The 288,358-nt window shown below is 43.3% G+C and overlaps 7 protein-coding genes and 1 long non-coding RNA gene across 17 annotated transcripts in view; 4 read left to right on the top strand and 4 right to left on the bottom strand.

Annotated features, from left to right (window-relative positions):
- Positions 1-22,307, bottom strand: part of syne1b (spectrin repeat containing, nuclear envelope 1b) — a 504,374-nt gene extending 482,067 nt beyond the window's left edge. Inside the window, exon 1 of the mRNA XM_063056272.1 lies at positions 22,141-22,307. Within this exon, the coding sequence (XP_062912342.1) occupies positions 22,141-22,207 (67 nt within the window). The 5' untranslated portion in view covers positions 22,208-22,307. The remainder of the gene's footprint in view (positions 1-22,140) is intronic.
- Positions 183-46,347, top strand: LOC134350704 (uncharacterized). Its single transcript, XR_010018970.1, has 3 exons — positions 183-421; positions 10,047-10,168; positions 46,258-46,347. It is a non-coding gene; the product is annotated as an uncharacterized LOC134350704 (long non-coding RNA).
- A 9,002-nt stretch (positions 46,348-55,349) lies between these two features.
- On the bottom strand, positions 55,350-69,403 carry LOC134350703 (cytochrome c oxidase subunit 7A2, mitochondrial-like). The gene is made up of 4 exons (XM_063056285.1): positions 69,293-69,403; positions 63,569-63,658; positions 56,446-56,530; positions 55,350-55,559 (listed from the first exon to the last, which is right to left on the bottom strand). The coding sequence occupies exons 1-4, from the start codon at positions 69,401-69,403 to the stop codon at positions 55,504-55,506; spliced, it is 342 nt and encodes a 113-aa protein (XP_062912355.1). The 3' UTR covers positions 55,350-55,503.
- Positions 69,404-75,926: 6,523 nt separating this feature from the next.
- On the top strand, positions 75,927-110,232 carry rnaset2 (ribonuclease T2). 7 transcript variants are annotated; one of them, XM_063055129.1, is made up of 10 exons: positions 75,927-76,000; positions 87,538-87,654; positions 93,809-93,869; positions 98,409-98,470; positions 100,214-100,271; positions 104,304-104,368; positions 106,877-106,990; positions 107,806-107,851; positions 107,949-108,023; positions 108,907-110,232. In XM_063055129.1, the coding sequence occupies exons 2-10, from the start codon at positions 87,554-87,556 to the stop codon at positions 109,093-109,095; spliced, it is 771 nt and encodes a 256-aa protein (XP_062911199.1). In that variant the 5' UTR covers positions 75,927-76,000; positions 87,538-87,553; the 3' UTR covers positions 109,096-110,232. The 7 variants fall into 7 exon arrangements, with proteins under 7 accessions (XP_062911199.1, XP_062911200.1, XP_062911202.1 ...); XM_063055130.1 differs by having other exon boundaries at positions 75,938-76,047; XM_063055131.1 differs by lacking the exon at positions 75,927-76,000 and adding an exon at positions 76,135-76,387.
- Positions 110,233-113,653: 3,421 nt separating this feature from the next.
- bud23 (BUD23 rRNA methyltransferase and ribosome maturation factor) lies at positions 113,654-208,217 on the bottom strand. Of its 2 annotated transcripts, none has more exons than XM_063056266.1 (12): positions 208,056-208,217; positions 141,919-141,956; positions 134,052-134,147; positions 132,931-133,013; positions 130,072-130,168; positions 129,195-129,291; positions 127,298-127,348; positions 125,275-125,360; positions 124,711-124,756; positions 120,507-120,565; positions 115,091-115,180; positions 113,654-114,276 (listed from the first exon to the last, which is right to left on the bottom strand). In XM_063056266.1, exons 3-12 carry the CDS (start codon positions 134,138-134,140, stop codon positions 114,222-114,224), a joined length of 753 nt encoding a protein of 250 aa, XP_062912336.1. In that variant the 5' UTR covers positions 134,141-134,147; positions 141,919-141,956; positions 208,056-208,217; the 3' UTR covers positions 113,654-114,221. The 2 variants fall into 2 exon arrangements, with proteins under 2 accessions (XP_062912336.1, XP_062912335.1); XM_063056265.1 differs by lacking the exon at positions 208,056-208,217 and adding an exon at positions 142,626-142,701.
- memo1 (mediator of cell motility 1) lies at positions 147,991-228,649 on the top strand. The gene is made up of 9 exons (XM_063056267.1): positions 147,991-148,138; positions 160,009-160,090; positions 169,986-170,054; positions 197,807-197,919; positions 209,987-210,098; positions 214,894-215,036; positions 216,716-216,792; positions 226,065-226,169; positions 227,986-228,649. The coding sequence occupies exons 1-9, from the start codon at positions 148,078-148,080 to the stop codon at positions 228,115-228,117; spliced, it is 894 nt and encodes a 297-aa protein (XP_062912337.1). The 5' UTR covers positions 147,991-148,077; the 3' UTR covers positions 228,118-228,649.
- Positions 228,650-232,473: 3,824 nt separating this feature from the next.
- urb2 (URB2 ribosome biogenesis homolog) lies at positions 232,474-255,783 on the bottom strand. 2 transcript variants are annotated; one of them, XM_063055123.1, is made up of 10 exons: positions 255,716-255,783; positions 254,353-254,487; positions 251,437-251,613; positions 244,426-247,756; positions 241,156-241,316; positions 240,956-241,066; positions 239,449-239,691; positions 237,320-237,416; positions 234,537-234,676; positions 232,474-233,806 (listed from the first exon to the last, which is right to left on the bottom strand). In XM_063055123.1, the coding sequence occupies exons 2-10, from the start codon at positions 254,476-254,478 to the stop codon at positions 233,609-233,611; spliced, it is 4,584 nt and encodes a 1,527-aa protein (XP_062911193.1). In that variant the 5' UTR covers positions 254,479-254,487; positions 255,716-255,783; the 3' UTR covers positions 232,474-233,608. The 2 variants fall into 2 exon arrangements, with proteins under 2 accessions (XP_062911193.1, XP_062911195.1); XM_063055125.1 differs by lacking the exon at positions 240,956-241,066.
- Positions 255,784-255,857: 74 nt separating this feature from the next.
- taf5l (TAF5-like RNA polymerase II, p300/CBP-associated factor (PCAF)-associated factor) lies at positions 255,858-274,514 on the top strand. Of its 2 annotated transcripts, XM_063055121.1 has the most exons (5): positions 255,858-256,024; positions 256,280-256,424; positions 261,022-261,126; positions 267,406-268,130; positions 272,934-274,514. In XM_063055121.1, the coding sequence occupies exons 2-5, from the start codon at positions 256,283-256,285 to the stop codon at positions 273,723-273,725; spliced, it is 1,764 nt and encodes a 587-aa protein (XP_062911191.1). In that variant the 5' UTR covers positions 255,858-256,024; positions 256,280-256,282; the 3' UTR covers positions 273,726-274,514. The 2 variants fall into 2 exon arrangements, with proteins under 2 accessions (XP_062911191.1, XP_062911192.1); XM_063055122.1 differs by lacking the exon at positions 261,022-261,126.
- Positions 274,515-288,358: the final 13,844 nt, after the last annotated feature.

Here is a 288,358-nt window from a genome sequence, read left to right as displayed (position 1 = left end):
TCCCATGGCTTGACGTGACCCTGATTGTGGGGGGCTGGGGTGCTACACCTTGCCCAAGGGTGACCTTCAGGCTAGCGCAGGGAAGGAGCACCTGACATCTCCTTTGGTACAGGCGTATCACCACCTCTTTCAAAAGAGCTGCGCCAAACATACCCACTTTCTAAAGAGCTGCAGCATCCAAGTGTATTGTGCTCTCTCTCAGCTGGTCCCTGGCACTGCTTCAGACTGGAATAGGAAAGAACTCTCACAGCACACTGACCAACATTTACCCCCTCACTCGACTCTACAAGAACAGGTTCCTCTGCTGTTTTTCACACTGAAACCATGGGCAGGAACTGGCAGCAGTGACTGCTGGTGAGGACCATGAAAGCTCACGGGGGTGCTTTACAGTCGGTGCCGCTCTACGTGAAAACCTGAAGTGGTGAGTAAAATCTATACTGTGCAAATAAACCCAAATCCTTTCCTGAGAGAGAATTCTGAATGCAAGTCACGTCACTCCTGACAACAGGAAGCTCAGTACCAAAACTAAGTCAGAAAAGAGTTGCCTCTTTATAAAATTTGACGCAAAAAAGGAGAAAAGCTTTCACCCCAAGACTCGAGAATTTCAGTGTACAGATTCTAAACTGCCCAAGTGTTCCTCAGACATGTGCATCATTCCTTCCCATTTATCAATGTCAGTCACGTAACATTAAATTACTTTCTTCCCGTGACGCAGATTTTATTGAAAGCTTCCAGGGTTCAAATTAGAATCAACTGTGAACCCAGCTGCCATAGAGTCACACAGCACAGAATGAGGGTATTCAGCCCACTGTGCCAGCACCACCTCCAAGCTGTCCAATTAGCCCCACTCCCCTGTATTTCTCTCAGAGCTCTGACACAAATATCCACTTCCTTTTTGAAACTGGCAGTCAAACCTGCTCCCACCATCCTTTCAAGCAGTACACACTGGATAGTAACAACTCTCCCAGCAAAGGCATGTCTCTTCATCTCCCCGCTGTCATTCGACCTACACTCACCCTAGCGTTTGCACAGCCTGCATTTCTCTCAGAGTTTCATGTTAAGCAGGAAAAAAAGCTGCCAAAAATACAAAACAAGGTGTCCATGCTAGGGCAGGCTGTCTGTTTCTAACCATCCATAACTGAAAATGGAAGCGGAAAGGTTGTGTTTCCACAGAAATGTATGATAATTCCTTCTTCAGGGACTGCAGGTGACTTCTCACTATTTGCATCAGGAGCAGCGAGCTTGATCATACAAATCAGGCCAGAGGGGATGCACAGTCAGAGCTGCCAGCAGGGTAGCCTTTGAAGCCGCTAACCAGTGTAGTGTTTAAAGAATAGCTGAACCCTCACAGATGAAATGGGTGATATTTTCAGCGAGGATTTTCCCAGCACGTCTGTTCTTGTCCCTGGTTTCATCTCCCCCTCATTCTTAACTGATATTTTTATGGTTTTGCACACACAGCTACTCCCTATGTTCTCTGCTAATTCAATGATGTGGAAGAGAGGAGTGAAAGATATGAATCGTTCAACTTAAACCCAACTGGTCTTCTTTCTCTGTCAGTTCTGATGCAGGGCTTTTTGGCCTGAGATATTAACTGTTTCCCTTTCTGCAGACGCTGCCTGACCCGTTTCTGATTATTTGTATTTATTTATTTGGAGATACACACACACACACACACACACAAACAGGAAAAACATACAAATTTTCTTCCAGAGGACGCCGGAATTGAACTCTGAACACCCCAAGCTGTAATCGCATTGCGATAACCACACCATCTGCAGCCTTTTGCTCTTCATTTTCTTTCAGGGCCTGCTTGTTTTTCTCACCCTTTCTCGCAGAGTCAATGCGAGGAAGACATACCCAAGTTGCAGCACAGGGAAAGTAGCCTTTGCTAAAGCGTTGACAGCCATTGACTTCCAGCCAAACCCCAGCACGGGACAGGCTACCATTGCTTGTTCATGGTTACAACTGGCCCACCCATGCAGTTAAAATCCTTTGACTCATTCCAAGCTTTTACTGCAAGTTCAGCCAATCTGTGGGTCAGGCAGCCAATCCATGGGACAAACAACCTCACCTAGACCTCCAGCTATTCTTAGCTTGGAGCCAAATAAGAAGACTCCCCCGGGAAACTGTCCCTGATGTCACTAATGCCACGGGGCAGGCCTGGTGCCCCCGTCTCACCAACATGTGGTCCACCTTCCTGAAGCACTGAAGTAAAAGGCTGGAACAACTCAGCAGGTCGGGCAGTATCTGTGCAAAGGAAATGAACTATTCTTTAACTTCATCAGCCCAGATCCCCATCTAAATGAAGTCCAAGGCCAACGTGACACAAGTTTGACCAGGAATCACCATCCCAGACTGCCGACCCTTTCTCCCATCTGCAGAATTCCCAGTTCACCTGGACTCCTCCCTTTTACCCTCCCTTGATCTGTAATGAGCACAGAAAAGACTGGGAACAATCATCAGGCCTGCTGATAAAAGAAACAGCATTAACCTATCAGGTCTGAGGCCCTTTATCAGAACTGCATTCCTCCCACTGAGAAGGGGATTCTGCTTACTTCCTCCTTGGAGTCAAGCTTAAAAAAATCAATTCTGCCCCTTCTTTCTTCTGTTGCCAAGCTCTGCACAAAACAGAAATATCCCCACCCAGTGCCTTCACGTGTTCCTGTCAAGAATGAAAAATGCAAGGGCCAAATAAAAGAATGTGTTTCTATTTGTTTTACCGTTCAGTTGTAAGAAGTTATTTGGGTCTCCAACTGATTTTAATTAAAGTGAGTGCAAAAAAAAAAGCCTTGATAAGTAAACTTGTCTCAACGTGCCCATACAAATAGGACCTTACTCACCATAGTCTGGGCTACTTCTACTTCTGAGAGCTACTCTGCGATTGACTGGTGCCCCAAGGGGAAGGAATGTCACCTTCACACAACAGATGAGACATGACAGCGAGAGAGGAAATGCCTGGGGTGACTAACAATGTACTCCGACAATACGGGACAGTTTGTGGGGGGGGGTGAGTGGGGGCCACAGCAAAGCCCTCTCCGTTACTTGAGGTCCAGGGCACAGCACAGGCTCAAAGGGCCAAACCACCTCCTGTATCGGAGGATTGTGCTGGAGTCCTGGTTCTCAGGCAAGGATTGATGAACACGTTTTTGTGGATTGGACTCTGCAGTTCCTATTATGATGTGTTTCTGATTTCTGGTCGCTCCATGTTTTTGTTGCTATTTTGGGCGATTTTGATCAGGGAGGCCTGCAGATAACGAACAACACCGTGTTAGATTGAACTGAACTGAATACGCCTGGACTCTCTCCATTTTATGTTCAAAATTTGGTTATTCGCTCGTTCCACAAGTTGTTATTTTGTGCACATTGGGGCAGGATTGATGTTTTCCTTTGAACTTCCACTGTTTCCTTTGTTTCCTGGCTGTCTGTGGGATGATGTACCTCTGGGTTGTATACTGTGTATAACTTGATAATAAATGTACCTTGTATCTTTTAATCTGTGGATGGTATGAAGTGATAAGTTAAAATTGAAAAAAAGAAACATAATACAGAAAGCTGACAGTTACCCATTCCTGAACTTGGCCTTGAATGCAAACCAGTCCTCAAGGTCTGTAAACATCCAGACCACGAAAGCAATAGTCCAGAGCAATCAGAAAAATTATAAAAGGAGAGCAAGAAAATCTATCTGATCATACTTTGATCTCAGAGAATAAACACTTCTCACTCAGCTAACTCTACATCAGGAAGCTGGACACATTTCCCACGTCCATCCACAAAACCTCTGCCCTTTACAGCATCAGCGTCAGGCAAGAATTGTTCAAGTCTACAAATAAATGCCATGGTCATGTGCCCACTAGTACTGTCCACATCGTACAGTGACGGCCCTGTGCCCTCCAGTCCTGTACACATCGTACAGTAATGGTCTTTTGCCCACAGGGTCCTTACATTAATGTTCATAGGCAACAGGTTTGTATCAACCAACCCTGTACCCCAGCGTTATACAGTGACAGATCTGCGCCCAACAACTGCGTACGTGTTATAGTTTTCGACCTGCAGCTTACACCAGCATTTCTCAGTGGTAGAGCTGTGCTCACGAATACTATACACCAGTGTTGTACAATCGCAGACCTCTCCGCACAGGGATTGTACCTATGTCGTGGTAAGGAGCTGCGTCATCCGATAAGGTTCGCCAGGACCCAGAGCAGAAAAGGGACCTGGAACTTCACACGCCTGGAAGGGAGGCCAACTGGAGCAGAATGGTCTTAGGTGCCAGAGCTAGTAATTGGTCAGCCTCAAGCCTGACAATGGATGGTCCAGAGGACCAACGCCCACTATCAAGAAGGGCTCAAGGACCCTGGCCCCAACATCAGGAGGGTCCTAGGACTGGGTAGACAGAGAAGGTAACAAGTAGATGCTGCCTGTCCTGTTGAGTTCCTCCAGCATTCGGTGCGTGTTACATTGACAATGAGAATGGAGGTCACAATAGCTGTGGAGCAATTAAGCGCCGCTTGCTTTCCAAGTAGCGTGGGAAGAAAGGACACACTGATGGGATCTTGAGAGGGTCATGTGATGAAGCCCCCAGAGCTGATGACCTAGTGGCCAAATGGGTGCATGCAATGGGTCTGTGTAATGAGGCAGGCAGCCCCGTGTGGTTCGTGGTCCCCAGCAGGCGGTGAGTATAACATTGCAGAATTCCAGATACAGTTTGAGGGCTAACATCCAGGGTCTATAACAATGTAAAAAGGGCAATTACAATAATATGAAAATTGAGTGAACTCAGTAAATAGGCAGAGGAATGGATTAATGAATGAACACTGGCAGATATTTAGACAGCTAGTGCACAATGCTCAATATAAGTTTATCCTAAATACAAAGTGGCATGCCAGGAAAAAGAATGAAACGTCCATGGTTAACAAAGAAGGTGAAGAAAGATATTATTAAATGAAAAAGTAGAACATAATCAAGTGGCAAGGGCTTGTGGTAGACTGGAGGATCAGGGAATTTGGCAGGAACCAGTGGCAAGAGGAGGGGAGGAGAAGATGGCGGCGCGACGCAGCGCGCACGGCTGCTCCAAAATGATATCGTATTTGTAAGTAGGAGAGGGGTGTGCACAATCCGGATTTGATGGAGACTGACGTGAGAAGCACGGAGGAACATCTGAAGAAACTTCTGAAATGCCCGCTTCGCTGCCGCTGCTACTGTGCGATCGAGAATCTCCGGAGACGAAGGCCCCAAATCCTCGGCTTTGCCTATTGCCTGTTGCCGGGGCCGGGGTCGAAGCTCTCGGCAGAGATGGTGCTCGGTGTTGGAGGGCTGGTCGGAGGCTCGAAGTTTCCGGACGGACTTAAGAGTCGGCTGTGGTCGGGTGCTTCCAGGGTGCTGCATCGGCAAGTTTGCGGCGTTGGAAGCTCATGGCAGGGAAAGTTTTTTTTCTTCCTTCTACCGTCTGCGTGAGATGATGGAACTTTTGAGAGACTTTGAGACTTTTTTTTTACCGTGCCCATGGTCTGTTCTTTATCAAATTGCGGTATTGCTTTGCATTGGTGTAACTATATGTTATAATTATGTGGTTTTTGTCAGTTTTTTTTAGTCTTGGTTTGTCATGTGCTTCTGTGATATTCTGGAGGAACATTGTATCATTTCTTAATACATGCATTACTAAATGACATAAAAGAGGACTGCGTGTCCTCATAATCCAAAAAAAAGACCATATGAGAGGGAAAAAAACAGATTGTGGGAAAAGTCAGGCAAGTTACATCACATCAAACAGCAAGGGCTGTTATGGAAAAGTAAAAAGGAGAAGAATAGCTGGAGTAAGAATCAAGTTCAATTTTACTTGTCACTCAACCATACATGAACACCCTTGAATACAGTCAAACCAAACAGCATTACTCCAGGGCCAAGGTACAAAACACAGTACCAACAGTCATACACAGCATAAGGCACATATAGCACATATGTAGCACACAGTAAACATACAGACATACAAAATATAGCCCAGGTCCCCGAGTGTCATGTCCTGCAGACTGATGGTGCATGGGATATTGCCCTGGAGCCAGGTTTCTGCAAGAACAAGCACGCAGCAGTCCGATCATCTTGCGCTAGTGCAGCCGCAGACAAACGCAATCCATCGGGCAAACACAGGAGGGCAGCACTGACGGGAGGGGCCAGCCCTCAACCTGGCGTGGAAGCCAGCCACTCCACACCTGCTTCGCGGACTCCTCCACTGGGCAGCTGCAACAGGCGACCCTGCAGGATGAGGGCCTGGTCCGCACAACAACAGAGTTCGCACAGCTCCTCTACCGTCAGTCTATAGAGTGAGACTTGTAAATTAACAATGGGAAACTAGCAAATGGCAGATAAGGTACAGTCAGTACAGTGAGGAATCCTGCAAAAATCCCAAATATTTCTAATAGGCTAGCTTCAAATGCAATGGAAGAACTTTCAACCATCACGACGACAAGGTTGAAACATTAGAAAGAATAATTGGACTAAAGATAGAAAAGTTGCCAGGTTCATGGACTGCACTTTTCTAAATAATAAAGTGTCCGCGAAGGTACTGAAGCAATTGGTTAAGATTTCTTTGAGAACTCAGAATTTCAGCAGAAAGGAAGACACCCAGAGGAAGGGAGGAAGTCAAAAGCAGGTAACTATAAGCCCGTTGCCCAATATCTACTGTTGGCAAGACACTGGACTCCAAGGAAGAAATAGCTAGTAATTCAGTGAATCTTAATTTAATCAAAACAAATCAACGTGATTTTATGAAAGTTAAATCCTGTTTGACAAATCTGCTGGAGCTCTGAAAGCAGCAGGGAACCTGTAGATGAATTGCATTTGGATTTTCAGAAGGAATTTGATGAGATGCCACGTACGAGGTGGTTTTTAGCCGAAGGAGTGAAAAATTAATTATCGCAAAGAAGACAAGAGTCGGAATAAATACAGGCTGGAAGGTGTAACTAAGTTCAAAATGTATTATCAAAGTTCATATATGTCACCATATACAACCCTGAGATTCATTTACTTACAGGCACACTCAATAAAAACAATAACAGAATAATAACCATAATAAAATTAATGAAAGACAGCGGCGACTTGTGCACTCAATTAGTGTGCAAAAGACAACAAACTGTGCAAATACAAAAAAAAATTAATAATCAATAAATATCAAGAGCATGAGATGAAGAGTCCTTGAAAGTGAGTCCATAGGTTGTGGGAACATCTCAATGGTGGGGCACGTGAAGTTAAGAACATAAGAACATAAGAAATAGAAGCAGGAGTAGGTCATCCGGCCCATCGAGCCTGCCCCGCCATTCAATAAGATTATGGCTGATCTGTCCAAAACTCAGCTCCATCTACCTGCCTTTTCCCCATGACCCTTAATTCCCTTACTATGCAAAACTCTATCTAACTGTATCTTAAATATATTTAGTGAAGAAGCCTCAATTGCTTCCCTGGGCAGAGAATTCCACAGATTCACCACTCTCTTAGGTGAAGCTATCCCTTCTAGTTCAAGAGTCTGATGGTTGAAGGGTAATAATTGTTCCTGAAACTGGTGGTGTGAGTCCTGAGGCTCCTGTACCTTCTTCCTAGTGGTGTTAGTCAGAGAGTCATGAAGTCATACAGCACAGAAACAAGGTCAAACAGCCACCCTACTTTTCACAACTGTTAAGGAACCAGCAGTACTAATCCCGTTTACCAGCACTTAATTGATGCCTTAGTGATTCAAATGCTCATTTAGCACAGCACCTCTTTGCCCCAAATTTTTACGATTGATATGAATAACGTAGAGGTGTAGATGTTGTGCCAGGCATCCAAGTTTACTGATCACCCCAAAGCAGGTAGGAGGGCATGTTGCAGAGGGTATTAGGTCTTCACAATGGGTTCCGGCTAAGTTGAGTGAGTGGGCAAAAACTTCACTAAATGTGGGAACATGTGAGCTTGTGCACTTTGATAAGGAACATCAGGCAGGCCACGGCCGGAATGGAGAAGGATGCGGATGAGTGAAATGCACAAAAATTTAGCAAGCAGGAGTAGTAAGAAGGGAACCTTTATGGCTAGAGGGTTGGCATTTAGAAATAGGGAAGTATTGTTACAATTGTACAGAGTGTTAATGAGGCCACATCTGAAATACCACGCATAATTGTGGTCTGCTTATTTAAGGAAGGACACATTGGCTTTGAGGCAGTCCAGTAAAGACTTAACATACTATTTGCTGGGGTGACATGTCTGTCTTATTTAGATTATGAAGACACGCAGTCCCCTTTGATTGTCATTTAGTAATTATTGTCATTCAGTAACGACAGCAGCAAATGAGTATTTCAGAAATTTCTCCAGATGTTCCTCTGTGCTTTCACGTCCGTCTCCATCAAATCAGAATTGTCCACAGCCCCTATTTATCATGAGTAGCTGAGGAAATGTTATCCATATTCTTTTGAGTTTAGAAGAATGAGGTATGTTCTTATTAAATGTACAAGATCCTTTGGAGAGCTTGGTAGAGTACAGGTCAAGATGGTTCCACTTGTGGGAGAATCTCAAATAAGGGAACATGGTAACAATAATGGGAGGCCAGCATTTCAAACTCAAGTGATGGGAAGTTCTTCTTGGAGGGGGAAATGAACCTCTGGAATTCTTGATCCTGGAGAGCTGTGGAGGCTAAATGATAGGGAATGCTTAAAGGGGATGCAAATGAACTGTGAAAGATCAGAGAATTGACACAATGTGCAACTGGTTCAGAAGGGCCCTGGGACAGGTCAGCTATTGAATTATAGGACCAACTTGAGGGCCGGTGTTCAAATGTCCTGCCTATGACTAGACCAAACAGAGCGAGACTAAAGAGGGTTGTGGAACTAAGCTCAACAGGGAGGGCCTTGCGGTCCAGAAATAAAATATGTTCTGTGTGGTTACTCTTGTGGCCTGCCACTCAAAGCAAAACTACTTAAAAGAATATTGTGAAAGAAACTCCTGTCTCACTGCATCTTTAACCTTCTCCTCCGCATACGTGTCTATCACACATCCTGCTGCAGCTCATCATCTATCTTACCATATTTGCAGCCCAAGCCCACATGCTAGAAAGTTTAGAGAATCATGACCTTTGCTCCCTTGCAGTGTGACTTCCCTATCCATTTAGGGCCTATGGTTCAAATACATAAAATTTCATCCAACTCAACTGTTTTGTGTTACCAGGGGTTTTTTTGGTAACTCCATTCAATGCATTTCCTGCTGCCTGACATTATTAAAACTCCTGTGCATTATTTGTTGCTACAATTTCTGGTCACAGTCACTAGAAATTGATGTGTCATTGTACTTGAAATGAATGGGTGGTCCAAAGAAAGACGACTTGCCACTTGGCATAGGGAATGCTGGAGAGATTGAAGCAGATCAGCACAAGGAGTGTGAGAAACTTTGCCCAATTTCTCAGCGGCTGTGGGGGTGGTCCAACGAATACAGGCCAGTGCTACAATTGAGTTTTAATGTGCCATAATAGCACTGTGTTTAGGTTATCAGTTAATGTGGTAAACCCCATTTAGCTTTAATTATGAAATACATTCTCATACACTGCAACTCAAGGCACTCAGTTGTAATAGTGTCAACATAAGTTTGGTATTATAAGTTTGCCATTGTATGATGTCAGGATATAGAAGGTTGATATCAAGGTGGTCCCAAGAGTGGTTCCTGACCTAGCCAGACTCAGCCCAGCTCCAACGCCCGACAGCTAAGAACATCACCATCTCCAGAAACTAACGACATATCATAGAAATCATGTTCAACCACTGTGCAGCAGGAATCAACATAACAAACAGAATTATTGAAATACATTATAAAAATCACAGAATATATGCTCAATGCAAAACCAGTTCATTTCTCAGGTCAGACCACAGGGTGTGCATTTCACAGAAGGATTATAAACTGTCTACCACAGATAGTTGATCCACTGTACATCGCTAGAATTTTGAAAGCACTGTATAATTAGTTATAAGCCACACCTGCTCCCCATTCCTAACCCTTTAAGCCGAGCCCTGTAAATTAACTCCTCCTATTCTCTCCAGCCTGATCACAGAGGCCAGTCCAGAAACCCTTGAAGTTTGACAAGAGAAGAACAGGGGACTGAAGAGGCTTGGGTGTTCCAGCCTGGAAAAGACATTAATCTAGTGAAGCCCTTGGGAGCAAGGTAAGATTAAACCATAAGGGAAATTAGAAGTCTAATTCTGCAGAGCTGAGAATAAAAACGTAGGCTGACCTTCCGGTGAGAACCACAGGATTGTCAAAGCCTCTAAAGGTATAAAGAAAAGCCAATGGAGCCATCAGGAAAAGAGTAATGGAGCTCTCTGTGGTGTCCGGGCTAATATTGATCCTCTAACATCACTGAATTACTCAGTGGAATCTTGCTGAACATAAACAGACATCTCTGAATGTGCTATCACAATTTCTATATCGAGGTGTCTACACTCCAGAGGATATATCAGTCACTGTAGAGTGCTTTAGAAAGACCTGACACTCTTAAGGTTACTTGGGAAGCACAATTTTCTTTGCCTTGAGGAATTTACTAAGGACTGGGAATCTTCCTCCTCAGCCCCAAACAATGTAACAAATTACATGTCTAACGGTCAGTCTGGTCCCCAAACCCTTTAGCAGTAGGTTGGCATGTTCTTGAGGGCAGAGTGCGTGAGCCCAGGTTGAACTGTTCCAAAGCCCCACCCCAGCTCTTCGTTCTGATGTTCTGCATCTGTTCTGTTCTGAAACAGCCAATGAGACGTGGCAACAGAACCGGTAATACTCTGCTCAAAGTCAGAAGCTGCAAACCCTCACTTCCGTTTGCAGTTTCTATTTCCTGAAAGTGGCTACACTGTGGGTGCCGTATCAAAAAGAGAAGCAGCTCGGTGGCAGAACCTATTATGTGGGTAGAGATGTATGCAGCTTTAGTGAGTAACAGCACAACAACAGGTCCCATGGACAACCAAGTCTGCACCAGGTCATCGAGCAGCCATTTTGAAACTAATCCTACACTAACCATTTTATCCCTCTTCTGACACTCATCCACACACTTAGGGGCATTCCCCACCCCACCCCCCGGATTCTACATCTGCATTCTATGGTCAATTTCCCTACCAACCTGCACATCTTTGGGGTTGTAGGAGTAAACCAGAGCACCCAGAGGAAACCCACAAAGTCACAGGGTGAGCACACTATACAAACACTACACAGTCAACATTGGAGGTCAGAACTGAAACCACATTGCAGGAGCTCGACTAACTACACCACCCCTCAATATATGTTACCGAGCCACCATTACCTCCCAAATTATGATGCAAGGAAAATATGAAAGTATTTCATTTTATGTAAGAAATGGTGCCTATAGCCAGGAGTCAATGATGTGTCCAACCTTCTCAAACTAGCCTAAACTGATACTACCCCAACATGCACCAGAGATTTCCCTGTAGGCCTCACACAACTCTGTGATGGCAAGGCAAGCATAGGCCATGTGAATGTCACACCTGCCTGCCCCTTCCATCTCCGCACCCCCTACACCTGCCGAGTCATTCCTTGCCTCAGGCCTCAGACACAAAAGGCAGCAAGGAACTGGAGCCTGCCACCTGCCACACAGTCGAATGGCTGCCAATCATGATTCTGTCAATCACCTTCTGGCATTGAACCAGAAGGCTGTGGATTCAAGTCGCACGCTACCCTAACTTGGAAACCTACTGTCAGCCCTTCAACATCACTCAATCCAACTCCTCGAACACCCTACCCAGTAGCACTGTGGGGAACCTTCATCAGAAAGGCGGCAGCGCCTGAAGAAGGCAGATCACCAGCACTTTCTCAAGGGTCATTAAGGCTGGGAAATTAATGTTGTCCATGCTAACACACCCAGATTCCCAAAAGTATAGTACGGATAATGATCCAGGCAGAATCAGGTTCATTATCCCTGATGTATGTCGTGAAGTTTGTTGTTTTGGGGCAGCACTACAGTGCAATGCATAAAATATACTATAAATGATAAATATAGAATATAAATTAAATAAAGAGTGCAAAAAGAGATCATAAGTAGTGACGTAGTGCTCATGGGTTCATTATCTGTTCAAGTACCTGATGGCAGAGCGGAAGAAGCTGTTCCTTTTTTTGGCGTGTGTGTCTGCGTGCGTGCGACCGTGTGTGTGCGATGTTGGCGAGACGATGTCTTTTTCATGCCTTTACAAGGTGGGAAGTGAGAGAGAGAGAGAGAGAGAGAGAGAGACTGTGTGGCACGCCACTCCTCTCACAGACATTTTGGCAGTATTTTTCCCTTTATTTTTACGAGGTCGAGTTGCGATCTCGACACTCAACCCAGTACGGATGGAAAGCGTACTCAGGAGCGGACCCGGCTGAGTTCAAATCTGGGAGCCTCCGTTCCAGAGTCTGGCACTGACGTCATTGCGCCACCCAGCCGGCCAAGAAGAAGCTGTTCCTAAAATGCTGACAGTGTGTCTTCAGTCTCCTTCCCTCCTCTCTGGTGGTAGTAATGAGGAGAGAGCATGTCCTGGATGGCGAGGGTCCTGAATGGTGGATGCTACCCTCCCTCCTGCACGGTGCTGATGGTGCAGTGCTTTGTTGGAGGAGCAGGCATTCAGTTGAGAGGTTAACTTGGAGCCCTCCGAGGTGAAAGATAAACATGCAATTGCACTATTTTGTAGAACAGTGTTGTCCTGATATCCTGTCTAAAAGATACCCTTCCATTAATATCTGTAGCAGAGGAGAAAGTAATGAGGGCTATAATGAGTAAACAGGGACGTGGATTGTGCTCATGTGGTAACAGGGAACCACAGTCAAAGTCTAACAGTAGAGACATTGAGTACAGCAGTGATGACACCCAAGTCTCAGGAACCTCATTAGTTATGTTGTAGCATGCACTCATTATTGTAATAGAAAATTGGATTTACGTTAACCACACTAGACTCGTGGATAATTATTTCACTCTGCAGTCAAAACTGAGTCTGTTAATTAACTCTTTCAGTAACCACCACTCTGTTACCAAAACCTAGTTTTATTGTGTAATCTTGTCAACTGAGAATGAAAAAGCTGTACCAAATTTGCACTCAGGTAGATCAGCTTTGAATGGTCTCCTGGAGCACACCGGTTTGAGTAAACTGCCTGTTACTTCAGCTCAGTGTGGCTTTTTCATTTGCTACTGCAATATCAATAACGTATATGGTCACAGGGCCTTGGAATCCACAAGTCTTCTATCTTGCTTTCCTTTGAGAATATTTCAAAGCTGTCTGTTTGAAAGGGGCTGTCCAAGTGCCAGTTACTTCTATTGATCTTCTTTTGAGGCAGACTAACTGCAAACACCTGATCCTGCAAGAAGCCTTGCTTGAAGTCAAAAGGGCTTACAGAGGTAGGTGGGTAATTCTTTAACTTGCTTGTGCTTTGACCATATCTTCCTGCAAGAAGCACCAAGTTTAACTTTGTTGACAGGCAGCAGTGTCTAAGGTTTAAGTGTGAATATGTGCTCACATTAGCTGACAGCAATGCACAGTGGACTGGGCAGTTCACAAACACAGGGCAAAGGAGACTTCCAGAAAAACAGAGGAAAACAGCTGGAAGTGGGAACAATCCTTAACTGCCAGAAAATGTTGATCGAAACTTTGTTAGGGTCTGCACAATGCAAGTCTACAACTTTCTGGTTACTTGTCTGCCCAGACTAATTTCCTCCCTTAAACAATACCAGCTGGAAACCAGTTTAAGACCCTGCTCACCTCTGGGTGTTCGTGGAGCACAGGGTAATATTCCTTCTAATTCCTCTCTTCAGCTACGAGAGAATAAGTTATAATTGAAGTGAGGAATTGTATTGCTGCTAATACTTAACTGGCATTGATTAATTAAGTATTTAAATATTAATTGATGTAGTATCCATTATTTTCTGTCCATGGATTGATTTATTAAGTTCTGCCACATTGGGATATAGAAGTGATTCGATTATGGCTTTAGGCGCTGCAGCCTCTGATAAAGTTTGGTAATAAAACCAAAGAACATCTCATCAAGATCTGCATGCCTTGTCAACAATTCAGCAAGCTTCCTTTGAGGTGTGTAACTGTGGATTAGAGACAGTAAATGCTAGGAATGCTCGCTGCATGTTTAGGTAAGATTCTCCACAACAAATTCCAAGTGAAAGGTATATGTGATCCCTAGAATGCTCAATATTTGTCTTCTTGAGCCAGTACAATCTGAGTTTATGAATCCAATCTAGTTACTGCTCTGGGCACAGAGAGAGAACAAAAAACTACACTCGCTTGGCAGATCTGGCTCAACTTTCATTTTGTTTTAATGAATGGATTCTAACACTGATGGCCGGCTTTACTGCCTAATCATAAATCTTTCTACAGTGTAAATGCCTCCTTTGCTTTGAACTTTACACTGACTGCCTGAGACACACCGAAAATTTGAAAGCCGCAATTTCAATCTGCCTGTCATTCTTGACAAAGATTGTGTCACACTGTCAACTGTGGCTCAGTTGGTGGCCCGGTGGTACAGATGGTAAAGCTGCTGACTCATAGTTCCAACAATCCCGGTGCGATCCTGACGTTAGGTGCTGTCTGTTGTACATCTACATGTTCTCCCGTGGCCTTGTGCATTGCTTTCAGGTGCTGCAGGTTCCTATGCCGTTGCAAAGATGAGTAGGTTAATTGGCCACTGAAAATTGGCTCTGGTGTGTAGGTATGAGGCACAATCTGGGCAGATGATGGGAGTCTGAGAAGAATAAAAAGGGATGAGCACAAATTTGGATATACGAGTGTTTGCTGGCCCATGCAAACAGGCTAAAGACCCTGTTTCCATGTTCTACGACTAACATCCTTTAATGGACTTCTGTTAACAATTCAGCAGCCAGTGCAAATAACCGGTGGCTGTTTATCTTTCCAAAGCCTTTCAAAATGTTGAAAGCCTCATTAATAATTCTCTTAAACCTATGTTGTTTTACTAAACATAATGAGTAGGTTTCAGGACACATCGCCGTTGCAGGATTTGCAAATGTCTCATTGTGGACTCATATGGACACTGTGCTTTTTGCAGTTCCCTTGTGTCTTTTCCATAATAGGCCACAAACTTCACCATCAATAATCTGAAGGAAACTGTATTTGACCTTACAGAGAACAGACGTTCTTTGGGACGCCCATCAATCGCACTGTGCAATTACACCATTCACACTTATAATACTCTCTGGTCACTTTGCTGAAGTTCTTCACCAACCAACACTACGACCCAACATAGATTGGAAGACTGCTTCACCAAGCTACTTCGCTTCATCTGCTAGAAAAAGTGGGATTTCCTGGTGGCCACCCATTTCAATTCCACTTCCTATTCCCATTCTGACATGTCAGTCCATGGCCTCCTCTACTGCCAGACTGAGGCCACACTCAGGTTGGAGGAGCAACACATATTCCATCCGGGTAGCCTCCAACCTGATGGCATGAACATCGATTCTTCGAACTTCCAGTTGTTGTACCATTTCCCCTTCACCATTTCCCATTCCTGTTGCTCTCTTACCTTATCTCCTCACCTGCCCATCACACCCTTCCCCTGCCCTTTCTTCCGTCTTCTGTCCTCTCCTGTCAGATTTCCCAGCACTTTATCTCATTCACAAAATCAACTTCCCAACTCCTTCCCCCTTCCTTCTCCAATCCTAATGAAATGTCTCCATTCAAAACGTCAACTGTTTATCTTTTTCCTCCCATAAATGCTGCCTGACTTGCCAAGTTTCCAGTAGCTGCAGATTTTCACACACACACACACACACACACACACACACACACACACACACACACCTTTGCATGTGTCCTGTGTAGCTTCATAAATGCTCACTGGACATTAAAAATAATTCAATTATCCATATGCCACAAATTAACATCGTCAGTATTTCTCCTTTAATTATTCAAATGGGTCAGCATGACCAAATGCATACTTCTCCCTGTTGACTCACTGATCGGCCTTTACCTAAATGATGGATCATATCACCCTTATTATTGTTTCGATGATTTTTTACAACACTTGGCGATCGTTATCCTTTTTCATTTTATTGGGTCAGGCATGTCATTTGTGCCACTCTTCTGTCTGGACCTAGCCAAATTGAGAGATTGGACTCAGCAATTGGTCACCTGTGAGCTGCAAATAACCAGGGGAAAAAAACTTGCCAGTGTTGTAAACTGTGACTGACAGATTGGACCTCATGAAAGGGAATATATCTGGTCTGGACTGCACATGACTCAAAGTAATACAGCATGGAAACAGGTCCTTTGGCCCAACCTATCCATGCCAACTGAGATCCCCATCTACGACTCCAGTTAAATGCTACGTGATGTTAATGCTACGTGAATAAACTTTTGAACCTGGCTAGGCACAGCACAGACACCATCTATAAATTTGCCAATGACACAACTATTGTTGGCCGAATTTCAGATGGTAAGAAGGTGATGCACAGGAGTGACAGAGATTGGCTGGCTGAGTGGTGTCACAAGAACAAACTCTGCACTCAACATCAGTAAGACCAAGGAACTGATTGTGGCCTTCAGGAAGGAGAATTTGAGGGAACACACACCAGAGCTCCTCGAGAGGGCCACAGTTGAGGGGGTGAGTAGTTTCAAGTTCTTGGGAGTCAACATCTCTGAAGATCTACTCTGGGCACAACATTATTAATGCAATTAGGAAGAAGGCAGGCCAGCAGCTATATTTCATTAACATTTTGAGGAAATTTGGTATATCTTTGAAGATTCTTTGAAGATGTACCATGGAGAGCATTCTAACTGGTTGCATCACTGCACAGGATTGGAAAAAGCTGCAGAGAGTCGTAAACTCAGCCAGCTCCATCATGGGCACTAGCCTCCCCAGCATCGACAGCAACATCTAAAGGCGATGCTGAAAAAGGTTGGTATCCATCATGAAGGACCGTCCACCACCAAGGACATGCCCCGTTCTCATTACTACCATCAGGAAGCCTGGAGACACGCACTCAATGTTTGAAGAACAGTTTCTTTCCCAATTGCATCGGATTTCTGTACGGACAATGATCCCATGAACAGTACATCACTAATTTTGCTCTCTTTTTGCACTACTTATTTAAAATATATATCCTATTGTAATTTAGAATACATTTTATGTGCAGAATGCCTTTGCAAAACAACAAATTTCATGACATATGTCAGCGAGAATAAACCTGATTTTGATTCATTATAACTGGGGATGGGCTAATAAATGCTTACTAAAGTCACAAGTACCAGCAGCACATTGAACAAAAATCATTTGGTAAATTTCCAAATTTTGAAAGAATCTGAAAAATTTCAAAACAAAAAGATTCTGTTATCTCACCTCTCTCCCAGATGAATAGTTATCTAGATTGGGACACTGATTACAACAATTTCTCTTCAGTCCCTCTCAATGCTGCTGTTTTGATATTTATAGTACCAATATTAGATGTTTTCCTGACTTCCTCTGTAGATTGTAATGATGATTTTTTGTTATCTTGATATTTCAGTTGTAGCTCACCATATATTACACTGTACACACCTTTGAGGTTGTGGGCACAACTATCACAGGAGCAGATTGAGGAATTAACCCTGGCCTATACTGGTGGAGGCTGTTCAACCTCGTATTTCTCCCATTCAGTTTGAAAGAAAGGTTAATCTTTTACCCACTTGCCTGCACTAATTCTATGTCCCTTGATTCCCTTCATATCGAGAAATCTCTGCACTCTCTAACTCCTCCCATTCACTGATTGACCAGAAAACCTTGTTTACAGCTTATCCCTGAGGTCACCCCAGCAGAGACGTCGCCATGGCTCACATTCCCTAAGCTTTACAAGCTTCTTTTCTCTCCTTTCCCACTCTGACAATGGGCCTTCAACCTGAAAGATCTATATCTGACTTTCCTCCAGCAGATGCAGGCTGACCTGCTGAGTATTCCTAACATTTTCTGATTTTTATACATTAGATTTCCAGCAAAGGGATTTTTGTTCTGTGATGTCATTTCTCTCTCTTGCTCTTGCTCTCAATGCCCAAGAGGGGAGCTGGGAAAGGGTGGGAGTTACTTGAGAGAAGGTGGCAGACTCAGGGGGGCACGGTAGCATAGCAGTTAGTGCGACAGTTTGTGGTGCCAGCGATCACCTATTAGGGTTCAATTCCTATCGCTGACTGTAAGGATTTTGTACGTTCTCCCTGTGACCATATGCTCCTGTATAGGTGAGGATTAATTCCTTGATCTGTTTCTTCCCACATTCTAAGGCACACTGGTTGGGGTTATTAAGGTTTCGGAGGCATGGAGATACTTGCAGGCTGTCTCCAACACATCCTGCGTTGGTTGTCCAGGCAAATGTCACATTTCACTGTTTTACCTTCAATATACCTGTGACAAATAAAGATAATCTTCCAATTTTGAAAAGAAAAGGAGATGAGGTTAATGCTGGAAAATGCCTCTGAAGTGAAAAGATCAGTCATGATGTTATTAAATGATGTAGGGCCAGGTGGACAACTTGTGTTATATTCTTATGAAACCACAGGACACAGAGTAGGAGCAGAAAGGGAAATGTCACATTGTTGGTTCACATTGTTGGAAGTACCATCTTCTAAAAAATAAATATTGTCAAAGCCCCATCTGCTCTGTCAGATGAAAGATCCCAGCATCCTGAAGAATATCAGGGACCAGATATGCTGTCAAGTATTTACCCCGATGGTCAACGTCGTTAAACAGAAGAGATAGCTGGTCCATATTGCTGTCTGTGGGAACCAGCTGAGCACAAAATGGTTGCATCGTTGCCTGAAAACAACAGTGGCTGCATTCCAAAATTACTCTGCTGCTGCCAAGGTCCTTGAGAGATCTTGAGGTCATAAAATCTGTTGAAGTAATTACCTTTCTCTTACTTTTACTTAATTCTCCACTGTAATATCTTTGTTTCATAGCTGCCCTACCGTTTAGTAAACTGTCTGCAATGGACTTGTACTCTGATCACATGCATTCTTCCCGAGTGCAGGCTGACCCCATCCATTAGATTATATTAATAGGCAGCAAAATGGCCTTGTGTATAATGTGAGCTGGAAAAGTCGTGGCATTATGAGACAAGTTCCTGCAGAAATGATTTTGCTTTCAGTGGTTAGAGAATGGGTTGATGATATTGAGGGTGAGGAAGTCCTCAAACCAGAGGACAGAAAGGAGGAGGAAAGCAACTGACAAAATGGGCATTGAGCAATGGAGTCACTTCTGCAAATCACCAAAATGCAGCGATGCTACTGTACACAGTGCAGAGACAGGATCTGTGTCCAAGTAAACAAAACAGTAAGTACTGGGGAGTAGGTATAACCCAATAACCTCTGAGACCTCTTTCAGGCACAACATCAGAGATGGCGTGAAGTTGTTTAGACACAGCACTGAATCGTTCTCAGGCCAGGGAGCTTTAGGGAACTCCCGTTACCACTGGCCCTTCCTTCTAGTGCAAATGTGCACCTCATTAAGAGGAAGTTTAGGGTATTAACATTTCCAACCGTCCTGACACAATGAGAAATAATAAAGTGATTAATGCTGGTTTAACTTCAGCTGTCAGCTGCTGGCTTCGCCAAACGGTTTCTGCAATTAAATAACAATGTACTCCAGCGTTAAGGAAGATAGGGTAAAACAAAAAGATACAATCATGTTTCCCCTCCCCTCTCCAGAGGAGGTCATAGGCAAACACAACAGCGTGTGTGGATATGAGCCAGCATTTATTCGGAAAGCTTGAATTCCTGGCTGGCTTTCCTGGTTCGTGGTTGATGAGAAACCAGTACAGAGAAGCTGCATGAGTGAACTCAAGATGCAAAATGAAACAGGACATTGACTGGTGCTCGGTGATGTAGTCGAATAGCCTACCCCATAGAAGAGTAGGGTTAACTAAATGGACAGGGGAAGACGAACAGTGGGTACCGTGGTATTGTGAGAGTACAAAGCTCATTTTAAACCCCAAGATTACACAATGCATTTCCTAGTCTGGACATTAAGAACATTGGGTGTGAGTGTATGTTGTTTGTGTAAATATGAGTCTTTGCTGAGAGTCTGTGTCGAGTGTCTACATGGCTTGTCTTGCTTGCATGTGTGTGCACTGTGTGTATGTATGGGCCTCAGCTGTGTCAGGGGTGAGTCTGTACTGGACGTACCTTGCAGGCTATGTGCACAGAAGCTGGGTAGGTCTACGTCCAGCGAAAGTCTGTATTGATTAAGTGAGTGTGTGTTAGGACTTGCACGTAGGCAGTGTGTGTACAGCACGTTAGGTGTGAGTGTGTGCATATACTGGGCCAAAGCAAAACTGGTGCAGGTGAAAGGAGCTCACTCCGGGCAGCGGAGTGCCAGTGCAGGTCGTACGGCCGTCATAGCTCCAGAGACGGGGCTTAAATACCAACCACCTGTGCAAGAGTTCCACCTTCTCTCTGTGACTCTCCCACATGCTCCAGTGTCCTCCCACCTCCCAAACACGTGCAGGTTGTTCGGTCAGCCAGCAACTGTAAGGTGACCCTACTGTATACGTGGTTGGTGAAAGAATCAGGGAGGTGTGAGATCCAACGGCCAGGGGTGGCGGGGGGTTCTGCAACACTTCCTTGAGAGCAAAGAGCACGACATGGCACAGAAGCAGTCATGATCATCCACTCCAAGACCCCAGTTGTGACAACTACTGGTACCATTGGGATCAGACTTCTGAGGTCGGGAGAGAGTGGAACTGCCCCAGTGCAACAGCTTTTCCACTTTACAAACTTCCCCAAAGGTTTCAAATCTGTCATGTGATGGATAACCAGTCAATCGCTGGAAAGTAAGTGGGAGGGATGGGGATGATGGCTTATCAGAGTACAGACACGGGCTCGATGGGCTGAATGGCCACCAACAAGACAACGAAGTGCAAAGCACGTGACTGTTTCAATTTGGCTGATAGAGGCACTTATGATGAAATATCCTCAGAATAACCCCTCGCTCTGAGGGGGTGAGGAAAAATAAAGACGGGCAAAATCATAGGGCAAGCGAAGCATAGCAGAAACACCCCCACTGGAATACTTCAAAACATTAATATAACCGCGTTTCCGCCTCCTCCCCGGTTATATTAATGTTCCACAACCCACCCAGGCCCGCCTCTCTCTCCCCCATACTCAATGTACCCCATGACCCAGGATCTGAGGGGTTCGATCTGGCTTCTGACCACCTAAAACTAATCGCAACACTCGCTCCTGCATCAAACCAGTTCTGATGCCATCGTCCAACTCTTGCCTAGTTCGCCCCGAAGTCAACACATTTCCCACAAAACTTGGTCAGAGAATCCAATGTCCGTCCGGAAGCGGGAGTTGCGATGATTTTTTTTTAAACTCCTCTCCGGAAAACCGGTAACTCTTAAACAGTGAGTGTCAAAAAGTTGCTCTTTTCCCGGAGAGTTGCCCTTTCGTTGCAGCAGGAACCGCCAAATGCACCAGCAACGCTGGTTTAAGGAGCAGAGTTTCATTTGCGCCAGTGTGCGCTGTCTGACTGACTGAAAGTGACTACTAACTCCTTGGAAACAACTGTAAACAAGTAAAAGAAATCTTTTCAAACTCGCTCGTGATTCCAGAGAGCAGCCGTTTTTGTGTGTGTGTGGTGTTCGCGTTGGCATCCCTAGCGACCAACAGTTCAGGGAGAGCGTGGATCGTGCAGATTTGCAGCCCGCCAAGGGTTCGTCCTTGATGCGTGGATTAATACCGGCACAACCTGCTGACTCTCTCCATCCATAGCCTGGCTCTGACCTTAACTGAGGCTGCGTCCTGCGTGTGCAGGCTGCTGTTTACAATCAGGACGACCGACCTGTGGCTTTCTGCATTAAAACATCTGCACCCCTTGTAAACCTACACTCGGCCCCCAATCAGCGCATAGTTTGTCAGAGGTTTCACCTGCTACCGCCAATGTCAGCAGAGTGCCAGGTGTCTCAAAAGGTGCAGCTGTTCCGTTTTTGACTCAGCAGCCCGCCACAGTATTTGCCTAAATTAAAGCATAACTCGGCATAAAAATACAACTTGCTAACTGGAACAATGTGAATAAATCCTTTTAAAAACAGTCAGAAACACTCACGCCACCGGATAGCATTACACCGCGAGGGCGCGGGAATAAGTACTGTATAACTGCACAAAAAAAACTAAACCCCACCTTGTAATTTCTGCATCACATTGGCAATGTCCTTCGGAGATCTCCCATAGTGGCGAGAGGTCGCCATCCTCTCGGCTGGGTGGGATAACGTGGCAGTGAATGGTCGAGAGGGAATGTGGCCGTGCCTCTCTCGGCATCACTGTCCTCAGCAGCCCGCAGCCTTGCACAGGGCTGAGTCACTGCGCTCCCACGCCCAATGAGCGCCCTACTCTCGCCAGCGTCGGCGCTTCCAACTTCCTTTCGGAAGAACGGTAGCTCTCTAGTGACCTCGGGCTCCCTGGGAGGAAACGATGGGATTTAACGCAAATCTTGGCCGCCTTAAAACGATTAAAAGCATGGCCGGCCGATTATCCGCTGTGATAGATCGGCAAAGACATGGTGAGGCGGCGGCGGCCAGCGTTAAAGTGCACTGCCAGGTAGCCCGGGCTAGGCGCCTGCGAGGCGAACGGTCCATGACTTCTCTGATGGAGCTGGTCACGGTCATAGTTGGCGGAAAACTCCCCTCGCGTTAACTGGTGCGCATAAAGCAGGAGTCGCTACAAATGTCAACCACCATCATTTTAAACTGTAATGGAAAAAACATCGAACTAAAATGTGAACTGTTGTTACTCTGTCCATAGATGTTGCCTGTCTGAGCTGCCGGGCCAGCATGTTTAGGCCAACCGTTATGCCTACCTACACTAAAGGTATTTAACTTTCAACCTGCTGGCATTCAAAGTAATTGTGTAGATGAGCCTTAAGTAACCAGGAGGAGGTGGGCAGCACAGCAGTGGAGTGGTTAGCACAGTGCGTTACAGTTCCTGCGGCCCGGGGTTCAATTCCCACCCCTGCCTGTAAGGAGTTTGTGTGTTTGCCCCGTGATTGTACTGGTTTCCTCCGGGTGCTCCAGTAAGGTTGGTAGGTCAACTGGACATTGTAAACTGTCCCGTGATTCGGCTTGGATTAAATTGGCCAGTTTGAATAAATAAACAAATCTCAATAAATAAACAAATAACAGTTTCACAGTAAATATGGAAAAAAGAGTCAGCAGGATGAGATTCTGAATTGGAGAACGGTCAATTTTGATGGTATTGGAAAGGATCTGACAACTGTTTCCTGGCAAAAGTGTACTTGGCAACCGGGAGACCTTCAAAAGTGAAATCTTGAGAGTACAAAGCTTGCATGTTCCTGGCAGAATAAAGGGTAAAGATAACAGGTTTATGGAACATTGATTTTCAGGAGTTATTGAGGCACTGGTTAAGAAAATATTGTATAGGCAGGTCGGAACAAATGAGGTATTTATCGAGCATAAGAAATGCAAGAGAACACTTAAGAAGAAATCTGTCACAGTGGGGGGGGGCATTGGGAGCAAGAGTGGACCCAAATGCAAGACACATCTTGTGAGGGTAATTAAATTTAGTTTATTGTTCGATACCAGGAGAGCAAAGCAGGAGCAGGAATAGCGAACTGGACAAGGACTCTGGACTACGACCAGGCTGGGACTAAGGGTCTGGGCTACGACTCGGAATTGGATCCCAGAACTAGAGGAGACATGAAGAGGACACGATATGGACTCTGAGCCAGAGGCTGGGCAAGGACCCAGTACCTGGGTCTTGCCTCGGGCTCGGACCCCAGAACCAGGCAAGGACGTGACATGGGCTAGGGAGAGGAAGAACATGGGAACACAGAGCCTCGGTCTCGGGAGAGCAGGTACACGGAACCATGGACACATACACAGAACAGAGAGCCGGGACCCCTCCTTAGGTACAGGACATAGGGCCGGGACTCACACACAGAACAGAGAGCCGGGACCCCTCCTTGGGTACAGGACATGGGGCCGGGACTCATGACTCTCCGCGGGGCAACGGCAAGATGGCCAGACTTACCCCACGGAGGCGAGGACAAGACATGACCCCCTGCAGGGTAACGGCAAACGGCCTGACTTCCCCCATGGAGGCGAGGACAAGACATGATCCCCCGCGGGGCAACAGCAAGACGGCCTGACTTACCCCACGGAGGCGAGGACAAGACACAACGAGACATGACCCCCCTGCGGGGCAACGGCAAGATGGCCTGACTTCCCCCAGGGAGGCAAGAACAAGACATGACAAGACATGACCCCCCCCCGTGGGGCAACGGCAAGACGGCCTGACTTCCCCCATGGAGGCGAGAACAAGACAAGACCAACACGAAAGAACACCAGACAGTACCTATCTAGCTCCGGCGATAGAACTAGACCGAGGTGCAGGTGAGAGCTGCAGACGAGGGCTAGAGGCGAGAGGGGCAGAGAACGGATACAGACGGGGGGTAGGACAGGAATCATAGACCGCCAGGGCCAGGACTTGACTCGGAACTTGGATGCCGCCAGGGCCAGGACTTGACTCGGAACTTGGATGCCGCCAGGACCGGGACTTGACTCGGAACTTGGATGCCGCCAGGACCGGGACTTGACTCAGAACTTGGATGCCACCAGGGACAGGACTTGACTCAGTACTTGGATGCCGCCAGGGATAGGACTTGACTTGGAACTTGGATGCCCCCAGAGCCAGGACTTGACTTGGAGCCTCTGGGTAGTGGCGAGCTCTTGACTCGGCCTGGGAACAGTAGACAGCGGTTCTTGATTCCCTCCGGCGGGTTAACTGACAGACCCACCTCGGTGAGGAAACTTTGCAGGCTCGCTTTGGCGAGGTAACTTGACAGGGTTGCTCCGGTGAGGAAAGGCGAATTACTGGCACTCACTTCGGGCGGAGACCAGGCTTGCTCCAGCCAGATGACATTGGCATGACGTACCTTGGTGACTTTGCAGACGCTCTTGCGCTGAACGGCTGAAAGCCGGAGACTATATACTACCGGTTCAGCCCAGAGTAAATTGTCTCTAATCACCAATGCCGAGGGACACGGGAAAACAGGGAACCAAAGGGAAACAGGGAGTCAACGGTCCGGATCATAACATAAACAAAGTAAATTTAAAGGGACCCCGATCCGGAACATGACAAAATCAGGTGGGCTAACGGAAGACATGGGGTTGCCCTAGCAGACAAAGTGAAGGAGAACCCTGAGGAATTCATTAGATATTTTAAGAGCAAATTGATTGCAAGGTACAAAATTCTTCCCCTGGAAGATCAGAATGGTAATCTATGCATGGAGCCAAAAGAGATGCAGAAGATCTCAAATGGAATTTTTGCATTTATATTTAGTCAGGAGCTGGACACAGAGTCTATAGAATTGAGGCAAAGCACCTATACAGATTACAGAGGAGGAGATATTTACTGTCTTGAGGCAAATTATGGTGGTAAATCCTCAGGACCTGATAAGGTATTCCCTTGGACCCTGTGGAAGGCAAGTACAGAAATTGCAAGTACAGAAGAGATACCTATGTCATTCTTAGCGGCGGGTGAAGTACTGAAGGATTGGAGGATAGCCAGTGTTGCTCCACTGTTTAAGAAAGCCTCTAAAAATAAATCAGGAAATTATAGGCCAATGAGCCTGACATCAGTAGTGGGAAAGTTATTGATAGGTATTGTAAGGGGCTGGATATATGAGTATTTGGATAGACATGGACTGATTAGGGATAGTCAGCTTGGCTTTCTGTGTGGTATGTCATGTCTAACCAATCTAATTGAGTTTTTTTTCAGGAAGTTGATGAAGGCAAAGCAGTAGCTGTTGTCTACATGGACTTTAGCAAGGCATTTGACAAGGTCCCATATGGGAGGCCGGTCAAGAAGGTTCAGTCGCTTGGTATTCAAGGCCAGGTACTAAATTGGATTAGACTTTGGCTTTGTGGTAGAAGCAAGAGAGTGGTAGCTGATGGTTGCCTCTCTGACTAAAGCCTGTGACTAGAGGTGTGCCGCAGGGATTAGTGCTGGGTCTGTTTTTGTTTGTCATCTACGTCAATGATCTGGATGATGATATGGTTAACTGGATCACCAAATTTGCAGATGACACCAAGATTGGGGATGTAGTGGACAGGAAAGAAGACTATCAGAGCTGGCAGTGGTGAACCAGATGGAAAAATGGCAGATGAAATTTAGTGCAGACACGTATAAGGTGTTGTACTTCAGTAAAACCAACCAGGGTAAGTTTTACATAGTGAATAGTAGGCCACTTAGGAGTGTGGTAGCACAAAGGGATCTGGAAATACAGGTCCATAATTTATTGAAAGTGGTGCCACGGGTAAAGTCATACAGAAAGCCTTTGGAACATTGACCTTCATAAATCAATGTATTGAGTACAGGAGATGGCATGTTATGTTGAAATTGTATAAGACACTGTTGAGGTCTAATTTGGAGTATTGTGTGCAGTTTTGGTTGCCTACCTACAGGAAAGATGTAAATAAGATTGAAAGAATTCAGAGAAAATTTACAAGCATGTTGCCGGGACTGGAGGATCTGAGTTATAAAGAAAGATTGAATAGGTTAGGACTTTATTCTTTGGAACATAGAAGATTGAGGGTGGATTTGATAGAGGCATACAAAATTATGAGGGGAATAGATAGGGTAGATGCAAGCTGGCTCTTTCCACTGATGTTGGGTGGGACTACAACTAGAAATCATGGGTGTAGTGTGAAAAGTTTAAGGGGAACATGAGAGGAAACTTCTTCACTCAGAGGGTCATCAGAGTGTGGAAAGAGAGTTCAAGTGGTGCTTGCGAGCTGAATTTCGATGTTTAAGAGATGTTTGGATAGGCACATGGATGGGAAGGGTATGGAGGGCTATAGTCCGGATGCAGGTCAGTGGGAATAGGCAGTTTGAATGGTTCAACACACTTTAGTTGGGCCAAAGGGCCTGTTACTGTACTGTACTTTTCAATAGGCCAATAGGTTTCAACAGGTACATTTAATGTCAGAGAAATGTGCACAACATATATCCTGAAATTCTTTTTCTTCACAAACATCTACGAAAACAGAGGAGTGCCCCAAAGAATGAATATTAGAACCTCAAAGCCCCCCCCCACCTCCCCCATCCCACGCATAAGCAGCAGCAAAGCAAAGACCCTGTGACTCAGTGAGTTTATAACACAAGAAGATAGGAACAGGAGCAGGAGGCCTGCTCTGCTATTCACTATAATAATAGCTGATCTTAGTTGGAATATTGTGGGCCACTGTGGTTGCCCAGCTATAGGAAGGATACAGGAAGCAGGAAGGGTGCAGAAAAGGGTCACGTGTAAGTTACTCGGACTGGGGGCTTGAATGATAAGGAGAGGCTAGATAAGTTGGGACATGTTTTCCCCTGGAGCGTAAGAGGCTGTGAGTTTGAGGGGTGGCTTTATATTGAGTTGAGTGAACTTGTCCTTTTCTCCTTGGAGCGACGGAGGATGGGAGGTGACCTGATAGAGTTGTATAGGGTGATGAGAGGCATTTTCCCAGGGCTGAAATGGCTAATTCAAGAGGGAACAGTTTGTGGGGGGCAGGGGGGAATCTAAAATCAGAGGGAAATCATTTAAAGTGAGAGCGGAAGATTTAAAGAGACATGATGGGTAGCTTTTTCACATCAAGGCTGATGGATGGAATGAATGACCTGCCAGAGGGAGCTGTAGAGGTGGGTACAACTACAGTGTTTATCATGGATAGGAAAGCTTTATAGATGGATATGGGCCAAACACGGGCAAATGGGACTCGCCTATTCTTGCGCCAAGGGGCCTGTTTCTGTGCTGCATAACTCTGGCTCAGTTACCCCAGGCCTCAACCAGGTCCCCATCATTCTCAATCTTTCAAAAATGTATCCATCACTGTCTTAAGTTCTCTGATTAACCAGCTTCTATCTTTCTCTGGGGCAAAGGATTCAAGATTCACCATCCTCTGAGAAGAATACTCTACATGCCCTGGGTTTAAAAGATCAGCCCCTAACCTTGAAACTGTGCCTCGCTCATTTGACCAGCCAAGCATTCCAACCTGTTTGTTTATATTTTAGGTTTCCGGCATCTGCAGTTCTGTTTACGCTTTTCCCATCTGAATTAACGTAGCATCGGTATCCTACAAAAAAAAAGCTGACTTCATCTTCTGAAGATCAACATACATTGAACCAAATAATCATAACCTTAATGAAGGATCAGGCTTTAGAGAAAAAATTTAAGCTGGGTTGAAGGGGTGAGGAATGTTATGGGAGGGAATGTCAGAGCTTAGGACCAGGATAGTAGAAGAACAAAAATATTCTGGTAGTGGACTGCAGGAACTTGAAGCCCAGTGGGATTGAAACAAGTACAGAGATATAGAGGGGCAAGAAGAGTTAGGATTGGAAAAGGACCGTTAGTTCAAATCCAATTGCCGCTGCATCAGCAGTCAAAGAAAGGGACGAGTGAGTAGATGGAAGTTCGAAGTGGGACACAAGCAGCAGGATTACTCCACTCTGCTTCCCAATGCAGGCTGTGAATCAGCACTGCAAGTTTATCAAGCCGCAGGCAAAGCTCTCGTGGAACTGTGGTTCAAGCAGAGGAATGGCTTTGTGTCCTGACGTTGGACTTGACCTGTCCACAGATGGTGATCAGTGAGACACAGTTAGTTGCTGTGTTCATTGGTTATTGTAAATTTGCCTCTGTCGGCAAATGGCAGAAATATCAGGAGCGATTCCTTGTGGCTTGCGTAGTTCAGTCTTTGATGATTGACGTGGATGCAGAAGGCTGACGGACCTTTTTCTGAAGCAAGAGAAAGTCTGCAGATGCTGAAGATCGAAGCAAAACACCCAAAACGCTGGAGGAACTCAGCAGGCCAGGCAGCATCTATGGAAAAGAGTACAGTCGACATTTTGGGCCGAGACCCTTCGGCAGGACCTTTCTCTCTATGGTTCAATCACTAATTGGCTCCCTGCACAGAAGTCAGTGTGACATAGTTGGTTCTGCAGATAGTTGTTATTGTGGTGCAGTTGGTTGGTAAATCTGCCACCAGTGAAGAAGGGTGGCAGGAAAATTGGGGAGGGGAGTTGTTTGGAATTTGGGTAAATGTATGTTTAATGGCTGGAGCAGAAATGATAGGCTGAAAGATTTGTTTAAACACTGTCTGACTCTGACTCTTCTTGGCTCCGTGCAAGTTATACAGTTCTATGGACAGTGCTTCATTGCCACCTCGATTTGCAAACTGAGGAAGTTGAAAAATGAAATGTGTTTTCACTGCATTAGCTGTGAAAAGAAAAGCTCTTCACCTTCTACATCCTACCCCACCTCCCCACTTTTTCATCCACCCTCCATAACCCTTGGCTCAGGGCTAGGTTCAGAACTCAGTTGAAAACAACTTTTCCAGCTTTTGAAGGAAGAAAGAGGAGTACATTATGAACTCGCCACCCCTTTCTGGCAGCCCCGTCAGATCCTGGCGAGGATAAGCAACCAGCCCAGCCCCGATGTGACAAGAAGCATCTGAAACGACAACCCGATGGCCCAGCCGCAAGCCCGCGAAGCTCTGAGGGTTCACTGGGGAAGGCAAAGGCCCAGTGCCTGCGAATCCACAAGACCACTAGGGGCCAAAGAAGACGGCCTGCCCTGGGTTTGGAGGGCTGTGTATGTGCGTGGGTGGGAGGGTATGCTTTGCGGTTGTTGCTTTGTCACTTGGTGTGTTCCTGTTTTGTTGTGCTCAGTGTTGTTCTGCCAAGCATGGTGGTGCCAGAAAGTGGGGCATCTCTTGCAGGCAGCCCCCCAAGACTTTCTTGGCTGTGTTGGTTGTTAATGCAAACAACCCACTTCCCTGTGTGTCTCGATGTACATGTGATAAATAAATCTAAATCTGAAATTCTGTCTGGGACTTAAAAATGGGAGCCAGCAATGCAGCTTCCAAATAGCATGGAGTCCATGAGAATCACCCCATACAGGGCTACTAGTCAGTTTTCAAAGGAGTCTCGAAGGTCACTCCGCAGCACTGCCAACAGCCCATGAGCAAGATAAATGGTGAGGCCACACCTGGAGTATTGTGTGCATTTTTGGTCAGTCCATTACGGGAAGTACGTGGGTGCAACAATAAGGAGAGATTGGACAAACGTGTTCTTTTCTCTGGAACCGCGGGGGCTGAGGGGAGACCCTACAGAAGTATACAGGACTGTGAAAGTAATAGATACAGTACACAGTCAGAATCGTGTTCCCAGCGTAGAAATACAAGGGCGAGAGTCGGAATGTTTAAAGGAGGTGTGAAGGGCAAGGTTTTTTTTAATACAGAGAGAAATACTTGCCTGGGTATGGTATGGTAGTGGGTTTAAGAGGCTCATAGACGTATGAATATGTTACTAGTCAGGAAAAATGTCACGGCACTGCTCAGTCAGGACAGACTGGAGAATTCGTCTAGTGAAGCTTTATGAATGGAACTGAGAAAGAAGAAAGGTATGACCACATTGATGGGGCTATATTACAGTCCACTGGATTTAGCGAGATTGCAGACTGTTGCAAGAAACATAAGGTTGTTATCGCAGGTCTTTTTAATTTTCCACATATTGACTGGGAATCCCATACTGTAAAAGGACTAGATGGGATAGAGTCGATCAAATGTGTTCAGAAAAGTTTCCTTAATCAGTAGGTAGAAGTCCCAATGAGAGAGCGTACAATACTTGATCATGATAAGAGAATGAGACAGGTGACAGAAGTTTGTGTAGGGAAACACTTCCCATCCAGTGATCATGTACAGACAAAAGAGAACTAATTTAATTTGTCATCATGTTTGTCAGAGCAGACACTGTGGGGTGACAGGCTTGTTCATGTGCTATATTGTTTTAGGTTCATTAAAAGCATAGTCTGTGGGAAGAAATCAGGCTAGATATTTATACCATGTATTTCCATAAAACGGACAGTCTCCGAGTCCTTAACGTGGCAAAGACATTTATGGATTGGGAAGATTGTTGGAAAGAGATCCGAATGAATAGGCATGCCAACAATAATGAAATTCCAGTCTAATCAAGAACTTTTTAAAAGTTCTCTCTGGACTTAACAGTAGTTCATGTCATGGAGATAAACAAGTAAAGAGACGGGTCCTTTTGTCTATCGAATCTACACCAATCATCAAGCTCCCATTTATATTAATCCTGCGCTAATTATATTTTAACCTGGTTCGGATGATGATTAGGTTATTGGGGGCTGATCACACTGTTACAAAAGCAAATAGTGGACACTGATGGCAAACGGCTTTAAAATCAAAACAGAGCAAATCAAAACAAGATAAAATCCTCTGTCATCTGCAGAATGTTCCAGACTGATACTTGCGTCACAACTGTCAAAATCAGACCAAAACAATTATAGAACATTATTCATTTCTGTGATTTAAGAAGGTTTCTACAGTCTATACCTCCAAGCCAATACCCACCCCACATCCCCCCTCCCCAATTATCAGACCAAACCATGTTCATTTCAGTCTGACGCTCTGTAGTCCAGGTTGCAACTGAAGACTTCAGTGGGGCTCATGAGGCTTGAAGAAATTGCTTGCCTGAGTAAGAACCAGGAGATTTGTTGCTCCCAGCAGCATAGCTGGAAACAAACAGGGAGTTGGCTAGCTCAACCAAAGGCTGGCAGTTCCCCTGACCCAGTCACCTGCGGCCTGCACATCTTAGAACATGGACCACAGGAGAGTATAGCACAGGAACAGCCCCTTCAGCCTGTGATATCTACACTAATCATGATGCCATTTTAAACTATTCCCATCTCCCTGCATATGGTCCATGTCCCTCTATTTCCACCAACCTCCCCCCGCCATCCCCCTGTTCATGTGTCTGCCCAAATGTTGCTAATGTGTCTGCTTCCACTATTTGTCTGGCTGAATGTTCTGGGCACGTTACCTTGCAACTCCCAGTCTCACCTTAAAGTTTAACCCTCTTGTATTTGTCCCAAGGAAAATAAAAACTCTGTCTACCCTATCTATGCCTCTCATGCACATTTTCCAAATGTTTACATTACTATTGAATTTGGTGGTGAAGCATCCAAACAAACCACTGTGCAAAAATAATTTCCTAAATACCCCCTTTGTTTCTTGCCCAGTAATAACCATATGGATGAGGAAACGGGAGGAAACCCAGCAGCACCTTGGGCTTGTTCCTCCTTTGAATTAGATTGGGGGTGACCTATATCAACTCCACTCTCCAGACTTAACCCCTGAACCCAGCTTCCACCGGACTTAACCCCCGAACCCAGCTTCCACCTGACTTAACCTCCGAACCCTGCCTGTCACCATTTCAGCAACCTTCATTTGCTGGAGATTCCAGGTTGATCCTAGTCTGGAAGTGGCTGAACGAGACCTGGAATCTCCAGCAATTAGTCATAGTCATACTTTATTGATCCCGAGGGAAATTGGTTTTCGTTACAGTTGCACCATAAATAATTAAATAGTAATATGTAAATTATGCCAGGAAATAAGTCCAGGACCGGCCTATTGGCTCAGGGTGTCTGACCCTCCAAAGGAGGAGTTGTAAAGTTTGATGGCCACAGGCGGAATGACAACCTATGATGCTTAGTGTTGCATCTCGATGGAATGAGTCTCTGGCTGAATGTACTCCTGTGCCCAACCAGTACATTATGTAGTGGATGGGAGACATTGTCCAAGGTATTAATGTGGATAGAGAATTGGTTAGCAGACAGGAAGCAAAGAGTGGGAATAAACGGGACCTTTTCAGAATGGCAGGCGGTGACTAGTGGGGTACCGCAAGGCTCAGTGCTGGGACCACAGTTGTTTACAATATATATTAATGACTTGGATGAGGGAATTAAATGCAGCATCTCCAAGTTTGCGGATGACACAAACCTGGGCGGCAGTGTTAGCTGTGAGGAGGATGATAAGAGGATGCAGGGTGACTTGGATAGGTTGGGTGAGTGGGCAAATTCATGGCAGATGCAATTTAATGTGGATAAATGTGAAGTTATCCACTTTGGTGGCAAAAATAGGAAAACAGATTATTATCTGAATGGTGGCCGATTAGGAAAAGGGGAGGTGCAACGAGACCTGGGTGTCATTATACACCAGTCATTGAAAGTGGGCATGCAGGTACAGCAGGCGGTGAAAAAGGCGAATGGTATTCTGGCATTTATAGCGAGAGGATTCGAGTACAGGAGCAGGGAGGTACTACTGCAGTTGTACAAGGCCTTGGTGAGACCACACCTGGAGTATCGTGTGCAGTTTTGGTCCCCTAATCTGAGGAAAGAAATCCTTGCCATAGAAGGAGTACAAAGAAAGTTCACCAGATTGATTCCTGGGATGGCAGGACTTTCATGTGAAGAAAGACTGGATGAACTGGGCTTGTACTCGTTGGAATTTAGAAGACTGAGGGGGGATCTGATTGAAACATATAAAATCCTAAAGGGATTGTACAGGCTAGATGCAGGAAGATTGTTCCCGATGTTGGGGAAGTCCAGAACAAGGGGTCACAGTTTGAGGATAAAGGGGAAGCCTTTTAGGACTGAGATTAGGAAAAACTTCTTCACACAGAGACTGGTGAATCTGTGGAATTCTCTGCCACAGGAAACAGTTGAAGCCGGTTCATTGGCTATATTTAAGAGGGAGTTAGATATGGCCCTTGTGGTTACGGGGATCAGGGGGTATGGAGGGAAGGCTGGGGCAGGGTTCTGAGTTGGATGATCAGCCATGATCATAATAAATGGCGGTGCAGGCTCAAAGGGCCGAATGGCCTACTCCTGCACCTATTTTCTATGTTTCTATGGCATGCAACTTGGACAGCATCCTCTTTTCAGACACCACCATCAGAGAGTCCAGTTCCATCCTCACAACATCACTGGCCTTACGAATGAGTTTGATGATTCTGTTGGTGTCTGCTACCCTCAGCCTGCTGCCCCAGCACACAACAGCAAACATGATAGCACTGGCCACCACAGACTCATAGAACATACTCAGCATCGTCCGACAGATGTTATTGGACCTCAGTCTCCTCAGGAAGTAGAGATGGCTCTGACCCTTCTTGTAGACAGCCTCAGTGTTCTTTGACCAGTCCAGTTTATTGTCAATTTGTATCCCCAGGTATTTGTAATCCTCCACCATGTCCACACTGACCCCCTGGATGGAAACGGGGTTCACCGGTACCTTAGCTCTCCTCAGGTCTACCACCAGTTCCTTAGTCTTTTTCACATTAAGCTGCAGATAATTCTGCTCACACCATGTGACAAAGTTTCCTACTGTAGCCCTGTACTCAGCCTCATCTCCCTTGCTGATGCATCCAACTATGGCAGAGTCATCCGAAAACTTCTGAAGATGACAAGACTCTGTGCAGTAGTTGAAGTCCGAGGTGTAAATGGTGAAGAGAAAGGGAGACAAGACAGTCCCCTGTGGAGCCCCAGTGCTGCTGTTCACTCTGTCGGACACATAGTGCTGCAAGCACACGTACTGTGGTCTGCCAGTCAGGTAATCAAGAATCCATGATACCAGGAAAGCATCCACCTGCATCGCTGTCAGCTTCTCCCCCAGCAGAGCAGGGCGGATGGTGTTGAATGCACTGGAGAAGTCAAAAAACATGACCCTCACAGTGCTCGCTGGCTTGTCCAGGTGGGCGTAGACACGGTTCAGCAGGTAGGAATTGAAGGTTCATCCCCAGAAGATTACTACTACTACGTCGACTCAGTCCTAGGGGGCTGGCGTTGGGCACGATGACGGACTCTCCACTTCTCCCTCTCCCTCATCAGTGTGTTCAGTACACCTACATTAGCCGCACCGCTGTCTTCTAGGAGCGTGTTGACCATAGTCTTAGGAGGGTGCCCAGGGTTCATCCTCCCGTGCTTGGGCTCCCATATGATCATTAGGCTTGCAGGTAGCTTGGGGGGCATAGACAGTGCCCCGCTAGTTGCAGTCTTCTCACCTCGATAAAACCTGGGTGAAAAATAATTGAAGTATTATTGTTTCAATCCTCAGTTAGTATCTTTGTTTATTGATTATAAAAATAATAGCAACAGAAACCAAACTCTTTTGATCATATCAATAATTTCCTTATTGAGTAGCAGAATCTGTCCATTTTCCATTTTACACGTTCCAAAGGTTAGTTGAGTGATTGTCGGCAGGAACTAGGGGAGTGGGGATAGTCGGTGGGAAGAGGAAAAGGATAAAGGCAATAGAAATGTGTCCAACTAGAATTGTTAACTAGAGTTCACCCAGCCGCAACTATCAGCCTCTAAATTATCACCCTACTACTGCCAAGGACGAGCCTGTGAAAATACTGACGGACAGCTGTAAATGGAGCTGGACATTTAAATGGACAGAGTCACTGGGACACAGGGATCAGAGTAACTGGGGGTGACGGGGTCACTGGGACACAGGGAGCAGAGTAACTGGGGGTGACGGGGTCACTGGGACACAGGGAGCAGAGTAAACATGGGGTAACAGAGTCACTGGGACACAGGGAGCAGAGTAACTGGGGGTGACGGGTTCACTGGGACACAGGGAGCAAAGTAAACATGGGGTAACAGAGTCACTGGGACACAGGGAGCAGAGTAACTGGGGGTGACGGGGTCACTGGGACACAGGGAGCAAAGTAAACATGGGGTAACAGAGTCACTGGGACACAGGGAGCAGAGTAACTGGGAGTGACGGGGTCACTGGGACACAGGGAGCACAGTAAACATGGGGTAACAGAGTCACTGGGACACAGGGAGACAGAGTCACTGGGACACAGGGAGCAGAGTAACCGGGGTGACAGAGTCACTGGGACACAGGGAGCAGAGTAACCGGGGTGACGGGGTCACTGGGACACGGGGAGCAGAGTAACCAGGGTGACGGGGTCACTGGGACACAGGGAGACAGAGTCACTGGGGGTGACGGGGTCACTGGGACACAGGGAGCAGAGTAAACATGGGGTAACAGAGTCACTGGGACACAGGGAGACAGAGTCACTGGGACACAGGGAGCAGAGTAACTGGGGGTGACAGGGTCACTGGGACACAGGGAGCAGAGTAAACATGGGGTAACAGAGTCACTGGGACACAGGGAGACAGAGTCACTGGGACACAGGGAGCAGAGTAACTGTGAGTGACAGGGTCACTGGGACACAGGGAGCAGAGTAACTGGGAATGACGGGGTCACTGGGACACAGGGAGCACAGTAAACATGGGGTAACAGAGTCACTGGGACACAGGGAGCAGAGTAACCGGGGTGACAGAGTCACTGGGACACAGGGAGCAGAGTAACCGGGGTGACGGGGTCACTGGGACACGGGGAGCAGAGTAACCAGGGTGACGGGGTCACTGGGACACAGGGAGACAGAGTCACTGGGGGTGACGGGGTCACTGGGACACAGGGAGCAGAGTAAACATGGGGTAACAGAGTCACTGGGACACAGGGAGACAGAGTCACTGGGACACAGGGAGCAGAGTAACTGGGGGTGACAGGGTCACTGGGACACAGGGAGCAGAGTAAACATGGGGTAACAGAGTCACTGGGACACAGGGAGACAGAGTCACTGGGACACAGGGAGCAGAGTAACTGGGGGTGACAGGGTCACTGGGACACAGGGAGCAGAGTAACCGGGGTGACGGGGTCACTGGGACACGGGGAGCAGAGTAACTGGGGGTGACGGGGTCACTGGGACACAGGGAGCAGAGTAACCGGGGTGACGGGGTCACTGGGACACAGGGAGCAGAGTAAACATGGGGTAACAGAGTCACTGGGACACAGGGAGCAGAGTAACTGGGGGTGACAGGGTCACTGGGACACAGGGAGCAGAGTAACCAGGGTGACAGGGTCACTGGGACACGGGGAGCAGAGTAAACATGGGGTAACAGGTCATTCCTCCAAGGGGACCACAACCTTGTCGTGGTTTGGAGGTTTGCGTGCCTCAATGATCCAGAGAGTTGTGCTGGCTGGAGTTTGGGCCTTATGCTTTGGCTGTCTTGGTTGGGTCATCCATGGCAAACAGGTCAAAGGGTAGAGGCCGGACTAAGAGTGGTCCACAGGTAATTCAGGTTCGGGGCTTCAGCTCAAGGTTAACAACTCTGACCGGTAAAACAAGATTGTTAGGGAAACAGCAATGAAGAATTCTTCTACATCCGAATGTAATGATGTAGAAGAATTCTTCATTGCTGTTTCAGTAACAATCTCATTTTACCCGTCTGAGTCTCTACCTGGGAGCGGCATGAGTGAAATCCAAGAGGAAGCTACTGACATGGTGAAGGAAGCCTTGAACAACAGCAGAGATGGAAGACCTTCATTGCAGCCCTAAACATCTGCTATGTAACAAGCAGTAAGTAAGTAACGGGGTCACAGGGACACAGGAGTGACGTAAACAGGGGGTCACAGGGTCTCATGGGCCAGGCCAGGCCGGGGACAAGAGATCCCAGGTCTCCCTCCAGCAGCACCAGCGCCTCTCAGTTGCCAAGGAGAGAATTGTAACAATCTGCTGCCGGCCGACGTGCCTGCACGCCTCGACCCACTGGCGCCGTGCGCAGCACGTACCTGATTCCTCCCCGAGACTGGAGGAGGGGAACTCTGCACATCACATTCTCCAGTGGATTTGGGGGTGGCAAGCGCAGAATGACCCACTTTCCCTCCAGATCCAGCACGTCCAGGATCAGAACCATCTACAGCCCAAGTTATCCAGGGATTCACCATGCTTGTGGAGCCTGGTCCACCAATCTATGGCAAGGAGATCTCTGCTCTCTTTATCTACTCTTGTTCCGTACACCTCCATCCCGATGGTGAAAATCTGGCAGGTTGATTGCTGGGGTGATGGTGGAGATCGTGTTACTGGAGTGGCAATGGCTGCAGGAGCTGAAACTGATTGTCCAGTTTCCTTATTTCCGTTACCCTTGGAATTATTAAGTGCTTTCTAAATTGCCCTCCAGAATAGCCAGCTGCGTGGTCAACTACAGGTCAGCCTCCATCTTTGGTTCACAATGACTTGCTTCATGTAAGCAGTATTCAAGTAATGAAGCTGAGCAAGCTGCTTATTTCTGACAAAGGAGAAACTACTCTACGACTAACTTAGGTAAATCACCCCCTTTACGCATCTGAGTTTGTCTATCCGTGGTTTCGTGATCTTGCCATCGTGGCGGCCGGGTTCATGAACCACTAGTTAAATATAGAGACAGCAATTTAATTTGGAGATACAGCATGAAACAGGTCCTTCCGGCCCAACGAGTCCATCCCGCCCAGTTACACCCATGTGACCAATTCACCTACCAACCCGTTCATCTGGGACTGTGGGAGGAAACCAGAGAGCCCAGAAGAAACCCACATGGTCACAGAGGGAACGTACAAACTCCTCTGTGACTTCTATTGGAAGAGGTTCGGTGTGGGTGAATAAGGGGTTAGGGTAATTCTACAGTGTTTGGGTGAGCTTTTGTGCCCTTTAGGTCTCAGTATCGAATAAAGCTTATACTCCCAACTTAGATCCGCTGGACTGATTTCTGGGAATAAGGTTGAAAACAAGTTTGTGTAGGGTTAGTGTAAAACTAGAGACTGGAAGAACAGAAGACTATTTCATTGAAGCATATAAAGCTCTAAATGGGAGTCGTGGAGACATAGACAAGTACAGCACAGAAGCAGGCCCTTCAGCCCATCTAGTCCATGCCAAACCATTTAAACTGTCTACTCCCATCAACCTGCACTGGGACCGTAACCCTCCATATCCCTACTATCCATGTACCTATCCAAACTTCTCTTCAATGTTGAAATCAAGTTCACATGCACCACTCGTGCTGGCAGCTCATTCCACACTCTCATGATCCTCTGAGTGAAGAAACTTCCCCTCATGTTCCCCTTAAACTTCTCACCTTTCACCCTTAACCTGTGACCTCTGGTTGTAGTCCCACCCAACCTCAGTGGGAAAAGCCTGCTTGCATCTACCCTCTCTATACCCCTCATAAGACTGAGAAGACAGTAGGAGGCTTTCTTTTTCCCTTAAAACTGAGAAGAAAGAACTAGGGGACAAACGAAAGAGGTGTTGGCCAGTTAGAGCTGTGATAAGCAGAATTTATTCATAGTCTGATGGTGCAATTCTTTGGATTTTTCTGCTGCAGTGAGTTATGAATACTTTGCCATGGCATACATTTAAATCTGAGATCATTGAGTTAATACACACAAGGGTAGAGATCAGTCAGAATATGGATTTAACACAGAGGAGCAGCTGTGATTCTATTGAAGGCTGGTGCAGGCCAGAGTGCCTGTCAGGTCTCCTCCTGTTTCTGGTTCTTAAATACATGGGATCTATGAAGATGCTCGATCGGAAAGGCACGGTAGCGTAGCGGTTAACACAGCACCTTGCAGTGCAGGTGACACAGGTGCCTGCTGTAAGGGAATTCCCACCAGATGCTCCAGTTTCCTCCCACAGTCCAAAGACGTCAACGTACCAGTAGGTAGGTTAATTGGTCATTATAAATCGTCCCGTGATTAGGCTAGGATTAAATCGGGGGATTGCTGGGTGACGTGGCTCAAAGAGCTGGAAAGGCCTATTCTACACTGTATCTGAATAAATAAATGAATGTCGACTGTTCACTTCCGTCTCCAGCTGCTGCCTGACCTGCCGTTATTTGTTCCATTTATTTCTGGATCATTTCAAGAACTTTTGAAAGCTTTATTATACCATGCCTAATTGATCCCTCTGTCAATGTTTATGACTGTGCTTTCTCAAGCTAACAATTCATGACAACTGTCCTCCAATTTACTTCTCTCTTTGCACAAGTGTTACTCTACTTCAATATTTATTGCATCGGGCACCTTGTCCAATGATATGCCAATATAGTTATTAAACCATAACTCTCCATTATGCCCAACATTAGGCTCTACTCTGAAGGCGGCGTTCACATCACGTCACGAGCACAGAGACAGGGATTTGATTGGTCTGATCTCATCAGGAGTCCTCTCTGCGGTGGTGTGAAGCTGCGGTACTAGATGGTGATGTAGCAGCATATAGGAGAGAGATTGAAAATCTGGCCGAGTGATGCCATAACAACCACCTCTCGCTCAATGTCAGCAAGACCAAGGGGCTGATTATTGACTTCAGGAGGAGGAAACGGGAGCCAATCCTCATCCAAAGATCAGAGGTGGAGAAGGTCAGCAACTTTGAATTCTTACAAAAAGTAGCAGATACGGTCCAGTCCATCACAGGTAAACCCTCCCCACCATTAAGTACACCTACATGAAGCACTGTCTCAGGAAAGCAACATCCATCATCAGCAACCCACAACAACCCAAGTCATGCTCTCTTCTCACTGTTGCCATCAGGAAGAAGGGCCAGGAGCCAAAGGACTCAGACCACCAGGTTCAGGAACAGTTACTACCCCTTAACCAGGCTCTTGAACCGGGGGGGGGGGGTAACGTCACTCATCTACACTTGCCCCATCACTGAACTCTTCCCACAACCTGTGGACTCACTTTCAATGACTCATGTTCTTGATATTTATTGCTAATTTATTATTATTATTTCTTTCATTCCTTTTTTTCGTATTTGCACAGTTTATTGTCTTTTGCATGCTGCTTGTCCACCCTGATGGTGTGGTCTTTCACTGATTCTATTATGGTTACACTATAGGATTTCTTGAGTAAGCCTGCAAGAAAATGAATCTCAGGATTGTATATGGTGATATATATGTACCTTGATAATCAATTTACTTTGAACTAGACCAGGGGTACCCAACCTTTTTTGCAGCGCAGACCGGTTTAATATTGACAATATTCTTGTGGACTGGCCGATCCGGGGGGGTGGGGGGGGGGTGTTGCCAATGGACAAGAGTAGCAGTCAAATACGTTGTGTTTACCCCGAGAAAGACTACAATGACCATGAAGCCTTGCACGGGCACCACTGCACATGCCTGTACGTGCTGATTTTTTTCCTACAAATCGTTTTTGGTGATTCTGTTCAGGAGGCGGGTGGTAATCACGACCAGAATATAGGTGATAAGTGGCTAATACACTCAATCTCATTTCTAAAAGGGTTTATCTAATGAATTTAATATTAAACACACAGCGCATATTTTCCTCGCATGAATATAGTGATAAGTCAATTATCAGGGAAGGACAGGGGAGCTTGAAGTAAGTGTTGAACGAACTTCCAGTAGGAGTGGTAGAGGCAGGTTCGATATTATCATTTAAAGAAAAATTGGATAGGTATATGTACAGGAAAGGAATGGAGGGTTATGGGCTGAGTGCAGGCTGGTGGGACTAGGTGAGAGTAGCGTTCGGCACGGACTAGAAGGGCAGAGGTGGCCTGTTTCTGTGCTGTAATTGCTATATGGTTATATAAGTCACTTATAAGTCAATAGCATCATAACATTTTAAGTAACGTTTGGATATTAAACACACAGCACATATTTTCCCTGTATGAACATATAAAATCATTGCAACACACCAATATCGCTGAATCAGTGGGAGCCCGGGGCTGAATACTTGTTCCCTGCAACAACACGGTCGTATCGAGGGGTGATGGGAGACAGTGATACTCGAAGGGGGTTCCTTATGTCCAGTCTATTCCGCAATTTAGTTTTCGTTGCATTCATTGCAGAGATATGTTGGAAAGGGAAGCAACGTTTTCAGTGCTTTCGTGACTATCTCAGGATATTTAGCCTTGACTTTGATCTAGAATGCTGGCAGAGATGTTATGTCAAACATGCTTTTCATCCCGCCGTCATTTGCAAGCTCGAGGAGTTGATCTCCTTCCCGCGCTGACATGGATGACGCGCGGGTAATGACCTCACGTGCGTTCAAGCTCAACAGGGCGTGACAGGGAATGAGGAAAGATGCAGCTGACTCATATCGCCAAATCATATTGTTTCCTCGCGGCCCGGTAACACATGCTTTGCGGCCCGGTACCGGTCCACGGCCCGGTGGTTGGGGACTGCTGAACTAGAGGAAGTAAGCAGCAGAAATCTTGCTGATAGGAAGTATCTGGAGTGTAATGTTGATCAAGGATACAATGTGTCGAGTGCTGTCTTGAAGGGAAAATGGTTAGTCTCTTACAAATATTTTGTGTGGGATTTTGCTGAACAATTAATGGTGTAAATGATATGCCAACTATAGATTAAAGGCACTTAAAGCCCAGTCTATGAAAATTGTTCTCCTCTTGTTCTTGTTCTGCCATAATTTTTTAAGAACAAAAGTTTTCTTTCTGCTCGAATGCACAGAAAGTTACAAAATTCCAGTTTTTGCACAGTAGACAAAAACTAAGCTCAGCGCAGAAATATTTCACATGTAACCTTTCAGTGGCATGCGTAATGCTTATTGCTGCTGACCAAACTTTAGAGCACTGATAATGCCTCTATATAACTGAAATATGTCATCCCTTCAATAGCCAACTGATGGAAATTTAAGTAATAAAAATGCCGGGAAAAACATTACTTTTCTGTCTCTTTCTTGTTTTTATCATTCTTTGCCTTTCTTTGTTTCTCTCAGCCCATTCCAGGCTCTTAATTTCCTATTCTAATTTACATACACTGCCCAACTTCACGTATCCTTCCAAATCTTGACGCTGTTAATTTTGTAATTCTTCAAAACTGGCTGGTAGTAAGGTACACAGCTGTTTCCCGGCTTCTCTCACTTAAAGTGGGCCATCTGCTTGTACTTTCAACAATCTTCCTCGCCCAAAAACAAAAACTCTAAATCTAAACCCTCAAGAGAATATTCAACTAACGGCAAACCCTCTAACTTTAACATCAGGGCATTTGAAAAACTTTCTCTCGTTTGGGCTATATGAAAAGTGTCCCTCAGTTGCCACATCAGAGCCCACAGACTGGAATGGAAGCAAGTCACCCATCTACCTGAGAAGATTATGTGGCAGCTGAACAAGCTAGCATTATCCTCCTCGAAGCAGGGAAGTTTAATAAGAGGTTATAACTTATTTAAGTTTTTGATAGAGAAAACTGTAAGAACACATCTGCTGGAAAGACGGTTAATGACCAGAGGAATTGAATTGAAAATGAAAACAAAAAAAAGCTGTAAATACACGGCAGATCTGTGGAAAGAGAATCAAATTTCCAGCATAATTTTTTTAAGTCACTTTGACAAAAAAATACAAGAGAGAAATAAGATTATTTTATTCAGTTGTCTTGTCTTGATCTGTAATGAGTTTTAAATAGAGTATATAAGATGGAAAGGAAATGTTATAGGGTTGGGGCATGTAGAATGAATTAGATGTCTCTTTCAGAGATCCAATTCTTTTCTCTAGTTCTATGTTCAAATGGCACTCCACATAAAACAGTTAGACTTTAGCCCAGCACAAATGGGACCCAAAATACAGAGCAGAGTACTGGAGTCCTGGCTCCAGTAACTTATTCCAACATTATGGTGGGAAACTCAGCATTCTGGAGCCCCCTGACAGATAGTTTCAAACCTCTACGTTCACATGATCAGCTCTCCGAGTGATGTGGAATCCCAGTATGACCATCCCCAACAAGATGCATGTATCTCATTGATCAAAGTTGTTTAATCGCACCAGTTTGTCTAAGGGAGTGTCCAGTATGACAAAAGCGAACAGTGTTCAGATACTGCCATCTCCAGGTGTGCTAGTGCAACTGCAATTCATGATCACAACCCCCCCAGGTAGTTGTGAGGATTTCCACTTCCCTAAAGATTGTTCTGTAACAACTTACAGTCAAGCTGAGACATAAACCCAAATTCAACAAGCCTTTTAATATTACTTCTTTTCACATATATATACCTCAGGAAACAATGACAGTTTGGAATGTTTTGAAGAACTTCATAGTCATGAATCACTGTGTGTGCTCACTGTTGTAATGTGGGAAATGCAGTTGCTAATTTTTGTACTAAAACATGGCCTCCAAAACAATGAGGTAACAGGTGCAGAATGATCCATCCTCTGGCGTGCTGTAGAACCTTTTCTGTTCATCCTAAATAGTGGACAGAAGCTGCTTGGAAAGAGAAACCTCTACCACACCCTGTGCCATGCTCAATAATTGGGCGATTCCATGAAGGAACTTATATTTTCAACTTTGTCACGCAGGGTTGCCACAACCAAGTCAATTATGGTATTTAAAGCATTTAAGGGTACTTCTTGAAATTAATTCCACATCCTTCCACGCATTAAATAAATTGTTGATCTACCTGTTTTGACGAAGGAAGGCTCCATGCCCAGACTGCACTTCAGGCTATCTGATCACTTGGCAATCCTTCTCCTACAGGCAGGGGCTAAAGAGCAAAGCTCAAGAAATTAGGACAACAAAGAGGTAGCCATGAAAGGCAGAGGAGTGGCTATGAGTCAGTGGACTGGGCCATGTTCAAGGAGTCATCTGTGATCTGAATGAATACACTTCAGTTGTCATGGACTTTATTAACAGTTGTGTTGGCGCGTGGCTAAGTGGTTAAGGCGTTTGTCTAGTGATTTGAAGGTCGCTAGTTCAAGCCTTGGCTGAGGCAGCGTGTGTGTCCTTGAGAAAGGCACCTAATCACACATTGCTCTGCGACAACACCGGTGCCAAGCTGTATGGGTCCTAATGCCCTTCCCTTGGACAACATTGGTTTTGTGGAGAGGGGAGACTTGCAGCACGGGCAACTGCTGGTCTTCCATAAAACCTTGCCCAGGCCTGCGCCCTGGAAACCTTCCAAGGCACAAATCCATGGTCTCACGAGACTGACAGATGCCTATATTAACAGTTGTGGACGAGTGTGTCCCCACAAAATCACTCAGTCTTCCCCAACCAAAACCTCTGGATGAAAGATACGATCCGCAATCTGCTGAGAGCCAAATCAGAGGCCTTTAAGTCTGGTGCCCAAGAAAGTTACAATAGGTTCAGGTACGATCTCCAGAAAGTTATCTCACGGGAAAAGTGTGTTCTAAACTTGAATCAACGAAGGATACTTGCTAGTTATGGCAGGGCTTGAATACTATCAACTCTGATAAAGTTAAATCAAGCAGCATAGGTGACAACAGGGTTTCACTTCAAGATGAGCTCAATGCCTTCCATGCTCACTTTGACCATCAAAACATGGAGGAACCATCACAAACTCCCACAGTCCCTGACGATCCTGTGATTTTAGTCTCTGAGGCTAACGTGCAAGCAGCCTTCCGGAAGATGAAACCACAAAAAGTATCTGGCCCAGACAGGGTACATGGCCAAGTACTAAAGACCTGTGCTAATCATCTGGCTGGAGTGTTCACTGAGATCTTTAGCCTCTCGCTTTGGCAATCTGAGGTACCCACCTGCTTCAAGCAGACTTAGCAGACTTCACATGTTGGTGTTTCAGAAGAATGTGGCATCCTGTCTCAATGACCATCATCCAGTAGCACTTGCATCTACAGTGATGAAGTGTTTTGAGATGTTGATGATGAAACAGCAACTCCTATCTGAGAAGCGACTTGGATCTGCTGCAACTTACTTACCAGAGCAACTGGTCCACAGTAGATGCCATTTCATTGGCTCTTCACTCAACCCTGGAACATCTGGACAGTGAAGATGCATACATCAGGATGCTCTTTGTTGACTACAGCTCAGCATCCACTGCCATCATCCCCTCAAAACTAATTAAAGCTTCAAGACCCTGGCCTCAATACCTCCCTGTGCAACTGGATCCTCGATTTCATCACTTGCAGACCCCAGTCAATTTGGATTGGCAACAACATCTCCTCCACAGTCTCCATCAGGGCTGTGTGCATGGCCCCCTGCTCTACTCGCTTTACACTTCTGACTGTGAGGCTAAGCACAGCTCCAATGCCACATTTAAGTTTGCTGATGACACCACTGTCATAGGCCGAATCAAAGTTAGTGATGAATCAGCAAATAGGAGGGAAATGGAAAATCTGGCTGAGTGGTGCCACAGCAACAACCTTACTCAATGTCAGTAAGAATTAAAACTGATTAACCCAGGTCACGCTCTCTTCTTGCTGCTGCCATCAGGAAGAAGGTACAGGAGCCTCAGGACTCACACCACCAGGTTCAGGAACAGTTATTATCCCTCAACCATCCGGCTCCTGAACCAAAGAGGATAACGTCACTCATCTTCACTTGCCCCATCATTGAAATGTTCCCACAACCTGTGGACTCATTTTCAAGGACTCTTCATCTCACGTTCTCGATATTTACTTATTAATATTATTCCATTCTTTTTGGATCTGCACAGATTGCCGTCTTTTGCCCGTTGGTTGAACACGAAAGTTGGGTGGTCTTTCACTGATTCTAATATGGTCATTATTCTATTTGTGATTTCTTGCAGGCATACTCAATAAGATGAATCTCGGGGTTGTAGATGGTGACATATATATATTTTAATAATAAATTTACTTTGAACTTTCTGAATCTATACAGACGCACGTGTGCAGCACTGAGGAGTGTGTACAAGACCCTGGATAACACGTTCAACCAAGGCCCCAACTGCCTGCTCAGATGAGTGAAACAAGTTCAGATTAAAGGGCACTTTATTTATTTATCTGTTGAGATACAGCACAGAATAGGCCCCTCTGGCCCTGCAAGCTGCACCACACAACAATCCCCAACTTAACTCTAGCCTAATCATGGGACAATATCCAATAACCCATTAACCTACCAACTGGGAAGTCTTTGGATTGTGGGAGGAAACCAGAGCACCCGGAGGAAACCCACGTGGCCACGGTGAAAATGTACAAACTCCTGCAGACAGCAGCTACTGTCCTGACTAATTTTTTATTCCTCAGTCAACGCCACCATAACAAGTCATTTCTCCTTAGGAGCTTGCAAAGGCATGCTGGCTGTGTATGTCCCACACTGTGCAAGGGAGCCCTGGAGAATACAGACATGCAAAATGCAACATGGTGGCCTCAGTTACAATCACAACTTTTAAGGGATGGGCTTGAATTGGCAGCACATAGGAAGATTGAGGACGTAATGTTGACAAAATGGTATAGTGCATATTGACAACAAGATTGGCAGGGATGTGGTTTGCTGAAGGACCAGTTTCTATACTGTATGACGCTATGACTGTACCCTTTTCCCTGAAAAGACTATGCGCGAAGAGTGCTAATTGGTAGCAGCTGTACGACTGAAGGTTGGGTCCAAATTAACATTTCAGACCTAATATTCATACATTGTTCAATAAGAATATTAATGATTATGGACCACAATGAGGAGATGGGGAACATAGATAGAATTACGGTGCAGATCTGCTGTGTTCCAAGTGAATGTCAAATAGGACTCAGAGCTGACTGGTTCACTGTTGTTCCTTTATCTTTTAGCCAACAGTGACAAGAAATATGATTTCTTGGGTATCTGGACATCAGAGTTCTAAATGATGGAAGTTGAATCAGAAAGATGAAAGATTATAGAATATTTACAAATACCTGAAAGGTCTGTCTAAGGACAACAAACCTGGACCCAGAACACCCCAAGACCTCAGTAGTGTGAAGATAAGTACACTACTTCTGGTTTGTGTAATTGTGGATTTAGGTACTTCTTTGTTCAAATTATGCTGTTTCTTGTAAAAAAGGATGTATAGTTTATGCTTTTCTTGGGAACGTTGTATATATGATGCTTTGTACCCGTGAAGCTGCTCCGAGTAAGTGTTTTAATGCACCAATGCATACATCTACATACGTCAATAAATTCAACTGTGAATTTGATAAACAAAATAAAACATAGGAATATGAATAGGCTCCTTAAGCCTGCTCTGTCATTCATGCTGGATCTGTCCTTGCCCTCAGCTCCACTCTCCTGAATCTTCTTGTTCCTACGAACCAAAGAACTATCACAGTAATGAACATACTGCCTTCAATAACTCAATGGCTTCTTCTGAAACTATGGTTCTAGATTTTGTCCACTATGTGGGAAAAACACTCTTTGCACTTACTTATCAAACTCCTTCAGAAATGGTGTTTTTTAATAAGATCACCTCTCATTCTCATTGACACCATTAAGTCTAGAGCCAAACATTTCAATGCCTCCCTTTTATCCCAGGGATTAACCTTCTGAACTTTCTCTGAGCTGCATTCTTGCAAGTATATCCCTCTTAAATAAGAACACCAAATCTGTACAAACATAGCCTCACCAATGCTTTGCAGTTATTACAAGACCTTTTTATACTCCATCCTCTTCACCATGAAAGTTAATAAACTATTTGCATCCTAATTCCTGTAGCTGCATGGTAACAATGAACATCAATAACTGGGCCATTATTATCTATGTTTAAACATTCTACTTTTCTGTTCTCAGAATCAGAATCAGGTTTATTATCACCGGCATGTGACGTGAAATTTGTTAACTTAGCTGCAATACATAATCTAGAAGAGAAAAAAATAATAATAATTTGGGTGGAAGGTAGGAACAGGAAGGGGTCAATAACTCTACTGGGTGCTTTTTTATAGACAACCCAATAGTAACAGGGAGATCAAGGAACAGATGGTGAGACAGATTCTGGAAAGGTGTATTAATGACAGGGTCGTCGTGGTGGGAGATTTTAATTTCCCAAATATTGATTGGCAGTTCCCTAGAGCAAAGGCTTTAGATGGGGAGGAGTTTGTTAGGTGTGTTCAGGAAGGTTTCCTGACACGATATGTAGATAAGCCTACAAGAGGAGAGGCTGTACTTGATCTGGTATTGGGAAATGAACCTGGTCAGGTGTCAGGTCTCTCAGTGGGAGAGCACTTTGGAGATAGTGATCATAATACTATTTCCCTTACCATAGCATTGGAGAGGTATAGGAACAGACGTTAGGAAAACATTTAATTGGAGTAAGGGGAAATATGGGGCTATCAGGTAAGAACTTGGAAGCATAAATTGGGAACAGATGTTCTCAGGGAAATGTACGGAAGAAATGTGGCAAATGTCCAGGGGATATTTGTGTGGCGTTCTGCATAGGTACGTTCCAATGAAACAGGGAAAGGATAGTAGGGTACAAGAACCATGGTGTACAAAAGCTGTTGAAAATTTAGTCAAGAAAAGAAAAGCTTACAAAAGGTTCAAAAAACAAGGTAATGATAGAGATCTAGAAAATTATAAGGCTAGCAGGAAGGAGCTTAAGAATAAAATTAGGAGAGCCAGAAGGGGCCATGAGAAGACCTCAGCAAGCAGAATTAAAGAAAACCCCAAGGCATTCTACAAGTATATGAAGAGCAAGAGGATAAGACATGAGAGAATAGGATCAATCAAGTGTGACAGTGGAAAAGTGTGTATGGAACCAGAGGAGACAGTAGAGGTACTTAATGAGTACTTTGCTTCAGTATTCACTACGGAAAAGGATCTTGGCGATTGTAGGAATGACTTGCGGCAGACTGTAAAGCTTGAGCATATAGACATTAAGAAAGAGGATGTGCTGGATCTTTTAGAAAGCATCAGTTTGGATAGGTCACTGGGACCAGACAAGATATACCCCAGGCTACTGTGGGAGGCAAGAGAGGAGATTGCTGAGCCTCTGGTGATGATCTTTGCATCATCAATGGGGACGGGAGAGGTTCCAGGGGATTGGAGGGTTGCAGATGTTGTTTCCTTATTCAAGAAAGGGAGTAGAGATACCCAGGAAATTATAGACCAGTGAGTCTTACTTTAGTGGTTGGTAAGTTGATGGAAAAGATCATGAGAGGCAGGATTTATGAGCATTTGGAGAGGCATAATATGATTAGGAATAGTCAGCATAGCTTTGTCAAAGGCAGGTCATGCCTTATGAGCCCGATTGAATTTTTTGAGGATGTGACTAAACTCATTGATGAAAGTGGAGCAGTAGATGTAGTGTATATGGATTTCAGCAAGGCATTTGATAAAGTACCCCATGCAAGGCTTACTGAGAAAGTAAGGAGGCATGGGATCCAAGCAGACCTTGCTTTGTGGATCCAGAACTGGCTTGCCCACAGAAGGCAAAGAGTGATTGTAGACGGATCAGATTCTGCATGGAGGCCAGTCACCAGTGGTGTGCCTCAGGGATCTGTAATGGGGCCTCTTCTCTTCGTGATTTGTATAAATGACCTGGATGAGGAAGTGGAGGGATGGGTTAGTAAATTTGCTGATGACACAAAGGTTGGGGGTGTTGTGGATAGTGTGGAGGACTGTCAGAGGTTACAACAGGACATTGATAGGATGCAAAACTGGGCTGAGAAGTGGCAGATGGAGTTCAACCCAGATAAGTGTGAGGTGGTTCATTTTGGTAGGTCAAATATAGCAGAATATAGCATTAATGGTAAGACTCTTGGCTGTGTGGAGGACCAGAGGGATATTGGGGTCCGAGTCCATAGGACACTCAAAGCTGTTGCGCAGGTTCATTCTGTCATTAAGAAGGCATATGGTGCATAGGCCTTCATCAACTGTGGGATCGAATTTAAGAGCCAAGAGGTAATGTTACAGCTATATAGGACCCTAGTCAGACCCCACTTGGAGTACTGTGCTCAGTTCTGGTCACCTTACTACAGGAAAGATGTGGAAGCCATAGAAAGGGTGCAGAGAAGATTTACAAGGACGTTGCCTGGATTGGGGAGCATGCGCTTTGAGAATAGGTTGAGTGAACTCGGCCTTTTCTCCTTGGAGTGACTGAGGATGAGAGGTGACCTGATAGAGGTGTATAAGATGATGAGAGGCATTGAGCGTGTGGATAGTCAGAGGTTTTTTCGCAGGGCTGAAATGGTTAACACGAGAGGGTACAGTTTTAAGGTGCTTGGAAATAGGTACAGAGATGTCAGGGGCAAATTTTTTTTAAAGGCAGAGGGTGGTGAGTGTGTGGAATGGGCTGCCAGCGACTGTGGTGGAGGGAGATATGATAGGGTCTTTTAAGAAGACTCCTGGATAGGCACATGGAGCTTAGAAAAATAGAAGGCTATGAGTAACTCTACGTAATTTCTAAAATAAGTACATGTTCAGCACAACATTATGGGCCAATGTGCCTGTATTGTGCTGTAGGTTTTCTATGTTTCTATAATAATAAAAAATAAAATAAAAATACTACTGATAATAAACAAGTAAATCAGTTACAGTATATGTATATTGAATACATTTTAAAAACATGCAAAAAGAGAAATACTGTATATTAAAAAGAAGTGAGGTAGTGTCCAAGGATTCAATGTTCATTTAGGAATCAGTTGGCAGAGGGGAAGAAGCTGTTCCTGAATTGCTGAGTGTGTGCCTTCAGGCTTCTGTACATCCTACCTGATGGTAACAGTGAGAAAAGGGCATGCCCTGGGTGCTGGAGGTCCTTAATAATGGACGCTGTCTTTCTAGACACCGCTCCCTGAAGATGTCTTGGGTATTTTGTAGGCTAATACCCAAGATGGAACTGACTAGATTTACAACCCTCTGCAGCTTTTTTCAGTCCTGTACAGTAGCTCCCTCCCCCCATACCAGACAGTGATGCAGCCTGTCAGAATGCTCTCCAATTACAGCTATAGAAGTTTTGAGCGTATTTGTTGATGTGCCAAATCTCTTCAAACTCCTCGTATAGCCACTGTCTTGCCTTCTTTATAACTCATCGATATGTTGGGACCAGGTTAGGTCCTCAGAGATCTTAATATTCAGAACTTGAAGCTGCTCACTTTTTCCACTTCTGCTCCTTCTGAGGATTGGTGTGTGTTCTTTTGTCTTACCCTTTCTGAAATCCACAATCAGTTCTTTCGTCTTACTGATGTTGAGTGCCAGGTTGTTGCTGCTCCACTAGTTGGCATATCTCACTCCTGTATGCTCTCTCATAACTACCTGAGATTCTACCAACAATGGTTGTATCATCAGCAAGTTTATAGATGGTATTTGAGCTATGCCTAGCCACACAGTCAAATGTATATAGAGTGCGGAGTGAGGTGCACCAGTGTTGATCATCAGTGAGGATATGGTATCACCGATTGTGGTCTTCTGGTTAGGAAATCAAGGATCCAATTACAGAGGGAGGTACAGAGGCCCAGGTTCTGCAACTTCTCAAACAGGATTGTGGGAATGATGGTATTAAATGCTGAGCTATAGTCGATGAACAGCATCCTGACCCAGGTGTTTCTTTCTACTAAGGCGGATAAACTCATTAACAAGCATTTTCTTGCTCACTAACATAATGTACCTACAGCACTGAACAAAAATCTTAGACATATACACATAGCTATGGTGCCTAAGACTTTTGCACAGTATATTATGTCTTTCCAGTTACCAAGTGACACCTCATACCACTGAGCTAATACAAAGCCAAGTATTCTCATTTCTGTTTCCCAACCACCTTCCTATTGTGACCGATATACAGTACTGTGGAAAAGTCTCAGGCCCCCTAGCTATATATATGTGCCTAAGACTTTTGCACAGTACTGCATATTGGTTACAATAGGAAGGTGGTTGGGAAACAGAAATAAGAGTACTTGGCTTTGTATTAGCTCACTGTATGTCTCCTTCCAGATATTGTCGGCCTCACAACCTGCTTTCCATTTATTTTTGTATCTTCAGCAAAATTGACTACATGCATTTATTTTATCCAAATAATTAATACAAATTATTGAGACCTAACCACCGATCTTTGTTGGAGCCCACTCATATCAATGTTGCTGGTGAACGCAGCAGGCCAGGCAGCATCTCTGGGAAGAGGTACAGTCGATGTTTCAGGCCGAGACCCTTCCTAGAGATGCTGCCTGGCCTGCTGCGTTCACCAGCAACATTGATGTGTGTAGCTTCAATTTCCAGCATCTGCAGAATTCCTCATGGAACCCACTCATTACAGTTTTCCATTTATCCCAAAACTGTTTGTTTATTAACTAATCCTCTATCCATGCCAATAAATTACACAATTGCTCGGAGATATTGCATGGTGCAGTACGTTTGATGTAGCATCTCATTAAACCTCAAGAAACCCAAATACACGTCTGCTGGTTCACCCTACTCCTATGTCAAGAATTAAGATGTCAAAAATGATTTCCTTTTCATTAAAGCCATGCTGACATTACCTCATTATATTGATTTTCTAAATATCCTATTACTTTCTTGATAATGGATTTCAGCACTTCCTTGATAACTGAAATTTGTTTCTTGTTCTGACTCATTCCTTTGACTGGAGGCTCTAAGTTAGCGATATCCTAATTTTCTGGAATCTTTCAGAAAAATTACAAGATTTTGGAAGGTCAACACCAATCCCCCTCCAATATCCCACCACAAACATCCATATCTTCAGCAGTTCAGATCCAAAGCCCTGCACTGCTGTTCCTAAATGCCCAAGCCTTCCTCCCTTCAAAATGTTCATTAGAATTTCCCACCTCTTTGACCAAATATTCAGTCACCCATGTCAATTTCTTCCTTGGTTGTATCCATTCTCTGTTTGGCTGCACTTCTGTGTTGTGCTACAGCATTTTGACTTCAAATTCTCACACTGGTTTGTATTATCACACATTTAAGAAATGTTATGAGCACAGTGGGTCACAGTTTATCTTACAGGCTTGACGTGAATAAAGTCATTGTTCAGCAATATAAAGCATCCTCAAACTTGTTCCAAAGGAAGGAAAATCCAGGACAGCAGGATGAATTAGCTACCTCTATCAAAGGGCCAAATGGTTTACTATGCTATGAAGTGAAATGCATTGATGGCTTAGTTATTCTAGATTGTCTTGTGACATTAATCTACATTTCCAATGACTGCTGATAATTGCTTCAATTAAAAAGTTGGGTTACAGGTTCAAAACTCCTGAGTACACAACCCAGCGTAATAATCCCTTGTGGTTTTCAATGCTGGATTGGCAGAGTGCTGCTTTATTTTTTTATGATGACAAAAGTCAGTGAGCAACACTGCCCTCAGATACAAACATTACTCAGGGATCTACCTGATACCTGTTCCCCTGGTGCCTGGGCCATCATAAATACCATCAATCTAGACACCAGCTCCTTACCTCTGCTGAGTTAATCACTGTATACATTACAACTATAAATGACAAGATGCTGACCAAACAGAAAGGGAATCAGCAAATGTTGCATTGTCATATTAAATAGAATTATTTTCTACTTCGCTTGATGCTTAATCAGCTTCAGTCAATACTTAAAGGGTAATGTGCCTCTGTTATAACTATCAAACAGCTAGTCGAGTCGCCTCTTCATGCCGCATTCAGTCCTACTCTCCTGGTTTTCCTGTCTCCTGAGAGAAAAAAATTGCTCGATGTACTTCACACTGCTCTCCCCTAAACATGTGTGTGTGTGTGTGTGTGTGTATATATAAAAAGAAGCCCCATTAGTAGAAAAAACTACCAATTAACAAAAAAAAACATCAAACCAGATATTAGGTTAAAGGAACAAGTCCCTTTATCTTCTTTTTCTCAGTCGAATGTCCAAATAACCATTTAAAGTCATACTTGAACCATAGGTGATCTTTCCAAAAAGAAACCAATAATATGCAATAATGAACAGATCTCAACTTCTTTTATAGTCTCTCAATGAAATATCCAAGTAACCTTCATAAATCTTCTTTCCTAAATGCCAATAATATACAGATAACCAAACAGCCTTCCAGACAGTTCATTTGGCATTACTATTCTTTTGCAATTGGTCTTTAATTGACCCATTCTGATCTTTAATTGAATTCATTGTCCGAATCATATCTTCAGCCCATGGTGGCATTTCATCAGATCTTTCCTTTCCCATTACCTTTATCACTAGGTTCAGACAAGTTCTTCCCACTCCTCGTTGACATAGACATATTGTTCCCCCTCGAGAATCAGCAAATAAAAATTTTAAATTCGAAGCTTAAACTAGGGGGAAAGGAACAAAACCAAGAGCAGCACAAAAACTGCTGCTACTCCATTTACAGACAGGTGCAGTCTCTCATACTTCACACTGCTAACTTCTGGTGATATTTGTGCGGCTTGCATTGTCCATGACTGCTTTCATTTCCTCCTGGTGCTCCAGTTTCCTCTAATAACCCCAATGTGTACGGGTAAGTCAACCGGTCAGTAGCAAATTGCTGTAGGTGCGCAAGTCAGTGGCAGTCTCAGGGAACTGATGAGAATGTGGGGTTGTGGGAACTGGATTAATGTAGCATTAGTGTAAATAGGTTTCTGATAGTCAATGCAGGCAAGGTAGGCCAAAGAGCCTGCTTCCATTTTGTGTGACTCAATAACCGGAGGATGAGACCATATTTACATTCTCCGCGCCCCCCCCCCCCACCTCCCCAAAGCCGTTGCTGGATTTGAAGTCAAAATCAGGAGTTAGCAACAGCAATGAGAGCACAAAGCTATCAGATTGTCTTCAAATCTTGCCTGGTTCACTAATCTCTCAAATCTTTCACCTGGTTAAGGGCAACCAGGGCTAGGCCACAAATGCCAGTAGAACACACTGTGCAAGTGATTAACAGCAACAGTTTCTGACTACCATGAAACCAGACAGACATACAACCATTAATACACAAGCATTAAGATCAAAAACACAAACTGAACTCACACTATGGTAACTTAGGCACTTTAACAGAGATTTAGAAATTCAAATGAAATTGTGACAAACAAGTGTGTAATTAATCACTTTATTTGTTATATAAGCTATGTCAAATAAGTTACTGTTCCCATAAACCATGAACAGCCATTCACAAGATCAGATCCCTGAAGAATTACAGTATACATAGTTAGACAGGGTTGTGGAATAAAACATGTTTGCAAACGAACGTTACTTCTTCTTAGGCAGGGCAATGTTGAACAGTTGGTAGAGAACATAAAGCGTACCTGACATAAGGGAATACAAAAAAAAGTCACATTTCAGCATTTACCATTAGACATACAATAACCATTCCTGCTCAATTTAGCAAATGCAGTCTTCTGCCAAGATTTTAAGAATACACCCCCACTCACCACTTTCCCACCAGATCATTACTCTAATGTCCCAACTTGTCTTCCACTTGGGAATGGGTACTAGATTCTGGATGAGTAGGCCAGAGAACAGTATCTCACCATCCTGCTTATGAAACATCAATCCCACTCAGTGACAATCCAGCAGAGGGCAAAGGGTCCAGAGACAAAATAAACTCAACCCAACATATATGGTGCTCCATATTCCATGTCTTGGGACACTAATTTCATAAGTAACTATTCCTACTACCTTTCCTCATTAGAATCTGAAAACTAAACATCCCAGGTTAAAAAAAATCATAGCTTACTTAGTTCCAGGTATATATCGGAACCTGGGTCAAATTAATAATTTGCTTGTTTTCTTTTGAGACAAATTTTACAATTGGCTTTTACCCAACAACAGTTAATAGCCAGTAAAAAAAAAAAAAAAAAATTTCTTCATCTTCATCTCCCACTCCACCACAAGTAATCTCATCCCCGAGTTATGGGTCATCACTGTGTCACAGGATCCACAATCTCTCTGAACTGTAGCAAGTTGGTTGTTCATCCTTGAACCAAACCACGCATTTGCAACGCTGTTTGGTATTCCGTGGCTGTACAGAAAAACAAAACTACCCAGCCACTGAATGCCAGGCAGGGGTGCAAATGTGTGGCTCCAAAAGCAAATAGCTCATTCCTGTTCTCGTGACTTTACCTGTTGAGGTAAACAGGGACCCATGATGTTACCTGTTGAGAATCCAGAGAAAAAGGACATAAGCCTCACCTCCAGCCGTGAGTGCCATGGTTAGCCTGTAGAGCACAGCATCTCCAGTACCTCCTTTCAAGTGAACTGGGACCCCATTGTCTGCCTGTAACAAAAAAAAATAGGAATCAAAGCTCCCCAGTGCAACTTGCACAGAAAGACCCAACAACCCAAACCCAGTGCTGCCATTTTCTGGTTTTATAGAAGTGAGATACTGACTCAAATTCCCTACCTTCTGGCTGTGAAAGCACATTGCGGGCAAGGACATCCAGGGTTTGTTTGGGGAAAGCTCCTGGATCAGTCAACAGGTGGAACATAGAATCACTAAGTGTCCCCTAAGGAAAAACAGAATGCTGCACAAGGAACAAACAAAATGCTGGAGGAACTCAGGAGAGGCAGCATCTATGAAGAGGAATGAACAGTTGAAGTTTCGGGCTGAGATCCTTCATCGGGACCTACACATCAGGCCTTTGCTCAAATGGTCAGCAAGGCAGAAATGAAGGGAGAGTTTAAACTAGAATTGCTGGGGGATGGGAACTGAACTGAAGAGATGGAGGAAGGGGCGGTTGGCTCACAAATCAAGAAAGCTTGGAGACAGTGCGAGAGAGAGGATAGGCAGGTGATAGAGAAGGGATATGCTCAGACCAATGATTTGAGATGTGTCTATTTTAACGCAAGAAGCATGAACAAAGCCAATGAGCTTAGAGCATGGATCAATACTTGAGCTATGATGTTGTGACCATTACAGAGACTAGGATGGCTGAGGGGCAGGAATGGTTACTTCAAGTACTAGGCTTTAGATGTTTCAGAAAGGGCAGGGCGGGAGGCAAATGAGGTGGGGGCATGGCACTGCTGATCAGACATAGTGTCACAGCTGCAGAAAAGAAGGAAGTCATGGAGGGATTGTCTACTGAGTCTCTGTGGGTAGAAGTTAGGAACAGGAGGGGGTCAATAACTCTACTGGGTTTTTTTTATAGACCACTTAATAGTAACATGGACATCGAGGAGCAGATAGGGAGACAGATTCTGGAAAGGTGTAATAATAACAGGGTTGCTGTGGTGGGAGATTTTAATTTCCCAAGTACTGATTGGCATCTCCCCAGAGCAAGGGGTTTAGATGGGGTGGAGTTTGTTAGGTGTGTTCAGGAAAGCTTCTTGACACAATATGTAGATAAGCCTACAAGAGGAGACGCCGTACTTGATCTGGTATTGGGAAATGAACCTCGTCAGGTGTCAGGTCTCTCAGTGGGAGAGCATTTTGGAGATAGTACTGTGATCACTATCTCCTTTACCAAAGCACTGGCGAGGTGGTTCACTTTGGTGGGTCAAACGTGATGGCAGAATACAGTATTAATGGTAGACTCTTAGCAGTGTGGAGGACCTGAGGATTCTTGGGGTCCAAGTCCATAAGACACTCAAAGCTGCTGCACAGGTTGACTCTGTGGTTAAGAAGGCATACGGCCTTCTTCAACTGTGGGATTGAGTTTAAGAGCCGAGAGGTAATGTTACAGGTATTTGGACCCTGGTCAGACCCCACTTGGAGTACTGTGCTCAGTTCTGGTCGCCTCACTACAGGCAGGATGTGGAAGCCATAGAAAGGGTGCAGAGGAGATTTACAAGGATGTTGCCTGGATTGGGGAGCATGCCTTCTGAGAAAAGGTTGAGTGAACTTGGCCTTTTCACCTTGGAGTGGTGGAGGATGAGAGGTGACTTGACAGAGGTGTGTAAGATGATGAGAGGCACTGATCGTGTGGATAGTCAGAGGCTTTTTCCCAGGGCTGAAATGGCTAACACGAGACGGGACAATTTTGAGGTGCTTGGAAGTAGGTACAGAGGAGATGTCAGGGGTAAGTTTTTTTACGCAGAGAGTGGTGAGTGCATGGAATGGGCTGCCGGTGACAGTGGTGGAGGCAGATACGATAGGGTCTTTTAAGATACTCCTGGATAGGTACATGGAGCTTAGAAAAATAGAGGGCTATGGGTAACCCTAGGTAATTTCTAAAATAAGTACATGTTCGGCACAGCATTGTGGGCCGAAGGGCCTGTATTCTGCTGTAGGTTTTCTATGTTTCCATGAAGGCATGCACTGTTACAACGAGGACAGTGTGGGAGAGAGAGGTTGGCACAGAAGCTATGGAAACAAAGGATGTCAGTACAGAAAAGCCAAAGCTATTAGATTAAAGCACAAAGATTAATGGAATCACCAAAACCAAAGATCTGCAGATGCAGCACACACAAAATGCAGGAGGAACTCAGCAGGCCAGGCCAGGCAGCATCTATGGAAAAGATTTCGGGCTGAGAATATTGGCTTTCATCCCCAGGGAACCTGGAGCAGAGAGGGATGAGGAATTTTGCAAGATGTTCCCAATGGAAAATTCAGAGGCCACTGATGCTGGCAGATGGTTGGAGAATAAGGCAAGTCAGATTTTAGAGTGGTAAGATTAATAAAGATATGAAAATATAAGAGTAATCACTGACCAGCTCTATTCTAAGCAAGGGGCTTCCACTCCAAAGGGGTATATATACCCCCTTTGTTTTGCATTTGCTCAGGACACTATTGAACAGGAACTGCTTCAAACCATCTGCTCAGCTTTGCCTGCAGTGTGTAACTAAGGTAGCAGAATGTTAGATTAGTAACCACTGTAAGACAAGCATATTCATTGCTCTGTATCCAAAAGCCCTGAAGTCTGCCATTATAACAATTCAATCAGAAAAACAAAGTTATTCTTAAAGCAACAAAGCGTAAGGCAGCCGAGGTTTAGAAACAAGACACTGCACAGTTTCTGCTACATCCAAATTAAATATGAATCCTTTTTAAATAAGACCAAATAATCCACCAGGCAGTCTTTGGAAGGCATCCTGTTCTTCTCCAAGAGCTGACCTCAATGATCTCTTCCTGAAAGTCAACCCAAATATGATTAGCTGAAAAAACCGCCACTCATTTTCCTCAATAATCCAGATTAAATCAACTGTAATTTGGGTTAATCTGGATGGATTGAGGATGATGAGTGGCCTGTGACACAGACATCACAGGCAAGGTCACTTGTTATTGCCTTTGTGGTGGTGGCAAGCCAGCTCCATGCTCCCCATACCAAATCGCTAATTCCGATTTCCTTAAAACACTTCTGGACTCTCCCTTAATAATTTGAGGACCAAATTTAACCATGCAGTGTACACCTCCCCAGACTATCGCCCCCATTTCAAATTGTCATGTTATAGTTCCCTTGGAGAATATCCCTGCATATATAGTGTAGGATTACATGAAGCTCCACAGCATAAAATGTTAGCCTGACAACTCGGTCATTTTCTGTTTTTAATTCAGAGTAGTCTTGTGCACTACAGTAGAGAAACTAGAAAAGCATGGAGCATTCAGTATTGAGTGAATCTTCATCCCTGGAGGAACTGCTTCTTCTCACTAGCAGGGATCACAAAGCACATGATGGAGTTGGTTCCTGATCTTTACTGTTATTTTTCATATTGCATCGTGAGAAGAAGAACATAGAGTTCACACAACCCAAGAATTGCCAGCAATGCAATTTGCTTAAAACATACAATTGCACAACACAGTCATGGCTCTTTGGTACACCAAAGTTATATACACCCCAACATGCTTCCTGACATTTTACACCCAATGCCTCAACCAATGAAGGTAACCCTGCCACAAACCTTTTTTACCACCTTATCCACTTGTGTTGTCACTTTCAAGGGGCTATGGACTTCCACCCCTAGATCTCTTTGTTCAAAGGTCATTAGGATCCAGGCATGATCTATATATAGAGCTGCATGGTTACCCAATTAACAGAAATCCAACTTTACATAAATCCTCACATAAACATTTAAAACAATTTTCAAGATAGGAATTATAAAATAGTGTTCATTAACAAATGGATATAATGTATATTCTACTAGTTTAAGGGTAGTGTTAGGGCAAATATTTGAAAAAATTAGTGTATACAAAGCAATACGATATGGATAGCCACAGAAAATGGATATTTCTGACTTAAGAAAAAATGGTTTACGACAGTTTTCGGAAACAGAAGCCTTATGAAACCCTCTTGCATTGTATTTTCCTCTTGCCTTTGATGTTTCAAAATATTTGTCACGCCTTTACAATACAAAATCTGACGCACCCTTTTTTTTATTTCTCATTGCAACAGTCTCTTCCTGGAGAAAATATTACTCCTTGTTTTAACGTGCTTGCTAACTAGGAATGCAGAAAGAGGCCAGAGCAAACCCTGTGAGTTAGTTAATTCCAACTGGCAATGGAATAAATGTTGAACACATCTGCAATCTGACATCTAGTGGAACAAATATTTAACATTTTTAGATTAGGATAGAAAGCATTTTATATGCTTTATGGTCTTCTCAACAGTATTGCATAAACCTCTCTCCTGCAAATCCATTCCAAGACACAAGACCTTAACCATATGATAAGTGAGAAATAAGTTGAGAAACATCCAACCCCCACCAAAACCAGAATAACTTGCACAATTTCCTCCAAGCACTATTCAAACTTCTCTTAACTGTCACTGTATTTCTAAGTAAACTCCCTTACTCAAACTAGATTGTGTGGTGCACTTGCAGGAAACACTATCAATATCCTCTGTACAGAAGGATCAAATGGAGAGTTATATTCCAGAATGAGGCTCAACTACAGCTCCAACAGGACACAGAAATATTGCAATATCAACTCTGTGCCTGGCAACTTGATGAGATCTGACTTTTCTGATTGGAATGAAACAAAAATGCAATTCTACACATCCCTGGGATCTGCTGCCATCAGGAAAAAGGTACAGGGACCCCAAAACCCACACCACCAGGTTCAGGAACAGTTATTATTCTTCAATCATCAAGCTCATGAACCAGTGGGGATAACTTCACTCAACTTCACGCCCCATCACTGAACTGTTCCCACAAGAACTCTTCATCTCATGTTATTGATATTTATTGCTTATTTATTATTATTTCTTTTTGTATTTGCACAGTGTTGTCTTTTGCACATTGGTTGGGGGTGATCATTCTTTGATTCTATTGTGTTTCTTGTACTTACTGTGAATGCCCACAAGAAAATGAATCTCAGGGTTGTATATGTTGACATACATGTACTTTGATAATAAATTTACTCTGAGCTTTGAGCTTAAAGAATTGCTCTTCCTGGGTTAGGATTAGTGATCTTTGTCACAAAATGCCCAATAGAGACAAGCATTTGAAAGCAAAGGTTAATTGGCAGGATCACTGCACAAAAGGGGTTAGAAGCAGACTATGCCGCTGCGTGAGGCATTAAAGGGTTTAGATGCAAAAAAATCAAATTGTTTTACTAATTCTCTGAAGTGACTGACACTATTAATTTAGAGATAGTTGAACATAGTTCAGTAAGGGAGAATACTCTTCACTGCGGGGAATTAGAGAATTTAGCCAGCACATGGAAACATTGAAGAGCACCGCAGTGCCTTTGGTTAGTCAACTACCTATACTACTTATGGACATGCAGCCAGAAGTCAAGCTCAATCACACAACAAATCCACACCTTAACTACTGACCGTAGTTCCAGCCAACAATGTCTGTTGGAAGCTCAAAACCAATTCAATTCTTCACAAAAAGTAAGGGAAGATAAAGAATCAAGAATTCACTTTGGAAGAACGGATAGGCTGTAAATAAGTTTAAGGCCAAGTATAAGAGTTAAACATACTGAAGCTTAAAGCTGCAATACCCAAGAGTACAATAATAATTGCATTTAATTTTTGTTTACTTCAACAATTCCTAGTTTGCAATTATCCTTATAGAAATTGAGTACAAACCAGTTCTCCAACTAATCTGCATCTAGTTCCTGTGGTAAGCTACAAGAACATAAGGAATAGGAGCAGGAATACCCACGTCTGACCCTTTACAATTCAAAAAGATCACGGTTGACCTGGCCATGGACTCAGTTCTACCCACCTGCCTTCCTCCACCCGCCCCCCCCAAATAACCCTTAATTACCTTGCTGTACAAAAAATCCCCCTCACTGGATCCTAAATATATTCACTGACGTAGCTTCTGCTGCTTCCCCAGGTAAAGAATTCTACAGATTTACTACTCTCTGGGAAAACCAATTTCTCTCCATCTCCATTCTAAATCTATTTCTGCAAATCTTGAGGCTATATCCCCTAGTTCTACTCTCACTTGCCAGCTGAAACCAATCTCCTGCCTCTATTTTATCCATCTTGCTTAATTTTATGTTTCTGTAAGGTCCATGCTCATTCCTCTGAATTTGAGCTAATTTACTTTCATAATCTCTTCCTTTTCTTTTTCGCTTCGTTGTAGGATTGCTTTCTCCTATAAATGTGTTTTAACTACCTCAAAATGATTTTCAAGCTGCACCCACAGGTTGGGAACCATTTATCAAGTATGTTTCATGATTAAAATATTTACAAAATTTAAGATTACTTTTATTGATGAAACCATTAAATCTCAATTTTTGGATGCAATTCCATTCACAGATTTGCCTATAAAGTGACAACTTTAAATTAAAAAAAAAGATTTCATCTTGGTAAAATGTGCAATTATGGGCCACAGTAACTTGAGACTAACTAATCTGTAGGGATTTTCCATTGTCCTCATTCTGAAATCCAAGTCTGAGCGTGGAACAGCAAAGGAGGTCAAGTCACAGGAATGCCTGGACCTTCGCTATGGTTGCTGGCAAAAATGGACAACTCAGCATTTTAAAGTACAACTAACTGAAGACATGACATTTAAAAAAGTGCAGCATTCATGCAAGAGAGATAGATTTAGACCTATGGTTCCCAACACTTTGCTGGGATTTACCTTACCTCTCATCTAGAATTATCAGTTTTAACTAGTTACCAAATAACTTATTCACCATTGTATCATGTGATTACCAGAATGTCTTTTCACGTTTAGTAATTCATACACAACGGTTTCAGCAGCAGGTTCTATTCCAACATACAGTTTTCAAATAATAGTCAAGATATTGCACATTTGCTGGCTCAATCACACGATGGTGCATTAATGCTCAAGATCCACTCCCAACCACATTCGACAATATGTGCACAGCCTGGAAAAACTAACAATTATTGACAAAATAACCAAAGCCGCTAAGCCCAAAGAGCTCAGAGCCCATCCTTATCACACACACACTGCTCACCTGGAAAAGTTTCTGCTTTTCAGGAACCTTATTCTCCAACCCTCTGCAAGCTGTGCTGCTGAAGGTCCGGCGCGACAGCTGCTGGAAGGCCTGAGGAAAAACAACAAACCTTCAAGTACAAAGAGCCAGTCCCCCAATTATTTACTACCTGCTTTAATGACCCAGGAGTGAGCGGAGTACGAACTATGAAGGTTCATCAGCAAAACAAAAATGGGCAGGAGGGCATACAGCAACGATGCTATTTGGATCTGACGACTGGATATAGATAGGTCGGCTGAGTTTGCAAAACCCTGCCAAATTGAGGTTAATGTGGGCAAGTGCGATGTCACGCACTTCAGTAAGAGAAATCCAAGGGTGAACAATTTTATAATGGCGAGATATTGCAAACAGGTACAGAAGGATTTAGACGTTACTATGCATAAATCACAAAAAGTTGGCCAACGGCTGCAGTATGGTTGCGAAGGTAAATGGTATTTTGGGAAGCATTAAAAATGTTTTGCGAGTCCAGCGGAGGGCTGGTCACAGGTACTGAACATACCTGGAAACCCTGACCAACATCAGGGACCTCAGGTGCTTCAGGAGGATTTATGAGGAAATACAATAAAACATGGGAAATGACAGTCCGATTGGCTATTGAGGACGGTTGGCCAAAGGAAGCCCAAGTACTGATAGCTAATCGCGTTATCTGAAAATACCACTGAAATGAATTTCTAGAGACAGACAGTGCCGACTAGATTGGGGTAGTTCCCATTTGTCATTTTAATAGCAACTAGAGAAGTGGGAGTCTCTTCTAATACCACCTCTGAGTGTCATGGATTGTGTGAAACAGTACTAACACATACAGATGTCACAGACACCATAAGAACTGTTAAAACAAGATGGATCAGGCATGTAACCTCAGTATGACAGTCCTTTCTGGCCAGTGAAGAAATCAGACAACAGCTGGAGGATGACAGTTGAATATCCTCAGTTAAATAAGTCTGTCCTTCCATTAACTGCTGCATAGTGACCTTAGTGTCACAGGGAGACAGGAACTGGTACGCTGTAATAGAGCTGGTTAACCTTCCCCCGTCAGATTCACAGGACCAATTTGTCTTTACTTGGGAAGGCAGGCAGTACACTTTTACCAGACTGCTTCACAGGTATGTGCACAGCCCTGCGTCATGGACTGATACCGCAAGCCCTCGATGCATGTACTCTCTCGTCTGATACACAGGTAGTATACATATTGATGACATCATGCTAAGAGGATCCACCGAGGAAGAGGTAACAGAAGCCCTGGACATGCTGGTAAGCCACATGGGTGATGAATTCATATTAAATAAAGTGGCCAGGCCAGACAGTCCCGTTTCCGGGTATCCAGTGGGTCTCGGGACATCAAGGAATCCCAGACCAAGTATGGAACAAGACAACTGAAATGACCACCCCCACCAATAAGCAAGGGACCCAAAGGTTCATGGGGCTCCTGGAGACAGCACATACCACACCTAATTATTCTGTTACTACCCTCACATAAAGTAACGAGGAAGAAAGCAACTTTTGAGTGGTGTCCAGAGCAACAACAGGCATTCGAGGCTGCTAAGGATAATAAAATATATAAAAGGTTAACACAGTCATTAAACATGAAGAAGAGAAGAAAGCCCTTAACTCCGAGTGTAGTCATCGGGACACCGTCATGACGGTGTTTTCTTAGGTTTTCTTATTTTTACGAGGCTGAGTTGCTAGCTCAACGCTCAACCCAGCACGGATTGAAAGTGTGCAAGGGAGCCGGCTGGATTCGAACACGGGAACCTTCACTCCAAAGTCCGGCACTGATGCCACTACGCCACCAGCCGGCCTTCATTAAACATAGCAGCCTGCTTTTTTTCCCTCTTTTTTTTCCTGTGAGAAACCTTGATGACCAACAGATGTGCGAATTTTGTTAGAGCACTATTTCCTCTTGAAGGTAGTCAGCTAGAGTCTTTAAGATGCTTATCTCCTCGTGTAGTCATATGTAGAGATAGGACAGCTTCAGTCTGTTGTGTGTGTGTAAGCCATTATGACTATTTTGTAATTTGTCTTTCGGGGTTGTCATGTAGTAAATAACTTTGGCTCCAGCCTGTCTTGTGTGGGGGGTATCTAGACAAATATATCTGTGTTATGAGGGGAATTGTTAAGTTAGTTCGTGGATTGGGCAGGAACAGTCATAGACTGTTCCTGTTTGAGCAACTAACTGAGTAAGCCCCAGGTGCTTGGAATAAAGAGTTTGTACTTATACGGTCTCTGAGTGACTTTATCTGGATTCGACTTCCACAAGGAAACAGAGGCTCAGGCCCTGCCCATGTCCTCGTTTACCTGGATTGTTCTTTGAGCTACAGGTATCCATCCGAACATCAGAACACTGCTGTATGGGGTTTATCGCAGAATGGGGGTGAATACACCCCCAGGGTTTTGGTCCCCCATCCTGCCTGACGCAGCTGAATGACACACACCCTTTGAAAGACACCTACAAGCTTACTATTGGGAGTTGGTGGAGATGGAAACATCCAGCAAGGGAAGCAAAATCATTACGAGACCTGACATCCCTAGTACGATGTGGGTGTTCCATGCCTCTGTTGAGAAGTGGAAGCAGTGTATTGCAGAACAGGCAAATAAGGGATCAGAGGGAGGTCAGCAAGTTACACAAAAGTGCAGCCCATGTGCCTGAGGATAGAAACTGTACCAAAAATACCAAACAGCCCCCCACCCCACAAACTTTCAAACATGGGGTCATAGTTACAAGAAAAAAAGAGCAATTTAAAATTGCTGCACTCAAAGAGTCTTTCACAAAAAGTGGTGAATCTCTGGAATTCTCTTCCTCAAGGACTTGAGGCGGTAAATAAAGTTCTGCAAGATCAGAACTGAGGTTATGGGCAACTGGCACAGGACTGTTAATGCTGAGGCAGACTTGAGGGACTGGATGGCTTGCTTCTGCTGCATTGTGTTCTCATATTTAAACTCAGCAATTGTGATAAACTTGCAAGTCAGGATGGTGCCATTCCATATACCTGCTGCTCTTTCCTTTTGCGATGGCAAAGGTTGCAAAGGTCAGATATTGTTCTTAAGTAATTAGTGTACTTTGTACATAGGATATTAGAAAGGGCAAATGAGACTGTAGCAAGCGTATTTAGGGTGGAATTATGGAGCGATTCTCAGCCAAGAGAGTTTGTCCTTTATCTTGTATTTTTCTCATGTGACATTGGAGGCCATTCATCCCAACAAGTCTACACTGAGAAAGGTCATCCACGCATTTTTTATCACATGCCCAATAATACCACCATCTATTCAAAACTAAACATCCAGCCATTTTTTTTTATAAAGTCATATGCTTCTATTATAAGGTTTTTGCTCCACCTCATGTAGGTATTGTATTGTGCAAATCAGTATTTCAATACAATGAATGCAGTAAAAGGCAAGGAGAAAACGAAAGACTTACAGACTCAGCAGACAAACCAGGGAAGATTCAAAGCTCAGCAAGTTTTAGTTTTTTTTTAAATATAGAAACTAAATAGTGAACATAAAATGAGGTGCAAGAACGAAGGCACCACTACAGCATATAGCATTACAAGTTAAAATGTCAAACAAGCATAAAGTAATGAGGAAGTAATGGATTTTGATAAGCCACTGTCTCCGCCCCCACAGGGGAACTGGCCTGGACTCCAACTGTAAAAATGGTAAAACTCAATGCTCACAATGAGCCTGAAAGCTGAAGACAAAACTCTGGAGCCTGCACATCACAATGGAAACAAAATTTCACCAACTAGTTTCAGTGATACCTTGCTCTTCTAGTGAATAATTCCAGCCATTAAAAAAAAACACTACACTTTGTCCAGCAAGACTCAAAGGGTCATATCATCAAAGTTGCTGGTGAACGCAGCAGGCCAGGCAGACTTTCTTACTAACTCTTCCTTCAGTTAGTCCTGACGAAGGGTCTCGGCCTGAAACATCGACTGTATCTCTTCCTAGAGATGCTGCCTGGCCTGCTGCGTTCACCAGCAACTTTGATGCGTGTTGCTTGAATTTCCAGCATCTGCAGAATTCCTGTTGTAAGGGTCATATCATGCTGCTCCAATGCTCTAAAATGAGTTTTAAATCTATGGGGTCTCATTTGACCAGTAAATGTACTTCAAACTTGCTATGCATATTAAATACACGTTTAATTACGTTTTAGTTTTTATCTTAAAAGCTACATGGCCACGCCCTAATCTATTGCAAACAAGATACATTTAAACATTATTCTTTCTATTTACTGTGCCAGAACATTTCAACTTAACTGCTCCTGGCTGAAACAGTTTGGGAACATGACTGTTATAGGTGGTATCGAAAAGGGCCAACCCATAGACAGGATTGACCATTTGTGGTAAGCTTCTGTCGAGGGAAATCATAAACGCCATCAATTTACTATTTACCAGAAAATTCCTGCGTGTCAACAAATCTGAGGATCTATCCTGGGCCCAACACGTTGATGCAATTACAAAGGCGGCAGGCCAGCAGCTCTATTTCCTCAGAAGTTTGAGGAGACTTAGTATGGCACCACAGACTGACGCAAATTTCGACAGATATTCTGGGGAGAGCTTTCCAATTGGTTGCAGCACCCTCTGCTATGAGGGAATGGGTGTGCGTGATTGGAAAAAGCTGCAGAAAGTTGTGAAGTCAGCCAGCTCCAACTCCATCATGGGTAGAGGATATCTTCAAAAGGCAATGTCAAAAAAGACAGCATCCATAATTAAGGACCTCCATCACCAAGGACATGCCCTCTTCTCTTTGCTATCAGAGGTACAGGAGTCTGAAGACTCACACCCAATGCTTTAGGAACAGCTTCTTCCCCTCTGCCATCAGATGTTTGAATGGACTAATTTGATTTTTTGCTCTCTTTTTGCACTACTTATTTAAAAAATATTTTTATTGCGATTTTATTATATTACAATGTACTGCTGCCACAAAACAACAAATTTCTCAAAATATGCCAGTGATATTAAACCTGATTCTGAGCTATTAGCATCACATCATAGGCCCTGGACCAGATGTAGTGAGATTTATCAAACACACCAGGGCTGCACCTCAAGAAGGCTAGATAAGTGAGAATTGTTCTCAAGTGAAAGAAACTTGATAAGACTATTCAAGTGCTGTGACAAAATGAAGAAACCATTTCTTGTGGCAAATGGGTCTGCCTCTAGAATTCAGATTAAGTCACGAGCGAAATAAGAGGCAACATTAAAAGTAAAATACAAGTAAATCCACAACTCGACGCCATAAAAGCTAATTCGCCTTCCGGGAAGGTTATTGGCTAAAGGCAAACAGGGAGAAAATTAGCAAGCCGAAGTTTACAGAAAAAAGTTGAGGAGTGAGATAACTTAGGATAGCCGTACCAGAGGGCAAGGCCATCGATAATTTCTGGCTGGACATGGTGGTCTGGGGTCCCAGCCTGTCTCCGGATATTGATATTAGGAAACACATACTGCGGCTATAGCTGGTAATCTACCCCCCAAACACCCATACCAGCAGCCTTGGCCCACCTTCCACACCAATGTCTTCGCCCCAGCTCCCCACCCATTACTCCTCGTCAAGGTCTTCCGACTGACCTTTCCACCCCCCCCCCCACGATTCCTTGCTGGACCCCGGTCTTCCTCCCTGTTGCTCCTCCTCCGAAGTTCCCCGCACCCCTTCCCGTCTGCGGCCGAGCCGCGGGCTCCCCTCCCTCCTTACCCGCAGGCCGCGTACTGCCAGGCCACTCATGTCGCCACAAGGACACACCGAATAACCAGAATGCACCGAGCGGAGGAAGGATGTGTCACGTGGGATCGGCTGGGTGATCATGTGACCTCTGCCGCGCCGGAGAGGCGGTAGCGTGACGTAATCCTACCCGCGATGCCCATTGGTGGACAGGTCGAGTTCCGCGGGGGGCTTGGAGAGCGCGGTAGCGATTTTGTTCGCTTCCCGGAAGATGTCCCAGTGGCTCTTCCCCTCCGTCCAGGGACCCAAACAGTCATTCCAGCTGAAACATTTGGTATTGCTTCTGGTTCATTATTGTCACAGGTATTGAGATACAGAGAAAAAGAACTTATGTTTTGCGATCCATATTTAGTCATAGTCATACTTTATTGATCCCGAGGGAAATTGGGTTTCGTTGCAGTTGCATCAACCAAGATTAGAGTATAAATATAGAAATATAAAACCATAAATAATTGAATAATAATATGTAAATTATGCCAGGAAAGTCCAGGACCAGCCTATTGGCTCAGGGAGTCTGACCCTCCAAGGGAGGAGTTGTAAAGTTTGATGGCCACAGGCAGGAATGACTTCCTATGACGCTCTGTGTTGCATCTCGGTGGAATGAGCCTCTGGCTGAATGTACTCCTGTGCCCAACCAGTACATTATGTAGTGGATGGGAGACATTGTCCAAGATGGCATGCAACTTGGATAGCATCCTCTTTTCAGACACCACCATCAGAGAGTCCAGTTCCGTCCCCACAACATCACATGGCCTTACGGATGAGGCAGTAAAAAGAAAACAGAATGCAGAATCGACTGCAACCACACAAGATGCTGGAGGAATTCAGCGGGTCAGGCAGCATTTATGGAGGGAAATGGACAAACTCATGTTTATTGTCATTGGCACAAGTATGCGTGCGAAAGTTCCATGAAAAACTTACTTGCTGCAGCATCAAAAGGCACATAAATTAACATATATGACATTCACAAGATAAACATAAAATAACAACGTAACATACAAGGAAATATAAAAGAAAGACAATGTATGAGTTTGGACCGGAATAGAATGTTGCGGTTACAGAGCAAGTGGAGTGCTAGGGTTACAAATGAGGTAGGATGGGAGATCGAGAGTTTATCTATTGGCATACAAGAAGTCCATTTAAGAGTCTGCAGACTGTACTCAATGTTCACCATGTGGCCTCCATCTACACTGGAGAAAGCAAACATAGTCAAGGCACTTGGTTTACAGAACATCTGTCTCCAAGGCAACCTTTTGTGGCCTCTTCTACACTGAAGAACCCAAACACATTATAAACTTGTTTCACTGATTACTTGCCATTGATAAATATTGCTTAGCAACGCTTTCTGAAAAGCTTTAGAATGTCTCGCTACTTTAAAGTCACTGTGTAAACACAACTTATCATTATGATTAAAAAATAAATCACAACATGGTGAAGATATCCAGCAGTTCAGTCAGCAAATACAGAGAAAGAAATAATGTTTCTGAACAATTACCTTTTAGCAGGACTGTTGAAAAAGGCAGTTCTGCTAAAAACAGAAACTCTTTGTTAAACAACGAACGCAAAATGCTGGAGGTACTCAGCCAGTCAGTCAGCTTTATTGGAGGGAAAAACAGAACCTCTTTGTCAAACAACACACTCAAAATGCTGGAGAAACACAGCAGGTCAGTCAGCATCCATGGAGAGGAACTTCATTAGGACTGATGAAGGGTCTAGCCCTAAACATTGACTATTCCTCTCCATAGATGCTGCCTGACTTGCTGAGTGCCTCCAGTATTTTGTGTGTTGCTCAAGATTTCCAGCATCGGCAGAATCCCTAGTGTTCAGAACATCGTTGTATTGGGCAGTACTAGAAGAGAGGCAACAAAAAATTAAATAATAATCTAAAAAAGAATACGGATGCTAAACATATGAAATAAAACAGAAAATGCTGCAAATCTTCAGCAGGTCAGGCAGCATCTGTGGTGAGAGGGAGACTGAGTTAATGTTTCAGAATGATTGTCTTTCGTCAGAACTGAAATATTAAGAGCACAATAAAATAGCAGAAGTAGGCTACGTGGTCCCTCAAACTTCCACCACCATTTAATATGATCATGGCTCAACAGCCCAAGCCTCATGTCCTCTTCTGTGCTAGTTCCTTATAGCCTTCAATTTCCGTATCTTTCAAAAACGCATCTAGTTCCACTTTTAAGAAAAACAATGACCCTGCCTCCACAACACTGCTGTAGAGAATTCCAGAGCTTCACCTCTCTGCAAGAATTTTCTATGCACCTCAATTTTAAAGAAACACTTTTAATTTTGTGACTGTATTCCCTTAACTCGACTAATGGAAACATTATAACATCTACCATGCTCTGCCCGTTAAGGACCTTGAACATTTCCAATAAGATCTCCCCTCATTTTACTGAACTCCAAAAACTATTGACCTCATTTCTTTAGTCGCTCGTGATAGGACAACCCTGTCGTCCCAACATATTCTTTCTTACCCAAGGCAAACCAGAACTATACTTCAATTGTGGCTTCATCAGCACTCTGTTGTAATGGAAATATTTTAAAATTCAATCCTTGTTCTTTCTGATTCAGCAACAAGGGTATTTGCAAAGGAGGTACTATGCACATGCTAGAAGCTTACAAAAATTATATAAAATATACATATTAATCACTTCAAAAAACACTCAAGGATAAAACACAAGGATCACATATCAACCATTGCATGGGCTGATCTACACGGTGCTGGAAAACCCCAGGGGTGTGTGTGTCTGTGTGTGTGTGTGTGTGTGTGTGTGTGTCTGTCTGTCTGTCTCTCTCTCTCTCTATCTCTCTCTCTCTCTCTCTATCTATCTATCTTCCTCTCCCTCTCCCTCTCTCACACTTCCTCTTTCCCCTCTCTCTCCGTCCCTCCCTTGGTTATGTCTTCAGCCTATAGCAGATTACCCCTGCACCATTTATACACTTGCAACCCCTTGGTACCAAGTGGTACCTTCTCATCTATTTAGTCTGGACACAATTTAAAAACTGAGACACCATGTTTTGCAGTAAAATCTATTTCCCACTGTTATAAGGCAGTCCCTTTATCCCTACAGCTTGTCAGTTTCTTAAACCCAAGGTGAGGGTGGAAAATCCTACAATGTCTACAACACAACACAGTACTAGACTGACCAATTCGTTTACATTTAGCTGGAACAAACAGAAGTAGCAATCCATTTCGGAAACTGCTTTTCTATCCACACTATGGAGGAATCAAATATCACTTATAGAAAATTTAATTCCATCCTTACATCTGTTTAGTTATAACAACACTTAACTTTTTCTAAACCCCAACCCCATGTGACAATAAAGGGAAATATATTTCCTTGTCCAACCACTTACTGCAGCTGCTTGCTAACTTTTGGCAACTTGTGCACAAGGGCGCTGACATCCCCTTGTACTTCTACAATTTTCAGCCATGTAAGTAAGTGCGTCTTTAGATTCCTCTTTTCAAAAAGCATGGCCTCAGATATTCTCACATTCAATGCCATTTGTCAGGTTTACTACCCACGCACTCAGTTAATCAGTTGCACATTCCAATTGCCCTCACAGCAACTTGGCCTTTCACCTATCTCCATGTCATTGGTAAAGTCAGATACCTAATGCTCTGCCCCTTTCTCCTGATCATTGATACAAATCATAAATAGCTGAGGGCTGAGAACTGTTCCTTGGGCAACTCCATTAGTTATATCCTTCCAGCCTAAAAGGACTTGTTCATTCTGTGTTTTTGTTTTGTGATAGCCAGTCTTCAATCCTCTCCCTCAACGTCAGCAAACCAAAAGAGTTGACCCTTGAAGAAGTGGGGTGAAATACACAGATCTGCATATATCAACGGTGCTGAGCTGCAGAGAGCTGACAGCTTCAAATTCCTTAGTGTGAGTATCACCAACAATTTGTACTGGTCCTGCCACGTGGCCAAGAAAGCACAGCAGTGTCTCTACCTCCCCAGAAGGCTAGAGAACTTCAATGTGTCCCTGATGAGCCTCACCAGATTTTACAGATGCACCAGCAAAGGCATCCTATCCAGATGCATCACAGCTTAGTATGAAAACTGCTCTGTCCAAGACCACAATAAATCGCAGACAGTGACTAACTCAGCCCGGTCCATCCTGCAAACCAGCCTCCCTTCCAGTGATTCCATCTACACTTCCCGTGGCCTTGGGAAAGCAACCAACAGAAAGTCCCCTTCCACCTCAATCATTCGCAATTGCACACACTCCCTTCCATCAGGAAGGAGATAGAGATACCAAAGCCCGAGAACACATACCATCAAGATCGAGGAGAACCTTTAGATTAGATTAGATTCAACTTTATTGTCATTGTGCTGAGTATAGATACAAAGCCAATGAAATGCATTTAGCATCTGACCAGAAATGCAAAGAATAATGTTATGTACAAAATAACTGCGAATCAAAAAAGTGCTACAGCATGCAAATATTAAAGCAATGAGACAGTACAATATGGATGCAATACTGCTTAGCACTGTGATGAGAGGTTCAGCAGTGTCACAGCCTCAGGGAAGAAGCTCTTCCTGTGCCTGCTGGTGCGGGAGTGGAGGCTCCTGTAGCGCCTACCGGATGGGAGGAGAGTAAAAAGTCCATGATTAGGGTGAGATGCATCCCTGATAATGCTTTTCATCCCGCCCAGGCAGCTTTTATGGTAGATGTTCTCAATGGTGTGGAATTGGGTGCCAATAATCTGCTGGGCAGTTTTCACCACACGCTGGAGTGCTTTGCGGTCCGATACAGGACAATTGCCATACCACACTGAGATGCAGTTGGTGAGTATGCTCTCAATGGTACAGCGGTAAAAGTCCGTCAATGCACAAGCTATACAATGCACAAAGTGTCTTGGCCCGGATCATCGATTTTTTACTCCCTTCCATAGATGCCGCCTGACTTGCTGAGTTCCTCCAGCATTTTGTATGTTGCTCAAGATCTCCAGCATCTGCAGAATCCCGTGTTTAAATCCTGTTATAAAACTTCTGATTAGACATCTTATATAATAAAGATGAATTCTTGATTTCTCAATTTACCTCATCGTGACCCTGCACGGATTTATCTAGCTGCACTGCACTTTCTCTGTAACTGTAACAGTATATTCTCCATTCCATTCCTCCTCCTCAGTACTACCTCGATGTATGGAATAATCTGTCTGGATGACATAGAAAGCTTTACCATTCTATCTCAATGTATGACCCTGATCAAATAATTATCAATCCATCAATTCTCCCAATACCACGTGCCCTGATCTTATGCACCTTCTCTCTCCACGGAAGCTGCCCAGCCGAGCCTGCAAGGCATTCTCACCTGCAAGAGATTCCGAAGATGCTGAGAGTCCAGAGCAACAAAATGCTGGAGGAATTTGGTACGTCAGGCAGCATCTACAGAGGGGAACTGAGTCCTGAGGAAGGGTCCTGGCCGTAAACGTTGATTGCTTATTTACTTCCATAGATGCTGCCTGACTTGCTGAGTTCCTTCAGCACTTTGTGGGTGTCACGGAGCAGTCAGAATCAGAATCAGGTTTATTATCACCGGCATGTGTCGCGGTGTCCTACCATTGTCTGCCTGATTTCCAGCCCCTGCCTTTGGACTACTATTAGGTTAGACGAAGAGAGTACAGCACTGGAAGAGGCAGGGCGGAGTGAGCATTGCACCGCCCGGGAAGCTGTTGTTTCAGTGAGATGTAAAACTCTGCTCACTGAGCACCATGGACAAAAAGAAAACAAGGTAAATTATCACTGATGCACAGGTAAACATTTATCCCTCAGCCAATAGCACAGATTATCACGTCATGACTGTTTTGCCTCTTCTGGGGTCTTGCTTGGTTGTTTTCTCCTGCCTAGAACAGAACTAATTAATCGACAATGCCTCTTCACTAAACAAATCTCTGCTACGACAGGGGGTGTTATTTACATCAAATATTCACCCAACACGGGATTCTCTTTGCACAGGACTGGACCCACATATACTTGTGCAATAAAGCCACCGCTTTTTTGAGAGGAATGGCTGCAAGTATACTGATGAGGGGCAGAGAGGCAACTACCTCAGAACTGGAGATTTTGCAAGGACATTATTTCATTGAGAACAGCTCCAGGCAGAATAGCAGCAAATTTCCATTTTGAATCAGAATCAGGATCAGATTTAATGTCAGTGGGCTATGTTGTGAAATTTGTTGTTTTGTGGCAGCAGTACATTGCAATCCATAATTATAAGATACAAGTAAATTGCTATATAGTAATCCATGTGCATTTTATAATTCTGTGTTATATATGCAGTGCAAAAAGGAAGCAAGTAAATAGTGAGGTAGCGATCATGAGATCATTGTCCATTCCGAAATCTGATGGTGGAGGGGAAGAGGTTGGTTGTGCAGAACTGACCAGAGATCACAGATCAATGAACCGGCCCTGATCCAAAACCGATCGCTTGGTGATCCGGAGTCAGTGAACCAGACCTACTCGAAACCTGATCGCTGGTCCGTGCGGAGCAGTGATCACAAGACAGTGATCCTCTTTGTTCTCCTCCCACACATCAGATCCCACCCCCCCCCACCCACAGGAAATGATTGTTACTCCGGATCCGATGCAGCATTAAAAACAGTTAATGTTAATCTAAGAGCAATGCACAATTTACTGTTGAGTGTGACCGGATAATGGCAAGTTAACTATCTCAATACAAACGTTCCTTTGCATTGCAAAGAAGGTTAATTCACTTTTTCTGCTAATTGGGGGAGAGCTTTATTCGCTGTTCCCACTGACAGTATCTGTTCCTTTCGCTCTCCAGTCGTTCGGGTTCTTGCATTGAATTGGAGACTCTCAGTCACCATGAGGTGCCGGGGTGATAGCTTCACCAGGTCGCAGTCATAACCCTCCCGCATTAACTGAAATCTAATATTTCCGTCCCTCCCACATTGACTGAAATTTCATACTGTACTGTATTTCCGTCCCTTCCACCGAGCTCGCTGAATTCGCGACGTTTGACCCGTCAGCTCCTCCCACGGCGACTCGGGCACCTCTCGCTCGAGGAGGAGCCCCGCCATGAGGTACGGATCCGCTGGCGACAACTTTCCCCCGTGACGGGACCGACCAGGGAGAGAGCGGCTGGCTGAGTGAGTGAGTGAGTGAACTCGGCGCTTGCGTGCGGTGTGATCCGGGAGAGTGGTGGGGAACCCGGGAGTGCTGTCGGATCCCGAAGTAGGAACGGAGCGGAGCGAGGGAAAGTTGGACGAGGAATGCCGAATCCTGGACCGGAGCAAAGGGATCCGGGAGTGGAGCTAGAGCGGAGTACAGTGACTCGCTCCCGGGTTTACGCTGAGTAGTGTGGGAGCACATACTGAACCGATCGCGGCTCGGAGCCTCGGGGTCTGTATATGGAATCCAGGCGGGAGGACAGGCTCACAGCGAGAAACTTGGGGAAAACCAGCTACCTGGGGGGGGGGGGGAGCAACAGCGGCCGTGCCTCTGGCACCGAGTCTGCCCTGTGGCTCAGAAGGGTCGGGAACTGGACAGGATGGCAGCAGTGACAGGGAACTCTATAGTAAGGGAGACAGATAGGCGAGTCCGTGGACGCGAAAAAGAAACACAGCTGGCAGTTTGCCTCCCAGGTGCCAGAGTCCGCGATATCCTGAAAAGGGAAGGTGAGCAGCCAGAGGTCGTGGTACATATTGGTACCAACGACATAGTTGTTAAAGAGAGAAGGTCTTGAAAACACAATACAGGTAGTTAGGAAGGAAGTTGAGAAGCAGGACCTTAAGTGTAGTAATCTCGGGATTACTGCCTGTGCCACGCGACGGTGAGGATAGGAATAGATTGAGGTGGAGGATAAATGCGTGGCCGAGGAATTGGAGCAGGTGGCAGGGATTCCGTTTTCTGGATCATTGGGACCTCTTCTGGGGCAGGTGTGACCTGTACAAAAAGGACGGTTTGCGCTTGACCAATATCCTGGCGGGCAGGTTTGCTAGAGCTGTTGGGAGTGGTTTACACTTATATGGCAGGGCGATGGGTACCAGTATGATAGAGCTGAAGATGAGTCAGCAGGCTGAGAAGTAGACGATGGGTGTAATATGAAGGACAAGCCAATGATTGGGTACAAATGCAGAAAGTGCAAAGAGTAATCTTTGTACCACAGAGGCAACATTCAAAAGGGCGAAGAATGCAGTACTGAAGGTGCTGTATTTAAATACGCGTAGCATTCAGAATAAGGTGGACAAACTCATGTCGCAATTAAAGATTGGTCGGTATGACGTTGTAGGCATCACTGCGTCATGGCTGAAAGAAGGTCAAAGTTGGGAGCCTAACGTCGAAGGATATACTTTGTATTGAAAGGACAGGCAGGAAGGATAGGTGGTGGTGTGGCTCCGTTGGTAAGAGATGGAATCACATCTTTAGAAGGAGGTGACATAGGGTCAGAGATGTGGACTCTGTGGATGGAGTTAAGAAACTACAAGGGTAAAAAAAAACATGGGAATCATATATAGGCCTCCAAATAGTAGCCAAGATGTGGGGTTGAGATTGCAAAGGGAGCTGGAATAGACATGTAATAAGGGTAATGACACAATTGTAATGGGGGACTTCAATATGCAAGGGGATTGGGAAAATCAGGTTGGTGTTGGATCACAAGAGAGGGAATTTGTTGAATGCCTACAAGATGGCTTTTGAGAGCAGCTTGTGCTTGAGCCTACTTGGAGAAAGGCCATCTTAGATTGGGTATTGTGTAAATATCCATATTTTTTTAAGGAGCTTAACGTAAAGGAACCCTTAGGATGCAGTGATCATGATATGATTGAATTCATACTGCAATTTGAGAGAGGGAAGCATAAGTCAGATGTATCAGTATCACAGTGGTTTATTCCGAATTACAGAGGCATGAGAGAGGAGCTTGCCCAGGTGGATTGGAGGAGGATATTGGCAGGGATGACAGCAGAGCAGAGATAGCTGAAGTTTCTGGGAATAGTTCACAAGGCATAGGATAGATATGTTCCACAGAAGAAGTTGTTCTCAAATGGCAGGGGTCAGCAACCATGGCTGACAAGGGAAGTTAAGGACTGCATAAAAGCCAAGGAAAGGACATATAAGGTGGCAAAGGTGAGTGGGAAGTTGGATGATTGGGAAGCTTTTAAAATCCAACAAAAGGCAGCTAAAAAGCCATAAGAAAAGATTAAATATGAGGGCAGACGAGACAATAATATAAAGCAGGATACTAAAAGATTTTTCAGTTATATAAAGAGTAAAAGGGAGGTGAGAGTTGATATCGGACCACTGGAAAATGATGCTGGTGAGGTAGTAATGGGGGACAAAGAAATGGTAGATGAACTTAATGTAATTTTGCGTCTGTCTTCACCGTGGAATATACTAGCAGTGTGCCAGAGGTCCATGAGTGTCAGGGAGCAGGAGTGAGTGTCATTGCTATTACAAAGAAAGTACAAAGCAAACACAAAGATGTTAAGTCACCTGGACCAGATTAACTAAATCCAAGAGCTCTGAAGGAGGTTGCTGAAGAGATAGCAGATGCATTGGTCGTGATCTTGCAATATGAGGAGAAGATGGAGGTGCAACGCAGCGTGCAGCGGCCACTCCAGTGAATGATATCTGTAATCTGTCAAGTAGGGTGCCGTGCACAATCCTGATTTGATGGAGACAGATGTGAGAACACAGAGGAACATTTGGAGAAACCTTTGAAATGCCTTCTTTGCTGCCGCTGCTACTGTGTGGTCCGAAATCTCCGGAGGGGAAGGCCCCGAGTCCTTGGCTTTGCTTGTTGCTCGGCAGTGGGCGGGGTCAAAGCGCTCAGCAGAGGATGATGCTCAGGAGGCTGTATTGGAGGGGCTGGTCGGAGGCTCGAAGTTTTTGGATAGACTCAGAGTCGGCAGTTGTCGGTGCCTGGAGGTTTATGGCAGGGAGTTTCTCCCTTTGCTGCCTGCTATCGGGGGCTCGGGACTTTGAGACTTTTTTTTTTACCATGCCCAAGGTCTGTTCTTTATGAAATTATGGTATTGCTTTGCACTGCTGTAACTATATGTTATAATTATGTGGTCTTGTCAGTGTTAGTCTTTGGTTTGTCCTTTTTTTTGTGATATCACTCTGGAGGAACATTGTTTCATTTCTTAATGCATGCATGCATTTCTAAATGACAATAAATGAGGACTGAGTGTCCTCATAATCTAATCTAATCACTTGATTTCTGCCATGATTCCAGAGGACTGCAAAATAGAAAATGTCACTCCACAAGGAAAGAAGGTAGAAGAAAGGAGCCAACTTTATGCTCTCCATCAGGATTTCTGTTGTCCTCAGTGGTTCCCTTGACTTCAACAAGGAACTGACGAAATTTCACTTCCACAGCCATGATTTTCCTTAATAACTGCTTCCAGCTCCAACTATCCCCACAGCAACCCTGGCTTCACCCCACCACAATTCTTTCCTTTGTCCCATCCACCTCTCACCTTCTAAAACTAACTCATTTCTCTTTTATTTTTCAATTCTTATGAAGAAGCTTGAACCTAAAATGTTAACTTTTCTCCCCTTCCATATGTGTTTCCTGCCTAGCTGAGCATTTCTCATACTTTTCTGGTTTTGTTTGGTGAGTTTATTGTGGGGATTTCTGGTTTCTTTGATCAGTATTAAAGATGTGTGTATTTCTATCAGCTTGCTTTGATGAGATGTGTTTTCTTGGGGGGAGTGCTGGCTTCCTCTTTGGTCAGATCGTGTCATCTTTGAACTGTCTCAAGTGGATGTGTAACTGTTTGTTGCAATACTTGGCATCACATGAGTTTGGGCTAGTCAGCTTAATTTACAAAATTACCCTGAGATGACATGTCATTTGCTGTAAGTGTGAATTAGATTTTTACCTCTCATTTTCAGGATGAAAGTGCTGCTGTGGTAAGTGGTGGCAATTCGCTGACTTGATCCTCTGCATTCTTTCTGCTAAAGGTTGGGCAGGGCGTTCCAAGACTTAGATCCAAAGGGTAGCAGGTTGTGTAGGTTATTGATCCAAATAGTATGGAAAACAAAAAATGAATTAAATTATTTTGGGGCAGAGAATAGTACTGTAGGTTACCACAAATAAAATGGCATGAGGGGTTTTGTGTTTAAGAAAAAGCATAACGGCTCATCCATTGTAATCCAAACACCGAACACCAATCACAGTAAAAGTACTTCATGGATTTATGTCATCATGTCAGACTAGCATCTTAAAATGAACCCCAACTCAACATTGGTGGTTGTGAACTAGGTACATTTTCACCAATTATATTACCCTTCGGTATCAATGGACAGTGGTTTCAAGAGCATGTTTTGTGTATTTTGTCCAGAGTTCTTACCACAGCAGAACAGATTTGTTGATGTGAAGGATTAGCTCAATTGTTTGAGGGATATTACAACATAATGCAGATTCTTGCTTTTGTAACCACAGTGATTATTTCAAAATATTTCATGAGTGTAACAAACAAAATGCTGGAGGGAGTTGGTGGTTCAGGAAGCATATGTAATGGAAAATAGACATTTCAGGACCTGCTGAATTTTTTTTTCTTTGTCGCTTCAGCTCCAGCACCTGCAGTCTCTTGTGACTTTACAGGTGTGATGTGCCTTCGGACAAAAAAATGCAAGTTGCACTTGTGATACTCGTTTGAGAAAGGTCAATGTTAATTCAAACAGAAAAGCTCAGTGCAGTAAAATATAGTTTTGTATTTGATGCTGTGAGAAACACATCTCTCAATAATTAACTTGTACTTCCATTTCTTCTTGTATGTCTGCCAGGCAGTGAGGTAAAAATAACAAATATTCCTGTTTCTTTAATTGAAAAGAGAATGGAACACAAGAGAAAGGAAGTCATGTCACTGTTGCACAGGGCATTGGTAAGACTATACTTGGACTTTTGCATATACTTCCTGTCTCCTAATTTAAGGAGGGACAGACTTACACTGGAGGCAGGTCAGAGAAGCTCACTAGGTTGTTACCAAGGATGAAGGGTCATCTTGTGAGGAAAAGTGAAGCAGATTGGGTCTAAACACTTTGGAGTTCAGAAGAATGAGAGATGGTCTTCTTGAAATATTGAAGGTTTCAGAGGGACCTCAACAGAGTGAGGTAGTGTATGCATATTTTCTATAGTTGGGAGATCAAGAACTGGCTTTGGGGTGAAGGATCACTTTTCTTCTCAGGAATTTTTACCCAACGAAGTTGTGGAGGTTGTCACTGAGAATGTTAAAGGTCGGAATGGATATAATTTTAGTCCACAGAGGTATTGAGTCTATGGTAACAGAGAGGAAATTGGAGCTGAGATCAGCCACAATCTTACTGAATGCTGGAATTGGCTTGGGAACAGGTTGGTATGTGGTGGGGGTTGTGCACATTTGGCCTGCTCTGTGCTATTCTATGTTCTTGCCTCTTTCTTGCAGAATTGACACTGCTACTCCAGGGCAGTGCTAATAGAGAGCTGCACTGCAGGGGGTTGGTGCCATCTTACAGATGAGACATCAAACACAATCTCCCCTTCTGGCCAGGGGAGAAAGATCCCAGGATGTAATTGAGAAAAGTGGGAAAGTTGTCTGGAGATGGATTCTACCCACTGAAACCCTGTTGGGAAACGTAGGTCAATAACGAAGGACTGATGTAAGGATCAAAGTTAATTGGCAGGTCTTACTGTCCAGGCTCTGGTTGACTGTACTTTACTTCTTTCCATCAATGCTGCTCGGCCTGCTGAGTTCCTCCAGCATTTTCTGCCTGTTGCTTGGATTCCAGCAGCTGCAGATTTTCTCTTGTTTGTGTTGATTCATGTCATCAGTTCCCAGTTATACAGATGATATATGGTCATGTGTTTATCTATACTCCTTTTCTGTCCTCTTTGGATGTGTCAAAGCACTTAGTAACTGAAGAGATACTTTCTGAAATGTTTCTGATATATAATCATTTTCCTTTCACACAAACAGTACAACAATAATGAAGATAGTTAGGGACAACAAGTATTGATCAGAGTTTCAAGATAACTTTTCTGTTCTTCACTGGAAAAAAGTGGCACGGGATTTCTTTTCTCAGCCACTTGAATAACACCGCAGTTTAATACATTGTGTAAAAGATCATCTCTGACAGTATTGCAAAGGAGTTTCAGCCTGGACTTCTGTCAAGAGACTCATCCATCTGAGTGGGCCTTTGACTTCGATGCAGGAGTGAGCCACAGTCACTGAATTCAAGATTTAAGGTTGTTCATTGTTATTCTTCAGTATATGAGTGCAAAGCAGAGCAAAGTGATTGTTGTGTAATAATGCAGCATCAAAACACAACAAATAGCAATATAAAAGCAATCCTAGAAAACACAATATACAAGTAACTGTTATATATACAATGGCAACAGCAGGTGCCATCCCATTAGCTCTTCTCTCAGCCTTGGAACATCTGAATAGTGAAGATGCATATCAGGACGCTCTTCATTGACTACAGCTCTGCATTCAACACTATCATCACCTCAGTACTAATCAATAGGCTTCAAGACCTTGGCCTCAACACCTCTGTGTGCAACTGAATCCTTGATTTCCTCACTTGCAGACCCCAGGCAGTTTGGATTGGCAACAACATCTCCTGCACAATCACCATCAGCACAGGTACACCACAAGGCCGTGTGCTTAGCCCCCTGCTCTTATCACTCTGTACTGATGACTGCAAGGCCAAGTACAGCTCCAATGCATTTTTAAGTTCGATGACAACACCACAGTCGTTGGCCAAATCAAAGGAGGCGATGAATCAGCATATAGGAGGGTGGTGTCACAACAATCTCTCACTCTATGTCAGTGAGACCAAAGAGCTAATTATTGGCTTCAGGAGGAGGAACCCAGAGGTCCATGAGCCAATCTTCATCAGGGCATCAGAGGTGGAGAGGGTCAATAACTTTAAATTCCTTGGTGTTATTGTTTCAAAGAATCTGTCATATGTCCAGCATGTAATTACTATTACAAAAAAGGCACAACAGCACCTCTACTTATTTAGAAGTTTGCGAAGATTTGGCGTGTCATTTAGAACTTTGACAAACCTCTTTAGAAGCACAATTGAGTGTTGCTTCGTGGCCTGGTATGGAAACATCAATGCCCTGAAATAGAACGGCGTACAAAAGGTAATGGACACAGCCCAGTCCATCATGGGTGAAGCCATCACCACCACTGAGCACGTCTACAAGGAGCGCTGTTGCAGGAAAGTGGCATCCATCATTAAGGATCACCCGCACACCGCCCCCCCCCCCGCAACATCCGGGCTGTGATCTCTTCTTGCTGTTAATGTTACCATCAGGAGGTACAGGAGTCTAAGGTCTCACACCACCAGGTTCAGTAGCAGCTCCAACCATCAGGCACCTGAACCAGAGAGGGATAACTTCACTCACCCAACACTGAGGCCCCAACTGATTTCACAACCGACAGGCTCGCTTTCAAGTTCTCTACAACTCCTATTCTTATTTATTTGTCATTATTATTTTGGGCTTATTTTTATATTTGCACAATTTGTTGTCTTTTGCACATCAGTTCTTTTGCCCATCTTTGTGTGTGGTTTTAATTGATTCGACTGTGTTTTACTGAATTAATTGTGAATGCCCACAAGAAAATTAATCCCAGGGTAGTATATGATGACATATATGTACTTTGATAGCAAATTTACTTTTAACTTTAAATTTATACATAGACTGATTGTACATAGGCTGTTGCGAGGTGATGTGCATGTAGTGGGGGTGGGGAGGGTGGGTTAACAGGTGGAGGTGTTGATCAGCCTGACAGTTTTGGGGGGGGGAAGTAACTGTTTTTGAGGCTGGTGGTCTTGGCATGGATGGTACGTAGCCTCTTCCCTGAAGGGACTAGGACAAATAGTCCATAAGCAGGGATGCTTCATGATATTGCTGGCCTTTTTCCAGCAGCTTTGGTGTATATATCCTTGATGGATGGTAGACTGGTCCCATTGATGCTTTGGGCAGTTTTAACTACCCATCGAAGAGCCTTCCTACAACGAGTACTAGGAAAAGCATAGAGAGACTAATGTTCCTGGTGAACGCAGCAGGCCAGGCAGCATCTGTAGGAAGAGGTGCAGTCGACGTTTCAGGCCGAGACCCTTCGTCAGGACTAACTGAAGGAAGAGTGAGTAAGGGATTTGAAAGCTGGAGGGGGAGGGGGAGATCCAAAATGATAGGAGAAGACAGGAGGGGGAGGGATGGAGCCGAGAGCTGGACAGGTGATAGGCAGAAGGGGATACGAGAGGATCATGGGACAGGAGGTCCGGGAAGAAAGATGGGGAGGGGGGACCCAGAGGATGGGCAAGAGGTATATTTAGAGGGACAGAGAGAGAAAAAGGAGAGTGAGAGAAAGAATGTGTGCATAAAAATAAGTAACAGATGGGGTACGAGGGGGAGGTGGGGCCTTAGCGGAAGTTAGAGAAGTCGATGTTCATGCCATCAGGTTAGAGGCTACCCAGACGGAATATAAGGTGTTGTTCCTCCAACCTGAGTGTGGCTTCATCTTTACAGTAGAGGAGGCCGTGGATAGACATGTCAGAATGGGAATGGGATGTGGAATTAAAATGTGTGGCCACTGGGAGATCCTGCTTTCTCTGGCGGACAGAGCGTAGATGTTCAGCAAAGCGGTCTCCCAGTCTGCGTCGGGTCTCGCCAATATATAAAAGGCCACATCGGGAGCACCGGACGCAGTATATCACCCCAGTCGACTCACAGGTGAAGTGTTGCCTCACCTGGAAGGACTGTTTGGGGCCCTGAATGGTGGTAAGGGAGGAAGTGTAAGGGCATGTGTAGCACTTGTTCCGCTTACACGGATAAGTGCCAGGAGGGAGATCAGTGGGGAGGGATGGGGGGGACGAATGGACAAGGGAGTTGCGTAGGGAGCGATCCCTGCAGAATGCGGGGGGGGGGGGAAGGGAAAGATGTGCTTAGTGGTGGGATCCCGTTGGAGGTGGCGGAAGTTACGGAGAATAATATGTTGGACCCGGAGGCTGATGGGGTGGTAGGTGAGGACCGGGGAACCCTATTCCTTGTGGGGTGGCGGAAGGATGGAGTGACAGCAGATGTACGTGAAATGGGGGAGATGCGTTTAAGAGCAGAGTTGATAGTGGAGGAAGGGAAGCTCCTTTCTTTAAAAAAGGAAGACATCTCCCTCGTCCTAGATTGAAAAGCCTCATCCTGAGAGCAGATGCGGCGGAGACGGAGGAATTGCGAGAACGAGATGGTGTTTTTGCAAGAGACAGGGTGAGAAGAGGAATAGTCCAGATAGCTGTGAGAGTCAGTAGGCTTATAGTAGACATCAGTGGATAAGCTGTCTCCAGAGACAGAGACAGAAAGATCTAGAAAGGGGAGGAAGGTGTCGGAAATGGACCAGGTAAACTTGAGGGCAGGGTGAAAGTTGGAGGCAAAGTTAATAAAGTCAATTAGTTCTGCATGCATGCAGGAAGCAGCGCCAATGCAGTCGTCGATGTAGCGAAGGAAAAGTGGGGGACAGATACCAGAATAGGCACGGAACATAGATTGTTCCACAAACCCAACAAAAAGGCAGGCATAGTTAGGACCCATACGGGTGCCCATAGCTACACCTTTAGTTTGGAGGAAGTGGGAGGAGCCAAAGGAGAAATTATTAAGAGTAATTCCTCCGTCTCCGCCGCATCTGCTCTCAGGATGAGGCTTTTCATTCTAGGACAAGGGAGATGTCTTCCTTTTTTAAAGAAAGGGGCTTCCCTTCCTCCACTATCAACTCTGCTCTTAAACGCATCTCCCCCATTTCACGTACATCTGCTCTCACTCCATCCTCCCGCCACCCCACTAGGAATAGGGTTCCCCTGGTCCTCACCTACCACCCCACCAGCCTCCGGGTCCAACATATTATTCTCCGTAACTTCCGCCACCTCCAACAGGATCCCACCACTAAGCACATCTTTCCACCCCCCCCCCGCATTCCGCAGGGATCGCTCCCTACGCAACTCCCTTGTCCATTCGTCCCCCCCATCCCTCCCCACTGATCTCCCTCCTGGCACTTATCCGTGTAAGCGGAACAAGTGCTACAGATGCCCTTACACTTCCTCCCTTACCACCATTCAGGGCCCCAAACAGTCCTTCCAGGTGAGGCAACACTTCACCTGTGAGTCGACTGGGGTGATATACTGCGTCCGGTGCTCCCGATGTGGCCTTTTATATATTGGCGAGACCCGACGCAGACTGGGAGACCGCTTTGCTGAACATCTACGCTCTGTCCGCCAGAGAAAGCAGGATCTCCCAGTGGCCACACATTTTAATTCCACATCCCATTCCCATTCTGACATGTCTATCCACGGCCTCCTCTACTGTAAAGATGAAGCCACACTCAGGTTGGAGGAACAACACCTTATATTCCGTCTGGGTAGCCTCTAACCTGATGGCATGAACATCGACTTCTCTAACTTCCGCTAAGGCCCCACCTCCCCCTCGTACCCCATCTGTTACTTATTTTTATGCACACATTCTTTCTCTCACTCTCCTTTTTCTCCCTCTGTCCCTCTGAATATACCTCTTGCCCATCCTCTGGGTCCCCCCCCCTTGTCTTTCTTCCCGGACCTCCTGTCCCGTGATCCTCTCGTATCCCCTTTTGCCTATCACCTGTCCAGCTCTTGGCTCCATCCCTCCCCCTCCTGTCTTCTCCTATCATTTTGGATCTCCCCCTCCCCCTCCAACTTTCAAATCCCTTACTCACTCTTCCTTCAGTTAGTCCTGACGAAGGGTCTCGGCCTGAAACGTCGACTGCACCTCTTCCTAGAGATGCTGCCTGGCCTGCTGCGTTCACCAGCAACTTTGATGTGTGTTGCTTGAATTTCCAGCATCTGCAGAATTCCTGTTGAGAGACTAATGTTATTGGGAATCAAATATTTGGTTGTGCGCAATTGGAATTGTACACTGAAAAAGAACAGAGGGTCCTTATTATCTCAAGTGTACTATTGAATCAACTTGAGCTTGCAAGTCCTGGGTGACAATATTTAATAAATTGAAGTTTGTGAGCTTTGAGCTGGGTTCCTCATCAAGGATCGGAAAGCAAGGCTACCATGGTGCCCTCACTGAAAATGACAATGACTCCATATTTCATGAAAGAGCAGGGCACGTTGGAAAGGGAGTTAAGATACTTTTGTGGCCGAAGCTTGGCTGTTTGAGTGGCAGCACCTGAAACCTCATTAACCTCCTCATTATATCTTCTTCTTGCAGATCTAGTTGACGCGAAATGGCTTTTCGTGAGGGATTGAGGAATCTGAGGGACCTGACGGTTGCCCGGATGTTTCTAGCTGTGCTTGTTGCTCTGATTGTTTCTGAAACTTCTGACTGGTACGTGACATGGGAAGTGTGGTCAAAAATACTGCGTCAACCTGCCTTGAAGTTGCAGCAAATAACCACCGACTCTCATTCAATTTCTTTCTGGGTGCTTCAAAAATTTGTGTTAGCTAAATGGAGAGGTTTAAAGAAATGTGCAGGCCATTGGCCGGGCAAATAGATTTTGGTGACTATAACTCAAGGTACAGCATACAATACTGTGCAAAAGTCTTGGGCACATATATTTACCTAGGGTGCTGAAGATTTGCACAGTACTGTAGTAATTTTATGTATTGCACTGTTCTGCTGCAAAAAAAAAGTTTCAGAATATATGTGAATGATGATAAATCTGATTCTGATACAGATCTCTCTTGTGGACTGAGGGTGGGAAGGAGGCAGGGAAAGGAGAATTGTGCTTGGGAAAAGGGGAAGGGAGAGGGCAGGGATCAGGAAGCACAAGAGACATTCTGTAATGATCAATAAACCAATAGTTTGGAATCAAATGACCTTGCCTGGTGTCTCAGGGCTGGGTGGGTCTGCGCCCACACCATCCCACTCCTCCCTCCCCGGCACTCCTCCTCTGCCACTTGTCCCACACCCTTCTCACGGCACTCCACCCTCACCATCCCCAACATCCTTTGCTCTCGCCAGATTTACAAACTTGCTGTCCTCTGCACATTGACAAATAGAGTACTGTGTAAAAGTCTGAGGCACGCCTAGATATAAAAGTTCTGGTTCCAGTGTTTTCCACAAAGCCTCATTGTCCTTTACTGATTTCTGGTTTTATACAGTGTCTTGCTGTCATCATGATTACTCTGAGAATATTTTTAACTCTATATTAGGCCATTCTTTTTTGACACAGTCTGCTGGAATGTGCCAGCTGCCAGCAGAGTCAACAATAACTCCTTAAGAATTATCTGCAGATTTGAACATTAAAACCTTGTAGGACCACAAGGAAAGAGCTGAGTGGATAACTTCCCCAAAGAGCTAGCAACAATTTGATGGGCAGAGAAGCCTCTTTTTCTATAGTAAAATTTGAGTTACTTGAAAGCTACGTTCAATTTGTTTTGGTGGTTTTGCAACCCATGTTTTGAAAGTACGTTCGCAGAACCACAGTTTATACCTTCTCTCTGTGACTGTGTGCGTTTCCTCTGAATACTCCCATTTCCTTCCACTCTCCAAAGATGTGGGTTGAGGATTAGTAAGCTGCATTGGGGCCAGAAGCCTGACAACACTTGCAGGCTACCCCCAGCACATCCTTGAACTGCATCGGTCATTGGCACAAATGACACATTTTGCTGTGTGTTTCGAAATATGTGTTTCAAATAAAGCTCATCTCTATCACTAATGCAGAGATGTGGAAACAAGATGGGCATATCAAACTCGAAATATCCTCCTGTGTGTTGAGCAAACCAAGGATATTTGCATTGTCATTATCACATACAGTAATTTCAGCTTCCTTCTCTTTGAAAAGTTGGTATTTCAAGTAGAAAGTTAGTATTTCTAATCTTTTCTCTTCACTTCTCCTTTCTTAAAGGCGGATTTTCTGTAGATTGACTAAGACCGGCAACTCACTGAAAGCAGGCTGTACTTGAACAGTAGGTCCAATTGTTGTCAGCTGGCAAATTGGCTATTGGAGGAGGAACATTTGACCTTACCCCGTCCGTTCACTCTTGAGGACATGTTGAGTCAGGAACAGAAACAAATATTGAGTGAAAAGTTCTGCATAGGGAGTTCAGGGAGTTAGGGTTGTGATCTCAGGACTGCTACCCATGCCACGTGCCAGTGAGGCTAGAACTAGGAAGATTATACAGTTTAACGCACGGCTAAGGGGTTAGTGTAGGAGGGAGAACATAAGATCTTTGGATCATTGGGACTTGTACAGAAGGGACGGTTTGCACCTGAACTGGAGAGGGACTAGTATCCTATTGGGAAGGTTTGTTAATGATGCACGGTGGGGTTTAAAGGAGAGTTACAGGGGGATGGGAACCAGAGTGCCAGAACAGTTAGTTGAGGGATTATGGAGACAGAGGTTGGTAAGACCTCAGACAAAGTTAGGAATCAAAAGGTGCAACTAGTGTCCTGAGCTGCTTATATTTCAGTGCACAAAGTATCGTAGGAAAGACAGAAGATGAGCTAGCTGGTTTACAAACAGAGGCAATGTGTAGTGAGGAGAGGCTGTTGATTGGGCCAAATTCCAGTTAACACTATGTGTTGCAAAGTAAAGGGCGGACAAAATGGAAAAATGGTGAGTACAGGACTGAAGGTGTTATATTTTAATGCACGCAGTATATGGAATAATGTAGATGAACTTGTAGCACAGTTACAGGTTGGCATGTATGATGTTGTAGGCATCACTGAATCATGGCTGAAAGAAGATTATGGCTGGGAGCTTAATGTTCAAGGATAGACTGTACCAAAAGGATAGGCAGGAAGGCAGAGGGGGGTGGTATTCCTCTGTTTGTAAGAAATGAAATCAAATCATTACAAAGAGCTGACATAAGATTGGAAGGTGTTGAATCATTGTGGACAAGCTAAGGAACTGCAAGAGTAAAAAGACCCTGATGGAAGTTGAATACAGACCCACAAACAGTAGTAAGGATGTAGTCTACAAATTACAATGGGAGATAGATGATGCATGCCAAAAGGGCAATGTTACAATAGTCATAGGGGATTTCAATATGCAGATAGATTAGGAAAATGCTGGATTCCAGAGGGGGAATTTCTTAGAGTGCCTATGACATGGCTTTTTAAAGCAGCTTATTATGGAGCCCACTAGGGGATCAACTATTCTCAATTGGGTGTTGTACAATAAACTAGAATTGATTAGAGAGTTTAAGGTAAAACAACCCTTTGGGGCAAGGGATCATAATATGATCAAATTCACCCTAAAATTTGAGAAGGAGAAGCTAAAGTCAGATGTATCAGTGGAGCAAAGGAAATTACAGAGGCATGAGAGAGAAGTTGACCAGAGTTGATTGGAAAAGAACACTGGCAGGGATGATAGCAGAGCAGCAATGACTGCAATTTCTGAAAGCAATTCAGAAGGCATAGGATACATACATCCCATAGAGGATGAAGTACTGTAAAGGATGGATGACACAACTGTGGCTAATAAGAGAAGTCAAAGCCAACATAAAAGCCAAAGAGAGGGCACTTAATAGAGCAAAATTAGTGGGAAGTTAGAGGATTGGGAAGTTTTTGAAAACAAACAGAAGGCAACTAGAAAGTCATTAAGAAGATAAAGATGGAATATGAAAGTAAGCTAGCCAATAATAATGAAGAGGATACCAAAAGTTTCTTCAGATAAATAAAGTGTAAAAGAGAGGTGAGAGTGGATTCAGTCCACTGGAAAATGGTGCTGGAGAGGTAGTAATGGGGGACAACAAAATAGCAGATGAACTGAACAAGTAATTTGCATCACTCTTCACTGTGAAAGACACTAGCAGTATGGTGGAAGTTCCAGGTGTCAGCGATCAGAAGTGTGTGAAGTTACCATAACTAGAGAGAAGGTTCTTGGGAAACTAAAACGTTTGAAAGTAGATAAGTCACCTGGACCAGATGGTGTACACCCCAGGGTTCAGAAAGGAGTTGTTGAAGAGATCACGGAGGCATTAGTAATGATCTTTCAAGAATCACCATATTCTGGAATGGTTCCAGAAGACTAGAAAACTGCAAATGTCATCCCATTTCTCAACAAGGGAGAGAGGCAGAAGAAAGGAAACTATAACCAGTTCGTCTGACCTCAGTAGCTGGGAAGATGTTGGAGTTGATTGTTAGGTTGAGGTCTCAGTGTACTCAGAGGCTGTGGTCAGCATGGTTTCCTCAAGGGAAAATCTTGCCTGACAAGTCTGTTGGAATTCTTTGAAGAAATAACAAACAGGATAGATAAAGGAGAATCGGTTGATATTGTGTACTTGGATTTTCAGGTGTTTGACAAGATACCACACATGAGGCTGCTTAACAAGCTATGAGCCCATTGTATTACAGGGAAGATTCTGGCATGGATTGGCAGGAGGCAAAGAGTGGGAATAAAGAAATTGGCTGCCATGACTAGTGGTGTTCCACAGGGGTCTGTGTTAGGTCAAAGGTTCACTTATTATCAAAGTATAAAACTCTGAAATTCTTCAATTTTCCGGGTAGCCATGAAACCAGGAAAGAAAAGAAAGACGACATGATTATCACGCCCCAAATCCCACTTCCTGCACAAAAAAAATGAATAAAATAGATCAGGCACATCGACCCTTCCCCCCATACCCCTTCCTGCACAAAATAATAACGAACAAAATGAATCAGGCACATGAACCTCTAAAACCCCCACACCACACAAAAAAAGACAAGAAGATCGAGTGAAACAACGCAGTATATAAAAACTATAAAACTAAAAAAATTTAATCCATAGTCCAAAGTCTAAATCCAAAACGCAGCAAAACCATGACGAAACGGCAGGCAGACTCATCTTGCAGCCTGCAGCCTGCCCTCTAAGAGGTTCGCTCACACTGTCTCTGCCTCCCAGAATCCTCTCTGAGACTACAGAGCGCTGAAGCATCCAAACGATCTCCAAACATCAAAACATATTCAAGATGAGAAACAAACGTAAAATACATAAAAGATGTGAAAAAGATGAAAAAGATAGTTTCATGATCTATTCGGAAGATGTCAACCGAAGGAGCATTGTACGCAGGTGCCATTTTGACCGGAAGTCAAGGGACTGATTCCTTCAACCTTATATGCCAGTGGTTTGGATGATGGAATTGATGGCTTTGTTGCAAAGTTTGCAGACGATACAAAGATAGGTGAAGGGGTAAATAGTTCTGAGGAAGTATTGGGGCTACAGAAGGACTTAGACAAAGTAGGAGAATGGGCAAAGGAGTGGCAGATGGAATAGTGTTGGGAAGTATATGGTCATGCACTTTGGTAGAAGAAATGAAGGGGCTGACTATTTCCTAAGTGAAGAGAAAATGCAAAAAATTGAGGCACAAAGGGTCTTGGGAGTCCTTGTGCAGGATTCCCCAAGGTTTAATTTGCAGGTTGAGTCTGTGGTGAGGAAGGCAAATGTGATGTTAGCATTCACTTCAAGAGGACTAGAATATAACAGCAAGGATGTAATGCTGAGATTTTCTCAAGCACTGGTGAGGCCTCACTTGGAGTATTCTGAGCAGTTTTGGGCCCCTTATCTTAAGAGGAACGTGCTGAAACTGGAGAGGGTTCAAAGGGGATTCACAAAAATGTATGCAGAGCGCTTGGTGGCTCTGGACGTGTGTTCACTAGAACTCAGAAGAATGAGAGATGACCTCATTGAAACCTATTGAATGGTGAAAGGCCTTGACAGAGTGGATGTGGAGAGGATGTTTCCTATTGTAGGGGGAGTCTAAGACACAGGACACAGGACACAGGACACAGCCTCAGAGTCCTTTTAGGACGGAGATGAGGAAGAATTTCTTCAGCCAGAGAGCAGTGAATCTGTGGAATTCGTTGCCACGCAGCTGTGGAGGCCAAGTCTTTATGTATATTTAAGGTAGAAGTTGCTAGATTATTGAGTGGTCAATGCAAGAAGGGATATGGGGAGAAGGCAGGAGATTGGGGCTCAGAGGAAATTGGATCAGCCATGTTGAAATGGTGGAGCAAAATCAATGGGCCAAGTGACCTAATTCTGCTCCTATATCTTATGGGTTTATTTCTTCCTTAGTCCCTCATCCCCCTCATCCAGGAAGGTCAGTAGAGCACTGCTGACTGAGGTTAAAGTTAACCAACTCCATCCTGACCAAGTATCAAACCAGGGATCACCGAAATCCTTACTTGTCACCAGAGCAACGCACACATGATTAAGGTTCTTGACCTGAAACATTGACTGTTTGTTCATTTCCATAGGTGCTGCCTGACCTGCTGTTTCTCCAGCAGTCTGTGTGTGTTGCTCTGGATTTCCAGCATCTGCAGAATCTCATGCTTATGTTTTCTTGTAACCAACTTTGTGCAATTCAGGTTATTTATGAAGTTCGGATCTCTGAAAGAAGTTGAATTGTGGAACATGAAGTGATGAAATGAAGCAATAATTCTGATGCTTTGTTTTGACCCAAAGCATTGACAACACCTCCCCCTCCCCATAGACCTGCTACATTCCTCCAGCATACTGTTTAGTGCACTGATTGTAGTGTCTGATTTTTTGCAGTGCAAAGCACCCATGGCACAGTCTGGTATTGTCTCAGGAGTGGCCTCAGACTGTGTGTTTGGTAAGTCTGCAAGCGAGAGGTAGATTGTTTTTAACTTTCTTCTGTATGTACCTGCACTGAGGCAGTATCCTCTGAAAAATCAAACTGCGATCAATTGTGTACTTTTTACTTTATATTATCCATGTCGATGATTTATCTTAACTGCTACATATTTCCCTGAAGCAGCTTAAATCGAACTAGCTTATTTGTGAGTCAGCAAAATTTTGAGCTGACATTGTCCATTGTTTAAGCTTCCTCCTGCTGGAGGTTACTGACTCAACTCGAACTCGTGCCAATGTTTACTGTTTAGGTTGAAATATTAAAAATGGAAGTCACTGATGTGCAGCCACTGTAAATTAATGCAACACAGATGCAGGCCCTTCTGCCCATTGGGTCTATATGTGGACGGTTGGGGTGTCCCAGGTCTCTTCATTATTTGACCCATTTTAGAGTTGGACTGTAGTTAGTTGTGTGTTGTGCAATGAACCTGATTTGATTAGGGAGCTTAGGAGACAGTGATCGTAACATGATACAATTCACCCTGCCGTTTGAGAAGGAGAAGCTAAAGTCAAATGTATCAGCATTACAGTGGAGTAAAGGGAATTACAGAGGCATGAGAGAAGAGCTGGCCAGCATTGACTGGAAGGGGACACGAGTGTGGGTGACAGCAGTACAGCAGTGGCTGGAGTTTCTGGGGGCAATCGGAAGGTGCAGGATAGATAAATCGCAAGGATGAAGAAGTATTCGAAAGGGAGGATGAGGCAACCGTGGCTGACCAGGGAAGTAAAAGACGGCATAAAAGCAAAAGAGGGGGCATATAAATAGCAAAAATTATTCGGATGTTAGAAGACTGGGAAGCTTTTTAAAACCAGCAGAAGTCAACTAAAAAGCTATAGGGAGAGGAAAGGTGAAGGTAAGCTAGCCAATAATATAAAAGAGGATACAAAAAGCATTTTTCAAATGTATAAAGAGTAAAGGAGAGTTGAGAGTGGATATTGGACTGCTGGAAAACTGGAGAGTTAGTAATGGGGGACAAAGAAATGGCAGCTGAACTTTGAACATAGAAGAGTACCTCAATGGGAACAGGCCATTTGGCCCACAATTTGCTAAAAAGCAAATCAAAAACACCCAAACACTAATCCCTTCTGCCTTCACCAAGCCTGAATCCTTCCATCTTTCTTACATCCATGTGCCTATCCCAATGTCTCTTAAGAACTTCTAATGTATTTGCCTCTACCAGCATACCAGGCAGTGCACTCCAGGCATCCACGACTCCCTGAGTAAAAAGAAACTTACACTCACGTCTCCCTTGAACCTACCCCCTCTCACCTTCACTGCATGCCCCCTGGTATTAGACATTTCAACCCTGGGAAATGGATACTCTCCATCCACTCTGTCTGTACATCTCATCATCTTGTAAACCTCAATCAGATCTCCCCCAGCCTCCCGCACACCTGGAAAAAGAAACAAGTTTATGCAGCCTCTTGTGATAGCACATGCCCTGTAAACAAGGCAGCATCCTGATAAAGCCCCAACATCTTCCCTATAGTGGGGTGACCAGAACTGTATGCAATACTCCAGATTTGGCCTAACCAGAATTTTATAAAGTTGCAACATAACTCCTGACTTCTGAACTCAATACCTTGACTAATAAAAGCAAACATTCCATAAGCCTTCTTAATCACCTTATCGATCTGTGTCACCACTTTCATGGAGCTATGAACTTGGATCCCATGATCTCTCTGCTCATCAGTACTGTTAAGGACCTTGACCTTAACAGTGTACTGTCTCTTTGCATTTTCCCTACCAAGGTGCAACACCTCACATTTATCTGGGTTAAACTCCTTCTGCCATTTTTCAGCCCAGGTCTGCAACAGTTCTCTATTGTGCAGTATGCCTTGCTGGTCTTCTACATGATCCACAACTCCACCGATCTTGGTATCATTCGCAAATTTACTAACCCACCCATCTACATTTTCATCCAGGTCATTTATATCCATTACAGGTATCAGGGGTCCCAGCACAGATCCCTGCGGAACTACACTAATTATAGACCATCAGCTCGAATACATCCCTTCAATCACTACCCTCTGTCTTCTGTGCGCAATTCAGTTCTCAATCCAAACAGCCAATTTGCCACAGATCCCATGCATCTTAATCTTCTGGATTAGCTTCCTGTGAGGACCTTTGTCAAACACCTTACGAAGATCCATGTAGACAACATCCACTGCTCTACCCTCATCAATCTCTCTTGTCACCTTGTCAAAAAACTGAATCAAGTTCATAAGGCACAACCTGCCACACCCAAAGCCACACTGGCTAATTAGGCATATTTTGCATCAGTCTTTACTTTGGAAGACACCAGCAGTATGCCAGAAATCCAAGAGTGTCAGGGAGCAGAAGTGAGTGTAGTTGCTATTACTAAGGAGAAGGTACTTGGGAAGCTGAAAGGTCTGAAGGTAGATAAGTCACCTGGGCCAGATGGACTACACCCCAGGGTTCTGAAAGAGGTTGCTGTAGAGATTGTGGAGGCATCAGTAATGATATTTCAAGGATCACTAGATTTTGGAATGGTTCCACGAGACAGGAAAATTGCAAATGTCACTCCACTCTTCAAGAAGGGAGGGAGGCAGCAGCAAAGAAATCGCAGTAAGCCTGACTTCAGTGGTTGGGGTTTTGTTGGAGTCCATTATTAAAGATGAGGTTTTGGCATATTTGCAGGCACATGATAAAATGGGCCCAAAGTCGCATGGTTTCCTAAGGGGAAAACCTTGCCTGACAAATCTGTTGGAATTGTTTGAGGAAACAACAGACAAGAGAGACAAAGGAGAGCCAATGTATGTTGTTTACTTGGATTTTCAGAAGACCTTTGACAAGGTGCAGCACATGGGGTTCCTTAACAAGAGCCCACGGTATTACGGGAAAGATACTAGCACGGAAAGAAGATTGACTGACTGTGTGGAGGCAAAGAGTGGGAATAAAGGGAGCCTTTCTGACTGGCTGCTGGTGACTAGTGGTGACCAAGACGGAGTGGCATAGGAGACTTGATGGTCCAAATGGCTAATTCTGCACCTATTTCTTTTATCTTAGTGAGGGTGCCTTTGGTTCATAAAGATAGTGGTGGAGTGGGTGGAATCTGCTTGAGTTTATACTCCAGTCTGTTATCTGATGAGTACTGTCTCAGGTAGCGGGTGGGTCAAAGTATCATGGTACATTACCTGACCTGGCACAGTGGCATAGCTAACAGAGCTGTCGCCCCACGGCTCCTATGACCCAGGCTCAATCCTGATCTCCGGTGTGGACTTTGCACGTTGTCCTCTGACCGCACGGATTTCCATAAGGCCTTTTCCTTTGGTTCCTCCGTTTCCGGCAATATCGGAAAGGTCACTGTGAATGTCCCCAGAATCTTACCTAGGCGAGTGGAGAGAGGGGCAAAGCAAGTTCAATTGTGCTGCTGTCGGTGAGGGGTTTGTATGTTCTCCCCGTGACCGCGTGCGTTTTCTCCGGGTGCTCCGGTTTCCTCCCACATTCCAGAGACGCATGGGTTAGTAGGTTAATTAGCCACATGGCGCGGGCTCATTGGGCTCAAAAGGATGTTACAGTGCATCTTCTCTAAATAAATAAAAGTGGAAGGATTACTGGGATATGTGTGAATAATAACAAATGTAGTATTATTGCATGTGGGGGGATGATGGTCACCACAGGTTTGATGGGCCGGTAGGCCTGTTTCCCTGACATAATGACACAACGACTGTGAATTTACATCGAGGCATCAGGAGTCAATTGGAACTGAAGAGTTAACGTCACCAGGAGGAAAGGGAAGGCAGATTGTGAAGAGAAACCAGGATGAGCACGTTTTAAATTGGAAGTGTTACAGTGAGACAGCTCATAAAGAATAAACCAATTATTCAGGTTTTTGCTGGGCACAGTTTTCCAGAGTGCTGGGGTGGTGTGGAATCCCCTGGTTTCTCTGACACACAGATGAAATGGTTTGCAGAATAAGCTCATGGAGTTGTGTGGCACGGAGACGGGCTCTGTGATCCACCAAGTGCATGCCCCACCTTTTTGGCCATCTACGCTAATCCTACTTGCCTACGTGAGAACCATCAGGGAAGGAAGAAGTGGATACTGTATTTGGAGGTGAAGGAGAGAGAGGTGGATGTCAGGAGGAAGAGGGAACAGCCTGATTGATACAGGACATTCTCAAGAATCTTTGTCATCGACAGAGAGATGTGATGTCATAGTGGGACATTTGGTTGAACACTGGCAGCTGTTCCTCCAGCTTTCAGATGTGATCTGGCAAATTCACTTATGAATGGCTTAAAGACATCCGAAGGCCTGGCCACCTTGGGTAAGGAGGTCACTACAATAACCTCTTCTGCTTTGCATGGTCTTTCTGAGAGCTTTGCCTAAGGACAAGTTAACACATTTTCCGTTTTGATTTGTTACAATTGCAAGGATTGTGTGTACGGTATTTTATGTGAAAGGATGTGTAGGGTGGGATCACAAACATAAATTTTGATCTGCTTTGTAAGCAGTCATTGCCTTTTTCTGCTCTAGAGGAAGGGTGAAGAATGCAAAGTCCCTCCTGGCATTAACTATTGGACTGTTCATGGACTCTGGTGAGTAGATACTTCCATCAGTGATCTTGCAAAACAGTGTGATCTAGTCCAATGTCTATGCGGTGTTTCAGTGCAAATTCCAGCCGGCTATTTTGGGGGGTTCATGGTGGTGGGTTGGAGCTACGTCTCTACCAAAGGAGATGCAAGGTTCCCCTTCTCTCCACTAGCCAACAGGTCACCTTTGGGCAAGGTGTAGCACCTGCTTAGCACTACCTCCCCTCCTCCCCCACCCCCCAATCAAGATCATGTGAAGCCATAGGAGTAGGTGGTGAATGGTTGTATGTGCAGCTGGTGCATATCACAAGTCCTGGTTCTACAACCACTGATGCCAGGCAGACAATCCCTGAAGAGTATTGATAATGGCTGGGGTCACCCATCTGGTAAAGACACTGCTCAGAAGATGACATCGGCAAACCACTTCTGTAGAAAATATTGCCAAGAACCATCATAGTCATGGACAGACCATGATCGCATACGTCATGTGACACAGCACATAATGATGACAATGAATAGTAGTTGACCCCTGGGTCAGTTCATGCACAGTAAGATCCCACGGGTGTCAGGTGAGATAAATGACCAGGAAATATTGGCCAATATTCTGTCAGAGCTTATTTGCCTATTGTTGCATAATGCCGGGAGATACTGTGCCTGCCTGAATATGATAGTGAGACTCAGCCGAAGTATGGCGCCCAGCAGCTCTGCAGACATGCTAAGAATATAAAAGTAGGAACACCAGTGTCTTCTGTTCAACTTAATAAGATCACAGCCAAACCTTTACTTCATTGACAACTTCCTGATTTTTCTACTTCTCCCTAACATCCAAAAGAATCTTTTGTTTTCTTGGTATTTGGTTTTCTTTGATAGTCCAAGCTGTGCTAAAGAGCAATATTAATTTCTGCTTTTCAGTCTTTATCTCTGAGCCCCTCTTCTTCTCCCTCCTGTTCTCTCTCTGCTCCTTTCAAACAAAATTTCATTCCTTTCCACTGACTAGGAGCTCACCACTCCGCCCCCGCCCCCCCAATTCTCCCATCTTGTTCTCTTGGGAAGGAAGAAAATGAACTACTGGGATGAGGAACACAGACCCTTCGCAGAAAGCCCTTTCGCTGAGACTGAAATGTTAATTTATCCCTCAGAGCGTATATGTTGCCTTTAATTGGTGTTTTTTCATCATCTTGATTTTATTTAGAAACATAGCACAATGCAGCACAATACATGCCTTTCAGCCCGCAATGCTGTACTGAACATGTACTTACTTTAAAAATTACCTAGGGTTACCCATAGCCCTCTGTTTTTCTAATCCCCATGTACCTATCCAGGAGTCTCTTAAAAGGCCATCGTATCCACCTCCACCACCGTCACCAGCAGCTCATTCCACGCACTCACCACTCTGCGTATTAAAAAACTTACCCCTGACATCCACTCTGACCCTACTTCCTAGCACCCTAATACTGTGCCCTCTCGTGTTAGCCATTTCAGCCCTGGGGAAAAGCCTCTGACTATCCACATGATCAATGCCTCTCATCATCTTGTACACCTCTATCAGGTCACCTCTCACCCTCTGTCGCTCCAAGGAGAAAAGGCCTAGTTCACTCAACCTGTTCTCATAAGGCATGCTCCCCAATCCAGGCAACATCCTTGTAAATCTCCTCTGCACTCTCTCTATAGCTTCCACATCCTGCGTTAAAACAATTTCCAAGTGGATAACAGAAAACAAATGCGTGTGTTTTTTTTTAATCCAAACAGGCCTAAAAGTAACCAGATGTGCAATAATTCCTGGCATTTCAACATTAAAAATGTACAGGTGGGTATTCACGGTGAGATTAATAGGTAGGCCCATCGGCTGTTCATTTACGTGCGACAGCGTTTACTTCCTTGGTTCGGTATGATGTGGTCATTGAACTATCAGGAAGGGTTTATTGTTTTGGTTAAAGTACTGTAGATTTAAGAGTTATGTTAAATTTATTTTATATGGTATTCACACGAGCTTGATTAGATTACAGCACTTACTGGGTTTGGAATGGAGCAGGGAACTGCAAAGCTAAAACTTTAAACAGAAATTGCCCCAAATTATTATTAGTTTTAATATTGGATCTGTAATCTGTGTAGAGGTGATGAGGGATGATTTTTACTTGAGTTGATGTTGCGTTTATAGTTCAAAGTTTAAAGTAAACTTTATTATCAAAGTACATATATGTCACTATATACAACCCTGAGATTCATTTTCCTGTGGGCATACTCAGCAAATCTATAGAATAGTAATTAAACATGATCAATGCAGAAGACAACAAACTGCAAATGCAAGAATAAATAAATAGCAATAAATAACAAGAGACAGTGAGATAAAGAGTTCTTAAAGTGAGATCATTGGTTGTGGGAACATCTCAATGGATGGGTAAGTGAGTGTAGTTATGTCGTTTGTTCAAGAGCTTGATGGCTGAGGGGTAGTAACTATTCTTGAATCTGGTGGTGCGAGTCCTTAGGTACTTATACTTTCTACCTGATGGGAGCAGCAAGAAGAGAGCATGGCCTGTTGGTGGGGGTCGCTGATGATGGATGCTGCTTTCCTACAACAGCATGTCATGTAGATGCACTCAATGGTTGTGAGGGCTTTTCCTGTGACGTACTGGGCCAAATCCACTACCTTTAGTAGGATTTTCTGTTCAAAGGCATTGGTGTTCCCACACCGGGCTGTGACGCAGCCAGGGTTATGAGTGGCCTGAACTAGACTCCTGGTCTGATGGACAAAGAATCGGTCTTTCTCTGCTACTTTTTGCCCTCATTTCTGTCCCTGGTGCTTGATGTCACCATCCAAGTGAAACACTGGTGATGAACATGTGACGATGGTCAGGACTAAGATTTACACGAGCAAGTTATTTGGAATTCATTGAAGTGAAACAGATGTGTGGTTCTGCTTTTCTCAATTGGTTTACCTTGGAAGTGACTGGCTTTGGATCGCTGTAAACTCGCGGCCTCTGCTGTTTGTGGTGTATATAAATGACCTGGATGAAAATGTAGATGGGTGGATTAGTCAGTCTGCAGATGATATGAAGACTGGAAATGTTGTTGATCGTGTCAAAGATGGGCAAAGAAGACAATGGGATATAGATCAGTTACAGATATGGACAGAGGAAAGCAGGTGGAGTTTAACTCTGCCAAGTGTGAAATGTTGCACCTTGGTAGGTCAAATGCAAAGAGAATGTAAAGGTCTTGCTCTAACAGTACTGATGTGCAGAGGGCTATTGGAATCCGGGTTCATAGCTCCCCAGAGGTAGGCACACATGTTAATAGGGTGGATTAGTGCACATGCGCTGGGTTGTGCGTGCAGCCTGTTACAGCCGCCCTGACTAGTTTTCTTACTTTTTCCTTCTTACTTTCTTAACTTACGTTATTTGTTGTAATTTTTTTTCACGGTAACACATTGAAGCTACACCCTAACACGCTGGTGGAGAGAGTTTTATTTGGGTTTTTACCACTGGAAATAGTTACATTCGGACACGTCTCATTAGCGTGGCAGCAGTATGGTCGCATTGTTTATTCCAGGGACCAGCTGATTGCGCTTATGCCGGCTGGTTTAGCGAACAGAGCAGCGGACACCCCAGCTGAAATCTGGAGGAAAACACACAGAGGATGCAGAGGGGGATCAAAAAGGCGAGGGAAGAAGACTGGGGCAAGACAACAGAGACTTATGGAGAAGAGGAGTTATAAGCCGTGTCGCCCCCTCTCATTATGGGCAATGTGAGATCGCTGGGTAATAAAATGGATGAGTTGACGGCGCTAGCCAGGAGTCAGAGAACATTTCAGGAGTGCAGTGTTATGTGTTTTACTGAAACGTGACTGCATGCGGACATACCCGACCAAAATGCTTCCATGGAGGGCTTCCAGACCGTTCGGGCTGACCGGAAGTGCACTGAGAGCAGTAAGCGTAAAGGAGGGGAGCTTGCTGTTCTGGTTAACAACAGATGGTGCAATCCTGGGCATATTATGATCAAGGAACGTGTTTGTAGCCTGGATATTGAAATTTTTGCTGTTGGACTCCGGCTATATTCCACCGAGATGCAACACTGGGCGTCATGGGAGGTTGTTCCTGCCTGTGGCCATCGAACTTTGCAGCTCCTCCCGTGGAGGGTCAGACACCCTGAGCCAGTAGGCTGGTCCTGGACTTATTTCCAGCTGGCATAGTTTGCATATTGTTGTTTGATTGTTTGTGGTTTTGTATTGCTATATTTATGCTCTATTCTGGTGCAGCTGTAACGAAACCCAATTTCCTTCGGGATCAATAAAGTATATCTATCTGTCTGTGACTAATGTCTATGTCTATAATGTCTATGACTAATGTCTACATCTACGTCTATGTCTATAAGGCGGCATACGGCGTGCTTGCTTTTATTGGTCGAGGCACTGATTTCAGAAGTCAGGATGTAATATTGCAGCTTTATAAAACTCTGGTTAGGCTGTGTCTGAGTATTACATACTGTTCTGGTGGCCCAATTTTAGGAAGGATGCTGAGGCTTCGGAGAGGGTGAAGAAGAGGTTCACCAAGATGCTGCCTGGATTAGAGGACATGTGATGGACAAACTCTGGTTGTTTTCTCTGGAGTGGCAGAGGCTGAGGGGAGATCTGATCGAGGTTTATAGGATTATGAGAGGCATAGAGAGAGGAGACAGGGGTGAAATGTCTAATACCGGAAGGCATGCATTTAAGATGAGAGGGGGTAATTTCAAAGGAGTTGTGAGGGGAAAGTTTTTACACGGAGAGTGGTAGGTGTCAGGAATGTGTACAGGCAGGAACATTAAAGACTTTTAAGAGACATTCTGATAGACACATGAATGAGAGGAAAAATAGAAGGATATGGTCTGTTGGGCTCCTGTACACTGTCCAGTGCTCCCAGTGTGGCCTCCTGTATATCGGTGAGACCCAAGGTAGATTGGGAGACCGCTTCGCCAAGCACCTACACTCCGTCCACCAGAAGAAGCACAATCCCCCAGTGGCCACTCATTTTAATTCCACTTCCCATTCCCATTCCAATATCTCTATCCATGGCCTCCTCTACTGTCGTAATGAGGCCACACTCAGGTTGGAGGAGTAACATTTTATATTCCATATGGGTAGCCTCCAACCTGATGGCATGAACATTGCTTTCTCGAACTTCCGGTAATGCCTCCCCCCACTTCAACATTCCCTATTCCCATTTCCCTCTCTCACCTTATCTCCTTGTCTGCCTGTCACCTCCCCCGGTGCTCCTCCCCCTTCTCTGTCTTCCATGGCCTTCTGTCCTCTCCTATCCGATTCCCCCCTCTCCAGCCCTGTATCTCCACTTTCAGCAATCAACTTCCCAGCTCTTTACTTCACCCTACCCCGCCACCCCGGTTTCATCTATCACCTTGTGGTTCATCCTCCCCTCCCCTTCCCCCCACCCCATCTTCTTACTCTGACCCCTCATCTTTTTTTCCAGTCCTGAGGAAGGGTCTCGACCCAAAATGTCAAGTGTACTCTTTTCCATAGATGCTGCCTGGCCTGCTGAGTTCCTCCAGCATTTTGTGTGTGTTGCTCGGATTTCCAGCAACTGCAGATTTTCTCATGTTTGTGATGACTAATTTAATTGGTTCAGCACACCATTGGGTCTGTTCCCGTGCTGTACTGTTCTAAGTTCTACATTAGGAGGTGATTCAAGCCTTGTCTTTCAGACAGTGGCAATCCAGCTTCATGGATTCAGAATGATTGGCTGTTCTAAAGTATAAGATCAGATTAAAATCTCACTGGTTGGACTCTTATTTACGTTGTTGCACTGCATCCCTTGGCAGTTAAAGTGCCTTATGTTTCTGTTTATTTGCAGGATATCTTATCCGACTTGAAGCAGTGGTGGCCTGATTTGATCCATCCCAATAGTACTCAGCTCTGGTAGGTCTTGTGATGATCACCTGGCTTTTAATGCCTCCCATTGTTCACAGCTCCATTGTTCATGTTGGCAACACAGTCCCGAGGAGGGCTGCACTTTGGAGGTATCGCCTTGCTGATTTCAGTGTCAACAATCCATTTGGATTCCAGTCTACCTGCTTGGACAGGTGTGTGGTGTGTGGAGTTCCATTCACATAGAGCCCTAAGCATCCCCACATCTGGGAGCTGCTGAAATCAGACTTGAAAACCAGAGCCCAGTCAGCACGATCTGCCGTAGAGTCAGAGTGATCCAGCATAGCATCAACCCACCAACGGTCGCACATGGATTTACACCTTATTTGCTTCACGTTTCAATCGGCTGGTCTCAGAATTTCCCACCTCCAGTGGGGGTCAATTTACAGTGACCGTTTAACCTACCAACCCACACGTCTTTGTGGCAAAACACACACGATGCTGGAGGAACTCAGCAGGTCAGGTAGCAGCCATTGAGAGAAGCAGACAGCCAACGTTTTGGTTCAAGGTGAAGAGTCTTGGCCTGAGACATCGACAGTCTATCCCTCCAGTCCTGTCGAGTTCCTACAGCAATTTTTGTATTGCTGCAGTTTCCAGTATCTGCAGTCCCTTGTGTTCCTATCTTGGTGATGTGAGCAGGGAAATGTGGAGAACATGCAAACTCCACACGAACAGCAATTAATCTTTTACCCATTAAACAGACATCCCTAGTCCCACCAAATTCGACTGCGTAATCTGTTTTAGTAATGGCTTCAACTGCAAGAGGTACAATACTCTTAAATTAACCAAAGTTAAATAAGTGCATAACAAGTAAGGAAGTGATGCAGATGCATCTCTGCTGCCTTCGAGAGATATTCCGACAGCCTGAATGCTATTGAACAGTATGGAAAAGGAAGGTCGTGCTTTTGAATAGGTACCCATACTGAGGTGGCTTTCTCAGTCAGGGCAGGAATAGGGGTAGGGTTGGGGACAGGAGGATTTTAAATTTAGTGCCCCATACTTGTGAGGGGCACTTGGAAGGGTTCCTGCACCCAACTCACAACTGCAAGACAAGTTGTAGGTTAATTGCCCTTAGTGTGTGGGTGAGTGGTAGAATTTGGGGTTGATTTGATGGGAACATGGGTAGAATGGCATGGGATTAGTATAAATGGTTGCTGATGGTTGGGTAGGAATTCAGTTTCTAATGGAACAGTCATTGGTGTAAAATGGTAACTCAGTTTCTACCTGCACAGATGCTGCTCAACCTGAGTATTTGTAGCAATTTCAGTTTTTAACTACTTAAAATTTCTACCTCCCCACATGGTTGAAGAGTACAATGGGAAAACTAATGCCAGGAGCTCGATATTTATGCCTAGTTACGTTAATAATGTCCTTAACACAAAATTTCAAGATGCTACAGAAATATAATTAAAGGTTAGGAGATGGGTGGACAAGGTCATATTAGTCTAAGTGACTAACAAAAATGCATAAATTTATTATGATTTGTAATCAGTTAAAAAAGTCCGAATAAACAATCTTTCCGGAGAAAGGATAAGATTTTCTGCCTCAAAGTTGCTTGATTTTTAAGGGAGTCGAGGGATTTGTGGTTAGTGCAGGAAAATGGCACTGAGGTGAAAGATCAAGTTTAACCTTATTTGAATGACACCAGGCACAAAGGGGTTGAATGGCTGCCCACTCCAAGTTTTCATCTTTTGAAGTGGAAGTGGTTATTAGGAGTGATTGGAATCCAGAAAAAGGAGCACGTTTTGAGGCATGGTAGTGTAGTGGGTGGGATGGTACTGTAGGGGGCGGCACGGTAGTGTAGCAGTTAACATAATGCTTTACAGCACCAGCTGTAAGAATGGGATTCAAATCCCGCTTCTGTCTGTAAGGAGTTTGTAGTTTCTTCCAGTGGCCGCGTGGATTTCCTCTGGGTGCTCTGGTTTCCTCCCACAGTCCAAAGAAATATGAATTAGGATTAGTAAATTTATTATTTATTTAGAGATACAGCACAGAATAGGCCCTTCCGACCCTTTGAGCCACACCACCCAGCAACCCCTGATCTAACCCTCACCTAATCACGGGACAATTTACAGTGACCAATTAATCTACTAACCGGACATACAGACTCCTTACTGATGATGTCGGAATGGAACTCTGATGCCCTGAGCTGTAATAGCATCGTGCTAACCGCTAGGCTACTATGGCACCTTACGGGCATGCTGTGGTGATGCTGAAAGCATGGCGATGCTTGTGACCTTTCCCCAGCACATCGTGGACTATGTTGGATGTTGACACAAAGCATTGTGTTTCACTGTCTGTTTCGATGTACTGTACAAGCGACCGAGTAACACCGATCTTAAAAAGGGGAACCGTGCAATCAGATATTTGTATAAGATGAGTAAGTGTTAGAAAACCTTTCATCACCATGAAGTAAAACCCAGCCTGAAAAGATGGAATTAACAGGGATGGTCATTTGTCTGTGGAATCAGCCTGACATTTTGGGTGTCACTTTCTCAGGAAACACGAGTGGCAGAAACATGGAACCTGCGCAGCGACACTGGAGTCCCTGAACTCCCAGAATAAGTACTTCAGTAAGGCCCTGGAACTGTTCAAAACTCTGGACCTGAACAGGTAATTAGTCTCCTGCTGGTAGCACATCCTCCTCATCTCACTCTGTTCCATTGGGGTGGGGGTAATCTAACAATGTTTTTACTCAATCCTCCTACATCCACTCCTTATTCCAAGTATTCCTTGATTCAGTATTCCGCAGTGAGAGGGGCCTTAATGATTGTGAGGTCCGTGTAAAACAGACTGATGTGCTGGGACAGGTTGATGTTAAGAGGATGTGCTAGAACATTTGAAAAACAAAGGTCAGCCTGTATTGTTCTGTAATGTACTACGTTCTATGTCCAAAGGCATTCTATTTGAGGCGTATACCAGGAGCCCTACTGCTACCATTGTTTGTATTTAATTTGTGCTTTTAAAAATTCCCAAATCAAAGCATTCATGTCTACCTTAACCCATTTCTTTATCGACACTAACATTCCTTTTGCTTTTGATTATACCCGAGCTCTGTGATAAACCTTCTTCTACATAGGAGATCATACAGCCCCATCAGTCAATGCTGGTTCTCAGTGCAAATAAATCTATATTCTACTTATCCCCTGTAACCTTTCAACTTCACCCTGATCTGACCAGAAACCAACAGAGAGGACAATTTATGGTAAGCAGAGATCCATAGAGGATGAACATGGAGAACTCCACGGAGATGGGGATTCAGCCTGGGTCACTGGCGCTGTGGGGTAGCAGCACCAACATGCCAGCCTCACCTTTACCTGTTGTGCTCTGTCCATCTCTGATCAATTCCTGTCTTCTGTAATCTGATATTTATTTCAATTCAGGATTATAATTTCCAGTGATTAATTTATCTTTGAAACTTTATTTAGTGTACTTGAGAAGTCTAATATATTGCCATCGTCCAAGTATTATACGGTAAGTCCTCACTACTGTTTCAAACTTAAGCACCTCGTTTTCCTACGATGCTGCGATCACGATGCTATAACTGATACTGTAAAATTCCCAATTTTAGATGGAGGTCATAGAAGATGCCCTTGTGAGGATGTATGGGGTAACACCAAAGATTCAGTGCATGTTTCCATCCCAGGTAATACAAATGTACATTCCTGTATCCTTGTGATTTATACAGTTCTGAACAAAACCTGGTTTGGAAAAAATCATAATTAAACCAAGCTTTCAATTTAAAACATTGTACTTTTCATACTTCTATCGTGCTACTGTTTAAAACAGAATACCTAGATGGAGTGAACATGAAGAGGATGTTTCCCACAGTGGGGGAGCCTAGGATCACAGAGCACAGTATCAGAATAGACAGACCTCCCTTTAGAACAGAGTTGAGGAGGAATTTCTTTCGCAAGGGGGAGGTGAATCTGTGAAATCCATTGCCACACCCAGCTGTGGAGGCCAAGTCATTGGATATATTTACAGAGGAGGTTGATAGATTCTCGATTAGTAACGGCATCAAAAGTTATGGGGAGAAGGGAGGAGAGTGGGTTTGAGAGGGATAATAAATCAGCCTTAATGGAATGGTGGAGCAGACACAATGGACCAAATGGCCTAATTCTTCTCCTGTGTCTTATAGTCTAATACAAGGTTGCATTTACACCTTGTCCACCCAGAATAAGAATATATATTATACACAATAAAACCAGTTTTGTGTTGAGAGGTTATTCCTGTACCAGAAGCAATAGGTCACTTCTGTTCATAGGATTGCCTAGAGATTATACTGGAATCATTAGTATACAGCAAACATTAATCTCTCCATATCTGGGAATTAAGGTTAAACAGTGATTTACACTAAGGACTTAGACCTGTAAATTCTTGTTTAAAAAAAATGACTAGAAATGATAAAAGTTCTGACTTTAAAAATGCTTCACTATAGTGAATTTCTTATGCCTATGGAAGATATGAGCTTGTAATTCAATAGTTTAACTTTGTTTTCTTTTGTCACTCTACTTCCCCAACCACAGGGAGTGTCAGTCCAAACACTGGGCCAGATTGAATTCTGTTTCACCAAAGAATTTCAGTTGCTGAATTGTACAAAGGCTGCACCCAGTCCACTTGTCTCCGAGGAGGAACAACAGAATACGTATTCACAATTTGGTATATGTGACCCTAACACGCAAATCAGTTATCCTCCTATAGAACACTTGCATTGAATGTATGTAGGAAAATGCCAAGTTTAGTGCCAGTAATGTGCGTCTGGTCACTGGAGGAAATACTACAGTGTATTTAATATACTACTAAGTATATTAAAGTTTGGCACAGCTCTTAGCTTGACTACACTGTCAAATTTTAACTAGTTGGTCAGTGTCTTCAAATAAAAGCATTCAGCATTTAATACTGTTTTCAAAGATTTTAAGAGATTGTAGCTTAATGTTAATACTGCCAACATAGCTTTTCACCCATGTTTGCTTTATTGTCTAGCTGGTTTATTACACAAGTTCTAGTTTATTTTGTCATGACTTTTGTTGTTTTGGACATGATGTGTTGAATCATTTGGATGACACCATGTGTTGTTGAAACACTAGTAAGGTCACAACCAGGTCTATGTACCTAATTCTGCTCACAGTATTTTAGGTGGGGAATGAAGTGCTGGTGATGTGGTAAAAGGGGAATTACTAGACTGGTTTCATGGAAGAGTGACAATGGAAAATTGAAGTAGATTTACACATTATTGGAGGTATACTGAGTAAATAAGTAATAACAGTTCCCATTGCCGAAAGCCAGCAGCAGAGATTTAAAGTGGAGAACCAAAGATGGGAGGGAATGTGAGGAACAACTTGCTTAGTGAGTACTTACTGCCGAGATAGCTCTGATTCATTAGGAGAAAGCTCTTGGTTTAGCTTTTTCACAATTGGTGGGTTGTGGAGCCTTTGACAGCCATTGACAGATGACAGAACTTCCATTATAAGGAGAGGTCTCTAACTGTTTGTCAAGTTTTCTTTTGTTTTGGAAGAAAAGAAACATTAGATTGCAGAATGTTTCCTCCTGATTGTTCATGCACAATACTTACTTCAGTCTCTCTGACTGCATTGACCTCTGATCAGTGGTGTAGGGTTTTTACTCTTTGATATTTGAACTCAAGATTTACTGCTATTTAAGATTTTCCGCTGAATGATTAAACCAATCCCAAAGCCAAGAGGAGGTTGTGAGAAATGCTGTGTCAGCAAATGTCACTAACGCAGTTTCTAGCTTTTGATAATTCTGATGCATTTTTGTTTTTGAATAACATTTTATAAAATGCTCAAAAATGTAAATGAGTAAATAATTAAAAAGTTACAATCAAACTTTAATTTGAGATTATTTTGAAGTGATCATTAATAAGGAACGGTTTCACAATCCCTCAGTCCAGCACTCATCCTCAGGCACAAGAACGTGCCTCTTAATCCAAGAGTCCAATGCACAATATTTAAAAACGGACAGTCAGACACAGTGAGTTGAGGAAAGATTTTCACCTAAAGTGTGGTTCTGCACAATCAGTTTACCAACTAGTAAAATATCCTTTCATCTTTACCACCTTTCTTGCTATTTTAGAGATCCGTAGACACATACTGACGATCCCTATACTTCTCCACCCTTCAATAAACCTAGCCTTGTGCATGTGCCTTCCCCCAAGGGATAGCAAAGACAAATAGTCTGGCAGTTGTATAAACTAGTTGGACTTAAGGGGAGAAAAAAGGCAGAAAGTTCTCACTTTGGGAAAGGGCAATTTTACTAAGGCATAAGGTGATGAAAACGAAGCAGCGAAGGTGGGTTGCTAAGCTGTCCATAAGATGTTTCCCAGGCTTTTAACAGAGAAGGTGTGTGAGCATTACTTTCTAATCCTCTCCATATAATGGTAGGATTTGCTAAGTGTTTTATTTTAAAAAGGAGATGGGGTTGGACCAAGTATGATGGGTGTTGGTATATACATTAAAAATGCATGAGGAGCAGTTTTAGTCATTTAGAATGGTACATATTATTCAGGGTGTCCTTTCTTCCATACCCTCTCCCAAACAATTTTCTTTCACTTTCTCCAGATTGAATTCCATTTCTCATTTTCTTGGCCACTTCTCTGATGCAGTTAATTTCCTTCCCCACAATCAGCCACAATGCCAATTTTTGCATTAAATAATTATCACTTTGTCCAAAATTCCAATCGTTAGCTGACAGGACTGTCCCTCAAATCACCGATGAATGTTCTTGCATGATGTGCGTCTTTACAAATGATAATGAAAGCTGCTCTGCAAGAAGTATCCAGTACTGCGGGCTGGGCTGTCCCATCTTCACTTGTTCTGTCCTTCCCCCTCCCACCCTTTAAAACAAATATAACTTTAGCACTAGTCCAGGGCTACGCTCACAATTGAAGAGGATTAGAAAATAATGCTCAAACCGTGTAATTCTATCCTGGTGGACACTGAGCTGACAACCAAACTGCTTTCAAAACTGTCAAACCCACTTCCTCATTTTAATCCAATATGTTGCATCGACCTCCACTGATGTGTTTGCTAAACACCGCATCCAGGACAACTCTCTAGTGCTCACCCCTACATATTGCACCTTAGTAAACTTGTCCCCTTCATAAACTGAGAACTTCTGACGATGGATACGGGATATAATTTGCTTATGTCATCACCTCCAGAATGCCTCCCCACTGCTAGACTCTTTCACAATCCTTTTTTTTGGAATGAACTGATCTTCAATCCCTAGTATTACATCCGGAGGTGCCCCTTGTCTTATTGGAGCATGCTATGTATTTCCTAAGATGTCTTCCTGAATGCATTAAGTTTTCTGTCTGTTATCTTTCACATGGTACAATATCAGTTAATATCAGAAAAGTCAAACCTCTTTTTATTGTTGCCTATTTTTCAGCAATGTGTGCCTGGCCATTTGCTATCTAATCTCCCAACTGTTCAGAGATAATTGCACAAGTTCAATCCATTTGATTAAGGCTCATTTGATAATTCTAATATTTTAACCTTCCTCACAGCTATAATTTACTACTAACTGAACTCCGAATGACAAACAGCATTGCTGGGCTGTTATTCCTGCTCTTTAAGCAATGTCCCGTCAACAACAGAAATATTACAGGTACAGGTTTCCCCCGCCATCTGAAGGTAGAGCGTTCCTATGAAACGGTTCATAAGCCGAAATGTCGTAAAGCGAAGAAGCAATTACCATTTATTTGTATGGGAAAATTTTGTGAGCGTTCGCAGACCCAAAAATAACCTACCAAATCATGCCAAATAACACATAGAACCTAAAATAACAGTAACATATAGTAAAAGCAGGAATAATATGATAAATACACAGCCTATATAAAGTAGAAATACTTTTCCACGATCATTGCCGGCACTGTTCGCCAAAGCGAAAATCTCACGCAAGCGCTCTCGGCAGAAAATCTCACGCAAGCGCTGTTGGCAAAAACACTTTCTCCAGTAACCTTTAAGCTATGAAGCTGCTAAATCATACCAATTAACACGTAAAAATACACAGCCTATATAAAGTAGAAATAATGTATGTACAGTGTAGTATCACTTACCGGAATTGGTTCAGCGCCGAGCACACTGATGATGGTGTGTTAGACTGAGTCGTCGCAGGTCGGGTGGTGCAGTAGCCCCCACCCTCCGGGCCACCGACCGATACATTGCCACGAAGCACGCAGGGGTCCAGCGGTAGCCGGAAGGCACACAGCACACCTTTAAGAAAAAAGCCGAAATAAACAAGCTAATTAATTACGTGCCACCCAACACGTAATTGTTGACCCAGTTCAGTGCCGATTGCATCGCCTCTGATGTGGGCCGACATTTACGTGTCGGGTGACACCTGATTAATTAGCATGTTTATTTTGGCTTTTTTTCTTAAAGATGTGCTGTGTGCCTCCCAGCTACTGCTGCATTCTCCGCGAATCGGTATCTGTCCGTGGCCTGGGGGTTGGGGTGGTGGGACACTGGGGTGTCATCTCGTCGTCTGTTTCCATTAGAGCAGGCGGCTCATCTTCTCCTATGACTGCCCGCCTCGATGTGATGTTGAAGGTCGAGGTTTGTTGTCTGCTGTGGCTGATGTGGAAGGCTTGCTTGACTGCTGAGCCTCGCGCATGTTTCTATCGTACAGCTCTTTGTAAGCACTCAAGCCATCCTGCAAATATCCCCTAAACCTACGTACCCTTTCAAAATTAAAGTCATACTTTATCATTGCAGCGAAAATCTCATGCAGTTGCTTCACGTTCATTTCGCTAGTGCATTTGGTTTCGATTGTTACCCTTTCCTCTTCCAATTGCATCAGCTCTTCATCTATCAGTTCTTGGTTATGGGATGCCAAAACCTCTTCAACATCATCTTCATCAACTTCCACAAGCCAAACTCACTTTGTCCTTACTTCATTCACCACGATCAAAACGCTTAATTATGTCTAGTTTTACACTAAGTGTAACACCCTTACGAGCTCTTTCAGACTTTTCCAATACCTCAGAACTCATCTTGGAAACAGCTACTCACAGGCACGTGTTTAAGCAATGCTGGCTAGAATGCAGTTCCCACGGGAGAGCGGCTGCTCGGGGCACGCACTGCCTTTTATCGCGCGCTGATTTTTTATTGCACGCTGATTTTTCTCGTAACAGTGAAAACACCTTCTGTTAGCGAAAACAGGGTACTACTGTAGGTCTTTCATAACAGTGAGGTTTCGTAAAGCAAACATTCGAAAAGCGGGGGACACCTGTACATGAATCAGGAGTGGAAAATCAAGTACAGTATTTTACTTGGTCTTGGACAAAAAACAATATTTAATTCAGCAGAGACTTCATAATTCAGATTAAAACATACATCTTATAACTGCAAGCAATGAATAAAGTATGTTTTTTTAAAGATTGATGTTGGCCTACATCCCATAATTTAATGAAGTTAACAGGCTTATCATTGCTAAATAAAATCTATCTTTAACATTAAGAGTTGGAAGATAGTAACACTTTTTCTTGTGCAAGATCAGGATCAATAGTGTATTGCGATGCAGGCTTCAATGTGCTCAGCCTTTTGATATTCAGTCAAGAACTGGACAGTTCAGGATACTGAACCATTCTGGGACCCTCTCCATCAAAAGGCACTGAGGTGAAAGAGGAAGCAGGCTTCATTCAAACTGTTCATTATCTGCAAAGCTAGTCAGTCACTTTTTGAGATCTGCAAAATGGAGAACTCACTCCCTGGTAAAAGGGTTGGCATGGTTATTAACCACTGGAGGTACATGCCGAGTGAACATTTCGCAGGGCTCTGCATGCTGTAACCAAATTAAACTCTCAGCCACTGCCTTCCTAAAATCGGGCCTTCCTCTTCCTTCCAGTGTATTTGGTGTCACTTCGAACCGTCCTGCAGAGGGAAAAGGAAAAAGCAGTTAAAAGTCTCCACACCTTAGGGATCTTTAAACTGGTTCTTCACCGCGTGGAAAAAATACATTTCACTATCGTTCCAACATAAGAATTGAAATACTGTTGTAGAAGTTAAAACTTCATGAAAAGCATTAGAATGGAGTGCCAAATACAAATAACATTCACACAAATATGACTGGCTGAACAGCCTCATTCTTTGCTCTATTTTAATTGAGTCAGGGGGAAAAAAAACAAGACATGCAGCTCATATCTACTCCCTTGACTCTTGGGAGCTGCCAATTCCAACAGATAAAGGTAACTGTCATTGTCTTCTGTGGAAGAAATCTATTCCACCATATCTCACTGCCTCCTCTGGACAGCAACGAACAGGATTAAAAAACACTTGCTCAAGAGGGATTTTGAATGCTTGTGCTTTAATGGGAAGAATTTTTATTGGCCTTTGCATTGTATCTCAGGCGGCATAACAACGCTGAAATACACACCAACCATGTTCTATTTTGAAATCCATACCAAGACGGTGGTATTTAATTTCTTCACATCTGGTGCATAAATCAATGAGCAGCCATAAAAAAAGACTGACGCAGTTTCACTTTGTGATAGAGCAACCTGCCTGCAGCAACAAACAGAACAATGCACAGGCAGTACAGGCACAAGGGTGTAGGGACATACAAAGATTCCTCCCAATTACTTACTGGTTCAACACACTAAACAGACAAGGGAAAGAGTGTCAGGAGCTAAGTTTTCACCATAATTCTCGTTACTTGCAGAAATGGCGCGGCCTACAAACCCCTCACCTTCCTTGACGCCTTCGACGCTCCTTCTTCTCCAGAATCCAGTCCCTGCTTCCCTTCACAGATTTCCCCTTCATGTTCTTAAATCTCAACCTGCAGAAGAAGACTTTGTTCAAAATTATTGGAATCAAGCCAAGGCTTGAGTGAACTCCTTCAGAGGTTGTTTTAAAAGCACGATTACTTATCAGCTGTCCACTTGTTGCCCATTTTCCCTCCAAGGATGAGGTTAATGCCTTCCCTGATATATTCCTTGTAGATGAACTAAATCTGCAGGTCCTGAAGAAAGGAGCTCAAGGCAAGCATTTCCCAGATGTGATGACAATAGAAATCTGAAAGACCATGTTCCCTTGTTCTTCAAACAGCAACAGCAGCAGTGGGTTACATTGGTTCTCTAGGTCCTGCCAGCTGTCAGCCATATTGCTGTCTATTAACTAAAGTTGCTGAAAGCTAGTTTGAACATTAAGGTGCTGCAGATAAATCCAATCCTCTACAAGGCTAACTTCATTTTAACAGATGATGTATGGTCATCAGTCTTACAATGGATGTTCAAATTAGAAATGAGTTTGTCACCACTGGATACAACCAGTATCTAATTCAAGATCCCTCTGCCATGCCTCCTTGGTTTCCTAGATTTTTCCTCTCATCCACAAAAATTAATCATGGGGGATATGTGCAATGTCCTACCACGCTGAATTCACATGAGCTGTGAGCCTTGTTATCTGGACAACAGCCTCATCTGCTGGTTATTGCAGCAGATCGCACTGCAATCCACTTGTAGATTAACTTTGCATCAACTTTCCAGTAGAAATTAATGGACTATGGTAACGATTGTGAAAAAGGTTACTCCTTCCTTCCCAATCACACACTTTCCTGCACCAAGGGTAGTCCCTTCCTGTCTGAGCAATAAGGTACTGATTCATGCTGGAATAGTCTGACAGGTGACTATTTTTCACTGATATGTCCAAATGGCTTTTCCTTGTACACGGGCCATCAAAGGGATGAAATCTGCCTTTAACAAAGCAGCAAACCATAAGCAGCCACTTCTTATTGTCCCAGATTTCTGTGTGGGGTATAACAGGCTGTCTGAAACGATGTGCTTCATGATGGAATACCAGTGGATCACTCAACAGATATACACGATCCTATCCCAATTAAGAGCTTCCTACGGGGATTATCAACAGTGATGAGGGAGCAGAACACCAACCCACCCCGCCCCTATTATTACTGACAATATGTCACTGGAGATCTGGGAGTTGGTGTTACGGCCACTCCTCCAAAACAAACTGTGACCCTCTGATCTGGGGCCCCATTTGTTTGCAAAGAGCTTCATGACATGATCTGAGGACCAATCAACACTACGAAGGCTAATTACTGCCCTGCCCGTTCCCCAAAGGTGGTGGGCATGGGCATATTCTACGTAGTTTGCGTGCTGACGATTTCCTCCTAAGCTAGCATCACAGTTTATTTATGCAGCAAACTCACAAATTGTAAGAGGCAGGAAAATGCAGCAGCCAGCAGCTCTCAGCTGTCACAACGACATTCCTCAATTATTATTGGTTTCTCAGTAAAAGACAGAGAGACTGCAACCCTCCTGCCTTAATGTGAGATACCTACAAGCAGAAATCATTATGTGCATGCATGAGCTGCTTCAAAATGTTCTACAATGTTATTGCAATTCTTTATAAAATACAGCTTTTAAATACATCAAAGCAGACCAGTAATAGTTAATTAAATACATAGACTCTGCTCTCTTTCATTCTGTCTAGCAGCGAGTCCCTGTATGTTGAGAAGTAAAAATCTTTATTTTCTTCCTCGGTAATTCAGATCAGAGTGACAAATTTACACAGCACATACCACAGACTGACTTACGACCTCTCTAGGCTGTAATCTTGGGCATGTGAAGAGCCACAGAAGAGTCACGTGAACTGCATATCATCTGTGAAATGCAACAGCACGTTGCTGCCAGGTTTAAGTTAAAGTGAAACTCACACAGGATCATACAGTATCCTGTCATTGGGACCCCAGTTGTTTACAATATATATTAATGACTTGGATGAGGGAATTAAATGCAGCATCTCCAAGTTTGCGGATGACACGAAGCTGGGTGGCAGTGTTAGCAGTGAGGAGGATGCTAAGAGGATGCAGGGTGACTTGGATAGGTTGGGTGAGTGGGCAAACTCATGGCAGATGCAATTTAATGTGGATAAATGTGAAGTTATCCACTTTGGTGGCAAAAATAGGAAAACAGATTATTATCTGAATGGTGGCCGATTAAGAAAAGGGGAGGTGCAACGAGACCTGGGTGTCATTATACACCAGTCATTGAAAGTGGGCATGCAGGTACAGCAGGCGGTGAAAAAGGCGAACGGTATGCTGGCATTTATAGCGAGAGGATTCGAGTACAGGAGCAGGGAGGTACTACTGCAGTTGTACAAGGCCTTGGTGAGACCACACCTGGAGTATTGTGTGCAGTTTTGGTCCCCTAATCTGAGGAAAGACATCTTTGCCATAGAGGGAGTACAAAGAAGGTTCACCAGATTGATTCCTGGGATGGCAGGTCTTTCATATGAAGAAAGACTGGATGAACTGGGCTTGTACTCGTTGGAATTTAGAAGATGGAGGGGGGATCTGATTGAAACGTATAAGATCCTAAAGGGATTGGACAGGCTAGATGCGGGAAGATTGTTCCCGATGTTGGTGAGATCCAGAACGAGGGGTCACAGTTTGAGGATAGAGGGAAAGCCTTTTAGGACCGAGATTAGGAAAAACTTCTTCACACAGAGAGTGGTGAATCTGTGGAATTCTCTGCCACAGCAAACAGTTGAGGCCAGTTCATTGGCTATGTTTAAGAGGGAGTTAGATATGGCCCTTGTGGCTACAGGGGTCAGGGGGTATGGAGGGAAGGCTGGGTTCTGAGTTGGATGATCAGCCATGATCATAATAAATGGCGGTGCAGGCTCGAAGGGCCAAATGGCCTACTCCTGCACCTATTTTCTATGTTTCTATGTTTCTATTAGGAAATCAGGGATGTTTTTGGTGTTCAAAAGGAACTGGTTTTTCATCAGAATTTTAGTTTAAAAGGTCAGTTACATGACTGGGTCAGAATTGTCCCACACCTGGCAAATATAGATTTTCCTAGTTCCAACATTCAATTGAACCGAGACTTATTTGTGATTGGAATTTTCCACTATGAGTACAGGTATATTGGAAATAAGCAAGATTTATTGATCGAGTTGCAATTAGTAACTACAATGACCACAGTGTGCCCCTCATACCTAGGAAGCACACGCTCAGAATGACCTTAGTGCAGCTTCCCTTCCTCCTTCAGTTGCTACCCCTCTTTCCCTATTAATTTCAAATGCATTCTTCCCTTTGATCTTACATAGCAACGAACAGTCTCCTGGTCTATCACCTCATTCAATCATACATCTCTCTCCCATTTGTTGTTTTCCATGTTCCCACTTTCCCAGACATGTTCAGCAACATAACCAGACTCATACTTTGCCACAAACCCCTCGATCTAATAATAAGGCCTTTAATCCCTCCCTTGTTCTCCACCTTCTAACTTAATGGTTATCTGGTACCTTTCTTTATCAGCACATTGCTTGTGGTCAATTAATACTCTTTAGCTGGCGATATGTTGTTTCAAGTGTCAGCACATTCTCTTCCACAGTCTGCAAGTTTTAAGTGTGTTCCTGTTTTCAGGGCTGCTTTGCAGTTCACATCATTCTGCTGCCGTCTGGTACGGGGTACACAAGCCCAAAGTCACACACTATCAATTTTAGGAAGTCCTGACGAAGGGTCTCAGCCCCAAATGTCCACTATTTATTCATTTCCACAGATGCTGCCTGACCTGCTGAGTTCCTTCAGCATTTTGTGTGTGTAATTTTAGGAATAGCCACTTTCCTATAACCATCAGTTTCTTAAAACAACCTGCACAATCCTAATCCTTCCTCAGTAATGGAACACTACTGACCGCCTCTTGACAACCACAGACTTTCTCCCTTTGTTTTAAACACACATTGTCTTGTTTTGCACCCTTTTTCTCTCTTCGCTCTTGTATATTTGATGTTCTGTGTGTCGTCTGAACCTACGTGCATGCGATGCTGTTGCAAGTTTTTCATTGCATCTGCCCCTCACCATACCTGCAACATGACAATAAATGTGGTTTGACTCAACTATCTTGCTTTGCTTCTCAACCTAATGCAATGTCAACACTGAGTTAATATAGTGTAACTATTTCAACAAAACCCTATGATTAAACTATTGTACTGTTATACTGAGGTAGTGATAGACATTTTGACATAAGGCTTTATATGTAATAAGACCACTAAACACCTATTTGTTTAATGGTGACACAAGAACCTGCAGATGCTGGAACCCCATCTTCTCTTTAAACTAGCTAACTTCCCTCTCTACACTCAGCCCTAAGGCAGGGTCTCTACCTGAAATATCAACAATTCATCCTTTCCCCATCCCATAGATGTTGCTCAACCTGCTGAGTTCTTCCAACAGTTTGTTTTTTGCTGTTTTTTTTAAGCTACATCTTACAACCTGTCACATCTTTACAGAATGTACCAATTTAGTCCCTCCTCAAACATGCCTTAGCTATTCACCTCCGACTCTCTACCCCACCTCAATCACCTTAAGCTCCACATCAGTACTCAAAGTAAATACTCCTTCTCAATTTCTTAGTCAAGTTTACTGTAATTTTTACAAGTATACGATGCACAGAGGCAATGAAAATCTCAGCTGCAGCAGGGACACAGGCACAGCGGATCAAATAAGCAGCATTCAGAACAAAAAACATGAATTATACTCAATTTTTACAGAAAAAACGATTAGAGTTTATAAAAAGTCCATTGTGTAAAGTCGTCGAAGCACTGTCACTGAGGTAGTTATTAGAGTTGTGCAGCTTGTTTCAAAAGCAGAATTGTTGAAGGGAAGTAGCTGTCTTGAATCAAGTAAAGTGGGACTTTAGGCTTCTCTACCTCCCGCCCAATGGCGGCTGTGAGAAGATGGCATGGTTCAGAAGGTGAGGATCTTTGAATGGGATGCTGTCTTCTTAAGGCAGCACCTCATGTAGATAAAGCCAATGGTGGGGGAAGGGGAGAGGCACGGGAAAAGGCTGTATTATGCTGAGCCTTCTTATTCTGTGCAGTTTGTTACATTCCCCTCATTTGCATTGCTGTACCAGATGTAACCAGTCAGGATCCTTTCAACAGTAACTCTGTGGAAAGTTGGTGTTCGGTAACACGCTAAACCTCCTTAGCCTTCAAAGAAAGTAAAGAAGCTTATCCTTATGATTCTGTCTACGTTCTGGGCCCAGGACAGGTCATTCAATATGTTAACACCTTCGTGGATTTAGTGATGCTGACTACTGTGCATCAATGATCTCCCGCAAGTGTAAACATCATACCTGGCATTTGTAAACTGCACATGGCTCTTCATGTCCTCTTCCTGCTCCGCTCCAAGGCCCTAAGCATGAAATGAGATAACAAAATACAAACTCAACATGACTCTCACTGGAATCCATGTCCATTTTATACAGAAGTCAAAAGACAACAGACAAGGTTGGAGGAGGTCCACGTGAACCTTTGCTTCACCTGGAAGGACTGTTTGGGCCATGGATGATACCGAGGGAGGTGGTGCAGAGACGGGTACTTCAACTCTTACAACTGTAGGGGAAGAGTGCCAGGGATTGGGGCTGGAGACGAGCAGACGAGGGAGTCACAGAGGAAACAGTCCTTGTAGAAGGTGTAAAGAGGCGGAGGGGAAAGGTGTGGCTCAGTGGGACCTCGTTGCTGCTAGCGGAAATGATGAAGAACAGTCCAAATGCAGAGGCTAGTAGGGTGAGAAGTGAGGAGTAGTTAATCTCTGGTCTGTCTGTAAGGAACTGGAATGTGAGCAAAAATCTACGAAACAGAGCAGATGTGAAAGAGGGTTCTGTCAACCACAGTAGAAAGGGAAGCCACAATTCCTGAAAAAGGTCAATTCAGATTTCCTAGAATGGAAGGCTTTATCTTAAGAGCAAATGTAGCAGAGATGAAGAAACAGGGGGAAAGGCATGACATTCTTCCTAGGGACAGAGTGGGAAAAGGAGTAATCTAGGTGGTTGAGTGAGTTGGTGGGTCTATCGTTAATAAACCCACTCATAGTAAATATCTGAAGGGAATGAAAATGGGATGGACCAGAGGATGTTCAGAAGGGGGGAGTGGGGTACAGTAAGTATCAGTAAAAATATGACTCCTGAGGTAGAGAGAGAAAGATACAGAAAAGAGAGCAGTTTAAGAAATAGTCCATGTGAATTTGAGAATATGGTAGTAGTAGCAAAGCTGATAAAATTGATGTTCTGCACGAGCAAGGGAAGCAGCACCAATGCATGATTGATACAACGGGGTAAGATTTGGGGAGTGGTGCAAGGTGGAAACAGGGACTGTTCTACATAGACAATGAAAAGAGAGGCATAGCTGGGACCTGTGTGTGCCAATGGCTCCAACTTTGATGTGGAGGAAGTGAGTAGAATTAAAAGAGAAGTTGTTTGGGGTGAGAGCAAGTTTAGCCAGGTGGATGAGAGTGCTGGTGTTGGGGTATGCACATAAACTGTGTTCAACTTGACTGATATCACAAATGGGAAAGAACAATTCTCAGAAACAGCAGTCAAGATACCAGTGCTCTATCTCAATAACGCAAGAGGTTCAGCAGATTCTGGAAATCTTGGGCAATACAAACATAATGCTGGAGGAACTCAGCAGATCAGGCAGTATCTACAGCAGGTGAATAAACAGTCAACATTTTGGGCCAAGACCTGATGAAGGGTCTCAGCCCAAAATGTTTACTGTTTATTCTCTTCCATAGATGCTGCCTGACTTGCCAAGCCCCTCCAGAATTTTATGCAATGCTCCGTCTCAATACACTGCTTCAACTTGAGAAGACTCAGCATAGCCTTCCCTTTCATCAAACAAGTGTTAACTGATTAACTTTCCACCAACTTGCAGTTAATTATCCAGGCGCTTATGAAGTGTGCTTGGTTATGATAATCACCTGGTGTGCACCCCGATTCTCCACACCACATGGAGTACCACCTCCTTGTTGAGTTTGTTCTTTCAGCAGTTAATAACAGCTCTTGTCCGTGCCTTCATCAGAGTGGGCTAAATTTAAACTCAAATCCCAGAGATGACCAAACAGCACATCACCCCATACTGGGGCATGGGCCACCAAAAGCAGCTCGCCAGAGTCCTCTACCCTGGGTGATCTTTCAAGTTGTCCCCAGGTGTAGCACATCTTCTCCTGGGGATGAAGTCTTTGGAGCTTCTGTAGCACTGTGTTTTTACCGGATGGGGTTGCAAGCCCCATGCCCAACCCTCTTTCTTCTGTAGACAGGCTTGGGACCGTGCATGGCAGAGTTTTAAAGCGGATTACATATAATATTTGACCATTAGAGTCTTAAACATAGAATAGTACAGCACTGTACAGGCCCTTCGGCCCACAATGTTGTGCCGACCCTCCAACCCTGCCTCCCATATAAGCCCCCACATTAAATTCCTGCATATACCTGTCTAGTAGTCTCTTAAACTTCACTAGTGTATCTGCCTCCACCACTGACTCAGGCAGTGCATTCCATTCACCAACCACTCTCTGAGTAAAAAACCTTCCTCTAATATTCCCCTTGAGCTTCCCACCCCTTACCTTAAAGCCATGTCCTCTTCTATTGAGCAGTGGTGCCCTGGGGAAGAGGCGCTGGCTATCCACTCTATCTATTCCTCTTATTATCTTGTACACCTCTATCATATCTCCTCTCATCCTCCTTCTCTCCAAAGAGTAATGCCCTAGCTCCCTTAATCTCTGATCATAATCCACACTCTCTAAACCAAGCAGCATCCAGGTAAATCTCCTCTGTACCCTTTCCAATGCTTCCACATCCTTCCTATAGTGAGGCGACCAGAACTGGACACAGTCCTCCAAGTGTGGCCTAACTAGAGTTTTATAGAGCTGCATCATTACATCGCGACTCTTAAACTCTATCCCTCGACTTATGAAAGCTAACACCCCATAAGCTTTCTTAACTACCCTATCTACCTGTGAGGCAACTTTCAGGGATCTGTGGACATGTACCCCCAGATCCCTCTGCTCTTCCACACTACCAAGTATCCTGCCATTTACTTTGTACTCTGCCTTGGAGTTTGTCCTTCCAAAGTGTACCACCTCACACTTCTCCGGGTTGAACTCCATCTGCCACTTCTCAGCCCACTTCTGCATCCTATCAATGTCTCTCTGCAATCTTTGACAATCCTCTACACTATCTACAACACCACCAACCTTTGTGTCGTCTGCAAACTTGCCAACCCACCCTTCTACCCCCACATCCAGGTCATTAATAAAAATCATGAAAAGTAGAGGTCCCAGAACAGATTCTTGTGGGATACCACCAGTCACAATCCTCCAATCTGAATGTACTCCCTCCACCATGACCCTCTGCTTTCTGCAGGCAAGCCAATTCTGAATCCACCTGGCCAAACTTCCCTGGATCCTACACCTTCTGACTTTCTGAATAAGCCTACTGTGTGGAACCTTGTCAAATGTCTTCATGTGGTACATTCTGCTTTGACTGGGATACCCAAGCTCACAGCCTTGGTTTTTGTTTGACAGATTCAAGTCAGGAAATACATTCCAGCATATTTATAAAATAGCTTGGGCTTAGATATCTGAATAAAGATTTATTTTAAATTCAAGTGATGTACTCCAACTAGAGTTGTCACAGAGTGAGAACAAGGAGGTGAGCACCCGCCACTGTAGTATTTCTGAAATCCCGGTTTGATTTCTCGTGCACAATTAATTTACACTTAATGAACTGGGATATAGAAGAAGGGAAAAGAAAGATAACAAAGGGGTTCAGCAACTCCAAGTTTATAAACAACATAACAGTCGTTCCATCTGGAAAAGTACAAAGATAGAGACAAGTCAGCAACAATGCTAATTTGTGCCAATGAAATGGGGTTTCAAAATACTGCCCCTGGGGAGGGCTAGGCTAAGATCACATGTGTTCATTTAACAATATTTTATTTATTCATTGAGTTACAGGGCAGATTAGGGCCTTCTGGCCCTTTGAGCCACACTGCCCCGCAACCCACAATATAACCCTGGCCTAATCAAGTAACAATTTACAATGACCACTTAACCTACCAACTGGTACATCTGTGGACTGTGGGAGAAAACCAGAGCACCCGGAGGAAACCCACGCAGTCACGGGAAGAATGTAGACTCCTTACAGACAGCGGCAGAAATTTAAACTGGGCTGCTGCTACCGTTAAGCATCATGCTAACCAGTAAGCTACCGAGCCGCCCCAAGCTCCCTATAAAAGATACTGAACAACAACTTCCTTCGTTGTCTGACAAACTCTGAGGCCGAATATGCAGCACTGCGCTATCTAGGGGTATTTCTGGGCATCATGTTTTCAATTCCAATTCTGCAGATATCATGAATGTAATCGGGCATTCAGAGTGAAGTCCTAAGGTATTATTTTTCGATAAGCTGCTTCGTGTAACCACGTATGTAAGACTTCTATCAAAATGAAACTTGACCAGTTCGCTAAAACCCCAATAAAATTTTATAGAATAGTTACCTTTGGCAGCTTTCCAGACACTCCTGCGAACAGACACAAGAAGAATCTAAGAGAAACAGTGGCAAAAGGAACATTTGTTTATGTATGGCATTTTATCACATTCGCAAGACATTATGAAGTGCTACGAAGTGGTGAAAAAATGTGTTTTAAAGTGCGGTCACTGAGCACCGAATATTCTCCCTCATTTCCACCAAACGATGAGATCCAGAGCCCATCTGTCCACGTGGCTCAGCCTTTTATTCAAAACGAACGAGATCATGGGCAAGGAAAACACTCTCATGCAGTTATTCATAACAAAAGATGAGAGACAAACAGCTTGCGTCTACCTGGCAAATGAGAATGCTACCTCACAAATATCAAATGTCAAGCACACTATAGCAAGCATCAAGTTTAGTCAGATTCATTCGTTCCCTTCTCAACTCTGGAAAATACGATGACAGTAGTATATCAAGGGGTAAACTGTTAAGGAAACAAATGACGACAGGACAGGAATACAGCATTAGCTGCAGTGGTTCCCCCTGACTATCAGTGTCCCACTGGCAAGTCCAAGTCTCTGATACTCACTTTTTTGCTTTGTTGCTGTTGGGGTAATCCACCACCACACCACCCGTGAAACCAGCCTTCATTGCCTGGGCTGTAATCAACTCCATCTAGAGATTTTAAAAAATGCCAACATTAGCTGTTTTGACATATGCCCCCGTGTAACCCTTCAACTTCCATACAAGACAAAGCTCCTGCCAGGCATATGCCTCTGGTATCTTTCCTAAGTGGGGCAAGAGCAGTTATTGATTGTTGTACTGTTAAATGGGGTTCTTCTTGGCAGAGATATTAAACCAGGGATTGGCCTGTCTGTTCTGTTGGTTCAGGTGCACTTTAAAGATCCCATAATGCAATTGGATCTGTTGCCAGGATTGTTGCTTCTGTCTGTACGATTTCTCCATGTATTTCTCTGCATATAGTGTTATGAATCTGTGAAAAATGATTAACATGCAGCAATTTTTTTATATACAGTTGGCTAATCAGCAAGTCTTTTCCGGCATGTCAACTGCACAGGGAAATCTCTGCAAACTACTTTCAGCTGCTGGAAACACTCAACAGATCAGGCAGGATCTGTGGAAAAGTGAAATAGTTAACCCTTCAGATCCAGTGCAAACAGTCCTAGACCTGCAAGGTTAACTCTTTCACTTTCTACAAATACAGCCTGACCAATTGACTGCTTACAGCATTTTCTATTTTTATTTCAGATTTTCTATTATTTGACTTTCTTCAATCCAATTGCGCTTCTTTACCATGCACATATGATTGTAATGGAGGCTTCAAGATGGCAATTTGTTGTGGAATCCTCCCAATTCACAATCATATAGAATTGCTGGTCCATATCAGATTAGCTAATATAGAACAGAGTACTCATTGGATTTGGACTTAGCTGTCCACATAGCACAGCCCATTAATGCATGAACAAGGATACACAGCTATTGGAGTTACCGCCTTGCAATGCCAGAGAGCCGGGTTTAATCTCGAACGTAGGTACTATGTGTGGATTTTAGATGAGTGGATAAGAATTGACACAGACTCAGTGGACTGAAGGGCCTGTTTCAATGCTTTCCCAACTTTTCAGCTTTTGACAGACTCAAGTAAAATTCAGATTTGACGTGAATTATTATTATTATGTATTGGTGACAGTTGTTGCTTGTGTCATCAGACAACATCTACAAACACTTAAAAGGACATAGCCAGAAATAAACAAACTACAGTTGTGATGATGAGGTGCTTAAAATGCACACAAAATACCCTGGACTCAAAACAACATGAAGTCACTAGATTTTTCCTAAGCCTCACAGGCATTAAAATAAAACGCCCAATTTGCTAAGCGCCATTCTGAGTTTTAGGTTGTGGTTTAATTCTTTCTCTGAGTGCTGGGGTGCAAAGCCCCACCATGCTGTGTTAGAAAGGGGCGAAAAAGGGAGGTAACCAGATATACCTAAAACACACATCATGTTGGTGTCAGTTCTCACTGAAAGAACAACCAGTTAGCCTACCCTTTAGTTCCTTCCCTTTATCCATGCAAACATGGACTTCTCTCACCTCTACCAATTTCCTTTTGGAAGTTGTTACTGAATCTGTTGCCAATATTCTTATGGACAAGGAAATCAGAAGAAAATATGTATTCTGCTTATTGATCCTTTGCGTGATGCCCTTCTGTAGTTTAATAGCTCTATTGCTTTGACCATTTTGACAAGGAGCAGTGTTAACATCCACAAAGCCTGCTGGGGTAACCACTCTTCTGAACACAAGACAACTAAACACCATGGAACAAAATTGACAGTAATGTAACAGAACGTCTTGCCAAGCATGTGCTGTAGTGATTAAATCTTGATGAGTTCACATACTGTCATCCAATCAAATGGTCACTTAAAGCATCAGTCACAAAACATATATGGATTACAATGTCTGTGGCATGCTGAATTATCACAATGTCAACATGATTCTCTGTGCAATGAACTGGGGAAAATAGTTCCAGAGTATGACATACACACGCCATATGTTGAGTGTTAAGTGCTGTTGTTTGAATGCTGTAACCACCAACCTGCTCAGAATTCTCAGGATAAAACTGAAACACAGCTCTAGCTCCTCGCACCTGTTAAACAAATGGGTTCAGAAAACTGATTATAAAATAGATCATAATTGGTTCCCACTTTGATCAGAGTAAACAGTAACAGTATATCCACGAGGTAATAAGGAAGACACTCTAAAAGGCTACAAACGAAACCTCAACTGCATCATTTCCGTCAAAGGTCACAGACCCTTCCAAGCTAGAGCCCACTCATTCGTTATGTGCCGTGTCGTATGACGTGAGTGATCATGGTCTTTCCATGACCATGATTGTTCTTGGCAAATTTTCAACAGAAGTGATTTGCCATTGTCTTCTTCTGGGCAGTACCTTTACAAGACGGGTGACTCCAGCCCTAAGCAACACTCTTTTCAGAGATTGTCTGCCTGGTACCAGTGGTCACATAATCGGGACCGGCTGCTCATATGACCATCCATTACCTGCTCTCATGGCTTTACGTGACCCTGATCGGATTGCTAAGCAGGTGTTATACCTTCCCCAAGGGTGACCTGCAGGCTAGCGGAGAAAAGTAGCACCTCACACGTCCTTTAGTGAAGAAATATCTCCACCCTGCCACCCACAGAGCCAGTGACATCTTCTAATTATTCCTTGGGTATCCTTGTACCATTTCCTGCATCACCTGAACATCCAAAGTGGTTCTGCTCACATGCTAACATACAGATAGATCACACAATATTCACACTAAACTATCCACATTTGGATTAAAAACAAGAGAAAATCTGTAGATGCTGGAAATCCAAGCAACACACAAAATGCTGGAGGAACTCACGGACTCTCACAGCTACCTGGATTATACGTACCTCTTCCCACCCTGTTACTTGTAAAAACGCTATCCCCTTCTCTCAATTCCTCCATCTCCGCCACATCTGCTCTCAGGATGAGGCTTCCCTCCCTCTACCATCAACACTGTCCTCAACCGCATCTCTCCCACCACCAAGCACATCCCTCCCCCCCCCCCAACTTTCTGATTCTGCAGGGACTGCTCCTGATGCGACTCCCTTCTCCGTCCGTCCCTCCCCACTGATCTCCCTCCTGGTTCTTACCTTGCAAGCAGAACAAGTGCTACAGCTCCCCTACTCCTTCTCCCTCACTACCATCCAGGGCCCTAAACAGTCCTTCCAGGTGAGGCGACACTTCACCTGTGAGTCCGTTAGGCTCATATACTGTGCCCGGTGCCCCCCGTGTTGCCTCCTGTCTAACGGTGACCCAATGTTAATTGGGAGATTTCTTCACCGAACACCTACGCTCCATCCGCAGGATCTCCCAGTGGCCACCCATTTTAATTCCACTTCCTATTCCCATTCCAATATGTCAATCCGTGGCGTCCTCTACTGTCCTGATGAGGCCACACTCAGGTTGGAGGAACACCCTTTATATTCTGTCTGGGTAGTCTCCAACCTGGTGGCATGAACATCAATCTCTCGAATTTCTGATAATGCCCCCCCCCTTCACCATTCCTGTTTCCCTCTCTCACCTCATCTCCTTGCCTGCCCATCACTTCCCTCTGGTGCTCCTCTCCCTTTTTCTTTCTTCCATGGCCTTCTGTCCTCTCCTATCAGACTCCCCCCCCCCCCAACCCTCCTTCTTCAGCCCTGTATCTCTTTTACCAATCAACTTCCAAGCTCCTTACTTCACCCCCCACCTCCCAGTTTCACTTATCACCGTGTTTCTCTCTCCCCTTCCTCCACTTTTAAATCTACTCATCTCTTTTTCTCCAGTCCTGCCGAGGGGTCTCAGCCCAAATTGTCAACTGTACGCTTTTCCATCGATGCTGCCTGGCCTGTCAAGTTCCTCCAGCATTTTGTGTGTGTTACACAACTGGAATACAACTGCTTTGGATACTGAAGCTTACCAGACAGGCATAGAGAGAACTGAAGAATCTGTACATCCGTTTTGGAGGGTTATGACTCTTCTTATCTGCATTGCACAACCACTGAAGAGCAGAAATACTAAAGAGAGAAAGAAAAAGCAAATCATCAAAGTCATTGCTGCTACCTTCAGTTTTCTTTTAAGTTTACCAGTACTCATCAGATATTTACGATTGAGTGTCTAGCTTCCAATTAAATGGGAGTTAACCCAACGCACACTGTCACTGAGGAATGTTTTGGATAACTGGCATGAGAGCAGAGAAGCTGGAAAAATGAAGATAATTGATACAAGTTTGATTTTAGAACTGCTGCCTTACAAGACATCTTAGAGCTTTGTTCGAACTTGATGTCTGGGTGATGTGTAACGAAATGCATGGGTGCAAACAAAAGTTATGTAGTAGAAAATCAAAGATAAACTGCTTCTCTACGTTTGCTGACCAGACTTTGTCTGGTGGCTATAAAGTCCGACTTTTTTTTACAAATCCCACCATTATTTCATCCGTTATCTATCTCCAAAATTCCCCCAGAATTCTTCACCAGTCCAGCCAGCTTAACGCACAGCCTTATTTTTCACTGCTGTTCTAACGGAAGCCACATCTTCCACTCCCTGAGCCTTAAGCTCTGCAATTGCCTCCCTGACTGTTCCATATTTATTATCTCTTTGACGATGCTTTTGGTCACATCTTAATATCCTTCGGTGGCTGAGGAACAAAATTTGTTTCATATTTTTACCATGGAGTTTCTTAAAAATTTTACAAGGAATTTTACAACTCTACAAGGAAGGAAGTTGACATTATTGGGATAGAAGAGACCTAATTGAAAGAGGACTCCTATACGACTGGAAGCAATGAAAGCTTTTACCTGATGCAGCCATCAAAGCTGCCGGGCCGGAATGGCATACCCGCACCCATGTCTCCTAGAATAAGATCACCTTCTATCTCTCTCTCCAGTGCAACATCTATCAGGAAAAAAAGAACAAATCTATAGTCATATAAAGGGGAAAGAGCAACGCAGAATTTAAGAGTAGCGGAGCAGGTGCCTTATCATTTCTGGGCACTTTCAAGTATGTGAGTGATCATCACAATAATAACAGATGATTTGAGTTCGTTTTCAGACTGTTTCCTTAACCCTCCTAAAAATGAAGCATTAGAACCTTCTATGCAAGCATCGGGAATGGAGGCACAAAAATACAGGTGGTCATTCAGTCCTTTAAAGCTCTGCATGTTTTTTCAGTCTAATCCAGTAACCATTTCCCAGTCTTCCTACTCCTTCCTGTCTAAATCTGCTAACCTTTTCATGATGCACATCCTTAACATCTCATCCTGTGAAATTCCACTTAATGCTCACTTCTCATCCACTTAAACATTAAACAGAGTCTAATGCCACATGCCTGTTAATCTTTGAAGTAATATGCATTTTGAACTAAAGAAATGTACCTGCTAACAACTCTTAATACACCAAAGATTCCTATCACTCCCCAGGGTTATTAACTTTTTATATCAATTAAAAATATTGAATAAGTTTATTTTTATTTCTAACACCATCACTACCTGCAACACAGTTTTTAAGTTTCGATTTTTGCATTCATTTTGTTGATCACCCTCTCAATGCCCTCAACCAATGTGAGCCAATTTTATACCCTTATTCATAACTTTTATATTTTTAAGAGACCTGTACACTTGGCTATCTCTGGTACAAATCCCAGTACCAAGAACTCTCTTGCCATTATCCAATGTTGTCCTGTTCTGATTAAGGCACATCAATCATTACTGCTGCACAAACGATGCAACTACCAAGATTCTTTCTGAACTTGGAGACAGATGGATAAAACAATTCACAAAGGCCACTTCTATATTTCTAAAATTTAAATGGTTGATAAAGCTGGGTAAAGAACTCAAAATTAAATTTTAAAATAATTTCATCTGCAGGAAATATAAAATAGAAACAGAAGCTATTGATATTGAAAGCAAGACACAAAGGAGCTGGGGGAACTCAGCGGATCAGGCAGCTTCTATGGAGGGAAACGGACAGTTGAAGTTTTGAGTAGAGACTCTTCATACTTGGCAGGGTAGGTACCAGATGCAGAAAGAGAATCAGAGTCAATGCACCAGAACGAGGAATGACAGGAAAAGCTCATTATGACGAGGAATGACAGGAAAAGCTCATTAAGTTTTGGGGGGAGGGGGTAGTTTCAGATGGGGTAAAACTGGGGTGACCATGAAGACATAAACAATTTAATCTGGACAAAAGGTGAATGAGAGCCGTCAGACAGTAAGAACACACACAGTCAGGAGCAGTGACATACAGAGCAAGAAGATATGCCTGGCAGATTAGTACGGGTACATCCCCTCCAATTCCAGAAAATTGAAAAGAAAAAAAACAGAGGAGCTGTGCTAATATCACAAATGACTGATTTTCAGAAAATCAAGTTACCTGAAAATATAAAATTCAATATATTGTAGAATCCAATTCAAGCAACGAGCACCGTCTGTCTAGCATGTTACAACCTTCTCAGCTCAATATTCAATTCTACAACTATAGGTCACTTGATTTCTTGGTCTGTATCAATCATCTATCTGTGACATTTGACTCAGCTGCTGTCTTTTTCTCTCTCTGCGAGTGGAGAACAATCCCAGCCTGACCTGCTGGGCATGTCTTCTTGCTCTGCATTTCACAATTCCTGCAATCTTGTGTCAATGTTCTCACTCTCTACCTGCTCCCATTCATCGCTTGTTTACAGCTTACCTCTACGGTCAGAGACATCCCGTTCTCCCTACCCTTCCTACAGCTAAACAAACTTCTTCTCTACTTTCCAGTTCTGACTATGGGTCTTTGACTAAAGACTAAACTCTGATTCTCTTCCCACAGATGTGACCTGACCTGCTGAGTATTTCCAGAATTTTGTGTTTTTATTACAGAACTCAGGAAAAAAGGACAAGCTGCTTGCTAATGCTTAGAGTCTAATCACCTTCAGAAAACTTCCTATCTGTAACAACTCATAATCTAACTTCCTTTAAACAACAAGGCCAGTTTCAGAGCATCAGGCCTACTAGATAAAATGGAACCAACTTATCCAACCTAAAGAGCAGAGCCTCCTAGGATTTCCCTACTTTGCAGTAGGCAATCATTACAATGGGGCTCCGCTACACAACTAGCTAGCCTTCAAGCTCCGAAGGACACACCACGCCTCCAGGATCCACCTCCAAGAGGCAAAGAAAAAGGCACTTCAAGAAAGAAAGATGCATGCTCTGAAGTGGCTAAAAATCTGGAAACTGCTGTCACGCGTATTTAAGGTATAAAAAGGAGAAAGGAATAAAAGATATGTTGATGGGGTTCGTTGGAGGAGACCCACCTACAGCAAGAACACAGGCATTGATGAAGTTTGGTGTTAGCACAGCTGCACATTTAAATAGTCTCACAGAAGTTGATGTTGGAGTAAGTGTCCACATCAGGTGCCCCTATACATTGTGATAGTATGAGTTCTTAACACATGTTCAACAGCAGAAAACATGAACATAAACCCAGCTTTTCATTATACAATGCTGTCTTCCAAAACCTGACTGTGGAACTGACATCTCAGTATGCCCAACAAGAGACCAGACCAAATGTAGAAATGGAGGAGTTTCTGTCTGCTTAGAAATAGACAAAATGGAAAGCCCAGCAATGGGTGGCACAAAGCCACACTGCAACCAAGCTGTGTAATGTTGTCTTGTCACCTACCAAGCATGGCTGGACTGATATCCACACCAACCCAGTGATGTCCTTCTTCAGAAAGGTAATCCCCACTGAGTCCTGATCCACACCTGGGAAACAAACAGAAATGGCTGCATCAGCCACTGTCAAGAGACAATAAGCACCTGGGCACTCCACCCCTGACCCAGCCTCGGACAAGACATGGAACTCTTGGATTTCTGTCACTCTCATAGATGTGCACATGTGCAGATTGTTGCACAATATCAGAGGGCTACAGTCAATGCTTAAGGACTAAAATGGCAATGTTTCCAAAATTATCTTTCCTCACAACATGATCACCAATTCAACTGTGAACGTTCAGCAGCTGGTTTTCATATGAATTCTTTACTCTGTTTGGGAGTGCAAGTAACATTAATATTTACTAATTCAGACTTCACACTCTCCCATATCAGCCTCGGAATGTACTCATAATGGGGACCACCTTGGATTTCACTCCAGGTATCCTCATCTCGTCGTTTTTTTCCAGCCATCCCACAGCAGTGATGCACAACATGTTCTACTCCATCCGAATCAGAGGAAGGGATCACCAGTGTTCTAGATCGCCCCTCCTCACCAGCACTGACTTAGATGCTGAATGGCCTAATTCTGCTCCTATGTCTTATGGTCTTATTGTTGAGAAGGCAGGTGTATGGGGTTGAGTGGGATCCAGGATCAGCCGTACTGGAATGGCGGAGCACACGTGATGGGCTGAATGGCCTAATTCTGCTCCTATGTCTTATGGTCTCCACACTATACCCCCTATAGTAACTGGATTGAGTCTATTCATTCACCTTGGGCTGAAATCAAACCCAGTCCTATAAGAGGCAAAACCAGTATCTGATGCACTCAAGAAAAACTCACAATAAACATTTTATTCGATATGAACATCCATTTTTTCCACCTGTTGACAGGTAATGAGGAAACTACTGGGCAACTATATTCAGCAACTCATGCACCACTATTCCCAGATCTCCAGGGATGAATGAGCTTCAGAAGCAGATTCTGAATGCAATCTGAGAAAATGCATAAAGCAATACCTAGAATAAAGCATGGGGAACTAACCAGTCAGATTCTACTGTACTTCCAATGACTGCATTAAAATCTCATACCCAACGTCTAAGAGGAAGCAAGGTTGATCCTGTGGTAAATTCAGTAGTTCGACTGCTCTCTCTGACATCTGTGCCTGGATTTCAATCATACGAGTGCTGCAGAAGGGAAGAAACCACAAGTTTATAAAGTGGCAACAGTAAGTCATGTGGCAATGAGGGTGGGGCAGGTTTCCATCCCAAATGGACAGCAATGATCCCGTTACGAGTTTAAACAAGAAAGCAACATTTGTTTACTGCTGGAATGTCAATGCTGATTAGCATCTTAATGCTACCACCACATGACCAGCAAGAGTCACAGCGTAATACCGCGCAGAAATAGGCCTGTCGGCTCACCTAGTCCGTGCTGACCATAGCATCCTCCCTGCCAGTCCCAGTCACCCACATTTGGCCCTTAACTGGAGTGCAGCGGTTCGCGTGACACTACTACAGCTTGGGGCTTCGGAGATCAGAGTTCAATTCCGACATCATCTGTAAGGAGCCCGTACATCCTCCCCGTGGAATGCACGGGTTTTCCCCGTGTGACCCAATTTCCTCCCACAGTTCAAAGACGTACCCGTTAGTAAACTAATTGGTCATTGTAAACTGTCCGGTGATTAGGTAGTGGTTAAAACAGGGACTGCTGGGCAGTGTGGCTCGAAGGGTTATAGGGGCCGATTCAGCACTGTATCTCAATAAATAAATTATATAAACAACTAAACATCCAAGCCCCTACCCTCCTTATACCTATCCAAATGCCTCTTAAATGCTGCAATTGTACTCACCTTGACCTCTCCCTTTGGCAGCTCATTTCAGGTATTCACTACCCTCGGGACTCCTCAATTTCTCCCCTCTTCACTGTATCACTGCACTGTAGTCTCAGACTCCCCAGTCATGGGGAGGAGACTATGACCCTGCAGCTTATTCACACCCCTCATGATTTTGTAAATTTCTATGTGGTCGCCTCTCGTTCTTCTACGGGTTACACCTGAACTACAAGGGGACCAATATCCTTGCAGGGAGGTTTGTTAGTGCTATTGGGGAGGATATAAACTAGATTTGCAGGGGGATGGGAGCCAGAGTGCCAGAGCAGATAGTGGAGCAGGGGTGAAAATAAATGATGCTAAAAGTTCATGCAAAGTCACAAACAGAAGGGTTGTGTATAGTGGTAATAATCTTCTGAAGTGTGTCTATTTCATTGCGAGGAGTATTGTGGGGTAGACTGACGAGCTGAGGGCGTGGATTGACACATGGAATTACGACATTATAGCCATTAGTGAAACTTGGCTACAGGAGGGGCAGGACTGGCAGCTTAATGTTCCAGGGTTCCGATGTTTCAGACATAACCGAGGCAGAGGGATGAAGGGTGGGGGGGTGGCATTGCTAGTCAGGGAAAATGTTAAACCAGTGCTCAGGCAGGACAGATTAGAGGGCTTGTCTACCAAGGCCATATGGGTGGAGATGAGAAACTGGAAAGGTATGACCACATCAAAGGGGTTGTATTATAGACCACCCAATAGTCAGCGAGAATTGGAGGAGCAAATCTGCAGGGAGATAGCAGACAACTGCAGGAAACATAAAGTTGTGATAGTAGGGGATTTTAATTTTCCACATTTTGATTGGGACTCCCATACTGTTAAAGGTCTAGACGGGTTCGAGCTTGTAAAATGTGTTCAGGAAAGTTTTCTAAATCAACATATAGAGATACCAACTAGAGGAGGATGCAATATTAGATCTCCTATTAGGAAACGAGTTAGGACAAGTGACGGAAGTGTGTGTAGGGGAACACTTTGGTTCCAGTGATCATAACGCCATTAGTTTCAACTTGATTATGGATAAAGATAGATCTGGTCCTCGGGTTGAGGTTCTAAACTGGAAAAAGGCCAAATTTGAAGAAATGAGAAAGGATCTAAAACGTGTGGATTGGGACAGGTTGTTCTCTGGCAAGGATGTGATTGGTAAGTGGGAGGCCTTCAAAGGAGAAATTTTGAGAGTGCAGAGTTTGCATGTTCCTGTCAGGATTAAAGGCAAAGTGAGTAAGAATAAGGAACCTTGGTTCTCGAGGGATATTGGAACTCTGATAAAGAAGAAGAGAGAGATGTATAACATGTATAGCAGTGGTCCCCAACCACCGGGCCACAAAGCATGTGCTACCGGGCCGCGAAGAAACGATATGATTTGGCGATATGAGTCAGCTGCACCTTTCCTCATTCCCTGTCATGCCCACTGTTGAGCTTAAACGCATGCGAGGTCATTACCCGCGCGTCATCCATGTCAGCGCGGGAAGGAGATCAACTCTTCGAGCTTGCAGCTGGCGGCGGGATGAAAAGTATGTTTGACCTAACATCTCTGCTGGGATTCTGGATCAAAGTCAAGGCTAAATATCCTGAGATAGCCACGAAAGCACTGAAAACGTTGCTTCCACTTCCAACATATCTCTGCAATGAATGTAACGAAAACTAAATTGCGGAATAAACTGGACATAAGGAACCCCCTTCGAGTATCACTGTCTCCCATCACCCCTCGATGGCACCATCTTGTTGCAGGGAACAAGTATTCAGCCCAGGGATCCCACTGATTCAGCGATATTGGTGTGTTGCAATGACTTTATATGTTCATACGGGGAAAATATGTCCTGTGTGTTTAATACCCAAACGTTACTTAAAATGTTATGATGCTATTGACTTAAAAGTGACTTATATAACCATATAACAACTACAGCACGGAAACAGGCCATCTCTGCCCTTCTAGTCCGTGCTGAACGCTACTCTCACCTAGTCCCACCGACCTGCACTCAGCCCATAACCCTTCATTCCTTTCCTGTCCATATAGCTGTCCAGTTTAACTTTAAAAGACAACATCGAACCTGCCTCAACCACTTCTGGTGGAAGTTCGTTCAACACTTACTTCAAGCTCCCCTGTCCTCCCCTGATAATTGACTTATCACTATATTCATACGAGGAAAATATGTGTTGTGTGTTTAATATTAAATTTGTTAGATAAACCCTTTATCACCTATATTCTGGTCGTGATTAACCCCCCCCCCCGCCGAACAGAATTGCCAAAAACGATTTGTAGAAAAAACTTAGCACATACAACGCATGCGCACACAGGCGTCCGCGCAAGGCTTCATGGTCATGGTAGTCTTTCTCGGGGTAAACACAATGTATTTGACTGCTACTCTTGTCCGTTGGCAACCCTACCCTCTCCCACCCCCGCACCAGGTCGGCCGGTCCGCAAGAATATTGTCAATATTAAACTGGTCCGCAGTGCAGAAAAGGTTGGGGACCCCTGATGTATAGGAAACAAGGAGCAAATACGGTGCTTGAGGAATATAAAAAGTGCAAAAAAAGTACTTAAGAAAGAAATCAGGAGGGCTAAAAGAAGACATGAGGTTGCTTTGGCAGTCAAGGTGAAGGATAATCCAAAGAGCTTCCACAGGTATATTAAGAGCAAAAGGATAATAAGGGATAAAATTGGTCCTCTTGAAGATCAGAGTGGTCAGCTATGCATGGAACCAAAAGAAATGGTGGCGATCTTAAATAGGTTTTTTGCGTCTGTATTTACTAAGGAAACTGGCATGGAGTCAATAGAAATAAGGCAAACAAGTAGTGAGGTCATGGAACCTATACAAATTGAAGAGGAGGAGGTGCTTGCTATCTTGAGGCAAATTGGAGAAGATAAATCCCCAGGACCTGGCAGGGTATTCCCTCGGACCTTGAAGGAGACTAGTGTTGAAATTGCAGGGGCCCTGGCAGATATATTTAAAATGTCGGTAGTGTGAAATTGCAGAGGCCCTGGCAGATAAATTTTAAATGTCAGTATCCACGGGTGAAGTGCCGGAGGATTGCAGGATAGTTCATGTTGTTCCCTTGTCTAAAAAAGGCTCAAAAAGTAATCCGGGAAATTATAGGCTGGTAAATTTGACATCGGTAGCAGGTAAATTATTGGAAGGAGTACTAAGAGATAGGATCTACAAGTATTTGGATAGACAGGGACTTATTAGGGAGAGTCAACATGGCTTTGTGCATGGTAGGTCATGTTTAACAAATCTATTAGCGTTTTTCAAGGAGGTTACCAGGAAAGTGGATGTTGTCTATATGGACTTCAATAAGGCTTTTGACAAGGTCCCGCATGGGGGGTTAGTTAGGAAGATTCAATCGCTAGGTATACATGGTGAGGTAGTAAACTGGATTAGACATTGGCTCAATAGGAGAAGCCAGAGAGTGGTAGTGGAGGATTGCTTCTCTGAGTGGAGGCCTGTGACTAGTGGTGTGCCACAGGGATCAGTGCTGGGTCCATTGTTATTTGTCATCTATATCAACGATCTGGATGATAATGTGGTAAATTGGATCAGCAAATTTGCTGATGATACAAAGACTGGAGGAGTAGTGGACAGTGAGGAAGCTTGCAGAGGGATTTGGACCAGCTGGAAAAATGGGCTGAAAAATGGCAGATGGAGTTTAATACAGACAAGTGCGAGGTATTGCACGTTGGAAGGACAAACCAAGGTTGAACATACAGGGTTAATGGTAAGGCACCAAGGAGTGCAGTAGAACAGAGGGATCTGGGAATACAGATACAAAATTCCCTAAAAGTGGCGTCACAGGTAGATAGGGTCGTAAAGAGAGCTTTCGGTACATTGGCCTTTACTAATCAAAGTATTGAGTATTGGAGTTGGAATGTTATGGTGAGGTTGTATAAGATATTGGTGAGGCCGAATTTGGAGTATTGTGTGCAGTTTTGGTCACCTAATTACAGGAGGGATATTAATAAGGTTAAAAGAGTGCAGAGAAGGTTTACAAGGATGTTGCCGGGACTTGAGAAACTGAGTTACAGAGAAAGGTTGAATAGGTTAGGACTTTATTCCCTGAAGCGTAGAAGAATGAGGGGAGATTTGATAGAGGTATATAAAATTATGATGGGTATAGATAGAGTGAATGCAAGCAGGCTTTTTTCCACTGAGGCAAGGGGAGAAAAAAAAACAAAGGAGATGGGTTAAAGGTGAGGGGGGAAATGTTTAAAGGGAACATGGGGGGGGGGCCTCCTCATACAGAGAGTGGTGGGAGTGTGGAATGAGCTGCCAGATGAAGTGGTAAATGCGGGCTCACTTTTAACATTTAAGAAAAACTTGGACAGATACATGGATGGGAGGTGTACGGAGGGATTTGGTCCGTGTGCAGGTCAGTGGGACTAGGCAGAAAAATGGTTCGGCACAGCCAAGAAGGGCCAAAAGGCCTGTTTCTGTGCTGTAATGTTTCTATGGTTTCTGCAACCTAAGGAATATAGATGCAGCATGGCCAGCCTTTTCCATTAACTCAGGCCATCTAGCCCAGGCAGCTGCTCGTAATCTCTTCTGCACCCTCTCCAACTTGACGATGTCTTTTCTATAACAGGCTGACCAAACTGAACACGATACATGAAGTGGAGTCTCACCAATGACTTATAGACAATAAGTGTAACATAATGTCCCTTCTCCTTAGCTCATTGTCCTGATTGACGAAGACCAGAACGCTAGATGCTTTCTTCAGCACCCTGTCCACTTTCAGTGAACTGTGCACTTACACTCCCAGGTCTCTCTGTTCCCCAACACTTGGCAATGCCTCACCACTCATTGCATAAGTCCTACTCTGATTAGAGTGTCGAAAGCACATCATTGCACACTTACCCAATTTAAAATCCTTTTGCCATTCCTCAGTCCATCTCGCTTTGCAGCTCACCTGCCCCACTATCAACAGGACCCCTAGTTCGGTATCATCAACAAACTTGCTAATTGTGCCATGTACATTCATATCCAAATTATTTACGTAAATAATGAATAGCAGAAGTTTCAACACTGACTTCTGGGGCATCCTACATGTCATGGGCCTCCAGTCGGAGAATCGACCATCAACCATCACCTTCTGCTTCCTATCATCAAGACCTGAATCCACATCACTAACTCCGCCTGAATCCCATGCAACTTAACATTCCAGATCAGTCTGCCATGCAGAGCCTTGTCAAAGCTCTTACTGAAGTCCAAAGAGACAACATCCACTGTCTTAACTGCATCTGTCCCTTTAGTTACCTCTTCAAAAAATTCCAAGATTTGTCAAGACAACCTCCCGCACACAAAAACCATGCTGACTATCCTGATCAGGCCTTGACTATCTAAGTGATGGTAGATCTTATCCCTCAAAATTCCCTCCAGTAACTTCCCTACAAATGAGGTCAGGTTCACCAACCCACAGCTTCCTGGCGTATCTTTTAACAATTGAAATTGTGGACTTGTTAACATTAGCCACCTTCCAACGTTCACAAACTTTCCCAGTATCTTACAATGAAACAATTATCTCTACAAGGGCCTCCAGAATTTCTTCCCTGGCCTCCCATAAGAACTAGGGATTTTCCCACTTTAATGTGCTTCAAGGCTGCAAATATCTCTTTCCTTGTAATATGCATACGATCCAACTCCTCAAGACTTACTACACTTATTTCTCTGGCATTCATGATATTCTCCTTAGTAAACACCTGGGAGAAATAGATAAAACCTTGACTTTTTCCTTCACACATTGGTAGACCTCCTGGTCTTTAAGGTGACCTAGTGTCTCCCTAGCCAGCTGTTGCTGTCAAATATAGCTTAAGAAAAAGGATCTGGTGCTAAATGAAGTACCTCTTGGGATTAACTTTAACCCAATCTGCCAAAACCATCTCATATCCTCTTTTTGCCCTCCTGATTTCCCTCTTCAGTCTGGTCTTAAACTTTTAACATTCACTATGGTATTCACCCCAAACACAATGGGGACTTCTTTCTTTATCCTCACCAGTCCCTCGATATCTCATGTCAGCCTAGGTTCCCTGAACATGCCGCCCTGGACTCTCGCTCTGACCTGTTTACTTGCCAGCCATTCAGTTGCCTTTATCTAGAGTCATCCAATCAAACCTAGCTAGATCCTGCTTAATTTCCACAAAGTTCACGCTGCTTGATTTTTGGACTTTAAACTGTGGATCTGTTCTACAGTTTAAAACTAATAGAATTGTGGTCGCTGGACCGTAAGTGCTTCCCAAATACCACTTTGCCCACCTCATTCCCCAGGCCTGAAGATCGAGCAAGTAGGATATCACGGTCAAACCTGCATCACACATCCTTTCATTTGGAAGTAGGATCTAGAAACAATACTGAGCAAATCTCTTGTGGGGGGGAGGTGGGTGGGTTTGTGGGTGGGTGTGTGTGTGTTTACTGTAGTTATGAAATGCACTGTACTGCCGCCACAAAAAAAATCTCATGACATACATGAGTGATGACAAACTGATTGTGATATGGGTCTCTATTGTGGACTGAGAGTGGGAAGGGGACAGAGAGAGAGGGAAATCATTGTTGGGAGAAGGGGAGGGAGTGGGAAGCACCAGAGAGACATTCTGTAATGATTGGAATCAAGTGACATTGCCTGGTGTCTTGGGGCTGGGTGTGTCTGCACCTGAACTTTCCCCCAGCTCTGGCGCTCCTTCTCTGCCAACCATCCCATACCCCTCCCGCAGCACTCCACCCTCGCCATTCCCTACATCCATCACTCCCACCAGATTTACAAACTCACTCTCTGCTCCATGTTTACAAATACAGTACTGTGCAAAAGTCTTGGCACCCTAGCTATACATTATTGCATATCCCCTCCCAAACCAGAGAACGTGGGACACTCCCACACCAATCTGCCTCCATCAGTTACTTCAGTGTAGGCTAGGAATCAGGCCAACGTGATCAACAGGTCTGATGTACAAATCACTTTGCTGAGAAACTGTAACAATCTTAATAAAGGTGATTCTTAAACACCAATAAACATAATTCATGCAACAAAAACTTAGCGTTTATTACGAAGACGATCAAAGAGCACAAACATGACAACAGAATACTTACTTCTGTGTATATTTTCTCGCTTCATCCACACTGTAAAACTGGGGAAAAAAAGGTAAAAAGCTGTAAACTTGTGACCATGCACAAAGCAGTTGCTTAAATAGTCCTCAGCAGATCCCAGGCAAATCAGCAAACGAGCACATCATCTCTGAGAAACAACATGCGGTCCTGGCAGGAAAGTTGACAAGTGCGTAAACAAGTACATAGATTCTGAACATTGCACACTGTGGTACTCATTTATACAGTCAGAGGATGTATCCGAGAAGTCCTTAAATACACGATGGCCCAGACTTGGAAGCACCAGCTTTCGGAATAATTGGCCTACACTAATGGTATTGAGGGTGGGGTGGAGAAGGACTAGCAGATCTCTCACATTGAGCTGAGTCTTACATCACCTGCACACGCACGGTGAGGTACACAGCTACAACGTACAGCTTGCCTGCAGCAACAGCACAGACACAGAGGTTCAGACACCACTGGAGTGTGCAGCACGATGAACCTGCACGGAGAGGTGGTATTCTCTCTCATGCTGCTGAGAGGAGGAAGAAAGCCACCAACCTGACAATACGTGGGTAAACAGCTGCTGTCCTCACTGTACTGGAAGATGGTCATCCCCTCTTCTCTCCCCTTCCACCTTCCCACCCCCTCCCCTTCACTGCCAGTCGTGCTCCTCTCCGCATTCCCCGCCCCAACGCTGCCCTCGCCCTTACCACTTCAGGGGGTGCCCGGTGCTCCGGCCTCCCGACCCGACACGCCATGACGACCACGCGAATACCTTCTCCTCCACGTCATCATGCCGCGCCTAGTGTATACATCATCACTATGCGCGACATACCGAGGAACTTCATCTTTGTAAAGGAGTCGGGGCTTGGGCTGGTGGGCGGCATAAACTGATTCACGACTGTCGCCAATAGTTGATACGTATTTACAGTGATAGGATTTTCCTTCTATGAAGGATCGTTTTTGGAACATTAATTGATCGGTTCCAAAGTCAAAGTAAAGTTTATTGTTATTTCCACAAGTATAATGAAAAACTTGAGGCAGATTCATAGGCACACAGTATGAATGAGCTATAGCATTATTTTTTTTCTCCCCCGGTTCCCTGTCTGGTTTGCTAATAATTTCCTGACATAATGTTTCCAACAGAGGGAAGTCTCATTGATGAAGGTTTCTGCATTACCTTCCCCCTCCAATTTAGCAAAGTACCAGGGTGTCATCCCTCAAATCGCCGGTATTTTTTGAACTAGTAAACAAAAATTTTCCAACAGAATATGAAAACGTGAAACTTTTTTTCAAAGTTGGACACTCAAGAAAATGCAGCTGCTGGGTTGCAAACAGCAAGATGCTGGACGAATTCAGCTGGTCGGTCAGACAGCATCTGTGGAGGGAAATGGACAGTCTATGTTTCAGGCCAAGACACCTGAAGAGTCAGCCACATGAAGGGTCTTGAGCAGAAACATCGACAGTCCATTCTTCTCCACAGAACCTGGCTGATCTGCTGAGCAACTCTTAACAGCTTGTTCTTTACAAAAAACATTGTCCGATCCCTCGATCTTTTTCTTAACTTTTCTGCAGGAGTGAAAAGTTGCATTTTCAATTTGTCAGAAACTCCAAGGTAAACTTGAAGGATAACAATCAAAACTCTAGACAGTTACCTTTGCAGAAGATTGGTTACATAGAAAAGCTGCGTCTCTTGTGGTAAATTATGTTCACTATAGGGAAATCTATGGTAAAACACACAACAGAAATGTGTTGGCAGTCAGCTTGTTGCACCTTCAGGGTGATTAAAATAACAAAGTGGTGGTCATTTTGCTAACTTCCTTTGTAAGTTTTTAAAAAAAGGGTGATGCCTATTTTGTGGCTGGTAAGGAACTAAGAGCATTGTTCTCAGCGTGCAAAGTCCTAGGTTTAATGAAACCAGGCTTAAGGGTGCTCAGTGCAAGTCGTGAAGCAGTCCTGCAGCTTCAGCAACCTGTTCAATTCTGATCTCTGGTTCTGATTGAAGACTTCAGTTTATCCCTGTGACCGCAGATGATCCCGTTTCCCCACATCGCAAAGATGAGCTGGTTCTGGGCTACATGGCTACTGTAAATCTCCTCCTGTGTGTTTGGGAGGTGGAAGAATCAGAGTGAAGGCCAAAGGGAAATAAGTGAGGGAATGGGATTAGTCTGAGACATGATGGGGAAATAAGTGAGGGAATGGGATTGGTCTGAAATATGATAAGGAAATAAGTGAGGGAATGGGATTGGTCTGAGACATGATGGGGAAATAAGTGAGGGAATGGGATTGGTCTGAGACTTTCCTGGGAAATAAGTGAGGGAATGGGATTGGTCTGAGACTTTCCTGGGAAATAAGTGAGGGAATGGGATTGGTCTGAAATATGATAAGGAAATAAGTGAGGGAATGGGATTGGTCTGAGACATGATGGGGAAATAAGTGAGGGAATGGGATTGGTCTGAGACTTTCCTGGGAAATAAGTGAGGGAATGGGATTGGTCTGAGACTTTCCTGGGAAATAAGTGAGGGAATGGGATTGGTCTGAAATATGATAAGGAAATAAGTGAGGGAATGGGATTGGTCTGAGACATGATGGGGAAATAAGTGAGGGAATGGGATTGGTCTGAGACTTTCCTGGGAAATAAGTGAGGGAATGGGATTGGTCTGAGACTTTCCTGGGAAATAAGTGGGGGAATGGGATTGGTCCGAGACATAATGGGGAAATAAGTGAGGGAATGGGATTGGTCGATGGGCCACATGATGTACTACATTGCAAGGAAACATGGAAGTGTTTTGAGGCCTATTTTGAATAAGCTACCAAAGTTCAAGCAGTTAAAGCTGCTCCAGTGACTGGAAGCTATGTTCTATTTCTGTACTGGCCGTGACTGTGGTGAGATCAGGAAGAGGCATCCATTTATTTCTTTGTTGCACGACACTTAAGAGGTTGCTCTTTGCTTCAGAAGCCTGAAGTGAATGAGGTGTTGAATGCATCTGATTAGAAACTAGCTGTGAGAATTTTGCAGCAAGAATTGTTTGCTCAATGTAAATATAAATCTCACTAATCAAAGTCAACACATTCAGTGCATCAGTAGACAGCACTAAATATATTCTCAATCAGCGTGGGTAAAGATTCCCAAGTAATTCGTAGAGAGCAGTGTGTGCCAGATGGATAGTAGCTTGGTGAAAGAGGCAAGGCTAAGGAACTACTTTACAGGAGAAATGAGAAATAGGTGAAACATTTAAAACCAAAGGTGAGAGCGAGGTGAGTGTGTACATCTCAGCGATTTAGTGAGGGAGATTGCAGGGAGAGGGCCAAAGCCAGCGGAAGAATGTCAAAAAAAAACCCAATGCAAATCCTGATGTGTATCAGCGAACATTGGGAGACGGAGTAAACTTTAAAACTGATGATACCTCTGAAGTAAAGGCCGTCATGGAGATTGTACATTATGTTTAATAATGGCTGCCATTGTTTTCCATAAACTGGGAGAAGGCCGTACTCCAGGCCATCAGCAAAGACGAAGATCTCTGACGAAGTGTGGATGATAAATGGTAGAAGTTACTGGTCATGATACTAATGGGTCTGAACATAACCCAACAGCGACATCGGGAAAAGAAACAGGAGCAGACTCAGCAACACTTCCCCACGCTCAACTTTCACCTTCTGACTCTCCCGTAGTCTCAATATCTGTTAATGTCTACCTTGAATATGACTGTCTCCGGTTTTCCAGAGTAGAAAATTTCAGAGATCCATCACCCTCTGATAAAGAATATCCTGCTTACTTTAAAGTTCAAGCTACATATATGTCACCACATACCATCCTGCGATTCATATTCTTGCAGGCATTCACAGTAGAACAAAGAAATACAATAGAATCAATGGAAAACTACACACAAAGACTGACAGTCGATGCGCAAAAGACAAACTGTGCAAATACAAAAAAACAAACAAAATAATAATAAAGAAATAAGTAAATAAATAATATTGAGAGCATGTAGAGTCCTTGAAAGTGAGAGAGAGCGTAGGTTGAGGTATCAGTTCAGTGTTGTGTGAAGTTATCGGCACTGGTTCCGGAGCCTGATAGCTGAAGGGTAATTCCTGAGTATGGTGTGGTATAGGACCAAGGGCTCCTCGATTTCCTTCCCAAAGGCAGCAGCCAGAAGGGAGCACAGCCCGGAAGGTGGGGCGCTGCTTTCTTCCGGCAGCGCTCCTTGTTGATGCACTCGATGGTGTGGTGGGTTTTTCCTGTGACGGACTGGACTGCATCTGCTACTTTGTGAAGGCTTTCCCATTTTTGGCCGTTGGTGTTTCCAAACCAGGCCGCCATGCAACCAGTCAGGGCACTGACTGTGCATCTCTAGACGTTTGTCAAGGTTTTAGATGACGTGCCGAATCTGTGCCAAACATACCAAATCTGCACAAACTTCTAAAAATGTCGATGTACTGCTGCCTTCTTTGGAAAGTCGGTGACACTTATTCTAAAACTATTTCTCCTAGTTCTAACCCTCACAAAAATTACATCTTCCCTGCATCCACCTTTCAGAATATTATTTTTCTCAGCAAAATCCCCTCTTATTCTACTGAATTCTAGTGAGTATGGGATCAACCCTTCTTCATACATCAACCCCTTCATCCCAGGCATTAACCTCACAGACGGTCACTGCACACCAAGACCAAAGCTGTATGCAGTCCTCACAACTTTTATACTCCATATCCATTCCATGGCCTTTCTAATTACTTGCTTTCCATTCATACTAATTTTCAGTTTCATGTCACAATGTCACTTTGTACTGCAGCATTTTGTCATCTTGCTCCTTTCAAAGAATAATATTTACCCACATCTGCCTATTTCTCATCCACTTATTTCCCATTGCAGGCTTCTAGTGTCCTACAAACTCAGTCATCTCCATATCATTGAACGATCTAGTTACAGTACAATCGGGCCCTTGGGCTGCCTTTCATAATTATCAGGTCCTGATGAAGGGCCTCGGCCCGAAACACTGACTCTTTATTCCTCTGCATGGATGCCGCCAGTCTGGCTACATTACTCCAGCATTTTGTGTTACATCCCAGCACCAATCCCAGTAATAAGCTACCATTGGGATCTAGCTACACTAATGAAACTTAACTCACAATAAAAGAAACAATCAAAAGAGTAGAACGCGGTGGGAGCCTGGAGTTGTGAAAGTGACTGGGATAGACACCAGGTACCTCCTCATGGCAGAAAGCGTGGCGCGTAGCATGCAGTGGGGGAAGTGTTCCTGCCGAAGGGTTTCAGCCTGAAACGTCGACTGTGCTCTTTTCTATAGATGCTGCCTGGCCTGCTGAGTTCCTGCAGCATTTTGTGTGTGTTACACAAAAGAGTAAACCGTAAAAAGTTGCTCACACATTTTAGTATCGTTTGGTCAATGCATTCATTAGCTTTTATTATAATTCATTTATTTTTAGAGATACAGCACAGAACACATCCTTCTAGCCCAAGGAGCCAACCGCTCAGCAAACCACTGATTTATCACTAGCCTAATCACAGGACAATTTACAATGACCAATTCTAAGTGGTCTGGCTTTGGACTGTGGGATGGTAACATTTTTAAGCACCATTACAACTCTATAGTGATGCACCTTTCTGTATTTTGAAAAACTCCTAGTAGCAACTTATTGGCAACTCGACAATGGCTCACATTTTCAAACAATATACGGACAAACACGTAAGACACTGGTGGACACGAGGAATTCTGCAGATGCTGGAAATTCAAGCAACACACATCAAAGTTGCTGGTGAACACAGCAGGCCAGGCAGCATCTCTAGGAAGAGGTACAGTCGATGTTTCGGGCCGAGACCCTTCGTCAGGACTAACTGAAGGAAGAGCTAGTAAGAGTTCGCCCTTCCAGGATGCAATTTGCGCGATGACGTTGACGCGCCTGCGCGCTCCCAGACGTTGGACGCGGTGACGCACCCACGCTGCGCCGGCGCTCGGATTCCCGAGGGACCCTCGGCTCGGCTCAGCTGCTGCTTTGTTCTCGGGCTCTCGCTGGCCGGCCAGAGCCGGTGACCGGCCGCCTCTCTGAGTCAGTGTCAGCAGCCCTCAGGAGCCGCCGGGTCCAGGCTGTGGCCCTCCGTCCCCGCAGATCCGCCGCGATCCCATCATAGGAAGCTCCGGCTCTAAAATGTCCAGCCGAGCCATCTGCCGAGAGGCCAGTCACGCCGGGAGCTGGTACACGGCGTCAGGTAGGACCGGCCAGGGGCGGGCAGAGAGAGCCGCCTAGGGGCACGGCTGGGTGACAGGGCACAGAGATGGGACCCTCATTGGGATAGGAGGCTACTGAGGTAACAGAGTTGGGACAAGGGTGGGAATTTAATGATTAGGAAGGACCATAGGTGGATTTTTGGATGACAGAGGAGACAGCTGAATGCGTTATTGGATGGTAGGGTAGATAGCTGAATGAGTTATTAGATGGCATGGTAGACAGCTGGATCGCAGGGTAGACAGTTGGAAGGCTAATTGGATGGAAGGGTAGACAGCTGAGTGGCTTACTGAATGCTGGATGGCAGGGTAGAGAGTTGAATGGGTTATTGGATGCAGGGTAGACAGCTGGATGGCAAGATAGATTTCTGGATTGCTTATTGGATGGCAGGGTAGACAGCTGATTGGCTTATTGGATGGCAGGTTGGACAGTTGGATTGCTTATTGGATGGCAGGGTAGACTACTGGATGAGTTATTGGATGGCAGGGTAGACAACTGGATGAGTTATTGGATGGCAGGGTAGACAACTGGAGGAGTTATTGGATGGCAGGGTAGACAACTGGAGGAGTTATTGGATGGCAGAGTACACAGCTGATTGGTTTATTGTGTGGCAGGTTAGACAGCTGAGTTGCTTATTGGCCGGCCGAGTAGACAGCTGAATTACTTATTGGATGGCAGGGTAGACAGCTGATTGGCTTACTGGATGACAGGGTAGACAGTTGGATTGCTTATTGGATGGAAGGATAGACAGCTGGATGAGTTATTGGATGGCAGGGCAGACATTGGTGAGCTGTTGGGCAGTGGGGTAGACATGCAGATGAGTTGTTGGGTGGTGGGATAAGCATGAGGATGAGTCGTTGGATGACAGGTTAAGGGGATGAATGGGTTATGGCAAAATAGGGTAGACCTGTGGGTCAGTTATTCTTTGGCAGGGTAGGGATGTGATTGGATATTATGGGTGTAAATACGATGTTGGTGGGTTACAGGGGTGGCAGACCATATGACCTGGTGAGGGTCTAGATAGGCATGGACGTTAATCGGCATTGTGTCACAGATTAGGAGCCATTCTTTGTTATTGGGTAATAGGATAGATTAGGGAAATAGACTGGTATGTAGGCTAAATGGGTTGGGAAGATGGAAGACTTAGAGGTGTGATTGGGTGACTGATCAGGTGCAGTGTCTGAATCTCAGAAAATTTGCCACAAAGAGGCCATTCAGACTTGCCTTGCCTCGCAGAAAAAAAATACTCAAACTACTCATCTCCCAACATTAATGCCTGTAATCCTTGTCTTGTCAAGTACATGTCAAAGTACTGGTCAAAATCTTTCCTCCTTTCAAATTTAATCCTCTACCAATGAACGTTAAATCTATTGAGGGCAATGTGTCCTTCCTGTTTACTCTGTCCAGCCCCCTTCTGACTTCGTGCACCTCTGTTGTATCTCTTAGCCTCCTACCCCAACAAAAACAACCTCAGCTTTTCAGACAACATACATCAAAGTTGCTGGTGAACGCAGCAGGCCAAGCAGCATCCTGTTGTTTGCGTTTAAACTCAGCTTTTCAGATCTTGCCATATAGCTTCAATTTTCCAATCTTGGCAATATCCTCGTAAATCTCCTCTGCATCCTATGGAATATGATCATGTCTTTAATGTAATGTTGTGATCAGAAGGGTATACAATACCAAAGCTGTAGTCTCCAGCAGTTTAGTACACAGATCTTGCATAGCCCCTCCACTCTGTCTCAACTAATAAAGAAAAGCACTCATGCCTTTTTATTCATTTATTGATCCTACTACCTTTCAGAATTCCATGGACATAAACTGCAACATCTCATTGTTCCTTTTGTGTGGTTCTGTTCTTTCCCATTTATTGTACATTGTTGGCACTGGAATGTGTGCCGGCATTTGCGGGCTGCCCTCAGCACACCCTCGAGTGTGTTGGTTATTAACACAAACGACGCATTTCACTGCATGTTTCAATGTATATGTGATAAATAAACACCAATTTTGAATCATTTGCCAGCATCTTCCCAAGGGGATTCACACTTCACACTTCTGTGGATTCAATTACATTTGTCAAGTTCTGTCCAGTGGCTGAGGCCATAAATATCTTCCTGCAGTTTAATGCTTGCTATGAACCACAGAGCTAACTTCTGCGTCATGGTGCAAACTTTATTTAATCATGCAAGCCATATTTGGGTGTAAATCAATGTAATACAACAGAAAATAAGGGGTTGCGCATGAGCGCATGGAAACCCATTGGGAACAGCTTTCCTGTCATAAAAATTATCATCAATCATGTACTTTGCGCTGCAGATCCAGTTTGCCACTCCCTATTCAATCCCATGTGCTTGTTTTTTTTTTTGACAATGCTATTATGTGAGAATTTGTCAAAGTCCACAGCAGTCCCATCAACTGCTCTGCCCTCGTTGGCTCTCCTTACTGCTTCCTCAAAAAAAATTCAGTGTGGTCTGTCAGGGATGGTCTCTAATCAAATCCATGCCTACTGTCCCTGGTTATTGTGTGTCTTTCTAATCTGTACAAAGGTTTTTACTGTCCCTTAGGATTGATTACTGTCCATTATTGAAGTTGCCCAAACTAATTGATCTGTAATTACTTGGTTTATTTTAAAACAATGTCATAACTTCAGCAGTCCTCTAATCAAAAGAACATAATAAGCAAAAGCAGGAGTCCATTTGGTCCCATGCGCCTGCACTTCCATTTAATAAAATCATGACTCTTATATATCTGCACCACTTTCCTGCAGTAATCACATTTCTTTAATATCCAAAACATCTATTGATCTTTGCCTTGAATATGCTTAACAACATAACCTCTGACATTCTTGGGCAAACATTTCCATAGATTCACCACCTGGTGGAGATTTTCCTTTTTTAAAATGCTCAGCCTTATTATGAAACTTTAACCCCACATTCTGAGCACCCTAACCAGAGGAATCCTCTGGCACTGTTCCTATAGTCAGGGAGGCTTGAAAGACTACAGCCCGAGCTTCTACAGTTTCTCCCATTCTCCTTTGGATAGGGTGGCATATACATCACCTGAGTCTTAGGACATCACTACTATGAAGGTGTGAACTGCTTCAGACTTGCTCACATCCTGTCTCATGTTCTCCTTAATGACAACATTGGCATCAACCCCTTTTGTGAAGAGAACTGCAAAGCTTTCATTCCAAACCTTACCACACCTCTGCCTCTGCTCATCAAATAGCTGTCATGGTGCTAAATAGGCTTTATTCTATCCTTAGTTATTTGCTTGCTATATACATGCTTAGCAAAGTTTCTTGTAATTTCTTTGACTTTAATTATGAGTATCTCTTGAAACCTTTCTTTGCTTTCCTTATTTCTCTCCAACACTCATCTAAGCTTTCTGCCAAGTTAGTTTCTTGGTGTTGCACAAAGCTCTATTGTTTTTGGTCTAATGCATCTTGTCATGTACTTTTGGCCCGCTACTCTTGGGTAACACAATAATTCTACTGGTAGGCCACTGGAATGACAGGGGAGTGAAAGGCACTAGCAGAATGGTAGAAGTTCCAGGTGTCAGGGGTCATGAAGTGTGTCACCATAACTAGAGAGAAAGTTCTTGGGAAACTGAAAGGTCTGAAGGTAGGTGTCTCCTGGGCCAGATGGTGTACATCTCAGGGTTCTGAAAGAGGTGGCTATAGATCTTTAAAAAATCACTAGATTCTGGAATGGCTCTGGAAGACCGGAACATTGAAAATGTTGCTCCACTCTTCAAGAGAGGCAGAGAAAAGGAATCTGTAAGCCAGTTAGTTTGACCCCAGTGGTTTGGAAGATGTTGGAGTTGATTATTAGGATGAGGTCTCAGGGTGCATGGAGGCACATGATAAAATCAGTTATTGTCAACATGGTTTCCTCAAGGGAAAATCTTGCCTGACAAATCTGTTAGAATTCTTTGAAGAAATAACAAGCAGGATAGACAAAGGAGAATTGGTTGATGTTATGTACTTGGATTTTCAGAAGGCCTTTGACAAAGTGCCACACATGAGGTTGCTTAACAAGTTATGAGCCCATGGTAGTACAGGAGAGATTCCAGCATGGGTAAAGCAGTGGCTGATTGGCAGGAAGCAAAGGGTGGGAATAAAGGGAGCCTTTTCTGGCTGGTTGCTGGTGACTTGTGGTGTTCCACCGGGGTCTGTGTTGGGACCGATTCTTTTTACATTGTATGTCAGTGATCTGGATGATTGAATTTATGGCTTTGTTGCTAAGTTTGCAGACAATATGAAGATAGGTGGAGGGGCAGGTAGTTTTTGAGGAAGTAGAGAGGCTACAGAAGGACATGAACAGATTAGGAGAATGGGCAGATGGAGTACAGAGTCAGGAAGTATATAGTCATGCATTTTGGTAGAAGAAATGAAAGGGATGACTATTTTCTAAATGGAGAGAACATACAAAAAACTGAGGTGCAAAGGGACTTGGGAGTCCTTGTGCAGGATTCTCTAAAGGTTAATTTGCAGATTGAGTTTGTAGTGAGGAAGGCAAAAGCAATGTTAGCATTGATTTCAAGAGCACTAGAATATAAAAGCAAGGATGTATAATTTGAGACTTTATAAAGCACTTTGAGACCTCATGGAGTATTGTGAGCAGTTTTAGGGCCCTAGTCTTAGAAAGGATGTGCTGAAACTGGAGAGAATTCAAGGGAAGCTCAGGAAAATGATTCCAGGATTGACTGGCTTGTCATATGAAGAGTGTTTGATGGCTCTGGACCTGTATTCACTAGAATTCAGAAGATTGAGGGGTGACCTAATTGAAACTTATTGAATGGTGAAAGGTCTTGATGCAGTGGATGAGGAGATGATGTTTCCGATGGTGGGAACACGAAGGGATATGGGGAGAAGTCAGGAGTTTAGGGCTGAGAGAAAAATTGGATCAGCCATGATGAAATGGCAGAGCAGACTGGATGAGCCAAACGGTCTAATTCTGCTCCTATATCTTGTGGTCTTATGGGATGGATGGGTTTCTGGAATGACACGCTCGGGGTATATTGGGTTATTGTACTGAAGAGGGAGGAATACAGGTGGGTTATTGGCCAAACAGGGTAGAGGTATGATAACCTTTAATGTGGTTATCAGTAGGAGGACGGGTGAGCTACAGTGGTAACATGATAGGGGCATGGGTGGGAGTTAAAGGTGAATGGATGTGTTATTAGGATGGCATAATTGAAATGTGGTAGTTACAGTAGGAAAAACAGAGGGTTTATTGATGGATGAGCTGAATGACGATAGGGTAAATGTATGAGTATGGGTTATTGAGGTGGTGGTAGATCTGTTGTAATGCTTATTTTGAGTTATGGTAGGCTAAACCTGGATTACCATAGTCTGAGGTTGGAGTAATTCTCCGGGTATATGAATAGATTACTAGAGGGGAGACAGGGTTGTGAGCACATCATTACTGAGCTTGACAGCTACAGTGAGTTACTGAAAAGATCTGGGTTAGTTAGTGATGTTACATGAAGTTTGTAGATAAATTACTTAGGTAAGATGATGGGATATGGGTGAGTTACTAGTGTCAGATTAGCAATATTTATAAGTTAATAGTTAAAAGAGTAAGGGGCACAATTACGGGTGGGTTAATAGTTGTGCACAGTTGGTTATGCTTGGGTTATTGGAAAGGGCAAGGCTGACAGGGCAGAGTGGAAGTTGGTTACTCTGTTAGGTAATTAGAAGTATATGGACAGATGAAGGTATAGATGAGGATTTTTCTGCTTGTGATGGTAGAATTGTATGGATGGGTGCTGAGCGAAAGAGGAATGCTTTACTGGGAGTGGCAGGATATGTGTATAGGTGGCTTTCTGGAATGAGAAGATATATGTGGGTGAAAGAAAAAGTGAAGTATTATAGAAAGACTTGGGACATGGAAGTGACTGAGAAAGCTTGTGTGCAAACTGTTGTGGAAATGACAGTTATGGTTGGGGGGAGCATGTGAATTCCTAAAGCACCTTTTACACTCTCAGGATGTTTAACCAATCAGTTACTGTTGTGGTGTAGCCACTTTTATATGGAAGGAAGCACAGAAAGCTGTTTTTGCATAACAACCTGCCACAGAGAGCAATGCAAAAATGACCACATTTGTGTTTATTTAATGTTGCTGGAGGCATAATTATTGCAGGAAGTAACTTTCCCTCTGTTCTTCGAAGTTGCGCCATGGTGCTTTCCTGTATATCTGAATGAGCAGATGGATGATCATTCAAAAAGCAGTCCGTGTGTGAGAGTGCAGCCTTCCGTCAGTAGTGGACTTGATCTTCAAGCTCCTGAAAGAGAATTTAGGTTTGCAGCCTTCAAACGGGTGGCAAGGCTTAACTAGAGTCAGTAATTTAAAGCAAGATTTCGGGAGTTTGTAGGTGTGACTGGAGTTAATGTTAGCATGGAACAGTCAAGAGCATAAGCCCATTGAGTCTGCTCTGCCATTCCATCATCGCTGATTCATTATCCTTCTCAATCCCATTCTCCTGCCTTCTCCCCGTAACTTTTGACACCTTGACTAATCAAGAACCTATCAACCTCCGCTTTAAATATACCCAATGACTTGGCCTCTACATTAAACAAGAGAAATATGGTATAGAGTATATTAGGAGAGGAATGATCTGGAGAACAGAACAATGGGAATATCAGAGGAAAATTTGAGTGAATTGGGAAACTGCATTGACATGGCAGTGGAGGAGCTGGGAACATATCGTTCAGACTGATAGGCAATGCCATTACTTCAATATTGGGTGTGAAAGTGTGTTAAATAGATGCTATCATCAAAGAAATAAGGTTCTGATTGGGAAAGCTAGTGCTAGAGGAAGTGTGATACAGGTAATAATGAGAGCAGGGGGGAAATACTGTTGAGCAGTGAGTTGGAATATTAGTTAATGGCATCTTATCCAACTCAGTACAATGGTCTTTGCCTACAAAGGTCCAGTGTGGAATAGGCTTAGAGAAAGGTCATTTGTGTTTGGGATACACACACAGAACTAGTCTTAAGTTGTCAGAAACTTTCTCAAAGAAGCCTAGTAGCTGGTGGGGGTTGGGGGGGGGGTAGGTGGAAATGTTTGAGGAGACAAGAGTCATGTTCTGTGTCATGATTTATTTTTGCTGATCTGAGAATAATTGACATAAATGGTTAGCTGCTGAAATGAAAAGAGGGAGCATCCTATTCCCAAAATATAACCCCCTTCGCTTTAATGAATAAGCTTTGGGAGGTGGGCTGTAATGGATTTTTTGGGATTCTGCATGGGTGTTGGGTGATAGAATCACTTTGGTCAGGTATGATGAGTGCTGTTATGGGTTGCAACCATTTGGGTGTGGAACTTAAGAGTGGTCAGGAGGTACTGGTATTGTCATGACTTAGTGCCAGGTCAGCAGCTGCTTTTCAGATTTGAAAGAATTAATCACAATGCATTGCCTGGTTCTGCTTGATAAATTATTAAGCCTTTGCAGAGTCATTGCCAAAAGAAAAATAAAAAAATAAAATTCTCTTTGCTGGAGAATTCATTTTGCTTGCGTTCTGTTGTCAAAACCAGATTGGTGTGTGGTTTTACCTCTGAGAAGTGTTACCAAAATTGGGCGTGTCAACATTAAACGTGTTATCATCTCATTTTTACTGAGGTTTTTGATCTTCCTAGTGAGGTTGTGGGAAAATGGTGAATGCCACTTTGGAATTTTGTGAAAATTAAAGGCAGATATTATATTGTAAAATGTTATATTATTGATAACATGTCAACTCTGTATGTAAATGCATGCAAGCAAGGTGTTTTCAGTCGTGTTGGCAGGGCAATGATGTGTAGAATACACAAGCTAAAAGATGATTCTTATTGCGAGAGGGAATAAAAATCAGTTAGTTAATTCCTGTAATGATTTCTGAACCGTTCTGGAAATGCCTGCAGCCCTCTGCAAGTTTTTATGGCTGCTGAGTAATTCCTCTTTTTGCCACTTCGGTGTAATTGTAGAAGCTTACTGGAGTGAGAACAGAGGATTTAAGCTCTTGTGATCCTTCACTCATGGTCTAGTGGATTTTTCCAAGTTGTTTTATACCACTGCTGTCAAACCACCTCTGATCATCTCATCCTGTAAGAGGAAAATGGCAGGTGGCTTTCTTTTTAAAGTTGCTCACTTCTGCCAACCAGCTGCTATATTGCATTGCTCCTCGTCGTTATTTTAAAACATGAGATTCCAAAATGCATCCCTTCTGAGTCCTGTATTTAACGCCAAGATTTTATCCGTACTTGTATTTTTACATCCTCTTAGTGGGCCAGAAATTTTTGGAAGGGTTATTCTCACTGCTGTTGCATCAACTCAGAAATAAATACTGGATCAAAATTGACCTATGGCAGTTTGAGACTCTGGTTTTACTTGGGACTTCTGGTAAATTAGCTAAGTTACTTAAAATGAGGTGTACACCATTTAGGACTGAATTGAAAAGAAATTTCTTCATGAAGGTAATAATGAATCTTTGGAATTCTCTACCCTCGAGGGCTGTGGAGGGTCATTAAACCCAGGGGTTGATAGATATCTGGATATGATAGCTCATTAAAGGAATTGGACAATATGGTGGTCTCATTAGAAGTAGTGTTTGAAGTAGAAGATTGATTGATGGAGCAAGCTCAAGGAGCCAAATGGCCTAAACTCCTGCATCTATTTCTTATCTTCTTAACCCTGCCCTAAAAGGCTAATAGCTCAGAACCCAAGTGTATACACAATTGTTTGGAAAGTCAAGTTGTGTTGAATGGTAGAAATGATCTGTGATAGACTGGACAAATCCAAAATTACAATTTAGGAAGCTGTGCAGTGCGTTGCAGCAGCAGTCTGTCTGCCATCATCAGCCATTTTCACTAGGTTCTCTTTTGCGAACTAATTGCATAAGCGAGCTTTTTAATTAAAAAGTGATTCGACAACAAGCATGTGGGAGTATTGAGTCACCTCACTTACTCTTGACCCAACCATTTTACTTCTGGCAGTTGGGTTTCCTCACTCTTAACCTTGAAGCGTAAGAAGATCTTTACAGTATTTAATGAAATTGAGAAGATTACTCCTGAGCTCTGTTTCAGATTCAGTGAGGGATTTGTTTTCCCCCTTCCTCCTTCCCTCTGAGAAAGCCTTTAAGGTGGAGAATTAAAAATTTTATTTTACAAGTATTTAATGTGAAGAATTTTTTCTTCAAGTAAGGATAAAAGATACTGATCTAATTTTTTGTAAAAAGAATTGAAGAATAGAATAACCTGCTCTCACAGGGCATGGCTTAAGGAAAATGAATGCACATGGCTTTTGGATGAGTTGAACATTAAGTGGCTATGGCTAGAATGATGCTTGGGTAGAAGGAAAAGCCTTTAAACCACAGGAAATGAATAAGAGTGAAGCACTGTAGATTTTGATGGATGGAATGAGCTGGAAATGCTGAGCTCTTTAATCCTGTAATATTTTTGAGGGATGGCAGTCCATTTTTTAGGTGGTTCCAATTACCTAAGCACTGGACTGTGTAGATTCAGCGTGTGCACTGTCTTTCCTGAAAATTGTCATGCAAGTTCCCGGAGATATCAAGATCTCGGATCTGCAATGGGACATTAATGAGGTTGTTTTCCTCCCTCATCCTTTGCCCTTACCCTCCCAATTTCTGCACCCACTTTATACTTCTGCTGAGTCTGTGATTGGTCCATTGGTAGTCCTGGGCAGTGTTTCATATTTCTAGGCCAATATACATTTCTTTATTGCTTATGGACTTTATGCTGCGTATCACCTGGATGGTCTGTACAACAGGCCATCCTTCGATACTCTGCCCTTCATTTGTAAAGTTACTGCACATTCAGAAGGGTTCCAAACTGTGGAAGACAATCAGTGATCTGTTTCCATCCCACCCTATCTATCTCAGCCATATTCTTCTGACTGTAACTCTGCACTGTCTCCTCTTATTCATATCAGAATAACGTACTCTAATGCTGCTCACTGTTCCAGGATTTTCCTGCATTATAATGGCAATTCTGTTATATCTGTAAGCCTCTCTCTTTTCCTTCCATCCTCACTAGCAGTTATGTGAAGTTCATGAATATCTATCTCTAAGATTGACAGTCTGATCTGTTGTCTTTCCTTCTCCAAGACTCACCAGGCCAAGCTTACTCGAAGGGTTTCCCCCTGCCCTGGTTCTGAATTCCTCTTTTCTGTGTGGAACGAGCTTCCAGTAGAAGTGGTAGAGACAGGTTCGATATTGTCATTTAAAGAAAAATTGGATAGGTATATGGACAGGAAAGGAATGGAGGGTTATGGGTTGAGAGCAGATCGGTGGGACTAGGTGAGAGTAAGCGTTTGGCACGGACTAGAAGGGCCAAGATGGCCTGTTTCCGTGCTGTAATTGTTATATGGTTATATACACCTTTTGCCTTCCTTTCGCTGTGACTTTGCAGGCCTTGTCCCTGAGACCCTTGTGCTACTCCCTCAATCTGACAGACTGTTGACAACCCAATCTCTCTTCATGGCTTTCCAGTTTTAATGAATGCTTCTCCGTCCTTCAAGTCAGCTGTCATTATCCATTTGACCAAAGAAAAATCCCTATGCTCTCCAAGTTTGTGAACTAAGATTTCAATCCAACCTCTGCCAAGATCTTAAATTCTAGAATTTTCTAACTTCTATTCTGTATCTGTGCTTCGTACTTCAGGAGTTTCTTAAATCAAGTTTTTGATCACCTCCTAAAGTATTGTAGTTGACATTCGTGTGAAGCATTTTTCAGAAATTTGATTCCATTCGCTCCTTTAGGGAAATATTCATTGTTTTTACTGTCCTGATGTAGTATCAATGTTTATTGTTTAAGTGTTGTGGAAATGCACAAAATGTTTGTGCATTGTTACACTTGTTTTCTGTCAATCATCTTTACAGTGTGATTGGCATTTTAAAACTGTCAACAGGAACAAGAGGGCATAAATATAGTTACTATTTTAAACTAATGAAACTGATGTTAAAACTTCTTGTACAAAACAATGCGTGTTGTGCAGTTCCCTTTGGTGAATAAAATTTGTCAAAATATTTTTAAGCAACATTGTGCTCCTTGAAAATCTTGATGCAATATACTATTTGAAATACAATATCTTAATCCCTTCCAATCCTCTTGTCCATGTACCAGATTAAATGCAAAGATAAAAGCATTTTTTGTTCCTTGACATCATGGCTTTTATGAGGAAATAGGGTCAGGCTGTCAATGGACGGGTGTGTGGTCCAGTGTTAGGAATTTTAGCTTCATTTAATAGAACCCACAAACTGATGACATTCAAATACTGTATCTCTTTAATACACTAGATTGCAAGGGGCTTTTTCAGAGGCACAAACCAAAACTCTGCTGCCTGCATCCTAACTTTCACCAGATTATTTACAATTGTTTACTGGCTGGCTGACAGTCATTTACAGTGCAGGAATGTCTAGATTTAAAATGTTTTCTCCCTTGTCATCTTTCCCACCTTGACCTGCAAACACTTACAGATTTACAATTCCGTCCCCCCTCCCTTCCCCTATTCCCAGCCATGTTCCCCTCTCCCTGCCCCCTTCCCACTCTCAGTCCACAATAGAGACCCGTATCAGAATCAGGTTTATCATCACTCACATACATCATGATTTTTTTTTGCAGCAGTACAATGCAATACAAAAATGACTACAGTCCTGTGCAAAAGTTTTAAGCACCCCACATATGCGTGCCTAAGACTTGCACAATACTGTAGGTCAAGTAGATAGAAGCAAAGTGGTTTGGAGAGGTAAGCCTCACTGGGCCAGAAGGGCCTGTTACCATGCTGAAATGTGACATCAAAATCTGTGTTGGGGGAAAAAAGAAGTAAATTTTATATTCCTCTCTCTGTTTTTAGGACCTCAGCTCAACGCACAATTAGAAAGCTGGCTTGCCCAGGCACAATCCACTGGGAGACCGGCTAGAGCTATCATTGCACCGTAAGTCCTCAGTTAAACCAATTTATTGCTCCATGACTACTTTTCAGTTAACTTCCATGTTCATGTTGATAAATTTTGTGTGACTTTAGTGCCTTGGCTGTATTTAAAAAGAGCCTGCATTCCAATAGTATCCTTTTGCATCCCTTAGGAGTCCTAAAGAGCATCACCCCATTCTGCTTGAAGTTTGCGTGAAACCCTACCAGGATGACACCAGTTTTTGTTTGTGTGGTGTTGACTAGGAGGAGAGCTGTTCAGGAGGAACCCACCTTTGAGTATCAGAAAATATCTTGGCCTGATATGGTTCATTTCCCTCCATAGATACTGCCTGACCTGTTGAGTTCCTCCAGTATTTTGCTCCCGGTTTCCAGCATCTGCAATCTTTCTTGTGTGCTCACCTTTGAGCATTGCTTTAGAAATGCTAGCATTCATCCATACAGGCAGATCTCTCATCTCGCTCCAGTGTGTCAGTGCAGCACCCACTTAACACGAGATCAGTAGTTTCCGTTTGTCTCAGGGGCGCAACGTGAAAGTTTAATCTTTTGACTGAGGCAAGAGTACTTCCTCATGGTTAAACTGACATTTTGCTTTTACCTTCATGTCATAATTCCATACGTTTATCTTCATATTATTAATGATTCGAGCTTGAACTGTCAGCCTTTCCTTTCATTTGATTAATGCTTTGTTTTATAAGCAAGGCTTTGTTTCATTTGTTATGATTGTCTTGGTTAAGTGTTAGGATTTTTGCCTCTGACTTTACAAATTGCACAGCTAATCCAGATTAACAATCTGGTTCAGTATTATCCAGAAGAGGCATTAAACCAAGATCCCAGATTTCTTCTTGGCTGGGCATTCAAAAAGGAACGAGTTCATCCAGTGTTCTGACTGAATTTATCTCTCGTACTAAAAGCCCTAAATAGATACATTTCATCGCTGTTTTTGGGGCATTGTTCTGTGCAAATTGGATGACTCTTATCTGACCTTAGAATAATGACTACCCTTGTTACATATTTAATTAGTTGGAAACTGCTTTGTAAGTTAGTTTATAAAGGCAACTTTATTCTTTGATATGATTTAGATCTCTATGTTTTAGTCTCATTTTTCAGTCAAGTAAGTAAAACTCTACACCTTTAACTATCCCTGGCTAACGTAAAATATTTTAGCTGAGTTTAAAATATTTATAAATTGTTCACAGTAATGCAATGTGTTTTCCATTATTCACGTTCTCTTTTTCAAAACTACACAGAGTGCTGCAGGAAGTGCACAATAGCGTTTGTGAATAAAGATGGTACAAACTGATTTTGCATTGATTTAGTTTAATTTGTCAACACAGTTGGTGCAGACAGTGTGATGAAGGATCTGTCCTGTGCTGCACTGTTCTATGCTCTATCGTGGTGTTAAATATCCAGAACTGTTTACTGGATTATATTCACATCTGAGAGAGAATCTTGTTTTGAGAGTGGTACACTGTTATAGGGTCTGTTTTTTGACTGATGCTCAGTTAACATCCTCGTAAAAATTAAGTCCAAGTTCAAGTTTAATTGTCTTCAACCATACATGAATATCCTCGTTACAAACAAAGCAGCGTTCCTCTGTGCCAAGGTGCAAAACACAGTACCAACAGTCCACAAGGCACATATAATTATAATAGCAGTAACCATACACAAAATAATAATAATTAGCCCATGTGCCCGAGTGTCATGTCGTGTAGGTTGAAGATGCATGGAATGTTATCAGCAAGAAAAAGCCCGCAGGCAAACACAGTCTAGCTGGTCTTCCACCAAGTGAACACTAGAGGGCAGCACTGATGGCAGGGGCCAGCCCCCAACCCAGCATGGACGCAGCGCCACTCTGCCTCGGCCGTCTCCTCCCTTGGCAGATGCAACTGGGGCTCGAGGATCTGGTCCACACTACAACCACGGCCATGCAGCTCCCCCTCCATCGGTCTCACCGATGAACCAGTGAGCCGGACTTGCAGTGTTCTATATGACCAATGGCCAGTAGATTCTTACGATTACAAAATAAGCATCCAAGACAGTCACTCACACCATTTGTTAGACTGCAGTGAAATGTTGATGATCCAGTGATACAACTGGAAGTAATGGATAGCATAATTCCATTGATTCTTCAAACGTTTCTCCTCCAAAAGTTCAACTTCCACCACCTCAAAGGACATTGCATGAATATACAATCTCCTCCAGTGTTCCTTCCAGTTCATATACTCACTGACTTTGGATCTGTTTCATCATTCATCCATCAGCATCTTCAAACTTCCTAACTCTTCTGTAGGTCCACCTTCATCAAACCAGCATTTTCACTTTGTAAGCAGAAAGGGGAAATAAATGATGGTTGAGAATGTGCAAAATTTAAGGAATATACAGTGGATTCCAGTTACTTGGACCGTTGGTTAATCAGGGCAGAAAATAGCCAGGATTCCCTTTGTTTATTTGGCAGACTATGCCACTTAATTGGGACAGGAGACTGTTGCCAACAGTTTCTAAGTAGCACCAGTCTTGTGCTGTTAGACACTACATCATGCTTAGAGTGAACAGTTTTTAAGTAGCTTCAGTAGTGCGTGTTTGTGTTCAAAAAGCAGTGACTTTTGTCACTGACAGTTGGTGAGAAATAAGCGATAAGACAATTCAGAACTGTTTTGCTCACTGTAGTTTCAAGCATTGGAGATACAGGAAGCTCAGAGACCTTGACCTTGACCCTGCCTTGTGCAGCTGCACCCTGGGCTTCCTGTCAGATTGCCGGCTTATGGTAAGAGTGGGCTCCCTCACCCCCAACCCTCTGACTCTCAACATAGGGCTGTGTACTAAGTCCCCTCCTTTACTCCCTGTATACCCATGACTGTGTCCCCACCCACAGCTCTAATCTGCTCATTAAATTCGCAGACGACACTACATTGATTGGCCTAATCTCAAACAATAATGAAGTGGCCTACAGGGAAGAAGTCAACTCTCTGACAGTGGTGTCAAGAAAACAACCTTTCCCTCAATGTCACAAAAACAAAGGAGCTGGTTGTGGATTACAGGAGGAATGGAGACAGGCTAACCCCTATTGACATCAATGGATCTGGGACTGAGAGGGTAAACAGCCTCAAGTTCCTCAGCATCCACATCACTGAGGATCTCACGTGGTCTGTACACACCAGCTGTGTGATGAAAAAGGCACAACAGCACCTCTTTCACCTCAGACAATTGATGAAGTTTGGTATGGGCCCCCAACTACAAATAACTTTCTACAGGTGCACAATTGGGAGCATCCTGATTGGCTGCATCACTGCCTGGTGTGAGAACTGTACCTCTCTTAACTGCAAGATTCTATAGAGAGTGGTGTGGACAACCCAGTGCATCTGTAGTTGTGAACTTTCCATGATTCAGGACATTTACAAAAACGGGTGTGAGAAAATGGCCCGAAGGGTCACTGGGGACCCGAGTCACCCCAACCACAATTTATTCCAGCTGCTACCATCCAGGAAACGGTACCACAGCATAAAAGCCAGGACCAACAGTCTCCAGGACAGCTTCTTCCACTAGCCCATCAGAATGATTAAGTCACGCTGATTTGAATGTATTTCTTTATTACATTGACTGCTCTATTTATTACAAATTATTATAAATTATTTTGATTGCACATTGCACATTTGGGCAGAGACGTAACGTAAAGATTTTTACTCCTCATGTATGTGAAGGATATAAGAAATGAAGTCAATTCAATGCAATTCAATGCCAGAAATGTCCGAGTGAAAATGAAACAATTTCACTACAGCAACAAGTTAGAAACACAAAGAATTTGAAGGTATTAACAGTCATTTTGAATGTTACAATGATAATGAAGATTTGGAGGATTTAAAGCATTGTATGAAGGCAGTCCATTATCTGCACTGGGAGTCTACGTTGATTTTGTTCATTTGCAGTCAATTAAAAGAACACGGCAGTGTACACTGGATGAATTTCTCCGTCAATAACTATTAGGAACTAATACACATTTTCATAATGCTGTGGTAGTATTGGTAGTGTTCTCGTTTGTTCTTTATTTCATTTAAAATTCATAATTTGTTACTCAATTAAATGGTAATTTATCTTTTTTTAATACATTTTTAATTATTTCCATTAAACGTTGGCTAATTGGGGCAGCCACTTAATTGGGCCAAAATGTAATGATGTGACCCTATTAACCAGAATCTACTGTATTACCTTTCCATCCAAGTGGCTTTCTGGACAAAAAAAGAATGTCCTGGAAATGGAAACTCCAGCTGAACAACATGTGAGAGGTCTGGAGGGGAATGAGGACCATCACTGGGTTTCGGCAAACTAGCAACAGAGGAGCTGAAGGCAGTGTGGACAGGGCCAACGAACTTAACCTGTTCTTTAACAGAATTGACATTGTGACCCCTGCCCATCCCCCACATGAGCCATCAGTTGTCGGCCCCCAACCAACACATATTCCACTCTCCCCTCCTACGCCTCCTCACAGTCCCCCACCCTGCTCTCATGACTATTCCCCTCCCCCACACGAAACCACCACGGTGGGCTTCACGGCTGAACAGGTGAGAAGACAGCTGAAACGTCTCAACCCAAGCAAGGCTGCAGGACCGGATGGTGTCAGTACCAGGGTGCTCAAAGCCTGTGCCCCTCGGCTATGTGGAGTACGCCATGTATTCAACCTGAGCCTGAGGCTCCGGAGGGCTCCTGTACTGTGGAAGAAGTCCTGCCTCGTCCCTGTGCCGAAGACGCCACGCCCCAGCGGCCTCAATGACTACAGACCGGTGGCATTGACCTTCCACATCATGAAGACCCTGGAGAGACTTGTTCTGGAGCTGCTCCAGCCTATGGTCAGGCCACACTTAGATCCCCTCCAGTTCGCCTACCAGCCCCAACTAGTCGTTGAGGATGCCATCGTCTACCTGCTGAACTGTGTCTACGCCCACCTGGACAAGCCAGCGAGCACTGTGAGGGCCATGTTTTTTGACTTCTCCAGTGCATTCAACACCATCCGCCCTGCTCTGCTGGGGGAGAAGCTGACAGCGATGCAGGTGGATGCTTCCCTGGTATCATGGATTCTTGATTACCTGACTGGCAGACTACAGTACGTGTGCTTGCAACACTGTGTGTCCGACAGAGTGATCAGCAGCAATGGGGCTCCACAGGGGACTGTCTTGTCTCCCTTTCTCTTCACCGTTTACACCTCGGACTTCAACTACTGCACAGACACTTGTCATCTTCAGAAGTTTTCGGATGACTCTGCCATAGTTGGATGCATCAGCAAGGGAGATGAGGTTGAGTACAGGGCTACGGTAGGAAACTTTATCACATGGTGTGAGCAGAATTATCTGCAGCTTAATGTGAAAAAGACTAAGGAGCTGGTGGTAGACCTGAGGAGAGCTAAGGTACCAGTCACCCCTGTTTCCATCCAGGGGGTCAGTGTGGACATGGTGGAGGATTACAAATACTTGGGGATACAAATTGACAATAAACTGGACTGGTCTAAGAACACTGAGGCTGTCTACAAGAAGGGTCAGAGCCGTCTCTATTTCCTGAGGAGACTGAGGTCCTTTAACATCTGCTGGACGATTTTGTGTATGTTCTACGAGTCTGTGGTGGCTAGTGCTATCATGTTTGCTGTTGTGTGCTGGGGCACCAACAGGATCAACAAAATTATTCGTAAGGCCAGTGATGTGGGGATGGAACTGGACTCTCTCACGGTGGTGTCTGAAAAGAGGATGCTGTCTAAGTTGCATGCCATCTTTGTCAATGTCTCCCATCCACTACATGATGTACTGGGTGGGCACAGGAGTACATTCAGCCAGAGACTCATTCCTCCGAGATGCAGCACAGAGTGTCATAGGAAGTCATTCCTGCCTGTGGCCATCAAACTTTACAACTCCTCCCCTGGAGGGTCAGACACCCTGAGCCAATAGGCTAGTCCTGGACTTATTTCATAATTTACTGGCATAATTTACATATTACTATTTAACTATTTATGGTTCTATTACTATTTATTATTTATGGTGCAACTGTAACGAAAACCAATTTCCCCCGGGATCAATAAAGTATGACTATGACTATGACTATGCAGTTGCTGCTTAGACCCCAGTCTCACTCCCATCAGTTAGGAGGCTATGTAGCATCCACTCCAGGACCACCAGACTCAAAACCAGGTACCTCCCCCAAGTAATAAGGCTGATCAATTCCTCTACCCACCAACCCACCCCTCTACACTCCCAAGCACCACTACTTTATCGTTTCCTGTCAGTCACCATATGTACAGACCCTTTTGTGCCTAGCATCACTTGATGGACATACAATCAATCTATCTGTTTAAGCTGTGTTACGTATTTATATTTATTGTGTGTTTTTCTTATTGTGTTCTGGTTTAAGATGGCACCGGTGAAACCTAGCAACACTTTACTGGCAGCAAACAAAACTACTAATTGATTAATCACTCTGTTTTCGGAAAATGATCTCTGCAATCAATAGCCTGTAACTTCTCTTTTGGAGTTGAGCTTTTGAACCGCCTGTAAAACCTGGCAGTTTTGCAGTGTGAACTAAAGTCTGGAAGGTGCAGGACAGTAATGGTGTGGTGTGTATGGGCTGAATCGAGATGGCGTGCCAGAGCCCAAGAGCAAGGAACAAGCCAGTGTTTAGCCACTGCTGGAACGGACTTGAAACCGATTTGAAGTAGCAGTAGCGGGGCAGAGTTGAGGCGGTGTGGCCCAGGCCTGAGAGCGAAGAACGAGCCAATGTTCGACTAATTTAAGTGCCCGGTCAGATCGGAATGGTCAGATACAGGCCAAATCAATGCAGCAGGGTCCGGCCCGAGTACGTACCGAAGTGGCAGGGTCCAAGAGCAAGGAACTGGCCAAGGTTTGGCCAATTTAAACGCCAGGCCAGATTGAAATGGTCAGGGTGTTGGGGCCAGAGGCGAGAGAAGGGCCAGTGTTCAGCTTGCTGCTTGACGAGGTTGACTTGTCTTTGCTCTGAACGGAGGCTGTGGCCTGAACTAATGGGCTTCTGGACCTGCTGCAGTGATGACTGACTTTGTGGTTCTGAATTCATTTTCATGAACTTTAGTTCAGAATGTTTTTTGCATAATGTTTATTTGAACATTGGGTATTTGACAGTCTTTTTTAATGGGTCCTTTTGGGTTCCTTTGTTCTGTGCTTGCCCGTAACCAGTCAAATCTCACAGAATTGAATTGAATTGACTTTATTTCTTACATCCTTCACATACATGAGGAGTAAAAGTCTTTATGTTACATCTCCATCTAACTGTGCAATATGCGATCATAGTAATTTATAATAAATAGAACAGTCAATGTAATATAGAGTACACTTAAATCAGCGTGAATTCATCAGTCTGATGGCCTGGTGGAAGAAGCTGTCCTGGAGCCTATTGGTCCTGGTTTTTATGCTGTGGTACCCCTTCCCTGGAATAGATTGTGGTTGGGATGACTTGGGTCCTCAATGATCCTATGGGCCCTTTTTCCACACCTGTCCTTGTAAATGTCCTGAATCATGTGAAGTTCACAACTACAGATGTGCTGGGCTGTCCGCACCACTCTCTGCAAAGTCCTGCGATTAAGGGAGGTACAGTTCCCATACCAGGCAGTGATGCAGCCAGTCAGAATGCTCTCAATTGTGCACCTGTAGAAAGTCCTTAGGATTTGGGGGCCCACACCAAACTTCCTCAACCGTCTGAGGTGAAAGAGGCGCTGTTGTGCCTTTTTCACCACACAGCTGGTGTACAGACCATGTGAAGTCCTCAGTGATGTGAATGCCGAGGAACTTGAAGCTGTTTTACCCTCTCAACCCCAGATCCATTGATGTCAATAGATGTTAACCCATCTCCATTCCTCCTGTAATCCACAACTGGCTCCTTTGTTTTTGCGAAGTTGAACGAGAGGTTGTTTTCTTGATAGCATTGTGTCAGAGAGATGACTTCTTCCCTGTAGGCCACCTCGTTATTGTTTGAGATAAGGCAAATCAATGTAGTGTCGTCAGCAAATTTAATTAGCAGATTGGAGCTGTGGGTGGCGATACAGTCATGGGTATACAGGGTGTAAAGGAGGGGACTCAGTACACAGTCCTGAGAGGCTTCTGTATTGAGAGTCAGAGGGGTGGAGGTGAGGGAGCCCACTCTTACGACCTGCTAGTGATCTGATGGAAAACCCAGGATCTAGCTGCACAAGGCAGGGTATGTATATAGTATACATGCATTGATAATTAATGTTCTTTGAACTTTTGTCTTATTGTGTTTTTTTTTTGCGCTGCATTGGATCCGAAGTAACAAGTATTTCATTCTCCTTTGCAATTCTGTACTGGAAGTGACATTAAACAATCCTGAAGTCTTGAAGAGTTGAATCCAAAGTCAGTCAGCAATCCATCGCTTGAGCCCTATGTCTCCATATTCCTGCTAGTTTGCTTTGGAGTGAAATTTTTTTGAGCAAAAGCTAATCACAGATGTCTAATTAGCAGTTAAGTTGGACATGAGGATGCTCCAGAACCATCAGAAGGTTTTAAGTAGAATAGAGAATACCCAGCATTATATATCTGTGCTAGTTGTTGGCTAGACTGATTCAAAGCTTTTCTCTTTGTTTTGTGGACTACCCTTTACCTATATTTGTTCATTTATCCTGTAAAGAAACTAATTGTCTCTGATCTAATCACAATTGTTCAACTGTTCTCTCTATATTTTTCAAATGTTAACATTGTTCCTTTAATAGTAACAGTCTTAAATATGACATCTTAGCAATTCATCACCCAGAGGTAAATGGCCTATCTGACAGTATCAAAACCCTGTCTATTAAATCTCCATTTGACAGAGCATTCGTTGACTTAAACTTTTACATGTGGCTCCTGAAACTTCATGAAACATACTTTCATTCTATATGACTGAAAGTGAAAACAGACTTCCCCACCAAATGCCTTTTTTCAATTATCTTTATCATGGTCAACGTTTGTTCCGTTTTGGAAGTCGATTGCTCTCAGTGTTGCCAACAGTCACGCTGTTCAAAATGCTTTCTCACTGTCCCATTACATTTTGTAGCATTCAGAATTCTGGAATAGTATTATGACTTCAGGATTTCCTTTTTGTTGCTTCATGTATAATGCCAAAGTGTGCAGTTCTAAATTGATGCTAGATTAGATGTGTTAAGCTTTTAATTAATCCTGCATGTGGTGTGATTTATTTCCTAACATCTGTTTGTTATGTAAAGTGCATATTAAAACTTGCTGCTTTACATTACTTGTTCTTGATTCACCTCACCATTGCTATGCTGAGGTGAATCAGATCCCTACAGCAAGGAGGTGAAAGATGCCTGTACTGGCAAGGTGCAGTGTTAGGTCACAGAGGTAATTCCACAAGAGAGCCGGCCATAAAAATATTGTAATCTTCCTGTTGAGTGAGAATGGCTGTTGTCTGGAGCTTTAAATGAGCCATCCTAGGGTACATCTCTGTGTATTTCTGCTGAAAAGTTCAAAGGTGGGAATTTTCTATTAATATCTTTCTGAGGTTCTCCAAAACCTCATTGCCCAGATGTTCCTCACTCATGCGAGGTATGCTTAAGTGAAAATGTATTTTAAAGCTATTCCTGAGGATTTTCTTTTACATTTAATTTCCAATCAGTTCTCTCTCCACCCAAAACAGTCGGCAGCTGACCTGCTATCTTTAATGTGGTTCTATAATTTCTGCTGATGTGCACCCAATGGGCTTCCTCCTGATTCCTTCCTCCCATGTTGGGAAGTGCTCTGTTGAGTTGGAACTCGGCCCTTCATTGGTCTGCTGGCTGAAGACCATGTCCTACCATGCTCTGGAACAAGAGCCTGTGCTGCCCGTGGATGTTTTGTTCCGATCTAGGCTCATGCAAAACTCTTCTGCTTTTGTCTTCACAGTCATGCAGGGTACACATACTGTGGATCTTGTGCTGCTCATGCTTATAAACAAGTGGACCCATCCATCACGTAAGTGAATCTCAAAACTGGTCTTACTCCTTTGGCAGACATTGCCTTAAGCGATTCAAACCTTGAAGGAACGACTGAATAGAATTGGGGAAAGGAACAGTTACGTCAGTTACCTGATAATAGACATCATCAAAAATTGAAGCCTAAGGCAGTGATATTGTGTTTAGGAAACTTGTTTTAAACTATTATTTTCAGATTTGTGTATAACATGTTGTGGTATTTATTAAAACCACTGCACTCTTTGTTACAATTGAATGCCCTGGACTTGAGTAGAGAGGGTATATGTCAAAGCTTCTAGGTGATACTGAGCTCAAAAATGTAGGAAACAAAAAGGATACATGTGATGAACTTCAGGAAGTACAGACTGGTGAACTGGGCAGATTCAAAAAAAATACAGGAAGTTTTATATTGCTAGGAAGAGTGAGGATATCTGTTAAGTTTGTACTATTTAACACAAAAAATGCTCTGTCTGCATTTGAAGGTGATAGATATAGTTGAGAAACATTTTAGGAAAAAAAAAACACAGATGAAGGTAAGTTGAACAACACACACAAAATGCTAAAGGAACTTAGCAGGTCAGGTAGCATCTGTGGAGGGAAATAAACAGTCGACATTTCAGACCATCATTTCAGTCCTGATGAAGGGTCTCAGCCTGAAACGTTGACTGTTATTCCTCTCCATAGATACTGTCTCACTTGCTGAGTTCCTCCAGAATTTTGTGTGTATTGCTCAAGATTTCCAGCATCTGCAAAATCTGTTGCTTTGATGAAAGTAGGTTGAATTATGTTAGTCTTCAAACCAGATTTTGCAGAATCTGGTTATCCATTATGCAAGTTCGTCTACACCACTTGGAGTTTATGTGGAGCTGAGGCTGTGCACACCAGTTGACAGAGAGTCATGGTCTTACAGGCCATTCCTGGGTAATGAACCAATTCCATTTGTACAGACCTTGTGAACAAAGTTGACTTTAGGAAAAGAAGCACAAAAATCACTTGCTATGGTCACCACACCGCCGCCATTCTGCAATGAATAGCATTAAAATATCTAAGACTGGCGAGAACAATTAATAAGAGTGAAAAAAGAGAGGAAACGTTCTGCCATTTATTCAATGACTTGGACTCCACAGCCTTCAGTGAATTCCACCCTATGAGTGAAGAAATTTCTCCTCATCTCTGTCCTAAATATTTTATCCTGTATCCTGAGACTGACTGTTGATTCTTGACCCACCAGTCAACAGAAACATCTTCCCTGCACCCATCCTGTCAAGATGTTTCAGAATGTTGTTCACTTTAATGCTATTTCCTTTTCTTCTTCTAAACTATATAGGCTCCCCACTTTCTGCTTTCTACAGGAATCGCTCCTTACACGACTCCCTTGTCCATTCGTCTCTCCCCACTAATTCGTCTCTCCTGGCACTTATCCTTGCAAGCGGAACAAGTGCTTCATCTGCCCCTACACCTCCTCCCTCACTACCATTCAGAGCCCAAACAGTCCTTCCAGGTGAGGTGACACTTCACTTGTAAGTCTGTTGGGGTCATATACTATTTTCGGTGCTCCTGGTATGGCCTCTGGTATATCGGTGAGGCCTGACGTAGATTGGGAGACACTTCGCTGAGCATCTATGCTCCATCCACCAGAACAAGCGGGATCTCCCAGTGGCCATCCATTTTAATTCTTCTTCCCATTCCCATTCTGAGATGTCCATCCATGGCCTCCTCCACTGTCGGGAAAAGACCACACTTAGGTTGGAGGAACAACACCTTATATTCCATTTGGGTAGCCTCTAACCTGATGGCATGAACATTATTTTCTCAAACTTACAGGAGTGCCTCCACCTCCCACCGGCCCCCCTTCACCATTTCCCATCCCCTTGTCCCTCTCTCATGTTATCACCTTACCTGCTCATTGCCTCCCTCTGGTGCTGCTCCCCACTCCCCCCACCACCCTTCTTTCTTTCATGGCCTTCTGTCTCTTTCACCAATCAACTTCCTAGCTCTTTGCTTCATCTCTTCCCCTCCAAGTTTCAGCTATCGCCTGGTGTTTCTCTCTCCCCTCCCCCCACCTTTCAAATCTACTCCTCAGCCTTTTCTCTTCAGTCCTGCCGAAGGATTTCGGCCCGACTGCACCTTTTTCCACAGATGCTGCCTGGCCTGCTGAGTTCCTCCAGCATTTTGTACGTGTTGCTAGGCCCAGTTAACCTAGTCTTTCTTCATACAACAGTGTTACCTTACCAAGAATCAAATGGTTATATTGGTTGCAAATAATAGCCTTTCTTGTCTAAAGTAACCAAAATTGTACACAATGGTTAAGGCCCTGTACAATTGCAGCAGGTTGTGACTATTGGTGGGTCAAAGACTCAAGATTAATGCTTTGAAAGCACAGATCAGAGGGAATTAAGAGGGCATTGTCAAGTGGTGAACACAGCAGAAAGTGGGAATAGCTTTGAGGTACGTGAGAGGAGAGCGGTACAAGGAGGTGATCAGATGTGATCCTATACATCTTTGAGAAGAGAAGAAAGAAAGTAAGGCCATTTGAGATTGCATTCAAGGGCAGGACTGTGAATACAAAATTGAGTTTATGTGCAGGGAGAGAACGACGAAGGATAGAAGCACAACAGACACAACATAAAAGACATAATGATTTGAGAGGAAGGTTGACAACAGACAAGAAAGTACTTGTTGCAGCTGGTGAGAAAGTAAGTTCTCACTGTACTGGAATGAGGAATAGAGATGATTTTTAAAAATTAAGGACTGACTATTTTCTAACTAACATTTCAATGGAATGGCAGATTTGATGGGTTGAGAGATATAATGGATTTTCTGTGCATTTCAGAAGACAGATCTTGAAGTTCTGCGAAGTGATTACTGGGCAAGGTTAAAAATCATAAGTCAGATGCAAATGTGTGTCATGACTAATAAATTATTGAGAGTTAAATTGAAAGGGGGTGACATTTCTGTATCTGAAGTTTGCAATAGAATAGAAGGACAAGGGAACCACTGCATGGAAACTACCACATGCGGTTTTTTCTCCAGTCACAGGGCCAAATGTGAGGAAGTTTGTTGCTTGCACAATGTTCAGTTCCACTTGCAACTCTTCAGAAAATGAAGCGCTCTACAAACACATGGAGACTTAAATAATATTCAGGCACAAGCCAATGAGTGACAAACAATGTTTGTACACCCTAACTGTCAGACAGTGACTATCCCTAGCCACCTGCCTTAGGCATTCAGTAGTATTATAATTGCCGAGTCCTTGTCATTATCATCCTGGAGTCAGCAGTGACCAGAAACTGAACTGAACCAGCTATGTGAGTACTGTGGACCAAGAGCAGGTTGGAGGTGCCCTGCAATGAATGGAGCAGAAGGACAGGGTAGCAGGTAGTAGTAGTAGCTGTCACATATAGTTTCCTCACCAAGTCAAATAACATCTTGACTTGGAACCATATTCACAGTTCTATTGTCATCTTTGTAAATCCTGGAACTCCCTCTCCATCAGAATAACACTGTCTACTCTAGAAGGACTACATTAACAAATTGGAATTGGTTTCTTCTTGTCATAGGTTCCAAAATACAGTGAAAAGCTTGTCTTGCAAACTCTTCATACGGATTAGATCTTTACACGTGCATTGAGGTATACAAGGTAAAAGTGATAACAATGCAGAATAAAGTGTAACAGATACAGAGGTCTGGGTAGATGGGTCTCCACCACCTTCTATGTTGCCAGTCACACCAGTGCTTACATCCCAAAGATATTAAATACAAATAGATAATGTGTAAGTTTTGCTGGAGAACCTGGCAGTATACTGTGACAGAAAGAGGTTGAGGGTTAAGCAGTGACAGTAATATGTGAGAGTTTGAAAAGAGCATCAGATGGAAATTGTCCAAATTGAGATGGATAACCATTATGAGGAAGAGAGTGGTTTTAGTGATTTAGGGATTTATGTACCGAAATCATTTCAATGTAGCTTAAGTCAGAAAGCTAATGTGATGGCGAGTTTAAATTTAACAGGCTTTGTTGTAAGAATACAGAAAATGGAATGCAGTATTCTGGAGCGTTGCTGCATGTTCCATACCGCTCCTGGATTGTAGTGTTCAGTTTTCAGCATTCGAAATACATTTATTATCAACGTATACAAACTACAATTCTGAGAGTGTTTACAATAGGAAGGAGATGTTGGGCTTGGGGGATTGAGTTGTGACTGCTATCATTAATGGACTTTGCTGTTAATAGAGAGAACCTGGGTTATATACTTATATACCTCAAAGCTGAGGAGGACAAGGAATGATCTATTTGATGTATCAAAGGCAATATTGGGAATTGTTAGAATACAGAGAGAATAAACTTCTCTTACTCGTGAAATATTCAGAATAAAAGAACTATTCATAATTAGAAAATACTGATTTAAAATTAATTCACAAAATTGTCTTGTGAGAGTATAATGTGATTTGGAAAAAGACAGGGAATTCAGATTAAAATGATGGAGCTGTAGTAGCTGACAATGTGGATTTGAGCTCACTCTATTGTAAAAAGCTAAGTTGACTTGTGAGCAGTATATAATTTGACTTCTCTGTGTTAGTCATTACATAGTTAAGTAGTTCACAACTGAAAATCCGTTACTGTCCATCTGCATACCACTTTTCCTCATCCTCTCTCCCTTCCCTCCTCCTATTCCCTCCCTTCTTTCTGCCCTCCAGCCTTCCCAGCTGCCCTTGTCACCCCCTCCCACCTGTCCTCCTTCCAGCTGATCTCCTCCCACAGTGTCCTCCCTTCTCAGCCGACCTCCATCCATCTCCCTGAACTGTTGACAGAAAAGACTGCAGAAAGTGGTCGATAGAGCCCAGTCCATCATAGACAAGTCCTCCCCACCATGGGTATATTTACATGGAGTGCTGCCGCTGGAGAGCAGTGAGTTCATTCATACTCTCTTCTCATTACTCCCTTTGGGCAGGAGCCTTAGGTCCCATGCCACCAGGTTCAGGAAAAGTTATTACCCTACAACCATCAAGTGCCTGAACTAGCGTGGATAACTTCATTCACCTCAATGCTGAACTGATTCCACAACCAAATGACTCACTTTCAAGGGCTCTACAGCTACAGTGGATTGCAGTTAATTGGGCCAAAGGTTAATCAGGACAGCCATTCATTTGCAACAACTCTTAAAGAACAAAAAAGTAAATTGAGAAAATAGCCGGGATTCCCTTCATTTATTTGGAAGACTATGCCGCTTAAATAGGTCAGGAGACTGTTGTCGAACGGTTTGTGACTGAACCTAGTCAGATGCACTTGTCTGGCCGGTAGACAATACACTGTGCTTAGAGCAAACAGTTTTTAACTAGCATCAGTTGCATGTGTTTGTGTTAAAAAAGCAGTGATTTTTGTCACTGATAGTTGGCAAGAAATAAGCAAAAGGACAGTTTGGAACTGTTTTGCTCACAGCAGTTTCAAGCATTCAGGCTTGGAGATGCCAGAAACAGCTGGGAATGAAAATGAAATGATTTCACTACTCAACAAGTTAGGAATTGCAAAGAATTTGAAGGTGTCTTAGTATATTACAATGAAAATGAAGATTTGCAGATCGCAATTGTCTAAAGCATTGCACGAAGGCAGTCCATTATCTGCACTAGGTGTCTGCACTGATTTTGTTCATTCACAATCATTCAAATGAACACGGCAGATGAATTTCCTCGTCGCTAACTGTTATAGTACTGTAAAAGTATTGGTAATGTTCTAATTTGTTCTGTATTTCATTTAAATACATAAATTTTTACTCAGGTAAATAGTAGTTTGTCTTGTTTATACCTTTTTAACTTTTTCCACTTAACACATTGGTTCTGATGTGTTCCAATTAACTAGAATCCACTGTATTTTTTAGTGCACTGTTTGTGTTCTTTCACACATTAACTGTCAGTCTTTATAGTTTTTCTTAAATTCTGTGGGTTTTTTTATTTTCCTGTAATGCCCGCAAGAAAATGAAATGGTAGTATATGTAGTTTGAAGTAAATTTGCTTTGACTTTGACATAGGTGCAATATGAGTCCAATGGTTTTGGTCTCTTGCCCTTTATTTGTGTGTGAGCCTTAATGTGAGCATTGCAGCTGTATGCAATCCCATCATAGCCAGATAGCTACACACAAACTCGTTCAGCCAGTGTCACTGGATGAACAGCTCAGGGAGAAACATTTTTTTCTATCTGCTAATGTAAAACCACTGTGATCCAAATCTAGGAGGTTAACCTAGTTGGTTTAACCACTCAGTAAATAAACTCATTGTCTAGGATACACAATTGATCATTAGATAACTTTATCATTTGAATGACAAAATAACAGGCTGGTTCATTACTTATTTACAGAATGAGATGGGACCTTACCTATTGCTCAACTTCCTCCCTTTTTAAAGGAACTTAACTAAAAGTATTTTAAGTCAATAATCTACTTTTGGAAGGATTGTTTGTTATATATAATAAAGAAGCCACATTGTGTGCTGTGCAAAATTGGAAACATGTTTATTGGGTAATACGCAATGATTTTTCCAATGCTAAATACCCTCTATATAACATCTTGGGAGGAAAGGTCAGTGACAAGCTCATAACTGATGTGAACCAACTGGTTCAGCCAAATAAATACTGTGGTTGCAAGAGCTGGTCAGGAGCGGGTGGCTATCCTATGGTGGCTTACTCATCTGAAGGTGAGGGAAGAGCCTGCTGCCGATTCTCGAGTTGGAGAATTTGAAATAAAAAACAATGCTTCAGGCTGGCTGTAACATCAAAATAGCGACTGCTGTCTCCCCTCTCGCTGTGGAAGGAGTGATATCTGTCTCTCCCTTAGAGAGAGAGAGAGAGTGCCTGTGGGATGCGAAATGTTGGAGTGGACAGTTAGTTGCTGATGGGCTGCAGACCATGGGCTCTCTTTGGGGCTTTTTTGTTGCTGGCATGGCGGGTGGTGGGAATGCTGGTGTTAATTCTAGAATAAGTGGGGGGGAGGTTGCTGCTGTTTATGCGTGGAAGAGGGGGCAGGGGGCTTTGGGGTTCTTGCTTTTTTTCTGTCATTCTTTGGGGTTTTTCTTCTGTTTTGAGGATGTCTGTGGAGAATAAGAATTTCATGTTGTAACACACATCAAAGTTGCTGGTGAACGCAGCAGGCCAGGCAGCATCTGTAGGAAGAGGTGCAGTCGACGTTTCAGGCCGAGACCCTTTGTCAGGACTAACTGAAGTTGTATTCAGGTTGTATATTGTTTATGTTCTCTGATATTAAATGGAACCATTGAACTAAAGTCTTTCAGTTACTCACAATCACAAGTCCAGATGACAGTGGAATACACTGCAATTGTCTGGATAAGTACTGGTATGCTTACGCTCAAGAAGTTCAACATCATCCACCATCCTATCCTTAATCCTTCATCCCCCTCCACCACCAGAGTATGCACTGTCTACAAAGGTGCTCTGCTATTGGAAAGGTACCCCAATAGTACCTACTGACCTCAACCACCAAGAAGATGGGACAGCAGACCCTTGGAAGTACAGGTTCCCCTTCAAACCACACACTTCCCAAACCTGATTATATATTGTTGTTTCTTCATTATTATTGGTTGTAAAGCCCGGAGCATTTTGTAACAACACAGAAAGTACCATCTCCAGATGCATTGCAGCAGATCAAGTCAATGGCTCTTTACCAGTTGTTCAAGGGTAATGAGGGGAGCTGACTGCTGGCTGGTCTTGTCGATGAAAGCCACATTAAGGAAAAAACAAGGTAGAGAAATGTGCTTTGTTCATATTTGCTACTTATGAGTAACAAAAAGCAATCATGGGTGTCAGTGAGGAGATGATAATAGAAAGTGAACAATGGCGGGGTGGACTTCCGGGTCATCAAGGGAATGGCGGCGTAAGGAAAAGGTCTCTCGACAAAAAAGAAGGTAAACTGCCCCAAAATCGAATTTAGACAAATACTTAATATTGCATAACTATATTAATAAAAGGGGCAAGGATGATGTCTAAGAACAAGAATAAAAAGTCCGCTTCGAAGGCTGATAAACATAAAGAGATGCAGCAAGGCGACGGGCCTAGCTCCCCCACGGCAAGCCAGGACGGAGATAATGAGGGGGAATCGGTGACTCTGTCTTTGATTCTCGGAGAGATTCGCGAGTTCCGACAAGATAACAGCAAACAGCTGGAAGATATTAAAGGAGAAATAGTAAAAACTAACTCGCGGATAGATGAAGCCGAAGCGAGGATTGTTGGAATTGAAGAGAAGCTACAAAACGCCGAGGAATTGATAGCAGAAATGCTGAAGCTACAAGACCAGCTCCAGTGGAAACTAATAGATCAAGGCGGCCGCTCGAGAAGGGAAAATGTGAGGATCTACGGAGTTCCCGAAGGAACCGAAGGTAAACCCGGATTGATGATTCCCTTCGTGGAGAAGCTGCTTAGAGAGAACCTTGATATACCGGCCGCAAAAGACCTACAGATAGAAAGGGCTCACCGCGCGTTGGCACCACAGCCTCCGGCAGGCACCCAGCCCAGATCGATTCTGATCAGATTTCTCAGTTACAGAACGAAGGAAGAGGTGCTTAAAAGAGCATGGCAAAAGAAAGGTTTCATGTGGAACAACTGCAAAATCAGTTTAGACCACGACTACGCACCGGGGATTCTTGCCAGACGGAAGGAATATACGGAAACACGGAGAGCCCTGAAGGAAAACAACATCAGATTCCAGACCCTGTACCCAGCTCGGCTGAGAGTCTTTTACGACGAAGGGACAAAAACTTATGCTACGGTGGAGGAGGCAACGTTGGACCTGGCGGACCGGGGACTACCTATTAAAGTTATCACCCAACCGGAGTCGCTACTGGAGAGGATTCGGCAGAAGTCGTGGCAGTTAGTGGGGCGAGGACGCTCCACTCGAACCAGAGTGTCAAACTACAAGGAAAAGCTGCAAATATTCAGACGCGAATGTACAGAGAATACAGATTAATTAAGAGAAATGACTGAAAAGAGTAAATCGGACTTAAAAGTAAAATGAAAACTGGTAACTGAAAATAAACTAGGTGGAATAACTTGAATGATAGCAATATGGTCGAGACATAAATAGGAGAAAATTCTCTATGATTATTCAAACTGCTGAGGGCCCTCTAACACAGGGTGAAGATAGAGGTTATCCCTCTGAACTGAGGCGGGTCGGTGCTCAGGCCTCACTGTGGGAAGTCGGGAAAAATTTTCAAATGTTATACGTTCAGAAATGTCTAGGGTGTGGTTATATGTCTTGGTTTACTGTTGAGAAGGGATTGCTTACTGTTTGGTTAGAAAAGGAGAGTGCTTTTTTTCTACTAGAGAAAAATGCAAACTGAATTGGTAAAAATAATTTCCTATAATGTTAATGGGGTTTTGAATCCAATTAAAAGAAATAAGATTATGTCTAAATTGAAAAAAGAGAGGGCACAAATAGCTTTCCTCCAGGAAACACATATGAGCCAATCTGAACATGGAAAATTAAAAAGAATGGGCTTTAAGCATGTATTTTATTCATCATATAAATTGAGTCACAAAAGAGGGGTAGCTACTTTAATATCAAGTACTCCTAATTATGAACATATTTCAGAGACTAGAGACAAAGAAGGACGGTTTGTAAAAATCACAGGAAGAATAGAAGGTACAGAAATAGCATTGCTGAATGTTTATGCTCCTCCAGGTAGTGAATGGTCATTTTATAGACACATTTTTGACCTAATGGTCAGTTCTCGAGGGGTAGTAATTTGTGGAGGGGATTTTAATATTAGATTAAATCCTATATTAGATTCTTCAAGAATAGTTACTCAGAATAAACCTCTGACTCGGAAAGTGAATTCATTGATGGAGGAGTTGGGAATTATAGATGTCTGGAGGGAATTACACCCTACTAGTAAAGATTATACATATTACTCTTTCCCTCATTCAGCCTATTCAAGGATAGACTATTTCTTTATCTTTAATACAGATAGACTCAGGATAAAAAACTGTAATATTGCAACAATTGATCTGTCGGATCGTAGCCCAGTCTCTATGTCTCTAATCCTGGAAAAGAAGATGAGGAAAACACTATGGAGGCTAAACTCACATATACTCAATAACCCGAAAGTAATGGAGAGATTAAGGGGAGAAATCAAAGAATATCTAGACCTTAATGACACGGGAGAAACATCACCAGTGATTTTATGGGATACATTGAAAGCTGTACTGAGAGGGAAAATTATTTCCATTACTACTCACATGAAAAAAATCAATGCACAAAAATTAGCAGACCTTCAAGGAAAATTAAAACAACTTCAAGTTGTAGATAGCAACAAAAGTAATTCAAATCGAAAACAGGAAATTAGGAAATTGCAAAGTGAATGATATTTATACGTTGGAAACTCAAAGAAATTTTCTTTACCTGAGACAAAAGAATTATGAAGTAGGAGGTAAATCAGCTAGATTATTAGCATATAAATTATGAAAACAACAAGCAGACAATACAATTCATAAAATAAAGAATCCAAAGACAAAGCTTGTGGAGAGTACAATAGGGAAAATTCAAGAGAGTTTTGAAACATATTATCGAGAGCTGTACTCCCAACCCCGGGCCCCCAATGAGCCCTATATAGACAGTGTATTGAATTTTTTAGATCTACCTAAACTTACAGATTTACAAAATGAAAGTTTATTAGAACCAGTAACTGTCAAAGAACTGAACGTGGCCATCTCTAGGTTAAAGGCTGGAAAGTCCCCAGGTTCTGATGGGTTTACCTCAGAGTGGTACAAGTCCCTGAAGACACAGATAGCCCCATTACTACTTAACACCTTTAATTGGATCTTGCAGAGAGGAGAAACTCCACCTTCCTGGAGAGAGGCGATTATTTCAGTTATTCCTAAAGAGGGTAAAGATGAACTAGAATGTGGCAATTATCAGCCAATTAGTGTTCTTAATTTAGATTACAAACTATTTACATCTATACTAGCGCGCAGATTGGAAAAGCTTTTACCTGGCCTAATCCATTTAGACCAGACTGGATTTATTCAACAAAGACAAACACAGGACAACATAAGGAGAACTCTGCACATATTAGAACAGGTTAATAAGAACGAGACAGAGACAATGGTAGTAGGATTGGACTTTGGGAAAATATCAGGTTATAAAATAAATGTAAAGAAAACGCAGGTTATGTCCCTAAATTATACACCATCCAAAAAATTGCAGGATACATACGATCTTAAGTGGGAAGCTAAATCATTAAAATATTTAGGAATAACCCTGCCGAAGGATCTTTCAACACTGTCACAGGTAAATTATGGGCCATTAATCTCAGAGATAAAAGCAGATATGCATAGATGGAATCTTATCCCCTTTTTAAGTTTAAATTCAAGGATAAATACTATAAAAATGAATATTCTTCCTCGGTTATTATATCTTTTCTGTACTTCACCAGTGGAGGTGGATGATAATCAATTCAGGGAATGGGACAAATGGATTTCCCGCTTCATTTGGCAAGGAAGGAAACCTAGAATTCGATATAACACCTTACAGTTAGGGAAGGAAGGAGGAGGTATGGTTCTTCCTTGCCTGAGAAATTATTTTTATGCCTCACAGATAAACCCTCTGTTATATTGGTGTAATAGGGAATATAAGGCTGGATGGAAGGAAATAGAATTTGGATTAGTTGACAGTTTTCCTCTTCAGGCCTCAATAGCTGACAAAGGATTGATGGCGCAGTTGGAAAAATTTAATAATGCTTGGATAAATCTTACATTAAAAGTATGGCAGAAGGTGGTTAATTCATGTGGAATTAATAACATGTTAAAACTCTTTAGATGGTGTGCATATGATACCGAATTCCTTCCCAACAGAGGAGATAAAAGATTTGAGCTATGGATAAAGAAAGGTCTTACAACCTACCTCTCATTTATGGATAAAAGAGTATTACAAAGTTTCCAAATCCTGCAGGACAAACATGGCCTAGAACATAATGACTTTTTTAGGTACCTTCAAATACGAAACTATGTTAACCAGAGCTGTAGATATACAGACCTATCAACAGTAGAATTAGAATTTTTCAAGATTCTGAATTCGGCTTGCAGTTCAATACCTAGTAAATCAGTTTCTCGCCTATATAATGCACTCTCCCATGCTAAAAATGTAAATACACTGTATATTAAAGAGAAGTGGGAGAAAGAAGCGGGGTTGGTACTTTCAGAGGAGGCTTGGGGGAAAATCTGCAGCTTTCAATGGTCCTCGACTAATTCTTTGACTTGGAGAGAACATTGTTGGAAAAACATTATAAGATACTTCAAGACCCCATATCAGGAAAAATATAAAGATACAAATGTGATGTGTTGGAGAAGGTGCGGCTCTAAGGAGGCAAATCATTTTCATATTTTCTGGGATTGCCCTAAATTAAGTCTATTTTGGGAAGGTATTCATAGAACATTAGTTCAGGTACTTAGGTCCCAGATACCTCTGAACTTTGAGACGCTCTATTTGGGGCATGTATTGTTCCTTGAACAGAAGGAAGATATAAAGTTGCTGCAGGCCCTCTTAGCGGCAAGTAAGAAATCAATCACTAGAAAATGGCTAAATCCAATACCACCTACATTAGAAGATTGGTACGAAATTATCTTGGAAATATTTAAAATGGAAAAGTTGACTTACTCCCTGAGAACTCAAAAAGAAACATTTTATCAAATCTGGAATAAATGGATTGAATATATAACCCCAATGCGAGCAGACTTTAGATGACTCTCCTAATGATTTATATTGCTCTTCTCATCAACACAGTAATATTGCTAACGTAAGCACCCCTAGTCTAAATGTTTGTTTTTTTTTGGAAAATAGAGAATTAACACAAGTAAAGGGAAAGATTTGGGAAAAGGATAAAAAAAAATGAAAAAATTAAGTAAATAAGTACATAGGGATTGGATAATTATGTCTGCGGGCAGGAACAAGCACGAACAAATTGGGATATAAACACCTACAATGGTTGGTATATAGGCTTGTATGCAACATTTTGGACCAGTGGAAATGGTCCAGAAGGGTTGTATGGAAACTATTATTACCATTTTTCTTAACAACTAATTTCATTACTTAGCCTAATAGGTTAGATTTACCACAGTACATAATTATCTATTTAAATGTTTATTATCCTTTTATATCATCTCAATGTGTACTTAAGAATGTATAAATAATTGTAGTTTTATACATATAAAAAAATGGAAAAGGTTATATGTGTGAAAAAAGTACATGATAATTGTGAATTCCTTATCCAAATAAAAATAAAATTTAAAAAAAAAGAAAGTGAACAATGGCTGTAAAGTAGCCAAGTTCCCATGATTCAGTTGGCATTGTCAGGAAGTGCACTGTAACAGTTGAAGATGGGCATCACACTGCTTCAAAGCATTACAAGGTAGTATAGCATTGTCTCCAGTTTCAAATAGTTGCAAGGCATTACTGTGTTTCTTTTAATTTCTTTGTCAGATTGTCCTATGCAAATATTGAAAGTGCAGTCCTTGTAAACTCCTTGAACAGTAACTGTTCTGATAACTGTTTAATTTTAATGCAACTTCCTTGTGACAACTTCCTACTCTATACTCTAGCCTCTCGCCTGCACGTTTCCCTGATGAGTACTCCAGCAGAAGAAATTTCATTGTTAATTAATGAAAGGCCACTTGATTGTAGTGTGTGAGAATGAAAGTGTCCCTTCAGTTTTCATAAATAGGTACTTAGTGCTTACAAGATGATCTGTGGAGCAGCTTGTCAGGGAGCTAAACATCAGTGCATTGCATCAAGCATCTCATATCATCTGAATAAAAGAAGAAAGACTGATAGGCTATTTTACTTTCCATTTGCTTTCCTTTGTTTCAGTTTTCTCTTTCTCTTGACATTATCATCAACTTTTGCAGAAAACAATTTTTGACGTTCTACCCTAACCAGTCAGGATATGTGTTCATTTATTTCAGGGTATTAAAGGTCATTGCAAGTTTGCATTCACAAATGATCAGAGAATTGAAGAGAAGGTATGAATTAAGATGAAATTGGACGGTGCTGCTATTTGAAATTGAATTGTTTTCAGCAGCAGAACAGTGACAATTCCCTATCCAACCTATGGTAAAACCTATGGTTCAGTATATGGAAAGCATCTGGCCCAGACAAGGTACCTGGCCCAGTACTAAAGACCTGTGCTGATCAACCGGTTGAAATGTTTCCCGTTATTTTTATTCTTTAGTCTGAGGTACCCACCTTCTTCAAGCAAGCTTCAATTATACCAGGGCCTAAGAAGAATGTGGTAATCTGCCTCAGTGACTATTGTCCACTTGCACTTACATCCACAGTGATCAAGTGCTATGAGAGGTCGATGATGAAACATATCAACTCCTGAAAAGCGACTTGGTTCCGTTCCAATTTGCCTACTGTCACAACAGGTCCATAGCAGATGCCATCTCATTGGCTCTTCACTTAACTCCAGGACATCTGTACAGCAAAGATGCATGCATCAGGATGCGCTTTATCAAATTCAGTTCAGCATTCAATACAATCATCCCCCAAAACTAATCAATAAACTTCAAGATCTTGGCCTTAATATCTCCTTGTGCAAGTGGATCCTTGATTTCCTCCCTTGCAGTGCCCAATCAGTTCGGATTGGTAAATATATCTCCACAATCTCAATCAACACAGGTGCACCACAATGCTGTGTTCTTCACAAGATCACAAGACAAAGGAGCAGAAGCAGGCCATTCGGCTCATCGAGTCTGCTCCGCCACTCCGCCATGAGCTAAACTATTCTCCCATCTAGTTCCAATTTCCGGCTTTTTCCCCATATCACTTGATACCCTGACTAATTAGATACCTATCAATCTCCTCCTTAAACACCCTCAATGAACGGGCCTCCACAGCTGTATGTGGCAACGAATTCCATAAATCCACAACCCTCTGGCTAAAAAAATTTCTCCTCATCTCTGTTTTAAATGGGTACCCTCTAATTTTAAGACTGTGGCCTCTTGTCCTGGACTCACCCACCAAGGGAAACAGCCTTTCCACTTCTACTCTGTCCAACCCTTTCAACATTCGAAATCTTTCTACGAGGTCCCCTCTCATTCTTCTATACTCTAATGAATACAGTCCAAGAGCCGACAAACGCTCCTCATGTTAGTCCCTGCATTCCAGAAATCATCCTCGTAAATCTTCTCTGAACTCTCTCCAACATCAGTACATCCCTTCTAAGATAGGGGGCCCAAAACTGCACACAGTATTCCAAATGAGGTCTCACCAATGCCCCATAGAGCCTCATCAATACCCTCCTACTCTTATACACTATTCCTCTTGAAATGATTGCCAACATAGCATTCGCTTTCCTTACTGCCGATCCAACCTAGTGGTTAACCTTTAGGGTATCCTGCACGAGGACCCCCAAGTCCCTTTGCACTTCCGATTTTTGAATTTTCTCCCCATCTAAATAATAATCTGCCAGATTATTTCTTCTTCCAAAATATACAACCGTACATTTCTCAACATTGTATCTCATCTGCCATTTCTTTGCCCACTCTCCTAAACTGACCAAGTCTCTCTGCAACCTTTCTGTTTCTTCAACACTTCCTGCTCCTCTACCTATCTTGGTGTCATCCACAAATTTAGCCACAAAGCCATTTAATCCATAATCTAAATCATCAATATACATTGTAAAAAGAAGCGGCCTCAACACCGACCCCTGCAGACCCTATTAGTAACCAGCAACCAACCAGAATAGGATCCCTTTATTCCCACCCTTTGCTTTCTGCCTATCAGCCAATGCTCCACCCATTCTAATATCTTTCCTGTCATTCCATGGGCTCTCATCTTACTAAGCAGCCTCTTATGCGGCACCTTATCGAAGGCCTTTTGAAAATCCAAATGCACAACATCCACAGCCTCTCCCTTGTTAGCCTCTTACTCTACTCTGTACTTATGACTGTGTGGCTAAGCACAGCTCTAATGCCATATTCAAGTTTACTGACTATACCACTGCTGTTGTCCAAATCGAAGGTGGTGATGAATAGGAGGGAGATTGAAAATCTAGACAAGTGGTATCACAACAACAACCTCTCACTCAATGTCAGTAAGACCAAGAAGGTGATTATTGACTTCAGGAGGAGGAAACCAGAGGTCCATGAACCAGTCCACACTGGGGGATCAGAGCAGGAGAGGGTCAGCAACTTTAAATTCCTCATTTTAGAGAATCTGTCCTGGGCCCAGCACCTAAGTGCCATTATGAAGAAAGAACAATAGTGCCTCTACTTATTTAGAAATTTGCAAAGATTCGGCATGATATCTAAAACTTTGACAAACTTTGGTAGATGTGTGATGGAGAGTATATTGACTGGTTGTATCACAGCCTGGTATGGAAATACCAATGCCCTTGAACAGAAAATCCTACAGTAAGTAGTGGATACAGCCCAGTTCATCATGGGTAAAGCCCTCCTCAGTGTTGAGCGCTGTCACAGGAAAGCAGCATCCATCGTCAAGGACCCCCACCATCCAGGTCATGCTCTCTTCTCACTGCTGTCATGAGAACGAAGGTACAGGAGCCTCAGGACCCACACCACCGGGTTCAGGAACAGTTATTACCCCTCAACCATCAGGCTGTTGAACCAGAGGGGATAACTTCACTCAACGTCACTCACTCCATCACTAAGCTGTTCTTACGTCTCACTTTCAAGGATTCTTCATCTCATGTTCTTGATATTTATTATTTTTCCTTTCTTTTGTATTTGTAGTTTGTTGATTTTTGGCACACTGGTTGTTTGTCTGTCCTATTGGGTACAGATCTTTCATTGATTCTATTAGATTTTCTGTGTATGCCTGCAAGAAAATGAAACTTGGAGTTCTATATGGTGACATATATGTATTTGGAGAATAAAGTTTACTTTAAACTTTGAACCAGATAATGTTTGGCAAGCTTTTCCTACCTGCCTGGGGCGCAAATCCCATGCTCCCTTGAAATTTACTGGTTTCCTTTGAACATTTATCATGCTAATGTGTAACATTAAAAATAGAAGCATGTTGGAATATTAATATTCATAACATGATGGTTTGGAAAATTTGCTCGTTAGGAACCCCCAAAGTACTGATTGTGCCTGAGTAGCTGTATTTGATGAAGTCAAATTGCCTTGTTTCTCTGTGTCCTCAGTGACTCAAAGCTTTTCTCAGTTGAGTGAGAAGGAACAAGTTGCCACTTTAACACAAGGAGAATAATGTTTAAACTGCTGGATAAAATCTTAAGAAATGAAACTGAGATGCCAATGCTCAGCGGGCAGAACCTGGGTTGTAGAGGCACAGAGCGATAGGGTATGGAAACAGGCTTGTGGCATATCAATCACCCATTTACACTGATCCTGCATTAATCCAGTTTGTTACTCCTTCCCACTCACTCCCATCTGCATGTACCACTTCCATAAACACTGCGTGCCAACTAACCCGACAAGCCGTACGTCTTTGGGATGTGGGGGTAAACAGGAGCACCCAGAAGTTACCTGCACAGTCAATGGAAAACATGCAAACTCCATGCAGACAGCGCTGGAGGTGAGAATTGAACTTGAGTCTCTGACACTGGCTGTATCACTGCTGCCTGATTTTTAAGTACTTAAATTCCTCAGTCCATTTCACCAACATATCGATATCACCCTGTAGTCTCAAACCACCTTCTGCACTATCAATAACTCCACTAATCTTCATGTCATCTGCCTCCTATATCCACACCAGATCATTCACGTATATTACAAACATCAAGGATTCCAGCACTAATTCCAGTCATAGGCATCCATTCACAAAAATACCCTTTAACACCACCATCTGTTTCCTATTGCCAAACAGGGATGGAGAGGGCAATATGTGACCTTTTGTTCTTTCTTGTTACATAACATAAATTAATTAGATTTATAAGAACAGAAGCAGGAGATGCTGGAATAGTCCCTGGAGTCGACTCTGCTGTTCAGGGGGATGGTTTCAGATACTTTATGTCAACTGCTGTTTTGCTACTGCTTCCTATATGGCTTGATAATCAGTCAATTGCAGCTTTCAATGTATTCAACAACTTTGAGCCTTGGTTCCCTTAAAGAGCAGAAAATTTCAGTGTATAGCTTGCTGAGTAAAGAAATTTCTCTTATTCAGTTTTTAGACCCATCATCATATCTGAAAATGTGCCAGATTCTGCCTGACCTGCTGAAAGCACCTCAGTATTTTCTGATTTTCATTTTACATTTCCAGCAATTTAAGGATTAAAGATTAACTTAATTTTTTTTTATTATTAAGTGCAGTCGTGAACAATAGCCAGATCAGAAATGCTGATCAAGTCAACTAGTTCCCAAAGAGAACTCTGATAGGCCAATCAGATGGTTCACTGCTGCTCAGCGATAGAACACACAAAAAAAATCATATGTACAATTAAGAAACATTAAAAAATAGTAGAAATATTGGAGTCATGATGATCATGATGAAGTCTGCTGGAGAGACATTTATACACATGCTGTCCTCCGTAATTCAAAGAGATTGAGGGATAAGGTTGCAGGGTGACAAAATGTGGCAGGAGCACTTGGAACTAAAAACTAATCCCTACCAGGAGAAAACAGCACCTGTTCTTTCTGCACTGTTCTCCAGCGGTTTAACAACGAAGTCCAGCCGGAACATAACTCACAAGTGCTCTTGAAAGTCAGGTATTAACTCTACCTACCAACCACGCATTGCCATCCTGGTCCCCTTCATGATAGCTTATGAAGAAGCATGTGACTTCCCTCCCAGAGATGATAGGTGTTTGTGCACTTGATTCTTGAAGGCTTGGGCCCCATCATCGCAGATGTTTCCAACCACAGCATCTGGAAGGCTGGAAGGCGATGTACATGCCACATGTACGTCAAAACATGAAGTGAAATGTGTTGTTCAGCATCAACAACGAGCATAGTCGGAGGGCATCCTGCTAGTATCACCGTGGTTCTGGTGCCCACAACTCACTAACCCCAGCCTGTACATGGGAGGAAACCAGTGGAGTTATGGGGAGAACATACAAACTCATTACAACCAGTGGAGTTATGGGGAGAACATACAAACTCCTTACAACCAGTGGAGTTATGGGGAGGACATACAAACTCCTTACAACCAGTGGTGGGAATTGAACCCTGATCCGTCATCACTGGCACTGTAAAGCGATGCAAGAACCAATACACTACCATGATGCCCCTGTAGTTTTATTTGATTTTCAAGAAATTTCTCATCTTCTGATCCCAGTGCTGTGTCTGAATTAACTGTCTCAGCATCTGTTGTGTCAGCCCTTCTTGTAATGTTGTAATACAGGAGGAAGCCATTTGGCCCCTGCTAACAATCCCCATCCCACTTCATCTTTTAATTTCCTTTTCCCTCTTCAGCATATTCTCCCCCACATGTCCATCAACTCCTCTTTGATTCATTTGTCATTACTCACATTCCCCCTCTGATCTCAGTTCTAATCCCTACAGTCTTCATCATACCCTCCGATGTTCCCCTCTCTGACGTGCTCAGCAAGGACCTTACCTTTGCCCCCCCTTCACCTGCATCTCAATGAGATCCGCACATGCCAAGCTCTTTTTTCATCTCTGAGGCCGTTCTGTTGGTAAGGATTCCCCGTGTCGCACTGATGACCCTTTCTCCCGTCTCCGACCTTCCTCCTTTTCTTGGACACGCTTCTCTTGTTCTCTGTCTGCTCTGGATATTTTCATCTCTTAATGCTGACGAGACATCAGCCGACTGGACTTCAGCATTCCTCTCTCCACTTTGAACCTTACGCCCTCTGAATGTACTGCCCTGCACTCTCTCTGTACCAATCCCAGCTAAAGGGGGTGCTGTTGTACTATGGTGGCCTCATCTGAACCTTTCTGAGGCCAAGTGGCAACTCTCAGGCACCTCCTCATACATACCCCTTGAAGAGGACTCCACTCCAGACCATTAGAAAATTGTCCCCAACACCATTGCTGCCCTCATCAACTCTGGAGAGCTCCCATCTACTGTCACCAAGCCCATAGTTCCCTTGTCTTGCACTGCTCGCTTCTACCTCCTACCCAAGATCCACAAACTATCTAGGTTGCCCCTTTGTCTCTGTCTGCTGCTGCCCCATTGAACTTGTGTCCACATACCTTCATTCTGTCCCCCTTGGTCCACTCCCTTCCCACCTACATCCATGACACTTCACATGTTCTCAATCTCATCAACAGCTTTTAATTTCCTTGCCCTGACTGCCTCATATTCACCCATGGATGTTCAGCCCCTATACATTTCTATCCTCCATCAAAAAGGCCTTAAAGTTCTCCACTTCTTTTTGAACTAAAAACCCAACCAGTTCCCCTCCACCACCACCTTCCTCCATCTGACAGAACTGGTCCTCAACGTTAATAATTTCTCCTTCGCCACCTCCCACTTTTTCCCAACCTAAGGGATAGCCCTGGGCACCTGCACAGGCCCCAGTTATGCTTGTCTTTTCATTGGCTATGTGGAACAGTCTATGTTCCAAGCGTTCCACAGTAATGCTCCCTAGCTCTTCCTGCACTACATTGATGACTGCACTGGTGTTGCTTCATTCACCTCTGCTGAGCTTATGAGTTCCATCAACTTTGCCTCCAACTTCTTTCTTTTTTTGTGCAGGGGAGGGCTTTTGGAAGTCAAAGATCTTGCTGCATTTTGTGCGGGGGAGGGGGCTTGGGAATCCGTGTTGCGTTGGTTAGTTTTCTCGTGCAGGGGAGGGGGAACTCAAGGGGCTGATGTTCTTGTTGTATTTTGTGCAGTGGAAGGGGTTTGGGGGGTGTTGGTGATCATGTTGCTGTTTTTTTTTGTGTGTGGTGGATTTGCTCTTTCTCTTTGAACTGACTTCCATGGTTTTCATTCTTTCGTGACTATCTGGAGAAGAACAATCTCAGAGTTGTATGCGGCATAATTTTTTAAAATATTATTTCTGCTTTGCACTATTTTTAATCTAACTATGTAATATACACATATATACTTACTGTAATTGAATTACTTATTTATTTTTTTCTTTCTGTATTATCATGTATTGCATTGAACTGCTGCTGCTAAGTTAACGAATTTCACTTCGCATACCGGTGATAATAAACCTGATTCTGGTTCTGATTCTGCTTCTGGCATACTTGATAATAAATGAACCTTTGAACCTTTGAACTTCCACTCTGCCCTTAAATTCACTTGATCCATTTCTGACACCACTCACAACAAGCTGGAGGAACTCAGCAGGTCGGGCAGCATCTGTGGAAAATGTTGACCGACCTTTTCCACGGATGCTGCCCAACCTGCTGAGTTCCTCCAGTTTGTTGTGAGTGTTGCTTTGACCCCAGCATCTGCAGAATATTTTGTGTTTCTGACACCAATCTCTCCTTATTTGATGTCTCTGTCTCCACCTCTGGAGGCAAATTGTCGACTAAATTTTTTTATAAACCTACTGATCCCCATGGCTACCTTGACTACCTCTTCCCAACCTGTCTCCTATAAAAACACTATTCCCTTTTCTCAGTTCCTTCATCTCCATCACATCTGTACCCTGGCTGAGGCTTTTTATTCCAGGACATCAGAGATGTTCTTCTTCAAAGAACGGGGTTTTCCTTCCTACAGCATTTATGCTGTCTTCACTCACGTCTCCTTCATTTATCGGACATTCATGCTCATCCCATCTCCCCGCGCCTGAACAGGGATAAAGTTCCACTTGTCCTCACCTATCACTCCATGAGCCTCCACATTCAATACATCATTCTTCCCAACCTCCGCCATCTTCAGTGGGATCCTACCACCAAACACGTCTTTACATTTACCCCACTCTTCACTTTCCACAGGGATCATTCCTTCTGTGAGTTCATTGTCCATTCATCCCTTCCCTCTAATCTCCCTCCTGGCATGTAACCCCACACGTGACAGAAATGCTACACCTGCCCATTCACCTCCATTCAGTGCTTCAAACATTCCTTCCAGATGAGGCAACAATTCACCTGTATATCTGCTGGGGCTATTTATTGTATCCAGTGCTCCTGATGCGGCCTCCTCTACATTGGTGAGACCCGATGTAAATTGGGGAACTGCTTTGTCAAACACCTCTGCTCCATCCGCAAAGTGATATTTCCAAGTGGCTAACTATTTTAAATCCCGTTTTGACATGTTGGTCCATGGCCTCCTCTTTTGCCAGGATGAGGCCACTCGCAGGTTACAGCAATGTCACCTCATATTCCATCTTGGTAGCCTCCAATCTGGTGGCATGGACTGATTTCTCTTTCTTGTAATTTTTTCCCACCCTCTTCCTTCTTCTATTCCCCACTGTGGCCTCTTAACTCTTCTCCTTCACCTGCCTATCACCTCCCCCAGTGCCTCTTCTTCCCTTTCTCCTATGGTCGACTCTCCTCTCCTATCGGATTCCTTCTTCTCCAGCCCTTTAACTTTCCTACCCACCTGGCTTCACCCAGCACCATCTAGCTAGTTCTTCTACCCCTGGCCACACCTTTTTATTCTGGCATCTCCCCCCTTCCTTCGCAGTCCTGAAGAAGTGTCTTGCCCTGAAATATCGACTGTTTATTCATTTCCATAGATACTGCTTGACTTGCTGAGTTGCTGAGTTCCTTCAGCATTTTGTGTGTGTTGTTCTGGATTTCTTGCCTCTTGTATTTATTTACACAAAGTGTTAATTTCAGTAGCCAATTAATTGTCCAGCAATATCTTGGAGAGGAAACTGGGGAACCTTGGGGAACCCCACACAGTGACAGAGACAATATGCTGACTTCACACAGATTTCATCTGAGGTCAGGATTGAACCCACATCCCTGGAGCTGTGAGGTAACAATGTTAATTGTGGCATCGCTATTCCACCCTACACATATGAGTATATTGCCAACACTGTACTGAGCAGTCCTTACTACTGTATTACCTCTTGTCTCCTTATTGTCCTTTAATCCTGTCACTCACTCTCTGAGACCTTCTCCAGCTCCCTCTTGATTGCTTTGTACCTACACTAAGGAGTAACTTATAGTCACAGATTTATCTGTCAACAGATGTTTGGGCTATTGGATGAAACTGGAGCAACCAGAGATGTCCTTTCTTTTTCTCATTTCCACTGACCAAAGACCAATACAGCCAATCTGCTTTATTTTGTAACTCCAGAAACCAACTGAAAGAGAAACACAGGAGCCCAGGATAATGTGCCTACTTTGTTCTACTTTAGAGAGTCACACTCATATGACGTGTTGCCGTAATGACGTACGCCATTCACATATAACCCATAATGAATTATGTAAAGAACAAAGAATGTTTAATCAGGCAATATATTTATAATATGACTCAAATATTGCTGATATTGCTGAAGTATTAAATACACAACACAATCCTACTTAATCTCTTCTCAATGGAACCCCATTCCCCTTCCCACCAGTTTATGAAATAGTCTGGTGAATCCATACAGCACAGCCTTCAATCCCAGTATATTCCTCCTTGGCTGAGGAGACTCAAACTTCACAGATGTGGTCTCACCAAAGACAAAAATAGTTGAAGCTAGTCTTTCTTTTTTTGAATTTCATGGACCAAAGCACTTAGACTATTTAGAATACCAACATTTGCAAATTTCACATTATTCAGCCTCGTATCCTTTTGCAAGATACTATATCTGCCTGCTCATTTCCCATTCACTTAATCTCTCTATATCCCTTTGTAGGCTCTGTCTTTGAAGTTCTGTATTCTGTTATAAATAAATTTAAATATGTTATACATTCATCTAAGTTATTAACTTAAATTTTAATAAATCAAGGGCCCAATTTTGTGGGTAACCTTCTAGCAACTGCGTGGCATCATCAAGAGAACCATTTATTTCACTGTTTTCTGTACTTTAACTGAACCACTGTCCATAACAATTTATCACCCCTGGCCCTGTGAGCTTTTCTTAAATGTGGAAACTTTATAAATCCATTGAAAAAATCTGTTTACCCTTTTAATTTGTTGCTGGTCACATCCTCAGATAAGCTCTGAAAACAGTATTTCCTTTTCATAAAAAATACTGGTTCTGACATCTTGTCTCACTAAGATTTTAATAATAGTTTTCATATTTAACCAGATAGAGATCTGAAAGTCAGCAGGGCAATACCTGTTATGAGAACATTAGACATAGGAACAGATTAGGCCATTTTGGCCCATTGAGTCGGCTATCATGGTTGACATATTATCATTCTCAACCCTATTCTCCTGCTTTTTTCCTGTAACCTTTGACACCCTTATTAATCAAGAACCTATCAAACTCTGTTTTAAATGTGCTCAGTGACTTGGCCTCCATAGCTGTCCATGGTAATGAATTCCACAGAATTAATTTTCATTTAACTTTGTTTAATCTTGCTGAATTTACAAAAATAAGCATTCTCTGGAATATTTATGAATATATTAAAATATCTACATCTGTATTCATTTGTTTCAATTATATATGATCGCATTTCTAAACTTTATTTCTAATGCAAATTATTTAAACTTAATTATTTTTCATAATTTAATCTATCCATGTTTTTGGGTAACTTAGTTTATTGTTAGTATTTTATGCCAGCATTATAATATATTCCCAACAATGTATAGTTAACTCATTTGTAAAAACGTTTTGTTATCTGTATGTGATGGCAGGGGTACTGTAATGTGGTTGTGTTAGCGGCAGATTGCAACATCAGAATTTTTTAATACTGATTCCTATTTATAAATATATTTTCGGGGATAACCCATACAAATTGGCTAAAGACAGATCATTTTGAATGTACCTAATTCAGATCAGAGCATGATTGAATGTATTACTTCAGAATTATTGACAGTCATATGATGAAAGATAGGAGACTGAGAGGGTGAGGCAGGATGAGAAAGCTTTACAAAATAATGAAAAGTCGTTTGGCTTCAAAATTTGAGACTTTAATAAGTCAGTCGCATTTCAATAGAACAGTCAGTTACGTGATTTTAAAATGAAGCCAGAAGGTGCCACATCAGTAGATGGATAACAAGTGTTGCCAACAATAACTGGTAGTCAGGATGGGTTAGGAGTCAGTGACATGTATCAAGACTTGCACCAGCTGCTTAACTGTTCAAAATATGATTTAGAATTGACGTATGCAATTGCCAATCACAAATAATTAACCTTATTTTCCCAGTTTTAGGAGCTATTGTGATGCGAGGGTGTTGTAAGTTGTAAGAGTATACAGCATAGAATCCTACCAGTTTAACTACAACTCCTTTGGCGATCAATGAGCAAAGCTCTGGGAAGACAAGAGTAATATTATTTAAAAGAACTTCTTTGGACTTCAATAATTTGAATTGCATTTCAAAAATGAGAAACTAATCTTAAAAATGTGTGCACAACTAGCAGCGTTACAAAGTCAACACCTTCTCAATTAAATTTTGTCAACAAACTCGACAATTATTTAACAGTTGTTCGGCATTGTAGAGTTAATGGGTTCTCACCCTACAAGCTAAAACATTGTATTTTGACTATCGAGAGAGGCAGATATTATGAAACTTGCAGAGGGTGGCTGTATAATTAATAATTTCAATAGTGATGAATGAGAGATGGTGAATTTTGGCCAGAGGAACCCTGAGGCATTGAACTGTATGGATGCTCAAATCACCATGATTACTATGAGTCAATTTTTAAAAACAACAATCTCATTCGTTGGGTTCACTTCTAGAGAGGTAGTTAGGTTAAACTTCTAAGACATTGGCTAATATACTCGGAGTGTCTTGTGTGTTTCTTGTCTTGATATTGCAAAAAAAAAATCTTTTGAAGATGCTTGAAAAGATTAAAAAGAAAAACAAATTACAAGAATGACTCTAGAACTTCTTAGGAAAGTCCCAGTCAATTTTATAACAGATCTCAGAACTCAAACCCACGAAGCCTCTGATTTGATGAGGTGTTTGTGCTGTTTCTATTATGCAGAAGCCAGTATATGAGCTGATATTATCAGATGATCACTAATAAATCCACGGAGAATGAATATTTACTCAGAGCACAGTTAGTATGTGAACTTGATACCACAAGAGAATTGTAAGGCAAGTAGCATAAGTACACGTAAGGAGACATTAAGGAACAAAATGGCTGCCATATTTGGGTTGAATTGCCTTATTTCTGTTCTGTTCGACCTTTCCAAGTGATTCTTTACAACAATGTGTTTTACATTGAATATTATTGCTGTTTGATGGTATGGGCGGGATATCCCATGAACTAAACTCCGGCTGTTCTGTTAGCACCTCCTTTTCCAAGCTGGAAAAGGGATTGGCACGTTGACTTGCTGGATGTTGGCAGTGTTTGGCTAAGATGTTGAAGTGTAGATCAGTGCAATAACCAGACATGTAATAATATCCTCTTCATCTATTTACTTCCAGTAATAGTTTTCAAGATCCACTGGGGAGCTGCAGTGGAGTTTGCATTGCACACATATTGGATTAATTTCCTACCCCAGTTATTGTGGGTTCATCCAATTTCTGAGATTAGGAGCTTACTTGAACTAAAGATTATCTTTCTCCTGCAAAGCCCTCTTATTCGTGCATGATGTGCCAAAAATGTCAAATTTCCTCCTCTACTTTCCTCTACTGCATCTCTTTGGATTGACAGACACCTCAACTGGACCTGTATCCATAATAGACAGACAAGCACCAAATCTCATTGTACTAATCAACACTGACCAGGCCCTTTCCCAATTTTAATGGTGAAAAGCCGATTACTTCAGCACAGATTAAAGAAGTTTGTATTGTGTAATATTAAATTTGGTAACGATCACAGCCTCACTAACTTCTGCATACCCCTGAACCAAAATCATAAAATGCATAAAAATCAACAGAACCGCTTCATTTCCTTAGAGTTTAAAATTTGCTTGCACACGAGTCTGAATTGAGTCTGAGAATAAATAATTTTAAGATACAAAAGCAAAAGTCACTGTGTTGTATCATCCACTTTTTTGTTTCTAAATGTTATATCCTTTTATCTTTATTCACAATTTTTCATTCACACCCATGTTTGTAATATGCCGTATTAGTAATTTTGTGGGTAAAAGATAGTTTGAATTCATCCAATGTGATTGTGGGTAATTTTCTGGCAAGTGGTGTATTTATCAAAGCTGCTGTAGGCTCCACAAGCGTTCTCATAGTTTCAAAATGAGTGCACAATCGGGGTAGTAAAGTATTGTAGGAATAGTGGAAACCCTTATCAGCTTAAAATATACTGTACACAACCAAGTCCCTACAATGTTCCCAATTGATGTAGTTGTATAATTATCTTTGAGCAATAATTTACAAGTTATAATCTACGCAAAGTGGTCAAATTCACACATGATCCAAAGATGAAAGTGAATTTAGGAATAATAGACTGAATGGGTACCATTAATTATATCATGAGAGTAGAACTAACATTGAGAAATTATGCAGTAGGTAATCAATAAAGCTTCAGGGCAAAACCATAAAGCCCCACAAAAAACATATGAGAAACAATTATATACTACATTGGGTTGGTGTGAATGAACAAAGATAGACCAAATAGACTTCCTGCGTTATGATTTTCCTGTGACCGTGGAGTCCGTAAGGCTGAGTATGTGACATGCGCCTTTCTACTAGTATCATGATCTAATTGCCCCTTGAGGGAGACAAATGTTTTATCACCTATGTGACTAGTTATGTGAACAAGTTTAAATATTTTGTAATCACTTGTGTCAAAACAGAAGGAAGTCGATCATTTAATTTACAAGGCAATTTAATTTTCTCACAGACGCAGAGTTTTTATCTTGGGACCGTCACACCATGCACCTCTTTCTCGCTGTGCTTTATCCACTGCAGATATTTATAGAACGCCTTTGTATGATCTACGCATCGATCAAAAGAGTAAGTGTCAATGCTTGCCTCTTAATTTTGAAGTAAAGCACTGTATGTGATTTCATTGATGCGTGTCAACCGATGGTTGCAAAGATTAGCTGATGCTCCATCATGATTTATGTTTGGGGGAAGTAAGTGGTATTTTAGGAGGGCAGTTGCAGTGCTTATAATTAATAAGTCTCCAATAAATCTCCTTAATATAAGCTTAGTGCAGTGGCTTTAAGCAACAAGCACATGGAATGTAAAAGCAAAAATTTTAAGATGCAAGGTATTTAAATCTGGGAAAAGGGTCATTTGGCTCAGTAGATCTCTGCTATTATTCATGTTTCTGCCTACCTACTTAATCTAACTTCAGCATAACTTTCCATTCCATTCCTCCTTCATGTTTATTTAGTTCTTCCTGTACATTACTCACCTCAACTGCTCTGTTTTGAAGAAGGTTCTCCTGAATTCCCGACAGAATTTATTACTGTATCAGTGAATGGTTCTTGGCCCATTCTTCCCTCAAGTAGAAATAATTTTTGTTTGTCTCTCCTTTTATCATTTTCAAGACCTTTATCATATCACTTTTTTTTCTGATGTGAAAAGAAATAATTGCAAATGTTTTTAAAAAAGGGCAGAGAAGTTACAACAAGCAATCTGCCTATTTGGTCCAAGTGGTCCATGCTGTATGACAGCTGTTCAGAAGAGTAAAGAATATTAGCTTTCTTCATGAGGAAGAGAACATAAAAACTAATAGAGTAATAACTAATTCCACTAAATCTTCATTGAGAGCTCATATAAGTTTCAAAGCCCATACTGCTATTTAGCTTTGTATCATCAGCATGCTTGGATGTATCACAATTCATCTTTCTAAAGTACTGCAAACACGAGGAATTCTGCAGATGCTGGAAATTCAAGCAACACACATCAAAGTTGCTGGTGAACGCAGCAGGCCAGACAGCATCTCTAGGAAGAGGTGCAGTCGACGTTTCGGGCCGAGACCCTTCGTCAGGACTAACTGAAGAAAGAGCTAGTAAGAGATTTAAAAGTGGGAGGGGGAGGGGGAGATCCAAAATGACAGGAGAAGACAGGAGGGGGAGGGATGGAGCCAAGAGCTGGACAGGTGATTGGCAAAAGGGATATGAGAGGATCATGGGACAGCAGGCCCAGGGACAAGGAAAAGGGGGAGGTGGGGGAAAAAGCCCAGAGGATGGGCAAGGGGTATAGTCAGAGGGACAGAGGGAGAAAAAGGAGACTGAGAGAAAGAATGTGTGTGTATATAAATAATGGATGGGGTACGAGGGGGAGGTGGGGAATTAGCGGAAGTTAGAGAAATCAATGTTCATGCCATCAGGTTGGAGGCTACCCTTACGGAATATAAGGTGTTGTTCCTCCAACCTGAATGTGGCTTCATCTTTACAGTAGAGGAGGCCGTGGATAGATATGTCAGAATGGGAATGGGATGTGGAATTAAAATGTGTGGCCACTGGGAGATCCTGCTTTCTCTGGCGGACAGAGCATAGGTATTCAGCAAAACGATCTCCCAGTCTGCGTCGGGTCTTACCAGTATATAGAAGGGCACATATGGAGCACCGGACACAGTATATCACCCAGCCGACTCACAGGTGAAGTGTCGCCTCACCTGGAAGGACTGCCTGGGGCCCTGATTGGTGGTAAGGGAGGAAGTGTAAGGGCATGTGTAGCACTTGTTCCACTTACGAGGATAAGTGCCAGGAGGGAGATCAGTGGAGAGGGATGGGGGGGACGAATGGACAGGGGAGTCGCATAGGGAGCGATCCTTGCAGAAAGCGGGGGGGGGGAGGGAAAGATGTGCTTAGTGGTGGGATCCCGTTGGAGGTGGCGGTACTTACGGAGAATAATATGTTGGACCCGGAGGCTGGTGGGGTGGTAGATGAGGCCTCAAATGTCGACTGTACCTCTTCCTGGAGATGCTGCCTGGCCTGCTGTGTTCACCAGCAACTTTGATGTGTGTTTCTAAAGTACTGATATAGATTGTGAACTGGTGTACCCTTATGTATGCAGGTACAGCAGGCAGTGAAGAAAGCGAATGGCATGTTGGCCTTCATAACAAGGGGAGTTGAGTATAGGAGCAAAGAGGTCCTTCTGCAGTTGTACAGGGCCCTGGTGAGACCACACCTGCACAGTTGTGTACAGTTTTGGTCTCCAAATTTGAGGAAGGACATTCTAGCTATTGAGGGAGTGCAGCGTAGGTTCACGAAGTTAATTCCCGGGATGGCGGGACTATCATATGTTGAAAGATTGGAGTGATTTGGGTTGTATACACTGGAATTTAGAAGGATGAGAGGGGATCTGATTGAAACATATAAGATTATTAAGGGATTGGACACGCTAGAGGCAGGAAACATGTTCTCAATGTTGGGGGAATCCAGAACCAGAGGCCACAGTTTAAGAATAAGGGGTAGAAAATTTAGAACGGAGTTAAGGAAAAACTTTTTCACATAGAGGGTTGTGGTTTTGTGGAATGCTCTGCCTCAGAAGGCAGTGGAGGCCAATTCTCTGGATTCTTTCAAGAAAGAGTTAGATGAAGCTCTTAAAGATAGTGGAGTGAAGGGATATGGGGAGCAGGCAGGAAAAGGGTACTGATTGTGGATGATCAGCCATGATTACCGTGAATGGTGGTGCTGGCTCAAAGGGCTGAATGGCCTACTCCTGCACCTATTGTCTATTGTAGTTATAATTTCAAAAAAAAGCATCAGATCTGTCAAGCATGTCTTCCCTTTCATAAATCCAAGTTGACTTTGTCCAGGTCTGTTACTATTTTCCAAGTGCTCTGTTGCTATTTCCTTAGTAATAGCTTTCAGTATTTTCCCTTTACTGAACTGAGACTACATGGTTTGTGTTTGCTTGTTTTCCCTCTCCTTTTTTAAATAGTGGGGTTATGTTTCTTACCTCAATTATGTTCAAACTGATGTAGAAACCATAGAATTTCAGAGATAATAACCAACAACATACAAAAATGCTGGAGGAAGTTAGCAGGGCCTGCTGCATCTATGGAAAAGTGTACAGTCAACGTTTCAGGCCAAGACCCTTCGGCAGGACTGGAGAAAAATAGATGAGTAGATTTAAAAGATGGAGGAGGAGAGGGAGAAACACAAGGTGATAGGTGAAACTGGGAGGGGGAGGGATGAAGTACATAGCTGGGAAATTGATTGGTGAAAGAGATACAGGGCTGGAGAAAGGGAAGTCTGATAGGTGAGGGTAGAAGGCCATGGAGGAAAGAGAAGGGGGGCGATGGGCCGGCAGGGAGATGAGGTGAGAGAGGAAAAAGAGTTTGGGGACTGGTGCAGGAGAGGGTGGGGGGGAGTGGAAATTATCAGAAGTTTGAGAAATCGATGTTCATATCATCAGGTTGGAGGCTACCCCAGAATTTAAGGTGTTGTTTCTCCAACTTGAGTGTGGCCTTATCACGACAGTAGAGGAGGCCAGGGATTGACATGTCGGTATGGGAGTGGAAAGTGGAATTAAAATGGGTGGCCACTGGGAGATCCCACTTCTTCTGGTGGACAGAGCATAGGTGCTCAGTGAAACAATCTCCCACTACGTTGGGTCTCACTGATATACAGGAGGCCACACCAGGAGTACTGGACGAAGTATATGGCCCCAACAGACTCACAGGTGAGGTGTCGCCTCACCTGGAAGAACCGTTTGGGGCCCTGAATGGTAGTGAGGGAGGAGGTGTAGGGGCAGGTGCAGCACTTATTCCGCTTGCAAGGTAAGTGCCAGGAGGGAGATCAGTGGGGAGAGACGAATGGACAAGGGCCCTTTCACCAATCAACTTCCCAGCTATTTACTTCATCCGTCCCCCTCCCGATTTCACCTATCACCTTGTGTTTCTCTCTCCCCTCTGCCACCTTTTAAATCTACTCCTCATCTTTTTTTCTCCAGTCCTGCCAAAGGGTCTTGCTCCAAACCGTTGACTGTACTTTTTTCTATAGATGCTGCCCGTCATGCTGAGTTCCTCCAGCATTTTGTGTGTGTTGCTTGGATTTTCAGCATCTGCAGATTCTCTCTTGTTTGTGATTGAATAACCAACAAATTTGTTATCTCCAGAGTAGCTACTTTCAAATTCCAAGGCTAAGTCATCAGATTCATAGGATTTATCAGCATTCTGTACCATTAATCTCTTCAATGGGACATCCTTACTTAGAGTCATACGGTAATACAGCATGGATACGAGCCCTTTGCACAACAAGCCCATGCCAACTGTGCTGTCCACCCAGCAAGTCCCAATTTCCTGCATTTGGCCATATCCCTCCTGGCCCTTTCCCTCCATGAACCTGTCCAAGTGCTCCTCGAATGATTATTTTGTACCTGCTTCAATGCCTTCCTCTGGCAGCTCATTCCATATACCCACCACTCCCTTGTGTGGAAAAAGTTGCCCCTTAGGTTCCTTTTAAATGTCCCAAATCACCCTAAATCTATTTCCCTTGGCTTTGGACCCCCCTACCTTGAAAGGTCATCCTCATTCACCTCTGTTCCAAGAAATAAAGATCTAGCATGACCAACCTCTCCCTATAACTCAGGCCTCCAGTTCTGACAACATTCTTGTATATCTTTCTGCACTTTTTCCAGTTTAACACATCATCCTTTAATAGGGTGACCAAATCCGAATACAGTACTCCCAAGTGCAGCCTCACCAAGATTTATACAATCAAATGTAATGTCCCAACTCCTATAGCCAAAGCCCTGATTGATGAAGACAGCATGCTAAACACCTTTTTCACTACTCTGTCTACCTGAGACACCACCTTCAAGCGTAGATTAGGAGACCACTTTGTCAAGCACCCACATTCCGTCCGCCAGAAAAAGCGAGATCTCCCTGTGGCCACCCACTTCAATTCTACTTGCCATTCCCATTCCAACATGTCAGTCCATGGTCTCCTCTACTGCTGTGATGAGGCCACACTCAGGTTGGAGGAACAACACCCTGTATTTCGACTGGGTAGCCTGCCCATCACCTCCCTCTGGTGATCCTCCCCCTTCCCTTTCTTCCATGGTCTTCTGCCCTCTCCTGTCAGATTCCCCCTTCTCCAGCCCTTTATCTCTTTCACCTATCAGCTTCCCAGCTCTATACTTCATCCACCCCCCCTCCCAGTTTCACCAATCACCTACCACCTTGTACTTCTTCCTCTCCTCCCCCCACCTTCTTGCTCCAACTTCTCATCTTTTTTTCCAGTCCTAATGAAGGGTTTCACCCCAAAACATCAACTCTATACTCTTCCACAGATATTGCCTGGCCTGCTGAGCTCCTCCAGCATTTTGCGTGTGTTACCGGGGATTTATTGTTTCACTTATCTGCGTTTTCCTTGTTCCCCTGTGTACTGACTGTTGCGTTGGTCATTAAAGGACACACTTTAACTTATGCTAAAATTAACCCATACAGGAAAGGATGTAAAAAAACAGCTTACAGTACTGTGCAAAAGTCATAGTCACTCAAGCTATACATACTGTATATACGTGCCTAAGACCCTTGCACAGTACTGTATATCTACAGAAGCTGTTAAAGTACACTTTTTTTTTGAGTTTCTCTCAAGCTGACTGGCATATTCTTTCTTCCTTATTCTTAGCAATTTCTTGTTCATCCTTTGCTGAAAGTTGAAATTTTTTTGGCAATGATTTTCTTTTGATCTAATATATCTCTTCAATGTCTTGACTGGACCACCTTCCTTGTTTTATTTTGCCTTCAATAGATTATAAGACCATAGGATATAGCAGCGGAATTAGGCCATTTGGCCCATCACATCATGGTTGTTCCAATTTTTTTCTCAGCCCTAATCTCCTGCCTTCTCCTTGTGTCTCTTGATGCTCTGACCAATCAAGAATCTATCAACCTCTGCCTTAAATATATATGAAGACTTGGCTTCCACAGCTGCCTATGGCAACGAATTCCACAGATTCTGCACTCTGGCTAAAGAAATTCCTTCTCATCTCCATTTTCAAAGGATGCCCCTCTATTCTGAGGCTGTGTCCTCTGATCTTAGACTCTCCCACCATAGGAAATATCCTCTCCATATCTACTCTATCAAACTTTCATCACTTGATAGGTTTCAATGAGGTCACCCCTCATTATTCTGAATTCTAGTGAATACAGGCCCAGATGCTACTCATATAACAAGCCATTCAATCCTGGAATCATTTTCATGAATCTCCTTTGAACCCTCTCCAGTTTCAGCACATCCTTTCTAAGATGAGGGTCCCAAACCTGGTCACAATACTCCAAGTGAGACCTCACCAGTGCTTTATAAAATCTCAACATTATATCCTTGCTTTTATATTCTAGTCCTCTTGAAATGAATGCTAACATTGCATTTGCCTTCCTCACCACAGACTCGCCCTGCAATTTAACCTTTAGGAAATCCTGCATAAATCCCTTTGCACCTCAGATTTTTGTTTAAAAAAAAAAGAGCAACCCTTTCATTTCTTCTACCGAAGTGCATGACCGTACACTTTCCAACACCGTATTCATCTGCCATTTCTTTGCCCATTCTCCAAATCATTGATACATAATGTAAAAGAATCTGTCCCAACGCAGACCCCTGTGGAACACCACTAGTCACCAGCAACCAGCCAGAAAAGGCTCCCTTTATTTCCACTCTTTGCCTTCTGCCAATTAGTCACTGCTTTAACCGTGTTAGAATCTTTCCTGTAATACCATGGGCTTGTAGCTTGTTAAACTGCCTCATGTGTGGCACCTTGTCAAAGACTGTCTGAAAATCCAAGTATACAACATCAATCTATACTCCTTTGTTTATTCTGCTTGTTATTTCTTCATAGAATTTCAACAGTTTTGTCAGGCAAGATTCTTCCTTGAGGAACCATGCTGACTACGGCCTATTTTATCATGTGCCTCCATGTACCCTGAGACTTTATCCTTATAATTGACTCCAACATCTTCCCAACCACTGAGGTCAGCCTAATTGGCCTACAGTTTCCTTTCTTCTGCCTCTCTCCCTTCTTGAAGAGTGGAGTGACATTTTCAGTTTTCCAGTCTTCCGGAACCATTTCAGAATTTAGTGATTCTTGAAAGATCATTACTAATGCCTCCATGATCTCTTCAGACCTTTCAGTTTCCCAAGAATCTTCTCTCTTGTTATGATAACATCACACACTTCGTGCCCCCGACACCTGGAACTTCCACCATACTGCTAGTGTCTTCCACAGTGAAGACTGGTGCGAAATACTTATTCATTTTGTCCACCATTTCATTGTCCCCATTACTAACTCCCCAGCATCGTTTTCCAGTGGCGCAATATCTACTCTTGCCTTTTTACATTTTATATATCTGAAGAAACTTCTGGTATCCCCTTTAATATTATTGGCTAGCTTTCTTTCGTATTCCATCTTTACCTTCCTAATTACTTTTTAGTTGCTTTCTGATAGTTTTTAAAACCTTTCCAATCCTCCAACTTCCCACTAATTTTTGCTTTATTATATGCCCTCTCTTTGCTCTTATGTTTGCTGTAACTTCTTTTGTTAGCCACAGTTGAGGTATCTTGCCTTTAGAATATTTCTTCCTGTTTGGGATGTATATACCCTGTGCCTTCCAGATTGCTTCCAGAAAATCTAGACATTGCGGCTCTGCCATCATCCCTGCCAGTATTCTTTTCTAATCAATTCTGGCCAACTCTTCTCTCATGCCTCTGTAATTCCCTTTACTCCACTGTAATACTGACACAGCAGACTTTAGCATCTCCTTCTCAAATTTTAGGGTGAATTCAATCATATTACGATCACTTGCCCCTAAGGGTTCTTTTACATTAAGCTCTCTAATCATTCTGGTTCGTTTCACAGCACCCAATCGAGAATAGCCGATCCCCTTGTGGGCTCAACATGGTCTGCTCTAAAAAGCCATCTCATAGGCACTCTAGAAATTCCCCCTCCTGAAGTACAGCACCAATCTGATTTTCCCAATCTACCTGCAAAGTTAAATCCCCCATGACTATCGTAACATTGCCCTTTTTGGCATGCATTTTCTATCTCCCATTGTAATTTGTAGGCCACATCCTTAGTACTGTTTGGGGGGAGGGGGTCTGTATACAACTCCCATCAGGATCTTTTTACCCTTGCAGTTCCTTAGCTTGTGATTCAACACCCTCTGACCCTATGTCACCTCTTTCTAATGATTTGATTTCATTTTAGCAGCAGATCAACGCCACCCCTTCTGCCTTCTTGCCTATCCTTTCAATACAATATTTATCCTTGAGCATTTGGCTCCGAGCTATATTTTTTCATCCATGATTCAGTGATGCCTACAACATCATACCTGCCAATCTGCAACTGTGATGCAAGTTCACCTACCTTATTCCATATGCTGCACACATTCACATACAACATCTTCAGTCCTGTATTCACCCTTTTCGATTTTGTCACCCCATGCTCAACCTTTTGATTCCTACCTTTGTCTGAGGTCTTACCAACATCTGCCACCACAACCTGTCCGCAATCCGTACTGGACTCTGGTTCCCATCCCCTTGCAAGTCTAGTTTAAACCCCACCATGCAGCATTAACAAACCTTCCCACTAGCATATTAGTCCCCCTGCAGTTCAGGTGCAAACTGTCCCTTCTGTACAGGTGTCACCTGCCCTGGCAAAGAGCCCAATGATCCAAAAATCTTATGCCCTCCCTCCTACACCAACTCCTTAGCTGTGCATTAAACTGTATAATCTTCCTATTTCTGGCCTCACTGGCACGTGGCATGGGTAGGAATCCTGAGATCACAACCCTGGAGGTCTTGCCCTTTAACAGCACCTAAATCCCTGAACTCCCTATGCAGAACCTTGTCACTCTTCCTACCCATGTCATTGGTTCCCTACATGGACCATGACTTCTGGCTGTTCATCCTCCCACTTAAGAATGCTGAGGACTCGAACTGAGATATTCTGGACCCTGGCACCCAGGAGGCAACATGCCATCTGGGATTTTCGTTCTTACCCATGGAACTCCCTGTCCATTTCCTTAAGTAACGAATCCCCTAACACCACAGCGTGCCTCTTCTTCCTCCCTTCCCTTTTGAGTCACAGACGCGAACAGTCCCAGAGAACCGACCACTGTGACTTTCCTCTGTTAGGTCACCCCACCCCGGACAGGATCCAGTGATATACCTGTTGTTGAGGGGGATGGCCACAGGGGTTCTCTGCATTGGCTCCTTAACTCCTTTCCCCTTCCAGACTGTCACCCAGTTTCCTGTGTCCTGCACCTTGTATGTAACTACCTCTCTATATGTCCTATCTGTCACCTCATCAGCCCTCAATAATCCAGAGTTCAACCAGTTACAGCTCCAACTCCATAACGGGGACTAATAGAAGCTGCAGCTGGATGTGCTTCTTGCAGTTGTAATGGTGAGGAATACTGGAGGTTTCCCTGCCTTTGCACGTCCCACAAGAGGAGCATTTAACTATCCTGCCTAGCTGAGCAGATAAAGAAAAAAATTGAGCTTTTCTTTCCTTTGCCTTCTCTGAGTGAAGCCTCGAAGAGTAAAAGCCTTAAGATCACCACTCTGACTATGTCCACTCAGACGATGGCCGCAGTGCTTGCCCCGCCTTCTCTTACTCTTAATTTTCTCTTACTAATCAATTCCAAATGCCGATTGGCTGCTGGTCAAAGCTCTATACACTGCCACGAACTGCTCCTGCCTTTTATCCTTCAGCAGTGTTCCTGATTGAAGGCCCCTCCTCTCCAAACTTCCAATGTCCAGATTGGCCATTGGTCAAAGGTGCATATACATTACATATGAAACCCCCTTTTACCAGGCGTCTGTAGGGACACAGCTTGTTAGCCCCTCGCTAATGGCCACTGAACTCAGCGGTGAGGAAACTCAGTACATCTGGGGTCAGTATGACTTGGGTCCCACCAAACTGGGAAATTGGGATGTTTCAACCACCCGAATACTGTGTAAATACTGCCCACGTGCAATTATCTGTCAGCAAGAAAAGAGCAGATGGTACACTGCATCCTATTATAAAAAAAGGTGTATTTATGCAGGTCAGCTTAACCAAACAGTCATTAAAGAAGAAAGAAAAAGAAAGGATAAAATAAAACGGTTCATTGTAATTAAACCAGTCAAATGTGCACAAGGTTGGAGCTGATATCTCCCAAAAGCTGGATGTGCCCTTTTACTCACAGTGCCAACTCCTATTCACCAATCACCGGTAGAATTTCCCATCTTGGACTCCATCGAATTGCACATTCCAGTTTGGTCGAGTCCTACAGCCGATTCTCTCAATCTCCTTTCCTCTCCATCTTCTGCCGAAAAGACCTCAACCCGAACCAGTGTCCGTCACAAAACCTCTCCCTCAGCATTCTCCAGAACCTTCTCCCAATTCCACCATCCTGATTGGCTGACCCAACATTCCTAAGTTGAACATCAAAACCCCTTATCTTCAACTGAAACCCAAACAATCAGCAGAACACACTGCTTGTACAGAAAACTATTAAATGAAATACGCTATGGCATTAGCAGTAAAATCTTAACCATGGCATTACACGAGTGAACAGTATTTTAATTCTAAGTCTCTAATTCTGAGAAATCTGTGGTATTTAATTTGATATGAATTGCCCTTTAACTGTGGCTGTTCATCTATGTAATACAGGTGGTTTCTGTTTATCCTGTCTCAGCCAAGTTAGAATGATAAATACTTCTGATGCATTAGCTTCTTATCAGCTAACGAAGGCAGGCCAAATTATACAAACCTTTGTGCATATTTTTTTCTTCATTGCTCCAAATCTAACACTATCGTGCATGTGTTTTTGGCACATATCCATATATTGCTAATGTGAGATGTTGAGAGCTTGTTTTCATTCACATTATGCTGCATGAGGGCTGCCCTAAGTCAATCAGGGATTTCCACTCTTGTCCTTCAAAGTACCTCAGCACTCACATATTTTAATGGGCCTTGGGGTTGCACAGATTATGCACACTTTGCTGATTTGAATCCAGAGTGGCCCATGCCTCCCTCAATTGAAGAAATATTTTTAGAAAAGATCAATGATGAAATGGTATTAGAAGGGATATGGGTTTCTTCTGGTTTAATCAGACTACATTGGGATGAGGTCACCAATTAAAAATCCCATTGTTTGTGTGAATTAAATGTTTGGTGTTTGTGAAAATGTCAGTGCTTGAAATATTCACTTAAAAGTACAATATGTCTGTAAGCATTCAGTGTTTGACAGTAAAACTTGGGTAACTCAGCCAGGTTTGTTTCTATGGTCTTTACTGAACAAATCAAGATTTGGAAAAAAGGTTTTCAACATTGTTACTTCATTGTTAATAATTCTCAAACGTGAATACCTCTAATTGCAACCTGTGATTTCTGAATATTAATTTAAAAAGGAGTTAAAATGCTATTGGTAGAGTTAAACTCAATTATACAAATGACCACTGAAATTTGAAAATTTTGACACACCCAGTCCAAAGCATTTGAACTTCTGGTAGCGCAAAAGTATTTTGTGATATTATTGTAAAACATCATTCATTGTTGGGTAATCTGCAAACTATTCCAAAATAAACCACAAAGCTTTAATAATGAAAATCTGCAGGAATAAGATGTGGCAATTCTGCCTGCCGTTACTAGATAACTTGTTCTTTGTTCTCTTGAATTCCTCCTTGGTCCAATCTAGGTTTGAGTTCTGTATGTACAGTTGCATTATAACATTGCTGCTGTCACACTGTGTTAAGACACCACAAAGTCTAGGGAGTTTAGTCTGCTTGGCCTAAGGGTCAATCAACCCTGAATATGGCTTAAATTGTTGAATGCCTTAATCCTTCCAGTGTTTAGCAGGTGAAAATTAATTTCAGTACTACTAGAAAATTGGTGTTAGAATGGATAATATTAGGCTCCGATCCTATAGCTTTTGCTTTAAAATCTCTGTTTGATTATGAGGAAGAGTGAAATGGAGGTAATTTGCTTGGATCCTCAAAACTTCTAATAAATGCCCAGTAGAGTTGTTAATTGGGGCATTTGGGGTTCAGATAATCATAAAGGAATGGAAATGAAAATTGGGTTGAGCCTGTTGATACTTGTGGTATTAACTTCAGTCTTTTGTAATGATCAGTTTATGGAGAGCTGTGGAAGACGGGAATGTTTGAGCGGATGACTATCCAAATAGATGAAGACGAACACAGTATTGAGATGCATTTGCCTTACACAGCTAAAACCATGGAAAGGTAAGACTGCAGCTGCCATACACTATGAATGAGTGTACATTTATTGGGTAGATTAGGCTTGCATTGCCTTCTGTGATTCAACTGAGCGGTTTTAGGTGACCAATGGAGATGGTGGGGTAAATTTGAGAGAAGTTGTTTCCCTTGACAGGTAAAGAGTGGGGTGGGTATGTGACTTTAAAACTAAATAGCTAAAATCAAGCTAGATTTACAAAGTGAGGTGAAGAACTGAAATTTCTTTGACTTACTAATGAGGCTGAGGGTTGGTTCGCATATACAGCTCTTTGTGTCATCGTCTGTCTTTAATCCTTACACTGTCCCTGAGTTGACTCTGCTTCCATCCATTCTTTCATTATTTCAGACTTAATTATTACAGTGCACTGCCAATTCATCATCCTCACTCTACATTGAGTAAATTTGCAGTCATCCAAAACTCTGCTGTCTCCTTAATGCCCTGTTCATCTCTCACCCAGTGCTTGCTGACATATTTCAGCTCCCTGGTTAAAAGGTGGCTCAATTTTTTAAAAAATGAAATATTTTGAAATCACTCTTTGTGCCTGCAGAATCGTCCAGTTCTACATTGATGACACTTCAAATATAGTACTTAATCACCTCAGCTGAACTCTGAAGCGCCCTCTGTAAATCTCTACACTTCCCCAAATTTCTTCTTAAAAACTACCTCCATGAAATGGCCTGTCACCTGCCTTAGTTATCGTGCTACGTAGCTTGATGTTGAACTTGATTGACAAAGTCTATGTTAACAACTACTTATGTACTCACCTCAATTTAATAAAAAAAATTGTTGCGGGTGCTTAAAAGAAGCATATTTGCACAAAATTTGGAACAAAATATTAAGATGTGTAAGGGAGTGCTTGGTTAGAAAGGTACTTTGACCAAGCAGCTTGGAGCAATGAGAGGCAGAGGCATTTAGGAAAAGAATTTTTGAACTGAAGGAGCAATTGTCAATGGTGGAGCACGAAAAATCAAGAGGCGGAGGCCAGTGTGGGAAGAGCGTGCAAACTTCTGGGAATTATAGGACAGGACAATGTTACGACCAGGAAGTGAATTTTAAAATTGAGGTGTTGTTGAGAGCCAAAGTAGATAGTAAATGTTTTGTTCAATTAATCTTGGTTGTTGGCTCCTTTCAAATAATGAACTGAAAATTGCAAATGTTGAGGGTGATAAACTAGGATTTAGCATTTATCTTGAGTTTGATGTTGCACCAGTCATTTTGCAAATGATGTTAAGTCTTGTAAAGTAGAATTTATTGTCTCCAAATGGGTTGTGCTTATTCCACAACTAGCTAAGGTTTGCTGAATTGGAACAAACTGAGGTTGGTACCAATCATGATAAAGCATAAGTTGTGCTAAAGCAGCAGGGAGATAACACAGGGTCAAGAAATGGTCTCAAGTTGTGAACTTTGGGATATTTGCTTCTTTCAGGTTATGATGTCAGCATTTTGCATTTGGCCAGGAAACACACAACAATATACTTCCCCATCAAGAAAGCCTTAAAGCTCTCCGCTTCTTTCTTGACAATACCCAACCAGTTCCCCTCTACTATCACCCACCTCCGTTTGACAGAACTGGTCCTCACCCTCAATAATTTCTCATTCGGCTCCTCCCACTTCTTCCAAACTCAAGGGACACCCATGGGCGCTCGCATGGCCCCAGTATGCCTGCCTTTTCGTTGGCTACGGAACAGTCCATGTTCTCAGTGTACCTTGGTAATGCTCACCAACTCTTTCTGCACTACATTGACAACTGCAATGGTGCTGCTTCATGCACACATGCTGAGCTCATCAATTTCATCAACTTTGCCTCCAACTTCCCCCCTTCCCCCCTGCCCCTAAATTCACTTGGTCCATTTCTGACACCTCACTCACTTTTCTTGTATTCTCTGTCTCCATCCCTGGATATCTACTGACATCTTCTATAAGCTACCGATTCCCATGGCTATCTTGACTATACCACTTCCCACCCTATCTCATGAAAAAATGCCATTCCCTTTTCACAGTTCTTTCATCTCTGCCGCATCTGTTCCCAGGACGATGTTTTCCCAACTCGCAGAGATGTCCTTCTTCAAAGAATGGGGTTTTCCTTCCTCCACCATTGATACAGCCCTCACCCACATCTCCTCTGTTTCCAAATGGTCTAATTCTGCTCCTATATCTTGCGTCTTATGGTCTCCCTGACATCTGCACTCACCCTTCTTCATGCTGCCTTAACAGGGTTACAGTTGCTCTTGTCCTTACCGACCACCCCATGAGCATCTGCGTCCAACACGTTTTACCACCCACCCCCACTGTCCACTTCCCACAGGGATCGCTAACTCCATGATTCCCTTGTCCATTCGTCCCTCCCCACTAATTTCTTTCTTATCACGTATCCCTGCAAGAGTCGGAAATGCTACACCTGTCATTCACCTCCTCCCCCACTTCCATTCAGAGGCCAAACAGTCCTTCAAACCAAGGCAACACTCCCACCTGCAAATCTCCTCTACACTGGTGACACCCGATGTAGATTGGGGGACCGCTTTGTCGAGCACCTTCGCTCTGCAAAAAGCAGGATTTCCTGGTGTCCAACCATTATAATTTCAATCCGCGTTCCTATTCCGTCAGTCAGTCCATGGCCTCCTCTTCTGCCATTTTGACACCACTGAAGGTACCCCCCCCCCCACAACTTATCTCTTTGTCAAATCCCCACTCTGGCCCACCTTACCTCACCCTTGGTGGCCCTCCTCCTTCCCTTTCTCCCATTGACTATTCTCCTGTCCGATTATATTTCTTCTTCTCCAGCCCTTTTCCTTTTCTACCTATCACCTCCCATTTTCTTACTTTATCCTCCCTCCCCAAGCCTCCTGAATTCACCTATTACCTTCTAGCTTGTACTCCTTCCCCTTCCCGACCCCCACCTTATTTTAGCATCTTCCCCCCTCCTTTCCAGTTCTGATGATGGGTTTTGGCCCTAAACATTGATTTCAAGGTTCATATCCATAGGTGCTGCCTGACTTGCTGAGTTCTTAACAGCACAGTTCTAGCACAGCTTGGCATTTATTTTTAAAGAACCTTATTCCCTGTTTAAAACTTAGCAGATTTTATGCCATTACTTTCAGATCAGGCAAGACTCCTCTGAATTATTGACATTAAGTGGATGCAAATTTTTAAAAATTCATAAGCATTGGATATTCTGTGAAAACATTTTAGTGCCAAAGTATTCTATACAAACATTATTGGGTCAATAGTGGGGTTGGAATTTGGAATTGTGGCTTCATTTACACATCCAGCTGACGATAAAGGCAGTCAATGATTAGAAATGTATAATAGAAATATAGCACAGTGTGACAAAAAGATCTTTTCTCTTTCCAAGTTCTTTTCCTTGACAAGAAATAAATTTGTCATACAATTCAGTCTGTCAAGATGTTCTGTTAAATGTCGAGAGCCCCTCTCTCAGTTCAAGTCCGAAGGATATTGGCTGTTGGCAGCTCCTTGATAATCAGTAGCATTTTTCACTGAGCGTTGGTCAATTGCTAGACATAAGATAAAACTGCATAAATTGTTTTCAGTGCATTACAATCACTTGTCAACTAAACCACTTTTGAAGACCAGTAATGTAGGGAAATGAGGCACCTGCTTGCCCCAACCCCCCGAGCTATGGTAAGTTTAGTGCCCTGGTCATCTGCTCCAGTGATACTGCTGAGGGATATTATTTGCCAGAGTAGTGGGAAGAAGTTCTGGAGACCCATTGTCTTCACCTGAGAAAGCAGGTGGTGCCTTTACTTATCCTTCAAAGTTCAGAGTAAATTTATTATCAAAGTTCATATGTGTCAGTATATACAACCCTGAAGTTCATTCTCTTGTGGGCATTCACAGTTAATGCCAGAAACAGAATAGAATCAATGAAAGACTGCCCCCAACTGGATGGACAATTAACGTGAAAAAGAACAGGTTGTGCAAAGACAAAAAGAATAAATAAATATATATATATATATATATATCAAGCACATGAGACAAGAGTGAGTCCACAGGTTCTTTGAAATTTCAGTGATGGGGGTGAGAGAAGTTGAGGGAAGTTATCCCCTCTGGTTCAAGAGCTTGATGGTTGAGGGGTATGAAGGGTTCCTGAACCTGGTGGTGTGAGTCCTGAGGCTCCTGTACCACCCTCCTGATGGCAGCAGTGAGAAGAGAGCGTGTCCTTGGACGGCGGGGGTCCTTGATGGTGGATGTTGCTTTCCTGTAACAGCACTCCTTGTAGATGTGCTCAATGGTGGGGAGGGATTTACCCGTGATGGACTGGGCCGTATCCACTGCTTTTTGTCAGCTTTTCCATTCAAGGGCTTTGGTGTTTCTATACCATGACACAATGCAACCAGTCAATATACTCACCACTACACATCTATAGAAGTCAAATTTTTAGATGGCATGCCAAGTCTTCGCAAACCTCTAATAAAGTAGAGGCTCTGCCATGCTTTCTCCATAATGCTGGACCCAAGACACATCCTCTGAAATGGTAACACTGAGGAATTTGAAGTTCTGCAATCAATCAGTACTTCAGAGTTGTGACAGCTCAGTCAATGAGTTCAAGTCTCTGGAATGGGCTTAAGAGCACGACCTTCTGAACTGGAGAGCTGTACTGCTGAGCGACTGCTGATAATCGAGAAGCAAGCGAATTAATCCAAAATATAGTAATAATCACAAAGTTTAACTTGAAACTGCTAATTATTATGTTTTGTCTCTATTTGTTGTTTAATTTAAATATTTTGTTTTGAAATGACCATTTCTTTCTGTGTTTTTAACCAGCCAAAAAGATGAGTTAACTATTGTTCCTGTTTTGGTTGGAGCATTGAGTGATTCCAAAGAACAGATGTACGGGGAGCTGTTTAGTAAATACCTTGCAGATCCTCTAAATCTCTTTGTGATTTCATCAGATTTCTGTCACTGGGGTATGTACCTGTTTCAATCACACTCTGATTCTGCTGTTGGAAACATTCAGAGAACAACTACTATGTTTAATTCAATCACTAAAGGAAGAAGCCCCCTATCTGTTAACATTTTTGGCTATTTTCTTCCCAACCTTTCTTCTTCGACACAGTTTCACACAGCAGTGCATATACCCAGAGATGCATCGTACATTCATGTATGCATTCACATACACAGTACATTTGTACACCTTTCTCTCTCACACACACAGAAACATACAGTGCACTGTTTGAAGTGCACATACACAGGACAATAGCACACATCTGCACACTTACCCATATGCTGATATACACACATGCACGTTGACCCACTTGTATTGTCAACCCATACCAACATTGCTACAGGCAGAAATACTCGATACATTGGCATCCACCTTTGGCACCAACATCAGCATATCTGCCTCTATACTGCATACACATGTGCATCCCAACACATTGACAATTCATGAATATATGGCATACTTTCTAGTTACACATTTATGTTGTGCTCCTATTTCAAAGGATAGAGACCAGAACAATTGGAAGGTAAATGAACAAAAGGCAATGGTTTGAACAGAATCTGCCACAGAATGAAGTTGGTGAGGTGGAATGGGGCTCAATTTTGGTCATCTTCAGTTAACTTCTGAAATCTGTTTCCACCAATTGCTTATTCCATTACACTTATAAACATGGAAGTATAAGAAGTGTTTTATGTATTTGGCTGGGCTGTTTATAAATGTTCAGAGCATGTTAATGGTTTTGTATCATTCACCTTCAAATATCTTAACTAATCTGTCTGTAAAAAGCGGTGATTAAAAATCTTCACTGGAACAAAAGTTTTTTTCAGAGTTTACAAGTGTATAGCTGCCCTTTTCTGATGCTTATTTCTAGGGATTCTACAGAGGTTTTAGTATGAAGGCATGTTGTGAGGAGGCACCGTACATTAGCTTACCTTTTAACCAGCAACTCAGCTACTAAATTATTTTATCTTTAAACGCCAGTGAGCTATAGAGATAGAAATTGGAGGCAGGGAGTTAAATGGTTGAATGGGTTGGGTTTTCATCTTCAGAACTTGGGTTAAAATCCAGTATCCTTGCAGCCACAGATTTAAGGACAGCCCTGTTCCTGGATTAACACTATTTGCCATTCTGACACAAAAGTAATCAAATGCTTTTTGTGGAGAATGGACAGTGCTATGTTTCTGAAATAGGGGGCATTCTTTCAAGTTAGGGTCAGAGTGTAGGGTGCTTTCCCGAACATCTGACTGATCGGGAAGTGCTTCAGACCATCAGCCGAAGATTGATTGAGAAAGAGTTCCATATGAGCATCTCACCTTGAAAACCAAACATACACATAATGAAAAAAATAGTTCATGCAATTTATAATGTATATGTAATATACATTTAATGGATTTACCGAGAACCACAACACAAATGAATACAGATTCCTTATGTGTAGAATATTAGTTGTCAAAGATTTCACAAGAACCATGCCATTATGCCTAGAACTCTGGATATTCACAGCATATCAGGTGGCCACTCGGATTACAATACTGCAGTGATAACAAAATAGTACTGATATGGTTAGAGATGTAATGTTTCTAGCTGGGATGAAGTATGCCCCACCATCTCTATCTTCGATTTTTGACCTTTGTTATTTTTCAGGACAACGTTTCCGATACACGCATTATGATGAGAGTCAAGGGGAGATCTACAGATCAATTCAGCACTTGGATAAAATGGTATGGGAAATGATGGGTTATTTCGAGGAAGTAGATCCCTTTCTGCCTCCCTCTCCCTCCCCCGTGTACTCTGTTCCAGCTTCATTTGTTTTTAATAAGCTAGCAATACCAATAAACTATACACTAACTTGCCCACAGAATTCTATTGCACTGAGCCCTTGCACAGAATGTGCAACATAAAAAGTCATTTGATCCAACAGGCTTGTGCATTTTTGGGACATGGGCATCGCTGGAGAGGCCAGCATTAATTGTCCAAATCTAATTGCTCTTGAGGTGTTAGTAAGCTCTTGCCTTAAACTTCTGCAATCCCTCTAGTGAAAGTACTTCCACAGTGCTGTTGAGGAGGGAATTCCCAGATCTTCACACAGCCACGGGCTCTTGGTACCAGAGGTGTTGTGTTTGGAGAAGTGGCCTGGGTGGGTAACTGTAGGTAATATACACATTGCTGCCAATGTGTGCCAGTGCTGGAGGGAATGCACATTTTAGATGGTCAGTCTGTGGCAGTCAACCAGTTTTGGTGTTGAGCTTCTTATGAGTTGTTAGAGTTGCATGCAGCCAGGCAAGGAGAATATTCCACCAATCTAGTGCAAGAGTATATCACACTTTCACCTTGGTGTTTCAGCTAACTATAATTTCTGTTGTAGTCCTTGTGCTTATCCATATTTCTCTTTATAAAAAAAACCTGCTGTGCTATGTGTCTCAATTGATCTGTGTAATGGAAAGCTTAGTAGGGCCCCTTATTAAAGAAAAGATGTGCTGGCATTGGACAGGGTCCAGAGGAGATTCACAAGAATGAAAGGGTTAATGTAGAAAATTAGAAACATGGAAAACATACAGCACAATACAGGCCCTTCGGCCCACAAAGCTGTGCTGAACATGTCCCTACCTTAGAACTACCTAGGCTTTATCCTTGGCCCTCTATTTTTCTAAGCTCCATGTAACCATCCAGGAGTCTCTTAAAAGACCCTATCATTGCTGCCTCCACCACCACTGCTGGCAGCCCATTCCACGTACTCACCACTCTGCGTAAAAAAACTTACCCTGACATCTCATCTGTACCTACTTCCAAGCACCTTAAAATTATGCAACACACACAAAATATTGGTGGAACGCAGCAGGCCAGACAGCATCCAGAGAAAGAAGCACAGTCAACATATGGGGCCGAGACCCTTCATCAGGACTAACTGAAAGAAGAGATGGTAAGAGATTTGAAAATGAGAGGGGGAGATCTGAAATGATAGGAGAAGACAGGAGCGGGAGGGATGAGGCTAAGAGCTGGAAAGTTGATTGGCAAAAGGGATACAGAGCTGGAGAAGGGGGAGGATCATGGGACGGGAGGCCTAGGGAGAAAGAAAGGGGGAGGGGAGCGCCAGAGGAAGATGGAGAGCAGGCAAGGAGTTATAGTGAGAGGGAGAGAGAGGAAAAAAAGGAAAAAGATTGATTGATTGATTGATTCAATCAATAAATAAATAGATGAATAAGGGACGGGGTAAGATCAGGAGGAGGGGCATTAACGGAAGTTAGAGAAGTCAATGTTCATGAAATCAGGTTGGAGGCTAAACCTGATGGCATGAACATTGACTTCTCTAACTTCCGTTAATGCCCCTCCTCACGTTCTTACTGAATCCCTTATTTATTTATTATTTTTTTCCTTTATTTTCTCTCTCTATGTCCCTCTCACAGTTACTCCTTGCCTGCTCCCCATCTTCCTCTGGGGCTCCCGTGCCCCTTTCTTTCTCCCTAGGCCTCCTGTCCCATGATCCTCTCCCTTCTCCAGCCTTGTATCCCTTTTGCCAATCAACTTTCCAGCTCTTAGCTCCATCCCTCCCCCTCCTGTCTTCTCCTATCATTTCAGATCTCCCCCTCCCCCTCCCACTTACAAATCTCTTACTATCTCTTCTTTCAGTTAGTCCTGACGAAGGGTCTCAGCCCAAAACAACGACTGGGCTTCTTCCTATGGTTGCTGTTTGGCCTGCTGCATTCCACCAGCATTTTGTGTGTGTTGCTTGAATTTCCGGCATCTGCAGATTTCCTGGTGTTTGCAACCTTAAAACTATGCTCTCTCATGCTAGCAATTTCAACCCTGGGGAAAAGCCTCTGACTATCCACATGATCAATGCCTCTCATTATCTTGTGCACTTCTATCAAGTCACCTCTCATCCTCCGTCGCTCTAAGGAGAAAAGGCCAAGTTCACTCAACCTAGTTTCATAAGGTATGCTCCCCAATCCAGGCAACATCTTTGTAAATCTCCCCTGCATCCTTTCTATGGTTTCCACGTCCTTCCTATAGTGAGGTGCCCAGAATTGAGCACAGTACTCCAAGTGGGGTCTGACCAGGGTCCTATATAGCTGCAACATTACCTCTCAGCTCTTAAACTCATTCCCCCGATTGGTGAAGGCCTATGCACCGTATACCTTCTTAACCACAGAGTCAACCTGCGCAGCTGCTTTAAGTGTCCTTTGGACTCGGACCCCAAGTTCCCTCTGATCCTCCACACTGCCAAGAGTCTTACCATTAATACTACATTCTGCCATCATATTTGACCTACCAAAATGAACCACCTCACACTTACAAACGCAAACAACAGGAATTCTGCAGCTGCTGGAAATTCAAGCAACACATAAAAGTTGCTGGTGAACGCAGCAGGCCAGGCAGCATCTCTAGGAAAAGGTGCCGTCAACGTTTCAGGCCGAGACCCTTCGTCAGGGTCTTGGCCTGAAATGTCGACTGCACCTTTTCCTAGAGATGCTGCCTGGCCTGCTGCGTTCACCAGCAACTTTTATGTGTGTCACCTCACACTTATCTGGGTTGAACTCCATCTGCCACTTCTCAGTCCAGTTTTACATCCTATCAATGTCCCATTGTAACCTTTGACAGTCCTCCACACTATCCACAACACCCCCAACCTTTGTGTCATCAGCAAATTTACTAACCCATCCCTCCACTTCCTCATCCAGGTTATTTACAAAAATCACAATGAGTATGGGCACCAGAACACATCCCTGAGGCACACCACTGGTCACCAGCCTCCATGCAGAGTATATCCCATCTATGACCACTCTTTGTGGGCAAACCAGTTCTGGATCCACAAAGTAAGGTCCCTTTGGATCCCATGCCTCCTTACTTTCTCAATAAGCCTGCCATGGGGTACCTTATCAAATGCCTTGCTATAATCCAGATACGCTACATCTACAGCCCTGCCTTCATCAACGTGCTTAGCCACATCCTCAAAAAATTCAATCAGGCTCGTATGGCACAACCTGCCTTTGACAAAGCTATGCTCACTATTCCTGATCATATTATGCCTCTCCAAATGTTCATAAATCCTGCCTCTCAGGATCCTTTCCATCAACTTACCAACCACTGAAGTAAGACTCACTGGCCTATAATTTCCTGGGCTATCTCTACTCCCTTTTTTGAATAAGGGAGCAACATCCACACCCTCTAATCCTCCGGAACCTCTTCCGTCCTCATTGATGATGCAAAGATCATTGCCAGGGGTTCAGCAATCTCCTCCCTTGCTTCCCACAGTAGCCTGGGGTACGTCCCATCCGGTCCCAGTGATTTATCCAACTTGATGCTTTCCAAAAGTTCCAGAACATCCTCTTTCTTAATATCTACATTCTCAAGCTTTTCAGTTCATTGCAAGTCATCCCTACAATCGTCAAGATCTTTTTCCGCAGTGAATACTGAAGCAAAGTGTTCATTAAGTACCTCTGCTATTTCCTCCTATTCCATACACACTTTTCCACTGTCACACTTGATTGGTCCTATTCTCTCACGTCTTATCCTCTTGCTCTTCACATACTTGTAGAATGTCTTGGGGTTTTCCTTAATCTTGTTCCACCAAGGCCTTCTCATGGCCCCTTCTGGCTCTCCTAATTTCACTCTTAAGCTCCTTCCTGCTAGCCTTATAATCTTCTAGATCCTTATCATTACCTAGTTTTTTGAACCTTTCATAAGCTCTTCTTTTCTTCTTGACTAGATTCACAACAGCCTTTGTGCACCACCATCCTTTCCATGTCTCATTGGAACATGCCTACTCAGACCCCACGCAAATATCCCCTGAACATTTGCCACATTTCTTTGGTACATTTCCCTGAGAACATCTGTTTCCAATTTATGCTTCCAAGTTCCTGCCTGATAGCCTCATAGTTCCCCTTACTCCAATTAAACGTTTCCCTAACTTGTCTGTTCCTATCCCTCTCCAATGCTAAGGTAAAGGAGATATAATTGTGATCACTATCGACAAAATCCCCTCCTACTGAGAGACCCGACACCTGACCAGGATCATTTCCCAATACCAGATCAAGTACAGCCTCTCCTCTTGTAGGCTTATCTACATATTGTTTTAAGAAACCTTCCTGAACACACTTAACAAACTCCACCCCATCTAAACCCCTCACTCTAGGGAAATACCAATCAATATCTGGGAAATTAAAATCTCCAACCACAACAACCCTGTTATTATTACTCCTTTTCAGAATCTGTCTCCCTATCTGCTCCTCAATGTCCCTGTTACTATTGGGTGGTCTATAAAAAAACACCCAGTAGAGTTATTGACCCCCTTCCTATTCCTAACTCTCACCCACAGAGAATCCGTTAACAACCCCTCCATGACTTCCTCCTTTTCTGCAGCTGTGACGCTATCTCTGATCAACAGTGCCATGCCCCCACCTCTTTTGCCTCCCTCCCTATCCTTTCTGAAACATCTCAAGCCTGTCTCTTGAAGTAACCTTTCCTGCCCCTGCACCATCCAAGTCTCTGTAATGGCCACAATATCATAGCTCCAAGTGCTGATCCACGCTTTAAGCTCATCTGCTTTATTCATGATACTCCTCATATTAAAATAGACACATCTCAAACAATCACATTGAGCACGTTCCTTCTGTATCACCTGCCTATCCTCCCTTTCACACTGTCTCCAAACTTTCTCTATTTGTGAGCCAACCTCCCTTTTCTCCATCACTTCAGTTCGGTTCCCACCCCCCAGCAATTCTAGTTTAAATTCTCCCCAATAGCCTTAGCATGGTTCCCGTCGGATTCAAGTGCAACCTGTCCTTTTTGTACAGGTCACACCTGCCCCAGAAGAGGTCCCAATAATCCAGAAATCTGAATCCCTGCCCCCTGCTGCAATCCCTCTGCCACGCATTTATCCTCCACCTGAATCTATTCCTATCCTCACTGTCACATGGATGAGGAGCATTTGATGGCTCTTGGCCTGTACTCACTGGAGTTTAGACGAATGGGGGGAGAGGGATAGATATCATTAAAAGTTATCAAGTATTGAAAGGCCTGGCTAGCGTGGACCTGAAGAGGGTGTTCACTATAGTGGGGGGATTCTTAGATCAGAGGGCACAGCCTCAGAATAGAGAGGTGTCCATTTAGAATGGAGATTTGGAGGAAATTCTTTAGCCAGAGGGTGGCGAATCTGGGGAATTCATTGTCACAAATGGCTGTGGAGGCCAAGTCATTAGGTATATTTAAGGCACAGGTTGATAGGTTCTTGATTAGTCAAGGCATAAAGGGATATGGGAAGAAGGCAGGGATATGGGAAGAAGGCAGGAAATTGGGGCTGAGAGGGAAAATGGATCTGCCGTGATAAAATATAGCAGACTTAATGGGCCAAATGGCCTACTTCTGCTCCTATTATGAACCAGGTGAGATTTCCACAGACTGTTTGCCTTTTGATAAACTATATGATTGAAGTACATGAAGTTTAATTACAGTTAAGGAGTGAGAATACTCTACTTTCCCTCAACCAGGAAAAATGACTCAATCCATTTGTGTTTGGGCACTAATGGACTCCTATTATTGCCTTCAGTTGGATGTTATTTCTGGGTGTCTCTCCTCACCATTTAATATTTCTCTTCTGCAAGCAAACGTTACATTGGAAAGCTGCTTGCATGTCGGATGTCATTTTCAGCAGTTTCAACCCTAGGCTCTGGAATTTGCCCCCCAAAACCTCTCTATCTCCTTTTAGATGTTCCTTTTGGACCAAGCCTTTGGATGTGTTTCTTTTCACGTCTGTGCATCAAATAATACAGTACTGTGTAGAAGTCTTAGGCAGGCACTCACACACAGCTAGGGTACCTAACTTTCACACAGTACTATATTTATCAACGTGGTGCGGAGAGCGAGTTTGTAAATTTGGCGGAAGCAAAGGATTTTGGGAATGGTGAGGGTGGAGTGCCCCAGGAGGGGTGTGGTACATGAGGCAGAGAAGAAGTGCCGGGGTGGGGTGGGGGGTTCGGTGGTGCGCACGCAGACACACCCAGCCCTGAGACACCAGGCAAGGTCTCTTGATTCCAAACAATTGGTTTATTGATCATTACACAATGTCTCTGTGGTGCTTCTCACTCTCTGCCCTCTCCCTTCCCCTTTTCCCAACCGTGACTCCCCTCTCCCTGCCCCTTCCTGCTCTGTCCACAATAGAGACTCATATCAGATCACAAGAGGTTCATCATCACTCACTTATGTCGTAAAATTTTTTTTGGTGTCAGCAGTATAGTGCAATTTTTAAAATTATTACAGTTTCGTGCAAAAGCCTCAGGCACCCGAACTATATATATATATATATATATATATATATATATATATAAAACTGTGTGTGTGTGTGTCTAAGACTTTTGCACAGTACTTTGTCTATTAATGTGGCTCTAATGTGGCTCAGGATATTTTACTATGTTTACTGTGCCATACAAACACAGGCTGCGATGCAAATTCTGTCAATTACATGCACAGATTTTTTTCTTGTGAGTGGTTTCAGTAACTCGATGCCTTTTCTAAATAACCCGCCAGTTTCAAACACAGTACATATCTTTAACCCTTACTCCTGTTAAATCCTTGTCTACTTTTCAGTGGTAGCTGAGGTCCCATTTCTTGACATGTTTTCTGTAAAATGGACAGTTGTCGGAGCTTTGAGTTGATGCAAGCTTGAACATATTACTAATGAGCTTTAGGCTTACTTATAAATAGAACGCAGCAACGATTGGCAGTTGGAAGTGAGAAATGTGTGTAGATTGTGTGCCTGCATAGATTGAGCAAGATTTGGTAGCTGGGAAGGCAATGAGTGAGAGAATGTATAACAGGATTTGTTGAAGAGAACTGACTCAAAGGAAAATGGGGCTTAATTAATTTCTATTCAAGAGGCAATAGAGGGAAATATGATAACTGACAAGGATAACTTTATGTGGATAATTAGGGGAAGAAATTTATTGAAGCAATTACGTATGTAAAGATGTTTATCAATTCATCGTACTGAACTTAATGGCCTTTCCTCAAGCCCTGATGACTCGAAGCAATAGTGCTTCAGATGTATGGAAGCTGGATGGAAGATTGGCTGGCTGAGTTAAATTATATAATTCAAAAGTATATAAGTCCAGCAGCCCCCTGGCTATTGCAGCCATCACTGATTATTCATTTTGTTTTGCACTATTTAGTTTTATAGTAATTTTATGCCTACTCCCATCAACCTACACAAGAACCATGGCCCTCCATACCTCTATCTATGTACCTATCCAAACTTCTCTTAAACCTTGAAATCAAGTGATTCTGATTAGTTACCAGGTGTGATATCACATTGAACAGTGAAGAGAAGGGCACTGAGGAGAGTGGTAGAATAAAGGGATCTGGGAATACAGGTCCATAATTCCTTGAAGGTGGCATCACAGGTAAATAGGGTCAAAAAGAAAGCTTTTGGCACATTGGCCTTCATAAATCAATGTCTTCTTCGGCTGTCCATCAATTTTGATGTTGACTGAGGCCTGGGCAAGGTTGTATGGAAGACCGGCAGTTGCTTATGCTGCAAGTCTCCCCTCTCCACGCCACTGATGTTGTCCAAGAGAAGGGCACTAGGACCCATACAGCCAGGCACTGGTGTCGTCGCAGAGCAATGTGTGGTTAAGTGTCTTGCTCAAGGACACAACATGCTGCCTCAGCTGAGCCTCGAACTAGCGACCTTCAGATCATTTGACTGAAGCCTTAACCACTTGGCCATGTGCCAACACATAAATCAATGTATTGAGTACAGGGGATGAGATATTATGTTGAAGTTGTATAAGATGTTGGTGAGGCCAAATTTGGAGTATTGTGTGCAGTTTTGGTCACCTACCTACAGGAAAGGCGTAAACAAGGTTGAAAGAATACAGAGAAACTTCGAGAATTTTGTCAGGTCTGGAGGACCAGAGTTATAAGGAAAGATTGAAAAGATTAGGACTGTATTCCTTAGAATCTTGAAGATTGAGAGGAGGTTTGATATATACAAAATTATGAGGGATATAGATAGAGTAACTACAAGCAGGCTTTTTCCACTGAGGTTGGGTGGGACTACAACCAGTTCATGGGTTAAGAGTGAAAGATAAAAAGTTTAAGGGGAACATGAGGGGAAACCTCTTCACTCGGGGTCGTGAGAGTGTGGAATGAGCTGCTAGCACAAGTGGTGCTTGCAAGCTCGATTTCAAGGTTTAAGAGAAGTTTGGATAAGTACGTAGATAGTAGAGGTATGGAGGCCCATGGTTCTTACATAGGTTGATGGGAGTAGGCAGTTTAAATGGTTTTAGCATGGACTAGATGGTCCAAAGGGCCTGTTTCTGTGCTGTACTTCTCTATGACTATCAGCCGAAATTCTATACAGTAACAGGAATTGAAGATGAGTCATAGCTCCACTGAGCAGTAACATGAAGATGAAGTGAAACCCATTCTGGCCCATTTCCTAGTGCCATTGTAGAGTTCTGGCAGATAGTACATCAAGCCTAGTTTGCTATTTAGCCTTCCCTGCCAGTACAGACATGTATTCATGAAAGGTGCAGACATTTATAATCTCAGTATAAGATGTAGTACAAATGTAATTTTCCCAACATAATCATTGGTTGCCTTTAACGTTTTGAGTTTGCCTTTGTTTTTTTTACTTTAAAAAAAAATGGGAAAAGTTTGTGTTTCAATAGAAATCTGAAAAATAAAATCAGAATGCAACTGAGAGGCAGGAACAGACTAACATTCTGAGAAAAGTCAACTATTATTTACCTCTCTGACAGCAGCTGATTGTTGCATTTCTGGGCTTTACTAGCTTCTGTGCCTTTTATACTTGCATTTTGTGTGTTAATCTGTACACGATTAGTCATTGTACCTTGGACAGAAGTGATCTATTACACATGGGAAGAGATGATTTTGAAAGATTTGTAGAGTATCTGTAATGTGGACAGTATTACATTGGAATCACTGAATGGATTACTTTGTAGTAAACCATATCACTTAATCTGTTTTATTTCAGGGTATGGATATTATAGAGCAACTAGATGCTGTATCATTTAACAACTATTTGAAGAAATACCACAACACTATCTGTGGTCGCCACCCGATTGGCGTTCTGCTCAATGTAAGTTAAAAGTATCCAAGTTTGTTGTGTTTTTAACCTATTCACCCTCTGTACTGTTATGTCCCTTGCTCTTTAAATGCATTCTATTACCGTACATAATTACTCATATCAGAGCTATATGACATTTGGTAGCAGGTGCCAAATACTCTCCAGTAATACGTGCTGGAGGGACAAGGAGAATTAATTGTTTTGGTAAGGGAAAATCTTTGATAAAAGAAGTCCAGCATTTTCTTGGAAAAGCATTCAAAATCAGCTTTTAGGGTATGAGCCATACGCATTTTAGAGTTTCCATTATGTTTCAACAAGTAGCCCTCTCTCAGACAGGGAACAAGCTAGAGATTCCAGTCTCTTAGAACAGGGGTCCCCAACCTTTTTTGCACTGCGGACCAGTTTAATATTGACAATAATCTTGCGGACCGGCTGATCCGGGGGCGGGGGGGGGGAGGGAGGGTTGTCAACGGACAAGAGTAGCAGTCAAATACGTTGAGCTTACCCCGAGAGAAAGACTACAATAACCATGAAGCCTTGCACAGGCACCAGTGCGCATGCGTGACCAGCGAATGCGTGTATGTGCCGATTTTTCTCTACAAATCGTTTTTGACGATTCTATTTGAGAGGGGGTGTTAATCAATACCGGAATATAGGTGATAAGGTGCTAATACGCTCAATTTCGTTTCTAAAAGGGTTTATCTAACGAATTTAACATTAAACACACCGCATATTTTCCTCACATGAATATAGTGATAAGTCAATTATCAGGGGAGGACAGGGGAGCTTGAAGTAAGTGTTGAACAAACTTCCAGTAGAAGTGGTAGAGGCAGGTTCCATGTTATCATTTAAAGAAAAATTGGATAGGTATATGGACGGGAAAGGAATGGAGGATTATGGGCTGAGTGCAGGTCGGTGGGACGAGGTGAGAGTAGCGTTCGGCACAGACTAGAAGGGGCGAGATGGCCAGTTTCTGTGCTGTGAATGTTATATGGTTATATAAGTCACTTATAATTCAATAGCATCATTTTAAGTAACGTTTGGATATTAAACACACAGCACATATTTTCCCCGTATGAACATGTAAAATCATCGCAACACAACCAATATCGCTGAATCAGTGGGAGCCCTGGGCTTGTTTCCCTGCAACAAGACGGTCCTATCGAGGGGTGATGGGAGACAGCGATACTCGAAGGAGGTTTCTTATGACCAGTCTATTCTGCAATTTAGTTTTCATTGCATTCATTGCAGAGATATGTTGGAAATGGAAGCAACGTTTTCAATGCTTTCGTGGCTATCTCAGGATATTTAGCCTTGACTTTAATCCAGAATGCCGGCAGAGATGTTATGTCAAACATACTTTTCAGCCCGCCGTCATTTGGAAGCTCGAGGAGTTGATCTCCTTCCCGCGCTGACATGGATGACACGTGGGTAATGACCTTGCGTGCGTTCAAGCTTAACAGTGGGCGTGACAGGGAACGAGGGAAGGTGCAGCTGACTCATATTGCCAAATCATATCATTTCCTCGCGGCCCGGTAGCACATGCTTTGCGGCCCGGTGGTTGGGGACCACTGTCTTAGAACAGACCATATATAAATGTGAAAAATTAGTTCCTTGCATACATGGAAAGAGTTCTCGATAAAATTCAAAATCATGTTCCCGTGTATGAGGAGAAAGTGTACCCTTATTTGCTAGGAGTGTACTGTGACAGCTGATCATTGTCAAAACTTCCAGCAGTCACGCACAACTTCCTTCCCCTTCCTTTCAATTCCTATCGGAGTAGGTGGCACTACTAAGACATTAAGAACTGTTCCTTTTTCCCCTTCAGGCAGTGACGGAATTGAGGAAGAGTGGGATGAACATGGCTTTCTCGTTTCTGAACTACGCTCAATCAAGTCAATGCAAAAACTGGGAGGATAGTTCCGTTAGCTATGCTGCGGGTACTCTGATGGTCCACTGAATCACTGCTACTCAGGAAAGCCACTTCATTCTCCGTCTCCTGATCCCAGCCTCCCTTCAAAAACATACACATCCATCATTTGGAGCTATCGGATGTTGAACATTTGAACTCTTCTTCCCCGAAGTGTAGTCCCTCATAGTTTTGATTGACATATGCTCTGTTTTTTTTCCCTCCTTTTTAGACTGGTGAGGTGCAGGAAGACATTAACTAGCATTTAAGTTGGCCAGTGCTGGCAGTATAAAACAATAGATGTGTACTTGCTTACAGATAGTTTGGCAGGATGTGGGTGAGAGTGTACCATTTATATCCGAATCAGTCGCATTATAATCTCATACCATAGTTACTCAAGTATAAGCTGCAGTGCAAACAGCTGCTGCCAACATTGTATAAGGTTTTTTTTTGTTTAGTTGCTAATAAAGGGCTACACACAATAAAATGGTCTTATGATTTAGATTTCCTGCTATCTGATGTGTAATCTGAATTGTCACTAACTGTAGTGTTTTTATTACCTATTTCTAAAAGCAATTAAAGTTTATTCTTGATTATTTTTCTTACTTTTGACATACTTTTAAGAGTTTCAAATTTTACCTAGACTTTTCTTCAAGCAGGAAGTGCCCAAGCATTCCCCTGGTGATATAAGCAGTTTCTCCCTTTTCTTTTCCAGTGGGTTAGCTCAGTAAACAAAACTGTTACTGCCTGGTGCAAAGCAGTCTTAGCCAGGCAGGAAATGAAGCACTCTATATGAAACAAAACATGCTAGCTAGCCAGAAACTCAATTACTGAACAATCACAACAAATCCATTTACTTGCCCTTTCTCCTGAAACACTGTCAGGTGCTCTGTCCTTTGTTGTAGCCCCAGCCTATCTTGGCTGTTATCCTGATCCTCCGAGTTAAGAAGAAAATACCTGTTTGAGGGTCTGGGTCCTTCTTGGGCATGCTCAGACAGCAGGGGAAGGCAGAGAAAAGAGTGAGAAGTAAACCTGGGTATCAGATTCTGTGTGACAATGATGTTGAAAAAGACAGAAATCAGTGAAAACATGAGTGAAAAGGGGCAATGACAGGAAGTAGCAAAAAACCCTCAAGAGTATGGAGTTTGTGGTTCTTTCAGAAGGAAAGCTGTGGAATTCAGATACTTGAGAAAAGCAGTTGAGAATTGATTTTTTTTAAAATGTAAAAATTGAAATAGCTAACTTTGCAAAGCCAAGGGTCTTGTTGGTTTGATGTTGAAATGTATAGTGGTAGGAATAATGTCTACTACAGTTCAATCTGTTCCCCAATGCCTTTTACTCATTTAAATAGTTTGCTATTATCTGTAAACATTACACACATTTGGATTATTGTAACCCCGATTAACACTGACTTCAGTAATTGACTTACTCCAAAATATTATCCCATAATTCTCACTAATTTGACCAATGTGTACAGATAAATTATTTTAGATTTATTTACAAAGGAAACTATATACAAATGTAGAAAAGCACGGCGAACTACAAGCCAGTGTATACAAGAATTGACTCTAAATACCCAGCAAGTAAACTTTTCTCTGTTGACATGATTCCTGTGGACCAACTCCCTTGTCTTTCAGAGTGAGGTTTAAAACATTGATTCAGAGAAGCTACTACCCTGGTGGAAGAGAACAATACAGAAGCAAAGTGCTACAAATGCTAGAAATCTGAAATAAGAAACACGAGGAACATTCAACAAATCAGGTAGTATCTCTGCTCAAAGAGTCCAATTAACATTTAAGGTTCATGACCTGACCTGCTGAGTACACATAGCATTTTATGTTTGTACTTTTAGAGTTCAGCTGAACCTTGCTTCTGGCTCCTTGAGTATACAAGAGCTGAAAACTACGTGTGGCTTCATTTATTGACCTTGGACCAAGAAACTTGTTCTGCTGTGTCAAGCAATTTAGTATGAGTCTGGAGTTGTCCAATGTAGTCAATAGGCATGGAAGGCTGAGTTCCTTCCTGAAGGATATTAATGAAGCAAGTTATTTATTTATTTAGAGATACATTGTGGTAACAGGCCCTTCTGGCCCAACAAGCCCGTGCCACCCAATTACACCAATGTGACCAATTAACCTACTAACCCATACGTTTTTGGAATGAGAGGGGAAACTGGAGCACCCAGGGGAAGCCGACGTGGTCACAGGGAGAATGTACAAACTCCTTTCTGAGAGCAGCGGAATTGGACCCACGTTGCTGGCGTAGTATCGTTACACTAACCGCTACACTACATGCTGCCCTTAAAAGGTCTTTCAAAATAAAGCATGTAAGACCAGAGTTGCTGCATGTAACACACGTCAAAGTTGCTGGTGAACGCAGCAGGCCAGGCAGCATCTCTAGGAAGAGGTACAGTCGACGTTTCAGGCCGAGACCCTTCGTCAGGACTAACTGAAGGAAGAGTTAGTAAGAGATTTGAAAGTGGGGGGGAGGAGGGGGAGATCCAAAATGATAGGAGAAGACAGGAGGGGGAGGGATGGAGCCGAGAGCTGGACAGGTGATTGGCAAAGGGGATATGAGAGGATCATGGGACAGAGGCCCAGGGAGAAGGAAAAGGGGGAGGGGGGGAACCCAGAGGATGGGCAAGGGGTATAGTCAGAGGGAGAAAAAGGAGAGAGAGAGAGAAAGAATGAGTGTATATAATTAAATAATGGATGGGGTACAAGGGGGAGGGGGGAGGTGGGGGGTCATTAGCGGAAGTTGGAGAAGTCAATGTTCATGCCATCAGGTTGGAGGGTTACCCAGACGGAATACAAGGTGTAGTTCCTCCAGCCTGAGTGTGGCTTCAGCTTTACAGTAGAGGAGGCCGTGGATAGACATTTCAGAATGGGAATGGAATGTGGAATTAAAATGTGTGGCCACTGGGAGATCCTGCTTTCTCTGGCGGACAGAGCGTAGGTGTTCAGCAAAACGATCTCCCTGTCTGCGTCGGGTCTCGCCAATATATAGAAGGCCACATCGGGAGCACCGGACGCAGTATATCACCCCAGCCGACTCACAGGTGAAGTGTCACCTCACCTGGAAGGACTGTCTGGGGCCCTGAATGGTGGTAAGGGAGAAAGTGCAAGGGCATGTGTAGCACTTGTTATGCTTACAAGGATAAGTGCCAGGAGGGAGATAGATGGGGAGGGATGGGGGGGAACAAATGGCCAAGGGAGTCGCATAGGGAGCGATCCCTGCGGAAAGTGGGGGGGGGGGAGGGGAGGGAAAGATGTGCTTAGTGGTGGGATCCCGTTGGAGGTGGCGGAAGTTACAGAGAATAATATGTTGGACCCGGTGGTAGGTGAGGACCAGGGGAACCCTATTCCTAGTGGGGTGGCGGGAGGATGGAGTGAGAGCAGATGTGTGTGAAATGGGGGAGATGCATTTGAGAGCAGAGTTGATGGTGGAGGAAGGGAAGCCCCTCTCTTTAAAAAAGGACATCTCCCTCATCCTGGAATGAAAAGCCTCATCCTGAGAGCAGATGCGGCGGAGACGAAGGAATTGCGAGAAGGGGATGGCGTTTTTGCAAGAGACAGGGTGAGAACGGGAATAGTCCAGATAGCTGTAAGAGTCAGTAGGCTTATAGTAGACATCAGTAGATAAGCTGTCTCCAGAAATAGAGACAGAAAGATCTAGGAAGGGGAGGGAGGTGTCGGAAATGGACCAGGTAAACTTGAGGGCAGGGTGAAAGTTGGAGGCAAAGTTAATGAAGTCAATGAGCTCAGCATGCATGCAGGAAGCAGCGCCAATACAATACTGATGTCTGCTATAAGCCTCGTTTTGCTGAACACCTACGCTCTGTCCGCCAGAGAAAGCAGGATCTCCCAGTGGCCACATATTTTAATTCCACATCCCATTCCCATTCTGATATGTCTATCTACGGCCTCCTCTACTGTAAAGATGAAGCCACACTCAGGTTGGAGGAACACCTTATATTCCATCTGGGTAGCCTCCAACCTGATAGCATGAACATTGACTTCTCTAACTTCTGTTAATGCCCCACCTCCCCCTCGTACTCCATGCATTAATTATTTATATACACACATTCTTTTTCTCTCTCTCTCCTTTTTCTCCCTCTGTCCCTCTCGCTATACCCACTGCCCATCCTCTGGGTTTTTTCCCCCTCCCCCTTTTCCTTCTCCCTGGGCCTCCTGTCCCATGATCCTCTCATATCCCTTTTGTCTATCACCTGTCCAGCTCTTGGCTCCATCCCTCCCCCTCCTGTCTTCTCCTATCATTTTGGATCTCCCCCTCCCCCTCCCCCTCTCAAATCTCTTACTATCTCTTCTTTCAATTAGTCCTGACGAAGGGTCTCGGCCCAAAACGTCAACTGTACCTCTTCCTAGAGATGCTGCCTGGCCTGCTGCGTTCACCAGCAACTTTGATGTGTGTTGCTTGAATTTCCAGCACCTGCAGAATTCCTCGTGTTTGCTGCATGTATTTGAGATAAATTTCCAAACAAAAATACTAATAAAAAGAAAATGGATAGATAGATGCATTGAGGTACTCTTGGTGATTAGTTATGATCATATTGAATGGCAGAGAGATCTGAAGGGACCAAGTGACCTCCTTTTCTTTTCTGTGTTTCTTGGTTACAGTTACTGAGGCCAGTCCTTTTACATTCAAGCTTAATTAGTTGTACGTAAAAATCTCAGCTGCCGCTACGGATTTGTATTGGTGTTCCAGGATTATTCTGCTCTGGATTACTGTATTAACAATTTACCACTGTTATCCTATAGAACATCTAAACTAAAACAGACCTGGTATATTCTGTTCTGATATGTTTTTCTTGCAAGTCTACCTCTATAGAAAAAGTCAAACAAAATATTTAAGATTATTATGAACGAGAAGAATGGCTGGAAATAATTTTCTTCAGCTATACTTTTAGATGGATCACAAAGTACTAAAGTGGTCGCACGCCACTTTGTAAAGTTCTTCACATCGTATCCATGCTTCATTACATCCATTGACAAGAAAGCTGCATCCATTTTATATCCCAACTATTTTTCCTGATGCTAGAAATCTTTCACTGAAGATTATTTTAGTTGGAGTGCCATGGTGGGTTAGCGTTTAGCACTATGTTATTATAGCTCAGGGCATCGGGAGTTCAGAGTTCAGTTCGTACATCCTCTGTCGCCCTTGTGTGTTTTCCCCAGGTTCTCTGGTTTCCTCCCACAGTCCAAAGTCATACCAGTTAATAGGTGAACTGGTCATTGTAACCTGTCCTGTGATTAGGCTGAGTTTAAATAGGGGGTTTGCTGGGCAGCACAATTCGTTGGGCTGGAGCAGCCTATTCCACACTGTATCTCTGAACAAATAAAGCTAATGACTTTCATGTTGCCGCTACCACGAGAAGACAATGCAAAGATCAGAAACACTCCAGCTCACTTATGAAGTGCACAAATGGGGAAGGCCCCATTAACATTTAACTCGCCAGTATCCAAGTCCCTTGATCTAAAGTGGACAACAGGTAGAGGCACAGGGAATGAGGGTTGCATCCAGGTTAAGCCGTGTACTCCTCTTCACCTTGTCTTTTACTTTTATGATAACGCACATAGTCACCGTGCAATGCCTTAAATACTTCCCTCACTCCCAACTGCAACAAAGCATTCAGAAAGCGGAGATCATTTTCCGTGACCAAATCCAGGAGGTGGTATACTCCCTCCGTAAAGGCTTTTTTCACGTCTGCATTCAGGGTGACCTGCAAATAAAGAACACTAGGAGAATGACAAAATATTCCATGATGGATTTTGAAGGTATCAAAACAACGGTGGGGGTGGGGGGAGGTGGGATGTTCATAGGTTTCTGCTGTTTAATTGGTAACTGAAGCACTCTGTACTTCCTTATGGAAGATGCTCACTGTGTTGGAACATGTGGCCTTATGTCCCACACAGCAAGTTAAATATTTGCCCTACAGCTCAATTGGCTCCACATCTGATGTGCTGTTCAGCTTGGCTCAGTTGGTGACACTCCTACCCAAGTCAAAGGATTCAAAAGCTTGTAGGTTCAATTCTTATTCCAGAGATTTGAACACACAATCCAGACTTACATTATCAACACACTAATGGGGAGGGGGGTTGGCACAATGTATGAGATATTAACCCACACAGATGTTAAATCAAAGCTGGCTGGATTTATCTTTATGGTGCACTTCGAAAACCTTGGGACTCATAAATAGATTAACAGCGATGTTAACCCAAATATTCAAACCAATATCAATCAACATAACTAAATTACATGGACATTACCACATTTGTTTGTCTTTGCACATTGCCTGTAATGTCAAATCTGACTACTGGACTGTGCACTTGGATGTTAAGGTGCAACAGGAACCTATAATTTAGAGAGTACCTATAACTGAGCCTTGACAGAATCTTAAAATTCTCCTGAGCTCTTATAGTTGAGGTGTCACATTTTGTGGCTGTGATTACCTTTTGAAGTTCACTGATGTACTCTGCCACCATGAATGCAGAAAACATTCCAAATTCCTCTGGTTTTGAAGCAACGTGAGTGTACATCCTTTCAACCTGCCGTGCACAGTCCAGGATCATTTCATTTTCCATCACCGCACCTGGAATAAAACAACTCTTCAGCAATACAAAATAGTCCAGAGCTCCAAGGAAGCACCATCGCTTATGGATGCAGTTGCTGTCTAACTTCAGTATTAAAACATTGTAAAAATATTGCATTAGATAGTCATACAATGTCAGTTCACCGCATTAATACTTCACATTGACAACTCTTCATAAACACATCCAATATTATTGACATATAACTCGCTCACCATCGCAAAACATTTAACACATCACTGCACAACCAGATACAACATTACAGCACTATCGTTCTATGCTTCTGGCCCATCTGTGACAATTTAATTTTGTTCTGATAGATACCTCACACTCAGCTGAAGGAAGAATAGAAACAATTTTTCTAATCTGGATACTCCATCAGATAAAGATGTTTGATTCTCTTAATCTCAGTAAACAGTTGGTAGTGCAGCACTGTGAACAGCTTTGTGTGTAGCCATGAAGTCAACAAGGCAGATTAAGCCTGTTTCACAGTTCATTTCTTTAGTCATACGGAAGGCAGTATGTTCAAATCCATTGTTTAAAATAAAAAAGGGGAAAATTCAGACTTCAAACATCTTTCTGACAGTAATGCTCCAAAGATTAAACAATTCTACAAGTCAAGTCACTTTTTACTGTCATTTCGACCATAACTGCTGGTACAGTACACAGTAAAAATGAGACAACTTTTTCAGGACCATGGTGCTACATGAAACAATACAAAAACTACACTGAACTATGTAAAACAACACAAAACTACACTAGACTACAGACCTACCCAGGACTGCATAAAGTGCACAACACAGTGCAGGCATTACAATAAATAATAAACAAGACAATAGGCACAGTAGAGGGCAGTAGGTTGGTGTCAGTCTAGTCTCTGGGTATTAAGGATTCTGATGGCTTGGAGGAAGAAACTTACATAGTCTGGTCGTGATAGCCCGAATGCTTCGGTGCCTTTTGCCAGATGGCAGGAGGGATAAGAGTTTGTATGAGGGGTGCGTGGAATCCTTCATAATGCTGTTTGCCTTACGGATGCAGCGTGTGGTGTAAATGTCTGTAATGGCGGGAAGAGAGACCCCGATGATCTTCTCAGCTGACCTCACTATCAGCTGCAGGGTCTTGCGATCTGAGATGGTGCAATTTCCAAACCAGGCAGTGATGCAGCTGCTCAGGATGCTCTCAATACAACCTCTGTAGAATGTGGTGAGGATGGGGAGGTGGGAGATGGACTTTTCTCAGCCTTCACAGAAAGTAGAGATGCTGCTGGGCTTCCTTTGCTATGGAGCTGGTGTTGAGGGACCAGGTGTGATTCTCCGCCAGGTGAACACCAAGAAATTTGGTGCTCTTAATGATCTCAATGGAGGAGCTGTCAATGTTCAGCAGAGAGTGGTCGCTCCGTGCTCTCCTGAAGTCAACAACCATCTCCTTTGTTTTGTTCACATTCAGAGACAGGTTGTTGGCTCTGCACCAGTCCGTTAGCCACTGCACCTCCTCTCTGTATGCTGACTCATCGTTCTTGCTGATGAGACCCACCACAGTCGTGTCATCGGCGAACTTGATGATGTGGTTCGAGCTGTGTGTTGCAGCACAGTCGTTGGTCAGCAGAGTGAACAGCAGTGGACTGAGCACCACAGCCCTGGGGGGCCCCCGTGCTCAGTGTGATGGTGTTGGAGATGCTGCTTCCAATCCAGACTGACTGAGGTCTCCCAGTCAGGAAGTCGAGGATCCAGTTGCAGAGGGAGGTGTTCAGACCCAGTAGGCTCAGCTTTCCAATTAGTTTCTGAGGAATGATTGTGTTCAATGCTGAACTGAAGTCTATAAACAGCATTCAAACGTACATGTCTTTTTTGTGCAGGTGGGTTAGGGCCAGGTGGAGGGTGATGGCAATGGCATTGTCTGTTGAACGGTTGGGACGGTACGCAAACTGCAGGGGGTCCAGTGAGGGGGGCAGCAGGGTCTTGATGTCCCTCATGATGAGCCTCTCAAAAAAACTTCATGATGATGGATGTGAGTGTGATGGGACTGTGGTCGTTGAGGCAGGACACTGACTTCTTCGGTACGGGGACGATGATGACGGCCTTGATGCATGTAGGAACAACGGCGCTGCTCAGGGAGATGTTGAAGATGTCAGTAAGAATCTCAGCAAGCTGGTCTGCACCCTGCACAGGGTTCTCCTCACATTGGCCACGGTAAGACACAGCACCTGGTTGTGGGCTCATCACCTCCAGTTTTACAAGACCACAATCTCTTCACTCCAGTTGCAGCCTCCTTTGCATCCCCAAATTTTTTTAATCACTCCAGTGTTGGTATTTTCCCTTTGGTTGCCTTGGCTGCAATCTCTGGAAACCCTTCCAAAATTCGTTCCTTAAGATGCGCTTTAGAAGTCACTCATTTTGAATCAGATTTTGGCCATCTCTCTCAGTGTCGCTTTGTATGGCATGGAGTCAAAGTTGGCAATATGCTTTTGAATACGTACCTATGTAAAATGCCCATTGCTGATATTCATGCAGTTTTTTAAAACCATATGCTTAAAGCATGAAAGCTGTACTGGCTCGTGACATGTGGTATAAATACATAGTTTGTGGGCCAGGCCACACTTTCCATCATGTAATCCTATCTTCAGGATGTAGTCGCTCTCTACGTACCTTTCTCTCCTGCACCTTTTTGACGTCCTTTATGTATAGCAGAAAGGAGAAGGCGGTTTAAACATTTGAGGAAGACTGGTGCTGCATTGAGCAAAACCTGTGTGCCAAAGTTTAAAGAAAAATATCAGTGAATATAGAAACATAGAAAACCTGCAGCACAATACAGGCCCTTCAGCCCACAATGCTGTGCTGAAATTGAACCCGGGTCGCTGGCACCGTAACAGCATTACGCTACAATAAAGTAGCAGAATCAATACAGTGATGGTGCAGGGTTGGAAATGGAAGGACAGAGCTTTACTTTCCTGTACTGTGGAAGAACAGCCATCTATATAAACGCAATCAATAGATGAATGCGGTAATTCACAGAACATAGAAAACCCACAGCACCATACAAGCCCTTCAGCCCACAATGCTGGGCCGAACATGTACCTACTTTAGAAATTACCTAGGGTTACCCATAGCCCTCTATTTTTCTCAGCTCCATGTACCTATTCAAGAGTCTCTTAAAAGACCCTATTGTATTCGCCTCCACCACCGTTGCCGGCAACCCATTCCACCCACACACCACTCTCTGCGTAACAAACTTACCCCTGACATCTCCTCTGTACCTGCTTCCGAGCACCTTAAAACTGTGCCCTCTTGTGTTAGTCATTATAGCCCTGGGAAAAAGCCTCTGACTATCCACACGACCAATGCCTCTCATCATCTTATACACCTCTATCAGGTCACCTCTAATCTTCCGTCGCTCCAAGGAGAAAAGGCCGAGTTCACTCAACCTATTCTCATAAGGCACGCTCCTCAAATCCAGGCAACATCCTTGTAAATCTCCTTTCTATAGCTTCCACATCCTATACACTTCAACAAGAACATGATTCAGGACTCCCAAATACAATCACATTTTCAAAACAGATTTCCCTCATTCTGCAGGGCTTTCAGTATGGAGCTTATCCCAGCCTGAAACAGCAGTTCCGGGATTAGTAGGATCACGAGTTACTGAGGAAAATTCAGATTCACACGGCATGAAATCAGGCTCTTCAGCCCACTTACTCTATGCCAACCATCAAGCACCAAATAACACTCATCCTAATTCTTTAATTCTCCACACATTCCCAACAATTCCCATCAAATTCTACCATTCACCTCCACACAAGGGACAATTTACAGTGGCCAATTAATCTATCACCTGGCATGGTTTTAGGATGTGGCAGGAAACTGGAACATTCAGAGGAAAGCCACGCAGTCATTGGGAGAGCATACAAACTCCACAGGTACAGCATCAGAGGTCAGGATTGAACTTGGCTTGCTGAGGGTGTGAGGGAGCAGCTCCTTCAGCTGTTTTAATTATAGCCAATCAACAGCCAGTTTGCAAACAACTTTGAGACGAATGCACAGGTGACGATACTGGTGATTCTGAAACTTTACAAGTTTCAACATTTTTACTGGTCTTGTTCCATGAACCACAATAAAGGGAGGTCATCTAATATCTTCAACCTATTCTCCTACTGAAGTTTCCTCCAGCCAAGCTAAGGGTGTAATTGCCGTCCCAATTTTTTTTAATATTGTGTCGCACCAGACAGTCAGTCATTCTTGTCTGGCTCTTGGTGTAAGGATTGGTCTCCTTTCGAATTAACCGGATCACGATATGAACGTTCCTGACTCAACCCTGTTTTTTACAAGGCTGAGTGGCTAGCTCGACACTCAACCCGGCACGGATGGAAAGTGTGCTCGGGGGGGTGGCCCGACTTGGATTTGAACTCGGGAGCCTTTGCTCCGGAGACCAGCGCTGAAGCCATTGCGCCACCAGCCATCCCAATAAATCAGTGCTTCGGATATAAGTGACAGCCCTTCACTACCATGAAACATTGGTTGAAGGACTACCGACTGGGCAGGGGAGGGTGGGCACTGATTGAAATGCAGTGATACAGCCGAATGAAGCAGCAAACCTGGAAACTGACTGCCTCAGCAGATATACTGCAAGAAAAGGAAAGCAGTGAGCAAAAATCACTGATAGTCCAAGAGAACTGGTCTTGGCCCATTGCAACAGACTGATTAAAGAAAAGGCTTCCAAATATATTTCCCAAAGATAACTCCAGTAAAAGATGGGAGAAACTTGGTGATGACAGACGTACCTTCGGCTGAGACTGTATTACAGAAAACAGCACCTCATGGATGGCATGGAAAACTCCTGCGTATTCATCCAGTTTGAGGTGTTCTAGTGGAATGCACAAGAGAACATCGAATGCAAGCGTCACGTGATGGGGATTTGTGAGTATACCCTCTCCTCGTTGGATGAGGATTGCCAAGGCCTCCAAGCTCAGCAAAGTAATCTTGTAGCCCCAAGGTTCATCAAGGTCTGTTTTCTTGCACAAAACCTGAAAAGTAAGAAGATTAAAAGGTGACCACAGTGATTGCTCCTGACAATAGCTAGTTCCATCAGTGGAGATTTCTCAGAGGCCACAGCAGAGTACATGTTCGGATGCTTCCAGTCATGGAAGAAAGGAATTTTCATTTATAATGAGGTGCAGAGGGCAGTGACTCACCAGAGGATCATTGGGTAACAAGTTTATTCCCAACATGGACTGAGATGCAGCAACTAGTATAACACGCTGCAAGGTTTCACTGCTAAGGCTAATGTAATGGCCTCTCTGTAATGTTTCACTGCTAAGGAAATGGTTTCTCTGTAGCAGCAATGTTTGGGTTATGACTAGAGATAATGGGACTTTGGAATGCAGAGGCTACCCAATGAGACAAATATTCTTCTTTCTTGTGTGTCTGGGAGCTGGGTTTATCGCGGCCTTTCGTCAGGGAGCAATGGAGAGAGAGGACGCGAATGGAGAGAGTTGGAAGACCACCGGACAGAGTGGACTGAGGAGCGAGGGTCCGAGGGCCGGCTACACTTGGAGGTCGACAGGAACAAATGAACGAACAAACAGTGAGCTCCAACGATGTGCAATGGACTGTTTCATGAGAATGGGTCCTTTTTTTTTGTTTCTTTACTAACCATATAATCCAATTAATTATAAAGATCAATCGTTTAATTGCATATTGTGTACTGTTTGATAGTCTGCGGTGCGGATTTGTAACCGGGCAACACATCACACAGCATCCACACAAACTGATTTCTCAGTTTGGCGGGGCCAGACGTTGTTTTCCCCAGACGAATGCGTGCTGGTTGAGCCTGAGGGTAACACAAGCTTTTGTTTGCATGCCAGATCTTTTCACATACAAGCACATCTAGGTGGTTAAAAAAAAACAGAATGTTGTTTAACAGAGAAAGGAAAATACAGTTAGACAAAGTGCAAGCCTGTAGTGAGATGGACTGGGAGATCAAGAGTTCATCCTTTTCATACAAGAGGAACTTGAATAGTTTTATAACAGCGGGATGGAAACTAATCTTAAGCCCGGTGGTGCATCTTCTCAGTCCTTTGTTACCTTTTGCCCCATGTGAGGGAGAAGAAGGGGGAATGACCAGGGTGGGAGGGGTCCTTGATTATGGTCAAGGAGAAGTTGATAAATTATTGGGAGATCAGGGAAGCCAGGCAAGTGGGAATCTGGCACAGGAGATGAGGCAGATCACACTGAATGGTAGGACAAGATTGAGGAGCCTGGTGTCTTCCCCCATGTTCTTATACTTACCAGGAATGCTGTGATAACCTGAGGAGCTGAAAACCACATCATCTTTTCTGCATTTTTCCTTAACGAGCACTTGAAAAGGATAGAAATGAGGATCACAGAGGACACGACATCCTGAATCAAAATAAATATGGTTTTAATGGGAAGGTGAACCCAAAAAACAAGATCATGTTGTTTGGGGACCAGCACCAATGTCCACTCACCAAGTGCTGTCCTTTCCAAAGATTGACAACTTCAATGCCCTGTATGATTGACTTTACAAGAAGATAAAACTGATGGTCTGTGCACCGTTCAGATATGCAGGTGAGGAGTCCAATCAGCTGGGTATCCAGTGACTGAATGAACTGTGATGTTATCCATGGGGCTGGAAGAACATGAGACACAATTACTCTCAGCTAAACTATGGTTCAAGAACACATTGCAACATAGCAGAGACCTTATGGTACCATAGATCTGCACAGCATAAATGAAGTACAATTTGTCTAACGTGTCTCTTCTATTGCAGAATATTCAACTTTGCACTAGAATCTCTCCTAATGAAGAGCCTCAGCTCAAAATATTGACTGTCTATTCCCCTCCATAGCTGCTGCCTGACCTGCTGAGTTCGTCCAGCACATTGTGTGTGTCATTCTACAATGGAGAAGAGACACTGTTCCATTGGACAACATTATCAGATGGGATACTCTAATATGCCTCTTGTGATTTTCCCTCCTCCTGGGCCCCAAATTCTGGAACTTCCTCCTACACCTCTCCAGTTTTCCCTTGCCTGTTCTGACGCTGAGCATCAGCTCAAACACAGTGTGTTCAGGATCACTTGCACAACGATGGTACAGCTTCAGCTTCGGGTACCCGGCCTTGGCTCGGTCACAGCACACACTTTCTGGGTCAGAACACTGTGCGCAGAAATCCCACTCCAGAGATACAAGCACTTGCCTGTGCAGCATCAGGGGAGTGCTACTCCATCAGAGGCACCTTGTTTGTCTGAGGCAGGTCAGTTTTACACATCTCGTGCTTGATTCCAAGATCAGCAAGAGGTATTCCCCATTGCCCTGGCTAATATTTCTCTTTCTCTCTCTCTCTATATCAACATCATGAAGCCTGGTCACCCTCTTATTGCTGTTGAAGGACCCAGGACCCTGCTGTGCACAAACTGGCTGCCAAATTCACTACGTCTTAACATAGCTTCCTCTTCCAAAGTACTTCCAAACCACTTCAGATGTCCAGGACTTGAGAAAGGTGCTACATAAATGCAAGCATTATTTTCATCAAGTCCTGCTTAACAAATGACACTTGAATGGCTACAACCTAAAAACATGGTAACATTAATGCTTTATTTTGAAGTTTAAAGGTGTTGCAGGAATCAGTCAAATGAAGCACTGCCATCTCAGTAAGATAACCTTGACTTAACAGTCCAAGTGCTAGGTACACGTTAACTGTGAGGGATGGAAGACAGATTTTTCCTGGTTGACATGAAATGGATACTATTAGGGCTCCCTCCATTGAATCCAATATACTCACCCGTAAACCCATCATATGATGTTCTAAAAACATTAGCACACACTCATAAACATTTTAAATGTTTAAATACCTAAAAGAAAATGTGATCAGCTAAAAAACTATTTGCAGTGAATACTTACAAATAGGGACGTATTTTAAAAGTACAAAGTGCAGCTGTATAAACAAGTGGCCAGGAAACTAATCACTAATTTAAGGATAATGACTGGTTCCTCAATATTTGCATGTATTTATTAATTTTTAAAAAAATTGTAAGTGTACAGGATGTACGGTACTGTGCAAGATTCTTAGGTACATGTATATAGCCAGGGTGCTTACAACTTCTGCACAGTACTGTACTTGTCAACATGGAGCGGAGAATGAGTTTGTACATCTGGCGGGAGCAAAGGATGTTGGGAATGGTGAGGGTGGAGAGCCCTGGGAGGGGTGTGGGACAGGTGGCAGAGAAGTGCCAGGGGAGGGGGTGGGGGTGATGCACAGGTGCAGACAAACCCAGCCTCAAGTTCATTTGATTCTGAACGATTGGTTTATTGATCATTACAGAATGTCTCTAGAAACCATAGAAACCACAAAAACTACAGCACAGAAACAGGCCTTTTGGCCCTTCTTGGCTGTGCCGAACCATTTTCTGCCTAGGCCCACTGACCTGCACACGGACCATATCCCTCCATACACCTCCCATCCATGTATCTGTCCAATTTATTCTTAAATGTTAAAAAAGAACCCGCATTTACCACCTCATCTGGCAGCTCGTTCCATACTCCCACCACTCTCTGTGTGAAGAAGCCCCCCCACTAATGTTCCCTTTAAACTTTTCCCCCCTCACCCTTAACCCATGTCCTTTGGTTTTTTTCTCCTCTTGCCTCAGTGGAAAAAATCTGCTTGCATTCATTCTATCTATACCCACCATAATTTTATATACCTCTATCAAATCTCCCCTCATTCTTCTACGCTCCAGGGAGTCCTAACCTATTCAACCTTTCTCTGTAACTGAGTTTCTCAAGTCCTGGCAACATCCTTGCAAACCTTCTCTGCACTCTTTCAACCTTATTTATATCCTTCCTGTAATTTGGTAAACTGAACACAATACTCCAGATTCAGCCTCACCAATGCCTTATACAACCTCATCATAACATTTAAGGTCTTATACTCAATACTTTGATTAATAAAGGCCAATGTACCAAAAGCTCTCTTTACAACCCTATCTACTTGTGACGCCACTTTTAGGGAATTTTGTATCTGTATTCTCTGGTGCTTCCCGCTCCCTCCCCTCTCCCTTCCCCTTTTCCCAACCATGATTCCTCTCTCCCTGGTCCCTTTCAACTCCCATAGAGACCCATGTCAGAATCAGGTTTATCACCATTCATGTCATGATGTTTTTGCAGCAGCAGTACAGTGCAATATATAAAATTACTACAGTACTATATTATACTGCAGCAGCTGTATCTATGTGCCTAAGACTTTATGTACTAAGTACCACACATCTATAGCACACCCTGCTATAAGAAAGAGGTTATTAAATTGGAAAGAATTCACAAAATATTTACGAGAATGTTGGCAAGACTTTAGAGACGAAGTTGTAGGGCGCGGTTGGATAGGCTAGGATTTTATTCCTGGAGCAGGGGAGACTGAGAAGTGTCCTTACAAAAGTGTACAAAATCAAGATAGGGGAAATGCACTCAGTCTTCTTCCAGGCTTGGATTATCAAGAACTGGAAGCCATAATTTAAAAAAAAACTTAGTGTGGTACCTGTGTGGAATGAGCGGTCAGAGGAAGAGGTTGAGGAAGATACAATAACAGCTGCTAAAGGACAGACAGGTACATTCATTTAGAAGGTTATGGGCTAGATACTGGCAAATGGGACTGGCTTGGATGGACATCTTGGTCGGCACGGAGCAGACGGGCTGAAGAATCTGTTTCTGTTATGTGTGATTAAATGGCGTGGGCAAGTCTCTTACCTGCCAGCAGGGCCCTCACAGCACAGAAGATGGAGGGGATTCCAGTCGCGATATTGTGACCACAGCAAAGTTCTGATGACGAACAAAACACTCGCAAAAAGTCGAGCTGTTTACGAAGTGGGTCCAGCTCTTGGGTGGAGGTGGCAAGTTGGTGCAGAACCTGGGAACAGATGCTCTGATACAGGTTTCTGTGCTTCAGCCCCATCTCGTCCGGACTCCTTCCCTCACTGATTGCACCTCTTTGCTCCTCCTTCAGACACAGCTCTGCCTCCAGAAGGGCAGTGGCACAAGGCACGGTAAATGTCTGATCTAGTCCACTTCTGTCGAAATGTGACTGCAGGATAGGGCCCAGGAGGCCAGTGAGCTGGCTGAGAAGAGACGGCAGGCTGCTGCTGAGCCGGTTCTTTTCAGACTGCCGCACTGTGGTTTGGATAACGCTGCTCAACGCCAACAGGGCCACCATAAGCAACTGCTCTGCCACCAGCTTCCATTCCTCCTTCTCCTCCGCATTCGCCCAGTTGTTGGAGAGGAAACCAATCAGCTGCTCCAAGTTAAGGCACATGCTTTGCTTCCTTTCGACAATCTTCTGGACAAAGTTACTGAGAAAGCATTGGAAGCTGTGGAGTAGCTTGGACCAGGCTGGGCAATCCAGGGAGGCGGACAGCTCACTGCTCACGACAAACAAAGGAGCTGTGACCTTCTCTAGAATGTCCCCAGCATGTGCCAACCTGAAGACCGCCTTCCCATTGGTGCCTGTCGCCAGGACTGTGAGGAGGAAGTAGCACTTGCCCAAAACCTGCAGGTACTTAGAGGCATTGCTCTTTTTGGAGCCGGGTCGGAGGACGGTGACCAGGGACACCAGCAAGAGAAAGGCTTGGAGATGATCGGTGCACGAAAGGTTGTCCAACCTCAAAGCAGAGAGCAGATCCAAAATCTGCAGAAGGGTGTCCAACTGCTCCGTCGGCAAGGTGAGAAGGGGAGTGCCTTTTATTGACAAGAACATGAATTGGGGTGACGTCTCTTGAGAGGGTATGGAACAGGGGAACAGCAGTCCCCAGCTGCTGCTGGTTTGGTGGCCCTCACCCCGAGAGGCATGGACATTTCCTGCCAGCTGCTCTAGTATCGCTGAGGGCAACCCCCTTCCAGCGGCAGTGACCAGACGCCTCACCCTCTGGGTCAGGCCGAGTAAAATCTCGCGGTAGAGAGCCTGGAGTTCTGGAAGAAGAGTGCTGTTGAGCAAACTCTCACACATGGCTGGAATGGAAAGTGAGGTCCCCACATCCGGCCGCACCTCCCAAGCACCCTCCTGCAGGAGGCTGGCGATCACCACCTCGGCAATGTAAGCGACCTCTTCCTGTGGGAGGTAGGGGACCAGGAGGGCAAGGTTGGCAGTGACCAGGTGCCAGTGCGCCACGCCGCAGGTATCCCCGTTCAGCGTGCACAGCTGCCCGTCCCACCCTTGTGCCCTGGCACCCTGGACAGCGGCTTTTCCGGAGGAGATGACAAAGGAAGCGGAGGACCTCAGGCACAGCCGCTCCGCCTCCGTCAGCTCGCCGGGCCGCATCATGATCCTCTTCATCTTCTGCAGCGACAGAAGCCGGGCGAAATGTTGGCCGAGCTCACCGCCCGGTCCCGCCGGCTCAGCTGCCACCTTCCACTCCACCGCGCTCAGCTGCGGGAGGAGGCAGCAGAAGTCCCACGCGCCCGCCTCTGCTTTGCCGGCCTGGGTAGAGGGCGAGACGTACTTGCTGCAGTTCAGCCGCAGCATGTGATCAATTTCTACCCAGGTGCAACCGAGAATCAGCCCCGCGCTCCTGGCGTCTGGGGCCCACACCGGAGAGTCTGTACCACCAGTGCATTTACCCATGCGGAGCAGCGGGACCATGGCTCTTTCAGCCGTCCTGTCCATCAGGGCCTGGGAGGACCGAATTACCGGCACTGGCGTTTTGTCATTGAGACTCCTCATGTTGAAAAGGATGGTGTGTAGTAAAATGCTCATTGTGAGGACCTTCAGTGCTACATCAGGGCTCTCCACATCGGGAATCAGTAATTCCAAGTTCTTCAGAATCAAGTCCCAAATATCCAAGACCTGGCTGTTTGTTACTTCCAGGAGGCACTCGCGCAGTTTCTTTGTGAGGCTCTCGGAGAGGACGGGCTGCCTCAACTCATCAGCAGCTGGACGCGAGATGACGTCCAGCACCTCCTTGAACACCCTGGGCAACTGCCGCAGTTTGGTGTAGGTCTCCAGCAGGGTGCTCAGCAACAAGTCCTGGGCTTTCTTCACCCTGGCGTCACTGACGTCAGCGTCAATCCACGCCAGCGACACCAACTCATCCAGGCACGGCTCCACGATCAAGTGGTTCAGTAAGATCAAGGTCCTCAGGCATCTGAACCAGGCTGCGGTACCCGGGCGAGGGTAAGTCAGCAGCATTTCCGCAAATCTGCTGTAGCAAGCAAACTGCACCCCCTCACACCGGATCTTGTCCACGGAGACATTGTAGATGTTGTTGATGAAGATCGAGTTGAGCAGCTGATCCAGAGCCAGGAGCCCAGGGTTCCATTCCACAGACGCTCCGTCCCCGGCACCCTTGGACGCTGGGAACTGCAACAAGTCGAGGAATTTGGTGAAGATGTGGAAACAGAGAAGCTGATTTCCATCCTTGCAGTAGGACTCAACAGACAGCTTGTAAAGCATCGGTACTGAACTGGCTACGACGGCAAAGTGCAGGTCTGAGCCGAAGAACGCAGCGTCGGCCAACTTTAGAAGTATCGTTTCAGCGGGTGCAGTCAGCCCTTTGGAAAAGCCTGCCTTCTTCCCTTGAGAGCCCTCACTCGGCAAGAGCTCCTCTCTGTACGAGTTCAAAAAATCAGTATGGAACAGACCATTCTGAAGGGCCGTCTGGATTTTATTGCAGATTTCCCTGCTGAGGTGTTGCCGCACCGACATCTCGTCCTCACCCATCCAGCACCTCGTGGACAGCAGGTGACGCAGGAGGAGGAAGGGCTGGAGCAGAGAACTGCACATCTGCAGAAACATCCGGGGCTGGTTGGTCTGCTGCCTTTGCCCGACAAGGTACTGGTTCAACACCAACAGGAGGACGTCAAAGAGCTGCGCAGAGCGCAAAGCTTCCAACGATTTCAACCTGCTGCAGGCTAGCCTGCACAGCTTGCACAACAGATCAACCAACAGCTCATACTTGCTGGTGTAGATGATGGAAAAGGCAGGAGACAGGAGAATTCCTTGACAGCAGCTCAGCACCATGGGAAGACTTGATGTATCAACATTTAGGGGCTCTTCACTGGAACATGCCAAGATCCTCTCGTTTATAATCTAAAACACAGATTATAAGAAACACTGATTATACATCTCACAAATTCAAATGTTACTAACGAACTACCCAAATCACTATAACTCGTCTCCCGTCCCGTGATCCTCTCCCTTCTCCAGCCTCGCATCCCTTTTGCCAATCAACTTTCCAGCTCTCAGCTCCATCCCTTCCACCTCCTGTCCTCTCCTATCATTTCGGATCTCCCCCTCCTACTTTCAAATCTCTTACAATCTCTTCTTTCAGTTAGTCCTGACAAAGGGTCTCGGCCCGAAACGTCGACTGTACTTCTTCCTATAGATGCTGCCTGGCCTGCTGCGCTCACCAGCATTTTTTGTGTGTGTTACCCAAATAACCTTCCTTCTTTAAGTCCTTTGTCAAAGTTTACCACTTTGAGCAAATCCGTCATGGCTTCTGTGCCAGTGCCAAATCTCGGTTGATATTTTGAATCGTGTTGAGTATTTTCAAACAGTAGAGTTGCTATGCAAATTCAGCTCTTTGTTTTTAAGCACAGTTCAAATTACACCACTGCATGGACACGGACCATTCATCTCAAGAAGTCCACACTGGTGTTTAGAAATTCCACAAGCCTTCTGTCAACTTCCTAATAAAAAAACAGCTTTTATCCCTTTTCCCCCTTATCCAGTTTCTACATATATGCATTCTTGTCAAAGTGCAACTATCCAACAGGGGAGCAAGTTGACTATTTTAAATACATATTTCTGGATCACCTAATGGGTTATAGATGAATATCTCATATGCTGGGCTCCCCACAAGTGGAATCAAATCCAGTTAAACCGTAAACCAGTTTTAAACTCAAATCACCTAACAGCTCAGCCTCCCAACAGATTTATGAGGGATCTTATGTACCCGTGTGGTTTGTATACATTAACCTCACACTAAATTACAGCATAGAAATATATCATAGGTACAGCACAGCACAGGCCCTTCAGCCCATGCTGTTGTGCCGACCTTTTAACCTACTCTAAGATCAAACTATCCCCTCCTTTGCACATAGCCCTCCTATTTTCTTTCAGGCATGTGAACCTCCCTAATGTATCAGCCTCTACCACCATCCCGGCAGTACATTCCATATGTTTACCACTCTCTGTGTAAAAATACCCATCTCTCACATTCCCTCCCATACTTTCTTTCAATCATCCTAAAATTATGTCCTTTTGTATTAGCCATTTCCACCTTGGGAAAAAAGGCACTGGGCTGTCCATTCTACCTATGCCACTTATCATCTATAAACCTCTTTCAAATCACCTCTCACCCTCCTTTGCTTCAAAGAGAAAAACTACAACCCACTCATAAGACATGCTCTCTAATCCAGGCAGCGTCCTGGCAAATCTCCTCTACACCCTCTCTAAACCTTCCACATCTTTCCAATCATGAGGCGACCAGAATCGAACACAATACTCCAAGTGTGGTCTCACCAGAGTTTCAAGAGGCTGCAACATTACCTCGCGGCTCCTGAACTCAATCCCCCGACTAGTGAAGGCCAGCACACCATACACCTTCTTAGTCATTCTGTCAACTTGTGCAGCAGCTTTGAGGAATCAATGGATGTGGACCCCAAGATCCCGCTACTCCGCCACACACTAAGTACTGCAAATGTATGGGTTTTTTGAAGATCAGGCATTTCAGAGCCTGCCTGAGTGCAGTCAAGATCTTTACGATGTCAATATAAAGACCTGTTGTTCAGAAACGCTCGTTGTTTTTCCTGAATGGCTGTAAACCAGGTTTCATACATCTCATTTTGGAACACGAGCAGGGGGCTGTCATTCAGCCCCTCTACCTTGTTCTACACACTTTGCTTCAGTCACGGTAATGCGAATTAGGTGAAATGGTTTGACCAATGGTATTTGTCAGTTTGGCTCACATTGCGAGTTCATACCCATCTCCAGAAACCTGAGGTTGTCTTGAAACGCCGACAATCCCTTTCCTCCCACAGATGCTACTCGGCCTGCTGAGCTCCCCCAGCAGATACCTGTTGCTCATTTCTCTTACAGTATGTAGTACTGAGAAAGTGTTGCATAGTAGGGCAGGTGGGTTTTTACATGAAACTTTAACAAGACATGCTCTTTCTCCTCAGTAGACTTAAAAAGATCCATCCGTGCTATCGTAAAGAACTTGAATGGAATTCTTTTCAAACCAATATTGACCTCTCAACTGAAATTAAGGAAGTGCTCTACCTAATCAACATCTCATTTGTGGACCTGGGCAGTTAACAAATCTGCTTCCATACATGAGGAAATCTGCAGATGTGGCAAAACTAAAGCAACACACACACACACAAAATGCTGGAGGAATGCAGCAGGTCAGGCAGCATCTATGGAAGAGTAAGTAGTTGACATCTGGGGCCGAGACCCTTCTTCAGGACTGGAAAAGAGTGGAGAGGTCAGAGTAAGAAGATGGTGGGTGGAGAGGAGGAAGGTGATAGTTGAAACCGGGAGAGGGGGAGGGGTGACGTAAAGAGCTGGGAAGTTGATTGGTGATAGAGATAAAGAGCTGGAAGGTGGGGGGGAATCTGATAGGAAAGGACAGAAGACCATGGAAGAAAGGGAAGGGGGAGGAGCACCAGAGGGAGGTGATGGGCAGGTAAGGAACTAAGGTGAGAGAGGCAAGCAGGAATGGGGAGTGATGAGGGGGTGGAGGGGCATTACCAGAAGTTCTAGAAATCAATATTCATGCTATCAGGTTGACGGCTACCCAGATGGAATATAAGGTGTTGATCTTCCAACCTGAGTGTGGCCTCATCCTCGCAGTAGAGGAGGCCATGGAATGACATGTTGGAATGGGAATGGGAAGTAATACTGAAATTGACGGTCACCACGAAATCCCACTTTTTGTGTTCAATGGAGTGAAGGTGCTCAGTGAAGCGATCTCCCAGTCTATGTCAGGTCTCACTGATGTACAGGAGGCCACACCAGGAGCACTGGATAGATGAGCCCAACAGACTCACAGGCGAGGTGTCGCCTCACCTGGAAGGACTGTCTGGGGCCCTGAGTGGTAGTGAGGGAGGAGGGAGGGCAAGTGTAGCACTTGGTCCACTCGCAAGGATAAGTGTCAGGAGGGAGATCAGTAGGGAGGGACAAATGGACAAGGGAGCCGTGCAGGGAGTGATCCTTGCAGAAAGCGGAAAGTGGGGGGCAAGTGGAGATGGTAGAAGTTACGGAGAATTATGTGCTGGACACAGAGGCTGGTGGGGTGGTAGGTGAGGTCAAGAGGAATCCTATCCTTAGTGTGGCAGCAGGAGGATGGGGTGAGGGCAGATGTGTGTGAATAGAAGTGATGCAGGTGAGGTCACCATTGAAAGTGGAGGAAGAGAAGTCCCTTTCTTTGAAGGCAGACATCTCAGTTGTTCTGGAATGAAAAGCCTCATCTTGAGAGCAGGTGAGGTGGAGACACAGGAACTGAGAGAAGGGACTGGCATTTTTACAAGTGACAGTGTGGGAAGTGGTATAGTCCAGTCTGCTTCCATATTCCTTTGTGCCACAACTGCTGGCAATTTCCGAAAAACACTGGATGACTGTGTTTGTACAGCACAGCATAAAAGCGTATTCTTTCTCCCTTCTAGCTCTCCTGCTTCAAATTAACCCATTCCTGCCAAGACAGAAGTGGTCACTGGCAGCAATTTCTTTCCTCACTGGGGTGCAGCTGACAATCCAAGCCAGCTCACCTGAGGGATCGAGAAGCGAATCGTGATGATCTTCCCTTTCTCCATCAGCTTCTGCACTCTTTTGCTGTGAAGAATGTCATCCAGATAGGACCACAGTCCTTCCACAATTTCAGCTCCAAAATGGAGCTTCTTGCTGTAGTATCCAGTTAATGCATGGCTCACCCAGTCGAGTAAAACCTTGGGGTGGCGAGAGAAAAAGAGAGATCACAGTGAAAAGTTGCATACAACCTGATACCATTCTAATGTGACAAGCTGTACGTAACAGAGCATCTAATTGATTTGCGTGAAACACAAGGACTTTAGTATCTCCTTCTCTGATTTATGATGGCACTTTCAATTCCCTTTACAACTGAGCTGCTTCCCAGTTCCTATCATTGCTACTACACAATGGGTTGGAAGGAAAGAATAGACTTGTCACACTGAAAACGCAGCCTGGTCTAATAATAAAAGTGTATCTCAGTTCAACTTGGGCTCTAAATCCCAAACTGTATCCCAACAGATCCAGCACATGTCAGTGGCAAGGGTATTTGCAGACATTTTTAACCCCTCCCTGCTTCAGTCTGAGGTTCCCACCTGTTTAAGACACTATCACCCCAAACAAGGTAACTGCCCAGTGGCTCTGACTTCTACCATCATGAAGTGCTTAGAGAAGCTGGTCAGGACATGTTCCCAGACAACCCTGACCCACTGCAGTTCACCTACTGCCAAAACAGGTCCCCAGCAGGCGCCATCTTGTTTGGCCCTACAACCATCTCTGGAGCATCTGGGCAGTAACAACACCTACATCAAACCCCTAGACCTGGGATTCAACATCTCCCTTTGCAACTGGGACCTTGACATCCTGACCATTGGACCACAATCATTAAGGAAAGACAGGAACATCTCTACCATACTGGTGCCCCATACCCTATACACTCACGACTGTGTGGCTAAGAGTCTGCTCTAAGTCCATAGTTTGCAGATGATACCACTGTAGTAGTCTGTACCTCAAACAACGATGAGTCAGAGTACAGGAAGGAAGTAAAGGGCCCAGTGACTTGGTGGCATGACAACAACCTTTCCCTCAACATCAGCAAAACACAAAAAAATGATCACTGACTTCAGTGTGGGGGGGTGGGGGTGGGATAGTGGTATACATGCTTTTGTTGACTTCAGTGGAGCTGAGGTTGATTGTTTCAAGTTACTAGGACTGAACATGACCAAGAGCCTGTCATCGTCCAACCATGTTGATGCCCTGGACAAAAAAAAATGATCACCTCTGCTTCCTCAAGAAGCTAAAGAAACCTGGCATGTCCCCTTTGACCCTCGCCAATTTTTGTTGTTACAGCATAGAAACCAAACGGCTTGGCGTGGCAACAACTGTGCACGTGACCGCAGGAAACTGCAGAGTCGTGGACACAGCTCAGCACATTGTGGAAACCCTCCAAAGAACATACCACCAGGCTCCAGGACAGCTCCTATCCTGCCGTTGCATGAATTTTGACCTCGCAATCTATCCCGTTTTGACCTTGCACCTCATTGTCTACCAGCACCTACTCTACATCTGTAACACTTTAATCTGCACTATTATCTTTCAGAATCAGAAGCTGTGTACTACCTCAATACAGAGCTGTAATACATCGATCTCTATGGAAGACAAGTTTTCAATGTACCTCATACCTGTTACAATAATAAGCTAACTTATCGAATTTTACAAATGGTAGCATTTTAACTCAGAAATCCATCTGCAGTTTATAGTGGAAAGTTCATCCCAATATTAAAACACATCAATCACAGGAGAACAAGCAAGAATCGGCCATCACGTCCTCTCAATTTACCTCATCACTTACCGTTTAATCTCCTGATTTGAGGAAATATTTAGATCCATGAAAAGCACACAGCTAAATGTCAGAATCACTTTGATTTCTCATTGGACTTTGGTCTCTTATGGTCTCAACATAGACATACAATATATATACAAAATTTGATCACAAATAATTAAAATTCCCATGCAATTCTTGACTTACTTTAGTTCTGAACACGTTAACTCAAAGTCCTAATGCAACATTGACAGAATTGTCATAAGATCTGAGTGGCTGTGGGAGCAGGGGTCAGAGAAGAGAGATTGGAACTGCAGTGAATTATTTAAATATTTATCTGGGGAAAAAAGTTCTGGTGGGAAATCCACAGCCTTACAGGCAGCAGGTGCATTTCTGATACAAAGAATTTGGATAAGAAGAATGGGGGACACTGTGAATGGGCAGAAGATTTGGGCAGACTGGATAGCTTATTTAGAGAGTCAACTCTGGCCCCCTTCTTGATCCAGATTTTCTGCATGCCCTAATGCAAGCACCATTTTGTGACTTCTCCGTCTAACCACCCACCAATTCCCATACACAGAATGGAAGGTTCAACAGTCTATTACAGCCAGACTGACATAGCACACTCTTTTTAAGTCCCCCCTTCCTTTAGAAAGTATTACTTTTGTAGAGAGGGAGTCCTAGTGACAAAGTTTTGTTGCTTTTAAAAGCAGGCAGAAACACAAAAATAAACTGAGACAAACGTGTCACATTACAGGCAGAAATCTACAAAAATAAACAGGGTCAAAGGTGTCAGATTATAGAGGTAGTGTTCTCAGGACTGGTCACCAAAGGAGTAGAGGGTGTTGATGTAATTCCAGAAGAAGAAGGAGGTTGAGGTTCAGGGACAAAATTCTGGAACCAGCAGAACATGGAACTGAAGGTCTGACTGTTAATAATGGGACAGTAGAAATCAGGGATAAGCAAGTGGCCAGATTTGAAGGAAGTCTGAAACCCCAGAAAGCCCACTGGGCAGAAGGAGATTACCGCAATACGGAAGTTCAGAAAGGAATTTGAAAAGACCATGTGCATTTTAAAACCAAACCCAAAGGATATCTGAAGAGTTCCAACTATGCACCTGTTCCTTGTTGGGCAAAAAACAGTGCTGTGAAATCCAGGCAAATCGAGCTAATTTCAGCTTGTCTTCCCAAGGTGTCTTTGAACTTTTGAGCTTCAGGTGAATCCCAGAGTAAACTGCAGCCATGATCTGTAACTGAGAGGACAACGTTTGGAATTAAAATGAATACAGTTTAAACCAGTCTAGCTTTTATACTAGTGACTCGCCGTATCACCTCATGAATTCCAGCGGTGGTACCACTCTTGGCTTTGAGCCTGAAGGCAGAGTTTCACAGTGCTGAGTACAGTATGGTCAGAGATGTCACATTTCAGATGGGAGTGCTGCTTGCCAAGCCCACTGAATACCTACTTGGTGGAATAGGTAGGTGGGTAATAAGGCACCACCTACCACACTACCCACACAAGAACATTAGAGAACAGAGCAGAAGCAAGTCACTCGCACCTTCAATAACTTCACAGCTAATCTAGCCCTGGCCTCAACATCACTTTCCCACTCTCTCCCTATTTCTCCTTGATTCCTTTGTCATACAAATATTCAACCGCTTCCTTGAATATATTTCATCAGCTCCCTGGAACTGGGATGGCTGCAATATTGCAACGTTCTGGGAGAAGAAATGTCTTCTCTCATTCCAAAACTTTATTCCTCAGCTTTTGGAACACCCATTAAGAGAAACAATCTCTTTCTTTCCAACATGTCCAACCGCAGAATCTTACGCTTCAATAAAATCAAGTCTCCTTCTTCTAAACTCTAATGAGAAACCCGGGACCGAGAGGGTCAGGGAGGACACACAAGTCCTACGGTGAAAAGATCACACTACCTCACCCATCCAACCCTACTGAAGAGTCTTCCCTTCCCACACTGGCATCACCAACCCCCTCAGAACTACCAAAAGCAGAGCTGCAGCAAGTTATCCCCTGCTAAGAGACTATCTGACAAGAAATGAAAAATGCAGTTAAGAAACTTAAGGTCCAGCACAGGCCATCTTTGGTCAAACAGGTTCCACTTCTACAGATGTCCATAAGTCATTTTTATCCACAAGTTAGAAAATATACAAAAAAACACCCAATCTGGTAACCATATCTCCACAGTATTGTTATGAAAAGTGCATGTGACTGACAAATAATTACTAGAAGTTAGGTGAGAGAGGAAACTAATTCTGTCGTGTGTAAGAACAAATATTAGACCTAAATCCAACAATGTTAAGGGAGCATTGTGCGTGTGTGCCTCTGTGTTGATCTAGGTTTGTAGGAGTGTCCGCATACCCGTAGCGAAATTCAACAGCCCGTCAAAGCAGTTAGATAGAGGGGATCAACCCCAGCGTCCGGGCCACGGCACGGTTTGTGGCAGACGATCCTGCCCTTACCCCAGGGTGCAGAGAGCTCCAGAGTCTCCCTTCCCGGTTCCGCTCGCGTACACGTGCCGACCCGCCAGCTCCCGGCGTCACATGACACCCCCGCGACCTCTCACCCCGCGCACGCAGCCAATCGGCGAGAGGCTGAGCCGCTCGAGCGGAGGCGGCAAAGCGGCAGCAGAGAGAGCGGTCCCTCCCCCTGCCCACCGCCGGCTGGCCCGGAGCCCAGCGCAGCGCGTCCTTCGGATCGGCTCTGAGGCCCGGTGACATTCTCCGGCCTTCGCTTTCTCTGCTGTCACGGGAGGGAACGGCCGTCATGCAGTAAGTCACGGCTCGGTAGTAAGTGGAGGCTGCGGGCCTGCGGGAAGTGCGGAGGCGGTGGGGCAACGATTACCTTCCTCCCTGCCCCATCTACCACCCGTCTCTCAACCCCTTCCCCCACGCCCATCCACACTTCCTCCCACCCCTTCTCCCCCTCTTTCCCTCCCCCAATTATGTGACCACTCTCAGTTGGATGGACCTAAAAAGGTATAATTGTCAAATAAATATTGTCACTTATCCCATTGATTTGTTTAGACTATGAAGCGAGTACGCACAGAACAGATTCAAACTGCTGTGGCTCACTACCTCAGAAGAAGACAATTCGTGGACTCGGATGGAGCCATGAAGCAGGGACCGAAATTTTCTCAGACTGCTGAAGAAATGGCAACGAACTTGACAGGTACATCGAAGACATTTTTGCCTACCTGAACCAGGCTATTTTGAGTACTAGACATCTACATCAAGTTTGAGTAAAGAAAATTTCCACCTCATTGGTGAAATTACTTCAAAATAACAGGAAAAAGCTTGTACAGAATGAGCCAAATTGCTGGTTTGTATTGTTAATGTAAGTCCTGAGCTATCATTCCTGCCTCTCTACATTTACAATGGTCAGCAATGCAGATATCTTTGCATTGGATTGTTTAGAAAATTGCAAAATAAGAATTCTTTATTCAGTTGCATTTGAGGCTGCAGATTGCAAGAACTGTAAATGTAGGGTTGAATCAGAGGTTTGAAAGGTCTCAGCCTGAAATGTCGACTGTTTACTCTTTTCCATGAATGCTGCCCAACTTGCTGAGTTCCTCCAGCATCTTGTTTGTGTTGCAACATGCCGCGAAGGACCAGAAGGTCCTGTGCTTTAACTCAATAAATACATAAATATAACAGTTGACTGTAGGAAACCCTTTTTTCTCTCTTCCCTTTCATTGCTACACCTGAACCTCGTGTACTTGTGACCAAGTAGAGGTGATCAGCCTGTTCAGTGAGACACTACCACTGATGGTTGACCAGTTTAGCATTGTCTTAATAGCAGAGATCTCTTAAGGCAAACCCAATTTGCCATAAATTAGAATTCCTGTTTTTCTCCTTAATTAAACATTTTCATAATTCCTACTTTCTTCCTGGGCTAAACCAACAGCGTTTAGCTCTTTACCCTTTCAGGTTTAGTATCTGATATGTAATTTTTAATTTTTACTAAGTCTTAATAGATGAATTGCATTCCAGGTGATCAGATGTTTTCAGTCATCACCTTGTTTTCCTACTTAATTCCTTGAGATAAACTAGTTTAGTTTATTGGAATAGGTAAGTGGACAAGTCCCCAAATTACAAATAAACTCTTCTTGCACTTCCAGCAGGGTACAGGTATTGATTATAACCGATGTTTTGAAGACCAGCTCTGTCATCATCTTAAACACAAGGAATTCTGTAGATGCTGGAAATTCAAGCAACACACATCAAAGTTGTTGGTGAACGCAGCAGGCCAGGCAGCATCTCTAGGAAGAGGTACAGTTGACGTTTTGGGCCAAGGCCCTTCGTCAGGACTAACTGAAGGAAGAGCTAGTAAGAGATTTGAAAGTGGGAGGGGGAGAGGGAGATCCAAAATGATAGGAGAAGACAGGAGGGGGAGGGATGGAGCCAAGAGCTGGACAGGTGATAGGCAAAAGGGATATGAGAGGATCATGGGACAGGAGGCCCAGGGAGAAGGAAAAGGGGGAGGGGGAAAAAACCCAGAGGATGGGCAAGGAGTATAGTCAGAGGGACAGAGGGAGAAAAAGGAGAGAGAGAGAAAGAATGTGTGTGTAAAAATAAATAACAGATGGGGTACAAGGGGGAGGTGGGGCACTAGCGGAAGTTAGAGAAGTCAATGTTCATGCCATCAGGTTGGAGGCTACCCAGATGGAATATAAGGTGTTGTTCCTCCAACCTGAGTGTGGCTTCTATCCACGGCCTCTTCTACTGTAAACCATTCCCATTCTGATATGTCTATCCACGGCCTCCTTTACTGTAAAGATGAAGCCACACTCAGGTTAGAGGAACAACACCTTATATTCCGTCTGGGTAGCCTCCAACCTGATGGCATGAACACTGACTTCTCTAACTTACACTAATGCCCCACCTCCCCCTGGTACCCCATCTGTTATTTATTTATTTACACACATTTTCTCTCTCTCTCTCTCTCGCCTTTTTCTCCCTCTGTCCCTCTGACTATACCCCTTGCCCATCCTCTGGGTTCCCACCCCCCCCGCTTTTCCTTCTCCCTGGGCCTCCTGTCCCATGATCCTCTCATATCCCCTTTTGCCAATCACCTGTCCAGCTCTTGGCTCCATCCCTCCCCCTCCTGTCTTCTCCTATCATTTTGGATCTCCCCCTCCCCCCTCCACTTTCAAATCTCTTACTAGCTCTTCCTTCAGTTGGTCCTGACGAAGGGTCTCGGCCCAAAACGTTGACTGTACCTCTTCCTAGAGATGCTGTCTGGCCTGCTGCATTCACCAGCAACTTTGATGTGTGTTGTCTGTCATCATCTTCGAAGTTTGTCATTGAAACATCGGTTATAATTGATACCTGTACCCGGCTGAAAGCCCGAGAAGAGTTTATTTGTCATATATGCTGGGAAAGCAGTAGATCCTTTTTCAAGTCCTTAAATTCTCTCAGAAGGCTTTTAATGGACTCAATTTTGACTATTAGCATTTCTCAAGAATCCAATGCATTATTCTAAGTGTGTAAATTGCAGCAAGTCTCAAATTTTTTTATCAGACATCAGAACTGTAGGCACAGAACTACTTTCTTCAGAATCAGGTTTATTATCACCGGCATGTGATGTGAAATTTGTTAACTTAGCAGCAGCAGTTCAATGCAACACATAATCTAGCAGAGACAGGAAAAAAAATTAATTAAATAAAACAGTAAATAAACAAGTAAATCAATTACGTATATGGATAGATTATTAAAAGTGCAAAAACAGAAATACTGTATATTTTAAAAAAGTGAGGTAGTGTTCAAAGATTCAATGTCCATTTAGGAGTCAGATGGCAGAGGCGAAGAAGCTGTTCCTGAATCACTGAGTTTGTGCCTTCAGGCTTCTGTATCTCCTACCTGATGGTAACAGTGAGAAAAGTGCATGCCCTGGGTGCTGGAGTTCTTTGATAATGGACACTACCTTTCCGAGATACCACTTCCTGAAAAAGTCCTGGGTACTTTGTAGGCTAGTGCCCAAGATGGAGCTGACTAGATTTACAATCTTCTGCAGCTTCTTTCGGTCCTGTGCAGTAGCCCCTCCATACCAGACAGTGATGCAGCCTGTCAGAATGCTCTCTACGGTACAACTATAGAAGTTTTTGAGCATATTTGTTGACATGCCAAATCGCTTCAAACTCCTAATAAAGTATAGCCTCTGTCTTGCCTTCTTTATGACTACATCAATATGTTGGGACCAGGTTATATCCTCAGAGATCTTGAGACCCAGGAACTTGAAACTGCTCACTCTCTCCACGTCTGATCCCTCTATGAGGATTGGTATGTGTTCCTTCAGCTTAACCTTCCTGAAGTCCACAATAAACTCTTTTGTCTTACTGACGTTGAGTGCCAGGTTGTTGCTGCGGCACCACTCCACTAGTTGGCATACCTCACTCCTGTACACCCTCTCGTCACCACCTGAGATTCTGCCAACAACGGTTGTATCATCAGCAAATTTGTAGATGGTATTTGAGTCAAAATATCCACATAAAACATCTATTTGTGCATTGTTTCATAAACTTTTGAGGCTAAGCATATAACATGGATTAAGTGAATTTGGAACAGTAGTTGACATAGGATTCTTGTACCACCAGCAACTGCTAAGTTGTGAAACTTCCTTTTTAACACAGTGACATTGAAGTGCTTAAGTTGTCAGATGTTTTAAAATAACTTGATTAATATGGCTGAATTGATGCTTCGAGATCTATGTGATTTTAAATTAAGTGCAAAACTAAGGTAATTAAACAGCAGGGAAAGTGATGCCAAGAAAAATATTGTTGATGCAAAAGCATAATAATATGGATGCTGGAAATTGGAAATAAAGCTAGGCTTGTACTGCTTCAGTGTTGTTCATCATCTGTAGAGACAAGGAAAAAAGTTGATCTTTAAGGTTAACGTTTCAGAAATAGTTAAGTTAAATGCTTTGGAAGCTTGGAGGCAGAGGCTATGATAGGATGAGGAATAAAAGGAAATATCCTCACTGAGGAGATTAAATGATGAAAGGAATAATGCAGAGGATGATAAAGTGTACCCTCGTTTAGTTCTTCTACATAAAAGAAAGTGTAAAATTTCAACATATGCATTTGGAGCTGCTAGTTTCTCAACTTTCAATGTTTATAACTGTGCCAGTTGTCTGTTTTCTACTGGGGAGATGTTGAGAATGACCAAAATCAGATGCTTGAGGCAAATTTTGTTCAGCGGTGAATGAGACTTGCATTCCAGAAAGTGAAAATATAGACTGCACATTACTAAAAATGCTGGAAATACTCTGGCCTCATCTGTGGGAGGAGAAACAGAAAATGTTCCCAAAACTACAAAAATGTTTCCAATGTTTTACAGATTCAGCCTGTTCTGCTCAGTATGTCCAACATGTGCTTTTTCATTTTAGCAAGGTTTTTTTTCATTTCTAAAACCAGTTGAATAATGAGGTGTGAGACAATTTGGTTGTGTGGATTGATTAGTTCCACAATTGGGACTAACATTCATTGTAAATAACACATCAATAGCAAGATGATCCTGGTTACGAAGAACTTTTTAAAATTGTGATATGCTATGTATTGTGAGAATTGCAGTATTCACCTGCAAATGCAAAGAAACAGCTTCTCACAATCCATTGAATTAGTTTGTCTAACCTCATTTTCACCTGCATGCCCATTGAAATGACATTGTCAGTGCAGTTACTTTGAAATGACTGGGATGTGATTTTATTTCCTGTGCCAGATCTTTTAGTGTTGATAATATTCTATTTGTATTTCTTTTAACAACAGTTCAGGCAGAGTCTGGGTCTCCCAATGTGGTTTCTGCAGCTCCCTGTCAAGCTGATCCTAATCAATATGAAATACAGTTCGGGAGGTTTAAAATCTTCCTTTTTGGTGAGTGTGGATGGGGGGAAGCATGTATTCAGATGTAAATTACGTAGGTGTTATAAAATACTATAAGCATTCCGCATTGTCAGTGTCTGCTTAATACTGTCTCTGAAATTTATACAGTAGAACATTAATGATGAAGGTCTCTGCTCAAAAAAATTGACTATTTCCCTCCATAGATGCTAACTTGTTGAGTTTCTCCAGCATTTTTTGTGTATTGCTGAAGATTCCCAGCATCTGCAGAATCACGTGTTTAAAGTCATGCTATACCTGTGGTTATAAATATGGTTTGTAAAGTGTTTAAATTTTTGTCTAACAATTGAAGAGAAGCTTTTCTTCAATGTGAAGAACAGAAGACTTCTCAACAGGGTGGCATATTTGACTGGCCTGTTGTATGATCAAACCTCAATTCAGATCAAATTCACAGGTTTGGACAAAGATATCAAATATTTCAAATCTGGAAGACACTGAGTCAGGAAGAAATATTTTAATAAAATAAGTTAGTAACTGAAAGCAACATGGGTTATTTTGCACTGGTGTTGACAGATAAAGGGTGAGCGGCAATATGTATGAATTAAGCTTAAGTTTGCATACATTGCTGTTGTGCACTAGTAACAGAAAATGTGGAGGCATTTCTAAAGATAAATAGAATCTACATCAACAGGAAAAAAAAGATCAATCATATTAGCAAGAATAATATTCCAGACAAGTAATGGCACAGAGAGGTGGAGGAGGAAATATGTACGAACATTTAAAAAAACAGACTAACAATGATGGGGAATTCCATTTAGCCCAATATGAATTGAACATAAGGAGAAAAGGAATGTAGTTCCAACGATATTTATAGAACTGTTCTTTATAGTTTTAAACATAATCCAGAAAGTATTCTTGTTTGGATCTAGTAATCAAGATTCAAGATTGCTTAGTGTAATTTTCTGTACACAAGTGTAAAGAACAAAGAAATACAATAATTATTCCTCCAGATCCAATGTAGCACAAAAAAACACAAGATAAAGAACAGAACAATGATGATAAAAAAACACAAATATAAATACTCATCAGTTATAGTAGATTTAATTGTATGTCTTTAAAGAGATGCAAGGCATAGGGCTGTCTGCACACAAGCTAACTGCCAGGAAGTGATAAGGTAGGGGTGGATTGATGTTGATCAGCCTTGCTATTTGGCGAAAGCAACTGTGTTTGAGTCTGGTGGTCCTAGTGTGGATGATACATAGCCTTTTCCCTGATGGAAGTGGGACAAACAGTCCATGAGTAAGGCGGGTGGAATTCATCGTGACGTTACTCTTTAGGCACTTTTCTGTATATGTATATGTCCTTGATGGCGAGTAGGCTGATGCCATGATGCATTGGACAGTTTTGACCACCTGTTGTAGAGCCTTCCTGTCTGCTGCAATCCAGTTTCCGTGCCATGCAGTGCTGCAGCTTGTTAGGATACTCTCTACTGCACATCTGTAGAGTAACATGAGTATAGATGTGCATAGTCCAGCTCTCTTCAGGTTCATCAGAAAGTAGAGACGTTGGTGAGCTTTCCTAACTTTAGAATGTGTTTTGGGACCCTGAAAGTTAGTGTGAGATGTGCACTCCCAGCAGTTTGAAACTGCTATGCCACTTATGTAAAATGGGGTTTGAGTGGTCCAAGTTCTCGATAACCATCTCCTTTGTCTTGTTGACATTCAGGAAAATATTATTTGCCTTGTTCTCCCATCTTCACTCTGTAGGCTATCTCACCGTTGTTGATGGTGAGACCACCACTGTTGTGTTATTGACAGACTGAACAGTGTGAATGAAGAATGAACTGCAGTAGATAAGAGAAAATAAGGGAGCATCCAACTGTAATATCCTGTAAGATAATAGAAAAGGACATCAATGTGATGAAAATTAAATAGATTTGGGGGAGAACTGATTTTGTGGTTCTGGGTATAGGACTCAAAGATGAAATGAACAGCAGCATTGTTTTGTTTGAAAAGGGAAACATTCAAAATAATGTTCAACTGAGTACAGGAAGGATGTATTTTACGAAAAAGACAAAACTAACAAAACATTTCTGATGCTCTATGGATGCAATAAAAGATTGAGGAAAAGGAAAGGGCATACATTGTATAGAGACGGTAGAAGAGTGGATGGTAAGAGAGAATACAAAGAGATTGTTTTTAACTGATCTCTTCGAATTGAACAATTAAAAAGTAAAGATGAACCAAATTTTTCAAGGGGCATAAAATAGAAACATTTAAAAAAGATTAAATTGGAATAAGGCCATTAAGTACAAACAGGATAGTGCCACAGTATGTGATAAGAAGATATCAAAGGTCATTATTTTGCTCTGAATCCATCATGAAGCTTGAACAGGGAACATTACAAACAAGTGGGAAGAGGGAAAATTGATAATAACAAAACTGTTGAGGATTAAATCCCTGGCCTCAATAGATTACAGCATTTTTTTTTTGCAGATCAAGATTAGAGATAACTGAGGCATTTAATAACCTGTTTGGAAAAGATATTCATAAGGAGTGACAGATAACTAATTTAACACTTGTATTTAAGAAGGGTTTATAACATTATTGAAATTTAAGGTTAACATTAGTAGAAGGATAAAATGGTGGAATCTCTACCAGAGGAGAAACCAGGAGAACACCTAGAAGTGGTAGGTTCATTAATCAGCAGAAAATAGCTGGGGAAACAAGGAGCTAACAAGGTAAACAATCTTTATCTCCTTTTGGATTTGCAGCTTAGAAACAGGCCATTTAGCCCATCCAGTCAATTATGTCATTTGTGATGCACTTGAACTCGTTCTTCAAACAGACCTATCAATGTAACCCTCTGTTCCCTTTTCTTTCAAGCTTATTCAGTTTTAAAGGCATGCCTATTCTTTGCTTCAACCATAGCTCGTGGAAACAAGTTCCACACTCTTACTCTTTCAGCATTGATTTTCTTTTGAATTCACTACTGGATCTCATGGTGACTTGAAGTGATGGCTTTGAGTTACTCCTCTCCACAAGTGTAAACATTTTCTGAACCCACTAAGAAAATCTTCCATAATTTCATAGACCTAATTAAGCCACCGCTGCAGATCTCTAGTGCCTTGATAATTTTTTCCACGATACAGTAACCAAAGCTACACACATAAGCAAATGCTGTCTAAACCGAATATTCCTACCAAATAGTTTTAATTTCTCCAGTTTTTTGAAAAAACTTTCTGTATTCATTATACAACCGTGATTAAGGTCAGAGAATGAAAAAGCATTGGCCAAGTAGAATTATTTACTAGTTGACCTCAGGGCTATGCAGAGTTGGATTGAAGAGTTTCATTTTGAAATGGAAGTAGGCAGTGTTTCAAATTGCTGTCATGTCTGTTTGTATTTAAAGTCAGATACTTGAATTAAAAATGTTAAAGTTTGTATATGGTACCATGTTTAGAAGGAATATTCAGTTCTGCAGAAAACCTCAACAAATGATAAGTGAGCTTTAAACTTACAGAATGGATAAAAGTATTAATGAGCAAATGAAGGGTAAATGCAGGATCGCAGACTTTGATAGTAAGAACAGAGCTCACTTGTTATTGGGAAGATACCACCATAGATCAGGTAGGGAAACAAAGGGATTGTGACATGCAGGTGCTGCAGTTACTGAAAGTTGTCTGCATATTAGCAGGGCCATGAAAATACAAAATGCGGTATCTAAAGAGGGCATTGGAAAATAGGAAAATGAACTTTGGTTAGGCAGCGTTTGTACATGTGTAGTACTGGTTGCCATATCATGAAAAATTGAGGCATTGCAGAGAATACAAAAGAGACTTGCTATGATGATGCCACAACAGTACTTGTCAAGGCAAACAGACTCAGTCTCTTTACTTCCTCTGGTGTAAAGATGGCTGCTGAGAGAATTTGCTTAGGTGTTGAAAATGATAGAAAGTTTTGAGAGTAGGTTCAGAGAATATTTTCACTTTGGAGAGGAGTGTAACTAGAAACCATCACTATAAGAATTATTTCAGATTTATTTATCACATCTACATCAAAACATACAGTGAAATGCATCATGTGCATTAACAATCAACAGCCGAGGATGTGCAGGGGGCAGCCTGCAGGTGTTGCCACACATTCCAGCACCAACATAGCGTGATCACAACGCTTTGCGCAACAACACAAAACACAACCAGTAACAAAACCATAGCAAACCAATCCAGATTCCTTCCTCCCACCCACCCACCCACATAAATACATAGTCCTCCAACCCCAGGACAAGACGTCTACAGCTTACAGCCTCCAGTGGACTCAGACTCGCGGCCATTGGGCCTTTGACTTCCCTAGCAGACTCGCAGAGATTCGCAGACTTGGGGCTTTGGCTATCGGTCCTTGACTTTCAGGTTCCAAATTCGATATTGACTCCAGGACTTGCCGATGATGTTGAATGAGGTCCCCAAACACAAGGCTTTGAAAGTCACCATGAAATCAACTAATAAATTCAAAACAAAGTCTTTGCTGAGGGAATAAGAACATGGAACGTGTTTACCACATGCTATGGTTGAAGTAAATAATAGACATGCCTTTGAAGCTCTTAAATTTGAGGGATAAAGGAATAGAGGTTACATTGATAAATTTGCACAAGAAAAGAATCAGTTAATATTGGCATTGTATGTTAATGTATTAACAGTTTTTCAGGAAGAGTTTTGTAATGGGAATATTTCATTTAACCTTGCAGTCTGAGACCCATTCCTGTCCAGCTCTGATTTTGGCTTACAAGTTCTTTTCACCAGTTTCTTCAGCTACTTCCTCATTTGGATGGCCCAGTCTGCAAAACTAGAATATGCCTCATTGTTGAAATATTTTGGCATTAAAAATTTTGTCCTTTGAATTGGGATGTTTCTGAATGTGAACTGCTAATGAAATAAAAGGTAATTTGATCAGAATGAATTGGAGCCACTTTCTGGAGTTGACTAATGCATCAATTTGGTCTATTCGGCAAAACAACATCCAAGAAAATTTTAAAGCACTGTGTTAAAAGTTACCGCAAGCAAATATGACCTCCTATCCTGATTTCTTGGAAATAAAAAGAGTACATCAAATGCTCAAGTTATAATTAACATAAGTAATTGAGCTCTATATTAGCAAAACTAATGTTTTTATTTACTCAATATTGATTTCATGATCAATGAAAAATCCTATGGAATTCCAATATTTTTTTCCATTTCAAAGGGGCTTTAGTGATGGAGATAAAGGTGTTATACTGTCAGAGAGATCAGGGAATGTGCCTGCTATTTAGTCATTTGAGAGTTTTATTTGAAATGTTGTTTTCCTGGAATCAACACTTTGCTGTTTGAAATATCATTTAGGAGTATCAAATCTTTCTGCTGAAATTGAAGCTCCCCTCATGGGTGCCTTAAGAACACTGGTTCTAAATAATTGAACTAACTTGATATCTCACACTTTGGTGTTAGCTTTATCCTTAGTTAATCCTGTCAGTGTCTATGTGGAAGGCATGTTGTAGATAAGGTGCAGAGTTAAATGTGAGCAGAAGGTATTTCATGTCATAACTTTTCTAACATACGCAGAAGTTGTATAATTTGCTTATAAAGAATGATGATGGATGCAACATGTGAATAGATTAGCTCCATCTCAATGTTAAAGGGTGTAAAGGCAGTACAACAAAGCTCTCTCCAGGGACATGTTTTCAAAGCTAATCTCAGTGTAGAGTTTGCGTGCACGGGTTATCAATTGGTTTCTGCATCTGAATTAAGTGCTGGTTGATCAATTAGCTCTTAGTGTAGGTTAATGGTAAAAAGGATTAAAGAAGCCTTTATGGGAATGTGTAAGAGAGAGTAAATACAGGGCTACAGGAAAATGGGGAAGTCAGTGGGACTAACTAATGGAGCTAGTATGGGCATGATGGGCCAAATGGCCACCTCCTGTATCATTGTAAGATGAGACTTCTATGGGTATCTATAACATAAATTTTTTGATGTGATTTAGGAAATAATTTCAGTTGGTGAAAAGCAAGTAAATTGGAATTTTTATTTTATAACTGCCTTTCTGTTCCAGGTTGCCATGTCTGATCTTAATATATTTTTGAAGCTTGGCTGTGTTCCCAAATTTTGGAAATGTTCCATGTGCATGTTCACAAAACTAGTGCTTATTGCTTTTGCAGTTTGTGCTGAATGCTTAGTTTTGGCTCATAAAATTTCTGACTTGCCTGTGAGCACTGTAAGGATTGTAGGGAAAGGTGTGGGTGTCCTGTGAATGCCTTTCCTCATTATCACATTTCTTATTCCAGATGTAGAATCAAAGTACAGCCGAGAAGTGAAACAACTGCTTTACCCCTTATTTGTCTACCTCCATCTTGACATGGTACATAGCAGTTTGAAGAGTGCAGCAGATAGCTTCTACAGTCGCTTCCATGGAATGTTTCTGCAAAACGCAGATCAAAAGGACATCATGGAACAGCTAAGGAGTACTCTGAATAGCCAGGATATTTATTCAAACTCCAAGCTGCGTACTCTAATTGAAAACAAGTATGTTGTTAGCCTTACTGAAGAAAGTTACAACTATCTTCTCCGCTACCTCCAGAGTGACAACAATAGTACATTGTGCAAGATTCTAGCCTCACGTATTCACTTGGATGTGCGGTGTTCTCAGCAGACTGGCTATCAGCTATACAGTGTTGGAGCCCTTTCTCGAAGTGAGGGGTTGGGCTTGGAGCCTTCAGAGATACCCTCTGCCATGTTACAGAATGAAGCAGCATTGGAGCTGTTGCAAGACAGTATAAAACGAGTAAAGGATGGGCCACCCTCTCTCACGACAATATGTTTCTATGCTTTCTACAACACAGACCAATTGCTGAATACTGCAGAAATTTCACCCGACAATAAACTGCTTAGTGCTGGATTTGACAACTCTTGCATTAAACTTTGGAGCTTGCGATCGAAGAAACTTAAGTTTGGGCCACAGCAGGTGGATGTTTCTCGAATCAACCTTGCATGTGATATCTTTGATAATGAGGTATGTATTTGCTTGGTTGTATGACAGCAGCTAAATCCAACAGTTAGCATCAAGCTGCTAAACTTCAATTGGCTTAACCTATTTCCTTGTAGTCTTTTGTCCTGCAGCTTGCTTTGCTTTGAAAACTGATACCCTCCCAAGGAAGGTTCCTGAATTGTACTTTACATAATTGTCACAAATTAAACTCCTGTCTGCCCTTTCAGTTAAGCATAAGTTTTGATACTGTTTTGAGGACAAGCTCTGTGAATTGAAATGCAAGTGTAATGACAAAATAAAGAGAAAGGCAAAACTGAATAAGTTTGGAGGGAGGCAGAAGCTGAGTCTAGCATAATGACCAAAAAATTAGAGGGCTGAAATTAAATTACTGTTAGTATAAGCTGGTGATGTGGTTATCATTGTACGAGTAAAGTTCTGGACCTTTGGTCTAGAAAACTGTTCAATCCCATCTGGTAAATTGAAATACCCATAATTCTAGAATTTATTTTTGGGAAAAGTCTCAATATCTCTGGCCACAAAACTAATCGATAGTCATTAAGAAAACACCTGGTTACCTAATGTTCTTCAGGAAAAGGAACTTGTAAAAATTACATGGTCGGGCCTACATGCTTCACTCAACTACCTTCTCAATTGGAGGGTGATTAGGGACTGATTGCAGCAAGTGGGCTGCTCCTGTTCCTCCAGGCCTTACAGAGGACCTGCGTTATGCTGAGAACACAGCAATACTGTCTGAAAACAAAGAAGACCTAAAGCAACTACTAACCAACATTAAGGAACATAGCCTCAAGATGGGTCTGCACCTTAACTTGAAGAAGACTAAGATTATGACTTCTGGCAGCATAACCAATTTCAATCTCAGTGGAGAGGAAATTGAAGCGGTGAACAGTTTCAACTTGCTTGGATCAATGATTAACACCGAAGTGGTAAGCAGTCAAGAAATCCAATGAAGAATCACACTTGGCAGAGCAGCCATGAAGGATTTAGAGAAGATCCTCAGGAACTGGAATCTATCTTTACATACCAAGATTCAACTTTTGCAGGCGATAGTGTTCTTTACGACATTATATGGATGTGAAAGGTGGACAGTAGAGAAGGAGAATAGTAAGCCTATCAATGCCTTTGAACTGTGGTGCTGGAGAAAAACACTATGCACCTTGTGGACCTCTTACAGAACAAACGGATTGGTCCTCAACAAGATCAAACCAAGTCTCTCTCTGGAGGTTCAAATGACAAGACCCTGCCTGTTGTACTTTGTACACATTATTTGTGGAAACAGCTCCCTGGAAGAAGATATCATGCTTGGCAAGGTAGAAGGACAACGGAAAAGAGGAAGGCTGCCATCAGATGGATGGACACAATGAGGACAGCTTTGAACACAACATTATCAACAAAGAGCCGCCTTTGCGAGGATTGAAGCTTTTAGGGCAACTATCCATAGGGTCACCATGAGTCAACAATTACTCGATGGCACTTAACTACAACTGAATCTGGAGCTACGAAGTGCGGTCATGGGAATATGGTGGTTTCCAGCATTATTCTATGAAGAGTTTGAGAATAATTAATTTTTAATTATTTAATCCAGAGTTACTTATGTCGTTTTATTTCACTTGCAGGATCTGTAGTAATTTATTGGCAATCACTAATTACCCTCTGAATTGATGGTTATATGCCAATCATGTTGATCAGTAGATTTACATGGGCCAAAATGGACCAGGATGGCCAGATTTCCTCTTTAAGGTGTAAATGAATCAGATGAGGTTTTATAAAAAGCCTTTCCTTTAATGGTCACTATTGCTGATGGTTAGGGCTTCATTACAGATTTATTTAATTTAAACTAAAATCTTTGCTCATCGCTCCATTTTAGTGAGTTTAGAATCAGTGGTCCTGCTCTTGGAATATAGTTTTGCAACTGTTGCACATAACTTTGCCATGGACAGTCCCAAGCCCGGCTGCAAAAGGAGGAGGGTTGGGTATGGGGCTAGCAACACCATCCCTTAAAAACCCAGTGCTACAGAAACACCAACAGAGGCTCCAAAGACCTCATCCCTGGGAGAGGAAGGATTTTCGCCGAGAAGACATGAAGTCGTGGTCAAAGCAGAAGCCACAGGGCCGATCAGTCTTCGGCCCAGGTCAGAGGACTGTGGTGAGCTGCTGTTGACGGCCTATGCTCCAGCCCGGGTGATGGACTTAAGAAGAAGACTTTTGCACATAAAGATCAAAACAATTTACAAACAAAACTTTCACAAAGTTGTTTACCTTTTATTGAAGCAAACAAAATTTGGTTAAAAGAGACAAGGGGTTCTGCAGATGCTGGAAATCTTAAGTAACATTCAAAATGCTGCAGGAACTCAGCAGATCAGACCACATCTATGGAGGGGAAGTATTACAAGCTGGCAGGTGATGGCTCAGTCCAAGTAAGTGAGGGAGAAGGTAGGAGAGTTTAAAGGAGCAAGGTTTGCAGCACTTTTTGGAGTAGTTGAAAGAAAAGGTGTTTAAATGTTAAAGGTGTTTTAAGTTAATTAACACCCCTCCCAGTATGCGAATTGTTTCAAATATCACATCTCCAAATCTCTTGCGTTCACTTGGTATCTGAGGTGTATGAGTATTTGACAGATGGGATAATCCACTGGGAAATAATGGATAGTATACACTAGCACATCTAGAGCAGGGAGGAATATTAAAATTTAAGATGCAATAACATCCCTTGATGTGAACACGTTCCCACTGCCAGCTCCAGTGACAGCTCAAGGAACAGGAAACAAAGGCAAATGTTATAAGGGGAAGAGTGTGAGGAAACTACTTTTATGTGATAATTAAGATACACAGTTTGATGCTTGTAGGGATGATGGAAATTGTCTTCAAAAGGGGATTGTGTAGGCTCTTGGGAGTGCAGAGAGTGATATGGAGAATAAGAATAAAGGGGTTGCTCTTCAAGGGATGTATATTTTTGATGGGCTAAATGGCCACCAACTGAGTAGGAATCCTGACAGCTAATTTTTATAACATGGGTGTGAAATTCCAGGCATCTAGTTAGGTGAAGATTACTGTTCATAACCTGATCATTTGAAGCAGTAAATAATTCACAAATACTGGACTTGCTTTATTATGTGCACATCGGATCAATTTCAGCTTTAATCTTTCTTCCAAACAGGTTTGGGGTTACTAAATGAAAGTAGGTTTGAGTCTTGAAAGCCTGAAAGCTGTGCAGGAAAAATGTGCCTAAAGTTTGCCTTTACAATTCTTCAGTCTTTTATTAGATCAGCCGAGAGAAGACTGGTTTTCTCCCCAGCCTTCATTTTTTCCGGTTTGATCAAGGCAGTCTAATAGTGACTGCATATTTCCTGATGTACAAAATAAAGTCCCACATGAACTGATTTATTTTGGAGAGGATGGACAGGATGCAGTTGCACCTTTCAAGCTGATACACTGTTACCAGAATAGCTCCACTCCACAGATGCTCCCTGATATGCTATGTTGCAACCTTTTGTTTTTACTCTTAGATTTTCCCGCCCTCGCAGAATGAGTGGTTAAAATGTATTAGTAACATTGAAAAAGCTTTCCCAAAACTCAGGTCTGGGTGATGAGAGGGTCATGTATTTTCCAATCCCATTCTGAAGATTTCCCTGAGGTGGATGATGCAAGGGCCGGATGCTGTATGTTACATGTAACATGTGCCTCTTGTAATATGCTGAAATGTAAGTAGAACCCATCAGCAGTTTGTATGAATATTTCTTCAAAAGCAAGAAACTACACGTCAGCAAAAGATAATTTGTTACTAAAAGATAATTTGGTTCAGTCATAAACATAGTTCATTTAATTTCCCTCTGAGAAATTTGACAGATGAACAGGGAATGACTGTCACTTTAAAATATTGTTTAAAAATGTACTTTTTTTTTTAAAAAAGGCAGCAGTGAATTGGCTTAATTTAGAAATGTCACATTTGCACCTTAGGATCAGCAACAGCTGTGAAGAGATTGCCCTTGTCTTATTTTTTAAAAAGATCCCAAAGTCCTTTCCAACTGAAATGTAGTCATTGGCTGCTGCATATGATGGACAATTTGCAAACCTCTAACCTGAGGTGAAGACTCTGCAAATAGTACAGGATAATTATTGACGTGACACTGAGCATAATCACCCTCTCGTCCTTTTTTTAAAAGTAGTACCACAGGATATTTTGCAGCCACCTGAGAGAATACTTCAGATAGTGATAATTTATACAATCTGGAGACTTACTTTATTGCTTTGGGATTTGTTGCTCTGACTGTTCCCTTAAGCTGCACTGACTATATCCTGGTTCTTATCCCCTTTTTCAGCAACATTGTGACAGATTGGAATATGAGTTTGATGTTTCAGCATTTTAAGCACAACTTTGCCTAGCTGAAAATAATTTTCAGGACAATCAAAAGGAAAGGCATCTTAATATCTTAATAACGTCGACTGTACCTCTTCCTAGTAATGCTGCCTGGCCTGCTGCGTTCACCAGCAACTTTTATGTATGTTGCTTGAAATTTCAGCATCTGCAGATTTCCTCATGTTTGCGTTAATATCTTCATTGTTTTCTCTTGACCTGTTGGAGGTTGCTTTGGATATGATACTGTCTGAAGCCTGTCTCCATCCTTAACAGGTGTTTAAAGGAGAGAAATGCAGGATGATATAAACACTTGTGATTTCTGCTTAATAAGGAAGCAAAAGCCAGTAGAGAACTACTGTAAACAATTTTCATTGTTCAATGCATGCATGATAAATTGAATTTTTGATGAATTTGGTTTTATGTGACTTTATTACTCTTGCCTGTTTTTAATGCAGGTGGTAGATGATGTGGGCAGTGAAATGAAGATCCTAAGAGCACACTGTGGTCCTGTGTACAGTACCAAGTTTCTCTCAGATAATTCAGGACTTCTCTCTTGTTCAGAAGACACAACAGTCCGATACTGGGATTTGTGCAGTTTTAAAAACACTGGTTTGTATCAAGGGCATGCTTATCCAGTCTGGGACATTGACGTTAGTCCTCTTAGCCTTTACTTTGTGAGTGGATCGCATGATCGGACTGCAAGACTTTGGGCACTTGATAGGACGTACCCACTACGTATTTATGCAGGTCACTTAGCAGATGTAGACTGTGTAAAGTTTCATCCAAACTCTAATTATGTGGCAACTGGTTCAATAGATAAAACTGTGCGGCTGTGGAGTACTCAGCAAGGGAACACAGTCCGCCTCTTCACAGGACATCGTGGCCCTGTGTTGGCATTGGCCTTTTCTCCCAATGGGAAATACTTAGCTTCAGCAGGTGAAGATCAGCGACTGAAGCTATGGGACCTCGCATCAGGTACTTTATTCAAAGAGCTGAGAGGGCATTCTGACAACATAACTAGCCTTGCATTTAGTTCAGATAGCAGTCTGATCGTTTCTGCATCAGTTGACAATTCTGTCCGTGTCTGGGATATTCGTAATACATACTCTACTTCATCGGTGGATGGTTCTTCCAATGAGCTAGTGGGTGTATATACAGGACAGACCAGTAATCTTTTGAGTGTTCAATTCATGTCCTGCAATTTGGTCTTGGTTACTGGAGTTGCACAAGAGAAAAAAGAATCGTAAGCAGAAGAGAACCGTTCTTGTGTTTAGAAAGTACTAGAAAATTTGGTCACGTGGACCATATGTATTATTATTTTCTAGCATGCTTTGCTCAAATATGTGTATTCTATTGGCTTGCATTGATTACATCTTGTTGCAGCCAAAATACCAGCTGTTGCACAATTGTCCCAGTATTTAGAAAGGAAAAAAAGAAAGTGGGTCAAATCTTGGTGGTTCTCCTCTTACCTACCTAAGATGCCCTGACATGTTTATACAGGTGCCCTGAAATTTCTGGATCACTCCATTTATAGCCCTGTTCAGGTCCACTAGGCACAGAAGTCATGGTCGATACAAGGCTAGGTTAAGATGCGGGTTTGGTAATACCGTATTGCCATTCAAGATGTAAATTTGACAGTTTTCTATGTTGGCTGCTGTAGGTTCAGCTGAAGAATGGATTATACCATTTGAATACAATCATCCAAAAGGTGACTAGTAAGTTCTTCTGTAATTTATTTAGTCTGATTTTTGTAGTCTGACCAGACTAAATCCCAATTGAGTTGTTTTGTGACACTAGCCCAGATGTTTAACCATGAAATTTCTGGCTGATACACTTGTAGGGCAGGGGTTGATTGTGAATAATCCACAAAAATTGTAATCTGTGAAAGTTTTTGTAATTGAAATTAAGGTTGTTTGAGAATGATAAAGTACTTTGATATAAAGCCATGGGCCTTTTTAAAGATTAAATGAACCTTCCCATCTCCAGAAAAACATTAATATGCATTAATGTCAAACTGAAAATTAAAGAGTTTTGCACACAGACAGATGTTTTCTGCTTTGTATGGACACTTTTTTCAGAATTCAATATCAGTTAAAAGGTATTTTATTCCAAGTCAATGTTCCAACTAGACAAATTCAAAATGGGCAGATAGGTGGTAAGGAACACTCTTGCTCCAGATATTCTACCAACCACATCTCGATATTTAATAGCATTTCCATCAGTGTTTACTCACCATCAATATCCTAGTATTCATCTTTGACCAGAAACTCGACTGGACCAGCCATAGTGAAAGATTGGTCACGGGGTCCTGTGGTACTTGATGTGATAAGATATAGGAACAGCATTAGGCCATTTGGCCCATTGAGTCTGCTCTGACATTTCATCATGGCTGATTCAATTTTCCTCTGAGCCCCAATCACCACTAGTCAACTGCAGCCAACCAGAAAAAGCTCCCTTTATTCCCACTCACTGCCTCCTGCTGATCAGCGACTACTTTATCCATGGTTGAATCTTTCCTGTAATACCATGGGTTCGTAGCTTGTTAAGCAGCCTCCTGTGGCACCTTGTCAAAGGCCTTCTGAAAATCCAAGTGCATAACATCAACCAATTCTTATTTGTCTATTCTGCCTGTCAGTTCTTCAAAGAATTCCAACAGATCTGTCGGGCAAGATTATCCTTTGAAACCATGCTGACCAAGGCCTATTTTATCATGTGCCCCCAAGTACCCTGAGACCTCATCCTTAATGATTGACTCCAACATCTTCCCAACCACTGAGGTCAGACTAACTGGCCTCAGGTTTCCTTTCCTCTGCCTCTCTCCCTTCTTGAAGAGTGGAGTGACATTTGCAATTTTCCAGTCTTCCAGATCCATTCCAGAATCTAGTGATTCTTGAAAGATCATTACAAATGCAGCTGCGATCTCTTCGGCCACCGCTTTCAGAACGCTGGGGTGTACATCATCTGGTCCAGGTGACTTACTTACCTTCAGACCTTTTAGTTTCCCAAGAACCTGCTCTCTAGTAATGGTAACTTCACGCACTTCATGACCCCTGATACCTGGAACTTCCACCATACACTAGTGTCTTCCACAGTGAAGACTGATGCAAAATACTTATTCAGTTTATCCGCCATTTTGTTGTCCCCCGCTGCTACCACTCCAGCGTTGTTTTCCAGCAGTCTGATATCCACTCTTGCCTCTCTTTTACACTTTACATTTATCTGAAGTAACTTTTGGTATACTGTTTAAATATTATTGGCTGGCTTTCATATTCCATCTTTACCTTCTTACCGACTTTTTAGTTGCGTTCTGTTGGTTTTTAAAAGCTTCTCAATCCTCTAAATTCCCACTTTTTTTTTGCTCTATTTTTGCCCTCTCTTTGGCTTTTTTATTGGTTTTGACTTCTCTTGTTAGCCACGGTTGCGTCATCCAAATTGCTACCAGAAATTCCAGCCATTGCTTCTCTGCTATCGTCCCTGCCAGTGTTCTTTTCCAATCAATTCTAGCCAACTCCTCACTCATGCCTCTGTAATACCCTTTACTCCACTGTAATACTGATACACCTGACTTTAGCTTCTCCTTCTCAAATTTCAGGGTGAATTTGATCATATTGGGATCACTTGCCCCTAAGGGTCCTTTTACCTTAAGCTATCTAATCAATTCTGGTTCATTGCACAATGCCCAATCGGGAATAGCTGATCCCCTAGTGGGCTCAACACAAGCCGCTCTAAAAAGCCAACTTAAAAGCACTCTAGAAATTCCCCTTCCTGGAATCCTGCACCAATCTGATTTTCCCAATCCACCTGCATATTGAAATCCCCATGACTATTGTAACATTGCCCTCTTGGCATGCTTCCCTTGTAATTTGTAGGCCACATCCTTACTACTGTTTGGGGCCGGGGGGGGGGGGCGGCGGGGGATGTCTGTATACAACTCCCATCAGGGTCTTTTTATCCTTGCAATTCCTTAGCTCTAATCACAATGATTCAACATTTTCTGACCCTCTGTCACCTCTTTCTAATGATCTGATTTTTTACCAGCAGAGTAAATCTTTGCCTTCCTGCCTGTCCTTTCGATACAATATGTATCTTTAGACATTAAGCTCCCAGCTATAATCTTAAAGCTGTGATTCAGTGATACCTACAACATCTACATGCCAAGCTGCAACTGTGCTGCAATTAATCTACCAAGTTCCTGAAAATGTGCGCATTCAAATGCAACACCTTCAGTCCTGTATTCACCCTTCTCGATTTTGTCCACTTTTTATGTTGTAGCTTGTCCTGTTGATAACGCAAAATTGTAGACAACAGCCTTTCCTCACTAGACAATGCCTCTGGTTGTAAACTAGCTACCTCATCTTCAGCACGATCATCTGCCTTTCCGATGATACTTTTTGCATTGAAATATACACAGCTCAGGACACTAGTCGCACCATGGTCAACCTTTTGATCCCTAACTTTGCCTGAGATCTTACCAACATCTGCCTCCATAACGTCTCCACTAACTGTTGTGGCACACTGGTTCCCATCCCTCCTGCAACTCTAGCTTAAACCCCACTGTGCAGCATTAATAAACCTTCCTGCTAGAATATTAGTCCCCCTCAGTTCAGGTGCAAACCGTCCCATCTGTACTGATGTGCCTTCCTTCCTACACAAACTTCTTAGTCATGTATTAAACTGTATAGTCTTCCTAGTTCTGACCTCAGTAGTTTGCAGCACAGGTAGCAATCCTGAGATCACAACCCTGGAGGTCCTGTCCTTAACTTGGCATATAACTCCTTATGCAGAACCTCATCACTCGTCCTACCTATGTCATTGGTACTTACATGGACCATGAGTTCTGGCTATTCACCCTCCCAATGAACACTGAGGACTCGAGCTGAGATATCCCAGACCATGGCACTCGGAAGGAAACATACCTTCCAGGAATCTTGTTCTCACCCACAGAGCCTCCTGTCCATTCCCCTAACTAACAATTCCCCTGTCACGACAGTGTGCCTCTTCTTCCTCCCCCTCCTCCAAGACACACAGCCAGACTTGGTGCTGCTATGACTCTCCTCTGTTAGGTCAACCCCCCCCCCCCCAAACAGTATTCAAAGTGATATATCCATTGTTGAGGGGATGGCCACAGGGGTACTTTGCATTAGCTCCTTCACCCCTTTCCCCTTCCTAACTGTCACCCAGATTCCTGCATCCTGCACCTTGGGTGTAACTACCTCTGGAGTTACATAAGGAATAGGAGCAGGAGTAGGCCATCCGGCCCTTCAAGCCTGCCCCACCATTCAATAAGATTATGGCTGATCTGTCTGTAAACTCAGCTCCATCAACCTGCCTTTTCCCCATAACCCTTAATTCCCCTACTATGTAAAAATCTATCTAACTGTATCTTAAATATATTTAGTGAAGAAGCCTCAACTGCTTCCCTGGGCAGAGAATTCCACAGATTCACCACTCTCTGGGAAAAACAGTTTCTCCTCATCTCTGTCCTAAATCTTCTCCTCTGAATCTTGAGGCAATGTCCCCTAGTTCTAGTCTCGCCTACCAATGGAAACAACTTTCTTACTTCTATCTTATCTATCCCTTTCAAAATTTTGAATGTTTCTATAAAATCTCCTCTCATTCTTTCTGAATTCCAGAGAGTATAGTCCCAGGTGACTCAATCTCTCCTCATAGGTTAACCCCTTCATCTCTGGAATCATCCTGGTGAACCTCCTCTGCACTGCCTCCAAAGCCAGTATATCCATCCTTAAGTATGGAGACCAGAACTGCACACAGTACTCAAGGTGCGGCCTCACCAGTACCCTGTATAGTCCCCTCTTCCTAATCATCAATGTAAATGGTAAACAGCTGCAGGCCCAGCACCAACCCCTGCATCACCCCACACACCACTGACTGCCAACTGGAGAAACACCCATTTATACCAACTCTCTGCCTTTTATTGGTTAACCAATACACTTCCTCCGACTCCATGCATCCGTATCTTATTTATAAGTCTCTTGTGCAGCACCTTATCGAATGCCTTCTGGAAATCCAAGTATACGACATCCACCTGTTCCCCCTCTATCCACTGCATTCATTATGTCCCCAAAGAACTCCAGTAAGTTTGCCAAACAGGACCTCCCCTTTCTGAATCCATGCTGCGTCTGTCTAATGGAACCACTCCCTTCTAAATGTTTTGCTATTTCTTCCTTAATGACAGCTTCAAGCATTTTCCTGACTACAGATGTTAAGCTAACTGGCCTATAGTTGCCCATTTTTTGCCTACATCCTTTTTTAAAAAGTGGCGTGACATTTGCTGTCTTCCAATCTGCCGGGACCTGCCCAGAGTCGAGAGAGTTTGGATAAATGATTACCTACACGTCTACTATAACCTCCGCCAATTCCCTCAGCACCCTAGGATGCATCCCATCACGACCAGGGGACTTAACTAGCTTCAGGCCTTCTGGTTTGCTCATCACTATCTCTTTAGTGACAGTGATTTTATCGAGGTTCTCACCTCCCATTTCAGCCATAACATTATTTTTTGGCATATTAGACGTGTCCTCCACTGTGAAGACCAACACAGAATAATTGTTCAGTTCCAGCTCCAGCTCCTTAACACGGATTGTTAGAAGCTGCAGCTAGATGCACTTCTCCCAGTTGTAGTCGTCAGGGACACTGATGGTTTCCCTGCCTTCCCACATCCCATAAGAGGAACATTCCACTATCCTGCCTGACATCTGTACTGTCAAAGCTGAGCAGATATAAAGAAGGGAAGGGGGAAAAAAACTTAACCTTGAGCTTTTCTTTCCTTTGCTTTCTCAGTCTGAAACCTCTCTTCACAGACACCTCAAAGAGCTAAAGCCTCAAGATCACTCTGACTTCACTCAGACGATGGCTGCTGCACTTGACCCTTCCTTCCTTTAATTTGCTCTTGCTAATCAATGTCAAACACTGATTGGTCACTGGTTGAAGCTCTTTTTTGCTGCATCGACCCACTGCTGCCTTTTGTATTTGGGTAGTGGACCTGAGTGAATCCCTTCCTTCCGGTATCCGGATTGGTCCCTGGTTAAAGCTCTTTTTTTTAGTAGTAGTACTGCTGCTACTTCAAACTCTTCCATCATTTGTGACTACAAGTCAAGAATATGATGGAACACTCGGTACTGCCTCTGAAAAAAGCACAGATCCAATAACACCACGATCACAAAACCAGTAAGTAAGGACAGTGTTGATTCTGTGAGGGAGAAACTGCAGAATGAATAATGGGAAAATAAATAGCACAGCCTGAGCAAATATTTTACATCGACCTTCAAGTTGCAAGGTGCTAAAAGTATTGCATAATTGTAGAAAATATGGAGGCAAAAAAAGGATAAGAAACTTTAAACAATTGTGTTTACATTGTGGGAAGTAGTACCAGGGTGGATCCCCTGGACTCGCTAGCTATGGCTACAGAACTAAAGTTGGATACTGGAATAATACCTGTATCAATTCTGTTCTTCGGAAGTTCCTCAGATTCCAGGTACTGTACATCATGGTTGGAAAACAACAAATGTAATGGCCCATTCAAAAAAAAAAGGAGACAAATCAAGAAACTATAATATCTTATTGGGGAGAAATTGGCATCTTTTACAGCCATAACAAGATATGCAGAAAATCAAAATATGGTCCTATGAAAGGAAAATCATGTTTGAAGTCATGAGGGGTGGATGAAAGAACCAGATGTGGTGCACTTATATTTCAAAACATTGAGACCAGGAGCTCAACTGTTCACAGTGATGAAGGTGAAGGCATAGCACGTATTGTAATCAAATTTGCTGCAAAGATAAGAAAGCAAGTTATGAGAGGGAGTCAAACATTTGCAGAGAATAGATGGGTTAAGTGAATGAGCAAAAATTTAAGCAACACAGCTAACTGCTGGAGGAACTCAGCAGGCCAGGCAGCATCCAGGAAAAGAGTACAGTTGATGTTTCAGGCCAAAACCCTTTGGCAGGACTGGAGAAGAAAATGCTGAGGAGTAGATTTAAAAGGTTGGTTGCGGGGGGGGGAGGAAGAGAGAGAAACAGAAGGTGATAGGTGAAACCTGAAGGGGGACAGATGAAGTAAAGAGCTGGGAAGTAAATTGGTGAAAGACAGGAGGCCATGGAAGAAAGAAAAGGAGGGAGAGGTACCAGAGGGAAACAATGAGTGGGCAAGGAGATAAGGTGAGAGAGGGAAAGGGGGATGGGAAATGGTGAAGGGGTGGGGGGAGCATTACCAGAAGTTTGAGAAATCAATGTTCCTGCTATTAGGTTGGAGGCTACCCAAATGGAATATAAGGTATTGTTCCTCCAACCTAAGTGTGGCCTCATCATGACAGTGGGGGAGGCTGTGGATAGTGGATAGAGGCGGTATGCGAATGGAAAGTAGAATGGGAATGGAAAGTAGAATTAAAATGGATGACCACTTGAAGGTCCCGCCTTTTCTGGTGCTCAGCGAAGCAGTTTCCTAGTCTACATCAGGTCTCACTGTTAATACAGGAGGCCACAACAGGAACGCTGGACACGGTATACGACTCCAACAGACTCACAGGTGAAGTGTTGCTTCACCTTGAAGGACTGTTTAGGGCTCTGAATAGTAGTGAGGGAGGAGATGTTGGGACAGGTGTAACACTTGTTCCGCTTGCAAGGATAAGTGCCAGGAGGGACATAAGTGGGGAGGGATGAATGGACAAGCGAGTCGCGTAAGATCCCTCTAGAAAGTGGGGGAGGGGTGGGTAAACCCATCGGAGATAGCTGAAGTTTTGGAGAATTATGTGCTGGCGACGGGGTGGTAGGTGTGTTGGTGAGCAAAAATTTAGTAGGGAACATGATGTTGGGAAAATGTGAGGTTTCCACCTTGGTAAAATAATTAGAAAAACAATGTGTAAATGCAGAGACTATAGAGTGATTTGGTACAGGTGGATGTGGTTGAAACACAGCAGCTAGTTACAAAATCAAATAGACTGCTGACATTTGCTTTTTGCAAAGGGGCTGGAATATAAAAGCAAAAAAGTTTTGGTAAAATTGGTCAGAACACTGTCGAGACTCCAGCTGTAATATTGCCTTCCCTTTTGTCTCCCAAATCAAAGGGGAGGGATTGCTTGCATTGGAGGCCATTCAGAGAAGGTTCACTAGACTGACTGCAAGAATGAAGAGTTTTTAAGACTGAGCTTAAACTCTTTCAGTTTAGGAAAAGACATTAATTGGAGCTTAAGAGATCCTAAGAGGTTATATCCTGTGAGGACATTTCCTTTTGTGAGGGTATCTGGTATTTGGGGTCTTAGATTTAGAATAAGAAGTTGTCCATTTAAGACCAGTAAGGAGGGTTTTTACTCAAGAGGTCATGAATCTTTTGAATTCTCTACTGCTAGGGTCTGTGGAGGAGCTGTCATTGAATACATTTATAGCTGAAATAGGGGGATAGAGGATGATAGGAAATGCACACGAAGCTGGACGTATGTCTATGGTTAGATGGGGGGAGCAGGCTCATTAGGCTACACAGCCAGCACCATTTATTTCATTTCAACTTTGTAACTATATGAAAATGGAGAGAAAAATCAACATCTGGATAAAGGCACCACACAAGGTTGAGGTTCGGTTTTCCAGTTGCCCTGACTGATGGAATAGGTGAACATTTTTCAGACCTGGGAATGGAAAATGGTGCAAAGTTCTCTTTCCTGCTCATTTCTCAATGACTCCCGTATCACTTCTTGTAAATAACAGGCATTTGTGCTCCTCAATTGAAAGGCTTGTTGATGTTGTCGATAGGCAAGCATGTGGAACAGTGTCACAGGCAGGGCATGGGAAAGGTCCCAGCACAGTAAGAGCTTTCCCTGTTCTGAATGAGGAAGTAGGAAAAGGAGCATGCATGCTAGTCAGTGTGTTAATCACCAAACCCCAATGACAGGAGAAGGGGATTGAAACTGAAGTATCTTATTCTTGAAATGTAATCTGGGTATTAAAAATATGTAACATCAAGCCTGGAGTAGAAAAGTCATTTTGAAGAATTACCTGATTCAACTTTACATTTACCAGAAGTTTCTCAAATCTGACAATTTCCATAATTTGATGTATATTGCACGGTTTAGGGACTTGACTTGGTAACACCCTGTGCCTAGTTCTCTTAAAGGCCATGGTTTGGAAGAAAGCCTGTACTGGGAACCATGCTTCCTGGAATACAGATAAGGGACAGGTCGGCTAATGTCAACATTTTAAGAAGGATGAGACGATTAAGTCATGTCACTGCCACCAGAGGAATCAATGCAGGACAAGTTGGTGAAGTAGGATATTGGCCTTCATATATCAAAGTATTGAGCACAGGAGTTGTTATGTTATGTGGAAGTTGTATAAGATATTGAAGCTTGACTTGGAGCGTTGTGTGCTCCAAAATATGTAAGAATGTTTCTGGGACGTGAGGACCTGCGTTTCAGGGAAAGACTGAATAGGTTTAGACTATTTCCTTCTGGAGTGTAGGAGAATGAAGGGAGAATTGATTGAGATATACAAAATTATGAGATATATAGATCAGAGGTTTCAAAGGTACATTTAATGTCAGAGAAATGTACACAATATACATCCTGAAACACTTTTTCTTTGCAACCATCCACGAAAACAGAGTGCCCCCAAAGAATGAATGACAGTTAGAACCCCACAGCTCCCCCCTCCCCCGTGCAAGCAGCAGCAAAGCAACAATTCCCCCCTTCCCCACCAGCAAAAAAAAAAGCATCTGCACCCACCACCGAGCACTCAAGTGTGCAGCAAAGCATCAGCAAAGACACAGACTTGGAGTACCTCAAAGACTACTCATTCACCCGGTATTCCATTCTACAGGATCTCTCTCTCCCTAATAAGGGAGAAAGAGGTGTCTTTGTTTCACAGCGAGAGGAGAGACATGACAAACAACTCGCAGATTTATGATGTTAAGAGTCCATTGCATCGCTTTTTCCGAGCTCTGTGCCCAAAGAACTTGGGTCTCTGGGCACATAATCAGCTAGCTGCTTTCGATCTTCCGTCTCCCACAATACCCCAGATTCCTGCAGAGACACCAACCTTCAGTCTACCCATCTCCAGAGCCATAAGATCCCGGAACTCTGAAGGCAAGCTAATCTCTTCAGCCGCATCCTTGGCATATCCAATAATGGCCAGTCGTGAAACCCCAAGAGCAGGTCCCATACCCGCAAAGAACCAAAGTTAGCGTGTAACTCCAGGTCAAGGTCTTCAAAAGAACCGTGAAAGGGAAGAATAGAGACATTGAAGATGGAAATAGATAAGGTAAATGCAAGCAGGCTTTTTCTACTGGGGTTGGGTTAGGAGTGAAGGTGGAATGTTTCAGGGGAACATAAGGGAGTCATCTTCACTCAGAGGACGGTGAGAGTGTGGAACAAGCTTTCAGAGAAAGTGGTGGATTCAGGTTCATTGTCAACATTTAAGAGATTTGGATAAGTACATGGATGGGAGGTATGGAGGGCAATGGTCTGGGTGCAGGTCAATGGGACAAGGCAGAATAATAGTTCAACACAGACTAGATGGGCTGAAGGGCCTGTGCTGTGGTGTTCTTTGACATCGCAAGGCCACTTCACTAAGGCCAGAGATGGGGAGGAGTATTGATCATGTTGAATCGGGGGTGAGGAATTATTCAGAGTTTGTCTACTTCTTCTTGGTTCATTAATGGGATAAGGGAAAAGGGAACATTTGTCTCCCTTGAAGTGGAGTACAGTGGATTCCAGATATTAGGACAATTCAGGACCAGTACATTTTGGCCAAATTAAGTGGTTGCTCTAATTAGCCAAAGTTACATGAAAATAGTTGAGAAAAAAGACAAACTGCTGTTTAACTGAGTAACAGTATCTATTTAAAAGAAGTAAAGAATAAATTAGAACACTATTGATACTACAACAGTACTATAAAACTGTATTAGTTCCCAATGGTTATCAATAGAGGAATTCATCTAGTGTACACTGATAAGTTGTTCTTAGTGATTGTAAATTAACAAAATCAGCACAGACACCTAGTGCAGATAATGGACTGTCTTCATACAATACTTTGATGATTGCATCCTACATATCTTCATTTTCATTGTAACATTCAAGATGATTGTTGGTATCTTCAAGCTCTTAGTAGTTACTAACTTCTTTAAGTAGTGAAATCATTTCATTTTCACTCCTGGCTGTTTCTGGCAGCTCCAAGCCAGAATGCTTGAAACCACAGGTAGGAAAACAGTTCTGAATTGTCTTACTGCTTATTTCTCGCCAACTATCATTGACAAAAATCGCCACTTTTTGAACACAAGCATACACACTTGATGCTATTTAAAAACTGTTCACTCTAAGCAAGTGGTAGTGCCTAACAGCCACACACAAGTGCATGCCATGGACCTAGTTAGAAACTGTTTAGCAATGGTCACCTGTCCCAATTAAGCAGAATAGTATCCCAAATAAATACCCAGATTTTTTTTGATTAGTTTTTGTTCTTGAAGATTTCTCTCAAATAAGTAGCTGGCCCAATTAACTGATGGCCCAATTAACTGATGGCCTAATTAACTGGAATGTACTGTTCATGCATTCAGGGGTGGGGCAGGGTTTGAGGGAGTGGTTGGTGTAGTGGTGGGTAGCTAAGTCTTCCCACTGACCAATATGAGGTAATCACCACATCTGCTCTGCGTCCCATCAGTGAGGCTCCAACTACACCAGTTAGGTCCTCCCCTCTGGTGGGAGAATCTGCAGATCTCACACCTTTCATCTGTTAGCTGAGGACCCACAGAACTGAAATGGAATCAGGTCATCCTTAGTGCTCAAGGAACTGGTTGAGAAGAAGATTCTTCTTATGTACAGTGATTAGACAGCTCCAGGTAAGATCACATTTAGGCTTTATGCAGCTGCAGCATTATTTCCATTCCTTTGTACGTCAGATCTTCAAGTTAGACATTTCAAAGTTCAAGGTAAGTTTATTATTAAAGTATATACACGTCACCATATACAGCCCTGAGATTTGTTTTCCTGCAGGGAATCACGGTAAATGCAAGAAACACAACAGAGGCAATGACAGACCACAACCCGACAGGGCAGTAAGCCAACAAGCTTTTCACTCCACTGTTTCTAGTTTTTCCACCATCAGAAATAGCTGTTTTACTAAAGTGAAATCCAAAGTGGAGCCTCGTGAGTTCAAAGGGAATGGAGTCTTTGTGAGTACTTCTATCTGGCATTGGTGCAACTACAGAGGAAAAACTGAAACTTAAACAAAACTGCAGTTGAAAAGGAACTTGTATGGCTGTTTATTGTGAAGATTACAAACTTTTATTGTGGAAATCAAACCACTCATGGATTTCCTTTTGACTGCATATCCTGACAATTTGAATTCTAGCTAGGAGACAGAAAGCTGCAGATGTGGAAGTATTAATTAAAAACAAAACAAAAAAATCTAAGAATACTCAGAAGATCCAGCAGTGTCTGGAGATAAAGGACCAATTTCTGGGGTTGACATGATTGGATAAATTCTCTTGACCAAGACTGATTTTACGTGCAGACATGCTGTGCTACATCAGTTTTTCGAACTTCCAGTAATGGCTCCCTTCCTCACCATTCCCATTTCTCTGTCATCTTTATCTCCTTATCTATCACCCCCCCCCACCCCCAGTGCTCCACCCCCTTCCCTTTCTTCCATGGCCTTCTGTCCTTTCCTGTCAGATCTCTCCTTCTCCAGCCCTTTCTCTCTTTCACCCATCGATTTCCCAGCTCCTTACTTCATCCCTACCCCCCCCCACTGGATTTCACCTATCACCTACTATCTTGTATCTTTCCTCTGCCCCCCCCCCCCCATCCTCTTTATCTGACCTCATCTTTTTTCTCCAGCTCTGATGAAGGGTCTCGGCCCAAAATGTCAACTGTTTACTATTTTTCATATATGCTGCTTGGCCTGCTGAGTTCCTCCAGCACTTTGTGTGTGTTGCTTGAGTTTCCAGCATCTGAAGATTTTCTTTTGTTTGTACATAAGAACAGAAGAAATAGGAGCAGGAGTAGGCCATCAGGCCCATCGAACCTGCTCTGCCATTCAATAAGATCATGGCTGATCTGGTGATGGACCCATCTCCACCTACCTGCCTTTTCCCCCATAACCCTTAATTCCCCTACTACGCAAAAATCTATCCAACCTTGTCTTACATACAGTTACTGAGGTAGCCTTCACTGCTTCATTGGGCAGAGAATTCCACAGATTCATCACTCTTTAGGAAAAGCAGTTCCTCCTCATCTCCGTCCTAAATCTACTCCCCGGAATCTTGAAGATATATCCCCTGGTTTGAGTCTCACCTACTAGTGGAAACACCATCCCTTTCATAATTTTATATGTTCTATAAGATCTCCTTCCTCTCATTCTTCTGAAATCCAGTGAGTACTGACCCAGGTGACTCAATCTCTCCTCATAGTCTAACACCCCTCATCCCTGGAATCAACCTAGTGAACCTCCTCTTCACTTCCTCAAGTAAGGAGACCAGAAATGCACGCAGAACTCCAAGTGCGGCCTCAGCACACCCTGTACAGTTGGAGCATAACCTCCCTGCTCTTAAATTCAATCCCTCTAGCAATGAAGGCCAACATTCAATTTGCCTTCTTGATAGCCTGCTGCACCCGCAAACCAACCTTTTGTGATTCATACACAAGCACTCCCAAGTCCCTCCGCAGAGCAGCATGCTGCAATTTTTTACCATTTAAATAATAATCTGCTCTTTCATTTTTCCTTCCAAAGTGGATGACCTCACATTTACCAACATTGTACTCCATCTGCCTGACCCTTGCCCACTCACTTAACCTACCTATATCTTTCTGCAGACTCTCTATATCTTCTGCACAATTTGCTTTTCTGCTCAACTTAGTATCATCAGCAACTTAGATACTGTACACTACACTCAATCCTCTCCTCCAGATTGTTAATATATATCGTGAACAATTGTAGACCCGGCACTGACCCCTGCGACACACCGCTCACCATTGGATTGCCAACTAGAGTAACACCCATTGTCCCTACTCTCTGCTTTCCATTAGTTAACCAATCCTCTATCCGTGCTAATACATCACCCCCAACTCTCTGCATCCTTATCTTATGGATAAGTCTTCTAATTGGCACCTTATCGAATGCCATCTGGAAACCCAAGTAAATAATGTCCATTTGTTCCCCTCTTTCCACTGCATTTGTCATATCCTCAAAGAACTCCAGTAAGTTTGTTGAACAGGACCTGCCTGTGTTGAATCCATGCTGCGTCTGCATGATGGATCCATTTCTTTCCAGATGCCTCGCTATTTCATCTTTAATGATAGCTTCAAGCACTTTCCCAACTACAGATGTTAAACTAACTGGCTTTTGCCTACATCCTCTTTTGAACAGTGGCATGACATTCACCATCTTCCAATCGGCCGGGACCTGCCCAAGTCCAGAGAACTTTGGTAAATTATCACCAAAGCCTCTATTATAACTTCTGTCAGTCCCACAAGTTTGCTCAGCACCATCTCTTTAGTGATAGCTATTGTATTGAGGCCCTTACCTCCCTTTGCATCCATAACATCTCTCTTTGACAAGTTAGATGTGTCCTCCACCATGAAGACCTCATTACCCAATATCAATTCCTCTTTCTCATCCTCCAAGGGACCCACATTCATTTTAGCCACCTTTTTCTACTTTATATAATTATAAAAATCTTTTACTATCCGTTTTTATATTTTGTGCCAGTTTATTTTCATAACCTAGCTTCCCTTTCTTTATTGTTCGCTTATTGGTTCTTTGTTGCTTTTTAAAGTTTTCCCAATCTTCCAGTTTCCCACTACTCTTGGTGACTTTCTATGTATGAGTTTTTAGTTTGTTGCCTTCTTTTATTTCCTTAGTTATCCAAGGCTGGCTCT

Source organism: Mobula hypostoma, chromosome 8 (assembly GCF_963921235.1).
Source record: "Mobula hypostoma chromosome 8, sMobHyp1.1, whole genome shotgun sequence".
In the NCBI taxonomy this organism is placed as follows: Eukaryota; Metazoa; Chordata; class Chondrichthyes; order Myliobatiformes; family Myliobatidae; genus Mobula; species Mobula hypostoma.
This window is presented reverse-complemented; position numbering and strand designations above follow the sequence as displayed.

What these genes read in the sequence shown, in the direction of transcription:
- rnaset2 (XM_063055129.1), top strand. Translation starts at nt 87,554, where the DNA reads ATGGCTTTTCGTGAGGGATTGAGGAATCTGAGGGACCTGACGGTTGCC. An exon ending in GTTTCTGAAACTTCTGACTG is followed by an intron (nt 87,655 to 93,808) that starts GTACGTGACATG and finishes GATTTTTTGCAG; the next exon opens with TGCAAAGCACCCATGGCACA. An exon ending in TGGACTGTTCATGGACTCTG is followed by an intron (nt 98,471 to 100,213) that starts GTGAGTAGATAC and finishes TAATCCAAACAG; the next exon opens with GCCTAAAAGTAACCAGATGT.
- taf5l (XM_063055121.1), top strand. Translation starts at nt 256,283, where the DNA reads ATGAAGCGAGTACGCACAGAACAGATTCAAACTGCTGTGGCTCACTAC. An exon ending in AATGGCAACGAACTTGACAG is followed by an intron (nt 256,425 to 261,021) that starts GTACATCGAAGA and finishes TTTTAACAACAG; the next exon opens with TTCAGGCAGAGTCTGGGTCT. An exon ending in GTGATATCTTTGATAATGAG is followed by an intron (nt 268,131 to 272,933) that starts GTATGTATTTGC and finishes TTTTTAATGCAG; the next exon opens with GTGGTAGATGATGTGGGCAG.
- LOC134350703 (XM_063056285.1), bottom strand. Translation starts at nt 69,403, where the DNA reads ATGATCACCCAGCCGATCCCACGTGACACATCCTTCCTCCGCTCGGTG. An exon ending in TGGCAGTACGCGGCCTGCGG is followed by an intron (nt 63,659 to 69,292) that starts GTAAGGAGGGAG and finishes GTTTTTCCTCAG; the next exon opens with GCCTTCCAGCAGCTGTCGCG. An exon ending in CATGGCACTCACGGCTGGAG is followed by an intron (nt 55,560 to 56,445) that starts GTGAGGCTTATG and finishes CCCTTATGTCAG; the next exon opens with GTACGCTTTATGTTCTCTAC.
- memo1 (XM_063056267.1), top strand. Translation starts at nt 148,078, where the DNA reads ATGTCCAGCCGAGCCATCTGCCGAGAGGCCAGTCACGCCGGGAGCTGG. An exon ending in ACAGCTAAAACCATGGAAAG is followed by an intron (nt 210,099 to 214,893) that starts GTAAGACTGCAG and finishes GTTTTTAACCAG; the next exon opens with CCAAAAAGATGAGTTAACTA. An exon ending in ATCAGATTTCTGTCACTGGG is followed by an intron (nt 215,037 to 216,715) that starts GTATGTACCTGT and finishes GTTATTTTTCAG; the next exon opens with GACAACGTTTCCGATACACG.
- bud23 (XM_063056265.1), bottom strand. Translation starts at nt 142,673, where the DNA reads ATGGCGTGTCGGGTCGGGAGGCCGGAGCACCGGGCACCCCCTGAAGTG. An exon ending in TGTCTGGAAAGCTGCCAAAG is followed by an intron (nt 120,566 to 124,710) that starts GTAACTATTCTA and finishes TTTCATGCTTAG; the next exon opens with GGCCTTGGAGCGGAGCAGGA. An exon ending in GTGCAGTTTACAAATGCCAG is followed by an intron (nt 115,181 to 120,506) that starts GTATGATGTTTA and finishes CTTCTTCTGCAG; the next exon opens with GTTGAGATTTAAGAACATGA.
- urb2 (XM_063055123.1), bottom strand. Translation starts at nt 254,478, where the DNA reads ATGGCTGCAGTTTACTCTGGGATTCACCTGAAGCTCAAAAGTTCAAAG. An exon ending in TGTGAGGGCCCTGCTGGCAG is followed by an intron (nt 241,317 to 244,425) that starts GTAAGAGACTTG and finishes ATGTTCTTCCAG; the next exon opens with CCCCATGGATAACATCACAG. An exon ending in TTTGGAAAGGACAGCACTTG is followed by an intron (nt 241,067 to 241,155) that starts GTGAGTGGACAT and finishes ATTTTGATTCAG; the next exon opens with GATGTCGTGTCCTCTGTGAT.